This window comes from Grampus griseus (assembly GCF_964374135.1).
Source record: "Grampus griseus genome assembly, chromosome: 1".
NCBI classification, from domain to species: domain Eukaryota; kingdom Metazoa; phylum Chordata; class Mammalia; order Artiodactyla; family Delphinidae; genus Grampus; species Grampus griseus.
Window position 1 is genome coordinate 178,791,775 of NC_139017.1, and position 219,793 is coordinate 179,011,567.

The window sequence follows — 219,793 nt, forward strand, 5'->3', positions numbered from 1 at the left end:
GGGGGACCACCCCAGGATTTTGCGGGGGAGACCATCAATAGAGGCAGCGATGTGGAGGACAGGGGTAGGAAGGGATCTTGGGCCCCTGGCATCCCCCTTCCCCCCGTAGTCTTGCAGGGATCCCCCAGGAACCCTGGGGCCCCAAGGTCACTGAGCCACCCCCCTCCCCAGACTAGTGGTACAGAGAGAGGGAGCTGCTCATTTCCAAAGACGTTTTCTCCCCCTGGAATCTGGATACTTTCCCTGGGGAGCTGCTACAAGAAAAGGGCTCTGCTAACAGATTCCCGTGCAGATAAGTTGGCATTTAAAAGAGAAAGGGACACTGCCCTCCTTTGAAGGGTGCATTGAGGAGACGGCCCCACCCATCCTCTGGTCGGGAGGCTCCTGGGGCCCCGGGGAGCCTGGGTGCCCCAGCCTGGGCGCACCCTCCCTGGGCCCCGCCCGACTAGTAACCCTCTTCTCTCCTTTGCAGAAGACCGGAGCCTGGCTGAAGAGAAGGGGCTGTGCTGTCAGAACCCCGACTGCATGGACAAGGGGCGGGCGGCTAAGGTAGGGTGGCTGGAGGGCCGGGGAGCAGCTGGGGGCAGAGGGGACAGGGCTCTAACCGCACTCGCTGTCCAGGCCCGGAAATCCACAGGGCCCTGGCAGGGGTGCAGCTGGCCTGGCTACAGGGTCGTGTGGGTTCAGGGGTGGGCAGGGCCGCAGGGTGGCTGGCTTAGGAGGCAGAGGGGCTGACCCCAGTTCAGAAACAGTGGAGCGGGGGGGACTTCTGCAAGGGCAGCTGGAGCAGGGGTGCCCCAGAGCCCTTTCCTGCACTGCAGTCCTTACAGCCCTGAGGTGACGGGAGCTGCCGCTCTATGTCACAGATGAGGAAACTGAGAATCAGCAAGAAGGGACACCCCCCCTCCCACCCCCCACCAAGGTTCCATTCCAGTGCCCAACGGGCACTCTTCCTGGGGCACCAGGCCACTCTTCAGGCCTGGGCATGGGTCAGGGACACTTTGGGACTTTGTGATAATGACTATGGGCCTGGGGATGACAAAGGGAAGAAGGGACCAACTGGTCGTGGAGTGTCAGGACTTGGGAGCTACGAGTGGACAAAACAAGAGGGATAAGGATAGCAGTGACGGTGGGGCACTTCTGCCTGGTTCGTGCTGGGCTCTGTGCCTTCTGTGCTGTGGCAGCTCTGCTGGGAAGGTGTCGGTCATTGCCCTGTTTTCCAGATGAAGATACCAAGGTTCAGAGAGGTCCTGTGACTTGGAGGAGGCCCCACAGCTCAGGAGAGACCGAGCAAGGGTTTGAACCCAGGTTTGGCCCTTCCCAGCACGCATTTGAGTGACAATAGTTGTAACTGCCACAACTCACTGTGGGCACTGAGGACTCTGTCTCCTCCCTCTAGCCTTCTGACATCTGTCCTGTCATTATTCTCATTTATAGTTGAGAGGTAGCAGCCCATCTAAGAACACATCGCTAGGATGTGGTAGAGCTGAGATTGGAACCCAGAACCCAGATCTGTATGGTGCCAGAGCCCTGTTCCTAACCACTGTGTAGCTCAGCTCTGCCAGCTGCAGGAAATTAAAAATGCCACCCTGTTACCCCCCTCCATCCAGACACACGCGCTTACATTCTGCACAGGAAGACCACGGTTAGAAGGAACGTGGAGGACTGTTCCGCGGGCGGGGAGAGGAGGGGGAGGCTTCCAGTTGCCGTGGTCACCAGGCAAGGGGGTGGCTGTGATGTCAGATGCAATCTGCTGGCACGGTTGGTGCCTGGCATCGGGGCTCTGGTGTTGGCTGGTTGCCTCTCCCCCATATGGGGGCTCCTGTCAACAAACTGGCCTCAGTTATCCTCAGTTACATCCTGCCAGGGGCCTGCAAAGCCTTGGGCCCTCTGCCTGACCCGCAGGGATGACAAAGGCGGCCAGGCCACACTGTCCCAGCCTCTCCTGTGGGCAGCTGCTCCTCCTGGGGCGGGCCCACAAGCTGCCGCAGGAAGGGCCAGGGGTGAGGCCTGTGAGATGAGAGCTGGTGTCAGAGCATGTGTGGGCCCTCTGCAGCTTCCAGGTCCCAGCCCTGGGCTGCCTGCAACTCAGCATGGCTGACATTGGCACCAGCAGCCAGAGGGTCACCCAGCCTGCAGGGGGAGAGCCCAAGTCCTATCACTGGTGGGACCCACTCTGGGACAAATGACACAGACTTGGGGGACAAGGATGCCTGAGCCATCAGAGGGAGAAGGGCTAGTCAGGGAGGACATCCCGGAGGAGGTGACCTCTGGTGGAAGTGAAAACATAGATAGGCAGAGCAGAAGGCAAGGGCCCTCCAGGAAGGGGGGACTGCCACAGGCAGAAGTACAGAGGCAGGAAAGAAGGGGTGGGAGGCAGGCCTTGCCAAGGGTATGAGCAGGCTGGAGCAGAGGGTGAGAGGAGGTGAATGACACCCAGGTTTGGTGAGAAGGAGGAGAGAAGAATATCCTATTGTTGTTTTCTATTTTCTGGCCGTACCGTGTGGCACGTAGGATCTTAGTTCCCCGACCAGAGATCGAACCGGTGCCCCCTGCAGTGGAAGCGTGGGTCCCAGCCACTGGACCACCAGGGAAGTTCCAGAATATCCTATTGTTGGTGATAATAATAACCAGCAGGCAGGTTGTTGGGCCCTCATGCTTGTCTCACTGAACCCTCGAGGGAACCTCAGAAGAAATGCATTATTATTATTCCCATGTGAAACATAAGGAAACTGAGGCTCAGAGAGACGAAAGAACTTGCGCACATCCCACAGCATGACTGGCACAGCTTGGCCTGGAGTGAGACGGAGAGCATCGTTCTCCCTCTCCTCCCCAGCCATTCGAGGAACGGCTAGCAGGATGTGACTAGCTTTCTGAAGGAGATGACGTCATTTATTCAGTCACCAAATCAGCTTTAAGCACCTGCTGTGCCACACCTGGTTCTAGGCCCTGGAGATCTCCAGGGAGCAAAGGTTCTGCCCTCCTGGAGCTGCATCCCAGCCCCACTGGGAGGAGGAGGGAAGTGAGGACTTGGGTTTGTCAAACTGGCCCCCCAGGCTACCCTGAAGGGCCATCTTCCAACAGGGCTGGACCCTTCCACTTCCTGGCCCACCCTTGAGGGTTTTTTTTGTTTGTTTGTTTGTTTATTTATTTGTTTATATTTTTGGCTGCGTTGGTCTTTGTTGCTCGAGCACCAGCCTTCTCTAGTTGAGGTGAGCGGGGGCTACTCCTCATTGCGGTGCGCAGGCTTCTTATTGCAGTAGCTTCTCTTGTTGCGGAACCTGGGCTCTAGGTGCGTGGGCTTCAGTAGTTGTGGCACATGGGCTCAGTAGTTGTGGCTCATGGGCTCTAGAACTCAGGCTCAGTAGTTGTGGCGCACGGGCTTAGTTGCTCCATGGCATGTAGGATCTTCCCGGACCAGGGCTCAAACCCGTGTCCCCCGCGTTGGCAGGCGGATTCTTAACCACTGCACCACCAGGGAAGCCCCACCCTTGAGGTTTTATTTGAGCCTCTCCTGGGTGCTGGGGCTTTTGAGATAAATCAGCCACCTCACCCCTACCTCCTGTCCCTGGAGTTCACTCTAGAAGGATGGGGATAACCAGGATGGGCTTCCTGGAGGAGGCTGCTGGTGTCCAGAGAAATGAGGGGGTATTGAGCTGGAAGAAAGCTGAGTGAGCCAGGAGGCTTTCTGAGGATGTAAGGAGCGAGCAGGGCTGAGGAGGGGCTGGGGAAAGGGAGGCAAAGCTGAAGAGGGAACACCCTGATGTCCAGGTGAGGTGTCTGGATTACCTGCCTTGGGGATGACCGGAGGGAAGGTGTGTCCCTATCCTTCCCCAGGATGAAGATGTATAGAGTAGCCCACACCTGGGAGCTCCAGGGTCACAGCCCACCCCTTTCCCACTGCATGACCCTGGGCAAGTCACTACACCTCTTTGAGCCTCAGTTTCCTCATCTGGAAACTGAGTTTTCTCAAGTTGCAACAAGGGTGAAAAAGAGGGTTTACGTGTGAACTGCTTAGCACAGTGTGGCTTGCTGCAGGTGCTCAAGAGGATGCTATCTGCAACCACGTGTCCATCTTCCTTGCAGGGGGAGAGAAACCCCTAGACTTCGTGCGTGTCCTCCTTCCCCTCCCTGAGATCTGAGACCTCCTTGGGTTCCATCCCAGACCCCAGCCAACCCCACCCAGCCAGACAAATGTTTATTGCACATCTGTCCAGTTCCCAGGGCAGGTGTCCTGGCGGGGAGACGGAGGAAGTGTTTGCTCCCTCTCTCCCAGGGTGCCGGGTGGTGACACAGTGGGTGACCCCGCCCTGCTGCAAGTTAACCACGGGGCAGAGTCTGGGCTCCCTTGAGCTGGGCACTCTGATGAAAGTCTGTACAGGGCACCTCGGGTCACAAGGGGACATGGAAGAGGGCTGACACTGGCCTAGGGGACCACATTTGAGGGGGCAGAAGACTTGGGGGTGTTTATCCTGGAGATGGGACGCTAGGACATCATCCTTAAAGGTATTAGTTCTAGCAGCCGCCATTTACTCAGCACCTACTGTGTGCCAGGCCCTGCTTTAGTGCCTCACCACAGGGACCTCATCTAGTCCTCACCCGCACCCTGTGCAGTAGGGACCACCCCATCTCCATTTTAGAGACAAGACACTGAGAAACAGGGAGGTGCGATGACTTGCCCAGGCAAGGCCAGAACTCAACCAGGTCTGTCTGTCCTCAGAGCCTATCATTTCTAAGGAACTGTCAGGAGGAAAGGGAGGTGAGTTTTTCTGCATGGGTCCCAAGGGGCCTGGCAGGGAGGTGAGCTTTTGTTCAGTATAGGCAAGAGTTTCCAACAGCTGAAGCTGTTCCCTGATGTATAGATAGTGAGTACCCCACCCCTAGAAGTATTTAAGCGGAGAGAGTGGAGATTCAATTTGATGACTTCAGAGCTCTCTTCCAGCTTAACAGTGGGCTGTGAGGTGGCAGGGATGAGTCGGGAGGGTGGTGTGTGTGTCTAGGGGAGGGGTTGTCAGATGAAGACCAGTGGCCACAGGGCAGAGGAAGGGGTGGATCTGAGGTCCCTGTGGAGAAAGAATGGGCAGGATGTAGTGAATAATGGGAGAGGGAGTGACCTATTCTCCTGGGCAATGCTTTGGGGGTAAGAGGTAGGAGGCCAGCCAGGGTGCCCTAGAGAATGGCCAGATTCTGGGGATCTCTGGAGGTGGCTCGTCTGTGGAGATGCTAGTCAGCTGTAGACAGGGGGCAGTCCAGTGTGCAGCTGGAGAATGGGGCAGGACCAGAGGAGCAATGCAAGGGGAATTTGGGGGCTTTGGCTAAGTAATTTGGATGGGAGAAGGTGAAGGCCTGGGGTGCCCAAGAGGCAGAGACAGAGGACCCACCTCATGCTACCTGGTGGAGATGAGCTGCTCTGGTGTGGACCAGCCCCAGGAAGGTCAGTGCTGACAAGGAGGGTAGCTCCCATTAGGAGGGGGCTCCAGCAGCCTGGAGGCCCAGGCCTGGTGAGGGGCCTGACGGAGGTGGTCTAGAATTGGCAAAATGCAGGTAGGCCTGAACCCGGAGGCTCCCGCGGGGGTCCCAGTCCAACCACGCCCATCTGCTAGCTTCGGTAATTAGGGAAGCGGGGAGGTGTGCCTGGGGCTGGGTGGCCTGCCTTCTCAGTGGGATCCCTGTGTCCCCAGACACTATCTCCACCTCCAGTCCTGAGGGCAGAGTTATTCTAAACTCAAGATGCTGGGAACCACCAAAGGGCGGAATGGCCCCCTTTTTCAGGACCTGCTAGGCGTGGGCCAGGAAAAAAGAGGGAGGCACGGAGCAAGGCGGGCCCGTTTCTCAGGCGCCGTGGAGGGCGCCGTTCAGAATCCAGCGGAAGCGAGCCTGGCTTGGGGCGATTCCCGGGACGGGCTGGGCCTGCGGGTTCCCCCCCACCCCGCCTGGACCCCGGGGGCAGCGTCCCGCCGCGGGCCCTAGGCGGGGGCGGGCGAGCTCGGGTCTTCAAGCCCAGGTTAAAGACTACAGACTTTGAACTTTTCGCAGGTCTGTAAAGGGCAGCCCCCTCGGAAACAGTGACAAGCGCCTCCTCCCCTCTGTCCACAGCGCGGACCCTAGATTAGCTCCAAGCGCCGGCCGGCCCTCCTGCCACCCCCCTGGGCCGCCGGGTGGGGCGCCGGGCCCTTCCCGGGACCGCAGACCCTCCCCCGTCCCAGCCGGGCGCGCCGATGGTACGTCCCGGCCCGCCCAGGTGGTAGCGCCCGCGCCGGCCTACCGTAATTCCCCTACGCCCAGCGCCCCTAGCCGGCGCAGAGCGGACCGAGCCCGCCGGGCGGCCCCGGTCCCCCTCTCCCCGCGGCCCCGTCGGACTCTGGCAGCCTTGGCCCGAGCCCCAGCCACTGGGGAGGAGAACCTTGTCCCTAGGTGAGTCTCACGGGGAAGCTGGGGTCCGGACGGGGGTGGGTCCGGGCGCCAAGACTCTCCCTGAATGAATGGACAGAACCCTGGGTGGAGGGTCCCGCACAGTCCTAGGCCAGCAGGTGGGTGTCGATGGGCGCCACTGGCCTTGCCTCCGCTTACTTGAGGGTGGAATGGGCTCCAGCGCCCGCCTCCACAGTGACTCTAGGGTGCGGTCGGCTGGGAGACATGGTCGTGAGGAGTCTGCAGGGCCCCAGCCCTGGTGTGAGGGCTGCTGGTGGGGCGAGGGCATCTGAAGGGGCTTTGGCGCGGCTTGGTTGGGTGGTTTCGGCGACCTTGCCCCATCTGGGCGTCCGAGTCGGTCCCAGGCGGAAAGCCCTCTCGAGGCCGGTAGGGGGCGCGAGAGTCTGCACCTCAGGCAGCCTGGGCCAAGCCTGGCCCCCGCTAGGGGGAAGGGCAGAGGGACAGGACCCACGAAGCCAGGAGAGACCCTGGCCCACCTTGATGAAAGACTGAGGACTTGGAGGCCCAGGGGGCCCAGGGCCCCACAGATTCCTCCATTGCCTTCCCCAGGTTTGGGGGGCTCTAGGAGGATCTCACTATTTCTCTGCCCCTTTGCCAGAGTCCAGGCACACAATGGGACCCAGCAGCCATCCCTAGATAGAAAATTCTAGAGAACTGGCCAGTGCCCTCTTCACACAGGTGGGGAAGGGCAGAGGGGTAGATGGGCCCCAGAAGCAGGTCTCCCGCAGCCCAGGCCTGTGCTCTCTGCCCCACTCCCTCCCAAGGAGCCTTTTGTGTGGCTCTGAAGAAAGAGGCGCCAGGAGAAGGGCACAGGCTGCCACGCCGGGGTCCTGTGCAGGGACTGGGCAGGAGGTGAAGTTCATGAACCACAGCCTTTCCTTCTCCCCCTAGCACCCACCAGTCCCAGCTGTTCGGCTCCCTGGGGAGGAAGGGGCCTTGCTGGCTTCTGCAGCTGGTGCAGTAGGGCTGGCCTGCAGAGAGGCGCTCTACAGCCCTGCCATCTGCCCTGCACAGGGCAGGGCCTTAGGGCAGGCTCTGCGTCCGGGTGGACCCCAGGATGAGGGGTGAGGCCGAGGCCTAGGGGAAGGGAGGAGCCAGGTGGGCCGCTGGGAGCAGGAGAGCAGCCTGGCAGAGCTGGCTCCCCACCGGCCGACGTGCCCACGCGTGCGGCCTCCACCCCTGGATTTCCAAGGTACCAGATGGGGCCCTGGGGCTGGTAGTCTCCCAGGGGAGCTTAGCTCGGATAGGGAGCCCCTGGGCAGGGGTATCCCCCTGGCCAGGGAGCCCCAACTCCTGGTTCTAGGCCAGTCTTCTGTGGACAGAGCACAGAACTGGCTCCAGACGTTGGCCCAGACCTGTGACCTCTCCTAGACAAGGAGCTCCCTCTCCCACTGCAGACCAGGCTGGGGCCCCAGCCCACTGTGGGGGAGGGGATGCCCACAGGCCTCTGCTTTTCTGGGGCTGGGGAGGTGGTGCTGGGCGGGAGTGGGAGGGGGGCTCCTGCCTTGGTGACTCCATTATTCATCAGCCCCAGCATCTGGTTTCTCGGTATCAGTTTCAACAAGCCAGTCCTGACTCATGAGCCTGGAGCTGCGGCTGGGCTGGGGAGGGGCCCCCTCCCCAGGGAGTCAGGGGCCGGGACCTTTTGGGCCTGCGCATGGGCCATTTCAGCGCTCTTGTGTAGAGAGGAGGTGGGAACCTCAGAGCCTGATGAGGCCTCCTCCCTCCCCTGGTGCAGGGGCCTGGGGTGCCTTTCCTCCCCTGCTCTGCAGGTTCCTTGACCCTGCACTCTTGGCTCTGGGGCAACAGGGCCCTGGCTTTCTAAGGAGCAGCCCCAGCCCTGGATGGAGGACCCAGGCAGGAGCATGATTCAGGGTGGCCAGAACCTGGTCACTCAGGTGACCTCTGGTGACCTGCCCTGGCCCAGCCCTGATGGTCTCCACTTGATGCAACCTGGTTACCCTAGGCCAGTGGGCTTGGGGATCTGCCCTGTCCCCAAGGGGGTGGACCTCAAGGCCCTGCTGCCCAAACCACCACTTGGCTGGCCTTCATGTCCCCATGCCTTCCCTGTGCCTGAGGCACATGGGTAGTGGTCCAGTGGGCATCTGCTGTTAGTACAAGTCACTTTACCTTTCCGAACCTCAGTTTCTTTGTCTGTTGAATGGGGGTAGTACCAGTGTTTCCTCCTTACGGTCTTTTAGAAGAGTGAACAGGACTTGGCACAGGCCTGGGCACTTGGGACTGCTCAGCGGCTGGCCACGGGGGGCAGCAGTAGGGGCAGGGGGCATGCGCAACACCTCCAAGCTTTGAGGTGGAAACGGACCTGCCTGGGGCCAGCAAGCCAAGGTCGTGGATGCTAGGAGGAAGGAGAGAACCTGTGGACAGGCAGTGGGGAACGCTTTGTTGACTGTTGGCCACAGAAAGGGACATCCTGGCCAAGACCTTTCAGGCCCCAGTGGCCTTCTCTGGCACGAAGCCCCTTCCTCTGCTTTCATTCATCCATTTATCATCTAGTCTGCACAGAGCATCTACGGTGGCCAGGACTATTCTAAGTGCCGAGGATGAAGCGTGGGCCAGACAGCCAAGACTCCTGGCCACTGGAGAGGATAGTCTAGCAGGGAAAAGTGATAATCAAGAAATGAACAAAGAAATAAAATAATTTCAGGTAGTAATAGCTGCTTCGGAGGAAATAATTCAATGTAAGGGGTTTGAGAGTTCCAGGATAAGGGGCTATTTATTTTGAGAGATGGGTGAAGGCCTCCTTGGGAGGTAGCAGTTAAGGTGGGGCCCAGTGCCAGCTGTTGGAAGATCAGGGGCACATTGTGTCCCAGACAGAGAATGCAGAGGTGCAGGCTCTGAGCTTGGTGAGTTGTAGGGATGAAGGAATCCAGCACGGTGGACCACCCTGTGGAACTGGCCAGACGGCACGGTAGGAGCCAGGCCACAGTTGGGATTTTATTTTAAGCAAGATGGGAAGCCACAGGAGGGTTTGTGGAGGAGTGACATGATCAGGCTTTAGTTTACAAGAGATCTGCCAGTGGTGTGGACAGGGGGATGGCCCAGGATTTGGGAGCAGAGGGAGTCCTGGAAAGCTCCTGGCCCGAATAAATTGCTGCTCTCCCACCCTCTTTCCACCCAGAACCAGATTGAGGGGGAGCTGACTAGGGGATGGGGGGGCGCTGATGACAGCATGTCCCCCTCCCCCATGGGTCCTGAGGAGTTCCCCAGGGAGGCCATTCCAGAACCTCAGAGTCAAAAGTCTGGGTGTCAGTCCTGCCTGTGGACTTTTCCCTCACTTTATCCGCCACGCGATGAATGAAGATAACAGTGCCCGCCTCCGCCTCCCGGGAATGAGTATAAAAGCGCTTTGACAACCTACAGTGGGGACCCCGGCACCCCAATCCTGGTCGGCGTCCTCGCCAGTCTCTGATGAGCGCCCCCTGGCGGTAGGGCACCCGGAAGCTCCCGCGTGGCCCCTGGGCCGGAGGGACCAGCCCGCAGCAGCAGGGGCCTCACAGAAAGCTGAGTTGGGCTGCGGGGTTTTCCGCGACACCCCCGTCTCACTGTGCTCCTGGAGGCTCCCCAAGGACTACCCTCTCCGCCCCGCGCGCCTGCCTTCTGCCCGCCGCCTCCACCTGTGGTCACCGGCGCCCCTCTGCTCCTCTGCCAGCACCACTGGCCTGGGCAGTGGGAGCGGGGGTCCCCCGGGCTCAGGCTCTGAGCCGGGGGTCGCTTGGATTGTGGGCGGGCACTAAGAGGACCCCCAGGAGGGCCTCTGAGCGCCGGCTGTGGCTGAGGCGGGGAAGTCGGTGGTCAGAGCAGAGACAGATGTCCTCGGGGCTGGACAGGGAGCGGGGGTCTGAGGACCCAGAGAGGGATGTGTCCCTGGTCTGGTCCCCCCTTTTCTGCCGCCAGCATTAAGGGAGCTCCCTCAGGGGAGGGGGAAGAGGTCCCCCGGGCTGAGGCTCTGGGGCGGGGGTCCCCAGGGCTGGGGGGAAGGGACTGAGATGCCCTTTCGGCCGGGAGGGATCTCCTGTGCCCCAGCCGTTTGCGTTGGGGTCGGGATGGAGGTCTGAGCAGAGTGGGGCGCCCGCGGGACTGGGCGGGGGCCGGGATTCCGCAGTCAAGGCGAGGGCGTTTGTCACCGGCGGGCCCCCTGCCCCCAGCATCCAAGGAGTTCCCCTGGAGGAAGGAGGAGGTCCGGGAGGGACCCTCTGAGCCCAGGACCTTTGGGCCGGGGGTCAGAGCCGGGCTGCGGGCGGGAGGGTGGGTGTTCCCCGCCCCCGGGGTCCCGGCGCGCTCAGCGGGCGGGCGCGGCCGCACAATGGCAGGAAGCGGGGCTCCGCGCTTTGTCCGGCGGGCGGCGCAGACCGCCGCTTCCTCCGGCCGCCATGGGGACGGGACCCGGCGTCTCCGGGCGCCGCGCGGCCTCCAGGCCGAGCCCCGGGCTGCCCTCCCGGGACTCCGAGCCCGGCTGGGTGGGGGGTCGTGGCCGCCACGGGGAAGACCAGGTAGGGGAGCGGGGGGCCGGGCGGGGAGGCCGGGGCGGGTGCGCGCGCCCTCGTCCGCGCGCGTCTCTAAGCGGATGGACAGGCGGCGGCCGAGACCCCTGCCCCGGGTGCACACCGCGGGGGTGTGGGGGGCGATGAGGGCCTGGGCGCCTGGGATGTGTCCCCCACCCCGGCACCAAGGGTGCCAGGCAGCGGAGGAGACCGCCAGCGCCTGGCCTTTTGTGTCTGGGGCTGACTCCGGACACACCTGTGGGTCCCAGGCCCTGGACTGGGCCACCCCTCCCCCTTTCCTTCCTCTGCAGGCCCTGCCCACACCCCTCCTACTCCTGCCTCTGGCCAACACCCTGGTGTGACAGGGAAGACTGACTTCTTGTGCCCCCATCCCTGTGGGGATCAGCCTAGACCATGATCCCCAAAGGGCCCGGCCCCCCGTTATTTGTAAAATTGTGGTCCATTCTTTGGCTGTGGAGATGCAGCGTGACCTGGCTGTTCTATCTGGTGGGCTCGCCCCTCTCTGGCTGAGTCCTGGGGACCTTTGGTCCTGGACCCTGCTGTCTGTCTCTGGCTGGCTGGGGTGCTGTTACCCTCAGAGGGTGGGCGTGGTGGGCAGCAAGGAGGTGGGGAGTAGACCCTGGGTCTGAGAGAAGAGGCCCAAGAATCTGGCTTTGGGAAGGGGCTGCCCTGCTATAGTGCTGGGGAGACCCCCAACCCCGGAGGGGATGGAGGTGAGAGAAGGGGTGGGGAGCAAACAGTGTGGGCTCTGCCCGCCCGAGGGGGGTTCTCGGAACTTCATCCTCAACCAAACCTGCTGAATACTCACCTGCTTCAGATCCTGGGCCTGACTCACATCGCCCCTGGTGTCCCTGAGCCTGGGGGCTGCTGGGAGGATGGGAGCAGAGGGGGTCAGCCACCAGCTGGGTTCCCGTCATTATTATTAGCATTAGTGTCTGGTAGTAATAGTAGTAGCAAGAGGAGAAGGAGAAGCTGTGGCGGAGTTAAACAAGGCCCAGCACGGTGCTGGGAAATGAATATTCCCGAGTCTCTCCAGCCCAGTGTCTTTGCAGGGCAGGGTACATAAAAGGTGCTTGATAAATATTTGTTGAATGCTAAATCTGCCTTAAAGAGTGAATCTCTGTGAAATCTGCCATCTATATACTGGATTGGTTTAAAAACGAAATTGTGGCACAGAACCAGGGACTTGGGCTGGAAGGGTCCCAGAGACCGCCCCCACCCAAACCTTTACAACCTAGCATGGCTCCTGCCATGTCCAGGCAGGAGACCAGGGCCTGGGCAGCTGGTAGGTCCGCAGTCCCACTGCCCAATGCCAAGCCTAGAACCAGAAAAATGAAGCTGTCAGGGAAATGGCGAGAGGCCTGGAAGGGGTCAGGGGGGCACCTGTGCCAGCCTGGCTGCCAGGCTGGACACAGAGGGTAAGAGGGCTGCCGAGCTGGCAGGCTGTGGGACTCCTGGGAGGAAAAGACAAGTGCTTTCCCCAGATTTGTTGTCAAGAGGTGATGCTCACGGCCGTGGGTCCCAGCATCTGCAAAGCTAGGCCCTCTGTCAGAAGTGCCCCGGGGATGCCACAGGGTGGGGGGCAGAGCCATGGAGGAGAATAGGGGTTTTCCCACTTTTTAAAAAATGTTTTGGGGGCTTCCCTGGTGGCGCAGTGGTTGAGAGTCCGCCTGCCGATGCAGGGGACACGGGTTCGTGCCCCGGTCCGGGAGGATCCCACATGCCGCGGAGCGGCTGGGCCCGTGAGCCATGGCCGCTGGACCTGCGCGTCCGGAGCCTGTGCTCCGCAACGGGAGAGGCCACAACAGTGAGAGGCCCGTGTACCGCAAAAAAAAAAAAAAAAAAAAAAAAAGTTTAGGTTGGTTTGTTTGTTTAGTCTTTTGGCCACACCACGCGGCGTGCAGGATCTTAGTTCCCCGACCAGGGATTGAACCCGTGCCTCCGGCAGTGGAAGCGCGGAGTCTTAATCGCTGGATCGCCAGGCGAGTCCTCACACTTTAGCAGTAGATCAAGTGAAGATAGAAACAGCTGCTCTGCTTGGAGTGCCCCTCACCCTTGCCTCCAGCGCCGAGAACACACTTGAAGACCCCTCAAGAAGGGTGTGGAAGTGTGGGGCGCCTGGTGCTCTGGCTGCCATCGGGAATATGGGCCATAATGCCCAGGGCCCAGCCCCCCAGAAGCCAGACCCCCCTGGAGCAAGTGGCTTCTGTAGTCTGCCTCCTGCCAGCTGTCATTTCTGTGTCCGTGTCCCCTTTCTGTGTGATGGAGGAGTGGAAGGGACACAAGAGCCAAAACATCAACCATAAAACTATTCAATGTAACTGATTTCCTCTTGTCTCCTTAGCCCCCCAGGCTGGCCCGAAGCCAGCCTCCCCCACTCCTCGCTCCCTTCTCCACTACCCAAGAGATGGTGTGAATGTGGTGAAAATGTGGGCTCTGAAGTTACATACCCTGGGTTCAAGTCCTGACTCCACTGGCTGTGTGACCTTAGACAAGTTACTTAACCACTCTGAGCCTCACTTTCCTCATCTGTAAAGTACAGACAATCGTAGCCCCCACCTTCTGGGATGAGGATTCCCCCAGTGCAGCCCCAGGCACATGAGGACCATGTTCTCAATGATCAGACTTTTTCAGCTCCCTCTTTCCTCCTCTCTCGGGCCACTTTCTCTGCTGTCTAACCCATCCTCACCCTGTCTGTCATCTTGAAAATCTCTGATCGGACTCTCTCCAGCCAAGATCTCCAGTGATCCTCCATCACGCTACTTAATAATTGAACCAGTATTTATTGAGCGGCTAGGACTGGCTACCAGGCAGCCAGCCCGACGGGCCAAAATTGCTGTCCTTGTAGTGCTGGCGGTGTGGAGGCAACAAAGTGAAGCGCACGGACTGTCCACCAGTGGGAAGCCTGCAGGAGAGAAGGGCGGCGGGGTGGAGGAGGTGACCAGGAGCGCAGAGGAATGAAACCTTAGAAGGGTGAGACGAGGACTTGTGAGTGAAGGTCTGCAGGAAGGGAGGCGGCTGGTTGGTTATCTCAGCGTCTGAGGAAAAGCATTTCAGGCTGGGGGATTAGCAGAAGCCCAGGCTCAGCGGTGGAGCACGTCCGAAGAAGCACATCGGAAGGCGGGAGGCTGGTGGGCGCGGTGGACAGAGCCAGGATGGGAGAGCAGGAGCGGAGGCCCCTGAGGTCACCAGCCTCGGCAGGAGATGGGCAGCCGCTGCGGGGCTTTGAGGAGGTACGTGTGACTCCTCTTTGACCTGGGTCCACTGTGGCCGCTCACGGAGAGCAGACTGGGGTCAAGGGCGGAAGCAGGGAGACCGGCTCTGAGGCCTTGTCACCCCGCTGAGAGGCCCTGGGGGCTGGGGCCGGGCCCGAGGTAGCCTGGAGAGGGTGGCCGGGTTGAAGCTAAGGATTTAATGTCTGCGGGTGGAGCCCGCAGAAGTGTTTACCTGAGTGGGGGAGTAACAGAAAGATCATGGGTGTCCCCAAGGTGTTTGGCCTAATGTATTCTTGTCCTGGGGCTGCCGTCACAGATCAGGGTGGCTTTAGAGCAACAGAAGCTTGTTCTCTCAGTTCTGAGGCCAGAAGTCTGCAATTAAGGTGTGGGCCGGCCGTGCTCCCGCTGAAGCCTCCAGGGTAGGATCCTCCCTTGCTTCTCACAGCTTCTGGCACCACTAGGAGCTCCTCAGTGTTCCTTGGCTTGTAGGTGCATCAGTCTCGTTGCTGCCTCCATTGTCACATGGGCTCCTCCCTGGGTGTCCCATCTCTGTGTCTCTTCTCCTCTTCTTTTAAGGACAGTAGTCATACGGTTACTCCATACTCTATGCTGTATGATTGCAGACCCCAGTATGACCTCAGCTTAACGAATGACATCTGCAATGCCCATCTTTCCAATAAGGTCACGTTCTGTGGCGCTGGGGGTTAGGACTGAACCTGTCTTTCTGAGGGACACAATTCAACCCATAACATCACCACCCCCGGAAGGCGTTGCTAGTAATTGAGATGGACGGTGCTGCGTGGAAAAGTTCAGGAGCTCATGCAGACGTTTTATTTTTTTTATAAATGTATTTATTTTTGTCTGGGTTGGGTTTTCGTCCCTGTGTGCGGGCTTTCTCTAGTTCTACGCGAGCGGGGGCTACTCCACGTTGCAGCGTGCGAGCTTCTCATCGCGGTGGTTTCTCTTGTTGCGGAGCACAGGCTCTAGGCGCGTGGGCTTTAGTAGTTGTGGCTCGCGGGCTCAGTAGTTGTGGCTCGTGGGCTCTAGAGCGCAGGCTCGGTAGTTGTGGCGCATGGGCTCCTCCTGGACCGGGTCTCCATTGGCACGTGGATTCTTAACCACTGCGCCACTAGGGAAGTCCCTGTGCAGACGTTTTAAGTTTGAGATGCTTGGTCCCGACTGGAGAGTTCACTGTGGGAGCCCTCCCCATGAGAGTGACTGAGTCACTGGAGGGTGGATGTGGATAAAATGAGAAGGGGTCCACGGATGGTGCGAGAGCAGGAAGGAGGCAAGGGGACTGAGAGGGGAGGGAACCAGCAGAGCACGGGTCCTGGGGGCCGAGGAAGAAATGGTTCCCAAGAGACCACCTGTGTCAAATGCTGGGTCCTGTGAGAACAGACGAGAGGACTCAGAAACGTGGACATCACTGGGGACCTGAGAAGAGTGAGCTGGGGAGGGGGCCAAAGCTTGACGGGAGAGGGTCTGAGGGAAAATGGAAGAATTAGAAAATCTCCAATTGCAGCCATCGTAGTAATAACTGATTTAGGCAAAAGCCATCAACAAGGGCTAAAGCCCTGGAGTGTGCGATTGCTGGGGAGCAGGGTATCTCAAAGTGTCACCCCAAGATGACTTCCTCATTACAAAGAGAGAATGCGACTTTACAAAGTACAGCGAGATCCCCGGGTGACCTGACACCAGGGCACGCTGAGGAGGACACAGTCCACCCTCTGGCGTCCTGGCCCAAATGCTCAGCCTGAAACTACCCCAGACCTCCAGACAAGTCCACGTGGAGGACCTTTCTGCCAGCTGGCCTGGCTGCTTCAAATATATCAGTGTCATGAAAGATGGGGGGGAAAAACTAGGGCGTTCATTCTTTTTTTTTAATATTTATTTATTTATTTATTTTTGGCTCATCGGGTCTCAGTTGTGGCATGCCGGCTTAGTTGCCCCGCAGCATGTGGGATCTTAGTTCCCTGACCAGGGATCGAACCCGTGTCCCCTGCATTGGAAGGGGGATTCTCAACCACTAGACTACCAGGGAAGTCCTGGGCATTCATTCTTTTTTTTTTTTTTTTTTTAATGTTTATTTATTTTGCACCGGGGCTTAGTTGTGGCAGGTGGACTCTTTAGTTGTGGCTTGCCAGCTCCTTAGTTGCAGCACGTGGGCTCCTTAGTTGTGGCGGGCAGGCTCCTTAGTTGCGGCATACAGGCTCTTTAGTTGTGGCATGCGAAGTCCTAGGTGAGGCATGCATGTGGGATCTAGTTCCCTGACCAGGGATCAAGCCCGGGCCCCCTGCATTGGGAGTGTGGAGTCTTATCCACTGCGCCACCGGGGAAGTCCCCGGGCATTCATTCTTAAAGGGATAAACAGACAAAACCAAATGTACATGTGAACCTTGATTGGATCCCATGTGGGAAAAAAAATCTATAAAGGACATTATTTAGACAGTTGGGAAAATGCCAAGGTAGACTCTAGGTGGACTAAGTATCATTGCTCAGTTTCCCAAGTGTGACAGTTGTGTTGTGGTTCTGCATGAGCAGGTCTGTGTTCTCAGGTGGTGTCATGATTTCCTCTCCAGGGGAAGGGGGTCATGAGCCAGTGTGGCAAATGTGAACAACTGGGGAAGCCAGAAGGGTGTATGGATGTCATTGTACTATTCTTATAACTTTCTGTAGGTTTGAAATATTTTGAAACAAAAATTCAGGGAGAAAGAAAATAGAGGGTAATGGGAGGAAAGAACAGGAAGGAGTAAGTTTAGCTGTAAAGGGAAGGAGAGAAACAGGTTGGTTTGCCCGTGGGAATGATCCAGTGAGAGGGATGAATGCTGAGCGGAGTCCTGGTTCTTAGGCTGGAGAGGGGGGTTTCGGTGGAAAACTGGCCTGGGATTGGAGCAGGGCAAAGCCCCTGCAGCCCGGGGCAGGGGGGTGGACGTGGTGGTAGGAGCTCATGGACCGCCTTCTGATGGCTTCTGTTTCCCTAGAAAAGTAGGCAGTCGGGTTGGTGGGGAGTGAGTTAGGGAGGGCTGGGGGATGGAGAAGATAGGACAGTCATCCATGGTGGTGGGGATGAGAGTAGCCTGGGGCGATTGGGTAAGTCTGGGATCCTGTCACTAAGCAACGGGCCTTGGGTACCACATAGGCACCCAGAGGCCAACACCATTCCCTGAATCCTCCATAGTCCCCTTCACACCCTAACTTAGAAATCCAGTCGGGGTCAGCTGTTCGGGGGCCGCACAGGTCATAGAATCGAGGGCAGAGGCCCTGGGCAGGGAGGAGGGGGAGGTATTCTGTTTCAGACACGGAGTTGGGCAAACCAGCTGCCAGCCCCAGCTCCACTTTTTGGTGCCCTTTCTGCGTGCGCTCCGGCAGAGGCCCTGGGAGCACCCGCCTCGTGGTTACCTACTTGAAGTCTCCCCTTCGGCATCGCGTTCCTTGCGGGCAGGGCTTTGCTTTCTCTGCATCTCCCAGAATGGACACCTAGCAGGCGCTCGGGAAGCGTTTGACGGGCACTCTGTGGGGCGTGGGCGGTCGGACCTGAAGAGTCGCCCCCATAGGGGCCAGGAGCCCCGCGTACTGCAGTGGTCTGGGTCCACCCCACCCCCCCATCCTTCCCCTCACAGATATGCCACCACGCCGACTGCCAGCAGCTGCACCGCCGGGGCCCCCTCAGCCTCTGCGAGGCCTGTGACAGCAAGTTCCACGGTGCCATGCATTATGATGGGCACGTCCGCTTCGACCTGCCCCCCCAAGGTGAGCACGGGGAGGGCGCCCAGCCCCTAGAGCTCCCTGCCTGGGGGCACAGTGGCCTGCTAACTGTCGGCCGTCACGACAGGGCCATCAGAAGGACACGAGTTGACTGTAAACGATGAAACCCAAGTCCACTGCCGTCCCTTTTGTTCCACAAGTTTTTTAACAAGAGAAAAAGTTGGGGACCGGCCCAGCTCGAAGGCGGGTCTGTCTCCACCAGGTGCCGGGTCCTTCTTGATGGGTCTGCACCTCCCACAGCTGCCCCCGCCTCTGTCCCTGCCCTCTTGTCCTCAGGGCAGGGGATCTCTGGGCAGATTCTCCTGCCAGGCAGCCAGTGAGCAGAGGGTGGGGTGGGGATGGGCAGGTCGGAAGGAACTTGCAGCAGGAAACAAGAAACCCCTCCTGCTGAAAAGGGACCTGGCCCCGGCCTACTGCCAACTGGCTGTGCTGGGGTGGCTCTGGTCTACTTTCCCAGCTGGGCAGAGGGACCAAAGGACTCATCCCCTCTGCCAGGGCCTCCTGGGACTTTGGGTGTGGTCACCGTGGTGGGGGAGGGGACGCCTGCAAGAAAGAGCCATGGTCTTTGGTTCCTTCCTGCAACAATCCCAGAGGCAGGGCTTCTTTATCCCTATTTAATAGATGGGTAAACTGAGGCAGACTTGTACTGGGGGCGGGGCATCACCTGGGGTGTCATCCCAGGGCCCTTGTGTCTTTTTGAGTCTGGGGGTGGATGATGATAGGCAGTGACTGAGTCCCTCCCCTCACAGAACTGAGGGGCCCTGGCTAGTTTGGGGTGGGGTCCGAAGGTCGGTAGCAGGCCCTGGTCCCTCTGGAGTCGGCCGTGTTGGGAGGCTAAGGAGGGGGCCAGGGAGGGAGCGGGCACAACCCCACTCCCACTTTACACCGAAGGCTCTGTCCTGGCTCGGAATGTGTCCACCCGGTCATGCCCCCCGCGCACCAGCCCTGCAGTGGACATAGAGGAGGAGGAAGAGAGCTCTGTGGATGGCAAGGGGTAGGTGAGGGGTTGGTGGGCACGGCAGACACCCGGGGGGTCCCAAGGCTGGGTCTCAGATCACAGAGCCAGGGACCAGAGGCTTCAGCAGAGCTGACTGGAGACCCCGCCTGGCCCCTGCTGCTGCCCGGATTCCTGGAGGGTGAGCCTCCAGGGCTTCTGGGATCAGACTCTACCTGACGAGGTACCGCTGGGTGTGACTCCCAGGTCGGCCACCAGAGGGCGAACAGCCCCTCGTGAGTCCTGGCTTGCCTGAGCGAACCTGAGTTACCTGGTCTCCTAGGGCCAGCAAGGGGTGGGCAGCCAGCTGGGGCCCGCCCATATCCCACCCTGGTGAGCGCCCACCCACGCCTCCAACCTCTGCCCTCACCGGCTTCCTTGCAGGGACCGGAAGAGCACAGGCCTGAAGCTCTCCAAGAAGAAAGCCTGGAGGAGACACACAGATGTAAGGAGCCCCCAGGCGCCCACAGCCTCTGCCCGTCCCGGGCCCTTTCCTCCGTTCCCGAGGCTGGGCCCGTCTGCTCTAAGTTCCAGGACCAGGGAGGGGGCCTGGAGTGAACGTGTCCCTCCCTTGCCACCCAGCCCTGTAGCCCAGCCCTGCTTACCTTAGCCCGGGTGGGGGATGCTCCAGCAGCCCCTGCCTCCACGGAGGGATGCCGGGTGCCTCCCTGGGATGGAAGAGGGCTGGGAGATCCCTGCGTTCACTTCCCTGCTGGGGCTCCCATCCGGAACCCTGGGGTGGGGAGGCTAGGGGGCGAGGGGTGCAGAACTGAGACCCCCTGTCCTGTCAGGACCCAAGCAAGGAGTGCTTCACGCTGAAATTTGACCTGAACGTGGATATCGAGACAGAGATCGTACCAGCCATGAAGAAGAAGTCGCTGGGGTAGGGCTTGGTGGGGAGAACGGGGCTGGGGGGCAGGTGTGGCCTCCTGCATGTGTGACTGTGTGTGGCGGCCTGTGAACAAGCATGTCCCCCACCTGTGGGCACCCCACCCATGTGCATTGAGGGCCTGGGTGCCGTGTTTGTGTCCCAGCCCCTGCGCGTGGCCTAGTCCTGCGGGGGTGAACGGGTGTCGACGGACACGCAATGGTGTCTGTCTGCCCTGGTGTGCAGACGTGAACGTGTGAGGGCAGGGGCGTGTTGTCTCGTGTGTAGACACACGCAGGAGCGTGAACCTCTGTGGACAGGTGTGTGTGTGCGCACGGACCTGTGTGTGATCCTCTGGGTGTCTCCTTTTCCCTTTGGGCGGGCAGAGTGGCGCTGGGGCTGTGGACAGGGTGGAGGTTCGCGTGACTGCCCCCAGCACACGCGCACCTCCTGTCCCGGGCAGGGAGGTGCTGCTGCCAGTATTTGAAAGGAAGGGCATTGCGCTGGGCAAAGTGGATATCTACCTGGACCAGTCCAACACGCCCCTGTCCCTCACCTTTGAGGCCTACAGGTTCGGGGGACACTACCTGCGGGTCAAAGGTGAGCAGATGACTAGATGGGCCGGGTAGCTGGGGCATGGCTGGGTCCCTTGGGGAGGGTGCTTCTTCCCAGGTTCAGGTTCCCATTGGCCATGGCCTTGAGCAAGCTCATTACCATACAGGTGTCTCTGCTGGGCGGCAGTGCCAGGCGTTGGCAGGGCGGGGCTTCAGGGGAGGGCAGCCAGGCCTTGGTTTGGATCCTTGGGGAAGAGGGTACTGGGGCCCCCTTCTCCACTGGGCCTGGGTGTTGAGGACCTCTACTTGTCCCTGATGCCACCCCAGCCAAGCCAGGGGACGAGGGGAAGGTGGAGCAGGGGGTGAAGGACTCCAAGTCCCTGAGTCTGCCAATCCTGCGGCCAGCCGGGGCTGGGCCCCCCACCCAGGAGCGTGTGGACCCGCAGAGCCGCCGGGAGAGCCTGGACATCCTGGTGAGGAGGGGCTGTGTCAGGCCTGGGGACGGCGAGGGGCCAGGGGGAGGTCACCTGGGCGCCTCGCTGCTCCCTCTGGGGGCTTTACTTTCCGCTTCTGGGAAATGGGGCTGGCTTTGAGGATACGGGGCCCTCCCTGGATCTAACCATACCCCACGGTGATGGGCCTCGTCTCTGAGAGTCTGCTTGTGCCCGAGGAGTGTGTGTGTGTGTGTGTGTGTCTAAGCAGGCATCGCGTGGGGAGCGCGACTTTGTGTGTCACTGGTTGTGTTCATGAGTGTGTGTCGGGGATCCACTTGGACCTGGGCTGCTGAGTGCGTCTGAGTGTGTGTGTGTGCCTCTGTGGGTTCTCCCCACCTGCTTCATGCTGCTGGCTGGGGCGGCAGGCGGGAGGGGGATCCAGCTGCGTCTGTCTGGACCTTCCGGCCCCCAGAGCACGTGTAGGTCTCAGGAGAGGCGGCGCCCCAGGGTGCGGGGGTGTGCAGAGACCCTCCTGCCTCCCAGGCTGGCCGAGGTCCTGGAAACCCACTATGGGGTGGGGCTGTGGGGGTCTGGCCCTGACGCCCGCTCCCTGACCAGGCCCCTGGCCGCCGACGCAAGAACATGTCGGAGTTCCTGGGGGAGGCGAGCATCCCTGGGCAGGAGCCCCCAGCGCCCTCCAGCTGCTCTCTGCCCAGCGGCAGCAGTAGCGGCAGCAGCAGCAGTGGCGGCAGTGACAGCTGGAAGAACCGGGCGGCCAGTCGCTTCAGCGGCTTCTTCAGCTCAGGACCCAGCACCAGCGCCTTCGGCCGGGTATGTGGGCCCGTGGGCCCTGGGGCAGGGCAGCTGGCTGGCCTTGACCCCCGACCCTGACCACAGGCCTCCTTTCAGGAGGTGGCCAAGCTGGAGCAGCTGGAGGGCAAGCTGCACGCCTACAGCCTCTTTGGGCTGCCCAGGCTGCCCCGGAGGCTGTGCTTTGACCATGACTCATGGGAGGAGGAAGGTGACGAAGAGGAGTACGAGGACGACGCCTGCCTGCGGCTGGAGGACAGCTGGCGGGAGCTCATCGATGGCCACGAGGTGGGTGCCGCCCGAGGCCTTCCCCTCCCTCCTCAGGGAAAGGGGCACGTTATCCCCCTGCTCCACGGGGCCCTTCCTAGGGCGACGGGATGTTCCATGGGACAGCCCTGCCAGGCTGCTCTCACCGTTAACCCGCTTTGGAGGAACTCAGGCAAGGTGAAACTGTGCCTGGCCCAGAACTTGGGGGACCTCTGTGTCTCAGCTGGGAAAAAGGTTGCGTGCAGGGCCGTTCACCCTTCTCCCCCTGCTCCGGCCATCCCGGCACACGTGGGGGCTCCTGGAGATACCCTGCCCTTCCCACAGAAGCTGACCCGGCGGCAGTGCCACCAGCAGGAGGCGGTGTGGGAGCTCCTGCACACAGAGGCCTCCTACATTAAGAAACTGAGGGTGATCACCAACGTGAGTATGGGGTGGGCCCAGAGCCACCCCGCCTACCCGCCCCCCGTGGCCTCCTCTGGGTGCCCCTGAGCAGAGTTTGGGCCTTTGCAGAAGAAGGAGGTGCCAAGCAACAGAGGGGAAGGGAAGTGGGAGAAGGGCCACACCCTGGGGTGGAGGTGATTCCCAGGGGCCCCGGGGAACCTGCGAGGGGGCTTGGGGCGAGTTTGCCAGGTTGAGCTGATTAATGCAGACCTCATCCTTTGACTCATCCTTTCATCGGCTGTTTCTAAACACCTGCTATGTGCCAGGTGCCCAGCAGCCCACACCCTAGACGAGGAGGCAGAATGGGTAGGCACGGGGGGCTGTGTGTAGGGACTTCGACCTTGGGGGAGCACCTGTCCTGGGCTTGTGGGTTCAAGGAAGGCACCCTCCGGGCAGAAACTCCGGACTGAGCCAGGGCACAGGTGGAGGAGAGAGTTCCAGGTGTGGCTGCAAGGGCAGTGTCCCAGAGCTTCCCTCCAGGAGGGGCCTGGGCAGGGGCACCCCCAGGTGGGCCGTGGGGAACGTCTTTTCTCAAAGCGTGAACCCTCTCTGTCCCAGGCTGCCTCAGGCACTCCCAGGATGGGGAAGGGGTAGAGGGGAGCCTAAGAGTCTGGGTGGGGCGTCGGGACTGGGACCCCCCCCCCACCAGCTGCAGTGCTCCCTGCCCCCCACAGCTGTTCCTGTGCTGCCTCCTGAATCTGCAAGAGTCAGGGCTGCTGTGTGAGGTGCGACAGGGCCTGGGGGTGGGGGGGACAGTACCAGAAAGTAGCGGGGAGGGGGGAGGGGCTGGAGCAAGGGAGGGGACAGACAGGGGCGGGGGCTGACTGGTGGAGTAGGTGAGGGGTGGGGCCTGGCCTCAGGGTGTGGGGCTGGGGCTGCAGAAAGGGTGGGGCGGCCGGGGGGCGGAGCCAACGACGGCGTATGTGAGGGGCGGGGCCTGGAACCAGGGGGTGGGGATGGGGGCGTGCTGAAGAAAGGTGGGAGCGGGGCCTACGGATGGTGGGAGGGGAGGGGAGGGGGATGGCTAGGGGCGGGGCCCGGTAGAGGGGCGGGGCCGAACGCACCTCCCGCCCACCCACAGGTGGAGGCGGAGCGCCTGTTCAGCAACGTCCCGGAGATCGCGCGGCTGCACCGCGGGCTGTGGGGCAGCGTGATGGCGCCAGTGCTGGAGAAGGCGCGGCGCACGCGGGCGCTGCTGCAGCCCGGGGATTTCCTCAAAGGCTTTAAGATGGTACGGGCCGGGTCGGACGCAGGCAGGGACACTGAGGCGGGGCTGGGGCGTCGATGCTATCTGCCCACCACCCCAGCCTCCCCCTGACCGATGGCCCGAATGACCCTTAGTGGTCAGAGGCGTGGAGTTCAGAATCGGTTGCCCTGGTGTGAACCCCACCTGGCCGTGTACCGTTGCTACCTGGCCGAGGGTGATCGCTTTCGCTGAGGCTCAGTTTCCTCACGTGGAAAACAAGGATAAGCTTGCCCCCTGCGGTGGTCGCGAAAGGCAGTAAGGAAGAGCGAGTGCCTGCCGGGCCCAGCCCTCGGGGAGTGCGCGGTAACGGGTGCTGTGCTTGTTCGCCCTGCGCCAGTTCGGCTCCCTCTTCAAGCCCTACATCCGATACTGCATGGAGGAGGAGGGCTGCATGGAGTACATGCGGGGCCTACTACGCGACAACGACCTCTTCCGGGCCTACGTCACGGTGAGGGCGGGTGGGGCTCGCTGCTGGGCCCGGGCACAGGACGGTGGGCCCACCTGGGCGGCAGGTGCAGGGGGGAGCTAGCGCTGGGCGTGGCCTGCCATGAGCCCCGCCCCCGCCTCCCCCTCCCCGCCGCAGTGGGCCGAGAAGCACCAGCAGTGCCAGCGGCTGAAGCTGAGCGACATGCTGGCCAAGCCCCACCAGCGGCTCACCAAGTACCCGCTGCTGCTCAAGTCGGTGCTAAGGAAGACCGACGAGCCGCGCGCCAAGGAGGCCGTCGTCACCATGGTAACTGGAGCGGCGGGCAGGGGCCTTCCCTGGCTTGCGGCCCCTCCCGGCCCTGTACCTGAACTGCCCTGGCCCACCCGTAGATCGGCTCGGTGGAGCGCTTCATCCACCACGTGAACGCGTGCATGCGGCAGCGACAGGAGAGGCAGCGGCTGGCGGCCGTGGTGAGCCGCATCGACGCCTACGAGGTGGTGGAGGGCAGCAACGACGAGGTGGACAAGGTGGGCGCCTCCGTCTGTGCGGGGGTCGCTGGCCCTGCTGGGAGCGAGGAAGGGCCAAACTGGCAGACAGACGGGAGGCTACGCTGGGAATCTCTCTGGAGGACTCCCCGCTGAGATGAGGAGGCAGACTCTGACCTCTCCTGCACCTGCCCCCCCAAACCCCCAGCTCCTGAAGGAATTTCTACATCTGGACCTGACAGCACCCATCCCTGGTGCCTCCCCTGAGGAGACACGCCAGCTGCTGCTGGAAGGGAGCCTGAGGATGAAGGAGGGGAAGGACAGCAAGGTGACTCCACCCCACACCCAGGGCCCTCGCCCCACCCCCTCTCACCCTGTGGGTTTCGAACACCCCTTCCTTGGGACCGCTTGTGATTCTTAGGGGCCCAGTCACCTGGGTGGCAAGTTAAGAACTGGTGACTTTTGTGATCGTCTGAGGGATGATAATCTGGCTGCAGTTTACTCTTTACAAATACAGCAGCCGGGTCCCAGCCCCTCAGGTGCCATTCTAGCCCACTTGCCAGTGCCACATGTGTTCCTGGTGGGAAGGAGGGGGCACCGTTCGTGAGCAGGACAGGAACAGCCCAGCGTCTTGCTACTGAGCTATGAATGTTTCAGGCACTGTGTAACCCAGAGCCTACAAAGCGTGATTTTAAAACCACCTTCCTTTTCCTCTTTCATGTAAACTTTTAACGGGCATAAATCACAAGTATATAGCTTGATGAAAGAAAATCGTCTCGCCCTTCATTTGAAGTTTACTCTCAGATTCGTGGGGAGTGGGGGAAGGGAGGTGTTTGACACCAGTACCCCCAGGAGAGGGTGTGGCCGCAGACAGGCTGAGGGTCCCTGCCCTGGCCCTGACCTCTGGCTTCTGATCCCACGGCCTCCCATCCCCCAGATGGACGTGTACTGCTTCCTCTTCACCGACCTGCTCTTGGTGACCAAGGCAGTGAAGAAGGCAGAGAGGACCAAGGTGATCAGGCCACCACTGCTGGTGGAAAAGATCGTGTGCCGGGAGCTTCGGGACCCTGGTGAGGAGCCCGGCCCCGCCAGCCCTGGGCAGGGCCTGGGACGGGCGGGGGCCGTGGTCTCAGCCAGCACTGAGGCGAGCCCTTCCTAACCAGGGTCCTTCCTTCTCATCTACCTGAACGAGTTCCACAGTGCTGTGGGGGCCTACACGTTCCAGGCCAGCGGCCAGGCTTTGTGCCGTGGCTGGGTGGACGCCATCTACGATGCCCAGGTGAGAGCAGAGCGGTGGGCAGGCTGGCAGGGCAGCGTGGTGGGGACCGCTGCTCACAGCCCGCTGGGGCCCTGCGCACCCACCCCCGCAGAGCCAGCTTCAGCAGCTGCGTGTGCAGGAGCACCCAGGCAGCCAGCAGCACCTGCAGAGCCTGGAAGAGGAGGAGGACGGGCCAGAGGACGAGGACGAGGAAGGAGGGGAGAGCAGCGCATCGGCTGCCAGTTCCCCTACCGCCCTGCGCAAAAGCAGCAGCAGCCTCGACTCGCAGCGCTGGTACGTTCGCCCAGGACCCCCTAGCAAGCCAGAGCAGGGCAGGTATTCCAGCCAGGACTCTGGACCCCGAGGCCATTAGCACTGGACAGGGCTGGTCACACCCCTTTCCTCTGAATGGCTTTATGATGTGAACCCAGTGGGGGTGGGGACAGGGGCTCTGTCTCCCACCAGAGTCCGGGGGAGGATGGCAAACGGTTTTCAACTTGAGTGCCAAATCTGATACATTAGTGGTAGCTGCCTGGAGCTGAGCTCAAGATTCTTAGCCTGTATCCAACAGGAGATGCTGTGGTCGCGACAGACACCATTACTGATACCTGTGTTGCGGGCTCAGGTGCCACCTGCTTGCCATCTCTTGAGCCTTGAGCTCCAGGAGGGCAGAGGCTGTAGACTTCTGCAGTGCCCAGCATGGGCTGCACCAGGCCATCGCGGTTTCCTTGGGCTGGGCTGACTCTCATCTCGGCTCCACAGTGTCTCGGATGGCTCCACGGAGACCCTGGCCATGGTGGTGGTGGAGCCTGGGGGGATGCTGTCCTCTCCCGAGTTCGAGGGCGGCCCCTTCAGCTCCCAATCAGACGAGACCTCTCTCGGCACCACCGCCTCGTCTGTCACGCCCACCAGCGAGCTGCTGCCCCTGGGCCCAGTGGATGGCCGCTCCTGCTCTATAGACTCCGCCTACGGCACCCTCTCCCCGACCTCCCTGCAAGACTTTATGGCCTCGGCCCCTACGGTGGAGCCAGCACTCCGGCCCCCAGAGTCATCGCGAGCCCCTTCACCCCCACCCTCGCCCCGCCTCCGCCGACGCACTCCTGTCCAGCTGCTGCCCTGTCTGCCCCACCTGCTCAAGTCCAAATCTGAGGCCAGTCTCCTCCAGCTGCTGTCGGGGGCCACCACCCGTGGAGCACCCCCAGCCCCTAGCCGCAGCCTGTCGGAACTCTGCTTGGCTGCTACCGTCCCTGGCACCAGGACTCAGGGCTCCCCTCAGGAAGCTGGGCCCAGCTGGGATTGCCAGGGGGCACCAGGCCCTGGCAGTGGCCCCGAGCTGTCAGAGCTGGAGGGTGGAGCCGGCTGCCCAGCTGGGGAGCCCAAAGGACCCACCAGGAGGAGCAGAGAGCTGTCCTCGGGGGCCTCGCCCAGGGTCCAGCCTGAGCCCCCCCCAGGGACCTCTGCCCAGCACAGGAAGCTGACGTTGGCCCAGCTCTACCGAATCAGGACCACCCTGCTGCTTAACTCCACCCTCACTGCCTCGTGAGTGGCCTGGCCTGGGACAGGTGGCCCAGTGTGCTGGGGGCACTATCATGGCGGGGAGCAGATGGCATTTGGGGACGGGTGTGGGAGAGGGAGCCTGAGACCAGCCTCAGCACCTGGTGAGGAGGAAACAGTGGGCAGTGGTGAAGAAGAGGCCTGAGGATCCCGGTCGGGAGGAGAGGGTGGCTGGAGCCCCTCCGGATGCCTTCAGCCAAGGAAGGCCCATCTCTCCCCTCCTCTCCACTGCAGGGAGGTCTGAGCAGAGGGAGGCTCCCAGGGGTGCCACTGACCAAGGGACAGCAGACAGCACGCCTCCTGGGGTGTGCCGGCCCCTGCTCCAGCTGCTGCCTTATGTGTGCCCCAGCCAGAGTGCTGGGCAGGACCCCTGCCACCGCCCCCAGGGCCCAATTTGCACTTTGCCAGACTGGCTGGAAGTGGAGGAGGGCTCAGCAGAGGCCCAGGCCCAGGCTGCAGGGCCCTGTTACAGCCACCACTGTCACTAACCTGCCTGTGCCTCCGCCCCCCAGCCTAGGCAGGGTCCCTTGCCCAATACCCCCGGAGTCACCAGCTCCAAGCCTCTGGGCTGGGCTCCAGGGCTGGGATCCCAGGCAGCCCTTCCCACCTCCACCCTCATCTGGCCCCAATGGGACGGTTCCCCTGCCCTCGCCTCCCTCCCTCCCTCCCTCCCTCCCACCCACCCAGACCTGGGCTGGGCTCTGTGTAAAGTTGCATATTTATTGAGCTTTTGATTCTTTTATAAAGACTTGTATATACTCCACCGGAAAGAGTCCTTTGCTTTTGGAACGCCCCCCTTTCTGGACTCAGGTGCACTTGGGTGCCTCCCTGGGCTCCCGCCCCCTCCCTCTGGTGGGGCCCCGCTGGAAGAGACTGTGGGAGCAGAAGTGAATTAGTCGGGCGGAGATCGCCTGACTAGTACTCCCAAGATCAACCCCTGTCCCCTGCCGCAGACATGAGGCCCACCACTAGAGCCCCCCACGAGGTGCCCTCCCCCACGTGGTACCTTAGAGAGCCCCGCCCTGAGCCACCCCTCTGAGCTTATGCCAGGGTGGGCCGTGGTCTCAGGCTCTGCTGAAAGTGCCCCCTAGGACTCCCCTCCAGGGCGGGGGGACGCCACGCAGTACGTGGGGAGGGTGGGTCTCCCACCTGGGTACTTCTGGCCCAACCCCTCATGGCTGAGGGCGGGCTCTGAGGCCCAGAGAGGGGAGGTCGCCTCCCTAGGAAGCGGTGGTCTCAGGGTTGAAGCTAGCACCCAGGCGTGGAACCTGGCTGCAGCCCTGTGCTGTGTGCACCTTGCCCACCAACCGCCTCAGGTGAGCTCAGGTGCGGGCTTCGGCCTGGGGGCTCGCTTCCTGGTACCGGCGGCCCCGCCCTGCGCCCTCCCCCTCCCCCTCCCCTCCCCCTAGGCGGGCTCTTCGGGCGGCGCGGGGTGGGCGGGGCGGGCCTGCGGGCGCCGGCCTGGGCCCTACCCGTGGCGGGCGGAGAAGACCGGGTCGGGTCGAGGACCCAGCGTGGCGCCCAGGGCCATGAAGCCGCGGCCCGGGGCGTGTGCGGCGGCGCTGGCTGCGGTGAGTGGGGTCGCGGGGGCACGACCTCGAGCCTGGCCGGGGCCTGAGTCCCCGAGGCGGCGGAGGAAGGGGACGCGGGGATGGGGTGGGGGTGGGGATAGGAGCCTCCGATCCTGCCTCGCTGGGGGCTGGGCCGGCCCCTCTTCCGACCTAAGTTAGAGGTTCAGCCGGGGTGGGGCCCTTCCGCCGAGAGGAAACACCCTCTCGGGGCGGGAGGGATCTGGGGTCCCCAGGCAGAGAAAGATCAGGGCCCCCCACCTTAGCAAGGGCGTGGGTGGGGGTGGGGACCGCCTGCTGCCCAGTCTTGAGGGAGGGGCTGGCGGGAACCCTCTTCTCTGCCCCTCCCAAGCCTGGTCTGTGCACAGGGGAAGGAAGTTAGTCCAGAGCCCCACCGATGGGCACCCCTTTGGGGCAAGAACCTGAGAAGTGGGCTGCTCTGTGAGCAAGTGCTGGGGCCCCTGAAGGCTGGGGAGACCGGGTAGAGAGAGCCCCCGGCCTGGGCAGCCAGGCTGGGAGCCAGCAGCCCCTGTCCCCCAGGCCCTCCTCCTGCTGCTGGGTGCCCAGGGCCAGGGCAGCGCTCCCAGCCCCAGGTGTGACTGTGTGCACAGCTTCCAGATGAGGAGTGGTCTGGTCTGCTGCGGGGGCTGCCCAGCAGGTGAGCGGCTGAAGGAGTGGGAGGGACGTGGCAGGAAGTGAGGGCCGATGGGGCAGGCGGGGGTCAGGAGGGCTGGGGAGTGGTGGTAGGCAGGCCAGGGATGGGACGAGGGGAGGCTGGGAGGGAAGTAGGGAGCCCGGGATAGGGAGGTGGCAGCCCTCTTTGACCCCAGGCTGGGTTCCACAGGGCACTACTTGAAGGCCCCCTGCACAAAGCCCTGTGGCATCTCCACCTGTCTCCCGTGCCCCCAGGGCACCTTCCTGGCCTGGGAGAACCACCACAAGACCCGCTGTGCCCGCTGCCAGGCCTGTGATGAGGAAGGTGCGGGGCTGCCTGGTGCTTGGGGGCAGGGCGGCTCTGGAGGACAGGCCCTGGCTGGGGTCCTTCTGAAGAAAGTGGCTGGCTCGAGCCCAGCCTTTGGCTGGGAGAGCCCTGTGCGCACCCCACCCTGGGGCCCTCTACCCTGGTCCTGCCTCAGGATGCCTTTGTGCCCTCTCATCCTGGTGACCTTCCAGCCTCTGCTCTGTGGTGATCTCCACATTTCTCTCACTTTGGGGGTGGCCCTGTCTCTGGTCTCCTCATCTCCATTCTCCGGGGGACCTGTCCTGCCTCTCTGTGGGGCTCTTTGGCTCTGACAGCCTCTGCTCTCCCCCGTCTCCCCTGCCAGCCTCCCAGGTGGCCCTGAAGAACTGCTCTGCGGTGGCGGACACCCACTGTGGCTGCAAGCCAGGCTGGTTCATGGACTGCGTCGTCAGCCAGTGTCCCCACAGTTCTCCCTTTCGCTGCCACCCGTGCCCAGACTGTGAGGCCGTGCACCGCCGCACGCGGGCCCCCTGTGGGTACCCCCGATCCGGGCCGTCTGCTCCCACACCCCCTTCCCCTGCCTCCTTCTCTCCCGTCCTGACCCGCACCATCTCCCGGACCACAGGTTCCAGCGGAGACACTCACTGTGGGACCTGCCTGCCCGGCTTCTATGAATACGGCAACAGCTGCGTGTCCTGTCCCACGTAACTTCCTGGCTGCCCTGGGTTGGGGGAAGGGAGGCTGGGAGCAGAGTGGGGATCGAGGGTCAGGGAGCAGGGGGCTTGACCCTATGGTAAGTGGGTCCCACCTCAGGCAAACACTGGATGGTAAAGAGAAATTTGAATTCACCTTATGTCAGATAAATAAGGGGGCATATCTTCCCTTTATGTCATACTTTCCTTTAGTAATCCTTCCAGCCCTACGTTAAGGATAGGATGTGTCACTTACAGAGAGAGTCGCGTTAATATAGTTTCAAAACTTGGGCTGAGACTCAAGATCTGTCCCTTGTTCTCGGAGGGATCTTGGGCGAGTTACTTCACCTCTCCAATCTGTGGGCTCCCCATCTGAACGTGGGAGTGTTAGTGGCTCTCCCCAGGGCTCTGATTAAGGGGTGACTAACTTTATTCACGCATCTGCTCCACAAGTGTTTCTTGAGCTTCTATCATTTCCAGACACCGTTCTAGGTGCTGGGGAAACAACAGGGAACAAAACAGGCAAATCCCAGAGTTGACATTCTGGTGACCCTCAGTCTAGTCTAGAAGAAGCTCAGTAAGTAGTGTTTGTTGTTACTGTTATGGACACCAGTGACGTTTCAGCAGTACTTGGGGAACATTCTTGGGTAGAGTGAGGCTTTCAGCAGGGAAGGGCCTCCAGGATGGAGAAGATGTCAGGTGGTCCTGAGCAGTCCCACCCCCTCCCCCCGGTGTGTACTCCCTCACCCTCCACCGCATCCCCTCCCCTTGCAGGAGCACCCTTGGGGGCTGTCCTGGGCCCTGTGTGGCTGTCTGTGGCTGGAGGCAGGGTAGGTGGTGAAATGGAGATGCCAGTGGGAGAGCTGGGATGGGCCGAGGGGAGGGTGGGGGACGGCTACCACCCGCCACCCACCAGCTGCTCTTTCAGTGTTCTGGGTCCAGGTGCTCCTGGCAGCCCTGGTGGTCCCACTCCTGCTTGGTGCCACCCTGACCTACACATACCGCCGCTGCCAGCTTTGCAAGGCCATAGTTCCTGGTAAGCGCATGTGCGCGCGCGCGCCCACGTTCCTAGAGGCCTGGGGTCAGGGTGGGTAGCCCAGAGCCCATTCAGCCTGATCCAGTGGGGGAAAACTGAGGCAGGGAGTGCTGGGAGTGGGTGCTGAGGGACGCAGGTTCCGGAGCCTTGCCTGGTTGCTGATTAAACTCTCTTGGTGTCTCTCAGCAGGTGAAGCTGGGGTGGAGGCCCTGACCTCGCTGCAGGTAAGATTCTCAGTAGTGTTCTAGGATGAGAGTGAACAAGCCTTCCGGAGCTGAGCGGTTGGGCCTTATTATAACTCGTGATCCCAGCGCGGCGCCTGGTAGCTGGCACGGAGTAGACCTCACGAACACATGTGCTGAGTTATCAGCGAGTGAGAGCAGCTCAGGGCCCGTCCTCAGGTGGCTCTGAGTCTACGGGGGTCCAGACAGGTAAACAGGAGCGAACAGCTCAGTAGGAAGAGTGTCACCACGGTGAGGCCTCTACCAGAGCTGGCGGAACAAGGAGAGGGCAGCAGGGGCAGGGCGTTCCAGGCAGGATAGCTCTTCTACTGGGTCACAGTGAGAGAGCATGGCCACCGGGGGAGGTGGCACCACGGGATGTTTGCTGACTGAGCCAGGGATGCCCACCCCCGGCCAGAGACCCCAGAGTCAGGCAAGCGAGGCTGACCTGGGGCCTCTCTTGGCTTCCAGGCCACCCACCTCTCACCCCCGGACAGCAGCTCCACCCTTCTGGTAACACCCAGCAGCGGCGAGAAGGTCTGCACCGTCCAGCTGATAGGCAGCAGCTGGACCTCTGGCTCTCCCCAGGCCCAGGAGGCGCCCTGCCCGGAGGTGACGTGGTCCTGGGACCAGCTGCCCAGCAGAGCTCTTGGTAAGGGATTTCAGGGGCCTGAGGCCTTGACCCCATTCTCCTGAGTCCGAGGTGATAAGCTGTGCTTTCCTGAGGCCACTTGCCCACTTCCCGTACCCTAACTGACCAGGCGGACCTCCCTGCCCGGCGGGGCCCCTGCCCGCATTCCCCATTGGCTCTCTCTGGCCGCAGGCCCGCCGCCCCCGCCCCCGCCCTCGCCGGCGGCCCCTGCAGGCTCGGCGGCCGCCATGCTCCAGCCGGGCCCGCAGCTCTACGACGTGATGGACGCGGTGCCCGCGCGGCGCTGGAAGGAGTTCGTGCGCACGCTAGGGCTGCGCGAGGCGGAGATCGAGGCGGTGGAGGTGGAGGTCGGGCGCTTCCGCGACCAGCAGTACGAGATGCTCAAGCGCTGGCGCCAGCAGCAGCCCGCGGGCTTGGGCGCCGTCTACGCCGCCCTGGAGCGCATGGGGCTGGACGGCTGCGCCGAGGACCTGCGGAGCCGCCTGCAGCGTGGCCCGTGACGCCGGGGCCCACCCGCCACTGCGAGGCTCTGGTGGCCCTTGCAGAAGCCCTAAGTACGGTTACTTATGCGTGTAGACATTTAATGTCACTTATTAAGCCCCTGGCACGGCCCTGCGTAGCAGCGCCAGCCAGCCTCACCCCTGTGCGCCCCCAAGGTTCCAGTTAAGGCGAGGAAGCGCCAACGACCATCAGCTGTTTTTCGGCCTGTGTTTGGCTGAGGCCTTGGTATTATTAAAAATCTATGAAGAAAAGCTGCTGCTTGGTGTTTCCGCGGGACTGGGGGTGTTAAGTGGCCCAGGCTTGGTTTTCCCAGGGGCGTCGAAAGGGCCAGAAGTCTTGCCACCCACGGCGGAGGCCAGTGTGGCCCTTAGCCCAAGCCTGCCCCTCCAGCTCCGCCCTGGCCCAGTTACCCCGAGGAGAGGAAGTCGCGGTGACGACGAGTTAGAGTGAGCATGAGCCCCGGGCGGCTGAGAGAGCTTTAATGCGGGTGCGAGATGGCAGGGACCGGGGAGGCAGCAGTTGGAGACACAGCTTCAGGATCCCTCGTCCTCCACTCACTCCACCAGGACCGTGAAAGCGTCCGGGGAGTGCGGGGCCTGGCTGGGGACGGCGCGCAGACTTGGAGGTGGGGCGCCGGGAGCAGTAACGCTGTCCCGACGGGCAGTTTGCAGTTTTCATCGTTTCTGGTAAACAAATGACTGAGAGGAAACCCTCGGCGGGGATGGGAAATGCGGCCGGGGCTAGGCCGGGCGCTGATCTGGGTCAGGGAGAGAGGAAAACCCCTTCCCCGAGCGCGGGGCCTGCCTCCGTCCAGGATGCGCCAGCGACGCGGGTTCCGGGGTGCAGGGGAGGGGGCGGCAGCAGGGCGCGCGACCCGCAGGAAACCAAGGTCACCACCCACGGGTCTGGGGAGAGCTCTGCACACTTTGACATTCAACGAACATGCAAATATACGTAAGTAGGCATGCAAATAAGCAGCGTCTTTTTGCGTCAACAGCTTGGGCACTTTTTCTGGGCGACTGCGGCGGCGGGCGCGCTCCAGCGTCGCCCGGGGCTGGGGATGCGGGTGCGGGGGAAGGGGGGGTGCCCGGGGTAGGGGTCAAGGAGGGGTTCCAGCGCGGGAGGGGAGGGCGGCGCGGCTCCCAGCCCTTCGGCCCGGGCCTGGCAGGCTGGGGCGGGGTCTGGGGGCGGCCCCAAGCTCGCGAGGCTGCGAGCAAGAGGGCGGCGTCTAGTACTTAGCGATGTCCCCCTTCTTCAGGATGATCTGTCGCTGCCAGGGCGCCAGCTTGCTCTCGTCGTAGCCGAGCGTCCGCAGCTTCTCCGACTGCTCTTTCTCCCGCTGCATCTCCTCCTGCTTCTGTCGTTCCTCCTCTTTCCTGGGCATGGGGTGGGGGGCACAGTCCCGGGCAAGGGTGAGAGGGTGGGCCAGGCCCCATTTGGGGGGGGTCACCAGTGGCAAGGAGTGGGTTACTGAGGGCAGGGGCTGGGTTGCTGGGGACAGAGGCACTCATGAATGGTGGGCAGGGCAATGGGTTGTAGGGGTAGAAGGTGACTGGGGACAGGGGGTGGGTTAGCAGGAATGTGGGCGGGATTGCTGGGGACAGAGGAGCTTGACTGGGGGCAGACTGGGGTCACTGGGGGACACACAGGAGCTGGGAAAGCAAGAGGCTGTAGCTGGGTTATTGCTGGCTGGGGGTGTTACTGGAAACAGAGGTGCTGGGTCACAGTGTGACAGAGAGTGAGGAGGGCGTGGTGCGGGGGCTAGGACCCAAGTTCCTGGGGACTGGGGTTGGGCTGCTGGGGAACAGAGGGGCCACATCATTGGGAGACAGGGGTGGGTGATTAGGGACAGGTTATTAGACCATGGCTAGATCTGCACTGCTGATGAGGTAGCCGCTCAGTACGTGTGGCTGTTTGAGCATATGGAATGTTGGGACTGAGATGCACTGTAGGTGCAAATGCTCATCGCGTCTCGCAGACTTAGTTTTAAAAAAGAGTGTAAGACATCTCAATGATTTTCATAATTATTATTATTGGGTTAAGATAGACTATTAAGTTCACTCATCTTTTTATTTTTTCAGTGGCGGCGGAATTTAATATCACATATGTGGCTCAACTGATACATCTATCAGACAGCACTCGGCTAGATTACTGAGGGCAGAAACTAAAGATCTGAGGGGCAGATGCTCTAGGTTATCGATACTGAGGCTGGGTTAACTGCAAGGCAGAAAGGCTAGGTTAACGGGAGATGGGGGCTGGGTAATTGGGGACAGGTCATTACAGCGTAAGAGCAAGACTTTGAGGTGCAGTGGGTAAGTTCCTGGGGGAGAGGGGTCTGGCGGCATTACTGGGAGCAAAGACACTGTGCTAACAGGGCTGAGTGACAAGGGGATGCGCTCAAGATTGGGGCTGGAGGAAGGGGCCAAAGGACTGTGACTGGGTGGGGGGAGGGGACACAGGTTGGGCCCAGCCCCACACTCACCGCTTCTGCTCCCTGGAAGAAAAGAGATGGCGTTAGTTGGCACCACCACCTCAGGGACACGCTCAAGACACCCTGCCAAGCCCCGCATCTTCCTCAGCTCACCTCTCCTCTTCCAGCTTCTTCCGCAGGATGTCCCGCCTCCAGGCGGGCATGCTGGCCAGCCAGGCCTCCTCCTCCTTCTCCTGAAACACAGCACAAGGCTTCAGGGCCAGCATGGGCTGGGACACGGGGGTCAGCGGGGGTGTTCCCCCACCCAGGGGAGCTGCCTGAGTCAGGGACAACGGGACACAGATGGGGTCGCAGGAAGAGACTCTTTTGATGCCCTTCTCTAGGGCAAATGGATGGGGACTCAGGCCCCCGTGTCCCAGAGGCGGCGCCAGAGAGGTCAGAGCTGAGTGTAGGAGGCGTAGGAGAGGAGCAGAGGGGGAGACTCCCCAGGGTGGGGGGCGGGGGGCAGGGTGGGGTGGATAGATGGCTCCAGGCCCCTGGCCCAGAATCTCTGGGCAGACTCATACGTGGGCCTCCACAGATCCTGCCTGCTCAGAGAGGCTCAGGCCGGTCCCTGGTTCCACTGTGAAGGACCTTCTCTTCCATGCCTGTCCTATTCTGAGAGCGGGTAGACGCTAGCTCTACAATCGTGTGGCTGCAATGACATGGGGGTGGGGGCATCCAACACAGGCAGCTTACAGCAAAGTGTTTTATTACTTGCATGTTACAGAGGAGAAAGGGTCTGGACACGTCACACGAACACTGCACATGTGGCTCCCTTGACCTCAGCCAAAGAGGTAGCTATGAACTCCAGTGAAAAACCAAAGAAAGAAAGAGAGCCACACTGCCCCAAGGGGGACCCACAGTCCCACACTCAGAGGGGCTGCTGCTTCCACCTGGCTCCACACGGAGCCAGGCATCGCTGGAGAGCCAGAGGGGGACACCTGGTTGGCTCTGTGCCATGCCCTGCCCATTCCGGCCAACACCCCACAACCGGCCACCGTGGGATCTCAAAGGCTGAGGCAGCCTGGTTCTGGGCACTCTGGCTTTTCCAAGGCCACTCGTCCTGTCCTGGTTTCTTCCTGCCGTATTCTGACCTCTGGAGGGCATCAGACAGGCATCCAGGCCCGGGTTAAGACGCTTGAAGGTAAATTCCGAATTCTGCGGCTCAGATGTCAAAAAGCTCTGCCTCCTTCTCCTTCCAGAAGGAGAAGCTGCGGTCGATGTACCGGCAGATGTCCTCATTGCTGAACTCGCCCATCTCAGATACCAGCTCCAGGGGTTCTTCGGCGGGGGCTTCGGAACTAGGAGGGGCCGACGTCGGGGGAGGCGCGGCTGGCGGGGGTGGGGACGGGGGCTGCGGCTCAGGGGCCGGCGCCTCTGGCTGCCCTTCTGGCCAGTCGCCCGTCTGAGCTGGAGCGGCCTCTTCGGTCGGTTCCCTCTCTTCCTTATCTGTCCCTTCCTTTTGCTCTTTCTCCACCTCTCCTTCCCGGGTCGGCTCAGCCTCCGGGGTGTCTCCGAAGAACTGGCGCCTGAGGTCCTCGAAGCCGTCGCTCCAGCCGCGCCGGCCGGCCTCCACCTCCTCGAGTACCACGCGGTGGAAGAGACGGATGAGCTCCCAAGGGTGGCTGCCCAGCCGGTCGAACATCTCGTAGCACAGCAGGTGGCGAAACTTGCGCTCCTCGCGGCTCAAGCCCATTTCGAGCAGCTGGAAGTAGCCGAGCATGAAGAGGTCGAGCGTGAGGCTGTCGTAGCGCCGGGGCGCGCCGCCGTCGAGGGGCGGCAAGAAGTGCTCGGGCCAGTATAAGCCGTGTGACAGGCCCGGGCCGCGAGGCGGGCGCGCCGGCACCTGCCGCAGCAGGCTCCGCCAGTGGCCCAGCAGCTTGCCCACCACCTGCCGCTGCTTCAGCAGGCGCAGCAGCCGCTCGTCCGGGCCATCGCCCGCCGGCGGTTGGGAGGCGTCGGCTGCCTCCGGGCCGGGGTCGGCGCCGGCGGCCACCACGCGGGGCAGCAGTCTGCGCAGGCGCACCTGGGCGTGGCGCCCGGGGCCGCGGAAGGTCCACTTGCGCCAGTGCTCCAGGAAAAGGTAGACGATGCGCTCCTTGCGCATGTCGATGTAGTCCTGGACGCCTCGCAGCTCGGTGGAGGGTGGCGGCCTGCGCGCCAACTGCTCGGGCTCGGGCAGCGCCGCCTGGCGTCCTGGCGCCTCGGGTGGGCCCAGGACGCCCAGGGGCTCCCCCGCGGCCAGCAGGCCGTTGGCGGCGGCGGCGCTTGGCTCGCCGGTACCGGCCACCACGTAGTCCTCCTCGAGGATGGGCTCGCGGCGCGGGGCGCCGGCGGGCAGAGAGAGCTTTCGGGGCGGCCCGCGCGCCGGCGCCGAGCCCTGGGCGCGCCGCTCGTAGGTGGCGCGGAGGTGCCGCACCGAGACGCCGCACTCGAGGATCTCGCGCGCCACGGCCTCGCGGCACCAGCTGAGCGAATGCGAGCGGCCCAAGCAGAGCGGGCCCGGCCGCCAGGGGGCGTCGGTCAGCGGCGGCAGCGGCTGGCCTGTGTCGGCGGCAAGTAGCTCGGCCAGGTGCGCGGGCCGTCCGCCCAGCGCGGCCAGCAGCGTGGCCATGCTCTTGAGCAGCTTGGAGATCTTGCTGCACCAGGCAGGCAGGCTGGCGGCGCGGCCGTGCATGCGGCGCGGGTCGACGGTGAAGCGCGGCGCCGACAGGGCGGCCGAGATGGGCAGCAGCTGCTCCAGCTCCAACTCCAGCTGCTCCAGGCGCGCCTCCAGCTTCTGCGCCTTGTGCAACACTTGCAGGTTCTCGATTTGCTGCTCGATGCGGAGGATGTCGGCCTCGGTCATGAGCTCGCCGAAGGGCCCGAGGATGCCGTTGTACTCGCGGGAGTACCTCCAGCCCTCGCGGGGGTAGCAGCACGAGCTGGCGGCCGTCAGCTAAGGCGGGGAAGACAAGAGAGGGGAGGGAGGCGCGTCTCCCTCTGGCCCGGCTCCCGCAGCGGCCGCCGGGGGCGCCTTTTGCATGTCCCGGGTGGTGTAATGGCTCCGCGGGGCTGCGTTTGCAGGGACGGGCCGCGCCTGGCCGGCGGGCAATTACACTGGGACGAGGCTTCGGCCCAGGCCGCCGCTCCAGGCGCTGGGCAGTGTCCACTCTGGTCGCTGGCAGGGACACAGCCGGTCGTTGGGCGCTGTTGCAGAGGCAGGGCCGGCGGATGGGGTCTCCACACCTGGCTTGCTCGCTCATTACACCACCAAAGGAACATGCAAAAGGCGTTGAAGCTGCGACAGACGGCAGCCCTCTCCCTCCCCATCCAAGGTCTGCGATTTCGAGGCCAGATCCCAGCAAGGCCGCGCCTCACCCCAGGCGGATGACCCCTGATCAAACTCCCCTGAGGCCCAAGACCTCCCTGTCCGTGCTGTCAGTTTTACTGCTGAATGAGAGGCCCTTAAAGTGGCTGAAGCTGTGGCTTTCACCCCTCTTCCCACCCTCTCTGACTCCTGGAATAATAACACAACTTACAGAGCTAGGCTTGCCAGGCACTCATAGTCTCATCTGTTCCTCATTTTAGTGCCGGGTTTTTCCAGCCCAGGTGGGGGGGAGGGGCTGCCATCACCTCCTCACTGGCCTCCCAGTTCATCCCGGCCCACCACCGCCCCCCACACAAAGATGTTTCCCAAATACAAATATGACGATGCCAACTTCTCCGCTTAACCCCACTCCCAGGCTCCCCACTACTCCAGGAGAAAGTCCATTGTCTTCAAGCCCAGGCCTTAGTTATCTGGCCGCTCCTGACGTCTCCACTCCACCCCCTTCAGTGGTAATGTCTTGGAGCTGCCACACCCACTCTGACCGTCAGGCCTCCCCGGTCCTTCCTGCTCGCTCTTTGACCCACTTCTTCCCCTGTCCACTTCCTTCCTCATCTTCCAAGTCTACCTGAGACATCACTTTCTCCTCCCCTACCACCACCCCAAACCCAAACAGGATGGTCGGTTCAGGGCTGCCCCAGTCCTCTGCCCTCCCCATCAGAGCACCTGCCCACTTGCTCACTCTCACATTGCCCTGTTTTGTCTCCTTGGGGCCACTTATCACTCGACTAAGGTGCTGTACTTGCTTGTTGGTTGACACCCCCCACCCCCACCGGCCCTGACATATTCACCGTGAATCCCCAGAGGCGACAACAGTGTGTAACACATAGACGGCGCCGGGGGGATGTCTGTTGAGCAGATCAATGGCAAACTATCCTGCCAGCCAGGGATGATCAACCCATCCGACAGATGAGAAACCCGAGGCTGGACGAGGCTCAGTATCAGTGAAAAGTGGTAGTTCAGGGAAAGAGCCCAGGCCAGTCTGACTACAACCAAAAGCCTCTCGGTTACTCATGTGGTCCCTTGGATGAGTCAACCTCACCCGGGAGCTTGTCAGAAGCGCAGAATCCCATCCCCACCCAGAGCACCTGAATCAGAAAAAGCATTTTAATAAGATCACGGGCGATTTGGGGGCATCTTAGACTTTGATTAACACTGCCATCGCATTAAAGGACAGGCTGTTGTGGGGTGGTGCTGGTGGTGGAGACTGGGAACCAGCCCAGGAGAGGGGTGGTGGTCCAGTCGTGCTTTTTCCCAAAGGTAATGGGAGCCGTCTGAGGCTGAAAGGTCCCGGGCAGATTGGGGGATGCGGTGGGACATGGGCTGTGGACCCAGGTGCGGACCCCAGGGCCCTCTGGAAGCCCAACCCCGCCCACCTTCCGCCTCTGTTGCTCCTCCTCCTGCATCTTCAGCTGCAGCTTGCGCACCATGACCTGGCGCTTCCACTCGGGGATGGGCCGGCCCTGCTCGTCGTGCGTGGGGATGAGCGCCTCCACGTCGAGCTGCACGCCCGGCGCAGGGGTGGCAGGCGGCGCCGGCGCCACGCTGCCGTTGAGCAGTGGCTGGGACCCCGCGGCCGGCGGGGTGGGGCTCCGGGCCCGTGACGGTGCCGGCGAGGCCGGCGGCAGCGGCGAGTCGGGCTGCGGGGGAGAAGCGGCGGGGCTGAGTGCCGGGTGGGCGGGGTCGAGGGGCTGGGGCGGCTGTCGCATCGCCTACCTGGGAGGCCGGCTGCCCACTGCCCGAGAACACCGTGGTCAGCCCCTTGCTCTGCGGCGTCGGCTTCAGACTCTTGCCCGCCTTGATCTCAGCCAGTAGCTCTGAGTTGTCGCCCGTCGGGGACATCATGTTGAAAGACTTGGTGCCTGCGCGGAGGCAGGAGAGGAGACGTTGGCCTGGTGTGAGGCCCGCGTCCCCGCCACCCCCTACCTGCCCTCCGCTGCCCCCTTCCCCAAGTCAGCGCAGGCCGGGGCCTTCCCTTGGGCTCAGAGGGCAGCTCTCCAGGTCCCGGGTCCCGCAGGCAGCTCTCTGGGACCCCAGAGACGGGTCCTCAGCTGGCAGCCCGCGCAGCCCCTCCATCCTCCCGGCCCTACTCACGGGGTGTGGAGCCCCCGCCTGGAGGCCCCTGGGAGTTCATGATGGCTCCTGGGCCGGCCCTGGGGCCTCTAGCGTATATCTTCGCCCAGCCCAGCGCACTGACTGCCGAGCTCCAGAACACTACCTGGGGCCAGCCACCCGACCTTTGTCCCGGCTTCCCCGGCCCTGCCCCGCCAGGGTGGAGTCTCCCCCTGGCCTTCTCTCTGCACCAGCAAACCCCAGCGACCCTTGGACTGAGTCACCTGGGGCTTCCATGGCTATAGACTCGGGACCCTGGATGCCAGAAGCCAGCCGGCCCCCTTCCCCCCACACACCCACAGACAGACACACGCGCAGACGCACTGGTTGCAAGCCCAGACGGAGCACACTTATGGCAAGCGCAGCGCAGCTCTGGTGGACCCGGGGAAGCCGAGACCTTACTAAGGATATAGGGTCGGGGCACTCAGGACGAGGGGCCAGGCGGACGCCATGCAAATGCACGGCGCGGAGTCTGCATTTTCCGACGAGGCCGGCGGAGGTGAATGGAGCTGGGGGAGGGTTGTCTTTAGAGACTGAGGAAGGGGTCAGGGCTGGGTGAGGGGGAAAAAGGGGGCCAACAGCTTCTGGGTTCCCCGGGCTGGGGATCCCAGAGCGCGGTAGTGGGAGGGGAGAAAGGGAAAAGTGCCGGTGGGCGCCGGCTGCGGGCTCATTTCTTTAGGCAAAACCGTCTGCCCGGCACAGAATGCGGGTAGAACCTGTAGTGTCCAGGACCCCTCGCCTGCCGGCCCCTGGTCCCGTCCTTTCCTCAAGACCCCAGCCCGTCAGCCTGGCTTTTCCTGAGCGTGCCCTGTGTCCCGCCCCCGCGCCTCAGCCAGGAGCCGCGCACGCAGCTACTCACTCTTCCTGTGTCTCAGCACTCTCACTTCTAGGGGCCGAGAGGAGAGAAGTGACAGCGAAGTTAGGAGAGGGAGGGGGCTGGGGTGAGGCTAGGACATCACAGAGAGCAAGAGAGGGCCAGGGAGGACAGGAGGAGGGGAGATGCGCGAGGGCGGGCGGGGCGGGGTGGTGGTGGTGAGAGGAGGAACTTTCCGGTCCGTCTGACCCTGGCTCAGGCTGCTCTGGGGCTCCACAAGGGTGGTCCGCTCAGTTCCCAGCTTTGTTGGTGCCCCTGAGGACTGGGCTGGGCTGCCATTGGCCCTGGACCCCCTAGCAAGGGCCTCAATCTTGGCATTGGGATGGGATAGGGCACCCAGCCCAGGCTCTGCTGCGAAGGGCTGTCTGGAGAAGCCCAGAGTCTATTTTTCTTCTGTTCCTAGTTTCAGCCTTGCTCCAGGCTGCCACGGGAAGGCACTGACCTCAAAGCTGGGGGCCTTTCTGGACGCTCAGCTGACGGTGGACATGCTACCATGGGCTGTGGTCTGCAGGGGCTGCGGCTCCACAGGTACCCCAAGGAGCCCAGGCTGGCCCTACCCTGGACGCTACTGCAGCCTTGCATCCCTAGCCAGGGAAATGAAGCTTTGGATGCTACCAGTAAGCATGGTCCCCGAACCGAGTGGCTGCGTGAGGAGAGCAGCTTGGCCACCCCCTGCCGGGCTGGAATGGAAGCATCAGCACCCAGATACCACCTCCTGGGCCTTCCAGGAGCCCCGGCGTGCAGGAGACTGTCCCGCATTTCAGAAGAGAAGCCCAGGAATCCTGGTCACCAGTCTAGCTCTTAAAAAAGGATGCTCGGGGATTCACCAGGAGGGGGAGGGCAGAGTATGACGGGTTACTGGCCTTGACCCTATAGCCAGGCCCGGGGCCGTAGCTAGCTTGGGAGAACAAGGGAAAGCAGCCAGGAGTGGAAGAGTGACTCAGGATAGATGTGGGGCAGGAAGAAGGTTGGCCAGCAACCCTGCCTCCTTGAAGCTAATTCTACTTCTCTGAGTTTCCCTCTAGCACCACCAGCTCATCAGAAACAGCAGCCACCAGAGCTGGGAGGCCTTCCCTACTGGGTGGAAGGCAGGGCCAGAGAGGGAAGGGGACTTGCCCCAGGTCACACAGCCCTGTCCTGCTCTGGCAGGACCTAAAGCAACCCCAAGCCTCCCCTTAGGGTCAAGTCCTCATTGGGGTGGGGCTGCAGAAAGATCAAAGAGCAAAAGAGGAAGCACCAGGGCAGTGGCAGCTGCCCGGGCCGGTGGCGGGAGGGGGGGGGGTCTTGGTTTCCCTCCCCCTTCAGGGCTAGCGCCGCCCCCCACCCCTCAACCCACCCCTACTCACTGCCAGTAGACGAGGAGGAGCGACGCTGCCCGCAGCCAGGGCCAGAGCCCTCGAAGGGCAGAGGAGGAGCGGGCGGCGGCGAGCTCAGGGCCTCGGGCAGGGGCGGCGGCGGCGGGGGCGGCGGGGGCAGCTCCCTGGACGTCTTGGGGTCCGTGCCGCAGCCGTTGTGCACGTGGTTCCCGGGGAGCAGCGCCGCCTGCGGGGGAGCGGAGGGGCCAGCGAGTGAGACGCGGGCGGCCCGGCCGGGTCCCGGGCGGCCTGCGGGTGCGGGCTGGCGGGCACGCACCTCCTCGCTGTGCGCCATGCCCGGGCGCGCGGCCAGCGGCTCCCCGGGGTAGCGGCCCAGCTGGCGGTAGTAGTCCCCCGTGCTGGGCTGCTTGCTGAAGGCGCGGGGCTTGCGGCTGGAGTCCTGCCTCCGCAGCCCGTTGCGGCCGTCGCGGGAGCTCAGCTGCGGGAAGACAGCGGGCGAAGTGAGCTTCAGGCACTTGTCTTTTCCGCCTCCCACATCCCTCTCCCCGCCTCCCCAACTCTTAACCTTCCGGGGGCTCGTGGCCAGCCGCGGTCCCAGACCCTCCTGTTCTCAGAGCGGGGATGGGGCGAGGGTCCTGCGGGCCTCGGTGAAAGGGCACTCTCGGTCGGCCCCACGGGGAGGGGCTCTGGGCGCGGGCCAAGGGGCGCAGGGGCCCCCACTGTGGCTAGAAGGGGCGGGCCGAGGGGCGGGGTGGCCCAGCCCAAACGCCAGGGGGAGCTGGAGAAGGGGTAGCTCCCAGCTTAGGCAGCGCTAAGGCCTCAGCCGTACCCCACTCCCGGCGACCAGACGGTCCCACGCGAAACCAAGGCTTCGCGCAACACTCCTTTGCGGGAGTTCCGCCCCGAGGAAGTCCACTGCTTGCCCAGGGCCCTCAGTCGCCCGGCCCCGGCCTGGGGCTGCTCCTACCTGCGACCGTGCTGGTGGCCCCCGCTGTGCACCTGGCAGCGGGGGCGGCATGGACTCGACACCTGCGCTACCTGATCCTTCCTCTCAGGTTACAGCCCAGCCCGCCCGCCCGCGCCTATGAGCGCCTGAGAGCTCTGTCGGCCTGACATCACCCAGGGCCTGCCAATCCCGGGCCGAAACCCCCAGCAGCCGGGAATGCCACGGGGGCGCCCCCTGCTCCGCCAACACCTGGCTGCTGCGCCGCGCCTACCCCACAGGCCAGATGTGGCCCCACCCCCCTGCGCCTCTCTCCCTCCGTTCTGGGCTGAGCACCCAAGGCTTCATCCCCCCACTCGCCCCCTCCATCCGCCAGAGACAGAATTTGCGCCTCACCATGGGCAGTGGAGCCCCCCACGTCTGGCCCCCCGGGTTCCGGGTCACGCCCCCGCCCTTTCCCTCCCGCATCTGGAAACCATCGCCGGCTGCGTAAGGGACACCGACACCCGCGCCCAAGCCTCAGGTTTCAGGGGCGGCAGGCCGGGCTCGGGTGACAGCGCGGGCCGCCCACTCCGTCGCATCTGCCCCCCACTAAGCCCAGCCCGGGAAGAAAGACAGGAGGCGCAAGGGCCAAAGGCCAAGTCACCTGGCAGGGGCTGTCCCCTGCCCCACCCCCAGTCCGAGCGTCCCCACGGTGGCCCCGGACCCTCCAAGCCCCACCCGGCCGGGCTCACGTTGCAAGGAAACGCGACACCGCGGGATTTGTTTTCTGGGCCAGCCTGCCCCCTCGGCGCCCCCTGCATCCCCGAGGCGCGGACGCCGCGACCCTGCTCCTGCCCGCGGTCCGGAAAAAGCCGGGGAGTGGGGGGGGGGCGCGGGGCACACAAAGGGCCCTTGTGGAGCGGCCCAGCGCCTGCCGCCGGGCACGCACACAACGGCAGAGGCACGGCACCTCGCAGTCCTGGTGTTCTGGCTCAGGGGAGGGGCCGCCTGTCCTGTGGCTTGGGGCAGGGCTCACACGCCTGGCCTGCAAAGTCTGCTGGCCCTAGGCCCCCTGCAGGCCTCTCCTGGGCCACCTTCACCTTCTGGAGATGAAAGAGGAACCCACTGAGAGCCTGGTCTGAGGTAGCAAGAAGACCTGCAGTGGAGCTGTGTCCTCCCCTTCCCCCAGCCGGTGGCCCTGCGATGTGGGTCACCTGTGGGAACTGTGTACTGAGCTCGGCCCTGGGGCAGCCTGTCTTGGGCTCGAGAGAGAACTACAAGGTCAGGGTTCCCACAGGACCCTAGGGGGGCTCAGGCTGCCCTCCCCTGCGGCCTCAGACCAGCCTCCCTCTGTCCTCTTGACTAGAACCCCAGGGCTTCCTCTGGGCCTCCTTGCCCAGGACTCTCAGAGCTGTGCAGACCAGCCCTCTGCCCCCTCCCCTGCTCCAAAGCCTCGGCCAGGAACCCACAGGCCCTGCATCGGGGCACCCCACACTCAAAGTGCCCGCACCGGATTCGGCCCCTTCTTACAAGCCTGCTTCTCCCACGGCGCCCATCTCAGGACTGGCTTGTCTACGCACCTGGGAGCTGAAGCCCCAAACTGGGGAGCCAGCCTCCATGTTACCCCCGCGTCCAGCCCCCAATGCTGAGAGGGTGCTGAGCCCTGCGGGTGCCCCCTCCCCTGGCCTCCACCCTCCTCCCAGCCCTCACCTTCACACTGCCTGCATCTCCCACCTGCAGACACTCCCTTGGGACCCTCTCTCCACCTGAGCCCGGAGCTGGGCGCGAGTACGCCTGTGGAGGAGCAGTTTGCACATGTGCTCTGCCGACTCCATGAGCTCCCTGCCACCTGTGCAAGAGGTGGTGAGGACCCAGCTCCCGGGGAGGCATGGCTATCTGGGTATGTGTTCCTTCCCCCCGCCCTGCCCCCCAAGTCCCCAGAGGGTGCTGGCTTTGTCTTCCTCATCTCTCTGTCCCCAGTGCTCAGCCCTGAGCCGCCATGGGGCTGACCGGAAGCTTTGACTCCTGAACAGGCCATTGGACCAGGGACCACCTCCCCCCGCCCCCGCCGCCCGCCCTGTACCCAGGAGCCGGGCCACCTGTTGGCCTCTGCTGCCCCCCCATCAGCCCACTCCCGGGGCCGGAGGGCAGGCAGGTTGGGGAGGGTTCACTACCTCCTTCTTGAAGGCCTCGGTCTCCACATGGCGGAGTTTGCTCTTCGTCTGCGTGTAGATGTCAGCTGCTTGTAGCCCCGCGGGGGGCTTGGGAGCTGGGTAGCCTGGCGGGGGTGGGGGCATCTGGGTGCCTGGGGGTGAGAATGGTGGAGGGAAGCTGGGTGGTGGCGGTGGTGCTTTGGGTCTCTCCATCCTGCTCCGGGGCAGGCCCGGCTCTGGGCTCAGCATGTCCATGTAGCTCTGTATGTCTGCAGCTCTCGTGCTGGGAAGCCCTGGGACAGAGGGAAGGCTGGGTTTGGGAGTTTACAAAGAGGCTGCCCCCAGGCCCAAGACCCCCTCCTGCCCGGAAACAACGTGCCACGGGAGTAGGCAGGCTCCAGGTGCAGCCTGACACGGCCCCACCGTGGGCCCCGCAGGGCCGGGCCCACCTTCGCCCTGGCCCTGCCCACCTGCAGCCCTGCACTCATTGGGGAAAGGCCTGTGCTCAGGTTTGAGCGGAACTGGCAGGAGACCGCGGGCTCCAAGACAGGGCTGCGGAGCACAGCCACCTGGAGGGTGGAGGGGTGGCTCCTCGGGGCAGTACCGAAGGCCACACCACATCTTTGCAGGGGGCCCCAGCAGCTCTGCAGGCCACCACCTGGCGGCGTAAAGCCGGCATCGCAGGTGGACAGACACCTAAGCTCAGGGCGTGGTCAGCATGTGTGAGCATGTGTGCCTGGCTTCTGCCTGAGTGTGCATTCGTGTATGTTCCTGAATGTGTGTACGTGCTTCTTTGTACTTATTTTTATTTTTATTTTTTTTGCGGTACGCGGGCCTCTCCCTGCCATGGCCTCTCCCGTTGCGGAGCACAGGCTCCGGATGCGCAGGCCCAGCAGCCATGGCTCACGGGCCTAGCCGCTCCGCGGCACGTGGGATCCTCCCGGACCGGGGCATGAACCCGTGTCCCCTGCATCGGCAGGCGGACTCTCAGCCACTGCGCCACCAGGGAAGCCCTTCTTTGTACTTGTGAATGTGTTTGCATTGGTCTGTGGACCTGGGGTGCATGAGTGCACACATGTAGCGTAGGTGTCTGTATGGTTCTGTACGTGTGGTTGTGCATTCACACCCGTATGCTGTGTGTACACGTGTAGGTGTGCACTCTTGAGTGTGGGTAGGTGTGTGTAGAGTCTGGGGAACATTGTGTGTGCGCGTGAGTGACGACACTGAACTGCGTGCGGGCTGCTTGCGGCTTTTGTTGGCGGGAGGGTACCTGTGGATGTATAGGCATGTCTGTGATGGACACCCACAAGCGTGAGTGTCACCTGTCCTCCCCAGAACCAGCCCTCCTGGTGACCTGGGCAGCCTCCAGTGTCAGCTGCGGGCAGAGTGGGCTCAGGGATGGTCCTCAGGGCGCAGTGGTCTGGCTCCAGTTGGCTCTCCCTCCCCCCTCTCCCCAGGCCCACTCACCACGTGGGGGGCGCCGGCCCTTGATGCTGGAGTGGCCGGAGGAGCAGGACCCGTAGTTGGACAGGGTGCTGGCCGGCGAGCTGAGGTCAAAGTTTGGTGGCTGGACCGACGTGGTGGTGTTGGGTGAGGACATGCCCGAGTCAGGCTGCTTGGTCTCCAGGTCAGCAGATGGATCCCGTGACAGCACACGGTGCTCCACGCTCTGAGCGGGAGAGGGGGCTGTGAGGGCAACCCCGCTCCAAAGACCAGCGCACCCTGGGCCAGGGTCCTGCTCGGGCACACCCTCGCTGTGTGACCTCGGTCAAGCCACTTCCCTCTCTGGGCTCCCTTCCCCATCATCTCTCAGGTTCTTCCCAGGCTAAGATTCAAACCCACCCCCGCAGTGGCAGGACCACGGATTCCTGGAAAACTCCCAGCCCTGGCTGGTCTCTGCTCAGGGGGGTTGAGAGGCTCTGCTCAGAAGAGAGGGAGGACGCTGGGCTGGACCCCAAGCGAGGGCGGCCACGGCACCAGCCTTACTCCTTTCTCATCAATGGGCAGAGGGCCAGGCTCCAGCGTGGCGAGGAGGCACCGGCGCTGCTGCAGCGGGTGGGAGCATTTGCAGTAGCTGGGGATAGGGGAGGGGTGCACGGCACCTCCAACGTGCAGGAAAGACTGAACTCCCGACCTGGCCAGCAACCACCCTGTCTCTCCTTGCCGGACTGGGACGAATCCCAACATGAGCCTAGCCCCTGTCTCCTGATGGGGTCTTTGGGGAAAGGACGGGGCCTGGGGTGGCCCAGCTGAGCTGGGGGGGCAACCTGAGCTCAGCCATCCCCCACCACTGCCTCTCCCCTGCCCACAGGCCTGACCCTCCCTCCAGGGAGCGGGCTGGGGTGGGGGCCCTGCTTACGTTGCCCATGCTGGCCCTGCTGCCGGCAAGGCTGCGGCTCGCTTGCTGGCTGCCTCCGGCCCAGGCCAGCTCCTCCCTGCCTGAGAACTGTCACAGGTCCCCCGGGAACGGGAGGCCGGCCTGGCACCAGGTAACGGCTGGTAAGCGGCCATGCTCATTGGCCCTGTAATTAGGGGCTCTGCGGGAGTGTTTGCCTTTTCTGGGCCAGTATCCTCCATGGCTTGAACCGTCACTGCCGCAGCTGGGCCCGCCTTGTGAGGGGGCCAGGTCCTCCACACTCCACCCAGTTCGGGGGGGCCAGGCCCTGCTGCCTTAACCCCTGAGACAAGGGGAGCCATAGGAGCTGGGCTTGGGGAGGGCAGCCTGAACATGCTCTTTGCTTGGCTGGCTGAGGTGGGTACTTGCCCAGCCCTGACAAAGGTTAGGGGCAAAGGCTTTGCAGCCTGGGGGGACGGCTTCAAGTTTCATCTCCTCCACTTACTAGCTACATGACCTTTCCATCACTTGTCCTCTCTGTCTGTACCTGAGTTTCTTCATCTGTAGGTGGGTATAACAGCACTGCCTGCCCCATTGTGTTATAACAAAGATTTTAAAAGTTAGTGAAGTACCAGGGCGTGGTAGCCAGTAAACGCCATATGTGTCAGCTGTTAGTACTAATTCGCTGTGAAGATGAACTGAGATTACATCGTAAAGCACTAGGCAGGGTAGGGTACCTTACCGGGGTCAGAATTCAAGGAGTGGTGCTTGTTTGCTCATTGCCTGAAGCTAAAGCCTCCATCAGGGGGCGCCAGAGGGCGCTGAGGCTCTGTGGACCACTACTTTCTCCGGATGGCCCTTTCTGGGGGGAGTTCTTCCTTGGGGCCGGATGCCATCTCTGACCCCTGGGCCTTGCTGTGCTCTGGAGTCCCCAGAACCAGGGTGCCCCCATATGCTCGACGACAGGGCAGACAATGCTCTGGGCAGGGGGTCATCGGCCTTCTCTCCTCCAGCCTCATTCCGCAGCCCCTCTCGTGGCCAGGCTGCCCCCCTTCTGAAGATGCCTGTGAAGCCAGCCCTCTTTCCTCCCTCCTGCGCCAAAGCAGACGTTGCACCAGAGGAGCCAGAGCCCAGGACTGGGAGCCACCCACATCTGCGCTCAAGTCCCAGTGGGTTCCTTCGTGGCTTTGTAACCATAATAAAATAATCTGAAAACACTAACACAGCTTTTCAATTATGAAGTAGCCACGCAGTGAGCAAACATATACAGTAGTGGTGAAGAGCGGTAGCGCCAGGCCCGGACACCAGGGCTCCGCCATTTAATGATTGGGTGATTGGGTCTCCCCAAGACTCAGTTTACTCACCTGTGAAATGGGAATACGAGCACTCCCTACCTCAGAGTGTGGTGGTGAGAGTTAAAGGAGCTAGTTAATACCTGTGGGCAGGTGAATGCACTTTACTGTTCCCACTGGTGTGTAAGTGTTGTTGTTTCTCCGAGCCTTGGTTCTCATCAGGACGAGGCTGGTCCTCCTTCCCTCGATATTTCTGCCCGCACACCCTCACTCCCCAATGGTCAGTGGTTCTGGCCTGAGAGGTCACGTGGGGTAGTGGTCTAGGGCACTTACTCCTGTGACCCCGGGCAAGGGGCCTCACTTCCCTGAACCTCAGCTTCCTCCGTGGTAAAAAGGGTAACAACACCTACCCCTGCGGGGAGGTGGGGGCAAGCTGTGGGGGGAAATGCAGTAACGCGGGGGAGCAGCGCCCGGGGCGTACCAGGTTCTCCACGGTGCGCAGGTAGCGGGTGCAGTGGCTGTGGCCGTTGTAGTCCGCGAGGTCGGCGGCCGTGTACCCGTCTCGGTCGCGGACGTCCAGCTCCGCGCCGTTCACTACCAGGATCTGGCAGCACTGCAGGGGCGCGCAGTGAGGACCCCCGGCCGACAGCCGGGACCCCGGCGCTTGGGCAGCGCTGTGCTGAGAGCGCGGCGCCAGCAGAGGGCGCCCGCCCCTCCCGCGCTCGCCCGGCCTCCCGGCCACGCCCCCGGCCCGCCCTCACCTCCAGCTCCCCGTTCTCGGCGGCGTCATGCAGCGGGGTCCCGCCCCACAGGTCGGCCGAGATCTCGCCGCCGTGCAGCAGGAGCCAGCTGAGCACTTTGGCGTGACCGCGGCTCGCCGCGAAATGCATGGCCGTGGCGCCGTCCTTGTCCTGCTCCGACAGGCTTACGTCGGTGCAGCTCACCTGGGGGGGAGGGGACGGAGCACAGAGGGGCGGGGGCTGGGCGCCAGGCCCCTCTTGGCCCCGCCCCCGTCCCGTACAGGCCCCGCCTCTCCCGGGCCCCAACCCCGACCTGTCCCCGAGCTCACCAGCCACACGATGACCGGGCTGTGGCCCATCTGCGCCGCGGCGTGCAGCGGGGTCATGCCGTCGTGGGCGCTCAGGTGCGGGTCCGCGCCGCACTCCTGCACCAGGTACTGCGTCACCTCCAGGTGGCCCTCTTGGCACGCCAGGTACAGGGGCGTGGCACCGTTCTTGGTTTGGGCATTCACTCCCCTGCGGAAGACGCAGCACCCACCGCGGGCTCTCAGTGCCCGTCCCCCTCCAAAGCTTTCTTCACCCCTCACCCGCTTCCGGGGAGCTCTGGAGGGCTGGGAGGGTGGGTTGGAGAAAAACCTAGTGGCTGGACCCGGCTGCCCAACTCCCTCTGGACTCAGTCTTGTGCCAGCCTCCCTGGGTGTGGGGGGGGCCCTCTGGCTTGCTCCCCACCTCCCCCCGGCAGCCTTCTTTCTGCAATGCACATTTGACTGAGCTAGTCTCTGCCCTCAGTAAATAGCCCACCTTTTTACCAAGGTCTACAGGGATGCGGTGACCTGGCCTCCCCCTACCTTTTCAGCCACACTGACCCACAGTCAGTGTGCGTCCTCACACCTGCTGTCGGACCTCTGTACCTTTGATCATGTCCCCTCTCTGTCTGGAATGCCCTTCCCGTCTCTCTTGAAGACTCGGTACAGATCCCTCCTTCATGAGGCCTGCCCTGATTTCTCCAGCAGAACAGGCCTTTCCCACCTCTGTGCCTCATACTCTGCCCTGGGCTCACTCCATGGGCCACCTGTCATGCTCGATCATAACTTATTTTGGCCTCTGCCGCCCCCAGAAGACTGAATTCCCAGAAGGCAGAGTGGTAGTGTCACCAGATAAAACACAGGATGCCCAGTTACGATCTGAATTTCAGATAAACAACAAATAATTTTCTAGTGTAAGTCTACCCCCAATGTGGCACGGGATGTGCATACACTAAACCATTATTCGTTGTTTATCTGAAATTAAAATTCAGTGGAATATTCTGGTTGTGGTTGTCATCAGCCTGGCAACACGACAGGTGCCGCCGTCCACTGAGCACCTCCCCTGCGCTACGACACTAGCACACAGGTCCTCACTGCATGTCCTAACTTAGGTCCTACTGTCATCCCCATTTTGCAGTGGGACAATTGAGGCCCAGGGCCTGTGACTTGCCAAAGGTCACACAGCTGGTAAGTGGCACCGGAGCACAATCCGTCTGTGTGATGCAGGCCCGGACGCACAGCAGGTACGAAGGGAGCGAGGAGAGGGATTGGGGGAAGGGCCATTCCATGTCTTCACTCCCTCAGCCGTCCCTCGGGCCTAGCTTGCAGCTGTCACTGCCCCCCATCCCTGCTCCCCAGCTCCCACAGAAGGGTCCTAACTGGGGAATCAGTCCCATGAAGTAGAGTGCTGCTGGGAAATAGGGAAGCTGTCCCTGCCACTGGCTCAGCCTCAGTTTTTCTGACTTCACAATGTGTGTGGATGCCAGGGTGCAGTTACCAGATCCAGACACTAGGTGGAGCCACAATCTAGGCCCAGGCAGAGGAGCTCGCAGCGGGTCTGGGACACAGAGGGTGCGGGGTAGGGAGTCGGAGCTGAGTCCCTCTGGGCTGGATCAGCCCTCTGGGCCCCAGGAAGCGCAGTTCTTCGTCCGACTTCATATCCTCCCACCCACCCACCTCTCCCATCTATTTGCTCACGACCTCGATCACACGCTCCACCCCCACCACCCACGCCCTCTCTCCCTCATCTAAGTGTCAGCCGCGTGTACGGTAACGTGGGCACCAGGCCACCCACTCCTCCTCCATCTGCCCCCTCACCCACCCTCTTGTTAGCCACCCACGACTCGGCCCCTCGCTCTCACACACCCCTCGGACCCTCCCGTCTGACCTCTCCCTGTCCCTAAAACCCCATCCCTTTCCACTTGCCCTGACCCCTGACCCCTGACCCCAGGCGGCTTGCAGCGCCCACCGGGCACGCAGCCCCAGCTCTCTTCGTCCTCCTGACGTGGGAACAGCCCCTCCTCAGGCACAGAGCTGCCACTTCGGGGCTGACACCGAGTCTGGGACGGTGCCCGGCTGCCTGCCAATACCCCACCCGTGTCGGGGGCGCAGTGGTGCGCCGAGCACAGCGCACAGGGGCAGACAGCGTCGCGCCCACACGCCGCACCTCAGGAACGCGCTGGCTCTCGGCCACCGGCCTCCACGCCCCGGTGCCAGCACTGCCCCCCTCCCACTTTCACAAGCTGGTGCGTCAGGAACGGCCCGTTTAATATTTCATGACCGACACTCGATGGCCTGAATTATTCACCCCGTAACCAAGGCGGAGCGAGTGCTGGGGTCCTGGGGCTTGGAGACTGGAGGGGCCACCGCCCAGGGCCCACCGGGCTGTCTCGGGGGAGGCCGTGTACGCAGCTCAGGGCGCCGGATCTGCCGGCAGCCCTGTTCTCCCAGTCCACCCCGCCTGGCTGGGATCCATGACCCACGGGTGCCCAGCCAGCCTGAGGAGGTCTCAGAAGGTCTGATAAGCTGGCACAGAGCAGGAGCCGGGCAGGAGGGGGAAGCTGTGCTCACAGCCTCCTGCCAGGCCCCTGGCTGACAACCCCAGCTGGCGTCCTTGGTACGGAGGGAGCGCTCAGTAACCCATACGGGAGTCACAGCCCCCAGCCTGGGAGACCCCAGAATACGGGGCAGATTTGTTGATGGGCCGGGGTGGGAAAGGGGGTCCTGGTCTTGTACCTTTCTTCTGTGTCGACCTGGAGGCAAGAAGAATGGGCACCCTCATACGCACTGGGGTAAACTCTAAAAATATGGAGGAGGGACTTCCTTGGCGGTCCAGGGGTTAAGACTCCATGCTTCCAATGCAGGGAGTGCAGGTTCAATCCCTGGTTGGGGAACTAAGATCCCATATGCTGTGCAGCGTGGCCACAAGATAAAAAACATATATATATACATACACACACAGGAACAAAGTAAATTAATGAATTTCGTCCTTTTCTTTCTTTTTTTTTGGCGGCGCTTGTGGGATCCTAGTTCCCTGACCAGGGATCGAACCCGGGCCCTGGCTGTGAAAGCGCCAAGTCCTAACCACTGGACCGCCAGGCAATTCCCAACACTAGTCTTTAAATTAATGAATTTAGATGGAGAGAGAGTGAATTTATATAGTAGTAGAGATGACGATAACGGATAACAATGACAGTGGGTACCATCTACTGAACAAACTGCTCTGTGCCAAGCACTGGGATGCGCGAAGTACACATGGTCTCTATCTACTCCTCCTAAAGACCTTACCCAGTAGGTGTCAGAATCGTTCCCCTTTTACAGATGAGGAAACTGAGGCACAGAGGGCTAGGATCCCTTGAGAGGCAGAGGGGGACCCAGTGTGAGAAGGACCTGGTGTGTGTGCCACCCACAAGTGGTGTCTCGCCTCCCATCTCTGTTCACAAAGCCGTCCACGCGTGGGGATAATGATCGTTGCTGAGACACGCTTGCAGAGCCCTCAGCAAGGCCTGGCGCCGTCGCTGTATTTTAGGATCCCTCCTCCCTGTGCCTCTGTGGGAGCACTGCTGACCTGGGGTGTCCAGGCCCCGACAAGCATGGGTCAGGCCGGGCAGCATTTCTGCTGCGGAGTCGCTGCCTAGAGCAGAGGGATGGGGTCTCGGGAGACCTCTGGCCTCAGGACCCGCCCGGCTCCAACCCATCGAGTTCTAGCCATAGTGACGCCATGGGTGACCGGTCCAGCCCCAGCCCCTACTCTTGGCCCTGGCCTCCACCCACCACCCCAACTCTGTGGCTCACTGTGCAGGGCCCCGGGGCGTTCTCTAGCACCCCCCCCAGCCTCAGTTTCCACATATGGCAAATGGGCATCACAGCTGTTGCCTCTCCAAGCCTCTTGTGAGAGACAGAAGAGGAATCTTTGAAAATTGCAAGGTTCCTCCCAGGGAAAGCAGGGCTTGGCTTCCTGGTACCACGGCCACAGCCTGACCCGCCAGCCCCCTCACACCGTCACCTCCAGGCTACCGGCCTCGAGACTGACGTGGCCACGCCCTAACAGGCGCCCCTCACCCCACCGAACACCTGCTTCTCTTGGCTACGGACAAGCACACACCAGGCCTTCTCAGCCTCCCTGGATGGGCCCTCGACCCTTGCCCAATCTCCAAATGTTGGGGTGCCCCAGGACCTCCTTTCTAAACTCACTCTGCCCCTGGTGAGGTCATCTACTTCCCAGGGGTATAGGTCACCTGTCCCCAGTGCCGCTCCCCCCCAGCTTGGACCTGGAGCACCTGCGGCCCCTGCACCAGCGCGCAGCTCACTCAGCCACCTGGGCATTGAGCAGCTTCTTGAATTTCACTTGCCTTTTTTTTTTTAAATTAAAAAAACTTTTTGAGGCTTCCCTGGTGGCGCAGTGGTTGAGAGTCCACCTACCAATGCAGGGGACACGGGTTCATGTCCCAGTTCGGGAAGATCCCACGTGCTGCGGAGCGGCTGGGCCCGCGAGCCATGGCCGCTGAGCCTGTGCGTCCAGAGCCTGTGCTCCGCAACGGGAGAGGCCACAACAGTGAGAGGCCCGCGTACCGCAAAAAACAAAAAAACTTTTTGACCATGCCACCCAGCTTTCGGGGTCTTAGTTCCCCGACCAGGGATCGACCTGCGCCCTTGGCAGTGAAAGCAAGGCGTCCTAACCACTGGACCGCCAGGGAATTTCCCCTTTACCTGCCTTTACATGGAGCAAATCTCTCCACACTCTCCCTCAAACTACCTTCCCCCCTTACTGTCCCCATTTCAGTGAAGGACACCAGGCCACCCTCCCCTGAGTCTTTGGCAACACTGGACCCTTGAGTTCTTTACAAGTCTGCGTCTCCCTAGCAACCATCACATAATGATACTTTTCTTCCTCTTGGAAACAAAGATGATATGGACAAACTGTAACTATTAAGCAAGTCACCCTGATGACACAAAAGAAACATGGAATGCTTGTAAAGGTTTGATAGAAATCTCCGTCCAAGATTGCTGCCACCTTACTGTGACCGTTGCCACTAGGAACAAGGAGTGACCTGCCCACAGAAGCAGACTCCGGTCAAAGAACAGCATTTCCAGTGGCCCTCCCCACTGGCAATCATTTCTGCCCCAAGGGAGGTCTGGTAGGGGATGATCTCCACAAGGATTAGATCTGGCTGTGAGGTGAGTCCGCCCTGAACGAAGACTCGGAGCCTTTGGCGTTTCTACCTCCCTTATCCTCTAATCACGCCTCCTGACTTATTTGAAATGAACCCAAATGAGGCCTGGCCCAGTGAAGCAATGCAGCCCTGATTTGAGGAAGATTCTAGAACAGCCAGCTTTACACCCAATCCATCAGCCAGCCTGGACTATCCCCAGAAGCCTTCACTCTGGTCTGCAATTCTCCCAGCCTTCCAGGCCCTCCTGGCTCGCGATGAGGCCAAGCGGGACCCCCCCTCAGGCCTCTGCCCCGGCCAGTTCCACCTGCAACGCTCCCAGGCCAGGTCTTGGCATGGCTGGTCCTCTCCCATTCAGCTCTCGCCTCCTCAGTGGGGCCTTCCTGGACCCCCTCAATTTAAAGAAACCCCCCAACCACTTCCTACGAATACCCCGTTTCACTTCCTAGCACTTGTCCCCTTTGAATTGCCTTGGCACTTTTTTCAGGCATTCCAGGGACGCACATCACGAGGCTGCCACACGCCAGGGCGGGGCAGAGCTTGAACACAGTGGAGACCTGCCCACTCAAGCTTGGTTCCACCAGGGCTGCCGGACACACCCCGACACACTGGAAAATAAGCAAGAACGTCTCTGCGTGCACACGTGCCCTTGACCTGGCTCCTTCTTTGCCCCTGGGAGCCCCCCAAGTTGTCTCCATGAAGTCGTGAGGACTCACTACATCCCTAACGCTAGCGGGGCTGGGCACTTAGGGTACATGTGGATGCTAATCGTTGACTGGATAAATGTGGGAGTGAGCGAGACGGGCAGCCAGGCCCGGAGCTCTGTGATGCCTCCTCGCACGTGGCCTCAGCTGGTCCGTTTGCCAGGCGGGCCCTTGGAGGCCCAGAAGGGAGTTCTGTCTGAGGTCACGGGCAGTGAGCTGCTTGCAGGGCCGGACAAGACCCAGGGATCCCAGACTCCTCAGTCCTTCAGTGAGTATTTACTGAGTATCAGGCGCTGGGCATACAGGATGTGGAAGAAGAAGAGATGTTCTCATGGCCCGGGGAGACAAACGGTAAGAGGATGTGCTGAGATGCACAGAAAGTAATGCCAGGTAACGAGGAGGGTGCGGTGTGGGGGAGAGGAGGCGGGAGAGGAAGCCTGGGAGGGAGGGCGTGTGTCTTCTCGGGGCAGGTGCTGATCTGAAGGAGGCCTGGGGCCAGCCTTACTGAGAAGCGGAGACGGAGCAAAGCCTTGAAGGGGAGGAGGGAGCGGCTGTGGGCTCTCTGGGGAAGAGAGTGAGGCAGTGGGACTGGCCTGTGCAAAGGCCAAAGTTCGGAGGGCAGGAGCAACAGGAAGCCCAGGAGGTAGCAATAGAGGAGGTGGAGGTCAGGTACGGGGGTGCCAGAGCGAGGAGGGCCTCTGGGCTGCTGTGAGGAAGCAGCTTTCCCTGTCCGTGAGAGAGAAGCCTGTGGCCGGTCTGGGGATCTGACTTGTGGTCTCCAAGGTGGGCACAGCCAGACAGGAAGCGGGCAGGGGGAGGGCAGAGAGGCCAGCTGGGGCCCCAGTGACATGACAGGCTTGGACCAGGAGTTACCGGTGGAGGTGAAGGCTGTCCCCACTGAGAGGGGCTTCTCATGACTCTACCAGGCCCCTCCTTTCTCAGAGCCTCCACCTGGGTTAGGGTCCCCAGTGTGCCAGTGTGGCTCCCCCCAGGCCCTGCTGCCCAGAACACCAACAAGTGCCCGGCAGGGAAGGGCAGCCCCAGGCCCAGGCCTTCTAAGGGGGAGCTGAGCCATAGGCCTGGGGCTCCCTAGTAGGTGAGCAGCTAAGGTTTCCTGTTCAAGGCAGGGGCTGCCTGAACCCTTCCAGCTGGACGGGGCCCCAGGAGGAGCCAGGCTCCATGAAGCTTGGCAGTAAGGAAGGAAAAGGGGGCCACCCAGGTGAACTTGAAAAGGCCCTCAGAGGTAAGCGCCTGGCCCAGGAATGGGAGACAGACCCAGAGAGGAGGTGCAGTTTGGCCAACGGCACACAGGGAGCTGGTGGGACCCCGGGTGGTCAGTTAGCCTCTCGGAGACACCATTTCTGTATTTGCAGCACCGTGAGGCAGGGACATTTGTCTGTTTGGTTCACCGATATATCCCTGACACTCGGAATATTGCCTGGCCCAGAGCAGGTGCTCAAGAAACATTAGTTAGATGAGTCAATCTGTAAAATGGGCTGATTACAGAGCTACTGCCTAGTAGCAGGTGAGGCTCAGACTACTGCTTGGTGTCAGACCCCTAGGAGGCATTCAGCAGGTGGGAGCGGGTCCGAAACCTTTGCGCAGACTGGTTTTCCAGCTCTCTATGACTGGTAGACCACGGTGGGCCCTGCCCCCAGCCCTCCCAGCCTCAGTGCTCAGGCCTAAGGGTCCCAGCTGAGCCCAGGGCTCCCCTCTGCTTACTGAGGCCCCCAGCAAGCACATGGTCGAGGCGTGAGATGGTTCCTGGGCCCCAGGACCCTGCTGGCAGGATGGTCAGGAGCTCTGAGGGCTACCTGCTCCTGTCCCTTCTGAGCCCCAAATGGGGACGTGGACTCGTGGCTCTGCTCTACCAGCCACTAGTGCCCCTGGCCAGGAGGGCTGACCCTCCTGACTCTACCTCCCTCAGACCCAGGGCCTGAAACAGCCCCAGCCCAGCTCCTGCCAGCCCCGTGTTTCTAGCTGAAGGACTCTTTTCCCCAGGGGGCTCAGAGGGAGGGTCCCATGGGGCAGCAGCCCCTGAGGTCACGGTGGCAATTCCTCTGCCTCTGGGAAGACTTGCCCAGTGGACTGGGAGAGACTGGAGGAGGGGTGAGGGGGCACAGGCCGTTCCTGCAGTCCTTTCTAATTCCCCAAGGTGCCGCCCAGCATTAGCTGGGCCCTCCCCCGAGGCCGCCCAGCCCTCCTGCGCCTCTGCAGCTTGTCATGGCCGTGGCTCATGGCTGCCCACAGCCTCCCGGGCAGGATCGGGTTTCCCACCGGTAGGAGCTCTCCCTCCATCACCTGCCGCCAGGGAGAGCTGAGCCCTTGTGAATAATTCACAGTGTTTCACAGCAGGCCAGGGAGGCTCAGGAGAGCAGGGCAACGGAGGCCTCTAACGCTAGCTGCCTGGGTCCCCTGACTGCACCCTGTGGCCTGGGGCAGCCTGCACCTGTGCCCCTCCCCAGCTCCCAGCCCTGGGGTCCCCCGCCTTGGAGGGCATGAGTCTCTACTTCCGAGTTAGGGTGTGGGCCCTGGCCCCCAAAGCCCCCCGCCAGCAGGCCCTACCTCAATGCCCAGCACCCCCTCCTGCCTGAGCCCAGCCTGGCAATCACACAAAAGTGCCTCCTTATCAGCCAGGTCACGCGTCGTCACTGTGGGAATGGAGCCCCAGGCCTCTGTCCGCTTCCCTGAGATTCATGGGGGGCTGGTGGCCACAGAGCTGGTGCCAGGGCCCAATCACGGCCAGCACCACAGCCTGGCCTGGGAGCACCAGGGTCCCCCGGGCCCTGAGCCTTCGAGGGTGTCCCCAGCACAGCCAGAGGCTTCCTAAGGCTGGAACCCCAGCCCATGGAGGCTCATCGTAGGCCCCAGACTTCTCAGGGAGGAGGGGCTCAGGGGCCAGGCTGGGGCTTCACCCCTGCCCCCCACCAGCACTTCCCGGGGCGGGGCAGAGCCCCCTCAGTTCACACCATTGGAGCTAAGTTGGCACGGCCACCAGCCTGACTTCCTGGGGCCCATGATGCGTGATGGGGGAGGCCGGCGGGTGCGAGAGGAGGCTGCCTCTCTCCTCTTAGGGCCCCAGTGTCCTCCGTGATAAGTGATAAGTGAGGGGGTGGTGTCAGAACCACCTGGGTGGGGGGTGGGGACATGCACAGGGGCAGCGCCCCAGCCCCTACCTGGGGAGCCTATGTCGAGTCTGCGACCAGACCCCCAGGGTGCTGATGGCTGCAGGTTGGGAGCCTGCACTCGAGGGTGTTTGGGGCCTCCTCCTTGAAATCCCACTGATTTGGGTGTGACCCAGACCTTAGCTCGTCCAGGAGCAGAGGGTTCACGCCAGAGTGGTGCCCAGTGGCCTCTGGCAGGGATGGCTGTGAGGAGACCCCCGGCTGGTCTCGCACGAATCAAACCAGGGAACCCCTTGCTTAGCAAGAATGAGCCAGGCTCAGCCGTCCTGGTCCCGGCCTGGGGGCTTTGAGCTGCTCTGTATCCACACCAGCATGCCTGCACCCAAGGGGATGCCAGACGCAGCCACCCTGCCAGCGGGCCACGGGGCCAGGCTGGCCTCCTGCTGCTCCCTGGTGCCCAGTGGCCGGGCAGGCACCCTTAGGAGTGGAGCCAGGGGTAAGGACAGACCCTCCCGCCCTGTGACTGCTCTCCTCCTGAGGCTGGGTCCTCTGTCACCACTTATTTCCCAGGTACCCCCTTGAACTGACGAAGGTCACCAGGCAGAGCCCCAGGGCCACTGATGTCCCACTCCCTCAGACAGGGTCTGGGTGGCTTTCCCCCAGGACCCCTGCCTCCCTCTGGGTGCACCTGGCTCCCTCCCTCCCCCAGGACCCCGTCCCCACGACTCCCGTGCTCTTCAGTGAACCCCATTCTTCTGCACACCCCATCCCACCCTGGGGCGTGCCCAGCCCACTGCTCAGCTGCGTTCTCAGACCAGCCGCTCTCCTCGCGAGGGCCGGGGAGGTTCGGGAGCCCCATCCCCCTGGCGAGTGGGAATGAGCTGACCGGCCACAGGAGAGGACAAGCTGCCCTCTGACAGGCGGGGGCTGAGGGCCCAGGAGGCAGGGTGGGGGTCTGGCAGGGGGCGTCTCCCATCACTGCTGGATAACTGACGTGGCTCCCCCTCCTTCTTGACTGGGGGTCGAGGAGACGCTCTTCACCCCTACGTCCCACTTAGGACAGTCTTGCAGATTAGCACAGGTCAGAGCCGGAGAGCCGCCTGCTGCAGGCTGGAAGCACCCTGGAGACGCACAAGGGCTCTGCATGCACAGCCGCTGCGGCTCGAGTGCAGCTCGTACCGGGGGAGTGTCTGCTTGCAGGGCTCTGGGGCCTGTGTCTGCCCACCAGGAGGGGAGAACTTTCAGCTTCGGTGGGAGCTGTCTCCGGCCAGGCCCCTGGCCACGGGGATGGCCCAGAAGCACTAATTCCCCCGGCGTGCTGGAGGGGCAGGGCCGACTACAGGCACCCCCCAGAGCCCTGGCCCGCCCCACCCAGAGGCCCCATGAAGCGGAGGGTCCTTACTCAGGGTGGTGGCCGACGAGGAGCCTCAGGGAGGGGAAGTCTCCTTTGGCGGCGGCGTAGTGAAGAGGCAGGGCGCCTGTGTCTGTGGCCACGGTGGGGTCCCCACCGCCGTGACGCAGCAGCCAGTTCACCACCTCGGGGTGGCCGAAGCGGGCAGCCAGGTGCAGGACTGTGGCACCAGAGTTGTCTCTGTCCTGTGGGAGGAGAGCCCGTTAGTCCTAAGGCCTGGCCCTGCCCCCACCCCCCGCTCGGACCGCGTCCTGCATCCCACCAGCCACTGGGGCAGTTCTGTCCTCAGGCACCTGACTGGCCCTCTTTGAAGCTCAGTCCATAGCGGCAGCACGATGCCATCCATGCTGGGCTTTCTGAGGCCCGCAGGGCACGCTGTCATCGCCCCAGCAGGAGCACCTGCCTGTCACCCAGGTGCTCAGGGGACACCTGAGGGAGCCGCTGGGCCAGGAAGAGGGGGCTCTTGGGCCCTGCTGTCAGGGGTCGGGGGAGCAGCCCCTGCGCCCAACCCCTGCCTCCTCCCTCTCTTCCTCCCCAGGTCTCACAAGGGGAGAGGCCTCCGGGTTGACGCATGTCCAACGACCCAACCTCAGTGCAGAGAACTGCCCCACCACCAGCGGACTCCCTGCTCGCAGCCCCCCGCCCCGAACAGGCTATGTCCTTGCCACTGGCTACTGGTGGGCAGGGCCGGGGCAGTCAGCCAGTGGTGGTACGTGTGGGACAGAGGCAGCCCCTGGGAAGGGCTTGGGCAAGACCCCCCCCAGGCACCCCAAAGGGGCTGACGGTTTAGGCCCAGGAGTGTTGAATGCGTCTTCCGTGAACACCCAGGTATGCGTGTCTCTTGCGGGAGGGGGTTGGCAAATGCTGCTTATGTGACCTGCAGGCCAAGACGGACAGACACCCAGAAGGCTGGACTCAGAGGCTGGGAGTTTGGGACAGTGGGCACCGGTTCTAGAACAGAATGAGCGCCCAGCACTAAGCACGTGGGGGGATGGAGAGGTGGGCAGGGAGCTGGGCAGGGGCTCGGGGAAGGGGGTGGGGCAGCCGTGGACCTCCGCCCCCGCCCCGAGAGAGGGCATTTGGGAACAGGTGTGGCCGAGGCAGGGGGTGCTGGAGAGACCCTGAGCTTAAGGAAGGTGAATCTCAGTAGCATGAGAACCTCTGAAGCTCCTCTAAGAAATGCAGGGAAAAGAGGGGACAGAGTGAACAGGGCCCAGGGGCACGACGGGGAGGTCACAGTTAGGGGCTACGGGGTGGGGGGCAAACAGACCGGCTGTTGGGCAAGAAGAGAGGCAGGGAGGAAGAGGGGGCAGAGAAAACAGTCCAGAGGAAGCGGAGGACGATGCTGAGACTCCTGTGTGTGTGGAATGCCTGGGGAAAACCAGAGACAGGTGCAGTCTGTCCTCCTGAGCCCAGGGGACAAGGCTGGCTAGGGGTGACCCAGACAGGCCCATAGTGAAGTATGCCCTGCGCCCCAGCTCTTGAGAAAGGCCCTCACTTCCCACTGGCCTTGGGGATTGTGGGTCTGAGGCTCCAGGGGGTCCTGATGGCTCTGGGCCTCTGGGTGAGGGTGGCAGTAAGGAGAGAATCACAGGCCTCTGACCTGTCTCCAAGCTCCAACAGCTACGTAGGCCCCAGGAGCCTCACGTGCTATGGCCCGTACCCTAAAGCTGCTTATCTCCCTGAGCTGAGCAGGGCCCCGGATCTAGGTCATCCTCCCCCTACACACACACTTCGCCCCCAGCACCCAAGCCGCTGGGGCAAGAGGGTGGGAGACTTGATAAGCCGGGCACAAGGCCGCCTGCTCCTTGTGCTGGGGAGGCTTCTGGCCAAGGTCGGACACCGGGATCGGGAAGGCATGCCACCTCCCAAAAGAGTGGGCAGGGACCATGTGCCAGGAACTCCTGATAACAGAGCTAGCCCAGAGATAAGGGGCCAGGCCATCTCCCAGGAAGGGTGGGATGGGAGGCCTGGCCATCCTGAGGCCAGGAGGTGGGGGGATGGGGTCTGGGCACCGCCAGGACACAGCCAGCCAGCTCAGAGTCGGCCCTGCTTCCTCTCCTTCTGTATCCAGTTAACACAGTGGTCCTTGTAAGTGGGAAATCAGTTCTGTTCCTCCCTCCACTGGCTTTGCCCTACAACCACAGTATCGGGCAAATTCCTAACGCCAGCCTATGAGACCCTCTGGGACCCGGCCCTGCGGTTTTCTCCCTCCCTTACCCCGCTGCAAACATGCTCACCTCCCTGCCGTCCCTGCTACAGGACAAGGTGCGTCCCCCTCAGGGCTTTGTACTCCCTGCTCCTTGGGCTTGGAGTTCTCTGGTCATCACCTGGCCACTTCCCTCCCATCAGCCGAGACTCCCTTCAGAGGTCACTCCACGGAGGGGCCTTCCCTGGCCACCTTGCCCACGCAGCTCCCGTCGCTCCCCACCACGTGGCCTAGCAGTACCTGGCGTTACCTGGTTTACTTTCTAGACTGTGTGCTTGCTGTTCACTGCCCCCGTGGACTGGCGGCTCCCGGAGATCAGGGGCGCACCTGAATCTCCGGGCCTGGAACCTGCTGGATGCTCTGCGTCCAGCAGGATTCAGCAGGAGAGCTACACGTGAGGGCCTGAGCTGCCTTCTCCAGATCAGGACAGGCCAGGTTGGCTAACACCAGCCTGGTGGCCATTGACTGAGACCCACTGGGGTCTCAGGGCAGGAAGACTCGGGCTGGGCTGAAGCAGCTGGGAGGCCAGAAGGTGCCGATGTCCTGGGATCAGCTCAGGTCCTTGGGAGGCCCCCCTCATTACCAGCCTCCACCCTCCCCTCGCCTTAGGGGCACACGCACCTCAGCCTGGGGTGGGCTGTAGGATTTTGTGCAAACCGCCCCCACCCCACCCCGGCCCCCTGCCACTTCCCAGACCTGATCCTGGAGGACATGGGCTTCTGACTCCAGGCCCTTTGTCCCCCTCCCCTGCCCACTCTCCAGGACTCCCTGGATCACTGTGTTTCCCCCACCCCCCAGTTGAGCCCCATTCCATTCTGGTTTCCTATCACCCAGATGCTCTTCTAGGCAGTGGCCAGGGCTTGCCAGGGCATCTGCCCGGGTACTCTCAACCTGGGGAGCCCACCCCGCCCCAAGTCCTCTGGAAGGAGCTCCCAAGCCCACCCCCCCTTAAGACCCGAGGGCTCCAGACCAGAACTCTCTCCTGGGGAGGAAGCCCCCCCGGGTGCCCCGTGCGCGGCGCGGACTCACCTGCACTCTGCAGCCGCCCTGAGAGAGCAGCCACATCAGGCAGCTGAGGTGGCCGGTGGCGGCGGCGTCGTGGGCCGGCGTGGCGCCGTTGCGCGCGCTGGCCGCTGCGGGCAGACCGGCCTCCTCCACCAGGAAGCGCAGACAATGCAGCTTGCCGGCGCGGGCCGCGTGGTGCACTGGCAGCGCGTCCAGCGGGTCGCGCAGCCAGGGCCCCAGCAGGCGGGCGGCGTGCAGGGACCTCAGCACGTCCAGGTCGCCCTGGCGCGCCGCCTGAAGCGTCCGCTCCAGGGCCATGGTGCCGCCCGCGGCGCCGCGACCCGGGGCTCAGCGCGGCTCCCGGGGCGCCATGCGTCTGTCCTCGGGCACCGGGAGAGCCCGCGGCGCGACCGTCGGGGCCTGCGAGTGAGGAGGCGGAGCGGCTGCCGGCCCGGCCTCGGCCCCGCGCTGCCTCGCCCGCTCCGCTCCGCCTCCGCCGAGCTCTGGGGCTGGGGGCCCCCGCGGCGCCCAGCCTAAGCCTCGGGCCCGCCCCCCGCGCCGCCTCCGCCCGGCCCCGCCCGCCGCGGTCCGAGTCCCCCGCCCGCCCGCCAGCCGCGGCAGCGCCGAGGGCCGGACTCCGGTGACAGAGGCGGTGCGCCCAGGGACTTCTCTCCATATTTACCTCCGGTCGAAAAGCAGACCCCGGGACTTCCCTTGCTCGTCCAGTGGTCAAGAATCGGCGCTCCCAATGCGTGGGGCGCGGGTTCGATCCCTACTCGGAGAACTAAGATCCCACAGGCCGCGCCGTGCAGCCAAAATATTAAAAAAAAAAAGCAGACCCCGGTGATCAGAGCCGTCCATGCGCTGGCGGGCAGAGCCCCCAGACGAACTGATTCATCCACCCAGTGCCAGTTCCTAGGCGCTGGGGGACACGAGCCAGCAAACGATGACCGCAGTTCCAGAGAGTGACAAGTGTGATCAGAGCAGGAAAACGGGGACTTAGTAAGTTATAGGGGCTACGTGGGCAGTCGGGGAAAGGGGAGGTGCGGTGGGCTGGGCTTTATTCAAAGGTGCGTACGTAGGCGCATTCCAGGCGTGCGAGACTTCAAGGGCAAAGGCCGTGCGCTAGGAACAGGCCTAACAAGTCCCTCAGGGGCTCTGGGGCTCTGGGTCTATGCCCTGGCAGGTGGCCATGGGTGCTGGGCGCTCAGCCCTCCTCGGTCCCTCCAGACCCCCAAGAACTGCCCACGTAGCCTCCCCGAGGCAGGGAGGGAGAGAAGGGGAAAAGGACAGTAATGCCTGGTGGGCTCCGGTTTCCGGATCTAGAGACCCTGGCCTCAGAGAGCACCCAGAGCTGCCGCTGGCTGGCTGTCTGAGGTGGGGGAGTCAATCGTGAGCTCGAGGGCCCGGGGCTGCCGAATGGAGAGAGACGGGAAAGCAAGGGCTGGGGGGCAATGGGGAGGTGCGCCAGAGCAGCTGCCCGGAGAGCAGGGCCAGGACCCCTCCCCAAGGGGACAGAATGGCCCTGGGAGGGCAGCGGGCCAGAAGAGCACACGTGCGCCAAACCACCCTGCCTGCTTGGCCGGAAGCCCTTCGTGGGAGCTGGAGGGAGGCACAGCAGGCTGGACAGGAGGAAGAACTGCTAGAAGATGGGAGCTGTGTAGCTGTGGGAGCACAGTCAGCACATCGGCAACTTTGAAACATCCTGTGCCCTTCCTCCCCGCCCTCCCCGTCACCCCCCACCTCCCCACTGAAGCCCCGTGAGGGCTGTGCACTGGGCTATTTCACCCAGCGGGTAGCGGGACAGGCACAGGATGGTGCTGGAAATGCCTTAGAGGGAAGCGGCTTCCGGGAACAGTGGGAATCCAAGTCCCTGGGAACAACACCAGGTGGCGCCACGTGCAATGGGCTCCAGTGCTCCATGGCACCCGCCTAAACTGGAGCCTCTGGGCCTGAGTGGCCAGGTGGGTTTCCAGCCACTTTCACCACGCCAGACCTGCCTCACTCTCCCATGGGACCTATGACGGCTGGGGTCTGGGACCCCTACCCAAGGCGACAAGGGGAGGGAGGCATCTTATCCTGTCAGCCTCAGGGCTTCGACTGGCTCTTGGTGCCTGCCACAGCCACCCTCCTCTAGCCCACCGAGCGCAGCTGTACCCTGAGGCCTGCGAGTGGCAGGGGTGCTTTGATGACAAAGAGCTAAATGGCTTATCTTGAGGGCCCCTCCCTTGTGCTTCCTCCATGAAAAAAAAAAAAAATCCCTGCACTCCCATGTTGGCTCCCCTGGTCCTGGACACCCTCAACTGTCACATGGTTTTGTCATTTTGGGGTCCAGATGAGGGTGACGTGCTGCTGCTATGGCACTGGGCAAGGCAGGAGAGACAACCTGAGCCGCTCCCGCTGCTGACAGAGACATCTCCATAAAAGTCACGCGTGAGCACTCATCCTTGCTGACCATCTTGTCAGACTCCTTTCTGAGGATGCCAAAGTCAGGCTGAGATCCAGGCCTTCTCTGTCCTTTCTGGGCTGCACTGGGTCCACGGGGTCCTGCTCAGCATCTCTAGCGAGCCCACGCCAGCAAGAACATACTTTTGGAAGCCCTACTGCTTACCAGGCACCATGCCAGGTTTCACCTGCATATTTAACCCCATAGGGATGCTATGAGAGAGGTACAACACTATACCCATTTTACAGCTGGGGAAACTGAGGCACAGGGAGTTTTTTTTAAAATTTGTTTGTTTGGTTTTGTTTATGGTTTCCTTTGCTGTGCAAAAGCTTTTAAGTTTAATCAGATCCCATTTGTTTATTTTTTGTTTTTATTTTCATTACTCTAGGAGGTGCATCAAAAAAATCTTGCTGTGCTTTATGTCAGAGGGTGTTCTGCTGATGCTTTCCTCTAAGAGTTTTATAGTATCCAGTCTCACATTTAGGGCTTTAATCCATTTTGAGCTTATCTTTGTGTATGGTGTTAGAGAATGTTCTAATTTCATTCTTTTACATTGTTTGTTTGGTTTGGTTTTTTAACGTATCTTGTCCACAGTGGCACAAATAGAAAGGGGCAAAGCTCAGGGGCTGACACTCACAGAGGCTGACCCTGCTGTGCCCTTCTTCCCTCTGCACCTGAAGTTCCCCTTTCCCAGAGCACCCACAATGTCTCCCACACTCCAGATGTCAGTTGAGGGGCTCCCTCCCCCACCAGGAGGCTTCCTCTCATTCTTCTGCTGGGATCAGGCCATCTGCCCACCTGTTGTGTGGAAAACACCTGTTCAGACCTCTCCCCCCACCCAAGAGCAGGCACCCAGGTGGAGTGTGTCCCCACTGTACCCTAAGTGGTTCCAGCTTCCCTAAAACCTGCACCCCCATACCCTGTCCACTTGGTTGTCTTACCTAAGTTCCCCTGGTTATAAATGACTTCTTCCTCCAGGTAACCAGCAAAACCCCCAGAATCCTTTGGTTGAAGGGAACAGCAATAGGAGAAGACAGGAGAGACTTAAAATCTGGGGTAACTGAAAATGGAGTCTGCTTCCCCACCCTCCAGGCTTCAAACCGTGGTCCACAGGCATGGAGGGGGATGTTCTAGAAAGAACTTTCCTCCCCAGGAGCTAGTTTCAGGGCATCTCAGCAAGGATGCAGATGTTGGTGCAGGGGGCCCTGTCGGCACAGAGCTGAGTGAGCCAGTGTATGTGGCCAGGGGTGGCATGTGGGGCATCAGTTAAGGATCCATGAAGTCCTTTTCTTGAGCCCCTAAAGAATAATTAATGAGGTAATTCTATGGTGGTCCAGTGGTTAGGACTCCGCGCTTTCACTGCCAAGTACACGGGCTCAGTCCCTAGTCGGGGAACTAAGATCGCAAGCCAGGCCGTGTGGCCAAAAGAGAGAGAGAGAGAGAGAGGACATTTAATAACCTTGGAGGAGGCCGGCCCATAGGTACCCTGAGCTCAACGATTCAATTTGAGGAGACAGTGGCTCAGGCATGCCCAGGCTCTGCTCCGCTAGATGTGTTGACTTATTCTCATAGTTAGGACTGTTAGGGGGATAATGGAAAGGAGGGCCGAAAGGCGCTTGACATACAGCATGTGCTCCATAAGTGGTGGCCAGTCAGGTACGGGTGGCGTGAGCTCCCACTCGCCCGGATGCTCCGGGCTCCTTCCTGATGGGCGCGCTGGTCTTCTCAAGCCCTGCTTGGGGAGCACGCGGCCGAGGGGACTTAGGCGGAGCGTCGAAGGTGGCGCGCGGAGATGGGGTTTGCGCGGCGGAGGGGAGGGGCCCCGTCCAGCACCCAGGACAGCGCCGGTAGGCTCCGCCCTGTGGTTCCTCCTCCCGGCCTGGCTAGGTGGGTCCAGCCCGCCATCCGCCCGCGGGTCGGCCCGGCAGTCCGACAGCCGGTTGACGGAGGGCAGTTCCGAGCAGATGGGCGGGGGACGCCCAGCCAGTTTGCGGCAGCACCAGCTACGCGGCGAGGAGGCGGGCCCGGACGGAGGAGATGGGCAGCAAAGAGCTGGCGCCCAGGACTGCCCCGCCCCGCCCGTCACGTGAGCTCCGCCGGTCCTGTAGGTGGGAGCCCGGAGCTGGAGCCTGTGAAATGAAAATGAGTTCCGGGCGCTCCTGGGTTGCCTCGTTTTCTCTGGGCCTCAGTTTCCCCGTTCAAAACCGAGGACAGGGGAACCAGGTGGTCCCTAACTCGGTGAGGGCCGGAGAATTCTATGGAGCCACCGGGGCCCTAGTTCTGCCTGGCCAGTTTCCAGTCGTTAGAGCCGGAGCAAGTTGAGGTCTCTTTCCGGGCCTCAGTCTCCCCTTACAGCCCCGCAGAACAACTGGTGGGCCGAGTCCCTCCCCATAGTAGAAACCCGAGTGGTAGCTCCCTGAGGCCCGGGACTTGGGGGTCCTGCCGCCGCTGGGTAACCTGCCCAAGCCCAGGTTCAGCCCAGGCGGGGCTCAGAGGAGGCGCTGATCCCGAATGAGGGAAGAAGGGCGGCGTTGGACAAGAAGGGACAAGGGCCTGGCACCACCCGCTCGCCTCCTGCCCGAGGGTCAGGGCAGCGAGGGCTTCGATGGCGCCCACACACACCCCTGCAGGTGCTCTGGGAGGAGGGCGCCCCGGGATCGCAGCAGATGGGACTCGAAGGCCTGGAGCAGGAACTCGGGGCCTCCGCCGTGCCCCCTTCCGCCCCAACCCCGCGCAGGAACAGAGGCGGAGGTGGGACCCACAGGCGGACTGGCTCCGCGGGGCGGGACGGGGCGGAGCGGGAGCGCTGCCTCCTTAAAGCCGGGCTGCGGGCGTGGCGCGCTCCACTGGCGTCCGCTCCGGCCGCGCACCACACCTCTCTGCGGGCCTCAGTCTGCGCTCGGTATCTGGGCGGGCACAAGTCTCCCACGCGCGGGCCCGGCAGCGGCGCCGCTTTCCCGCCGAGCATGGGGCTGCCTCGTAGGGCAGGGGACCCGGCGGAGCTGCGCAAGGTAGGAGCCGGGGCCTGGCGGCAGGGCGCAGAGCGGCGGGGGCGGGGGCCTGGACGGCGACCCTTGTAACCGCGGCCTTCGCGCCCGCCTGCAGAGCCTGAAGCCACTGCTGGAGAAGCGCCGCCGCGCGCGCATCAACGAGAGCCTGAGCCAGCTCAAGGGCCTCATCCTGTCGCTGCTGGGCAGGGAGGTGAGTGCCGGGGCGCTCGGTTACAGGCCGGGCGCACTGGGACTGGGGGTAGGGGGCTCCCGGGGCGCGGGGCGAGGAGGCCTGGCGGGCCGAGATGCCCTTGCCGGAGAAGCCGACGAGGGGACAACGCGCGGCGCCCAAGGCTGAGCCCGGGTAGGACAGGCTCGGCGGAGCCGACCCACCGCGGGCTACGGCAGGCCCGGCACCAGCTCCTGGGAGCGCGGTACTCACGGCAGCCTGCCGGAGCTCTGTCTTGTTTGTCCCTTTCTCTGTCCCTCTCCTTCGTGGCCGGGCGCAGAGCTCCCACTTCTCGAAGCTGGAGAAAGCGGACATCCTGGAAATGACCGTGCGCTTCCTGCAGGAGCTGCCTGCGTCCTCCTGCCCGACGGCAGCGCCCAGTGAGTGACCCTGCCCCGGCCCGGCCCGTCTCCGCGCCCCGCGCCCCTCACTCCACCCCGCGCCTCATGCCTTTCTCCGTCCGCAGCGGCCTCCGACAGCTACCGCGAGGGCTACCGAGCCTGCCTGGCGCGCCTGGCCCGCGTGCTACACACCCGCTGTGTCCTGGAGCCCGCCGTGAGCACTCGCCTGCTGGAGCACTTGCGTCGGAGGGCGGCCAGCGCCACCCCCAACGGCGGGCGCGCGGGGGACTCCTGCGGCCCGCCCGCGCCCTCCCCGCCGCCCGCGCCCTTGCCACCTGCGCCTCCTCGGGATCCAGGCCTCTGGCGGCCCTGGTAGTCCCCTGGCCGGCCCACGGGACCCTGCTGACAGCGTGGGACCAGGAATGCTGGACAGACTGAGGGAGCTCTTGGTGGCGGCTTTCCTTCCCACCACGGGGGACCAGCCTGGTACCTACAACCTGGTCAGACCCGGATGTTTGTGAGCTGTGTGGCAGACTGACCTCCATGGAGGCTCAGGAAATAAGAGGAGAGGCCCACTCTCAGCCCCAACTTGGGGTGTCTGGGCTAGAGGTGAAGGGGCAGGTGGCTGCAGGGAGAAGAAAAAGCCTCCCACTCCAGTTGGTGGAAGGGTTCTAGAGCTGGGCCAGCCACTGCTGCCTGGGCAGCCCACACACCTGCCCCAGCGCTGGCACCAGCCCAAGGGCTGGGCCAGGAGCTTACCTGAGCCAGGTGCAGCAGTCTGCTCTGACTGGTCACCACCCTCCCAGCCCTGCTTGAACCTGCCTTCTCGCCAGCTCAGCTTGGTAACCTCTGGGCACACAGCAGCAATGGCCTGAGGGGCTTTGAAGGCTGGGGAGCCATGACCTCCACTCCTGGGCTCCCTGCCTAAAGCTTCCAATTATAGGGACAGGATGCAGCCAGGGCTCTGTGTCCCTGGGGGTGGGGGCTTCCTTAGGTAGTCTTGGGGAGGATTTATTTCCCCAAGCATTAAGTTAACACCTGTGTACCACACACCAGGCCAGGTGGTCTTGGGGTGTGAAGAAGGGGTGGGACAAGAATGAGGGTACCCTGTGGCCTTAAGGAAGCTTGCCACCTTGAAGGGCCCAGGTCCAGCACAGAGCTGGTGCCAGTGTGAGGTGAGCAGGTCCCATGTCCTGGAGCAGCAGAAATTCAAGGGGTGACACGGCAGGTTAAGGAACAGGAATCCGCCTTTCTCATTTTCTCTTTTGAACTGCTCTCTGCTACTGTCAGGACAAATAACTGGAAGCAACTTGTTCTTAAGACTTTTCTTTTCTCCCCATGGAAGCCAGAGAGCCTTCAAAGGTCCAGTGGTGGTGGTGGGGTACAGTGGATCCCAGGAGAAGGCCGGAGCATCTGTGGCCCACTCTCAGTCGTGTTCCCAGCATCTCGTGGGGATTCGCTGAGCATTTGTGGGAGGTTGCGAGTCCTCCCCCCGGTCCCCGGTCCAACAGCCTGTGCACTAGGACCAGGGCACTAGGAGCAAGAAGATAGAGCTGATGGGGGGGGGGGGTCACTAAATTGAGCTATGCCACATAAACCCATGATGACCATGGCACTGATTCTGGTGGCAGGATGTGGGGAAGCGGTGGGCATTACTGAAGAAGTCAATGTGAAGACAGCAGGTGAGCCCCCAGCAAGGTGGGCTGTCCTACCGCCTGTCTGGGCCCAGCTGGCTGGACTGTAAGCTCCTGTGGGGCAGGGCTGGGGCTGAGCGTACCGCTCTGTCCCCAAGGAACTCGGCACGTGGTGGGGCTTCAATAAACATGGTGAGCCAACGAAAGGGTGATGTGACGGGCCCACACTCTACTGAACCCTGACAGACTGGCTGTTGCCTCAACTCCTATCCCCCGAGCCCTAATATCACTTTGAAAAGCTGCCACACCAGAGCATGAGCTCCCCGGGACAAATGTGGGGAAGGGTGTGGAGAGTAGGGAGGGCAGTTCCTGGGAACGCAAGCCTGCTTTCCTGAGCTGCCGGGAACGAGTGGAGGGGGCCACGTAACCCCCAAGCCCACGCTCACCGCGAGAGTTCAGGTTTCCCCCTCGGGTCAAGGACTCCCATCCATCGGCACAAACTGGGCAGACTCCTTGTCCCTTTAAATAAGAACTTTCAGTGTGGGTCGAAATTCGGTAAAAACTGACCAACCAGAGGCCCCTCTCCTCCTTTCCACCACTGCTTGCTTCTGAGCCCCATCTGGGTCCCCAACTCTGTGACTCTCGTTGATCTGACCCCAATCAAGCCACAGTCCAAGCAGTCAGGGACGGGGCGTGTAGGTAGGCCAGTGACACACAGGGTCAGGCATTCTGGGGATCTGAGCCGGAGGCCAGCCAGGCCTTGGCGAGGAGCTGAGACTTGCCTGGGTGGGTGAGGCTCTGGGCCTGAGGCGAGAAGCCAGTTTCCCAGCAGGGACGTGCAAGACCTGCCTAGAAGGTCTCAGCTGGTCCTCTGAGTTGGGCCTGTGAAATAGCGACGCCCACATCCCTCCCCTACAGGGCCCCTGCAGGCGCCTCCCCCTGGCAGCTCCCCAGGTATTCCCAGAGCCCCGTCTCATGGCCAAAGGTGAGCCGAGGGCAGAGCGGGCTGCTTCTGCGTGGGTGGGAAGCCGCCTCGCTCGGGGGCATTTAATGACCCTTATAAGGCTCACAGAGTGCCCAGTGAACAGCTCTTGCAATGTCCTCTCTGTTCTGGTCCCGTGACGACCGAGTCTAACTCTGTCTGGTTATCACGCTTGGTTAGAGGCAAGGCTCCCATGTCTCATAAACCAGTGGGTGAAATGGACCAATGACCTAAGGACAATCAGAGCACTGAGCTGTCGGGGAGGTTCAGGCTGGGGCCAGGCCCCACCTGTCCCCTAGCAGCAGTTGATGTGGAGAGGGCAGATCTCGTTTCCATGAGGATAAAGAGCAGGTTGCCAAGGAGGACTCCTCTAATAAACATTTACAAATTACTCTGCTCCACCTGTGAAGCCCAGACTCTCAGGATGAGTCTTCCACTGGTTTATCTGGAATAGGATCAGAATGAACATAGCCTGCGGGGAACGTCTGGAAAAATCTGTGGCTTTGAAGAATCCTCGCCACCGTGCTTTGGGGTGACCACTCTGGAGACAGCGGCAGCACGTCCCCATCATGTGTAGGCAGCCACCTCCTACTCGAAACATCAATAAGCAGCCATATTTACTTTTTTTTTTTTAATTTTTTTTTTTTGGCCTTGTCGCAAGGCATATGGGATCTTAGTTCCCTGACCAGGGATCGAACCCTTGCCCCCTGCATTGGCAATGCAGAGTCTTAACCACTGGACCGCCAGGGAAGACTCCATATTTAATTTAATTTTTTTTTTTTTTGCGGTACGTGGGCCTCTCACTGTTGTGGCCTGTCCCGTTGCGGAGCACAGGCTGCGGACGCGCAGGCTCAGCGGCCATGGCTCACGGGCCCAGCCGCTCCGCAGCATGTGGGATCTTCCCGGACCGGGGCACGAACCCGTGCCCCTGCATCGGCAGGCGGGCTCTCAACCACTGCGCCACCAGAGAAGCCCTAATTTTTTTTTAATTAATTAATTTTTGGTTGCATTGGGTCTTCGTTGCTGTGCACGGGCCTTCTCTAGTTGCAGCGAGTGTGGGCTACTCTTCGTTGCGGTGTGCGGGCTTCTCACTGCAGTGGCTTCTCTTGTTGTGGAGCACAGGCTCTAGGCGTGCTGGCTTCAGTAGTTGTTGCACACGGGCTCAGCAGCTGTGGCTTGTGGGCTCCAGAGCGCAGGCTCAGTAGTTGTGGCAAACGGGCTTAGCTGCTCCGTGGCACGTGGGATCTTCCCGGAACAGGGCTCGAACCCGTGTCCCCTGCATTGGCAGGCAGATTCTTAAACACTGAGCCACCAGGGAAGTCCCCCATATTTACTTTTTAAAAACACACCAGGGTGGGACTTCTCTGGTGGTCCAGTGGTTAAGACTCTGTGGTTCCAATTCAGGGGGCGCCGGTTCGATCCCTGGTTGGGGAACGAAGATCCCACATGCCGCGCGGCACAGCCAAAAAATTAAAAATAAAGTGACAAGAGATTGTTAAAGCAATAATTGGTTATTTAACACACACACACACACACACACACACACACACACACACACACCAGCTTGCTATAGCCGGTCCAGAGAACTAACCCACCCAATGGTGTTATTTCCCTTGGTTTTACTTTTTGCCTGGCCCCCTTCCCCGTGTGGGTGCATCTCTGGGGTGCTGGGTGCCTGCGTGCGCGTGTGCGTCCCTGTGCAGCCAGGTGGCCACGCTGCAGAGAGCTGCTCGAGCACTCGATGTTGGGGAGAAGGCAGCCACCCACTGAGGGTTCCCAGTGAGGAACTGGCTTCACTCTGGGTTTTGAGAGGCCCTGGCAAAAGCCCCAGCCACTTAAAGCAGCTGTAATAAAACTCTGAATGGTTTCAGGAGCGTGAGAAGGGCGCTAGAGGGCACACCCTAGGTGCACACGTGGTGTCTTGTCACCAAAGGGCCATTGGGGGGCAGTAGGGAGCAAGGGCTGGTGGCTGGTCCCACGACTGCGCTTTGTGAGCGAGGGGTTCCCTGGCCTGGGGGCTAAGGAAGGAGATTTCCAGCTGAACATGTGCCTGCCGCTGGTTCTGTTTGGAGGGAGGGCCCGAGAGCCGCCTGTCTTGGTGCTCGGTGAATTAAAAACCTCGGGGAACATAGGACAAAGTTCTTAAAGAACAAAGAACCATTCTGGACCTCAGAAATCAGAGACAGATTCAGGGTTTATGGGGACTACATTTTGAGGCCCTAAGTAAGAAAACATGTAAAATTATGAGTATAGATTTAGGATGGAAGTGAATATTTATTCAGAAGGAAAAAATGAGTCACTTCAAACTAGTGGTGCCTGCAGGTTGATGTCCCATCCCTTTTGGTTTCTCCTTAAGCAATTTACCAACATGCTTCCATAAATATGCTTCCTGGTGACAATCCTGGCCTCCCCCTGCTCCTAGAATTTTTTTAATTTAATCCTGGACCCTCGGCAGTAAAAGCACAGAGTCCTAACCACTGGACTGCGAGGGAACTCCCTCCTAGAACATTCTACTACCTGTCCTTGCTTGTGGGCGATCCAAGCTTAAGCCTCATCAGCCTCATGGTAAATCCACCTCTACCCAGAATGGGCTCTGGGTCTCCTTCAATGATGATAACAAGACAAATGCCTTCCATTTGCTTCCTCCACCCGTTTCAGGCCAAATATTACAAGGTATAGACTCACACAAACATTGACATCAGTCACAGCAATTTTTTGCACCACCTGGAAAGCTTGTTAAATGCAGATTTCTGAGTCCCACCTCCAGGGGTTCTGATTCCCTGTGTTTGAGTCAATAGCCTCATACCTTTCACCTGATGGGGGGGGTCAATCTGCTTGAGCGGAAACTCCCTGGCGGTCCAGTGGTTAGAACTCGCCACTTTCACTGCCGAGTGCATGGTGCTCAATCTCTGGTCGGGGAACTAAGATCCCATGGTGAGGCAAAAAAAAAATATATATATATATTTCAGCAAAGAGGCCACTCCTGAGTATGGGGGCAGCTGGGGGCTGGGCTGGGCGGGGGTGGGAATGGGAAGTTAGCATTCAGCTGGGTACAGAGTGTCCGTTTTGCAGGATAAGAAGAGTTCTGGAGATGGAATGGTGGTCATGGTTGCACAGCACTGTGAATGTACTTAATACCTCTGAACTGCATGTGTAAAAATTGTTGAGATGCTAAATTTTATGTGTATTTTACCACCAAACAGTAAACTAAAAGATACCTTATCTGGAATTGGGGCAGCTACTCAACTGGGTCCTCTGGGATCCATCTGGTTTCTCAGGAACCAGACTAGTCAATAAATGAAGCTGCGATGCATCCTTTAGGTCTTTTAAGTCTGGCATTAATTCTTGCCACTCTAGGAATCTACATTGTTTTGATTTACTATCTTGGTTGGGGGCAATTTGGAAGTTTGCACTTTTTTTAAAACAATGTGTTAGTAATTTATTTTTATTTATTTATTTATTTATTTTTGGCTGCGTTGGTCTTCATTGCTGCGTGCGGGCTTTCTCTAGTTGTGGCGAGTGGGGGCTACTCTTCATTGAGGCGCACGGGCTTCTCATTGTGGTGGCTTCTCTTGTTGTGGAGCATGGGCTCTAGGCGTGCGGGCTTCAGTAGTTGTGGCACGCAGGCTCAGTAGTTGTGGCTCGCGGGCTCTAGAGTGCAGGCTCAGTAGTTGTAGCGCATGGGCTTAGTTGCTCTGCGGCATGTGGGATCTTCCCGGACCAGGGATCAAACCCGTGTCTCCTGCATTGGCAGGTGGATTCTCAACCTCTGCGCCACCAGGGAAGTCCTGGGACCTGGCTATTTAATCCGGAACCACTCAGTCTAGGAATTTAGTCCAGCAGATGGTCAGAGCCAGGTTTTTTGTGTCCTGGATTTGTCCCCCAATCAGATTTTGAGCTTTCTGAAGAACAGAATTGGGACTTCCCTGGTGGTCCAGTGGTTAAGACTCCACGCTCCCAATGCAGGGAACTAGATCCCGCATGCCACAACTAAAAGATCCCACATGCCGCAACTAAAGTTCCCACAGGCTACAATGAAAATTCCAAGTGCCACAATTAAGACCCGGTGCAGCCAAATAAATAAATATTAGAAAAGGAAAAGAACAGAATATCTCCAACTCTCCTGGTGATGTGCCCACCTATACAAGTAGGGCAGGGCCTCAGGAAATCCTCATTCCATTGCACTGTCTGGGAAGGGTTGTTTAGAGAGAAAGAATGAGCAGGGAAGGTGACCACAGAGAGGAAGAGAGGCCCTAACTTATTCGTGTGCTGGGCCCCTTACTTTCGTTATCTCATTTAATCTTCCTAAAGGTCTGGAAGGTGAGTATTATTACACCCATTTAACAGATAAGGAATTCGCCTTGCCTAAGGCTCCAAAGCTGGCTGTTGCTCCCGGGTCCCATCATAAGAAATCCATCCATTTCAGGACCCATACTGCGAAGACGTGGTGGTTAAATAGGGTTGGTGACCCTAGATGCTTGCACACTAGAAAACGAAACTTTTAGTGTAATAATCTTGAAATGATAGACATGATCGGTCAGCTCCCTCTGTTCCTGGGACTTAGAGATGTGTGGTGGGCCGCCTCGCTGGTCTGGTAATGCAGGAGTAACCAGGATGAGTTATTTCAGTATAAATGGGCGAGCTTGAGTTCCATGGGTTATGATTTTTAAAAATCTAACTACAGAAGCAATTTATGTATATTGTAAAAAATTGGGAGAAAGTCAAGTCTCATACGGAGTAATGGCTCTCTGAAATTACAGCACATTGGGACTTCCCTGGTGGTGCACTGGTTAAGAATCCCCCTGCCAACGTAGGGGACATGGGCTCCAGCCCTGCTCCGGGAAGATCCCATATGCCACAGAGCAACTAAGCCCATGCGCCACAACTACTGAGCCCACGTGCCACAACTACTGAAGCCCCCATGCCTAGAGTCCGTGCTCCACAACAAAGAGAAGCCACCTTAATGAGAAGCCCGTGCACCGCATCGAAGAGTAGTTCCCGCTCGCCGCAACTGGAGAAAGCCCACGCGCCGCAAGGAAAACCCAACTCAGCCCCAAAATAAATAAGTAAATAATTAAAAAAAATTACAGCACATAGATGTGATCACGTTTCCCCTCTTTTCTGGGTGGATTTTGTGACACCGACTTGGCCTGGACTCCACTGCTGGGCACAGGGTGTGCAACGGAACAGAGCAGCATCGTTACAGCTCCTCACTGCAGGACACGCACCCCCAAGCAAACGCTCAGAGCACTCTCAGGAAGTCTTTTTGGAACAACCCAGAGGTGGTGTACAGCGGGCGGTGTAGACGGACCCCAGGTCCTGGCTTCTCTCCAGCAGCTGCGTGTTCCTGCAGCAAAAGACACTCGCTGAGGCCTGATGGTTCCTGGCTCCCCGTTTTGTGCACCCACGTGCCTCCCAGCTCGGCCATGAATGCTCCTTTACGGGAAACCGCCCCCAATTTCCTCTCAGGGCTGATCTGAGAAGGCGAGTACCGGTCGCGGCCTCCCGAACTGCCGGTCGCGGGCAGGGGGAAGGCCGCATACAAACACGCGCCACGCGGGGCCAGGCTGACCCTCGAGGTCGCCCAGTCCCGCGCCGGCTCCGCCCAACCGCCGCCGAACCTTCTGGAAGCGGCGCCCCACCGCGGCCCCGCCGCCGCCAGAACCGGACGCCTGGGGAGCCGGCGCCGGCCCGGGGGCGGGACGAGGGCGGGTGCGAGGGGCGGGGCTTCGCAGGAGGCTGCGTTCGACTCGCCGCCGGCGCACAGGCCCCGCCTCTCCGGCGCAATGGCTCCGCCTCTCCCCTCCCCCTCCGCGGCACCGCCCGGGCTAATTCATTCAGCGCTGGGCCTGCCAGACACCTGCGCGCTCCCTCAGGCTCCCGCCGCCGCTGCCGCCACCATGTCGGGCCCCGCCGCCGAGACCCCGTCCGCCATCCAGATCTGCCGGTAAGAGGGACGCGCGGAGGGCGGGCGGCCAGGACTCCGAGTCGCTGCCAGGGCCTGGCCGACCCCCACCGGCCCCGCGCCTTCCCTTCCCCAGTCGCCGCCCCCGCCGGGCCGGTCGCCTCCGGACCCCGCCCGCCCGCAGCGGCCGGGATGCGCCTCGGCTGCCGCAGATCCGGCTGCTTCCCCGCGCGCCGCCGCTCCGGCCTCCGGCGCATCTGCGGGGCGGCGCCGAGGTCACGCAGGCCGTTTGCGCGAGGAAGCGGCGCGGCGCCCTTCCCCGGGCGGGGGTCGGAGCACAGCCCCACCACGTCCCGCCCCGCCCGTTGCCCGAGCGCCCCGGAGCCCCAGCCCAGGACCCCCTAATTCGGGGTCGTTATCCGGGCGGTGGTTCAAAGCCAACCGGATCCCCCGAAATGTGCGGCGCAGGTAACCCGCTCGCTGGGCGGCGGCCGGAGCCGGTTGAGCCCATCGGTGGGCGCCCGAGTGGGCGGGGGCTGCACATATGCGGTCCCTTCAGTGCCCTGCCACGGTTTTGGGCGGGAGGCGGCTGAAAACAGGAAGAACGGTAAATACCTTTCCCCTCTAACAGTTCACGGCTAAGAACAGAGGATGGTCCATTGAGCCCGGAAGCATCTCACACAAAGGGGGCAAGGGGTTGTTCTTGTCAGGGGACCATCCCTGCCTTCCGCCACCGGCACCGGTATATAGAGGGCCCCGAGGACGCCGGAGATCACGAGCCGGCTCATTTCCGACAGATGCGGGAGGGCAGCCTCAAGGTTACTTTCCATTCCGTCGTTAAGAACGGAAGCAGGCATGGTGGCATTGGAGCCTGAGCTAAGGAAGAGCGAGGAGTCTGGCAAGGCCGAACGGGCGCTGGGGCCTGCAACAGGGCCTGTGCTGCTTGATGCACTGTTGACAGTGACCCCGCCTTCCTGTTTGGGGCCCGGTGCCTCAGATTTGGAGACCGGGCGTCACACTGACCTTGGGTCCAAGCCAGGTTAGTTTCCTGTGGATGGTGACATCTCCTCGGAATAGGCAAAGGCTCGGCAGACAGTGCTGGATCGTGGGGTGCCCTGAACCCACCCCCGCTTCTGACTGAGTCAAAGTCCTTTCCTGACCTCAAGGTCAGTTTTGACTTTTCTAGGGAGAAGAAATCTTTGGGGGAGCCTTGCGCCATTGATTTGTTATTGGCTGTGTGGCCATCTTGGCGCCACCCACTTCAGGTTCCGAGGGCAAAAATAATAGAAGTAACTGATATCGGGAGACAGACGGGCCTGGATCAGGTGCTTGGATCGGCCTCTGCCTCACATTGGCCGGGTGACCTTGCAGTTTGTGATTTGCTAAGGGCTCGTAACATCTCTCATCTTGCTTGGTTTGTCCAGCACCCCTGGGAGGGAGGATGGCAGGGAGCCCACCACTCTTGTCAGGGAAGAGGAAACTGAGGTCCCGGGAGACCCATTGCCTCTGTAAGGTCATCCGGCCACAAGAGCCCAGGGCTGGGGGCGGGGAAGCACAGCTCCTCATGGGTCTTCTGCCTCCAGACCCACTTTCTTTCCACTGCGTTCCCCACAAAAGAAAATACTGATTTCAATCTACTCGTGGAAGGCTGGGCTTTTATTTACTTCATCAGGATGATGAATAGCCCGTCTATACATACTACCTTTTTAAAAACCAGCCTCTAACATAGTTAATAGGCTTTTGGATAGCCTGGACACTTCCACATGTATGCGCACACTTCTTCTTACCCACGGTGCTTGCTTGCTGGACTGCCGCTCATATATTCACAATGGCATATTGTCTCTGACTGGGGACACGTGGGCAGGATACCTGGCTGAGGTGAGCCTCAGGTGGCCAACACAACTGCCCAGGGGAGTTGGAGGGGTTGTGATGAGGCCCGTGGTCACAGCGACTTGGCCCTGAGAAACCCCAGGACACTGGAGTGGATGTAGCAGGGTGGGGAGCCCTTTAAGGACATCTGAGCTGACACCCCATGTTGAAAGAGGAGCCTCCTGGCCTAGGGCAACCCAGCCCATGAATTTAACAAGCTTCACTGGACGCCTCCAAGGGGTGAAGTGCCCTGAGGGAGGGACACGGACATGGAAAATTCAGTCCCCAGCTTAGCAGGTTCACAGTCTAGCAGGGAGAGGACGCCACACCCACCGCCATCCTAGATGATTAAGAGGGTCCCATGCTCTCGGTCAGAAGGAGGTGTTGAAGGGCTAGGGGCCCTAAAGTCTGGGGAGGGCAGTGGTCAGAGCCAGCTCTCCAGTCCCAGGCCTGGGTGTGAATGTGGCCTCTGCCCCTTGGAAGCTGCCTAACTTTCTGTGACCCGTTTTATCATGGGCTGTTCTGAGTGCTAAAGAAAGTGTATCTAGAGCGTGGCAGAATGGCTGGCACCTTGTAAGTAAGCGGAAGCTCTTTTTGTCTGAAAAGTGGGACCCAGGCTCAGGAAGCCAAGGGCCTAGGTTCGAATCCCAGCTCTGCCTCCTGCAGGCGTGGGCTTTAGGCCTCAGTATTCTTGGCTGTGAATCGGAGGTAATAACAGTACCTGTTTCATGGTGGCTGTGAGGATTAAAACCTTTGGCACAGTGCTGGGCAGTTGAAAACAGAGGGGGGTGTTTACCCCTGAGAGCCCAAACTTTGGACAGCCAGACCACTGCGGTGTGCTGTACCCTCCTGTGCCCCCTGCAGTGGAAGCGTGGAGTCCTCACTGCTGGACTGCGGGGAATTCCCATGTCCCTCCTTCTTTTTATCGAGCCCTACAGATGCAGGCTCTGGGACAGCATTTAAAGTCTCAGAAGAGCATTTTTCTTTTGGTTTATTCTGAATGATGTTAGTTCACATTTTCTTAGCAAATTGCTTTTTTCCTTGTTGGAGTCAGAGTTCTAGAATGTCAGAATCAGAATGACCCCTAGGAGCCCCCAGCCCAACTCTGTTATTTTACCGATGGGGGAAAGTGAGGCTCTCAGAGGGTAAAGCCTTGGCCTAGGGCGGCCTCGGACCCTGACAGCCGAGGGAGCGAAGGCAGCTGGTGTGTTGTTCCCTGTCCGGTGTTCCATTGTCGTGCTTTTCCATTGCTCGGCCTCACATTCACATCCGGTTGTGAGGCTGGATCATGGCATCAGTGTGGGCCCCTAGTAGGAGCCCCTGGGTGTTGGTCGCAGTGAAATTGAAGGACATGTCCCATACCAGGTTGGTGGAGAGTACAACATCCACTAGAACTTTCTGCAGTGATAGAGATGCTCCGCGTCTGCGCTGTCCAGTACGCTAGGCACTAGCCGCAAGTGGCCAATGAGTGCCTGAAATGCAGTCAGACATGGAGGAACTGAATTTTTAATTGCATTCATTTAAATTTATTTAAATGCATACAGGCTGGCCTCCTGTGGCTGGTGGCTACCTTATGGGACAGTGCAATAAGTAGAGGAATTTAAAAACCAGAATTCCTGGTAGGCCTCTGAGGGGCAGGGTTTCCTAAGGGAAGCTTGGAAGCTTTCTGGGGACTGTAGGCAGCTCTCCCAACAACAGAGCTAACGGAGGGGGACCTTGGAAGGTACGTGGCCCAGGGCAGATGCCCTGGAGTCCTTTGTAGGGAGATGTGTGAGGTCTGCAGAGTTTCCTTTTGCTTGCCCTGCTTGTAGGTGTAAATCCGCTAGGAAGTGTCTTCAGCTCAGGGATTGCTTTGTTCACTGCTGTACCATGAATGCCCAGCAAAGTGCCTGACATCTGGTAGATGTGCCAATAAAGATTAGTGGAATGGACTTGAATTTTTGTACAAGCACACCCTCGTTTTCTTGCGTCTCACTTTATTGCACTTTGAATATATCGCTTTTGTTTTTTTTTAATAAATTGAAGGTTTATGGCAACTTTGTGTTGTCAGGTGATGGTTAGCATGTTTTGGCGATAAAGTTTTTTTAACTAAAAAAATTTTTTTATTGACTTATAGTTGCTATGCAGTATTACATAAGTGACAGGTGTACAATATAGTGATTCACAATTTTTAAAGGTTATACTCCATTTATAGTTATTAGAAAATATTGGCTATAGTCCTCGTGTCATAGGTATAAAATAAAGAGTTTTTAAAATTATTACACATTTGATCGTGTAAACATAACTTTTATATGCACTGGGAAGCCAGAATAGTCATGTGACTTGCTTTATCTTCGAGGTATGCCCGTTTGGAATTTTTTCTCTTTGGGGCTTTGTCTTTGGGTTTACAGGGAAGTCAGTGAAAACATAGAATCTGAGTTACAGAAACCGCACTCGGAGTTAGTATTCTGGGACATTCCATAACGCGATGCACAGTGCTGGCTCCCTTCCTGCGGGGATGCAGGAGCTGTGGGTGAAGATGCAGTCTTTGCAGCCCAGGGAGCCTGTGGTGGGCCAGGCTGTGCTCACCCACCATGCAGCCTCCCCGTCAGTGGGCCAGGCAGCCTGGCATTGCCCTCGCCTTGGCACCACTGCTTCCCAGCTCCCTGGTTTCAGTCAGGCCAGGAGTTGCTTCCTCCTGTAGGTGACGCTTCTCTGGATGGGGCCCAGCCTGGGGTGACTATTCCCTGTGCTTCCTGGTCTACTTTCTTTCACTCTCGGAGGTATCTTGAGGAGGAGGGTAAATTATATGGTCACCCTGCCTGCAGGCTACCTACATCTGAATAACTGAGGAAGCTTATTATAAATACTGATTTTCTGCATGCAAATTATGCTTCAGTAGAAAAGTCAACAACATGCAGATTTTAAAAAACAAGAAAATTATTTATTTATTTGATTGCACTGGGTCTTAGTTGTGGAAGGCGGGCTCCTTATTTGTGGCTCACGGGCTCCTTCGTTGTGGCAGGTGGGCTCCTCAGTTGTGGCACACGAACTCTCAGTTGCGGCATGCATGTGGGATCTAGTTTCCTGACCAGGGATTGAACCTGGGTCGCCCGCACTGGGAGTGCGGAGTCCCATCCACTGAGCCACCAGGGAAGTCCCCAAAATGAAGATTTTAAAACATTTATGAGATACTTGGGGAAACGTGAATAGTCCCTTGACAGTTAGGAATACTAAGGAATTTCTGGTGGTTTTTTTGGCCCTGCCACAAGGCCTGCGGGACCCTAGTGATCTTGGAGAGGCAGCAGCAGTGAGTGGTGGCTTGAAGCGAGATCTTAGTGCCTTCCCAGGAATTGAACCTGGGCAGCCTGGATGAAAACCAGGAATCCTAGCCACTAGTTCACCAGGGGCTAGAGTCTAGAAGCAAAGTTCCCCTGGCTCTTACCTCCACTGAAAAAATGCATTTCTGAAGGAGGCAAAAAGTGTAAAAACAGGTACAGAGTTTATCATTAGAGACATAACACAACACGTGGGAGAGCTCACAGAGAAACTGTTTAGTTAAGACAGAAGCAGGGCAGAGATGCACACCCGGAGAGGAAGGGTGTGGGCGTCCCCCCTAATGAGGAGGAACATTGAAGAGGGTTTAAGTCATTTATATGGGGCAGTTCTTCCGGGTCTTTGTTTACCTTTGGCCAATTATCTGGTTTCTTTTTCCACACCTGACCTGCCCTAGGACCCTCCCCAGCCTGTGTGCACAACTTTTTTCCAAGATGGATTCCGGCCCAGAGGCCTAAGGGGGGCCTTGGCATCACCTATTCTGGGTGATTTTTGACCCCCAAGGAGCCTTTCTGCACAGGTGCAGTGTCTCCCTTGCCCCAAGGATGGGAAACATAAGACCTCTTGATCTTTTCCTCAAGCAAGGTTCAGCCCCTCTCTGTTCCTGCCATGGCTGTTATCGTAAAGTGTCCACAGGAGACAAAGTCCAGCTCTTTACCCTGTTCCTCTTGTTATTTCTATCTCGAAGGGCAGACAGGAGGCTGGTCATAAATATCTAACCTGGAGCCCACCTATCTCCTGTCTCAGGAAATGCAAACAGGAGGCTAGTTGTACGTGTCCGGCCTGAAGCCCACCTTTTTCCTGCCCCAAGAAATGTAAGCAGGAGGCCAGTTGTAAAGGCCTAGCCCGGAGCCCATCTATCTCCTGCCTCAGTAGTTCCCCGACCAGGGTTCTAGGTATCGAACCCAGGCCCCCTGCAGTGGAAGCGAGAAGTCCTAACCACTGGACCGGCAGATAATTCCGGCCCCCCCCCCCCCCCCCCCGCCGCCCTTCTTTTGTTTATTTGTTTTTTGTTTTGCAGGATGCGGGCCTCTCACTGCTGTGACCTCTCCCGTTGCGGAGCACAGGCTCCGGATGCGCAGGCTCAGCGGCCATGGCTCACGGGCCCAGCCGCTCTGCGGCATGTGGGATCCTCCCGGACCGGGGCACAAACCCGTGTCCCCTGCATCGGCAGGCGGACTCTCAACCACTGCGCCACCAGGGAAGCCCCCCCTACCCCGCTTTTTTTTTTAAGGTGAGGTAATTATATTGTAGTTATGCTTTTTTTAAAAACAACCTTTACTGAGGTATAAATTACGTGCCATAAAATGTACCTATTTTTAATGTACGGTTCACTTTTGACAAATGTGTACACCTGTGTAATGATCACAGTTGTGACATAGAACTTTTCCACCACCTCAAAAAGTGCCTTCCTGGGGACTTCTCTGGGGGCACAGTGGTTAAGAATCCGCCTGCCAATGCAGGAGACACAGGTTTGATCCCTGTTCCGGGAAGATCCCACATATCGTGGAGCAACTAAGCCCGTGTGCCACAACTACTGAGCCTGCGCTCTAGAGCCCTAGAGCCACAACTACTGAGCCCGCATGCCACATTACTGCAGCCTGAGAGCCTAGAGCCCGTGCTCCACAACAAGAGAAGCCACTGCAATGAGAAGCCCACGCATCACACTGAAGAGTAGCCCCCGCTCACGGCAACTAGAGAAAGCCCACGCGCAGCAACCAAGACCCAACACAGCCAAAAATAAATAAATAAATAAGTGATAAATTAATTACATTTCTAAAAAAAAAAGTGCCTTCCTGCCCCTTTGCACTTGGTTTCCTCCCAGCTCTGGCCCCTGGCAAACAGGTATGCTTCCTATCACTAGTTTTGCCTTTTCTAGAATTTCTCATCAATGGAGTCATAGACTCAGCACAATGCTTGTGAGTTTCACACGTGTGTGTGTGTGTGTCGGTGATTCTTGCTGTTGTTGCCTAGTAATCTTCATTATCTCTTTATCAGACAGTGAACATTTGAGTTCTTTCCAGCTTTGGGCAGGTATGAAAACAGTTCACAATTGCAGATTTCAAAACATTTAGGACGTAGCTGAGGAAACTTGAATGCTTACTTGATATTTAATGATATTAAACTGGGCTTCCCTGGTGGCTCAGTGGTTAAGAATCTGCCTGCCAATGCAGGGGACACAGGTACGAGCCCTGGTCTGGGAAGATCCCACATGCCATGGAGCAACTAAACCCATGCACCACAACTACTGAGCCTGCGCTCTAGAGCCTGCGAGCCACAACTACTGAGCCCGCATGCCACAACTACTGAAGCCCGCGTGCCTAGAGCTCGTGCTCCACAACAAGAGAAGCCACCGCAATGAGAAGCCCATGCACCACTGCGAAGTATAGGCCCCGCTCACCACAACTAGAGAAAGCTGTGCACAGCAACGAAGACCCAAAGCAGCCAAAAATAAATAAATTTATTATTTTTTTAAAAATGTTAGTTTAAAAAAAAGAAAAAGAGGAGCTCCTTTCTGCTTGCTAGATGGGATGCTGCCCGATTCACGAATTATTGAATAAAGCCAATTAGAAAAAAGTTATATTAAGGAGTTCGTATTTTAGGTGGAATAATTGTTTTGTGATTCTGTTTTTATTTTTATTTTTTGGCCACACCATCTGGCTTGTGGGATCTTAGTTCCCTGACCAGGGATCGAACCCGGGGCCCCCGGCAGTGAGAGCACTGACTCCTAACCACTGGACTGCCAGGGAATTCCTGTGGTTCTGTTTTCAAACGGAGTCTTTATCTTTCCGAGGGAATGCTGAGATATTTACATGTCGTGATCTGAGCGCAGGTTGGAACAGAATTTCCAGACACAAGGCAGAATGTAAGGAAGGCAGAGTTTATTAAAGAGAAGCGTTGCTGCAAGAACAGCTGGCCGACTTCCTGGTAGCCAGGGAAAGTCGACAATGAGCATGGGTTGCTTGTCTGTTTTTATAGCCAGGGAACCTGCGAGTCATCTGCTAACTGGTCAGAGTATGTATACTTTCAGCGTGCTGAGCGGGAGGAAAACTGGGCAAATGTCTTTCCTTATATGGGATGGGAAAGGGACAGGGCATGCTGCTTGGGAGGGCCCTGGGACATGGCAGTGGTCCCATTGTGACAGAGTGACGGGAGTCCTGTAACTCTTTGTTCCGGCAATATTGGCCCTTTGAGTTTATCTTCTTTGTCCTTGGACACTACGTTCCCCCCTCTCTTTATTTACAGGGCCAATTCTTTGGCCCTATTGGATACCCTGCTCACGTCTACCTACCTGCCTATCTCCTTCTTAGGCGTTCAGGAACCCTTTTTGTAAGGAGAAGGGGCGACAATCTCTCTGGCTGCTTCCTGCTGGACAGGGGCATTGTGGGGCCCTGGGTCCCAATGCCCACTCTCTATCAGGGTATATTTACGGAGGGAGATGAGATCCTGCACAATGATTAGGCAGTTTGTTCCAGTGTATTCCGTGTGCCAACTGGCTGGTACTCTTGTTGTAGCACCATCTGGAACTGAATCTTTTGAACCTGTCGGGAGATGAATTGAGATAATGTGTTAATAATGCAGGGGCCAAACAACAAAACAAAGGCCATCAGGATTGATGGTCCCAACAGGGCAATAGCCATGTCCATCTCTGGATCCCCATAGAGGAGAGGAGGTTGGAAAGCCAGCTTGGGGCCCTGTCCTGCTCTCTCTTTTAAATCTTCTATTAATTTGATGTTTTTCTTTAGAATCTGAAGGTCTTCTTCAACCTGGCCAGAGGTATTAATATAGAAGCAGCATGTCTCATTTAGCAGGGCACAGATACCCCCGCCTCAGCTGTTATAACATTAAGGGCCTATTTTGTAAAACCCCCTCGGCCAGAGAGCCTGGGGCTGACTGCTGTTCCTCAGTGGCTGCTACCGCTGCCTTCCAAGGTTCCTGGGCCGTGATGGTGAGAGGGAGAGCGCTCCTCTCTGAGAGGGGTGTGCCTGCAGACCAGAAGAGCCCTCCAAGGACACTGCATATTATTTCAGGCTGATCAAGAACTGGGTTATCATAAGCATGTCCCCACCAAGCAGCAGTTCATGTTTGTCTCTCCTGGACAGGTCTTACGGCCTCTTCGAGGAAGGACCCAAGGCTGGGAATGCCTCCTGAGGAAGCTAAATCCTTGGTAGTCATAATGGTCGCCTCTGGGACCACAGCAGTAATTGTGCGGGAGCCCCCTCCAAAGTGTGGGAAGATCCAGATAGACCCCTTTACCACACAGAAATGAAAATCCGGTGCCCCTCAAGGATACCCCTGCTGTGGCTCCCCAGAGCCAGGCTCTGACCTTTTGGGAGTTTTCCTCTGGAAATAGACTGGGGTCCCATGGCCTAGGATTATATTGGGAAGGCCAAACTCCAAGGAAGTAATCATCTATACATAAAGGGGAGAATCCAGGCTCTGACTGATTATGAGTGTGACTGGGGGATTGGCATAACAAATTTCTGAATATTAGCTGAATTATGTTATATTTTGGAGGAGAATCTTGCCGGGAGGTTAAACTAAGTAAGTGTCTGGTGGTCACACCGATCCCCACATATTTAGTTCCCAGGGCCGAGCTGTTTATGGGGATATGGTCTTCATTAATACATTTCTCAGTCACAGTTTTCCTTGAATTTCCCCAACACAAAGTGGAATTACCTTCGTGTACCTCATATTTATTTTCCTCGGACCAGGGATCCCACTCCAGGCTAGTCTGATTAAAATTGAGGGTGTAGTTACAAAGAGAGTCATTTAGCCAGCCCAAATGGGTCCCCAGCCATCTGGGTTTTGGAAACAGAGCTGTGCCTCGTCTGCCCAAGCTTGGTCTGATGCCCATATCCTGTTTGTCTCTTCATGAGTGCAACAGGTGGTCAGGACTACATGAATGTCTTGCCGGGTCAGGTCAAAGGCTATGGTGAGGGCCTGAAATTCCTTAATAGAAGTGGTGGGATCCTGACCGAAGGAACCTAACTTGTTTTGAATTTGGAAAATGTCCGACATGGGAAAGGGAACATGGAATCTAATAGTGCCCATGTCTCCATTTGCTACTTCCCTTAAGGGAAGCATATTAGAATCTGTTTCCTGGCATTGGGCAGTCCTCGATCTTGTGTGGGGAGGGAAGAGGGGGCTTTTGCCCTGATAAGGGGGTGGCTGTTGGGAGCTGTGGGTTGAGGCGGGGGCAGGGGCTGAAGCAAAGGGGGTTGATGTGGTGGGGAACAGGAAAGGTCGAGTAGAGGGTCGCCTAGGAGATCTGATGGAGAGGGAGGCAGAGGGGGTCGGGGGGATAAGGTGGCAACAGAAAGACACATGGTGGCATGAGTCCCTCAGCTCCAGATTCTGACTACGGGCCATAAAGCTCTGGATGTAAGGAACCTCGGAGTCCTTTCCTTGTTTCCGGCAAGAGAGATGAAGTTGGAGGATCGTGTTATAATTTAGTGTGCCGTTAGGAGGCCACTGTTCTCGGTCCCCCAGTTTATACTGGGGCCAAGCCGTGTTACAAAAGAAAATGAGCCTCTTCTTTTTGAGGTTCTCAGGGTCAAAATTTTCCAGTTCCTGAGGATACAACCACGGGGTGAGTCTGAGGGAGGCTCCTGAGACGTACCAGAACCCTAAGGCTAAGAATGCCTATGTGCCATAGAATGGGGGTACTGAGAGTCACCACCGGCTGACAGAAAGGTGTCCCCTTTGTCCCAGTGATCTCTCCGTGCGACTGAGGCACAAAATGGGTCGACCGTCTCAACAATCGCATCTGACCGTGAGAGGTGACCCCTGAGCGTGCAACTAAGGCACCTTGTGACTCGGGCAGGGAAAGAAAGAAAAGAGAGAGAGATTCCCGGGACCCACTGGGTGACCCCCGGCTTGGCGATGCCCTGAAACGTGAAAGGCACTCTGGGGACGGCTCAGAGGCAACACCTAGGCTCCTGTAAATCAATCCGGACGGAGAAAGAGGTGAAAGTGTAACAGAGAAGACAGGCTGAGGAATCGGCCTCGTAGCCCTGCCGGGAAGGCGGCGGCCAAGGGGAGGAGGCTCAGTGTTCTGCTTGAACCAATACGCGCCTCAGTCTTGCTGGGGACAGACGCTCTAACAGCCTGGTCCGTTCAGTGACCCTCTTATGCTTTCACGGGAGTCTTCAAGCGGCAGGCACCCTAGCGGCTTTTAAATGCCTGACCTGTGCCCGCACGATGCCAATCGGCCTAGTCCGCAGTCGGGAGGAAGACAGAGGGATCCTCAGCCGTCTGGGCGGCAGTTACTGGGGCGAAGTGAGCGTGGAGCCTTCGGAACACGCCAGGGTGTGGCCCTGGCCAGAGTCCTCTGTTGCTTCCATGGCAACTTGCCTGTTCCCAGAGAGTCCCAAGGAATGAGGAGAGGAGGTGGGGAAAGAGATCCCCCAAGAGATATCCCCGTACGGGCCACCACAATGCTGTGATCCGAGCGTGGGTTGGAAAAGAATGTAAGGAAGACAGTTTATTAAAGAGAAGGTTGCTGCAAGAACAGCTGGCCGACTTCCTGGTAGCCAGGGAAAGTCGACAATGAGTATGGGTTGCTTGTCTGTTTTTATAGCCAGGGGACCTGCGAGTCATCTGCTAACTGGTCAGCGTATGTATACTTTCAGCGTGCTGAGCGGGAGGAAAACTGTCTTTCCTTAGAAAGAGGCAAATGTCTTTCCTTATATGGGATGGGAAAGGGACAGGGCATGCTGCTTGGGAGGGCCCTGGGACATGGCAGTGGTCCCATTGTGACAGAGTGATGGGAGTCCTGTAACTCTTTGTTCTTCTTCTTTGTTCTTAGAGCACACCACCCTGACTCCAGGCGCTAGTTCCCCTCTCAAGGGCAACGAAAGCTTTCAGTTTCCCTGGCCTCCCTCCAGGGATGGTCTACACGGGGCCTGCAGGTGTAGTCACCTGGTTCCCATCATTCTGCGCTTTGCCTTTTTTCATCTAATGGTGCTTCTCCTAGACCGTTCCTCCCTCTTGCTTGGGGCTGTGCACTCTTGTGTTGTGTGGATATAAGTTAATCTGAGTCCCTTATTGGTGGACATTTAGGACACGGCCAGTCTTTGCATGATAAACAGCTTTGCAGTGAGTAACCTTGAACACACTTGGTTTAATCATGTGTGCCAACATCTGTAGGGTGAATTCCTCTCAGTGGAATGGCTGGCTCAGAGCAGCCTATGCATCTGGAGTTTGGACGGATAACGATAACACCAGGTTGCCCTCCAGGAGGTTGTATCCACTCATGCTCCCCGTTCATCGATGAGCCCCTCGGGACAGGTGGGCACAGGCAGGGCGGTGGGAACGTCTGGGTGTGCCTGGCCAGCAGCGCTGGTCTGGGCAGGTGCAGCTTGGAGCCCTGCAGGACAGTGGGAGATCAGGCGAGAAAAGTTCCGGATCCCTGAGAGCTTCGAACGCCTCACTAGGAAGTTGAATCTTTTGTTTTTCTGGCCACCCCGCACGCACGGCATGCAGGATCTTAGTTCCCTGACCAGGGATCAAACCCACTCCCCCTGCGGTGGAAGCGCGGGAGTCACTGGATCACCGGGGGAAGTCCCGGGAGTTGGATGTTGAATCTTTATTCCATAGGAGGGGCCCTGGAGGGTCTGAGCAGGGGAGTGCACTCCTGCCTAAGAAGAGGGACTCTTGGGGCAGTGGGGTAGGCAGTGGGTTAGGGCTGGGAGGCAAGAGGCAGACGAAGAAGCCCCCCCCCCCTGGTCCCCAAGTGACTCCCCACATACCAGCCCTGCCTTGGTTTCCCCGAAGCCGCCCCATCCCCCAGGACAAGTCCAGACGCCGTCCCCAGCCAGCCCCAGGCCCTTGTGACAAGCTCCTGGCTCCATCGTCCCGCTCCCCTCTTCACCCCCGTCTCCCCACAGGCTGCTGGCCAGCGTTGGGGGGTTGTCATCTGTTTCTGGACCCACCGAGCTCTCCCAGCACTGGGGCCTTCCCCTGAGATGCGCCCTCTTCTTGGAACATCCCCTGCCCCCTGTCCCTGGCTCAGCCCTGCTCCCCCTCAGGGACTTGGCCCAGGTGTCACGTCCTCTGCGAAGTTTTCCCCGGCGTCCAGGTGAGTGGCTGCCCCGTCTGGGAGTGACTCCTTGACCCGGGTCTGTGCAGCTTCCTTCGTGCTCCTGTCGTCAGCTTTGTGTCTGCTCCGGAGGGGAGCAGAGTCCGGGTGGTGTCTACTTCGGTTAGCCACGGGCCCAGCCCTGGCCATCTCATCCTGTGCTCTGGGACAGGAGCAGCTGGAGTAGAAGGGGAGGGGCAGTGGGTGACATGGTGACATTCAGACGCCACTGCTGGGAGGGCGGGGGGAGTGGAGGATGGTGAAGAGGATGCTCACCAGAGGCAGTGTCTGTGCCACCGGCCGGCTGAGAGGACGTGAGGGGTGGGAAGCCGGCAGGGTTCCCTGGGCTGACCTTCCACTGTCCTCTGAAGTTTCTGGGGTCCAAGGAGCGAGGGAGTCGCAGGTTAGCATGGGCAGAGGGGCAGAGAGAGGTGGGAGGGAGAATGGGTCACACAGAGTCTCCCCCCAGGACTGGGTCAGGCCCGCCACCTGCTCTGTCCCCCGGCCCCCCGCCCCCCGAGCTGCCCTGCGTGGGGTTGAAACATTTCAGTCGGGCGTGGCCAGTCAGATACCAGGAGATGTCGCGTTAGACTCTGGATCTTGCCAGCTTCTCTCGAAAACCCAGAGCTTCGGCATCCTGGACTCAGACACCTGCACGGCCGCAGCCGGCCAGCGTGCAAGCCCAGTATCGCCCCGTTGCGTCCCTGCTCAGACACCCGTGGGCAGTGCCGCGTGGCATCGTGCTTCGTCTGCTGGGCTGTCTTTTCTTCTTTTTTAATAGTGAAGCACTTTTCATACCCATGTCTTTACTAAAAGTGGGAAAACAGAAGCTCCACAGAGGGGCCGCGTGTTCTCCTGGCGTCCCTCCTTCCTCCCAGTCCTGCCTGGAGGTGACACGCGTAGGGGGAGCTCTGTGGAAGGTGGGTTGAGGAGGACCCTGCCCAGCAGCTCCTGAGCCCTTTGGAGGGAGGGAGGGCAGGTGTGGGATCACAGCTCAGCATGCAGATGGAGGCCAGGAAGGAACCACAGTGAGGCCATGGGGAAGGAGTCTTGATTTGGGGCCACAGGAAAGGGGTGAGTGAGCTGGGCTCTTGCCCCCCTGTGTCTGTGGGAACTGCAGAGCCGAGTCAGGGTCAGGTCCTGGGGGAAGGTTTGTGTCTGCGCTGCCTGCCTGGGTGGCCAGCCGGCCTGGGGGGTTAGGACGGTCCTTGGGGCAGGACCCAGGGTGACCAGGTTGGGAGGGGGCTGGAGAGTATGCAGTCTGGAGCGCCTGGCATTTACTCCTAAGTGCCCAGGGACCCCGGGGGCAGTGGGATGTTGATGGCGTGGGGTCCCCAGGGACCCCCAGTGTGGCAGGGTGGCGCAGGCGCCATCCCCTGTTCTGCTATTTCAGAGGCCACCTCCTTATCAGTCCCTTCCTCCTCAGGGTCCTGCCGGATACAAGCACTTCCTCCTGCACCCTGGGGCCCTCTGTCTGCACTTCTCCCCCTGGCCCTGCATCCCTCTGCACCAGCCTGGCGTGGGCAGCCCCACTTTACAGACTCGGAAAGGCAAACCCACAGAAAGGAACCAGGCTCCGCCAGAGGCAGGCTCTGGTACTCCTGGTGTCAAAACGTTTTGGTCCTCACCTGTCTGGAACCCCCACCCAGCCCTTACCCCACCTCGGCATCCACCAGACACCGGTTCCCGCATGCAGAGATGCACCATCTGGTCTTTACTAAGTTGAAAACAAATACAAAGGAAAGAGTCTGATACAGCAGTTTTGTTATTTGAATTGGCTACCTCTTAAGCTTAAAAAAACCCCACAACTCTGGTATAAGCTTGAAATTTTTAAACTTAAAGTTTTTAAAATTTTTAATTATTTTATATTTTCAGTTGTATGGATATATGATTGACATATAAAACTGTACAACATGGTGACTTGGCATACGTGTGTGTGGTGAAATGATCACCACGGTAAGTTCAGTTAACACCCATCATCTCACATCGCTATAATTTCTTTTTCTTGTGATGAGAACTTTTGAGATCTACTCTCTCGGTAACTTTCAAATATATGACATGGTGGTGTTAACTTTAGTCACCGTGCTGGACATTACATCCCCATGGGTTATTTTGTAACTGGAAGTTTGTACCTTTTGACCCCCTTCACCTGTTTTAACCCATCCCCCCGGAACCCCTCCGGCCTCTGGCAACCACCAGTCTGTTCTCTGTATCTATGAGTTTGAGCTTTCTAGATTACACGTATAAGGAAAATGAAGTAGTTTTTGTCTTCTTCTGTCTGACTTATCTAATGGATCTTAACTGCCCTCAAGGTCCATCCGTGTTGTTGCAAATGGCAGGATTTCCTTCTTTTTTATGGCTGAATTATACACACACACACACACACACACACACACACACACCATGTCTGCTTCATCCATTCATCCATCAGTGGACACTTAGGTTGTTTCATGTCTTGGCTACTGTAAATAATGCTACAGTGAATGTGGGGCTGCAGATATCTCTTCAAGAGAGTGATTTCATTTCCTTCAGATTAATACCCAGAAGTGAGATTGCTGGATCATATGATAGTTCTAGTCTTAATTTTTTGAGGAAACTCCAGGCTGTTTTCCACAGTGGCTGCACCAGTTTACACTCCCATCAGCAGTGCACAAGGGCTCCCTTTTCTCCACATCCTTGCCGGCACTTGTTTCTTGTCTTTTTGATAATAGCCATTCTAACAGGTGTGAGGTGAGATCTCATTGTGTTGGTATTTTTTTTTTAAATGTTTTTATTTTTTTGCCGCACCACACGGCGTATGGAATCTTGAGTTGCCTGGCCCGGGATCGAACCCACGTGCCCTGCTTTGTAAGCGAGGAGTCTTAACCGCTGGGCCACCAGGGAAGTCCCCTCATTGTGGTTTTGATTTGCATTTCCCTGCTGGTTAATGATGTTGAGTAGCTTTTCATGTGCCTGTTTGGAAAAATGTCCATTCAGATCCTCTGCCCATTTTTTAATTGGATTGTTGGTTTGTTTGGCTATTCTGTGAGTTGTACGAGTTCGTTATGTATTCTGGATATTAATGTTTTCTCCCATCCCACAGGTTATCTTTTCATTTTGCTGATGGCTTCCTTTGCTGTGCAGAAGCTTTTTAGTTTGATGTAGTCTCACTTGTTTATTTTTGCTTCTATTGCCTTTGTTTTTGGTGTCAAATCTAAAAAACTCATCGCTAAGGCCTGTTTTCTCCTAGGAGTTTTATGGTTTCGGGTCTTGTGTTCAAGTTTTTAATCTATTTTGAGTTGATGTAAAAGTCTTTTAAAATGAACATTTGATAAGCCAAGTGACGCTTCTTTCCTGTGCTCCGGGGGTTCCCCTGGTCACTGCTTGGGGACCGTCGTGGCTGCCCCTGAGCCAGTGATGCAGGTGAGAAGCAGGGGGCCTGAATGCCCGCACCCCAGGATGAGGGGGTGACATTTGGGGATGGGCGACAGGTACAGACAGCTGTCAGTCACCCCAGGATGTCGGTGCTCATTTGCTCCAGAAAATGGCAGCTACGGCTCTTTCTTGGAGCCTCCAGCCTTCCTGCGGTCAGTTGGCTGACACTCAGAGAAGAGGGGAGAAGTGCTGGTGAACGTTTGAGTCTGACCGCGTGCCAGGCACAGCCACGGAGCTTGTCATCTGCACTGTCTCGAGTGATTCAGTCTTCCCCACCGTCAAACGCGGTGCTGTGCTTCCTCTTTTACAGACAAGGAAGCGGAGAAGTGAGGGTTTGGGCAGCTTTGCTCAGGTCACCCAGCTAGTAAGAGTGGGAGCCAGGAACCATCTCTGAGTCTGCCTGAAAGCAGCCAGACCCGGAGGGCAGTGGAGCTCCGTGGCCCAGAGTGGGGGGTCCGGCCTCGGAGGCCACGCTAGCCAGTGGGTCGGAACAGGCTGGGTGGGCCCAGGGATGCTGGGCACCTAGGAACCGCACGCTCGCTCATTGCCTGGTACCCGTCTCTGGGCCTGAGGCTGGTGCGGGCAGATTCCATCAGCCAGACTGGAGTCTGGGAAAGTGCCAACCTCTCTGGGGTTGCCCAAGGTAGGAGCACAACGCTGGCCTGTTGGGACTCCGCAGATTTCACGGCGCTTCCCCACTGCCCACGGCAAGGAAATGGGGTGGCATTTCAGTCCTTCCTGACCTTGGGGAGCTCCCAGCTCTCAACCCCAGGGAATCGGGCCCCTCTGGTGCTCTCTCAGAGCCCAGGGGCAGGTGGCGAGCGGGCGTTCACTGCTGATGGGTCTGGGTGCTGCGACTTGTTTCCAGTTCTCAGAACATCTGTGGCCGCACGAGGCCAGCTCCCCTGGGACTCCTGATGGAGGTGGTGGTCCTGGGAATTTGTCCATTTTCCAAGGGGTCGGAGCCCGTGTCCTTGTGCTCATTCAGCTCTGCTGGTCGTTGGCAGTCCTGGAAACCAGGAGGGGCAGGTGCGCTGGGCGCCCCACAGCCGGGTCGCCTTGCTGCCACGCTCACGGCCTTTGCGGAAAGTCCCCGCCACCCACCCTTCCTGGTACCTGCCAGGCCGGGTGCCTGTGGCCCTAGGGCAGGAAGGTGGAGACACATGGAAACACGAGCCTGCAGCCCCTTGTCTGGCTGTCAGATCAGCACCCACCCTGAGCAAACACGCGGGAAGTTCTTTTTCCTTCTCTGGGAGCCGTCGGGCCCTTTGGAGGACCTTCTGCCCCTCCCCGGGGTTGCTGCTGTTCACGAGCGGCGTCCTTCCCGAGACTCACCGTGCTGCTTCTCCCCCCCCCCCCCCGCCCAGGATCATGCGGCCGGATGACGCCAACGTGGCCGGCAACGTCCACGGAGGAACCATCCTGAAGATGATCGAGGAGGCAGGGGCCATCATCAGCACCCGGCACTGCAACAGCCAGAACGGGGTGAGCGTCATGTGGAAGACCCCGGGCCCTGGGGGCCTGGCGTCCCCTCTGGCGGTGCCGCAGCCCTGTCCACTGTCGGGTCAGGAAGGGAGTTTGGGTGGAGGCCAGGCCTGGAGCCTTCCCCGCCCCGGTCCCCGGGCCTTGGGGGGTTTTGGGAAGCTCCGGCCCTGGACTGGGGACCCCTTGCGTTGGCAGTTGGTTTGGGGCTCAGCGAGGAGGGGTGGGGACCTCCAAAAACTCAGCTGAGAGCTGCCAGCTGACAGAGCCACCTTTCCAGCCCTCCCGCTGTGTTCAGGGAGTCAGCTTCCTGAGCCCCCGGGGGCCCAGCCCCCCCAGAGCCTCCATGGGCGGCAGTTAATCCTGGGTGTCACACCGCCTGGACCCGGACCCCTCCCCTGCTCCACTGACCCTGGGTCCACAGGCAAGTCTGGGCTCTCCCCTTGGTGGCTTCCGGGCCGCAGAGGCCCGCACAGACTCCTGCGATGGTGCCGGCTCTCCTCCCGCCGCCCAGACAGGGCCAGGCTGGTGGCTTTAGGCTTCAGGGCAGCTGCGGGGCATTCAGCCCATCATCTTCTGCCCGGCCCCCAGCCCTGTGGGACCTGTCGTTCTCTCTGAAGCCCCCCTCGGGTGCTGGGGGAAGGAGTCAGTCTTGTACCCCAACTGCCAACTCGGCACCGGGCAGGCACGGAAGAGACTCCAAGGAAGCCTGAGGCCTTGGGCACTTGGGGGCCCCGGCGAGCCACTTGCTGTGCCATTGTCCTCCAGGCCCAGAGGCCGATTCCACGCCCGCGCAGACTGTGCGTGTGCGCATGCGTGTGCAGCACTGCACGTGTGTAGAATGAACCGAGCCGGGGTGAGTGTGTGTGGGTGGACGTGGGCCTGGGGGCCTTCGCCTGGGGAGGAGTGAGAGTGGGTTGGGCTGGGGGCCCTCCATGTGAGGAAGGGGCTCTCCCGCCTGCTAAGAGTTCACCCTTGAAGTTCTGGGGCAAACCCGGCCACGTTCAGAGAGCGCCCTCTGGTGACTGTGAGGACAGGCCTGAGCCCGAGGGGCAGGGGCTGAGGTGGGGGCCGGACCCCTGGTAGACCCTCCGAGAGGGAGACGGTGAGGGTCCCAGCCAGGCCTGGCAAGAGAGGCTGGACGCTGGGAAGGAAGAGCCCCAGGACTGGGGAGGGAGGGAGGCCAAGTGGGTGACAATGCCTTGGTTACCGCCAGAGTTCAGCGACCACCTAGGGTTTTGCAAAGCTCTGTAGCATTTAGCTTGTGTCGTCCTCACGACACCCCTTAGAGGTCGAGGTGGTTATTGTATTATCCCCACTGCACAGATGAGGAAGCTGAGGTCCAGAGAGCTTGGATACTTGCCCGAGACTTGTTCGTTCTCACTCCTTCCCCAGAGTGAGCCTGGGGTGCAGGTCTGGCCTGTTGGCCGGGAGATGCCTCTGGGCTGGTGGCCCCAAGATAGCGATCTGGAATCCCAGGCTCAGGAAGGGGGCGTGAGCCCCAGGCAGCTCCGGGGGGCTGAGGCTGGCCTCTGCATGGCTCTGCTGGGGCTCTGGGTGCGCCGGGAGCACTGCCACCCACACTCCCTTGGTGGCCTCATCCAGCCTGTGGCTCTAGTACCACGACACAGCCCCGAGGTCCTCTGTCCAGCTGGTGCCTCTTGGCTGGCTCCCCCTGGATGCTTAATCCGCCCTCGACCTGGGTGGGCCCCAAAACACACTCGGGGCCTGCTCCCAGGCTGCTTCTCCCACGGCCTCCCTCTGCTCAGTAAATGGCCTCTGGAGCCTCCGTTGACCCCGTCTTCCTCCCACCCGTGGACCCTGGCATCCAGTCCCATCGGCTTCACCTTGTGGATAGTTCCAGGTCCGAACACTGCACACCAGCCCCACCGCCATCTGGGCCGAGCCACTGCCGCTTCCTGCCCAGATTGCCTAACAGCTTCCTAACAGGCCTCCCTGCCCCTGGTCTGCTGTCCAGCAGCAGCCAGAGAAACCCGTCCTGTGTGAAGTCAGGGCACGGCTCCTACTCCCTCCCCTCGTCATGCCCCTGGGCCACGCCAGCATTCCTGCCCCAAGGCCTTTGCACTGGCCCTTTCCCCTGCCTGGACCGCTCTTCCCCCAGAGACCCACGTGGCTCCCTCTTCCTTCCAGTCTCTGCGTAAATACGATCTCCACGTCCCCGACAACCGGCTCCCTCACTGCTCCCAGCTCTTGTCCACAGCACTGTCCCTCCTGGCACGCTGCGTTTTGCTCCTTTAGCTCTGGGCTGCTTCCCCCACTAGAATGTAAGCCCCACCAGGGCAAGGACTTTTGCCCGTCACTTCCCTGCTGGATTCCCTTAGCATCTAGGCCAAGGTCTGGAACGCAGTGGGCTCCCATTAGCTGTGTGTCTGGAGTAGTTGTCTGCGGAGAGCTTCTGTTTAATGCACACTTACGATGCACCAGTGGCCACACTGCGTGCTTGACCTTCCTTACCTGGGCAATCTCCTTAACCCCACTTTGCAGGTGAGGAAACGGAGGCCCGGAAAAGTCATGTGGCTCCCAAAGGTCACAGAGCTGCATCCTCTGAGTGGGCATCAGCCGACAGGGCCTGGGTGGGTGAGGGGGCAGGTGCAGCTCACATAACAAGAGCAGTAGGAGTTAACCTTTCTGGACCTCGATCCCTACGTTTCTGTGAGAGCAGGGCAGACCACCCCGCCTCTCCACACAGCATCCGCTTGAATCCTGGCGGCAGTCACTGGTACCATTTATTATCTGTATTTTGCAGAGAGACCAGGTCAAGAGCTAGTGCCAGAGCTGGGATTTGAGTCCAGGGCGCAGACCTGTTTCTTCTGGCTCTGCTTCTGAAGCTGCTGTCCCGGCTCAAAGCCCCGTGGCCCTCAGGAGCCCAGGCCCGTGGTTTTCCAGGCATCTCTGCCCAATGGGCAGTGCAGCTCAGGCTGCCTTCGGGAGCATGGCAGGGGGTGCTTCTTGGGCTAGATGCTGATCAGACCCTCACGGCTGCTTTCCGGGTCGGGGCCGCTCCTCCTAGTTTACGCCCCGAAGCAGGGACTTACGGGTGTGTCTGAGCCGCTGGGAGCCACAGACACCTACAGCTTGGAGACGCTCACACTGAATAAACATTTGTCAGCCTGTGTTTTGAATTTCTGGGTCACACAAGTCTTTATGGAGTGCCTGGGGTGGCCCGCTAGGTCTCGGGAAACGGCAGCTCCCAGTCAAGTTGGAGCTGCCTGGGTCCCAGCCTGTGCCGTCCACACCCAGCTGGACATGGATTCAGCAGCAGCCTCCAGCTCCCCCGGGGTCGCCCTGCCCTCCCCTCTGCCTGGGGTGTCTGCACCCCACACCTTCTCCTGCCTGACACCTCAGCATCCAGGTCTCAGCCCCTCACCTGCAGCTGCCCCTCCCACATCGGCACCTGAACCCCACTTCCCACCCCCCACACCTCACGCTGCCCTCTTCGGAGCACCTGCCACGTGCCTATCTGTCATCCGTCCCCCAACCAGACCCCAGGCCAGGGGCAGGCACCGAGTGCAGGGCCTGGCTCCACAGATGCCACCACAAGTGAAGGAATGCCTCTGTAGCCTTAAAAAGGCTGGGGTCCATCTAAGGCTCAGATGTTTAAAGGCAGAAGAAACGAGCTGCATTTCCATTTAAAATATTAACGTATAGGAGTGTTACCTGTGTGCGGACATATCCATCCCATAGTTTAGCCACCCTCCAACAAAGACAGCTGCTTTATTTCGTTTTGGGTCTTGCAGGCGGAGCTTGGATAGTTCCAGAAGTGGCCTAGAGGCTGGCCCCGCATTCTTGCCCCCCCCACTTCGCACTTGCCTTTCCAGATTTCTGCCAGTGGGTGGCGCTGTAGCCACACAAATGTACTCGGGGTGACGCCCAGCAATTCCCTCGCATTGTTCTAGCGTCAGGGGTGACATGTCTGTGTGGGGCGGGGGTGGGGGGACAGGGCCCCGGCAAGTCAGAGGGGGGACGCCACAAGCTGCACTTGCCTGCTCAGCTCGTGCTCTGCTGCATTGAGAGCTGATTCCAGGACATTTATAGGAACAGAAACCATCAGAGGACCCCCGTGTGTCTGAGGATCTCGGGGGAAGGGGTGAAGATGGAGGTCCCCAGGCGTCCCTCCAAAGAGGCAGGTTCTGTGGGTTTGGGGCGGGTCAGGGAATTTGCATGTTTGCCAGGTGTCAGGTGAGTTCTCGCGCAGGTGGGAGAGCTGTGCTTTGGTGCCACAGGTAGTGGCAGGTGGCCGGTGGGAAGAGTGCAGACATGCCAGAGCTTGAACTGACTCACCTACAAGCTTAATATCTCCAACCCCTGCAGAAGGGGTGCTGTGGGGACCAGCTGGAAAAGTGAAGTCCAGCGCTGGCACGGCACCGACAGGCCCTCGAGAGTGGGCCCATCTGCTCCCTGCTCCCCACCCAGCCCAGGGGTACCCATGCTGTCCAGTGTCCTAAAAACCCTGATTGGTTTCTGGTGGAAAGTCCAAAAAGTGCCGGTGCCGTGTTTGGCAGTGAAGATCCACGGTCCTGTGGCTCACACGTAAGATGGTCTTTTGTGTCATTCGGTTAGCATGGATGAAAAGGAAGCTGATTCCATAACATATGAAGAATTCATACAACTCAACAACAAAAAATAAACAACCCGATTAAAAGATGGGCAGAGGAACTGAATAGACATTTTTCCAAAGAAGACATACAGATGGCCAACAGGCACATGAAAAGATGCTCAACATCACTAATCATCCGGGAAATGCAGATCGGAACCACAGTGAGATCTCCCCTCACACCTGCCAGAGTGGCTGTTATCAAAAAGACAACAGATAACCAGTGTTGGTGAAGATGTGGAGAAAAAGGGGACCTCATGCACTGTTGGTGGGAATGTAAACTGGTGCGGCCACTGTGGAAAACAGCCTGGAGGTTCCTCAAAAACTAAAAATAAAGTTGCCATATGATCCAGCTATTCCACTTCTGAGTATGTATCCAAAGAAAATGAAAACGCTAATACCAAGTGGTATCTGCACCCTGTGTTCATGGCAGCGTTATTTACAGCAGCCAAGACATGGAGCAACCTAAGGGCCCATTGATGGATGCGTGGATAAATAAATTATGGTATACACACACACACACACAATGGAATGTTACTCAGAGGTAAAAAAAAAAAGATGAAATCTTGCCATTTGTGACTACATGGGTGGTCCTTGAGGGAATGATGCTAAGTGAAATAAGTCAGATGGAGAAAAACAAATACCTGATGGTTTTGTTCATAGGTAGAATATAAAAGACAAAAAATAAACGAACAAACCAAAAATGCATAGATAGAACAAGGCAGTGGTTAGCAGAGGGGGGTGGGGGAGTGGCCCAGGGGCAAAATGGGTAAAGGAATCGACTGTCTAGTGATGGATGGAAACTATACTTTTGGTGGTGAGCACGCTGTAGGGTATACAGTAGAAATATAACGTTGTTACACAGGAAACTTACACGATGATATAAGCCAATGTTACCTCAATAAAAACTAAACGTAAAAAAAAGCTGATTTTCAGTGCTGGTGCGGGAGTGCTGGGGCCACGTCAAGCACTCTGCCCTTCTGAGAAGCACTTTGGGAACACCTACCGAAATGTTTGTCCCTTCCACCCTGGAAACAATCCCCAATACTGAAAATGACTTAACTAAAAGGACCCTCATCACAGGGTTATTTATAATAAGAGACAACTGAGGTTGATACAAATCTAACAATGAAAGAATATTTTATTTGGCCGTTAAGAAATATCTTTGCAATGGAGTATCGTGAAGTGGAAGTCGTAGAAAGTGTCAAGAAAAGAAATGAGGAAGTAAGTGCCTCACTTTCATAGAATGTGAGCTCCCAAGTGGATCCCACTGGACCCCACGTGCATGTGCTGACTGGCTGCATCCATCCAGTTACCCAGGGGTCCTGGGTGGCCGGGGACATAAACTCTTTTGTTCCTTTTGAATTTTGAGTCATGAGAATGGGTTGCCTATTTGAAGGATAAATAACATTTAAAGAGAAGAACTGTGATTTCTAAGAGCTTGTCACAACACGGGCAGGTTATTTTTCCTCCTGTTGAGTGAAAAGAGCAGATTGTGAAAGTGTGTATTTAGTGCTTGCACAACTACGTGAGGCTATGTATGACAACTATACATGACTGTAAGTGACAGCTACCTGTGACGAAAACTGCAAAACAAGGAGCCAGGCAGCCAGACAAGTGAACCAGTAAAACCCCTGTTCTTGGGGCAAAAAGCCTGGAAAGAAAGATCCCAAAATAGAAACCATGGTTATCTCTGGATGGGAGGAGGGATCTTCCCTCCTTTTCTGTACTTCCCAAATTTTCCATAATAAGTATGTATGCCTTTTTCCACGTTTCATTATACAAGTAATACGTATCTTTTGTAGAAAAGTCAGAAAAAAGAAACAGGCTGCTCGGAACCCCACCACTCAGAACCGCCTGTATCAACTGCTTTGCCGGGTTGCCCTCGGGCAGTGCCTCATCTCCTGGTTTTGCACGTAGGAGTGTGTGGTGGCAATAACTTGCGTTACTTTAACAGTGGGGAAAAAACCGAGGGCCGTTTTGGGGGAGCGTGTCCAGGGTGGGGCCTCGTGGGAGGCTGACCCGCCTCTGGTCTTTGCAGGAGTGCTGTGTGGCCGCCCTGGCCCAGGTGGAGCGCACGGACTTCCTGTCGCCCATGTGCATCGGCGAGGTGGCCCACGTCAGTGCGGAAATCACCTACACCTCCAAGCATTCAGTGGAGGTCCAGGTCCACGTGATGTCCGAAAACATCCTCACAGGTAACTTCCTCTTGCTGAGCCCGCCTGCGGGGTTGGGAGCAACGGTGACAGTAGAAATAAGGCAGCAGCCGCAGCCCACGTCCATTGAGGGCTGACTGCCCCTGGATGGTCCTAACACTGTCTTTGGGTGACCTCCCTGCATTTCCGCCTCCACCTGTGAGCAGGGACTTCTGCCGTCCTCGCTTCGTTTGCAGACGGGGAAACGGGGGCGCAGACGAGTTAGGCAACGAGCCCAGGGTACGGCCCCCCTGCCTTCCTGGGGAGGAAGGGGCCTGGCGGCCAGCTGGTCCGGGCAGAAGGGTGGGAACGGGCTGGGAGGGCGCGTGCCGCCCTCCGGCCCCCCTGCCATCTCCCCAGCCCCCACCTTGCCCTTCCCTGCACGGTGGAGCTGCTACCCCTTGGAAGCTGCTGCCCCTTGGAAGGCGCTGCCCTGGCTTCTGCTCTGCTCCCCTGGGCCCCGCAAGGCAGGCCTAGGCTGGAGCTCCCTGGGCGAACCTTTGACTCTGCTTTGATCTGAATATTCTCTTCCTCGGAGTGGTAACCATGGAAACCCCTTCTCACCCTCCCACTGGGCACTGCAGGGGAGTGTGGCTTCGGTTCACAGTCACTGCTTTTTATAACGGAGATGCTGAGGCAGGCAGGCCCCTTGGGCCCCTCACTGCCCACTGCTTCGTCCCAGGCCACCCGCTGTCGCACCCAGAGGAGAGTCCGTGCTCATTCTAGAGGAAGGAGCTGCCTGGGTCCTTATCCCTCCTCCCGATGCCCTCTCCTCAGCCGTGGCTGCCTGCAGAGCGCTGTGCTCAGAGATCTTTAACGGGCTCCAGGCTTCTCCCCAACACGGGCCAGGAGCTCAGTTATTCATCTGGAGCATTGCGGTGACCGCAGCAGGCCCAGCCACTGCACAGGGAACGACTAAGCCGAGCCACGGCCTGGGGCGGGGGTGGGGAGCGGTCAGTGGGCTTGTGCCCCATGTCCTGCGTCTGTGGCCTGAGCCCGGTCTTTGGCAGAAAGCTCTGGCATCTAAGGGACCTTGGATGCTGGTCTCGGGCTGTGGCACAGAAAGGGGTCCTCTGGCCCTGACTCCCCACGTTGGGGCTGGCAACCCACTGGGAGGAGGCCCAGGGCAGGGCGGGGGTGGGCCCCTCCGGGCCCCTCCCTCCATCCCCCATCCCCCCCTCCCCCCTCCACGTGACCCAGCCCTGCTCTCCTGGGCTGTGCTGGGGGTTGAGCCTCCCTGCTCCTGACACAAGAGGGGAAAGGGCCGTGCTTTCCCGTTGGCTCACGACAGCCGCGGACTCAGTCACTGATGAGTGAATGAATGAAGGAGTGGATGAGTCAGGAAGATTTGGGCCTCTGCGCTGAGGGGAAGCGGGCCTGTCTACAAGGACGTGCCCCAGCCCACTTTCTGCGGGATCCCCCCTCTGGGGGCAGGAGCGGGCAGGAGGCAGGCAGCGCTTGCCCAGAGCTGTGGTGGCAAGATGACAGCCCCCGCCCCGCAGTCAGGATGCTCCGCACCCGCCAGTGTCCCCAGCCGCCCTGACCCTGAAGGATGGACACGCAGAGCCTGAGCTGCCCCGAGAAGGAGAGAAGTGACTGAGGAGCACGGGCTCTCGGGACAGCGGGCCGGGCGTTGTGCTCGTGAGAGGGACCAAGCTCAGAGCACAGGGGCGCCGGCCAGCATTGCCCAGCCTTTCGAGATGGGGTGCAGGGGGCGAGGCCCCGGGAAGACCCCAGGGCCGGATCACAGGATGGGGACGGCGAGACCTGGAGCCCTGGGGCTGTGCCTTCTCTACACGTCTCAGTCACCTTGCCCGCCTTGCCCTGGAGCCCCTGCTGAAGGGCCGGGCGCCCCCTCCCTTACTCTCACATCCGGGTGCCCCTCTCTGGGTCTCAGCACCGTGTCTGTGCGTCTCTCAAACTCTCTCCGTCTTTCCATGTTTGGATCTGTGTGAGTCTCTTACTCTGGGACCCTGTGTCTCGAGGCCTTCCTGTCTTGATGCATCTCTGCCCGCGCGTCCACGAGGATGGGAGCCCTACGAGGGCAGGCCACGTGGCCGCCTGGTCCGGGGCAGGGCCGCCCAGCAGGTGCTCTGTGAACACGGGCCAGGTGGGCGGGTGGACTCGGACAGGTGGGGAGACCGGGCTGGGCGGACAGACAGGCAACCAGGCTGAACCCTGAAGCTGTTCGTGTGCCGTCTCCGTGTTTTGAGACCCCAGGGGGCAGAGCCCCCGTTCTGTGCGTCCCCCCCGCTCGGGGCCTTGCCGCCTGCCGTGAGGCAGCCGGGCGAGCATGCGCCCAGGCAGACAACCAGCAAACCTTTGCTCATTCATCTCCGGCAACTGTCACAATGTTAAGCTAACTGGGACGTGATTGCTGCGAATCCCTCCAGAAAAGAGCTGGGAGCTCTCAAGATTTCAGAGTAGATGTTTCTAGCACTGCACTTGTCTTTTGATGGTTTTATTAAATGATAAAGTACAATTAGCGTGTTTTGCCTTATTTGCTCCACGGTGTTCATTTGGGTCTGGAGGAGGGCCACTTGGGGTTTCCATGGAAACCAGCTTGTCAGGCTGGCTCTAGCTGAGTCAAACAGGAAATCTTTATTCCCCAAAGCAGGTTGTCAGATTCACTGTCAAAGTGTAGTGAAGATATTTTTCCGTGTTATTTGCCTGTGGTCCTGGTGGTGCCGTGGAGCCCGGGCAGAGCGGTGGACATCCTGGCATGAGGAGCAGGCCTGGGCGCCAGGGGCCTCACCCTCTTTCTAATTGACCCGCCAGGGCTTGGCTTGGTCCTCGGGGCTACGTTTAAGGGGAGGAAACTGAAGGCCCAGGTTCGCCTTGGGAAGGCAGGTCAGAAGGAACTGGTAGGAAGTGAGTTACTGAGGGGGACTTCAGGGCAAGCCCCCCGCCCCCGGGCTGCTCCTTGCTTCTCCACTTCCTCTCTCTGTCCTGCAGTTCTCCTGATCGCCACCACATTGGGAATCGTCCATGTTGAAGAAGCAACTCTAAAAGGCCTCCTTGAAAACACTTCTCTGAAATTACTGACCTGGGAGGTCCGGGTCTGTACTCAGAATGGCGTCGAGTTGCTGTGTGAGCCTAGGCAATCCCCTTGACCTCTCTGGGCTTCAAGCTCCTCCTGTACAAGTGAGGGGTGTGGACCAAGTGATCTGCAGGCTCCTTTGGCCCATGGTTTTCAGCCTAGACAGGCCTCCCGCCCTGACGGCACCACTCTGCCCTGAGGCTGGGCTCAGAGCCCCAAAGAAGGTTCTGTTTCCTGTCCTTCAGCCCAGAGCAGAAGCCAGCAGCCCACCGCCCTCTCTCAGCCCCCATTTGGAAGCTTCTGCATTGGAGTGCTGAGTCACCAGCAGCAAAAGTGTCTGGTGTGGCGCCTCCCACCTGGAAGGAGGTGGCCCTGGGGAAGGGAGGGGCCGCGGGGGCAGAGCTGTGATGAGCCGACCCCATGGCTGTGCTCTGGGCTGTGGCCCTGCTGCCTGGGTGGGCTCTGCCTCCACCGCCCCTCCGCCTCAGGTCCATGAGCTGCTTCCTGTCCAGCCGGAGCTCTTCTTGGTGGCCAGTCTGCCCCTCCCCACAGCCCTTCCCTCCCTCTCGCTCCGGAGGCTCCCGGGAGGCCTGTCTGGAGTCGGTGCCCTCCAGATGCGGGCCTTCCGAGTTAGAAAGTGCTAGAAAGCCGACAGGCCCAGGCCCCCCAGGCTTAGACCGGGTGACCTGCAGTCTTTCCAGCAGCCTCAGGGTGGGGGCAGGCTGGAGGCCATGCCTCTCCCCGGTCTGTGCCCACACGTGCACCTCACGGCTGAAGAAGGCCTTGGGGGTGGGGGCCAGAGGTGGCATCGGCCCTGCCTGCCCTGTGCCCGGCGCCCTGCCGGCTCCCAGCCATCACTCACGTGTTTGTCTTCTCTGAAGGTACCAAAAAGCTGACCAATAAGGCCACCCTGTGGTATGTGCCCCTGTCGCTGAAGAACGTGGACAAGGTCCTGGAGGTGCCTCCGGTGGTGGTAAGGAGGCCCCTCCCACTTCTCCCGGGTGGGTGGCAGGGGCCCGGGTCCTAGGAGAGCAGCATCGGGCAGGGCTGGGCTGCAGCAGGAGGCTCAATGGGAAGGGGCGTCCCTCCTGGGATCCTTCATGCTGGGAATGCCAGTGGGGGCTGGCCTGGGCCCCGCGGACACCCCTCCCAGAGGAGCCTGGCCGGAGGGAAGGCGGGTGACGGGGCTGTGCCGGGCATCCAGTCCTGGGGGCACAGGCTGGGACGTCTCTGCTTCAGCCCCGCTCTCTCCCCCTGCCGTGTCTGCTTCCTGCCTTGGTTCCTCTCATTTTGGTTTTGCTGTGGACAGTGGCATCTCTGGGTGAAGAGACTTGGCCATGTTCACTCCCGGGGGCCCCGCTGCAGGCAGGCTCGGGGGGCAGGCGTTTGGAGGGGGCACATTGGGCTGATAGAGGGATTTAGCTCCTTCCCTAACGGCACCCCAGTCCTCCTCGCGTGGCTCCCCTGGCCCAGGATGTCCCGAGGACACCCCTGAGCGGCTCTCCCCAGAGGCCTGGTGCTCTGCTCTAACCCCTGTGAGGGAGGGCCGTTCTCAGAGGGCCGGGGCCTGCCTTAGCAGTGTCTGCCCTCAGGGAGCATTTTTCTGTGGTCGAGACATCTGTAGAAGAAACTTTTAAGAAAAATAAAACTGGGAACCCGCCAGTTAGGAGCTGTATAGAGCAGTAAAAGGTCCCCAGCCTTTTTGGCGCCAGGGACTGTTTCGTGGTAGACAATTTTTCCGTGGAAGGGGGGATGGATGGATAGCTCAGGCGGTAACGCGAGCAATGGGGGGCGGCAGATGAAGCTTCACTCGCTCACCCGCCGCTCACCTGCTGCGCGGCCTGGCTCCTAACAGGGGGTTGGGGACCCCTGGTATAGAGCACACGGAGGAACGGTCCCTGTCCCCTCCCCCCCACTGCAAGCCCTTCCCACCCCGTCTCCCCCACTGCGCACCTTCCTGTGGGCCTGGGTCACTTGGGGTGATGGGGGGCTTGCTCGTTGTGCTGCTGCGGATGTCAGCCCGGGGGCGTTCCCTGCCCTCTCCCTGTGCCAGCTCACATCTGACCTGGGACCCTGCCTGGGCCTCTATGGACGCAGTCCAGGCTCCGGCGGGGCGTTTTCCTGGGGGGTGACCAGCTGCTGGGCTCCAGCTGCCGTTTAGTCTAGACTTTAAAAAAGAATCTTGGTAGCAGGAGCTCTCTCCATGCAGAACAGGAAGTGTGCTTAGACCTTGGTCTGCATCAGGTTGGTGGTCCAGGGTTTGGTACCCTGAGGGCAGGGCGGTAGTGCCAGGAGCACCAGGCCAGCATCGGTGGCACCTGTCCCTCCACGTGTGAGGAGAGAGGGGCGCTCAGGGCCAGGGTGTGAGCCGGATGGTTCCCACGCTTCCCACCTGTTTGAGTTTTCTGGGGCTGCTGTGACACAGTCTGGGGAGCTTCAACAACCGAGTTCATTCTCTCCCAGTTCTGAGGCCAGAAGTCCACAATCAAGGCATGGGCAGGGCTGGGCTCCCACTGGAGGCTCTGCAGGGGATCCTTCCTTCCTCTTCCAGCTCCTGGGGGCTGCAGGCATTCCTTGGCTTGTGGGGGCATCACTCTAACCTCTGCTTCTCTTGTCATCTGGCTGAGTTCCCGTGTGTGTGTGTGTGTGTGTGTGTGTCTGTCTGTGTGTGTGCGTGTGCACGTGTCTTAACTAATTACACCTGCACAGACCCTAGTTCTCAAAAAGGTCACATGCACAGGTCCCACGTGGACAGGAATTTTGACAGGACACCGTTCAACCCAGAACATTGGCCTTCAGTCCAGCCCACCTCTGTCTCTCTCTCTCTCTGTCTCTCTCTCCAGCTCTCTCTCCGTCTCTGTCTCTCTGTGTTCCCCCCACCCCGCCCCCATTCTTCCTGGAGCTGCTCTCCTCTCTGCTGCTGGCAAGATGGAAATTGCATCATTTTCAAGCAGCACTAACTGAGGGGTTTTCAAACCCAAGAAGCAGGCGTGAGTCTGAGGCGCAGTGACGGTTCCCTTTAGAGATTACAAGCATGCTAACCCCTGCTTTCATCTTTCCCACTAAGCACTTGGTGTTAAATTAGCCACATCACATGTAAACACTCAGGCACATTATTTAACTGATCTAATTTTCAGATGCTACACAGTTTAGAAATCTCTAGCAGGCCATATCTCTGGTTTCAGCACCACATGGTGGATCTTAAGGGGTTGCTGCTGAAGGGAGATTCCTGGGCCAAACACATTAGCTTTTGTTTCCTTCTGGCTTCTCAGGGGCCTGAGTGCTGAGAGCCAGTGGGTTTTTAGCCAGTGGCGGGGAGTGAGGAGGGGCGGGTGGGCAGTGTCAGTCTCCGCTGTCCCTGCAGGGACAGGGCAGCTCTCTGTATCACCCCTCTCATCCCCTGCCCTCCCTCCCACCTTCTGGCGGAGACCCCGGTAGCTTTCCCATTCCCTTTGTTTAGCCGAGTTTGATAAGACATAAATATCCACTCTGCCCGTGTTAGAGGCGAGTGTCGGAAGCCTCCCATCGGGTGCAGAGAGAGCTCCAGATGGGAGAAGCCACACGGCTCCCAGCTGCAGCCATTGCTAATGTTTATTTGCACTTTCTTCCCCCCACACATGCTAGGCCCACGTATAAGCCTTCAGATGATTCGAACTATTTTCGTTTCATCATTTCATTTGAAATGTTTCACTCTGCTCTTTTCATTGGCACGGCGCAGCTCGTCATGCGATACCGGGTCCTGGAAAGCTCGGGTCTGGCTCTCGTGGGCATTTATGCTCAGGTGCTGGTAGCTCGACCATCCGACTTCCTTATGTCCTGCCAGCATCCCCCTGCCGACCCTTCACAGGTAGCAGTCATTTATTAAGAACACTTACGTCTCTCTGTCTACGTGTGTATCTTACGTCTCACACATGCACATATATTACACACAGGTTGATCATACGTATATCTCACACGTACACATACATAGATATCTCACACACAGAACACGCATCTCACACACACACACACACACCCGCTGTCACACATACATGTGCGTGTGTAGACCGACCACATGTGTGCGTCTCCCTGGGGGAAGCCCACCTCCCCCCCTGCAGTGTCACTCAGTGAGGACTTTGTCACTTTGCTCCACCTCTTGCCCCAGGGAACAGTGACCTCAGTGGCCCTGTGATGGAAAAAGAGACCCCTGCGGTGGCCGGGGACAGCTGTGGCCCCCGAGAGGCTGGGGGCCATTGGAGAGTGGACACTGGTTTTTATCGGTGTCTAAACATGAGCTTGAGTTAAAAGGCTCGCACTGACTGTTGCCTTGGACATTTGAGCTTAGCTGTCTCCTGCTTCAAAACAGCTGAGTTTGATGAGTCCGTGGGGGTGAGAGTTGAGTGCCAGCCCATCATCAGGATGTTCCCATGATGTTGTCCCCAGATTTAAAGCCAGCAGGAGGCGTTTGTTTGTGAACAGCCTGCGTTTTCTTGGTCCTCGTCGCCCGTGTCAGGACCGGGGCCCTCATCGGTCCCCGTGTGACTGCAGAGGTCTGAGGAGTGTGCTGGACCCGAGGATTTATTAGACTGTGGAGGTTGGCTCGTTTTTCAAAAGTCTCTTAAAAAGGCATTTCTTGAGGACACGTAAGACATCCTTGAGTTTTACTAGAAAGGCACAGCACAAACTCTACACTTAGAGGCATTGCTCTGTGTGGTGGGACGTGGGGGAACCATCTGTTTATGGAGGAAGAGGCTTTGTCCACGGCGACTTGAATACTCACCATGCTTTGTTTCTTTTGAACAAACCACTCAGCTCCTTTCACAGCCTCCTTTAGAGACGGGGTCGCAAGCCCAAGATAATGGTAATTAAGCCACGGAATGTGTTCAGACCTGGGCAGTTTTGGAGCAGAGCCACGAGCAGGAAAAGCAAGATGTTTAAAAGCGGCTTTTGGAAGAAGGTCTGAAATTGCAGGGGGCAGAGAGGAGCACACGGGGCCCTGAGCCTGGCGGCTATTCCGCAGGCTCAGCAGGAGATGCAGGTAGAATGGATGGAAGGGCAGCAGTCAGAGCCCATCAGAAGGAGAGCGGCTAGGCAGGGGTCAGCAGGGAGGGTGAGGCCGGTCAGGGGGCCTGTGGACCCCGGGCCTGTCTGATGGATCCCAGGGTAGGGGGTGTTCCCTACACTGGGCCCCAGGACGGTGGGCACCAGAGGGCCCGACATTCTCCATTGTGCCAACCTTGATTGTCACCTTTATTTTTAACTTCTTGGGTCAGAACCCCTGTGATCCATTAGGAAAGCGTCAGGGGGGCTGTTTTAGCTTTGGTGGGTGTCAGCTGGCCAGGAGTCAGCAGAGTGAGGCTGCCCAGTGTTAGGGGCACACGGGGACCTGTTCCCTCCTCTCCCTGTTTGTGGGAGAGGGTGTGCAGCCTTCCTGGGGCTCCCTGACTCTGTAGTTCTATGTCCAGGAAAGAATCCCAGGAAGGAATGGGGTAGGTATAACATGGTAAGTGGCTGAGATTGTCAGTATGATTTTTTTTTATATACATTTATTTATGTATTTATTTTTGGCTGCATTGGGTCTTCGTTGCTGCGCACGGGCTTTCTCTAGTTGCGGCGAGCGGGGGCTACTCTTCATTGCGTTGCGCGGGCTTCTCATTGCGGTGGCTTGTCTTGTTGCGAAGCACGGGCTCTAGGTGCGTGGGCTTCAGTAGTTGCAACACGCAGGCTCAGTAGTTGTGGCTCGCGGGCTCTAGAGCGCAGACTCAGTAGTTGTGGCGCACGGGCTTAGTTGCTCCGCAGCGTGTGGGATCTTCCCGGACCAGGGCTCAAACCCGTGTCCCCTGCATTAGCAGGCGGATTCTTAACGACTGCGCCACCAGGGAGGTCCCTGATATTGTTTTAATGGTCAAAAATTGGGAGCAAACTAAAGGCCCAGATATGACGGATCCATCACATAAATTATGGTAGGAGGATACAGGGAGAGGAGGAAATACCATGACTTTGAACTTCACATACAGCATGGCAGTACCTTTTATTTATACCCGGGCATGAAACTAATTCTAGGGAGGACGTAACGCAAACATTTGACCCAGGCACTCTTGCAGGGGGAAGAATACATGATATTTTCCTTATTTATATTAAACATATACTATCAGAGAAAGAATAGACAGTTCCAGTCACAGAAAGGCAGCGCGCACAGCAGCCGAGCCTGGGGCCCGGACCTGACCCTCTCCCGTGCCCCCCGCAGTACTCCCGGCAGGGGCAGGAGGAGGAGGGCCGCAAGCGCTACGAGGCCCAGAAGCTGGAGCGCATGGAGACCACGTGGCGGAACGGGGACATCATCCAGCCCGTCCTGAACCCAGGTAGGAGCTGGGGTGTGGGCCGGGGCCGAGGCAGCGCAGCCACTTCACGAGCGTCCTCTTCCTGGGCCGGTGCGTCCCCTGGTGCTGTCTCCTGGGACAGGCCCTGGGGTCCCGGGAGTACTGTCCCCTTGGCCCTGCACCTTGCAAGCCCCTTCCCAGTCGCACAGCCGACCATGGGGATGGGGGGACAACCCCGCAGGCCTCGGTGCGTCTGCTCCCGTAGAGTGCTGACCTGGAGGCCCCCGTGGGGAGAGGCCCTGCTGCCCAGGCAGAGGGACGCACGCCTGGCCACGGAGAATTTGTCCCCCAAGTTCGCCTGAGAGTGTGTTCTGGACGGGATTTCCAGCTCATGAAAAAGACAGAAGGGCAGCAGCGTTTCCCACATTGTTGTTCCCCGGCCCGCCGCCCAGACGCGGCCTCAAGTTAGACAGACTCTGAGCGCCCGGGGCTGCTGCCTTCCAGTCTTCATCCTTGTGCCTGTAAGTCCGGGCTGTCGGCTTTAACAGGACACGCCTCCACAGTCCAAACAGGTGAGGGAGGGTTCCCGAGTCCCTGCCAGAACACCGTGCAGGGCTGGGCCTGGGGGCCTTGGGGCCTGGTGACGCACATCACCCTCCTCTGCACACACAGTGACCACGTCTTACCGTGTGGAGAGCGGGCTGCACGCCCTCAACCTCCCCATGTTGGCCGGGCTCCTGTGATGAGTGTCCACGTTCCATGTTGGGTCCCGGAGCGACTCCTCAGGGGCCCTGCGCGTGGGTGCTGTGGCTCCTGATCTGGTCCTGGACTGCCGTCTGAGCACTGGCCCCAGGGCGTCCCTCTGCTGCTCCATGTGCCCTGGGCTCTGCCCGCTTGCCGCTAAGGAGGAGCGCGGTGAGCTCTAGTGCAGGGGCTGGAGAAAGCTCCGCCTGCCCGCCCGCCTGCCTTCCTGGCTGCAGCCCACCTTTGGCATCAGGGTGGGTGTAGGGGGTCGGGACGGGTGAACACCTCGCAGGCGTGCAGACTAGGACAGGACTTTCTGGGTTTCGGATTCTGTCATTTATCGGGGGTGCGCTTGGCACCTCTGGCAGTGTCTGTGCGGCTTGTGTAGGGCTCCCCTCATGCTCATCCTTCCTGAGTGCCACCCTCACCTGCCCACAGTGAAGGCCAGGGCACTGGAGGTTGGTGTCCTTACTGTTCTGCTTTTTTATTTATTTTATTTATTTATTTTTGGCTGCATTGGGTCTTCGCTGATGCATGCGGGCTTTCTCTAGTTGCGGCCAGCGGGGGCTTACTCTTTGTCGTCGTGCGCGGGCTTCTCACTGCGGTGGCTTGTCTTGTTGCGGAGCACGGGTTCTAGGCGTGTGGGCTTCAGTAGTTGTGGCACGCGGGCTCAGTAGTTGTGGCTTGTGGGCTCTAGAGCGCAGGCTCAGTAGTTGTGGCGCACGGGCTTAGTGGCTCCGTGGCGTGTGGGACCTTCCCGGACCAGGGCTCAAACCCACGTCCCCTGCATTGGCAGGTAGATTCTTAACCACTGCGCCACCCGGGAAGTCCACTGTTCTGCATTTTCAACAAACACCAAAAAAAAAAAAGGAAGGAAAGAGAAACCTATTGGTATAATAAAATGTTGCTGTTTTGATGAAACCTGATAAAGTTGCATCTTTTCACAACAAAGTGGAAATAGACGGTGGCGCCCGGCCTGCGGGCTCTTGTGATGGCTCAAGTGCGCCAGGCGCTGGGACACATGCCACCATCAGGCCGCAACCTCAGGCCCAGCCTCTGCTTTCAGGAGGCAGGTCAGGCAAAGGCACGGAGGACTGCAGAGGGACGCAGAGGGGCCGAGGGGCCTCGGGAAAGGCACAGACTCGGTGCCGGGCGCGTTCCTGGGAGAGAGGCTGGAGCGGGCCAAAGGCAGCACTCCTCACCCTGGAAGACAGGTCCTCGCCCAGTCCCTGGGCCCTGTGACTGTGACCTTATTCGCAGAAGGGGCCTTTGCAGGTGGAATCAAGTTAAGGACCTCAAGATGAGGTCGTCCTGTGTTACCCACAAACGTGGGGAGGGCCCCAAATCCAACGAGGACCCCGAATTCTGTAAGAGACAGAAGGGTAGAGACAGTGTCAGCCCAAAAGCAGCAAAGAGGGGGGCTCAGAAGAGGTGCTGGCTGGCATCTGGGGGCTGGACCCACCTGTCCTTGGGCGGTTACTGGCCAGTGCTGCATGGAGGCTGGGGCCGAAGGCTCAGTCTTGAGCTGTGAGAGGCATGAGGTTCATCCTGGTTTACTCCTTTGACTGACTGACTGGGGAACTAAGATTACTCAGGGTTTTCAGTCAGTTTAAGTTCCTTCATGAGATAATTTCTGTTTGCCATCCTCTGATTGTAAACCTGATCCATGATGTTTTTCGGGATCTGTTGTTCTCTAATGAGATTAGTGGAAAGTGGCTTCTCAATCTCAAGGTTTCTTGATAGGTTTTTACAAGCTTTTATTTTTTCCTTTTCTGGCCCTAATAAAAGCGCAGCTTTGGGCTTCCCTGGTGGCGCAGTGGTTGAGAGTCCGCCTGCCGATGCGGGGGACATGGGTTCGTGCCCCGGTCCGGGAAGATCCCACATGCCGCGGAGCGGCTGGGCCCGTGAGCCATGGCCGCTGAGCCTGCGCGTCCGGAGCCTGTGCTCCGCAGCGGGAGAGGCCACAGCGGTGAGAGGCCCGCGTACCACAAAACAAACAAACAAACAAAAAAACTGCATCTTTCTCAGCAATAGGGACTGGCTTTTAACCACTTCTTAAGGAAGTCACATATCCATTCTCTGGACTTTTTGAATACTACAGTGTGCTCTTGTCACTGGGGTCTTCTAACACTCTCCCCCTTCCTGGGAGGACCCCCGCCCCGCCCTGATGAGGCAGGCTTGGCCCGAGAGTTGCCACCCGCCTCGCGCCGGCAAGGCCCTCTGGACCTGCCGCTCCCTGTTACTTTTGAAACCAGAATCACATTTCAGCCTCTGTGGCTGTTGCCTAGCAATCCCCACAAGGGGCCAACCTCCTCTTTCAGGTGTCTTTTCAGAGAGTCTGGGAGTTCTTTACAGGCCCAATTTTTCTTATTGTTTTCTCCATCTGATGAGACAAAATACAATTACCTTGAATTCTTCAACCCATGGCCATTAGTTGTCCAGCTTTAACCGTGTAGGGACTGTTTGGCCACGTGACCCACCATCTTTCTGAGAGCTGTTGGGTTTATGACAAAATCAGCCCTGGGACTTCCCTGGTGGTCCAGTGGTAAAGAATCCGCCTTCCAATGCAGGGGATGCAGGTTTGATCCCTCGTTAGGGAACTAAGATCCAACATGCCACGGGGCAACTAAGCCCGTGCGCCACAACTACTGAGCTCACGCGCCTCAACTAGGGCCCGCGTCCCGTAAACTACAGAGCCCACGCGCTCTTGGACCCGCGTGCCGTTAACTAGAGAAGAGAAAACCCGCACGCCACAACTAGAGAGAAGCCCGCGCACCACAACGAAGAGCCCGCATGCCTCAACAAAGGTCCTGTGTGCTGCAACTAAAACCCGACGCAGCCAAAAGTAAATAAAATAAATAAGTAAATAAAAAATAAATCTTAAAAAACCAGCCCTGCCTCTTCCCCGGCCTTTGTGTTTGAAGCAGTGTTCACCTCTAAGTCCGGTCCCCACTACCGGGACAGCCGGGGTCTTGGTGAGTCACACCCACCCCTCATCCCTGCTCAGGCCCTGGACCCTGCCTCCCTGAGGTCAGCCAGTGCCCGGCCACCCCCGCAGGCTGATCAGCCCGGAGCCGCCCCTAAGAGTGCTTGGTGCCCGTTAGGGGCTTGCGCTGGGTGGGAGAGCCTTCTCCCCAGGGTCTGGCCAGGCCCCGTCACCCCGCTCCCAGCAGCACTTGACCTGGGGGGCGTTGGGGAGGCAGGAGGAGGAATACAGGGTCTGGAGCCGGACCTCTGGGCTTGGATCCCGGCTCTGCGCCGTGGGGACTTAGCCCTTCTGTGCCTCAGGTTCGTCGGCTGCAAGCACGGAAGAGGGAGTTCTGTGCTCGTCTCTGGCTGCCCTGGGGACCTAACTAAGGTTCTGGACCTCATTTTGAAATCGCAGGTTCAAAGATTAGGCACTGCATTAGTCAAGGTCATTGTAGCTGCTTACACTCTAAACTCCTAGCTCCTAATAACTCAGTAGAGGTTTATTTCCTGTGAACTCCTAATCGGGGGATCTCCTCCAGGAGGTGGGGACTCGGGATTCAGGCCCTTTGGTCCTGTAGCTCCACACCTTTTATCAGGTAGCTCTCGGGGCACCTCGGGAGGGGAAAGAGCAGGGAGGCTCCCCTCTCGGGCGTTTTGCCGGCTTGGGCCTGGATGCAGCACTTCCACTCACTCTCCTGTGGCAGGAGAGCAGCCGTGCAGCGGAGAGGGTGGAAACGTGGTCCAGCCGTGCACGGGGGAGGGTGAGGAGAGGGGCTGCCCAGTCCTGTCTTCTGGTCACACGTGGTACACCTCACCCTCAAGGACAGCGACGTGGAATCCTGTCCAGCCCCACCATCCATTCGTTAAGGCAGTGCTGGCAGCGATCACGGATAAGCCCCAGGTGTCTGTGCCTTGACCTTGAACTTCGAAGATCCTCTTCACGTTTCCCTGTAGTTCCCCTAAGAAACAGGACGTGAAGAACGGGGGAAAGGCCACTGAGGACAGGAAGTGCCTGATCCAGGGGCTGTGAACCCACAGACACGGTCCCACCCTGCAGAGCCCCGTTGAGTTACAGGCCACAGCCCAGGATAGGAGGACCTGGGTGTTGGGTGCGTAGGTGTATTTTTTTTTCCCATCAGAATTGTGGTGTTTTCTCTCGTTGGAAGCTCATCAGTGCCAGTTCCAAGCACACTGAATCATTAGACACGGCTTGACTGATACTTTAAACATGACTGCAGAACGGTGGGGGGCATCTCTTTGACCAGGTTGTTATAGTCATTTCAAGTGGCTTGTCATTCGAATAAGTAGATAGTTGACATGACAAAGATTTTTGTATGCTATTTCCATTGTTGGAAATTTTCAAAAACTCTTTCGTCATCGTGCACACACAAACCTCTCAGCTGGTCAGAGCAGCTCCCGAGAGCAGGCCAGGCTTGAGGCTTTTCGTTTGCATTCATTCTGTAAAGTAGCTACTGGGACCCAAAGCAAAGAAAGCACAGGAGGGCACCCCGGGGCTCTGGGGGCCTGTTTATCCTTTGAAGAGAGAGGCCCAAGGGAGACAGTCCTTGGAGATCAGGGGTGTCGTGGGCTGGCAGCGCTGGCCTGGAGTGTTTCTCTGATGGCTCTGGTGGCAGAGGGACTTCGCTGGCATCCTCTGTGGCCCTTGGGCTGTGCCCCTCCACCCCGTCTCCCCAGGCCATCTGAAGCCCCGAGGCCAGAGTAGGCGTGGCCCTGGGTGCACCCTTGACTGGCCGGGGCTGTTACCCGCACTTCCTGAGCACAAGGAGGGTTTCGGGTGCGTCTTCTCCACTTGGAGTGAAATTAGGAACCGGGCAGGGCAGAGTTCTGGACGCCTTCTCAGGGCCTCCCTTCTCATCCCGCGCAGCGTGTCCGGCCACATTACCCGAGGCCCAGATGGTCTCGGATGGTCCAGGCCATTCTGGACGCCCCGGGGCCTGGGAGGCAGCTGAGAGAGGAAGCATCTCCTCCCTCCGGTCGTCTGCATCCCCGGGGACGCCAGGGGACCCTGGAGCTCCCCTCCCAGAGCCTTTGGAGTCATCCTGTCATCTGTTGGCTGGTTTTAGATAGCATCCTTGCACACCTGCTCTCACGGGGCCCACACGCGGGTGGGTGGGCTGGACGGCCGAGTCCTCAGACTGTGGCCTCTCGGGACGGAGTTCTCCACTCAGCTGCTGACCACCAGCTCCTGACGCCGCGACAGGCTGCTGCTTTCGACGTCCCCGGCTTGAGGGTTCACCCGGCGGGGGGGGGAGCTGGGACCTCCTGTGGTGGCTGGCGCCCGCCTCTGCCAGTCACACTGAGCCATGGAAGCAGGCCGGTCACCAGAACCCCCGGAGGTGGGACTTGACTGTGGATAATAACGAGAGACCCCTCCCCCCATCCCACCCCGCACCCCAGGCTGCAGCCGCTTCATTGCTTCTGACACAGCCGAGGGCCCTTCCGGCTGAGAGCGTCCGGAGATGCTTGAGTCCTTCCCGTAGGGGCTTCTCAGAGCAGACGGCACTTCACAGCTTGAGTCTAAACCTGTCTAAGCCGTGAGGCTTGAGAACAAATAGAAAATACCTTGAGTTTGGAAGTCAATCCTTAAGGCCCCAGCTCACCGGAACTCCAGTTTTTCCCACTTCGTGACCCCTTCAGGCAACCACACAGTCTGAGATCCCACGTGGAGAAGCATCAGAAAAAGTCTCGGAGGCAACTGTCGGCACTTAAGAGACCCAGGCCCCGACCTCAGGGTTGGCGCCCCTTCTGGCTCCTGAGCAGCGTTACTTCCTGCACAGACTTTTCTGTCCACCGCCGGAGACAGGAAGGACCTTTCTTCACCTGCAGGCTGTCCCAGCCGTTCTGGGGCCGGCAGGCTGGCTTCCTCGGCAGCTTGGGCTTGCTGGGGCAGGAAGGGGCTACCCTTTCTGAGTGCCAGCTGTCCGGGCAGGAAACAAACGGGCGTCATCCCTCCCGGAAGGCTTTGGGAAGGTGGAAGCAGGCACAGCAGTGGGGTCTGCTCAGAAGACCCACCCCGTTGGAAGAGTCTGTGTCGAGGGATAGTATCGGTTTCTGGAGATGGGGCTTTATTTCATCTTTTTTTTTTTTTTTTTTTTTGCGGTACGCGGGCCTCTCACTGCTGTGGCCTCTCCCGTTGCGGAGCACAGGCCCCGGATGCGCAGGCTCAGCGGCCATGGCTCACGGGCCCAGCCGCTTGGCAGCATGTGGGATCCTCCCGGACCGGGGCACAAACCCGTGTCCCCTGCATCGGCAGGCGGACTCTCAACCACTGCGCCACCAGAGAAGCCTTCATCTTTTTTTTGAAGTGCAGCCTCTTACAGATATTTCAGCAGCAGCAGTGCCGCGTGGGTGAGGGATGCCCCCAGAGACTTGGTGCTCTGGGAAGATGAACGGGGGACACTGGAGGAAAGGCCAGCACACCTTTCGGTGCAGTGTCTCCGGGGCCGGGTCGGGACTGAGGGCTGGCAGGAGTCCCAGGATGAGGTCTAGGGATGCACGTCTGTGGCGTCTCTGTCCAGTTCCGTGTCTCCACCTACCGTTGTGTTTAATGAAGTCGAAATTTAAACTTTTGAGAAGTTGCATAATAAATTGCTAAAATATTGTCAGTGCCTGTTCACAAACTTGAGAATGAAAGTCAGGTGGGTGACTGTCTCCTAAGCGAGGGTCATACCAACCCTGGGGGCTTATAGGCAGGAGGTGTTCAGTTGCTGCTCGGGAGTCAGGGCAGGGCCTCGCTGGGGACACTGGTGTCCCCAGGGAGTAGTGTCATGACCCACTAGCAGAGTGGCTAATTAATCCTCGAAAGCCTTCCCCCCTCACGGACTGGAGCGTTTTGAGACCACGGTTTTCCTTAGAGAAATCCCACCTAAGGTGATGACAGCGGGAAGCCTTCGGTGACCCTGCGAACATCAGGGCGCTGTCGCCACTGTTGGGCCCTTTGGCCGTGGGAATCGATTGGTCCCGTGGCCTAATCTCTCTCCTTTGTGATTCCAGAGCCGAACACGGTCAGCTACAGCCAGTCCAGCTTGATCCACCTGGTGGGGCCTTCCGACTGCACCCTGCACGGCTTTGTGCACGGAGGTAAGGACCAGTGACTCTTGCTGTCCCCTTCCTGCTCCTGGTTCCTTGTTAATTCCCCCCAGGAGGCCATGCTGCCATCTGACCCAGTTTAGGCTCTTGTGTTTAATGAAGTGTACATTTAAACTTTTAAGAGGTTGCATAATAAATTGCTGAAATCCTGTCGGCGCCTGTTTTCAAAATTGGGAATGAAAGTCAGATGGGTGACAGTTCTAAGGGAGGGTCACACGCAGCCCACGTGGAGCTCATGGCCACGAGATGTTTAGTGGCGGCCCGTGGGTCAGGGCAGGGCCCTTTGGGGGACAGTGAAGTCACCAGGGAGTGACAGTGTGACCCGCTAAGAAAGAGGGCTTAATTCAGCATGTTTTTGCCTCTGGCGTTTGCATGTGCTTCTTCCTTTAATCAGATTCCACCTAGAAAATACAGGCCTTGAAGTTCCCAGCTTGGGAACCACGGCTGGAACACAAGAGGACTTAGCTCCAGGCTCCAGAGGGACACTTTTTACTTTAACAGTGTGTAATTATTTTTTTGTGTGATTTAGGGAAAATATAAGTAGCACATCAAACCCGTAATTTAATGGAGATTATCATCTCAGATGAGGTCAAAGTAAACTTTAAAAAACAAGTCGTTTTAAAGAAAAACATAAGGGGAAATGTTCTTAAGTGGTTTAGACGTTAGCAGAAGTTGTGTGGGTGGTGGAGTCCGGGCACCGCTCCTCGGGGGCACCGAGCAATTCATCGTCCCCCAGGCATGACTGGGACTCGCACGTGCCGTTTGTCTGCACTCTTCATTTCCAGTGGCTGGAATGCCAAGTTCTCCTTGCTTCTCCACTCTTGAAAATTCCTGTTGATCCTTCAAAACCCAGTTCCAGTGGTACCACTCTGTGCAGGATTACACTGATACTTCTACCAGGGGATGCCTCAGGAGCAGGGCTCAGTCTTATTCTTTGTGTTGGCTCCAGGGTTTCACACAGAGCCAGAGAGGTGCTTTGCAGAAGCTTCTTCCGTGAACAAGAGGCACCGGTCAGGCTTGGGTTGAAAAGCTTGGGATGAGGGGCCCTGGACCTGTCAGAATCAGAGAATGGGCCCTGATCTGAGATTTTTTTTTTCTTTGCCGTACGCGGGCCTCCCACTGCTGTGGCTTCTCCCGCTGCAGAGCACAGGCTCCGGACGCGCAGGCTCAGCGGCCGTGGCTCACGTGCCCAGCCGCTCCGCGGCATGTGGGATCCTCCCGGACCGGGGCTCGAACCCGCGTCCCCTGCATCGGCAGGCGGACTCTCAACCACTGCGCCACCAGGGAAGCCCCTGAGATATATTTTTCAAGTTTGTTTCTTTTTTTAACTAATCCTCTTCTGTGTATTTCTTTTTCAATTTCATGATCATTTTCCTCTCTCAACTAAACTCTGCCCGCGACGCCCTTAGGTACGATTAACTTAGTCCTACCTAAGGGAAGCTCTACTTTACAACAAAGGGTGCTTTCCAGCCCCGTGAATGTTGTGACAATCAGGGTATCTTTCTTCTCTGAGAGCAGCCGTGGCCTTACCAGCCTTCTTGTTCTTTGCCAGCCCTTGTCAGCCAAAGGCCGGGCTTCTGTAACTGCTAAGAACTGTCTTTGAGCCTCATAGAGCTCCGCTCTACCTGAAATTTGTGAAACTCTATGCTAGAAATTTTGCTTATTTCATCCAGATGTTGGAAGTTCACTAAATGTGGCATTTCCATCATCACTGTCTCCTTGGCAAAAAGTTTATACTCTTCAGTCCGATCTTTCCTCACATGCTGAGAGGCGTCCGTGAAATGCAGGAAGCGAGGGAACTGTTGGAATCCCCTAGAAACCTACAGCACATCGTGCTCATTTACGGAGGCTGTGCGGCTGCATTTAAAACAAGCGCGTTTTTTAACGCGTGTTAAAGAAGCGTCTACAATGGCTTTACAATGTTTAGTGCCTATTTTAGTAGGGGTTTTGTGCTCATGATTTGAAAACCATGCCTAATAATCTTACCAAACCTAATCACTTCTTATAGTGCCTCATAACTCACCAGGCGTGAAGGAACAAAATAAATACCGGACTGGAAACACTGAGTCCTGTGATTTTATTGTATTTTCCTATAGAGAGAATACTGTCGGCAAGAATGGTGTCTAAGTCATTTGAATGAAAGTCTCCTGTAAACTGTAAATCAGTAGATGCCAATCGCAGGAGGAAACGGTGAACTGAGATGGGTGCTAATTTGGCTTTTATTCAGTAATTCTGCACTGCGTATGGGTCTTTGAAAACCTCCTCCCTGTCCTGTTTTCTGTGATTTTCACACATGGGATAGTCTTCGTCTTGAGGACTGGCTCCTACCCTGCGACTTAAAAAACACACACACAACACAGATCTTGGCAACGCTGAACTGGTGAGAGATGTAGTAGGAAGGGTTGGAAATCACAGATGGAATCCAGGACTCCTGTCAGATGCTGGGTCTTCCCTCCTTTCCTGGCTGCAGGGACAGAGCCTCCGATAATTCATCGAGGGGATAGAAAAGACGCAGGGAGTGAGCAGAGGGCCCTCGTTTTGCTGTGTGGGAAGGCGGGCTGGCTGCTTCTCCGTGGTTCTGAATTTCAGGGCCTCTGTGCAGAAGCGCTGGCCGGGCTTTGGGCTTCTGCCTTCTGAGTCCTGCATGAATCAATGTGCCGTCCCCTCTTTCTCCTCTTGGTAGTTCTGGGATCTCAGCCCAGAAAAGGCCGTTTCCCCTCCGCTCTCCCCTCCCCCGTGGTCAGCAGCTATCTGCGGGGCTGTTTAGGTTCTTGCCACAGTCACTCACCCGGACACCCATCCTTGATAAAAACACTCGGAGTAGGAATTGATTTTACTTCCCGAACATGATAAAAGCCCTAGAGTGAGCATCTTACTCAGAGGGGAGCCCAGAGGATCGTCCCCTGAGGTTAGGAGTAAGGCAAGGACCCTAGTTAACGTTGTTTTGGAGATTTTAGCCACTGCAGTGAAACAGGAGGAAAAAAATAAAGGCACAGGAAGTGGCAGAAAAGAAGTAAAGCTATCTGGCTTTGCAGATGACGCAGTAACATACCTGGCGAACCCAATAGATTCAGTGATAAAAGTAACTCAAAGAATTAAAAATTCAGTAAGGTAGCAGCATGTAAAATGAATAATAATAAAAAAGGCTTGCCTGAAATAGAAAAACTTCTTTTCATTGTTTTTGTTTGCAGGTCTGTTTGTTTTCTAAGGTGTGTTTTGTGTCAGTGAATTTTAACTCGGATCATGAAACATGACTTTTTCATAATTTGATGAAAAGGGGGCGTTGGTTTTGTGTCTGCGCCTTTGATTCATCTTCTTGAAGATGGCGTTCCCTTCTCCCGCGTTGGTTCCTGAGATGTCCTTTGCTCTGATTTCTTTCCTGGGGGACTCTCCTCGCCCGGCCCTCTGTCGGCTGTTTCCGCGTGGGTTTCCCAGCCCGAGAGGGGGTGTTGCTGCCACAACTGGCCGGATGTGAAAGGAAGCGTGCTCCCCAAACCCGGGACCACTGTGCTTTGCCAAGACCCATCTGGCCGTGAGGGCCAGATCAGAGGGGAGACCCCAGTGATGGGGGTGCCCCAGCTCTGCCCGTGGTGTGCGTGGCTCTTAGCCGTGGGCCCCTGCTGCCTCGTGGCTCATGGCTCCCTGCGCTCAGCCTGTGCCTTTCTTCCCCTCAACGCGCCTCTTGCTCTCCTGTCTCGGTGTCTTTGTTCACCCTGTTCTTCCCACCTGGCGCCGTCCGCCTGCCCATCCCAAATCCCACGCCCTCCTGGTGCCCCCTGAGCCCCTCCCTCCCAGGCAGCTGCACGCCCTTCACCCCGCTCCACGCCACGGCCTCTCTCGTCCTGCCCCCCGTGCTGGTTGTGGTTTTCTCAGGCGCTCGTCTCCTGGACGTCCCCCTGTCCCTTGCCTGTCTCCCGTGGTGCTCTGCAGAGAAGGAGCTCGGTGAACGGCCTTGAGTGAATGAAAGAAATCTTTTGGAAAGACGGTTTGAGGTGACGCTGCCCGGTGGCCATGTCCTGAGCCATTGGCAGCTTTTCTCTGTTAGAATCACGGGCCGTAAATCCAGCTGGGCATGTGGCTCCCATGTCCTCAGACTGAGCTGCCGGGTTGGGCCCACTCATAGGACAGGCTCTGCCCTGTGCTTCACGGTGCCCTGTGGTGCCCACGCTCCTGCAGGGGACGCGTGTCTGCCTGACCCACTCTCCCCACCCCCAGCACCGCGCTTTCTGCGCGGCACCCTGGGGTGTCTGCACTCCATCCCTCCCGCCCCCCGAGTCCAGTCCCTCTCAGGGTCCTCCCTGGAGCCTGCTGCAACCCGTGCCTCCTGTCAAAGTCATTTCTGACCCAAAGCCGGTGGGCGGGTCTGGCCCTCACAGTTCAGCCGGCTCCCCTCCACCCTGCCACCTCCTTCCCAAGGCCCAGGATCGCCCTTCCCTGCTCTCCTCCGCCCGCTGCCACCCCTTCAGTCCCTGTGCCGTTCCGCCTTCCTTCCTGTCCTGCCCGGCATCGGGTACCCGGGGCCCCATCCTCGCCCCTGCACTCCCCCCCGCCCACCCCGGGACTCCTGTGTCTCACACCAGCCTAGGCCGGCGGCTCCTGACTCTAGCTGCTTCTTCGGGACGGGCCTCTCCGACTTGATGTCCGGCACGGAGCTCCACTGCTCCCCCTGTGGTGGCGGCCAGGCCACCCTTCTGCTTGTCGAGCCAGAATGCCTGCGGTCCTCCGGGACTCAGTCTCACTCCAAGGCTCTGCCTCATCTGTCAGCCAGTCCTTCGGGCTCTACGTTCAAAACGTCAGAACCTGAGTTCTCGCCACCTCCACCATCGCCTCCGGGACATGCGCCTTACCGTGGAAATGACCTCACACCTGGTCCGAGTTCCGTGACCAGGAGCAGCCCAGCAGCCTCCCTGGTCCACTCAGAGCCAAAGGCAGGTCAAGCCGGGCCTGCTCGGCCCCCTCGCTGGCTCCCGTCTGACTCCAAGCAGAAGCCCAGCCTTCCGCTCGTGCCGCTTCTCCGCTCCCAAGGCCTCCAGGACCCGTCTCGCCACACGCCTCCCGCCCCACCATGTCAGCTGCTGGGCTCTGCTCCTCGAGTTCCTGGGATGTGGTGGCGGGAGGGCACCTCCACCTGCGGGCCCTCCGCCTGCTCGTCCCTCTGCCGGGGTTGTGGTCCCCAAACAGCTGCGCAGATCCCTCTCTCTGTCTTCTGGTCTCTGGAGAAAAGGAGAGGGCTTTCCTGACCACCCCCTGTAAAACGGCCCCCACCCCGGCCTGCTTGCTCCCCAGGCCTGGACGGATCCCTTCCCTGCGGTGTAGACGGGCCACGTGCTGAGTTAAGGGACCAAAGAGAGTGAAGATGAGAGAGAGAAGACGGTCCCTGAGTGAGCAGAGGGGCCCCAGAACTGACGGGGGCAACAGCAGGTCAGCCCCCCAGAGGACACGTGAGGACAGCCCCTGACTCAGTGAGCATCCGGCAGCCCCTCCCGTGTGCCAGCCCCGTGGGGGGCTCGGGGACGCAGTCACTGCGCCGCCTGAGACGTCCAGAGACAGAAGTGCTCCTGCAGCACGTCCTGCACACGAGCGTCCAGCCGCCAAGGGGACACACACGGCTGCCCCAGGATCCCGAGGCCGGGGGACCTCGCGGGACCTGAAGGAAGAGGGGGAGGCAGAAACGGCAGCCCCGGGGTGGCAGGGGGCACGCGGGCCGAGAGGAGCCCCCGCCAAGCGAAGGAGGTCTGGGAGGCGAGGCGAGGCGTGCGACCCCTGCACAGACGCTCGTGTCTGCTCGGGTTTCGTGGGGCAGTTATGAAAAAGCGGTCCTCTGCACCTGGAGGAGGAACCGATTTCACAGAAAAATGCAGAAGGAGGCACAGATGCTCCTCTCCAGCTCTGTGACCTCATTTCGTTGGAGCCCCTGCTGCGTGCTAGAGTGGGTGTCCAACCTGTGGCCAGGGACGAAGCAAGGAGGCCCGGAAGCTGTGTTTCCTCCTTTCGAGGAGATTCTGGTCTCATGGGGTCAAGAGGTGAGGGCGTGAAGGCCAGTGTGGACCCCCGTTTCTTCATCGCGAGGCTGAGTTGTGTTAGGCGATGGCCCCCGTTCCTTCCAGTTCTCACTTTCCAAGAATCCTTGTTTCTGAAAATACTGTTCTCTGCCGCGAAGGCTCCAGAGAGCAGCTTCCTGTCCATCTGGATGGAAGGGCGGGAGCTGGGGTCTGGTTACAGCCCTGAAGCCCCAGGCGCTATGAGCTGCCCGTGAGCTTGCTTGCTGCCTCCCCGCCCAAAGGGCCTGCTGACACCCATCCCGGAACTGGTTTCCTCCTGCCCGCACTGGTCCCCTGAGCAGCTGGGGACGTGTGAGGCTCCTGGCCCCTCTGCTTCCTGAGCTGCAAAGCATCTCACCTGAGAAACCCAGCCGGCTCTACAGCCTGCGCACGTCCTTCCCTACGAACGGACCGGTGCTTGGGGTTGTGGTGCCCCGTTAGTCAGCTTTTGCTTCCCCTTTGGTTGCGATCACTAGGGGCACACACGGCAGACGTCCCCTAACGGTGTCTTTCCTGCTCAGCGTCAGGAGCGTGAATTCTTCTGTGTTAGCCTCACCCCTGCCTGCGGCCTGGACTCCTGGGAGGAAACTGACGCCCTCCAGAGTGGTTGTGGGCCGTCAAAGGCGTGACCTTGCCTCGTGTGGACTCCGGCGAGGCCACCACGTCCCACTGGGAGGGGCTCGTGCGTAACCACTGCCACCTTTCCCTGCTCTCCATGGCATTTGGGGCAGGAACACGTGTGCCCTACTTCCCCTGTTGCCTGTTCAAAACAGGGAAGGCATTGATTCTCAAACAGCAGTAAGCAAACTTAATTGTGACCTTCTGCAGTTCCCTGATACAGAAGTAAGACGTGGCCTCGTGGCCGGGCAGCCCCCACCCCCACCCCACCCCGGCTCCCTGGGCCTGCGCTGCCCCGGGGCCAGGGGGGAGCTGCATCCAGCTGTGCCTGAGGCCTCCGCCAGATCCCACCTTTGACATTTGTCATTAGAAACCAATCATCCTCACTCACTGTGCATTAATTTCCAAAAACAACCTTTATTAGCTACCTTAATTAATATTCCTCTGCCCTTGGTCCCGGTTCCCAGAGACCTGCAAGTACATTTGGAACCTGAAGGGGGAGAAGCCAGACAAGTCTCGGGAGGCTGTCGCTCAACCGGCTCTTAGGATAACTCCCCCTGTAATTTCCAAACGGTGGGCTAGTTAAAATAAGATGAACTTACTATCGTTTTCTTAATATAGGAGGCCGGCACCCACACCCCTTCAGCTGGGACTAAATATAGAAATGGGGGCATCACGAATCGCCCCCCACAGCGCAGTCGGTGGCGCGGGGCTCTGAGCTGCCAACGGCTGCTTTGGGTTTGCAGCAGGCGCGCTACAGTCAGCCAGGCAGGCCCGGGAAAAGAAAATTCAGCCTCTATTTTTAAGCCGGTCAACGTGTTGTCGGTACTTTAAAAACAAAAACAAAAGCAAACCTGTAAGCAGTTAAGCGTTAGATTCCAAAATGTCTCCGGTACCCGATGTTTATCTGTATGTTAGTGGCCAAGCAAGTCTTACTTTTTTCCTTCCCATAATTCCTGAAATGAACGCAGTATCCAAGGGCAACAAATCCTACAGTTTTGTTGTCATCTTTTAAATGGCGAATCTCGGGTAATAAGAGCAGCTCACGACAGACTAATTTGCCAAAGTTCTTTTCCCATCGTCAGCGGCACCTATTGTATCTAAATAGGAATGAATTGATGAGGTTTTTCAGTGGGAACCTGGAAAGAGGCTTTTTTTTTTTTTTTTTTTTTTTGGCGGTACGCGGGCCTCTCGCTGTTGTGGCCTCTCCCGTTGCGGAGCACAGGCTCCAGACGCGCAGGCTCAGCGGCCATGGCTCATGGGCCCAGCCACTCCGCGGCATGTGGGATCTTCCCGGACCGGGGCACGAACCCGTGTCCCCTGCATCGGCAGGCGGACTCCCAACCACTGCGCCACCAGAGAAGCCCGAGGCATTTTTGAGAAAACTCGGATACTTGATATTTTTAATTAAAGCGTAAAAAAGTGAAGGGGAGAAGGTGACTTCCAGTGTCAAAGAGGGCTGGTGGCTCCCTCTGGCAGGACAGAGGGCCCGGCTGGGCAAAGTAAGAGGAAGGGCAGTTACAAACCAGGCAGCTGGGTTTCTGGTTGTTTCTGTTTTTAAACAAAATTTATTTTTCTCAGTGGACACATTGCTTGTAATGTCTTGTGTCTACCATCATAGATGAGGGTATTTTGTGATAACAGTCTTTCTTTACAAATGTCATAACGGGATGAGATTATGTGGATTTTATCGTGTTTTCTGCAAGGGCCATTTTCTCTTAGCAACAGAGAACAAGAATGTCTCAGCCCAGACCCATGCAGCGATGGGTCCGGGGTTGTTCCTCACCGGGAAGAGGGAAGAGGGCTCGCAATCAACATTTCATCATACAGGCAGACCTTGTTTTATTGAAAAAGCTTCACTTCATTGCACTTCACAGATTTTTTTTTTAACAAATTGAAGGCTTGTGGCAACTCTCCATTGAGCAACTCTGTCCAGCACCCGTTTTCCAACAGTATTTGCTCCCTTCACGTCTCCGTGTCACATTTTGGTAATTCTTGGAATATTTCAAATTTTTTCATTATTCTTGTATTTGTTATGGTGACCCAAGATCAGTGACTTTGGTTGCAACAGTTGCTGTTGCAAAAAGATTACAACTCACTGAAAGCCCAGATGATGGTGAGCATTTTTTAGCAATAAATTCTTTTTTATTTAAGATATGTACATTGCTTTTTTAGACATAATGCTATTGCACACTTAATAGACTACAGTGTAGTAGAAACATAACTTTTTTTTTTTTTCGGTACGCGGGCCTCGCACCGCCGCGGCCTCTCCCGTCGCGGAGCACAGGCTCCGGACGTGCAGGCCCAGCGGCCACGGCCCACGGGCCCAGCCGCTCCGCGGCACGCGGGATACTCCCGGACCGGGGCACGAACCCGCGTTCCCTGCATCGGCAGGCGGACTCCCAACCACTGCGCCACCAGGGAAGCCCAAAACATAACTTTTATATGCACTGGGAAACCAAAAAATTCGTTTGACCAACTCTATTTCTAAATTCCCTGTATTGCAGGGGTCTGGAACCGAGCTCGCATTGTCTCTGAGGTGCCTGTAATCTCGGTTTTAAGAGATCAGTTCCTTTCCCTCTAAGTAGCCGCCAGAGTCCACTTTGCACACAGGACCCCAGAGGGCCCGGTTATGCTTCACGCTTCTCCGTCGCGTTTGTGAGAACAGACTCAGGGCCGCCGGGAGCCGCGGGCACAGATTTCTGCTTCCAGCGCTGACCCCGTGCTACCCGCACACAAAGCGGGGGTCCGGGAGCCCCGCCTGTAGAAGGCCAAACACTTGAGTTCTGCACAAGTCTGTTTTTCCCCCAGAAAGTTTTTCTGTGTAGTGAGCCCTAAAATCTACCTTGCTGTCACTTCCCACTGACCCCACCGTGGTCCCCGGGAGGTAGAGATAACGGAGGTGGGCGCAGATGGTCCAGGTGGGACCCGTCTGGAGCTCCTCTCCTTGTGGAGCAGACTTCCTGTCCCTCAGTGCTGGGATTCCTCCTCAGCCTTGTCACCAGCTGCCCGTATATCACTGTCCCAGTACCTGGGATCAGCCCCGATTTGGGCTATCATCTGATAGTAGACTCGTGTGGTGGGGTCACGTCTGCCTCCTGACCCGGGCCCCGGGAGGCCAGGGCCTCAGTCCAGGAGCCATCTCTGTAACCACCTGTTTCCTGTGGGTCTCAGCCAATCGCAGTTCTCTCCCTGGTCTCCCAGCTCAGATTTGTTGCTGGCTCTTGGGGTCGGCAGGGGGCTGTCTCTTCACGTGTGAGATGAATAGTGATTTTGTCATCAGACACGTCCCCTAGCAGCTCACCTGGCTTTTCCTGGCCTCACCTGGACTAACTGTGATTGTTACCCAAGTTTGGGCCCTGTGACTCGCTATTGGAGCTGCTTCCTGGGGTCGATTCAGCGTTCCTTTGGTCCCCGATTCACTTACTCACTTGCAGCCCTTTCTGAGCGCTGTGTGTCAGGTTCTGAATTGGTCAGGACACGGGGACCGTAAGGCGTGTCCCAGCTTCTGTGTCACGTGATGTGATGGTCTGGGGGCACCACACCGGGGTGACGGGGCAGCAGGCAGCAGGAGCTCAGCCAGCTGCTAGCGTTCCCCCGCCCCGCCCCGTGTGCCCTGGGCTCAGAGCCCATCCTGGCTAGGGATGCTTTGGATCCTGCAGTACATTTAGTAACAGTGAAGTCCCTCGTGGAACCTCTACCTGCATTTTAAAATTGTTTTTTATTTTTTATTTTTGGCTGCGTTGGGTCTTGGTTGCGGTGCGCGGGCTTCTCATCGCGGTGGCTTCTCTTGTTGCGGAGCACAGGCTGTAGGCGCGCGGGCTCTAGAGCACAGGCTCAGCAGTTGTGGCGCGTGGGCTCAGTAGTTGTGGCACACGGGCTTAGTTGCTCCACGGCATGTGGGATCTTCCTGGACCAGCGATCGAACCTGGGTCCTCTGCGTTGCCAGGCGGATTCTTAACCACTGCGCCACCAGGGAAGTCCCTGCATTTTGGATAAATGGGGCAAAATGCTGGTTGAAGGAGCTGATTATTACTTGTTCCATTTAGTCTTCCATTCTTAGCTTCTGCTTTTCAGGACCTACAAATAAGGGATTAATTGTAGGTACCTTCTGTGTTCTAAACATTAATCCCAATATAAATTCTTTCTTTCCAAACTCCAAGCCACCCCTCCCCGATAACACCACCCGGTGACTTGGGAGCTCTGGATCCGGGACCCCCACCCTGCACACACGGATGTCGCTGCCACCGCCACCTCTCAGCAGGAACTTGAGCTGTCTTCTCCACAGTCCTGTCTTAGTCTCAGTACCTCGGGATCTGGGTCGAGAGTCGGCGTGGCCTCTGGTGCCCTGTGGTCAGGAGCTGGTCCCCACCTCTGCCCGAGGGCGTGAGCCAGCGTGAAGACAATAAGGGCCCCTCCCCCTCCGAGGCTGCTGTCCAGGGAGGGCCAGCACTCATTCGTTTGTTCGTTCATTCATTTGTTCTTACACTCGGTATGTGCTAAGAGCCTACCATGGGGCCGGCCCCAGGGGGCATCAGTGAACAAGGACAGTGTCCTTCCAGCCCGAGGGGCTCTGAGCCACGTGCTGGAGCATTGCCTGCGCCTGGACCTCCGTAAACGCCCGCTGTTTTTCGTCTAGTTCTCTGCTCCCACCACCATCCTGCGCCAGACTCCAGTGTCGCCTGTCTTTGTTTTTCTCTCGAAAAAAATCTCTGGCTATCTCTGTCTCATCTGTTCCCAGAAGGACCCTGATGTGGCTGAGTTCGCTGGTGTCTCCATCGAAAAACAGGACAGCCGCACGTAGTACACATTCCATAAATTTCTAACATCCTCTGGTTAAAACGCCCGCAAACCCCACTCCCCCGTGACACACGCATACAGTTTTACCAGAATCCCCTCTGTCTCTTCATCCTTCTTGCATTCAACTGTTTCAAGACTCTGGATCGGCCTTTGCTTAACGTCATAAACTATCGTCTTTGCAGCTGTGTTTCATGGCAAATGCAGCTGACCCCAGACCCCGAATGAGCTTTGCTGGTCACTTATCGCACTTGGAGTAAGTCTACGGGAAACACCTTCTGAATTCAAGCCTCCAGCTCACACCGAGTCCTTTCGAGAGTGGGACCACTTGTCCAGCTGCTCTAACGACGTGAATTTTATGAGGCAGGTCAGCCTAGGAGCACTCAGTCTGGGCTCTCTCACTCCCTCTAGGAAACAAACACACGCACGTGCACACACACACGCAGGCGCAAACACGCACACTGACCCACGGCCTCATCCGCAGGTGGTGTGTGTCGCCCTTGCCCAGCGTGTTTCCTGGTGTTCTGAGACATTTCCCTCATCTTTCTCTTTCTGTTGACATTTACCCTCTAGACCACAGCTCTCTACCCAAAGCCCCGAATTAAGCCAGGGTGGAGGTCAGCGGCGCTCACGAGCCCCTGAGTCTCTGAGCTGCGGCCGCTCAGCTCCTGTTCGCTCTGCACGGTCACCTGCGTGTCCCTGCTGCCATCTCTTTTAATTTGCAGATGCAGAGCCCAAAGCTCGGATGATGATCTGCCCGCTCAGGGTCCCCAGCCAGGCGGGGGCAGGGGGCGCTCAGGCCCAGGCCCTCCCAGCTCTGAACCACCATGCGAGAGGGACAGTGCCCTCGCCCGCCAGGTGACCTGTATGCTGGCCTGTGTTTTCACCTCTTTGGAGCCCCAGGCCGGTGAGGGACTTGGCTGCTAAGCCAGCACTTGCCCCGCCTTCATCAAGGCCCCTCCCTCACCGTGGGTAGAAAGGCCAGGAAGGACTCGTGCTGGGCTTAGGCAGGGCTTCCCGCGTCCATTTCCAATATGACTTAACCCCCCAGAGGCTCCTCGCAAAGCCAGGTGTTACCCCTCGTCTCAGACCTTGAGCGCCAAGCTGCTTGAAGCCCGGAGCCGCCCTGCCCTGCCAGCCGCCCAGGGTTAACACCTGGCACCGGTGGTTCTGTTTTCTGCCGAAGAGCCTTTCCCCAGCCTCTCATTTGCACTCTCTTTAGAATCGGACCTTGTGTGACTTTGAGCCTCCGCTGACGCAGTATCTTTGAAAACGCTTTGAGAGCGGCAGGTGCCCGCTAACTCTGCCCCGTTGTCTCCATGCTTCATCGTCATCATCAGGATCTTGCAGGAGAAAAGTCGTGGTAATAGAAGCATAATTTTAAAATCAACAACCCTAATGTTTTTTTTAAAAAACTTTTTTATTATGGACGTGCTCAAATATACACAAAGGTAGAGAGAAGAGTATACCAACCCCCCAGGTATGCCTCTCCCAGACAGAGGGCCCCTCCCTGTCTCCCACGTTCCTTATAACTAGTGTCTTCTGCTGTAGTATCTGTACGAGGCCTCTGGTCCATTACATATGGGGCTTCTGTCCTGTTTTTAGTTTATTGTATTTTGTTTCCCCTTCACAATAAAGAGAGTTTTAATTAATCACCAATGTTTAAAAATTGGTAGATTCCTCATAAACTTGTAGGTTCCAGGCTTCTCTTAAAATATCGTTAGTCTGGTCGTGCTGGGCCCTTGTTCCTGGGGCTGAGGGACAGTAGGAGGGGCCGAGCAGCAGCTGTCCTGTAGAAGGGTCCCCGCCAGCTCTCCTCGCCGTCAGCTGTCCGGTGTCACCTGCCTGGCCCTGCAGGCACTGAAGTTCACGAGCCCCACCTGAAACATGACTCCCCGGGAGCCAGGGTTTTATGAGTCTGCCTCTCTCTGCATTTTTAGAAATCATTCTGTATCCTTGGGTGAATGTACATAACTTTTTGTTGTTGTTGTTTGTTTTTGGCTGTGTTGGGTCTTCGTTGCTGCGCGCAGGCTTTCTCTAGTTGTGGCGAGTGGGGGCTACTCTTCGTTGCGGTGCGCGGGCTTCTCATTGCGGTGGCTTTTCTTGTTGCGGAGCACGGGCTCTAGGCGCGCTGGCTTCCATAGTTGTGGCTCACGGGCTCTAGAGCGCAGGCTCAGTAGTTGTGGCTCACGAGCTTAGTTGCTCCGCGGCACGTGGGATCTTCCCGGAACAGGGCTCGAACCCGTGTCCCCTGTATTGGCAGGTGGGCTCTTAACCACTGCGCCACCAGGGAAGTCCCCATAAATTTTAAGATTTCTGATAGTTGTCAGGTAGATCAATATCATTTTGCTGCTTTTATAGGTCAAAACGTTTGAATATTGGCCATTTCATGTAGTTTGACCTAATAAAAGATATGGTTTAAGGTTTTAAATATAAGATAAGAAGAATATTGTGTTGCCCTTGGTGGGGCAGGAACGGGGGGTGGGGGGTTAGCAGCAGGTATGCCGTCCTGATCCCGTCAATTAAGGGGGCGCAAGCAGAAGAAAACGTCTACGGCCTGAGGTTTTAGACACCTTGGCCCGACAGCGCTCTTTCAGTCAGCCCACTTGTCTAGTTTTGTTTGTTTTCTTATATAACAGCTTTATTGAGATGTAATTCACATGCCGTACAGCTCACCCATTACAAGTCATTGATTTTTAGTCTGTTCAGAGTTACACAACCGTCACCACAATCAATTTCAGAACATTTTCATCACCCCGAAGAGAAGCCTCATAACCACACTGGCAGCCGTTCCCTACTTCTCCCACATCCCCTGTCCCTAGGCAGCCACTCGTCTACTTTCTGTACCTATGGACTTGCCTATTCTGGAGATTTCATATAAGTGGAATCCTCCAAGATGTGGTCTTTTGTGTCTGGCTTCTTTTGTTTTTGTTTTGTTTGCGGTATGCGGGCCTCTCACTGCTGTGGCCTCTCCCGTTGCGGAGCACAGGCTCCGGACGCGCAGGCTCAGCGGCCATGGCTCATGGGCCCAGCCGCTCCGCGGCGTGTGGGATCTTCCCGGACCGGGGCACGAACCCGTGTCCCCCGCATCGGCAGGCGGACTCAACCACTGCGCCACCAGGGAAGCCCTGTGTCTGGCTTCTTTTACTCAGCGTAATGTTAGGGTTCATCCATTTTGCAGCCTCTATCAGTGCTTTGTTTCTTTTTACTGCTAAATAATATTCCATTGTGTGGCTATGCCACATTTTCCTTGTGCATTTATTGGCTGGTGCACATTTGGGTTGCTTCCATCCTGGGGCTATTATGAGTAATGCTCTCATGGGATCGAAAACTCGTGTATAAGTCTTTGCGTGAACGCCTGTTTATATTTCTCTCCGGTGCACACCTAGGAGTGGAGTTGCTGAGTCACACAGCAGCTCTGTGTTTAGCCTTTCAAGATCCTCCCAACTGTTTTCAAAGCGGCTGCACCATTTCCATCCCCAGCAGCCGTGTAGACGGTTCCGATTTCTCCACATTCTCACCGGCGCTTGGCATCTGGCTTTCTGATTGCGGCCATCCTGGTGGAGAGTGTGACAAAGCTTTCCTGGCAGGATAGGATGCCTGTAGAGGTTAGGAGAATGGTCGTCACTTTGTCAGTGGCCTAGAACCTCAGCCACAGTCATCTTCCAAAGCTCTCAAGGAAGCCAGGTTTGCGGCCCTGCGGGTGGGAATGGGGGCATTGTTTCCCATAACTTGTTTCCAGGACAGGCAATAGGCTCCCCTTCCCCACGTCTAACCTGCCGCCTGCCCTTCTCTGCAGGGGTCACCATGAAGCTCATGGACGAGGTGGCCGGGATCGTGGCCGCGCGTCACTGCAAGACCAACATCGTCACGGCTTCCGTGGACGCCATTAACTTTTACGACAAGATCCGAAAAGGTAAGAGAACTCCGCCAACAAAGAGGGGCGCTGCCTTGGCTGCTTGGGTCCCGTGTACAGTTTGCTTTGGTTCACCCTGCCTGTCCCGGGCCCTGGCCTCTGCCCATCTGCCAGGACACAGGAGCCAGAGCCTCGAGTCTGCCTTTGGTGATGCATCTGTGAAGTTACGGTTTGCAGGTTTGACTTTTCAGTCTGGTACATTCTGTAACTCAGTTGCGATTGGGGCCTTTATCCTGCTGAAGAGCCACATAAACTCGTCCTCTTAAACTGCCCCAGGCACGGAGCCCTGCGAAACCCGACGCACACAGTTGCTGCGACCACTGCCACCAGATCCCATGGCGGCACATAACCTCTCTGGGGGGGCACGGGTCACCCGTGCCGTACGCAGTGGCGGGGGCAGAGCAGAGAAGCCTCCGGCCCTCTCCTCGGCCAGCCTGCCTGCACCGTCCAGGGCAGCGCTGGTGTTGGTGGTTTTCCCGACACTGAGGTCTAGTCCCAGCCCCGCCCAGAAACAAGACGGTTCCCGTGCTTGTTTCACATTAATGCTCATCTGAAGAGGTACAGTGACTGTCCCCTCCTGGCACGTGGTGACTTCTGTCTGTCGTGTCTTCTGAGATGAGGCCATGTGGCCCCAGAAAGCAGCCCTTCACCGTGGGGTCGGGGGTGTCCAGGCTGCGAGAGCCTGACTGGTTCTGAAGGAGCCTCACCAGGAAGGCAGCCGTTGGAAAAGCTGAGTCAGACCCGTCCCCAGGCCGTGGGGGGGACAGAGGAGAAGGAAGGGAGGCTGACTCCTTGCCACCAGCCTCGAGGGGCACCGCTGAGTGGAGCAGTGCTGGGTCCAGAGCCACAGAGACCTCATCCGGGCTCTGAGGCCCCGGCCTGGTCCCAGCCCAGCTGCGCGCTCTCTCCTGCAGACACGCCTGTCAGTTGAATGCCTGAGTGCTGGGGACAGGCGTCCTGAGATTGGAAGGGTGAAGGGGTGCCTCCCCTTCCTGGCCTAACTAAGAGCACGCCAGTCTGACCCACACTGGATTTGGGGTGCTTTTAGGGGAAGGGTGGTCTGCAGTGCTGCTTTGTAGAATCCCTTCCCAGCTAATAGGCGATTGCCTCAGACACAGAGCACAGTGTCATTTTAGGATTTGCCCAGAACAAGTGGATCTTGTCTGTCTTGGCTGGTTCCCCCCGGGCCTTGGTGCCGTGTGTGGTGGTGGTGGTGTGGACGTTTGGAAAAGGAAGGCTCCTGTCGTGTCACGATTCCTGGCCTCTCGTTTTCTGGAACTGCTCCCTGGGTAAATTACTGTGATCACAGCTCCACTGTTAAACATGACTTCAAAACCCACTGTGCAAAATGCACTTACGTTCCACAGAGCTCACTTGTTCAGGGTCTCCCGGGTGCCCTTTGAGCACCGCCAGCTAAGAAGCAAAGTGGGCCTTCCTCGAGAGCCCGCCAGACTTCTCAAGGTCAGCCCTGTTGGCGAAGGTGCTTTACAGTTGAGGGAAGCTCCCAAACAGTGAAAGTTGACCTTGCTTCGTTAGAAAAAAGGAGCCGATGAAAGAGCCCTCACCCCCGACACTTCACCCTCAGTCCCTCGTGTGACCAGAATTACCTTTCAAAGAGGTCAAGGAGGGGCCGCGTTGGTTCGTTTTGAGCGGAGACAGTGAACCCTGGACGGAGGAGAGCACTTTTTCTAGGGGTATGTTGAGGGGGCTGGCGGAGGTCAGGACTACGTGGGTGCAGAGAGGACTTTGTTTCTAAAATGTTACTCGTATTCCAAAGCACAGAAAGGGACCTCCATTTTCACCAGCTGTACTTTCTGGCAGAACATTCCACCATGGATGGAGTGAGAGTGCAGGGCGGGCTGTGGGCTCACTGGCTACCGCCTATGGCGCTGAGCCCTCCTCAGGCCCCCATGCACCTCGTGCCGTCACAGCCTTGGCCTCGGGCCTGTGTGGCCCCGGGCCCCAGAGCTGGGCCTCCTGGCCTGGGGAGCCCCCCAGGGAGCAGAGAGATGGCTTCCAGTTTCTCAGGTCACGTCTTGTTTTGTGTGTAGAGGAATTTGGGCCCAACTGAAATCACAGTCACGGAGTCCCCTGGGGCCGGTGCAAGGAGTGTGTGACAAAGACCTGGGAGAGCTAAAGAACAAGCAACAGAGACGAACAGCACAATAACTGAAAGGAAAGCTACACCGGAAGGAATCAACAGCAGGATAACTGAGGCAGAAGAACGGATAAGTGACCTGGAAGACAGAATGGTGGAACTCACTGCTGCAGAACAGACTAAAGAAAAAGAATGAAAAGAAATGAAGACAGCCTGAGAGACCTCTGGGACAACATTAAACGCAACAACATTCGCATATATTGTAGGGGTCCCAGAAGGAGAAGAGAGAGGGAAAGGACCAGAGAAAATACTTGAAGGGATTATAGTCGAAAACTTCCCTAACATGGGCAAGGAAATAGCCACCCAAGTCCAGGAAGCACAGCGAGTCCCATACAGGATAAACCCAAGGAGAAACACGCCGAGACACATAGTAATCAAATTGGCAAAAATTAAAGACAAAGAAAAATTATTGAAAGCAGCAAGGGGAAAATGACAAATAACATACAAGGGAACTCCTATAAGGTTAACAGCTGACTTCTCAGCAGAAACTCTACAAGCCATAAGGGAGTGGCATGATATACTTAAAGTGATGAAAGGAAAGAACCTAAAACCAAGAATACTCTACCCAGCAAGGATCTCATTCAGATTCAATGGAGAAATCAAAAGCTTTACAGACAAGCAAAAGCTAAGAGAATTCAGCACCACCAAACCAGCTCTACAACAAATGCTAAAGAAACTTCTCTTAGTGGGAAACACAAGAGAAGAAAAGGACCTACAAAAACAAACCTAAAACAATTAAGAAAATGGTCATAGGAACATACATATCAATAATTACCTTAAACGTGAATGGATTAAATGCTCCAACCAAAAGACACAGGCTTGCTGAATGGATACAAAAACAAGACCCATATATATGCTGTCTACAAGAGACCTACTTCAGACATAGGGACACACACAGCCTGAAAGTGAGGGGATGGAAAAAGATATTCCATGAAAATGGAAATCAAAAGAAAGCTGGACTAGCTATACTCATATCAGGTAAAATAGACTTTAAAACAAAGAATGTTACAAGAGACAAGGAAGGACACTACATAATGATCAAGGGATCAATCCAAGAAGAAGATATAACAATTATAAATATATATGCACCCAACATAGGAGCACCTCAATACATAAGGCAACTGCTAACAGCTATAAAAGAGAAAATTGAAAGTAACACAATAATAGTGGGGGACTTTAACACCTCACTTACACCAATGGACAGATCATTCAAAATGAAAATAAATAAGAAACACAAGCTTTAAATGACACAATAGACGAGATAGATTTAATTGATATTTATAGGACATTCCATCCAAAAACAGCAGATTACACTTTCTTCTCAAGTGCGCATGGAACATTCTCCAGGATAGATCACATCGTGGGTCACAAATCAAGCCTCAGTAAATTTAAGACAATTGAAATCATATCAAGCATCTTTTCTGACCACAACGCTATGAGATTAGAAATGAATTACAGGGGAAAAAACGTAAAAAACACAAACAGAGCTTCCCTGGTGGCGCAGTGGTTGAGAGTCCGCCTGCCAATGCAGGGGACGCGGGTTCATGCCCCGGTCCGGGAAGATCCCACATGCCGCGGAGCGGCTGCGCCTGTGAGCCATGGCCGCTGAGCCTGCGCGTCCGGAGCCTGTGCTCCGCGACGGGAGAGGCCACAGCGGTGAGAGGCCCGCGTACCGCAAAAAAAAAAAAAAAAAAAAAAACACAAACACACGGAGGCTAAACAATACGTTACTAAATAACCAAGAGATCACTGGAGAAATCAAAGAGGAAATAAAAGAATACCTAGAGACAAATGACAATGAAAACACAATGATCCAAAAACTATGGGATGCAGCAAAAGCAGTTCTAAGAGGGAAGTTTATAGCTATACAAGCCTACCTCAGGAAACAAGAAAAATCTCAAGTAAACAATCTAACCTTACACCTAAGGGAACTAGAGAAAGAAGAACAAACAAAACCCAAAGTTAGCAGAAGGAAAGAAATCATAAAGATCAGAGCAGAAATAAATGAAATAGAAACAAAGAAAACAATAGCAAAGATCAGTGAAACTAAAAGCTGGTTCTTTGAGAAGATAAACAAAATTGATAAACCTTTAGCCAGACTCATCAAGAAAAAGAGGGAGAGGACTCAAATCAATAAAATTAGAAATGAAAAAGGAGAAGTTACAACAGACACCGCAGAATTACAAAGCATCCTAAGAGACTACTACGAGCAACTCTATGCAAATAAATTGGACAACCTGGAAGAAATGGACAAATTCTTAGAAAGGTATAACCTTCCAAGACTGAACCAGGAAGAAACAGAAAATATGAATAGACCAATCACAAGTAATGAAATAGAAACTGTGATTAAAAATCTTCCAACAAGAGGCTTCCCTGGTGGCACAGTGGTTGAGAGTCCGCCTGCCGATGCAGGGGACACGGGTTCGTGCCCCGGTCTGGGAAGATCCCACATGCCGCAGAGCGGCTGGGCCTGTGAGCCATGGCCACTGAGCCTGTGCAACCGGAGCCTGTGCTTTGCAATGGGAGAGGCCACAACAGTGAGAGGCCCGCATACCACACACACACACACACACACACACAAAACCTTCCAACAAACAAAAGTCCAGGACCAGATGGCTTCACAGGTGAATTCTATGAAACATTTAGAGAAGAGCTAACACCCATCCTTCTCAAACTCTTCCAAAAAATTGCAGAGGAAGGAACACTCCCAAACTCATTCTATGAGGCCACCATCACCCTGATACTAAAACCAGACAAAGATACTACAAAAAAAGAAAATTACAGACCAATATCACTGATGAATATAGATGCAAAAATCCTCAACAAAATACTAGCAAACAGAATCCAACAACACATTAAAAGGATCATACACCACGATCAAGTGGGATTTATCCCAGGGATGCAAAGATTCTTCAATATATACAAATCAATCAATGTGAGACACCATATTAACAAATTGGAGAATAAAAACCATATGATCATCTCAGTAGATGCAGAAAAAGCTTTTGACAGAATTCAGCACCGTTTATGATAAAATCTCTCCAGAAAGTGGGCATAGAGGGAACCTACCTCAATATAATAAAGGCCATATACAACAAACCCACAGCAAACATCATTCTCAATGGTGAAAAACTGAAAGCGTTTCCTCTAAGATCAGGAACGAGACAAGGATGTCCACCCTCACCACTATTATTTAGCATAGTTTTGGAAGTCCTAGCCATGACAATCAGAGAAGAAAAAGAAATAAAAGGAGTACAAATTGGAAAAGAAGTAAAACTGTCACTGTTTACGGATGACATGATACTATACACAGAGAATCCTAAAAATGCCGCCAGAAAACTACTAGAGCTAATCAATGAATTTGGTAAAGTTGCAGGATACAAAATTAATGCACAGAAATCTCTTGCATTCCTATACACTAATGATGAAAAATCTGAAAGTGAAATCAAGAAAACACTCCTATTTACCATTGCAACAAAAAGAATAAAATATCTAGGAATAAACCTACCTAAGGAGACAAAAGACCTGTATGCAGAAAATTATAAGACACTGATGAAAGAAATTAAAGATGATACAAATAGATGGAGAGATATACCATGTTCTTGGATTGGAAGAATCAACATTGTGAAAATGACTGTACTACCCAAAGCAATCTACAGATTCAATGCAATCCCTATCAAACTACCACTGGCATTTTTCACAGAACTAGAACAAAAAATTTCACAATTTGTATGGAAACACAAAAGACCCCGAATAGCCAAAGCAATCTTGAGAATGAAAAACGGAGCTGGAGGAATCAGGCTCCCTGACTTCAGACTATACTACAAAGCTACAGTAATCAAGACAGTATGGTACTGGCACAAAAACAGAAAGATAGATCAATGGAACAGGATAGAAAGCCCAGAGATAAACCCATGCACATATGGTCACCTTCTCTTTGATAAAGGAGGCAGGAATGTACAGTGGAGAAAGGACAGCCTCTTCAGTAAGTGGTGCTGGGAAAACTGGACAGGTACATGTAAAAGTATGAGATTAGATCACTCCCTAACACCATACACAAAAATAAGCTCAAAATGGATTAAAGACCTAAATGTAAGGCCAGAAACTATCAAACTCTTAGAGGAAAACATAGGCAGAACACTCTATGACATAAATCACAGCAAAGATCCTTTTTGACCCACCTCCTAGAGAAATGGAAATAAAACAAAAATAAACAAATGGGACCTAATGAAACTTCAAAGCTTTTGCACAGCAAAGGAAACCATAAACAAGACCAAAAGACAACCCTCAGAGTGGGAGAAAATATTTGCAAGTGAAGCAACTGACAAGGGATTAATCTCCAAAATTTACAAGCAGCTCATGCAGCTCAATAACAAAAAAACAAACAACCCAATCCAAAAATGGGCAGAAGACCTAAATAGACATTTCTCCAAAGAAGATATACAGACTGCCAACAAACACATGAACGAATGCTCAACATCATTAATCATTAGGGAAATGCAAATCAAAACTACAATGAGATATCATCTCACACCAGTCAGAATGGCCATCATCAAAAAATCTACAAACAATAAATGCTGGAGAGGGTGTGGAGAAAAGGGAACACTCCTGCACTGCTGGTGGGAATGTGAATTGGTACAGCCACTATGGAGAACAGTATGGAGGTTCCTTAAAAAACTACAAATAGAACTATCATATGACCCAGCAATCCCACTACTGGGCATATACCCTGAGAAAAGCATAATTCAAAAAGAGTCATGTACCAAAATGTTCATTGCAGCTCTATTTACAATAGCCCAGAGATGGAAACAACCTAAGTGCCCATCATCGGATGAATGGATAAAGAAGATGTGGCACATATATACAATGGAATATTACTCAGCCAGAAAAAGAAACGAAATTGAGCTATTTGTAATGAGGTGGATAGAAGTAGAGTCTGTCATACCGAGTGAAGTAAGTCAGAAAGAGAAAGACAAATACCATATATATATGGAATTTAAGGGGAAAAAAATGTCATGAAGAACCTAGGGGTAAGACAGGATTAAAGACACAGACCTACTGGAGAACGGACTTGAGGTATGGGGAGGGGGAAGGGTAAGCTGTGACAAAGTGAGAGAGAGGCATGGACATATATACACTACCAAACGTAAGGTAGATAGCTAGTGGGAAGCAGCCGCATAGCACAGGGATATCAGCTCGGTGCTTTGTGACCGCCTGGAGGGGTGGGATAGGGAGGGTGGGAGGGAGGGAGACGCAAGAGGGAAGAGATATGGGAACATATGTATATGTATAACTGATTCACTTTGTTATAAAGCAGAAACTAATACACCATTGTAAAGCAATTATTCCCCAATAAAGATGTTTAAAAAAGGAAAAGAAAGAAATTAAAGATGGTGCCAATAGATGGAGAGATATACCATGTTCTTGGATTGGAAGAATCAATATTGTGGAAATGACTCTACTACCCAAAGCAATCTACAGATTCAATGCAATCCCTATCAAATTACCAACGGCATTTTTTACGGAACTAGAACAAATCATCTTAAAATTTGTATAGAGACACAAAAGACCCCGAATAGCCAAAGCAGTCTTGAGGGGAAAAAAGCAGAGCTGGAGGAATCAGACTCCCTGACTTCAGACTATACTACAAAGCTGCAGTAATCGAGGCAATATGGTACTGGCACAGAAACAGAAACATAAATCAATGGAACAAGATAGAAAGTCCAGAGATAAACCCACACACCTACGGTCAACTACTTTATGACAGAGGAGGCAAAGATATACAATGGAGAAAAGATAGTCTCTTCAATAAGTGGTGCTGGGAAAACTGAACAGCTACATGTATAAGAATGAAATTAGAACACTCCCTAACACCATACACAGAAATAAACTCGAAATGGATTCGAGACCAGACACTATCAAACTCTTAGAGGAAAACATAGGAAGAACACTGACATAAATCACAGCAAGATCTTTTTTGATCCACCTCCTAGAGTAATGGGAGTAAAAACAAAAATAAACAAATGGGACCTAATGAAACTTCAAAGCTTTTGCACAGCAAAGGAAACAATAAACAAGATGAAAAGACAACCCTCAGAATGGGAGAAAATATTTGCAAACGAATCAACGGACAAACAATTAATCTCCAAAATATATAAACAGCTCATGCCGCTCAATATTAAAGAAACAACCAACTCAATCCAAAAATGGGCAGAAGACCTAAATAGACATTTCTCCAAAGAAGACATACAGATGGCCAGGAAGCACATGAAAAGCTGCTCAACATCACTAATTATTAGAGAAATGCAAATCAAAACTACAATGAGGTATCACCTTAAACCAGTCAGAATGGCCATCATCAAAAAATCTACAAACAATAAATGCTGGAGAGGGTGTGGAGAAAAGGGAACCCTCTTGCACTGTTGGTGGGAATGTAAATTGATGCAGCCACTATGGAGAACAGTATGGAGATTCCTTAAAAAACTAAAAATAGAATTACCATATGATCTAGCAGTCCCACTACTGGGCATGTACCCAGAGAAAACCATAATTCAAAAAGACACATGCACCCCAGTGTTCACTGCAGCACTATTTACAATAGCCAGGTCATGGAAGCAACCTAACTGCCCATCGACAGATGAATGGTTAAAGAAGATGTGGTACATATATACAATGGAATATTACTCAGCCATAAAAAGGAACGAAACTGAGTCATTTGTTGAGACGTGGATGGATCTAGAGACTGTCATACAGAGTGAAGTAAGTCAGAAAGAGAAAAACAAACATCGTATATTAATGCACATATGTGGAACCTAGTAAAATGGTACAGATAAACCAGTTTGCAGGGCAGAGGTTGAGACACAGATGTAGAGAACAAACGTATGGACACCAAGGGGGGAAAACCACGGTGGGGTGGGGATGGTGGTGTGCTGAATTGGACGATTGGGATTGACATGTATACACTGATATGTATAAAACTGATGACTAATAAGAACCTGCAGGGGCTTCCCTGGTGGCGCAGTTGTTAAGAATCCACTTGCCAATGCAGGGGAAAAGGGTTCAAGCCCTGGTCTGGGAAGTTCCCACATGCCGCGGAGCAACGAAGCCCTTGCGCCACAACTACTGAGCCTGCACTCTAGAGCCCGCGAGCCACAGCTACGGATGCCCACGTGCCTAGAGCCCGTGCTCCGCAACAAGAGAAGCTACCGCAATGAGAAGCCCACGCACCACAATGAAGAGTACCCCCTGCTCAGCACAACTAGAGAAAGCACGCACACAGCAAGGAAGACCCAACGCAGCCAAAAATAAATAAATAAAATAAATAAATAAAATTAATTAATTAAAAAAAATTTTTTTAAAAAGAACCTGCAATATAAAAAAACAAACAAACAAAAAACAACTAATACTAAGCTTTCTTTGGGTTATTTATATGGAAATATGTTAATATAAATGTTTCAAACATTACATGGAGTTTCTAAAAATCTTATATGTTCTGATATAATGTTATAAGTCATAATTCTAGTTATTACTTTAAAATGAATATCTCAGAAATAACTAGAAAAAAATTTAAAATAAATAAATAAATTAGTAAAAATAAAAAAAGAAATGCCAAAGTTACTTTGCTGATTCCATGTTTTTCTTAAGAACATTCACTGCCCCAGCTCTCTGGAGCTTAAACGCTGAGCTGTTCTTAAAGTTTGCAACACTTGACAACGTGGCCTTGGGAAGAACAGTGTTTCATTATTCTGTTTTCTTTTCCAAGTCCCTGTCCTCTTTCTGGAATCTGCCCTGGAAGAGGCCCCGGGTGCTGGGGGAGTCGGTGGGGCACCTGCCAGCCCTCCTGGGTTGTGCCACTCCAGGCAGCTCGACCATGATTTAGAAACAGAGATGAGCTCACAGCTCTGCTCACTGCAGGCGCTCCATCTATTTAAATTTAACTCTGGCAAACGCTGCTCACTTTCGAGTGCCAGACATTGTGCTAATAAAGTGCTTTTTACGATTACCCCTCACTTGGGGGTTTGAGACAAGAGCTCTTGTTATCCTCGTTTTTCCGATCTGGAAACTGCTGATGGAGGGGTTTATTAAACTGCCCACGGCCGCAGGGCTGGTCCATGGTGGAGCCTGGCAGGGAGGCTGGACTCCAGGGCCAGAGCTCTCAGCCCCAAGCCCTGGTGCCTTCCCACCACCGACCAGGCTTGAACCACATGGCGTCCGCTGCGAGGGCCCGGGGGCGTCAGCCTCGGTGGGTGATGCTGATGAGTGCAGTGCCACCCATCTTAGGCGCCCGCACTGGACCGCCAGAGCCGCCGCCGTTCCCCCTCCCCAACCCCCACCCCCCCGCAGTTGTGTGTGAAACTCCTGCCTTCATCAAGCAGCTTGAAACAGGGCTGAGGGTTCTCGCAGTCAGGGGTGTCCAGTCCAAGGAAGGCCCGGCTCTGCTCGCGTCACCCCCTCATCGGTCTCAGCCCAGGGGCCCCCTTTCCTGCTGAATTCGGACAGCCAGAGGCAGACAGTTCAGTCTCTGCTCCCAGCAGTTCTGTCCTCTGGTTACGTCAGATTTGCCTGCAAGAGCCCCTCAATGCCAATGCCGCCTACCACAGCGGCCAGTAGCCACACGTGGCTGTTTCCATTATAATTAAAAGTAAATAAAATGAAAACGCTGTTCCTTGGTCAGCAGGGCTGCGTTCCTTCTGGAGGCTGTAGGAGAGAATCGTGTTTTGCCTTTTCCAGCTTCTAGAGGCAACGTGCATTCGCTGGCTTGTGGCCCATCCTCCATCCTCAAAGCAGGCAGCCTCTCCCTGACCCTGCGTCTGTTGCCACGGCTCCTGGCTCTCCTGTCCTCTTGTGAGGACCACTGTGATGACCTGGGGCCCACCTGGTGATCCAGGCTAAGCTCCCACCTCAAAATCCTTAACTGCATCACACCTGTGAGGTCCCTCTGCGTGTGAGGTAACAGTTTCACAAGTTCTGGGATTAGGATATGGACATCTTTGGGGGCCCCCGTTCCACCTGCCACAGTAAATTCCAGCTGACACGGAGAGGCAGGTAGGGCTCCAGTCCACTTCTGCGCTCTGCCTTTTCCCTGCCTTGTCTCTTACCCTGTGAGCCCTGTGGACAGGACGCTGGCAGAAAACTCGGAAGAACGAGGGGCCCCTGAGCTCTTGGGGTTTCAAGGCAGCATGGAAAGAAGTGCTTCTCCCTCTGTCCCAAGCCTCCCAGCCGAGGACATGGCACCTGTGAGGTTCGGGGATTAGGGGTGAGCGTGGAGGCAGCAGGCTCGTCCCTGCCCCTCGTAGAGCGTTTGCGCTGGAGCTGGCGTCCCCCTGAGCGCAGCTGAGTACCCGCCTCTCAGGCAGGCTCACGTGCTGGGGATGCTGAGCTGTGACCCAGGCCTTCTTCCCCTGTGGGCCGCCACGGAGGTGGTCGCACCTCAGTGTCGGATCCGCACAACTGCTAATGTCCTGGGGACCCAGGGAAGAGGGGCAGGGGTTCGTTGCCATGTTCTTCACCAGCTGAAGAGCTGGAACTCCCTCGCGGAGACAGTTGCCCATGTTATTCGTTTAGGCAGCGTTAGAAGCAGCTTCTTGCCCAGTGTACATGTGCCTGCTGCAGAAACAGAGAAAGGAAGGGAGGGCTTTGTTTTAAATGTCGCTGCTTATTATTACCTTGTTGGAACGATTCTTTTTTTCTTTTTAATATTTCCACTTTTAATTTATTAGGCTTATATTGACAAAGAAACCATAAGCTCGTTATTTATTTATTTGTTTAATTTATTTACTTTTGGCTGCATTGGGTCTTCATTGCTGCGCGCAGGCCTTCTCTAGTTGCAGCCAGTGGGGGCTACTCTTCGTTGCGGTGCGTGGGCTTCTTCTCATTGCGGTGGCTTCTCCTGTTGCAGAGCACAGGCTCTAGGCGTGTTGGCTTCAGTAGTTGTGGCACACGGGCTCAGTAGTTGTGGCACACGGGCTCAGTAGTTGTGGCACGCGGGCTCTAGAGCGCAGGCTCAGTAGTTGTGGTGCATGGGCTTAGTTGCTCTGCGGCATGTGGGATCTTCCCGGACCAGGGCTCAGACCCGTGTCCTCTGCCTTGGCAGGTGGATTCTTAACTACTGGGCCACCATGGAAGCCCTGGAACGATTCTTTTCACCCCCTGAAGACACAACAGGGAGTTCTGCAGGCAAACTCTCCCTTTGGGTTTGAGACGCCTTTCCCTGGAGGGCTGTTGCAGAAGGGCACTCAGACCCCACCAGAAATGACTGTCCTGGGCTTCTGTCCAGACAACCTAATATGCGGGAGTGACCTCCCCCGAGAGACGGCCACTCTTGCACCCATTTGCAGATGAGGAAACCGAGGCACAGCAGCTTCCTGGCTTGCCCCCTGCCCATGTTCAAACCCAGGCCTGTTGGACCCCAGAGCTCGAGGACCCCAAGGCTCCTCCCCAGGGCACAGTAGCCTGAGGGAACTGGGGGCCCCGGGGGGCTGCTCCGGGCTCAGAGAGCCTGCCTGTCGTGGAGACACTCATGGGGACTGTCTGGTTGTGTCAGGGCTAATCTGTCCCTGCTTCAGAGGCTCAGAGGAGAACTGGGTGGTCCCTTCCTGGCCTTCTTCCCTGGATCCGGAGGCCCCAACACCCCACCCCTGTCCAAGGTGGCACATGGCACCCAGTGCCACCAGGAGATGCTGTTTCTCCCCTTGAGCAGGTCACCCCACTTTTTTACATATATATAAATTTATTTATTTATTTATTTTTGGCTGCGATGGGTCTTCGTTGCTGCATGCGGGCTTTCTCTAGTTGCAGTAAGCGGGGGCTACTCTTCATTGCAGCGCGCGGGGCTCCTCCTTGCGGTGGTTTCTTGTTGCAGAGCACGGGCTCTAGGCATGCGGGCTTCAGTAGTTGTGGCATGTGGGCTCAGTAGTTGTGGCTCGCGGGCTCTAGAGCGCAGGCTCAGTAGCTGTGGCTCACGGGCTTAGTGGCTCCGTGGCATGCGGGACCTTCCCAGACCAGGGCTTGAACCCGTGTCCCCTGCATTGGCAGGCGGATTCTTAACCACTGCACCACCAGGGAAGCCCCAGTCACCCCACTCTTAAATAAACTAGTCATCCTGTGGGCGGATGTGGCTGTGTGACCTAGTGGAAAGTCCCCAGGCAGCGTCGCTGCACTTCGGAGCACGCAGTCAGGGCGGAACGCATCTCACCACCGCCCCTCGGAGCGCCTCGAGCACGTGGCAGGACGTGCCCGCTCTGGCAGTTTCTGAGACAAAGGGAGCAGCAACCAAGCTAGACTCGGGCTGGGGTCGCCCCCTGCTCAGATGGGCCCCAGTGTCCCGGCTCTGACCTCTGTGCCTGGGGGAGGGTGGAAAGAGCCCGGCCTTGCTGGGCTGCTCGGGCTGAGGGCGGCCACGATGCTAGTTGAGGCGAAGTGTCTACAAAAGTGTCGCCGTCTGGCTGGAGTCTGCAGTGGCCCACTGTCCACACAGGGCTACGTGTTGGTTCAGGCGTGATGGGGCGCCCGCTCTCGTGGGGCTCCCTGGCTGGGAGGGAGGCAAACATCAGACAGGCCATCAGATGGGTTGGATACCCTGAAGGAGAGGAGCTCTGTTCTAGAAAGAGAGCGACGGGGGGCGCCCGAGCTGCCGTGAGAGGGTGGACCGGGCTGGGCAATGGGGCAGGGGCGGCGTGGGGTCTGTGGGGTGGAGGTGTCTGTTCCCACAAAGCTGGGACCCATTGCTGGGGACCCTCCACCACTGTGGGCTGGCCACTCTACACTCTTGGATGTTGGGGGAGCCTAGTGATGTTGCAGTGGGTGGTGGGAGCGGAGAGGCGCAGGAGGTGAGGGATTTGGTGGGAGCCTTCCCAGCATCTGGGAGCTGACGAACCGTGGACGTGGCTGGAGCTGCCCTGAGGTGCTTCTGACCACCCCATCCCCAGCGAATGACCACAGACCCCAGAGTGCACTTTCTGAGCCGAGGGTCAGGGAAGGGGAGGCCCTCAGCAGCACGGGGGTCTCTCCTTGTCAGTTTCAGATTAGGTCCCAGGCCCTCAATGACCTAGTCCGTCTTCCAACTTTCAAGCACCTTTCCGTGGTGGCCAGCCAGTGGTAAATAAAGCCCGTGGGCTGTGAGAATAAAGATGTCACCATCTCTGAGGGGTGAAGAGGCTGGTGTTTGGGCTATAATTGAAGTTTTCCCGACTTTTAAGAAGTGATCAGGGACTTCCCTGGTGGTCCAGTGGTTCAGAAACCACCTGCCAATGCAGGGGACAGAGGTTCGATCCCTGGTCTGGGAAGATCCCACCTGCTGTGGGGCAGCTAAGCCTGTGTGCCACAACTGCTAAGCCTGTGTGCCACAACTGCTGAGCCCGTGTGCCACAACTACTGAAGCCCGCGCGCCTAGAGCCCGCGCTCCACAACAAGAGAAGCCCCCGCTCGCCGCAACAAGAGAAAGCCCGCGCGCAGCAACGAAGACCCAACACAGCCAAAAAAATTTTTAAATTTAAAAAGGAAGCAATCACTGTGTCTCCTACCATGAGTGACACTCAAGATGGCGTCCTCTTGTGTCTAATGCTCATAATCAACTTCTTTGTTGTTTGAAACCACTTTTGATTAGAAGTTTCTTCGTATTTCTACCCGAAATGAGACGTGATTAGCCACGTGGTTGGTGGGGGGGCTTGCACAGGAGACAAAGCAAGGGTGTGTTTCCATCTGTTCTTTTTTCTTTTTCTTTTTTTTTTTTGGCGGTACGCCGGCCTCTCACTGTTGTGGCCTCTCCCGTTGCGGAGCACAGGCTCCGGACGCACAGGCTCAGAGGCCATGGCTCACGGGCCCAGCCACTCCGCGGCATGTGGGATCCTCCCGGACCGGGGCACGAACCCGTGTTCCCTGCATCAGCAGGCGGACTCTCAACCACTGCGCCACCAGGGAAGCCCTCCATTTGTTCTTTGAACAAACGGTCAGTGTTGCAATGCCCCGAATTCACTGCCCCCGCATCCCTGCCCCTTGGCCAGGGAGTTCTGGCGGGTTTCCTCTTGAGGGGGGGTCTTGTCCCTCCCTGCCTCTCGGCTCATGGGCCCCAAAGTCTTCTGTCTGGTCGTGGGTGAGAGGGTGCTGGCTGGCACTGGGGCTGGCATGATGGGGACAGGCAGGGACGCCTGGAGACCCTCGGGGATGCCCACCTCCCCTTCCTGCTCCCCTGGAAGCGGCCCGTGTGGGCCGTGTGGGGGCTGTTCCCAGGGTGGGCCCAGGCGCTTTGCATGCCACGGATAACCGCTCCCGCTTCTGCCTGCCCACGCGCTCACCACCCTAACAGCCACCCGCTGCCCCAACTTGTCTGTCTTCCTGGTCTCTAAGCATCTTTTGTGGGGGCCTGTCTCCATGGAGCTGGGACATTGGGGCTCCCAGGGTGTTAAAAGGTCCCTGCAGTCAGCGCCGGCCAGGCCTGGCCAGGGACGTCCTTGAGCCCAGCCCAGAGCCAGGCTGCATTTGGGATGGTGGTCCTGACCACGTCAGTGGAAAGGATTAGTGCTGCGTCAGGGTCCAAAACAGCACTGCTGGCGGTAATGACCGCACTGCATGCCTCCTGCCGCCAGGCGGGAGCCTCGGCACCTGGCTCGTTTCATGCCAGCCCCATGGTTACCCCGTGAGGCAACTTGTTTCTGTTTATACGAGAAAAGCTGGGCTCCATGAGATGAAGTCGAGGGACGGGAGGCCAAGGCCAGTGGTAGTTGGGAGCCCGTGACCAGGAGGGCGGGGGCAGAAGGGATGCTCTAGGGTAGATGTTCAGGACTCAGGGGCATGGGGAGTGCAGAGAGGTTGGGGCAGGGTGGAGGGAGAGCGGGACCCCCAGGACAGTGTTACAGGAACGTGTGACTGTCTACAAGGGAAACTACTGGTGTGGAAGGTGGGGAGCACCTGGGGACTCTGACCATGGGCAGGGCCGCGGGGGTGTTGTCGGAGGGCAGATCCGCAGCTCAGAGGAGAGTGCTGGTCCAGTGGGCGACACTGACCGGGAGGGGAGCCTGACGGGACAGACGCAGTCCCACCTGCACAGAGGGTAGGAGGACGTGGGCTGAAGTGCAGACAGTGGCTCCAGGGGGCTTAGGACCACGGTCAGCGTGGCAGCTTGGCCTGACGGTGCATGTGACGCTGCCCTCTGACCGGCATCGGGAACGCTGGAGCCAGGGAGCTGGGGGGTGGGGGGGTGGGGCCGGAGAGGGTGGAGGAAGGTTCCTTAGCGGGGCTCAGAGCAACTTGGTGGGGCAGCTGTGTGGCTCCAGTGGCAGAAGTAAGGCCAAAGCATGGGCAGTGCAGATGTGTCCTTAACCTGCGGAGGGATCTGAAAGCAGGTGGGGGCTGGCCCTGAGGGACGGGACTCACTGGAAGCATCCTTCCAGCAGCCGCTGCCTCTCCCGGGGAATAGAGACCCACGCTTGGGTGACCACCAAGATCCCTTCGGCTCTAAATGTTTCCGTAAGTGAAGGAAACGCCCCCTCACTAACTAGAAAGGTGAACACTCAGGGGGCCCCGATGTGCTGTCGTTGTGATGTCCTGGCAGTTAGCAGGATGGTCTGTGCTGTCTAACCAAGTGTCTTCCAGCATCCTCGGTACTGCTGATTTCTGCACCCTCCCTGCCCAGCCCGATCCGGCCGCCTGGCCGCCCTGGGTCGAGGCTTCCCTAACCCGCTGTCTGTGCTCCGCAGGCTGTGTCATCACCATCTCTGGGCGCGTGACCTTCACCAGCAATAAGTCCATGGAGATCGAGGTCTTGGTGGATTCCGACCCCGTGGTGGACAATTCCCAGAAGCGCTACCGGGCCGCCAGTGCCTTCTTCACCTATGTGTCCCTGAGCCAGGAGGGCAAGTCTCTGCCTGTGCCCCAGCTCGTGGTGAGTGGCCCCTCCGGCCCGTGTGTCCCTGGGGGCAGCTGCCCCCGCTGCTGGGCCAGCCCCCTCGGCGCTTGCTGGGCTCCCAGGAGAAACCGAGCTACATGAATCCATTCTGGGCAGCTGGGTCCGCTCAGCTCCTGAGGGGCCAGCGACCTTGGCTGTGGGGCGGGTCAAACGTGAGGCCCCGTCCCCGCGGACTGTGGGGGAGGGACTGGGCAGACAAGGTGAGAGGCGCCCCTTACGAGCTCCTTGCCGTGGGATAAGCACGCCACCTTGCTGGTCCTGGCACCTTGTACGAGCGCTAGAGTGGGGGTGAGGACCCTCCCAGGGTGGGCTCTCGAGGAGGCCCTGGCCTGCGTGTCCTGCATCATGGGGCCAAGCTAGAGCCCTGCACCTCGGGGCTGGGCGTCTGGGCCTCGTGGCCTTTCCCTGCCCTGGCTCCCCAGCCAGGCTCTGCCCTGGGTGTGCAGAGAGCAGTGGCAGGTTGGCGGCCGCCACCAGGAGCAGAGCTGGGGGCTCTGGCCCAGGCGTGGATCCTGGCAGGTCTCAGCCACCAGCAGGGTTTGCTTGGCTGCCGTCCTGGGCTCCACAACCCAAGAGGCTGCTACTGGAGCTGCGGGGGCGGGGGCAGTGGGGGGGCACAGGTGAGTCACTAGCATTTTTTAATTTGGAAAAGAGAAGGTTGGATTCACTGAACATGTAAGGGTTTCCCTCCCTCTCGCCCCCGGCCCCCTCCTCAGCTCTTGGCGCCCGCGGGCCCCCAGCGCTCAAGGCCACAATCCCCGGAGACTTCCGGGGCTCACACCCGCCGCACGCCAGACCCGCATCCACGGTCTGGCCTCGTCCCTGCCCTGCCTTTCTCCAAAGCACCAGCGCCCCGGCTCGTGGGAGCTGCTCATTTGCCGGTTGTCCCTCCCCCACTGGACTGAGCTTCACGAACTGGAACACATGTGCTCCTAGTGGCTCACTGAGGCTGGAACAGTCTTGGCACTTAGTGGGTGCGGTTGGGAAAATGCATGAATCCTGCTGTGTGCAAGGCCTGAGGCCAATCCCAGGAGGAGAGACAGGCGGCGTGGACGCTCGGGGGAGCCGGGGGAGCGCGCTGGGCCAGTGGCCTCCACCTGGGGTGGACGTGAAGTGGTGCCTGGGGAGTGGGCAGGAGCCCCCAGGAAGGCCAGTGGGGCAGGGGGCCGTGCTGGGCGGTCGTGGGAGCTGTAATCCCAACACCTTGGCGCGTGCTAGCTGTCGGGGAGCCTGGGAGTCGGGGAGCCTGAGGCGGCCAGCGTCAAGGCGGGGCGCGGGGAGGGCAGGGTGGCGAGGAGGCCCAGCTCAGAGGCACTGGGCGACTGTGTGTTGGATGCAGGAATGAACGAGTGAGTGAATGAACGATGCCTCCAGATTCCCCTTGAGGCTGATGACAGCTATATGAGCCTCACACATTCCTTAGCTATGCCGGTCGGGGTAAGTGCCCCCGCCTGGGGGGCGGCCCTGTGCCCGCCGGTTCTGAGTCCTCTGCCTGCTTCTCTCGGCCACCCTCAGCCCAGCAAGGCTGAGGCACTTGGGGAAGGTCACACAGCCGGTCCGCGGGAGCCTGGGTGCAGAGGAAAGCCTCCGTTCAGGCTGCTCCTGGTTTGTCTTGAGCCAGTCTGTCACTAGGGGGCCAGGAGGAAGCCAGAACCCTGGGCGGTGGTTGAGATGCGGGTGCAGGTGCGGAGCCGAGAAGCCTGGGGAGGGGCCGGGGGTTAGGGTCTCGAGCACCTGACGCTTATGTGGAAGCGACTGGCAGGCGACTCAGGCCCCCCGCCAGCCTCCCAGGGCCCCTGCAGCATCTGCTCCCATGCAGCTCCTGTGCCTCCTGGCAAAGAGCACGTACTGGAAGCCTCCGTAAGGGTAAACATACTGCGCTTCGGAGCACTTCCTCATCCAGGCGGGCGCGAGGCCCCTGCTCGCTCGCCTGGCCTGCCGCCACGGAGGTGCTAACCCCCCACCCGGAGATGCTAACCCCCCAGCCTCGCTCCTCTCTGGGGCCTCGCAGGCCCACAGGGGCAGCGCCTGGGTTTGGTGGGGGAGCCGTCTGGCCTCGTCAAGGCCCCTGCCGTGGCCAGAGGAGCCTCAGCTGCCCGCTGGGCCCTCTCCTGTCCCTCCCCCGTCCTCTGCGGGCCACCCCCCACTCGCTCTTCGCTGGCATTGGGTCCCCACGCTGGGGCTCCAGTGAGTCGGGTGGGGGGCATGGGGGGAGGCTGCACAGGGCAGGGTTGGTGAACCTGGCCTTAAAGGATGGGGGGCTCCACCGTGTGGAAGGAAGGAAAGGGGAGCCAGGGTGGGCACCGTCCTCAGGCAGGCTGTGCACCGTCACCTCCCCACGTACCACCCCAGGCTGCTGGGGAGGGGTGGAGGGTCCGGCAGCCTCGGCCTCTCCCTCCCGAGTCCCCAGCGCTGTAGCCCCCGGCCTCGCGTCCCTCCTCCTCCCCACCTTCCACCACTACCCCCCCAGGAGGGGCCCTGGGCCACGAGGACCGGGGTGCCATCCCGCCCTCCATCCTGATGGCTCAGCAGGGTGGCTTCCAGCCGCCTCAGCCCCTCGGCTGACGCACGCGCGTCCCCCCGACCTCTGTCCACGGCCTGACCTCCTCCTGCCTTGACCTTCGCAACCATGTGTCCCTGGGTCTCAGACCCCTTCCTCTGGGAACCTTGCCTGCTCCTCTTGGCCCCCAGATGCAGGCTCACCCCCCTTCTCCCCCAGACCCTTGTTCCATCTCTCTCCATATTGCCACAGGGCCCCTGGGGGACATCTCCCTCCTGGATGCTGAAGTCCCGCCCCACACAGGCGAGCCCTTGACCTCTGTCCGCCCCCCCCCCCCCCCGCCTGCCCAGCCTCCAGGCTCCAGCAGGGTGGCCAGATCCAAGAACACTCCTCTCCCTGGCGCCTCCTTGAGGGGGCCTCTGCTGAGTGTGCAGATGGCCACCCCATGGCCCCGAAACGCGGGGCTCTGACAGATCCCAACCTGCACCCTGCCCTCCTTGGGCGGTTGGGACCGGGCCCCGGGCCTCCTTGCTTTACTCTCCCATATGGGCTGCCTCTCTCCACAGGGTCTCAGCAGGCATTTCAAACGTAACATTCCGAACTGAACCGTTGTCTCCCAGCCGCCTCCCCCCAAAACTCCCACTCCTCCTGGTGGATTCCCTCCCGGTGAGCCTGGGAACCGGGCTGGCCCCTCTCTCCCGCTCAGCCCCAAGCTGTATGCCCTCCCCCATTCCTGCTGCCCTCACCCTGACTCTGTGCTGCATCCCGGCAAGTTTTTCAGAACAGAATTGCGTTGGCTGCCTCTCCCGCCTGAACTGCTCAGCAGCTCAGCGGCTCCTCGCTGCCCTAGGCACGGGGTCCAGCCAGGCCGGCCACCTCTGTTCCTCAAATCCCAAACCCAGTCCCGCCTCAGGGCCTTTGCACTTGCTGTTCCTCTGCCTGGACACCTTCCCTCAGATGGTCATGACAGCAGCTCCTTCCACCGTTTCTCAGATATTTCCTCCTTTGATGACCTTCCCTCCCCTCTCTGGATAAAGCCTTACTCCCCACGCCCACCCCATCACCCAGAGACTCTTTGCCGTTGCCTGGAAACCGGCCTGGAGTTGGTGGGAGAGAGAGCAAAAGGAACTTAGAGGGCTGGGGGCCGAGCTGGCCTCTTGTAGCGGGAGAGGAGGAGTAGGGACACACCCGAGGCCCCCCAGCTGCTAGAGGGCAGGCCCGGCCCAGGACAGCCTTCTGGCTGTCCGAGCCCTTTCCTCTACCGTCAGCTGAGGGAGAGTGGGGCCTGCGGGACACCCCAAATGGCCCTGAGACCAAGGATAGCCAAGGAGTCAGGACCGTCTTCATTTTGAAAAGGCTCCCACAGAGTACATGCAGGTGGACAGGGACAAGGTCTGCATTCCGGCCGTAGCCGGCTGTAGTGTGCGCCCGCCCAGGAGCCCAGGAGCTGCCTCGGGCCTGATTGGAGCTCTCTATGGCTACCCCCACTGCCCTGCCCGCACCCCAGAGCTCAGGCCGCTGGGGAGACCAGTGCCGCAGCCAGGGTGGAGGGGCAGCAGTCCGGGCTCAGGGAGGCGAGCCTCTGGCCCCGGGCTCCAGTCTGCATGGAGAGCCCTTTGTGGAGGAGCCCATGACCTTCCCAGAGCTGGGACGCTCTCATGGTGCCGGGCTGGTCTGTGAACCCTGGGGGCTGTCTGTGCCCTTTCCAGAAACATAGGGACCTGGGGGTCGGGGGATTGGTGCAGGAGGGGCTGTAGGGGGTTAGGGGAAAGTCACCTGCTTGAATGAAGGGGAAGGGAGGGTAACCGAATTCCCAGGTCTGAGGGGCCGGTGGTTGGCAGTGGCCACATCTTCCCACTGACCGACTGCATGTCGATCCAGGCTATTGTTGCTAATTAAAGATGGGCTTTGATTCTTCACTGGGGTGTCCTGGGGCCCACCGATGTGGATAAAAATAGCCCCCCCACCCCGTGCTCAAAGGGGGTGGGGCAGACTCCCTAGCCTCCAGCCCAGCCTCTGGGGCGCTCACTTGGGAACCACCAACACCACAGTTGTCTGCCTCTCAGCCCACGTGTGCCCGCGTCGGGGCTCAGCCCTCCCCACCCCTGCTGTCAGCACTTATCCTCCTGTCTATTTTTAGCTCCCATCCCCAGGGCCCGGCTGACACGGAAGGCAGCGTGGCTGTCGGAGTTCTTCTTGATGAATATTTTATGCTGGGGAGGGCCTACTGCACCGCGCCCGCCCGGCAGCTGCCGGCACTGCCAGGCTGCTTATTAGAGGAGGCAAGCGCGGGACGTGGAACCAGCCAGGCCCAGGCCCTGCCTCCTTCTAAACGCCTCCCTGTGGCTGTGCCCTCTGACCTCGGGGGTGGCAGACAGACCCACACCACCTTCCAGCTCTGGAGAGGTGGTACGGAGGGACGTGGGGGAACGCCCCGAGGTGGCTCCCTGGGACCCGGCCCCAGATTGGCCCCAGCACCTCCCAGCACCTCCCATGGGCGACTTTCCAGCCCGGGTGTGGGAAGCCTTTTCAGTCTCCAGAAGCGTGAGAACCCGATGGACAGACTGTGTTGAAGCCAGAGCAAGCCCGTCCTGGGCGCAAGGCCGGCCTCCGTTCTCTCTGGTTCACATGTGGGCGCTGCAGCCCCCGAGGCCCCAGGAGACTCGCGTGCGGGTGAGGTCGCGCCCTCGACAAGGGAGAAGCCTGGGCTCCATCGCAAGCACGCAGGCGATGTGGGTTTTGAGAGAGCACGTTCACAGCTGCTTCTGTGGGTCATTTGGAATAGGAATGCTTTCCCCAGCGAGCCGGGCGGCATGGCCACGGCACGTGGAGGCAGCGGAGCAGGGTCTTTCCGAAGCCGGTTTGGTTGGCTCCCAGAAAACCCAAACCACAGAGCGGCCTGTGGCGCAGGGGTCTTGGCCGCTGCTTGTAGACCCTCGCCTCCCGGTCCACACGGACAGCTGGCGTGCAGAGGACAGGGGCCTGGACCCTGGGGCCTCCGTTGTCAGCCACTGAAGTGACAAGTCGGGATGAAAGCGGTGGCAGTGAGGAGATCGGGGAGGCAGCCGGCCTTCCCTCTCGCAGCCGGTGGAGCTCCGCCAAGAACACGGCAAAACGTGTGCTTCTGCCCTTTCTCAGCTGTGAGTGCTTCCCCTGTGCATCACACCCGGACCTCAGGGCACCCTCGAGGGTCAGTCGCCACCAGGTTTCCTGAGCGCCCACTCCCGAGGGCCAGGTGCCCGCCGAGGCCATTCTCTGTCTACTGGGAGGGAGCCGGCAGGGTGGATGCCCCCGGTGCCCACAGCAGCGATGGTCCCAGGGGAGGCAGCTGAGCGTTCACGAGATGCCGACCCGCTTCCCTGGTGGGTGTCAAGGTGGGTTGTCCGAGCCCACAGACAGGCCACAGTGACAGTGATGGGCAGGGACTCGCCCAGAGTCCAGTGGCCGGCCCTGACGTGGAGTCGACCTGGAGCAGGCCCTGAGCCCCTTGGCCACGGCAGCCCCTTCTGGTCTCTGAGCCTCCGTTTCCCCACTGGAGCCACCCCAGGCCGGCAGGTCCTCTGTGGTCTCGGCACCATCTCCGTGATCTAACCAGAGAGCTCCTCGCTACTTTGCACCGAAGAGGAAGCACGGGGCCGAGGCTTCCGGCAGTGGGCAGCTCCTCGATCCTAGGACCCGAGCCTGGAGTGAAGGGGCAGCCACCACCTCCCTGCAACCATGGCCAGGCCTGCTCTCTACAGCCTGATATGGTGAAAGGAACATACATCCCACCCCCAGGGAAGGGAAGAGGGCCCTCACGTGGGGCTTGTTCTGGGCTGGGGGCCCCAGGTGGCCCTACGGCTTGGGGAGACACCTCTGTCCCAGACATTCGGTGTGCTGGAATGATTTCTACTTGCGCCCTGATTTAGGAAGCTCAGACTGGAGCACAGCAGGACTGACTCGTCTGTTCCAGGAAGGGTCCGGGGAGCCGCGTCAGTGCGGGAGGCTGTGCCCTTGCTGCCCGTCCACGGGAGCGAGTCGGGGACTAGAATATGCGTGAAGCTTCTTGACCCCATGTCCTCTCTCTCCCTCTTGGCTTTGGATGCTTAGCAGGGAGTCTGCCTTGTCACGGGGAAATGCCAGAATCTTGAAGCTGCTCCTGTCCCCTGAATGGGTGGCATTTGGGAACTTGTAGTGGCCTGTGAGTCCCACCTGCCCCTGGAACCAGGGGTGTGGGTACCACAGGGGGTGTGGATGAGAGGGTGCGGCCCCCGCCGCCTGGCTCTCACCTCTGCTCTGCCATGAGCCCAGACTCTTCCTCTGGCCTTCTTAACCCGTCCAGTCTTCACGTCTCCTGAAGATGCCGTGGCCCTGACGGCTCTGGGCCGGCCTCTTTGTGGACAGTAGGGCTCTGGAGAACGCTCATCTCAAGTTCAACAGTCAGCTCTCCAGAAGAGGGCCCAGTGCACCGATGACACGCTTTTTCTCGTTAAAACCTTGGTAGGTTCTACCTCTGGAACATCAGCTTCTTGTTGCTTCAGTAATGTGTCTCCAAATCCAGGTGACCCCAGCTGTTGTGATTTCTATAGAAGGTGAAGGCCCGAGGCCGGCTCTCAGGGGCACTGTTAGGCCTGACCCCAGATGGTGCCGGAAACACGGCTGCAGGAAGAGAGGCCTGTGGGCAGAGGGTGCAGCGGAAAGAGGAGAATCCCAGCTAGAGTCGGGACAGCCTTGATTCACTGTGGCCCCCCGGAAGGTGACTTCGAAGCTGGGGAGAGGACTGTGAAGGTCATTGGGCCCAGGCAAGGGCCACGGCCGCAGGACCTGAGAGGGTCTTTCAGGAGGGTGAGCTCATGCCTGGTGTATCCTGGGGTGGACCACAGGGCCGCCCCACCACGTGAGAACCGTGGCTTCTTGGCAGCCTCGTGCTTTCTCTGTGAGGTGGCGTGGAGTCCCCTGGCAAAGGCCTGCCAGGGACAGGGACACTTCTGAACCCCATGCTCAAAGATGCAAGGAAGAAACAGACCCCGGAACCCCGCAGTGGGAGGAAGCACGCAGAAGGATCTCCCCGCTCACGTGCACACACAGAATCAGAGAACGGCATGCCGGCCCTGCCAGCAGGAGAGAAGATGCTTCATCGGGGGCGAGAGGGGGTTGTCCACCCCTAGGTGTGCCGGACGCCCCACCTTGTGCCTCTGTCACCAGCGCAGGCCCCTGCCGAGCCCCTGGGTGCTCTGAGCCTTCTGGAGCTGCTTGGGGACGGAGGTTGCCTGAATGTGTCCATCGAGCAGACTCTCTAACGCACGACACACTGATGTGGCCTTCTCGCCGCAGTCTCCGTTGGTTTGCTCGTTCACTCAGCAAACGCCTTCTGGGCCCCGCCGTGTCTCAGGCCCTGTGCTGGCCTCAGACAGACGGCAGGGAAGACGCCGACATGAGTGAGCACATGCAGGGCCAGAGGCTTGCAGTGAGGACACTGCCCCTGGCCGGGGCCCAGCCCGTGGGAAGGGCTCAGAAAAAGGCGGTGAGGACCTTATAGCTGTCGTCTGGTGGGGACAGCCGTGTCCACAGAGCTGGTACAGGGGCCAGTGCTGTGAGCAGGGCCTGTGTCCCCTCTCCCAGCGGAGACTGGTACCCGTCGCTGCCCTTTCCCAGGCAGCGCCCAAGCTCCCTGCCTCTTCCGTAGCCTCCTCTTGGCCCTTCCGCAGGGGAGTTTCGTGACCGCACACGAGGGCAGTGATTTCAGGGGCTGAGCTGGTGCTGTGGGGTGAGGGGAGCCCCTGGCAAGGGTGTCTACAACTCCCCATGGCGGTCCCATCATTGGAGGCTTGGGGCTGCGTGTGCTGGCGGCGGTGGCGGTGAGACCCAGCCTGCGGCCGCTGGGAGCTAAACCCCCGGACGGCGGCTTCCCGGGTGCCCAGCCCAGCACCCCTGGGGTCGGGGTCTGCAGGTGGAGCTGCACTTGGGGGACACAGCTGCCTGCGGGGCTGGGGACTCCTGGACACCACCATGCATAGAGCCCCTCGCCATGCCACACCGAAGGGCCCCAGTAGTTGGAGGATGTCTTAATTGCCTTCATGATTGTCCCACAATCCCTCTCGTCTCCTGTTATGAAGACCGGAGAGGCTGTGCCGCATGGCTTCCTAATTAAGAAGGTCTGCCGTCCCTCAGGCTCACAGGAAGTTGTTATATCACCACTGGGAACCCTCTTCGCACCAGACGTTCGTTAATTACAAAAAGGACAAGCTCTTGAGGGTGGAACTTAGTCACTCACCCTCCCTGCCAAGTTCCAAATGTGTGTTCTGGAAGCACAGAAAATGCAAAATGGAAAACATTTGGTTTGCACTGACGGGAGCCCGGAAGACAGCGTTGGCAGGAAGCGCGGTGGGCGGAGAGGGGGAGAGGGGGAGAAGATGCACATCGGAGGCCCGGGGGCCCGGAGCCAGCGGGCGGGTGGGAGCCAGCGGGGTGCCCGGAGCACAGAGGGGCCGGCCCTGGGACCCTCCCCTCACCCCCACGTCCCTGGGGCTGTGTGACGTTCCAAAGGCCCAGCTGCCTTAAGGTGACCCCCAGGGCCATTCGCCCTCCTCCCAGCGCAGTGGCTATGGGTCGGCAGACAGGAGCGCAGTTGGTCTCTAAGGCCATTCGTGATGACAGTAGTTCACGAGCGTGCACGTGCGCGCGCGCACACACGCGGTGTGACTGCCATGCGCGGAGAGCAGCCCGCACTGGCACTGCAGGAAACCCTTTGCCACGTCACCTCCTTGAGAACCCCATTTTACAGGTGGGAGGACCTGGCCCTGGGGAGGCGGGCAGCGTCTCTTGAGGCCACACAGCAGGTCCCTGTGACCCCCACAGGGGGACCACATCCTCACCACCCCTCCACTGTCCCTTCCACCAGGCAGGTAAACAGGGGTCACCACGCCTTGAGCGGCCTGTGGGCCCCTTTGCTGTCACCTCTCCTTTTTCATACCCACAGGGGGCCACTTGGGGGGGGGGGTCGTGAGCCCTCCTCCCTGCCAACAGCTTCAGGCACTTGAGGGAAAATGTGATTTCCCATGGAGGAGCTTTGTCCTCCCCTTCTCCCCGTCACCTCCAGCCCCCATTAAAAACAGCAACAGCCAACAACTTATGTATTTATTTACTTTGCCGGATGGAGGGAGACGGGCTGCGAGGAGGTGAGGAGGCGGCGCTGGGCCGTGGGCGGGGCCGTGGGCGGGGCCGCGTGCCGGGAGCCATCTGTCTCGTTCTCAGCTCCGTGCCCAGCAGGGAAGTGGTGGACCCTCTTAGTCACTTGGCCAGGAGAGCTGTTTATCAGAGCTCGTGGCCCTGGGGAGGCTGAGTGTCCACCAGCCAGCAGGGCAGGGCGCCCACCTCCACAGAGAGCAGAGAGGCTGCTCTGCTCACCTCTGGCTGTTTCCCCCTAGGGTGGCGGTCAGGGCCTGTCTTCTTAAACGTGTGCCCTCGCTGGGCACCTTCCAGGGCAGGCCAGTGAGGAGGGCCGTCAGCATTTGGGGTAGCAGCACCGAATCCTCAGAGCCTGGAACGTGCAGCCCAGGCCGCCGTCCCCAGAGGCGAGAAGAGGGATGAGCCCTCGTCTGGCTCCTTCCCCCCCGGGCCTGGCAAATGGCTTGGCCACGCTCTCCAGCTGGCCAGCTGCCTGTACAGCCATCATCAGGCGGCGTGAGGTCTGTCCGAGGGCAGCTCCTGGCTGATGAGTTAGCTGCAGAATACTGAACGTCAGAGACTCAGGGCAGCAGCTCTGAGGCCCAGGGCTGGGCGCGGGCCCCTCCCTCCACTGAGCAGAGACTAGAATGTACCCTGTCTTGTACCTGCACCTTGGCCTCGGCCCCTCCTCAGGTCATGCTTTGAGAGGAGAATTCATAGCCTTTGGTGCACCCGTTCTGGACACGTGGTGGCCCGTTGGCTGCTGAGGGGGCGAGTAGCTGCAGTCATCTAGGGGGACCCCGTAGAGGGCTGGGCTCGTCACAGCTGCACATCGGGGCCTGGTGGGACAAGGGGAAGCAGACGAGGCGCCCACCCTGTGTGGGCATGACCCGGAAGTGGACACCCTGCCCGCTGCCCCAGAACCAGCCCTGATGAGGACCCAACGTGGTCCTCCCCTGGCTTCTAGATGCTCTGCTACCCCCAGACATTCACCCCTCACTCCCAGAGCTTATGACCTAGAGAGGGCATTCCTCGTGAGTGTGCGGAGAGCATGGGGGTCGTGGCCCCAAATGTGATGGAAGGGCCGGCATTTTTGTTCGTGTGTGTGGAGATCCGGAGGACGCTCGGGCAGCTGCATGTGGCCCGCTGGCACTCACAGGACCTGGCAGAAGGGGAAGGCGCAGCGCCCGTCTGCTCTTCGCCTCTAGTGCCCAGGCAGCTCCTCGGGGAGGCGCCTGGCTCCAAGGCTGGGACAGGAACGCACCCCTGCCCCGGCTTGTCCCCTCCCAGATGGAGAAGAGCCAGGGGGGCTGGGCCGCTGCAGGCCCAGGGGGCTCCAGGCTCATTCTGGAGGGTCGCCAGGGTGACACGGGAGGGCCACTGCGTGCCCTGCTGCCCACCGACAGGCCCGCCCCGAGAGCCCGTCAGCACAGGCTGGTCTGGAGGGCAGCAGCAGCTCCAACCGAGGCTCTGCCACTTAGCGGCTGTCGCTAGCTCAGCCTCAGCCTCTGCCCCGCGTCCTCATTGGTGGGAGGGGAGCATGACAGCTCTGGACCCCTCCTGGGTTGTTACACAGACTCTCGTGGGCTAGGTGGTGCCCGCACGCCTTCCCAGGAACCCTCCCCAGGACCTGGCCCTCGAGACCACCTCGCTCTGCTCTCCTTTGTCATTGGTCCCTGCCATTGTCACATTCCTAGTGCTGCGTCGGCTGCCTCTTTTCCCGTGTGTGGTCAGCTAGCGGGTCAGCTCCCCAGGGCAGGGTCCCGCAGGGGGTGGTCTGTGTGCTCGCGGGGAGTGCACGCATCCAGGCCCGGGCGCCGCGGCAGGACAAGTGCATGGTTTAATTCAGTGCGCATCACCCCGGCCCTGGTGCCCCTCCCTCATGTGCCCGGATTTGGGTGGGGCACCGCCCCGCTGAACCTTCCCTTTGACTTTCTGTAAACTAGGATGGCACTTGTACCTCTGGGGTGCTTTTCAGATATAATTACATGCCGTACAGTTCCCCTGCTTAAAATGTACAATCTGGGCTTCCCTGGTGGCGCAGTGGTTAAGAATCCGCCTGCCAATGCAGGGGACACAGGTTCGAGCCCTGGTCCGGGAAGATCCCACATGCCGCAGAGCAACTAAGCCCCATGAGCTGTAACTACTGAGGCCCACGTGCCTAGAGCCTGTGCTCCGCAACAAGAGAAGCCACGGCAATGAGAAGTCTGCGCACCTCAACAAAGAGTAGCCCCTGCTCGCCACAGCTAGAGAAAGCCCGCGCACAGCAGCAAGACCCAATGCAGCCACTAATTAATTGATTATTTTTTTTAAAAAAGGAGGGACTTCCCTGGTGGCGCAGTGGTTAAGGATCCGCCTGCCAATGCAGGGGACACGGGTCCGAGCCCTGGTCTGGGAAGATCCCACATGACGCGGAGCAACTAGGCCCGTGCGCCACAAATACTGAGCCTGCGCTCTAGAGCCTGTGAGCCACAACTGCTGAACCCCACAAGCCGCAACTACTGAAGCCCGCACTCCTAGAGCCTGTACTCCACAACAAGAGAAGCTGCTGCAATGAGAAGCCCACGCACCGCAACGAGGAGTGGCCCCCGCCTCGCCACAACTAGAGAAAGCCCGCACGCAGCAATGAAGACCCAACGTGGCCAAAAATGAATACACAAATAAATTATTTAAAAAGAAAAAGCAAGAAAGAAATGCTTGCATTTCTTGAAAAAAAAACCAAAAGACACAGCACACCGCCAGTCTTTATCCCTCCCCCAACCCCTGGCCACCACTAATCTGTGTCCTCTGTCGAGTTGCCTGTTCTGGACGTTTGTGTAACTGGGGTCACACGTGCGGTGGGCCTTTGTGCCCGGCTTCTTTCTCCCGGGGCTGTCGGCCAGCTCTGAGGGCGTGCCACAAGCTGACCTCAGGAGAGGGTGGGCGTGCTTCCCATTCAGCCACCCCCAAGATGGGAGTAAGGTTCCTTAGGAAAAGGGGTCCCTGGCTAAGTCATTGCGGGACAGCCCTGATTAAACACCATTAAACAGGTTTATTTGATTTCAAGATTTTGACCTGTGTGCGTCATTAGCTGGGAGAGGCTAATCAGCGTTCAGGTTTCCAGACCCGTTTGGCCACAAATCATCAAGAAGGCTTCATCTCCCTTTTGGAGCTGGGAGACAGAGACCCGGGATGCAGGAGGCCACAGAGCCCGCACTCCTGCTGCAAGTTTGCAGGCAGTGGTGTCAACGCAAACTGAACGGTGGTGTGCGTCCTTGAGGGAAAGAACCCAAGTGTGCAGTGTGGGCGGCCCCAAGGGGTCAATGGCTAGGTGCCCACAGAGGGTGGGCTGCTCCCCGGGCGTCTCCCGGGCCCAGCAGCCCTTCCTCAGTCCCAGTGCCAGCACCCCCCACCCAGGCCCTGGCCTCACGTGGGCCATCCTTGCCTGACAGATGGGACGCCAGCTCCTGAGCTCACGCCAGCAGCTCCACGGGGCCGTTTGCCACCCTCCCTGGGTCCCCTCCCTGCTCCCTGGAGCCCCAGGAGCACTTGGCTGATGACTTTGGCACTTAGGGACCCAGTTCTCACCCGAATCCCACATCTGCTGGTTTCCAAGACCACTGATGGGCTGGAGAAACAGGAAGCCCGTCTCGCGAGGCAGGCCGTGGCTCCAGGGGGCTCTGCAGAGGGCCTGGTAGCCGCCCCCTCTTGGTCCTGCTGCCTTACCCAGGCCAAGCTCACACTCTCTTGCTTCTGAGAAATCGTTTTCTTTCTAATAAGCCCTTGCCTTCTTTCCCCTGCCCCCGAGATGGCAACTCCACCAGCTAGAAGGAGGGCCTGCTCCAGAGCCCCAGCAGAGAGGGGCGGGTTTCTAGAGCTGGCAGGAACCTTGGAACGTGGTCCAGACCCCCCACTGCCCTCCTCCAGCTCTCCTCTCAGCCAGCCCCAACAGGCCCCGACTCCCCGGTTCCCAGCTCTGGGACCCCATAGGCACTGATGGGGTCGTCTGCGAGGCAGGCAGGAAGCCCGGCTACACCCCTCCTCCCACTAAGGAAGGGCTGTGCCTTCGGGCTGCAGGTGGATGGGAGCCACGGGTCTCCTCAGCCATGCCAAGCAAATTCCATATAGGGGAGGGGGAGGAAAAAGCCCCCACTGTTCTAGCCTGTGGCCTTGCCCTTGCATTCTTGGCCGCTTTGGCTGTCCCCCGTTTGGAACAGGGATGGAGATGGGGAGGAGCCAGGGTCCTGCTACCCAAAGTGCTCTGCGGGCAGCAGCATCGCATCACCTGGACCCGTGTTAGAAACGGGTCTCAGGACTTCCCTGGTGGCGCAGTGATTAAGAATCCGCCTGCCAGTGCAGGGGACACAGGTTCGAGCCCTGGTCCGGGAAGATCCCACATGCCGCAGAGCAACTAAGCCCGTGCGCCACAACTACGGAGCCTGCGCTCTAGAGCCTGCAAGCCACAACTACTGAGCCCATGTGCCACAACTGCTGAAGCCCGCGTGCCTAGAGCCCATGCTCCGCAACGAGAAGCCACCGCGATGAGAAGCCTGCGCACCGCAACAAAGAGAAGCCCCCGCTCACCGCAACTAGAGAAAGCCTGCGCGCAACGAAGACCCAATGCAGCCAAAAATAAATAAATTTATGAAAAAGAAAAAAAAAAAAAGAAACAGGTCTCAGCCTCTGACCCCCAGACCCACCAGGTCAGAATCCACATTTACAAGATCCTCAAGTGATTCGTGCGTACGTGAACATTTGAGAGGCCCCGAGCTAGCACATTCTGCCTGGATGTGTGCAGAAACCTTGGGCTGGGCCCAGCAGGATGTGGGCTTGTGTTCGTGGGGTGCCTTGGGCAGCAGGGGCTGGAGGACTCGGGGGTCTTGCCCGCTTAGAACTGCCTGCTGAAACTGAGATAGAACAGTTTATCTCCCTGTGCTGTTTCAAGTCAAATTGAGTAGCCTCAAATTTTATTTTTAAAAAGTCAGCCAGAGGTGAAACCAGAGCAGGCCTCCAATAAAGTGTCTTGGAAAAGCCACCATTTTCCACGTTTGCCCCGAGACTCTTCAGACAGGAACCGGAACCACTATAAGGACCACGATCCTAGTGCTTCAGATACCCGAACTTTCTACTGGCTCTGAGCCGCAAGGTTTGACAGTTTACACCTGGTGACATTTAGAGAACAATTGCTGAGAAGGCTGAAGGGGAGGAAGTATTCGGTATGACCTGACATTCCATCCTCAGGCTGATCGTTCTCTCTTTTGCCAATATACCATTTGTCTGTAAAACCCTTGGGCCAAAAATAGCTGCTAGGGCTTGGTGTCATTGTGGATGAAGGGCAACTGCCCCATTTCTTTGGCTTTCAGACGCCTTCAAAGTGTCGCAAGGCAGTGTCGTCCCAGAGGAATTCGCACAGCTCTTTAAGCCCGAATCGCTGGCCCTGGGGGGCGGGAGATGGGGCCTTGGGAAGTGACCCCCTGATGCTGCCGCAGTGGACCTCTCTGGCCAGGGCCACACCACTTAGCGGCCAGGCCAGGCCACTCTCAAGAGTGAGAGGGGGCACCGTTCGCCATCCTGCTGGGTCGGCAGGCACAAGCCGGGACTGCCCTGGGCAAGACCCAGCCCTTGGCCAAGTCCCCTGGTCACTCGGGGACCTGGCTTCTTAGGTTGCTCAGAGGAAGGAAGCAGCAGAGAAGAGGTGAAGAGGACACCAGGTGCCACTTCCTAGGCGTCTGTGCTGGCCAGGACTCGCTGCCCACAGTGTGGTCGCTCGCTCCTGGTAAGGTGGCCTTCTCAAGGTCACCCAGCCAGCACGGTGCTTGTCCCCACTTCCCTTCGGGGCAGAGGCGGACAGCAGCTGGCGCTCCCTGGGAGTGGCGCAAACGTGGGGGATCCCCCTCTTCCTTGCCCTGGCTCGGCTCTGCTTTAGGCCTCCCCTCCCGCGCTTCATCATCAACTGCATTTTCAGCTGAAGTTCATTACCAAAATGGCGCTGGGCTCAGGATTCGGCCTGCTGTGGAAGGTGACACGGGGAGGGATGCTCGCTGTGGGCTGTCAGGAAGATGGGGCCTGGGCGGGCTTCTCTGTGCCCTCGGGGAGGGCCGGGGCGGGGCAGGGCCCAGGCTCCGCTGCAGTCACAGGTTCTCTAACCTGCCTGCTTCTCTGTGTGTGGTCCACAGCCCGAGACTGAGGACGAGAAGAAGCGCTTTGAGGAAGGCAAAGGGCGGTACCTGCAGATGAAGGCAAAACGACAGGGTCAAGCGGAGCCTCAGCCCTAGACGCCCCCTCCTACCGCTGGGGCCTGGAGCAGCCCCCAGCGTCTCATCATTTAGAAGTTACCCCTTGGCCAAAACCCCAGTTCACGTTGACAGCTGGTGTTGTGTGAAGTATTCGTCTCGCAGTGTTAACCTGTGTTCACCTCTCCTGGAAACCTATACACCAAAGCTTTATTTATATCATCCCCGTGTAAGTGCTCCACAGTATTGTCCCGACGCCCCAGGGCGTTCCCTGGAAGCCCTGGGGGATGCTGGGGCGCGCGCTGTACGGTATGGAAAGCCCAGCATCGCTAATAAAGCTGCTGTTTGGCTGGACCTTGGTCTGGGTGGTTGCTTGTCCTGGGCGGCTGCTCTCCCCGGGGTGTTGGGGGCTGTGGGCTCCCACGGGTCCCCCCCTTCCTCAGGGCCACCCCCCCGGTGCCTGTACCTGCACGTACCCCAGAACCTTGGGCACAGCGGCGCCCACTTGTGTTTGCCCGACAGCTTGCTGGAGCACCCCTTCCTCCCTTCCCACCCTTCAACCCCCTCCTGGGCCCTGGTTCCATGTCCTGGCTCTGAGGCCCCAACCAGTGTCCCACTGGCCTTCCTGTCCATGGGGGCTGGGGTGCTTTTGTGAGGACTCAGGCAAGGAGCTGGGCAGAAAGAGCCGGGCTCAGCCAGACCAGACCACAGCTCAGCATGGGGCAGGCCTGCCCTGGGCCTGGCCTCTGCTCCCTGGAGGCAGCTGAGACACCTCGGAGCAAGAGGCAGGGATCCTGCCGGAGGGAGCCTCCCCAGCTGGTGCCAGGGCCCCTGTGCCCGATGTGGGAACCCCCAGCCACTCGGGCAGGGGCATTACTGGGAAGGCTCGTGGGGTGGGGGTCCGAGGGGCAGTGTGTGTGTGTGTGTGTGTGTGTGCGCGCGCGCGCGTGCACGCGTGTGCACGTGTGTCGGCATCCCTGTCTCTGCACACGTGTGTGCGCACATGTGAAGTATGAGGCTGTGTGTGTGCACCTGGTCCAGCAGCCTCAGGGCAGATACACGGCCAAGGCCACTCCAGCCCCCCAGCCCCCCAGCCCCAGCCCCAGCTGAGAAGGGCCCCTGCACCAAGCACTGGCAGTCACCATCGCCTAGGGGAACGCTCCTGACCCAGGCTGGTCCCCGAAGCCTGGGGATGAAACTGGCCACCAACAACTACGGCCTCACGCAGGGCTCCCTCGGGCCCCGACAGAGAGAACGTGGCTCCAGATGTGCAGAAACGCCTGCCAGGACCTCCGGAATCCGTCTCGGGCCCCAGTCCTGGCTGACGGGGTTATTTCCTGCCTGGGAGCAGTGGGGGGGAACAGACCACAGGAGGCCACGGCAGCCCCACCCTGCCCCCCGGCCCCCTGGAGGCTGCCTCAGCCTCCCCAGCTCCACCCACACCCTGTGCCAACTTCCTGAAGGCTATAGGCGGTGCCCTGGGCAGGGAGTGGTGCGGAGGCGAGCCGGCCCCAAAGTGCCTGGGCCCTGGGGCTCCCCACGGTGGCCGTCGGAAGCTAATCTCCCACCTGCCTTCAGAGCCAGCTAAGCCAGGGGCAGGGGCACTAGTACAGGCGGCCGTGGTGAGCTGGGCTCGCTCGTGGAGGTGCACTTGGGGCCACAGGCGTGGGGCAGGCTGCCTTCTGCCAGCTGGGCAGCGGCCTGGCCCATGCTCTGGATGGCTGGATTGCCTGTTTGCCTTAGAAATGCCACACTTGACTACCAGCTACCCTGTGTCAGCCTCCTACTGCTGATGCCCTATTTACAACCAGGGTCACATGGGCAGGGAGCTGGCCTGTCCACGGAGAGCTCATCAGGGGCCCTGACCACCCAGAAGCCACACACAGGGAGCGCATGGCCCAGGACTCGCCATTCACCAGCTCTGCTTCACTGTGGAACCTTTGCTACACGAACACTTTGACTTTTGTCTGAGACTGATCCTGGGGACTTCCCTGGCAGTCTAGTGGTTAAGACTCCACGCTTCCAATGCAGTGGGTGCGGGTTTGATCCCTGGTCGGGGAACTAAGATCCCACGTGCCGTGCAGCACGGTCAAAAAAAAACAAAAAACAAACCTGATCCCAAGACTCACTCTGGGCCCCCTAAAAGCTGCTTCTAACTCCCCAGCTGTTTCTGGGGTGTGGAGGAGATGGTGTAGGTGGGCACAGAAGCCAGGCTATGGAGTGGTACAGGCAGCACTGGCTGCATTTTGTTGAGTCCAGTCCCGAGCAGATGCCCGCCTTCCTCCAGACACAGGGCTGGGCACTCGTGGGTGCTCCCGGTTGTGGGGCAGGACAGTGTGACTCCAGAGGCCTTTCGTCCGGGGTGTGTGTGGTCCCTGGCTTTCTAGAAGAGGCAGGCAGGATCCTCTGACTGGATGGGAGGCCAGGATGCCAGAGGCCACTCTCTCTTGTGACTTGGGTCTCCAGAGAACCCCATCAAGGGGACTAATGGGTTTCCCCACCTAGCCTAGAGGTGACGACAGCCTGTGCCCTGCTAGGAGTGCTAAGTGGAGGGCAAGCTCCTGAGGGAGGGAAGAGAGAGGGCCAGGGGTGTCAGGTCGCAGGTCCTGGCCTCTCCCAGCTGCCTGGTCGTGGTCTCAGCTTCACAGAGAACACTTCGGAGCCCATGGGGGGAGGGACAACCACCCAGCAGGCAGCCCAGTGGTCCATTCACTTGGTTCCCGCGGTGGAACCCCCGCCCCCCCAAAGGCCCGAGGGTAAGTCTGAATCCTTAGCTGACCCAACCTCACCTCTTCCTGCCCTGGCTCCCCCCCATAAACGACTCCCCAATTTCTAGAGGCCACCAGTCCTCAGGGCCCCCAAGTCCTCCTTACGCCCCGCCCCTATAGTTCACCTTAGATGTGACATCCTTCAGGAAGGCCTCACTGAGCCCCCCACCGCCGGCCCTAAGTCCCCACTGTCCATTCCTGCCCCAGGCCCCCCTGGCCTAGGTCTTCCGCAGGAGGCTCGCAGCCAGCGTCGGGAGTATGGACAGACCCGAGTCGGCAGCGAGAGGCCCAAGCTTGATCCAGGCGTCGCGAGAGGCGCCGCCCTCCCTAGGGGTCTTCGGCCGGGAGGCGCGGATGCGGAGGGCGCGCCCCCGCGGGTACGAGACAAACGCGCGGCAGACACACAGACACACGCGGCGGGCCGCGTCTCCGAGGGGAGGGGCTGGGCGGTCCGAGAGGCGGTGTGGAGACGCCCTCGGAGGCCGGCGCCCTGCTCCGCCCCCCGCCCCCGGCCGCCCGGGCGCAGCCAGCCGAGCGGCGGGATCGGAGCGCGGCGGCGGCGGCGGCGCGAAGGGAGGAGAGAGGGAGGGAGGGAGAGAGAGAGGGACGGAGGGAGGGAGGGGCGGAGGGGCCGAGCCGAGCGGAACGCGCAGGCCACGGGCGGCCGCCGCCAGGATGCCCCGGCCCGCTGGCCGCTCCGCCGCCGGCCACCCACGCGGTCCCCGGCGGCCCGCGCTCGGCTCGGGGGCGCGGGAGCCGCAGCCGGAGCCGGAGGCGGGAGCAGCGAGCTGGAGCCCCGGGCGCCCGAATGCAGGGTGAGCGCCGCCGCCCTAGCCCGGGGGCGGCAGGGCAGGGGACCCCCGGCGGGAGGACTTTGGGCAGGGAGGGGCTGTCCGTGGTTGGTCGGTCACGGGGTCTGTCCGATGGCCGCGGGCTCCGCTTAAGGCTGCGCACCCCTCCCCCCAACTTGGGGACCTTCGGGGTAACTTCCCCGGGGTCCGCCCCTTCTTCTGAGCCTGGCAGCGCCGCCCCGGGGGGCTTGCTTTCAGGGGGCGAGGATGGCCGCTCTGGGGGTCCTGGGCCCACCCCTGCCCAGCGTAACTCGGGAGGCGTCCGGGACCGCAGTCCCGTCAGCGTTCGGCTCGCGGCCGACGCTCGGACGCGCCCTCGGGGCTGGGCAGAGCTGGGGGCCCCGCTGGGGCAGGACCGCGCGCCTGGCCGGGCGGGGGATCGGAGGACAGAGGAGCGGAGACCGCGAGGGTGGAGGGCGGGCGTGGCGGAGATGTGGAGGCTACTCGTCGAGAGCTCCGCCCTGGGCGGCGGCCGAGCGGGGCCCTGCGGGACTGATGGGTAGCGGCGCCGGCGGAGAGCAGCCTGGGGGCGGCAGCCTGAGCCCGGGAATCCTTTCAAGTTCTGGGTTCTCTTTGTTGCGCAATAGAGCCCGGGGGCCGTGGGGCCTCATTGGCCCGGGGCCGCGACGTCACGCCGGAGCCCCGCCCGCAGACCCTGCGGAGAGAGTCCGGTGGGTCCCAGGTCCGCCACACCTGCAGCCTGCACTGCGGTGTCCTGGGGGGGCGCGGGGGGTGGCAGGGAGCGTCTCCGGGATCCAGGTGGAGCGGGAAGCCCAGTCCTGAAATGCTGCGGAGCCTGAGTGGGCTGCGGGAGAAACTTCCCAATAGGGGGCGGTAACACCCCTGGAGTGTTGGGGCCTGGACCCTAGTGTCCCCTGCTCCCTGTGATTGAGAATGAACAGAAGGTGTCACCAGCCTGGAAGAAGGGGGTCTCCTTGTTTCCGCAGAGCCAGCCCCCTCTCACTCTGCATTTGGAGACCTTGCTCTCCACCCCACCCCGGTGACACTCCTCCCCCATCGCAGGACCACCACGCTCAGGAGTCCATAAAGCCGCCTCCATACTTCCTCCCTGTGCTGCACTGGGCTCTGAGCCTCAGTGTTCCCATCTGCATTGTGGGGACAGTAGGACCCATCTTGCAGGGGCAGGAGGCCCAGAAAGACAACCTCAGCTCAAGGAACAAAAAAATGCCAAGTTTCTGAGCATTTTAATGTTTCAGACATCAGGATTTTGATGTCAGGCGAGTGGAGTTTGGATCCTGGCTCGGGAACCTAAGAGCCTGGTTACCTCCCCTTAACCATCTGTAAAATGGGAGCGATGGCAGTCCTTCAGACAAGATCACTGGGGGTGCGAACTGAGGGGAGTGTGCCTGTTCGAAGGAGGATTGCCTCCTCCCTCTACTTGTAGGGCACATTCTCCTGCCCACACAGACCTAGGGCCTTTCCCTGCAGTGAGACACTGCTCAGCTAGACTCAGGGAAGAACCGGCACCAGGAAGGGTTGTACCAGTGGCAGCCTGTGGCACCTTCCCTACCACTCTGGACCAGCAATCAACAGGTGGGCAGTGTGGGCTGGGCCAGGCGCAGGGTCACAAGAGTCAGACAGCCTGCCTGCTTGGGCTTCTGAGGGAAGGCCTCCCAATCTGACGGCCAAGGCGGCGCGATGCAAGTAGAAGTAGATGGCAGCCCGCCACGTGCATGCCAAATCCGGTTTTCTATTCGATAATGTAAGCCTCTGCCCGCTCTGGACCCCTGGTGGGCTGCCAGACACCCCACCTGGCTGTGTGTAGCCTCATTACCCTCCAAGCTGGGCTGTCCCAGGTTCTGGCTGGGGTGACTGTGCGTCTGCCTGCAGGTCTAAGGCTCGTGCACACCTCTGAGCTCAGTGTCTTGAAGAGACAGCGTAGCTCAGTGAGCAGGGAGGTCTTTGGTACAGACATCTACGTGGCAAGCATTTATTGAGCACTTACTGCGTGCCTGGCTCCATTCTAAGCGCTTTCCCTGGCATAGCTTACCGGCTACCCACACACTTCTCGAGGCAGATAGGGACTATCATGTCTACGTACAGATGAGAAAACTGAGGCCCAGCTGAGTCACGTGACTGGCTGGGGAGCTAAAGCTGGAGTCTAACAGCTCTTCACCCCACACCGAGTGGCCTCTGTATGCTGAAGTCAAGGAGGCTTGCTGGACAGCAGAACGGCTGGTGGAGGGCTCAGCAGGGCCACCTCACCCCCCACGCTGGGTCTGGGGTGGGGAAGGGGCGGCAGCTTTGCGAGCAGAAGCCTAATGTTTGGGAAGGAAGTTCCCTGGCCCCAGAAGTCCCCCAGCCCCCGCTAAAAGGCCCTTAGTGGGCACTGGTGTGGTCCAGATTAGACTCCTCCTGTGGGTCAGGGGCCTGGACAGGCCCACTGCAGGGGCACAGAGATGAATGACACCCATCAGGACTCAAGAGATCCTTCGGTGTCCGTGGGGCTCAGGCCACACCCTGCACGAGACAAGCAGGGGAGCCTGGCAGCTGGCTGGGAGGTGTCACTTCCCCTGTCCTGAGCGCCAGGGGCCTGCAATGGCCTGTCCACCCCAAGCTGGAGACAGTCCCTGAAGGATCACGTGGCTGTGTCTGGTTCAGTGGTGCCCATAAGTGTTGGGGGCAACAAATTTGCAGCCAATGAGATTACACAGGCTAGAGGGTGAGAAGGCCCAAGTGTAGGCAGCGTACATAGTAGACCTGCACTGAGCACTGCACTTGTCCCCCACGCCACCTGCTCCAGGCTGTGGCCAGAGGGGCCTGCTGTGGGGTGCCTCACGTCAGAGGGACCGGCCAGTGCTCTGCGCAGGGACGCACCGAGCTGGGAAGCTGGGGGACTCACCGCCAGGCCCACTGGCAGGATGGGGCGGCTCCCCAACACGTGCCTCCTGCCCCGCGTCCTAGGTCCCTGGTTCCTACCTATCCACAGGCTGTCCTCGGGGGCAGGTTCTGGTCCCTGGACCAGCTACTGTCCCATGCTGCCTGCGGCATCCCAAGCAGCCGGGCCCGCCCCAGGCGCTAGAGATGCGGCGTCTGTCCACCCCAGCCTCCCCCTGGAGGAAGCCTCATCGTCCCCGTTTCAGAGTAGGACGTGGGTGCAGGGACTTTGCTGGGGCCACATGGCTAGTACACTAGAGCTTAGTGTACCCCCCAGCCCGGGGTAGTGCCAGGGCCTGCCAGGCGTGCACGGCCACGGAAGGCCTGCTGGGGGCTGACCTGGGTAAAGCAGGCCGCCCTTTCCCAAGGTGGGCACGAGAGTGGCCCCCAGAGCATCCCTTCCTTACAGGGGAGGTTCAGGGCACTCATCCTCCAGGCATGTCCTCATTGGCCAAAGGAAGTGGGACCAATGAAAGTGAGGGCCCCCAGCATGCACTGGGGGTGCCTCGCGTGGGCTGCGTGAGGATTTGGGGAGTTTGATGGTGAGAGGGCTGGTTCTGGGACAGGACCAGGTACACACGCGGCACAGCGCCCACCTGGGCCCGGCCTGGCGGCTTCCCTGAGGATGCAGGCGGCCTGGAAGGAAGCCTAGGTGCCGCACCTTGACCAGGAGTAGGTGGAGGTGAGGGGATGTGCACTTATTGAGCACCCCTGTATACACCCCCTGGGAGCCAGGAGGTTCCATAGAGGGCAGAGGAGGGCGAAGTGGCCCAGCCCAAGCCAGGACCAGACAGGCAATGGAGCATGAGGGGACCCCCTCTATCTCGCACTCCCAAGAGCCCCAGGAGCTTCACTGCCAGAGCCCAAGGGAGAGTCCCTGAGAGCTCTTTGGCTCCCCCCAAACCCACTGCAGATGCTCACGGTCCCTGGTGTCCCCAGGCCGCCACGTGTGAGGGCTGCTGCTCGGAGCTGAGGCCTGGCTTGAGGAGGATGTCCCAGCCGCCGGCCAGCTCCCATCTGCACCATGAGTGATGAGCGGCGGCTGCCTGGCAGCGCGGTGGGCTGGCTGGCCTGCGGAGGCCTCTCCCTGCTGGCCAACGCGTGGGGCATCCTCAGCGTGGGGGCCAAGCAGAAGAAGTGGAAGCCCCTGGAGTTCCTGCTGTGCATGCTCGCGGCCACCCACATGCTCAACGTGGCCGTGCCCATCGCCACCTACGCTGTGGTGCAGCTGCGGCGCCAGCGCCCCGACTACGAATGGAACGAGGGCCTCTGCAAGGTCTTCGTCTCCACCTTCTACACCCTCACCCTGGCCACCTGCTTCTCCGTCACCTCCCTCTCCTACCACCGCATGTGGATGGTCCGCTGGCCCGTCAACTACCGGTGAGTTCCTGGGCGTGTGCGCCTGAACATCTGGTGTCCTTGGAGAGGGGGACGTGGGTGCCTGAGCGCGCAGGTACCCTCGGTGTGGGGACAGGGTCCCTGTGCGGTGTGCCGCACCCATGCTGTGCTGGAGTTGCAGGGACGAGCGCGTGTAGGTGTACGTGGGTGCGTACAGTGTCCAGTGCAGAAGGGCTCAGTGAGAAGGACACGTGACGATGTGCTGACTGCGGGGCTGGGGCAGTTGAGGACCCTCTGCCGGTCCCCAGGGGCCTCTGGAGAGACCCTTTGAGTGACGCCAGGTCCCTCTGTCCTGCCCCCGCCCCATGCCAGGCTAAGCAACGCCAAGAAGCAGGCGGTGCACACGGTCATGGGCATCTGGATGGTGTCCTTCATCCTGTCGGCACTGCCTGCCGTCGGCTGGCACGACACGAGCGAGCGCTTCTACACCCACGGCTGCCACTTCATCGTGGCTGAGATTGGCCTGGGCTTCGGCGTCTGCTTCCTGCTGCTGGTGGGCGGCAGCGTGGCCATGGGCGTGGTCTGCACGGCCATCGCCCTCTTCCAGACGCTGGCGGTGCAGGTGGGGCGCCGGGCCGACCGCCACGCCTTCACCGTGCCCACCATCGTGGTGGAGGACGCACAGGGCAAGCGCCGCTCCTCCATCGACGGCTCCGAGCCCGCCAGGACCTCGCTGCAGATCACCGGCCTGGTGGCCACCATCGTCGTCATATACGACTGCCTCATGGGCTTCCCTGTGCTGGTGGGTGAGCCTGGCGGGGGGACGCGGGCTCTGGGACAGCCCTGGGGCTGGGCGTGCTCCAGGCGTTAGGTGGTTGAATCCTCACACCCGATCTTTTCAGGAGGCATCATCATCATCCCCATTTTACAGAGGTGGAAACTGAACTTCAGAGAGGTCAAATGACCCGCCTAAAGTCAGGGCATCCATGGTGGGATCTGAACCCACGTCAGGTGGCTGCAGAGACCAGGGTCTTTTGTCACACGGCAGGGGACTTTCCTGACCTGAGTGAGACCCATTTGATGCAGAGGGTATGGAAGGTGGGGTGACACGCCACAGGCTTTCTGGTGGGTCCAGGTCCCAGGCTGGACAGAGGAGGGATTTAGTGTGGCAGAACTGGCTTTGATCCTGAATCGGGAGGCAGGGAAGGCCTTGAATATGTGCTGGGGAGTCGGACTTGATCCCAGGAGCTGAGGAAGGTCAAGGTGAGGGCTGGTCTGAAGACCCTGCCAGCAAGGGTCCAAGGTCCCCCGAGGCTGCCTGGGGTCCTGTCTGTGAGGCTATGCCCCAGGCCTAGCCCAAGAATGACGTCTGGACTCAAAGACAAGCCCTCCCACTGATAGGGCTCCAGCCCTGCCCCTGAAGGCTATGGAGCTGGACAGGGAAGGGTCTCGGGGCAAGGACCAGATAGAGGCTTCATCCTAGCAGCTGGGCAGGGAGTCATCGCAGGACCCAAGCTCCAGAAGGTGACAGGTGGTGTGGCAGCCTCATAGTCAGGGGTGACCTTCTGCCCCACCCTCAGTGGGCCAGGTACCCCCCAGGTAGAGTCCTCCTGTGTGCAGTGGGGCCTGGTGTCCCCAGTCCTTTGATGATAGAGGGAAGATGTGTGTGTGAAATTGCAGAGCCAGACGGGAACAGCAGTGGGGGAAGGGCCCCCCAGCTTCTCTTCAGGGCCGTTTGTGGAACCCACTCCTTGCTGCCGGCCTGGTACAGTGTCTGGAATCTTTACCTCACCCTGTGGGGTGTTCTTGGCCCATTTCACAGATGAGGAAACTGAGCCCCAGAGAGGTTTAGCATCTTTCTGAGGGTCACACAGCTCGCATGGAAGAACCAACGTGATGTCTGCATCATGCCCACTTCTGCTCTGAAAGAGGAATAGTTATGTCACTCAGTGGGGGAATGAACTCTCCTGGGAGCAGAGGAATGAGGCGTCCCTAGGCGGTGACCCCAAGGCCACCTGGTTGGATCCTCTGACCCCCAGAAACTACTTTGATTCTAGACCTCTGGGGTCTGAGGTCTAGACCCTCAGAGTAGGGGCAGGGCCAAGGAGGCCACTAGCCATGGAGCAGCGGGGATGGTAGAAAGGTCCCTGAACTGGGAGACTCGAGACCTGGCTCTCAAAAAGGGGCTGGTAATCCACGCCTTCTCCTCCTTGGGCGGTCACGGGTGAAATGAGGGAGGCCGTGCCCAGTGCTACCTGCTGCACTGTGAAGGGCTCTGCACACATGGGGCTGTGACTGTTCATCTTGACACCAGCGGCTGTCGGCGGGCAGGGACTTCTCCCCTCACACTCTGTCTCTTTCCTGCCCAAAACCCCAGGGCTTTGTCCGTCTCCCCCTCCCCCTCTGTCTCCCCCTCCCCCGCCTCCGGCAGGCGGGCAGTCAGACCTGCCCCACAGGTGGGAGAACTGAGGCCGGGAAGGGAAGCTGGGTGATGGGGGTCCTGCCGGGTGCCAGGCCCAGCCCTGTGCCCACAGGTGGTGAGCTTCAGCAGCCTGTGGGCTGACGCCTCGGCGCCCTGGATGGCACTGTGTGTGCTCTGGTGCTCAGTGACCCAGGCCCTGCTGCTGCCCGTATTCCTCTGGGCCTGCGACCGCTACCGCGCTGACCTCAAGGCTGTCTGGGAGAAGTGCATGGCCCTCATGGCCAACGACGAGGACTCGGGTGATGGTGAGGACGGTCTGAGCATGCCCCCCAGGGAGAGTGGCGCCTGGGTGAGGTCACTGGGGGTCCGCGGGATAACAGCTGTCAGAGCCCCCTTGTTCTACCCCAAAGGTTCTTAAAGCCCGCAAGGACTCAAGCCTGGTGTCACACGGGGCCTTCCCCTGTATGGCTTGGCCGCCCCAGGGTTCCAGTTGATCAGACGTTCTGTTAACAGAGTGGCTGTGGACTGCAGCCTGATTGTGTTTCTTGGAGCTTCCAACCTTAGGGGTCCTGGCGAACTGCCCCGGGGCTCCTGTAGACCGGCCCTGTCTCCCTGCCAGCAGCAATAATGTGGCCTGGGCTGAGCCCTTGCCACCTGGCAGTGTCAGCTCCTTGTGTCTATCTAGTTCTCACCCCCATAGAGGAGGAAACTGGCTCAGGGTCTGTGACTTCCCCAGGCCCTCAACTAAAAGGTGGCAGAGTCAGGATCTGAATAGAGGACCCCGCCCTTCTCCTTTTCTGTTAACCAGCCCACCAGCACTGCGTGTCTCTGGGGGTCCCTGGGACCCATTCCTGGATGCCCCCAAGTTTCCACGGCCCTAAGCTTCTGCCCCGCCCTGCAGAAACCAGCCTGGAAGGTGGCATCCCCCCAGACCTAGTGTTGGACCGCTCCCTGGACTACAGCTATGGGGGTGACTTTGTGGCCCTGGACAGGACGGCCAAGTATGAGCTCTCTGCCCTGGAGGGGGACCTGCCCCAGTTCTACCCTCTGCGGCCCTTGCAGGAGGACAAGATGCAGTACCTGCAGGTAGGGACAGCCAGGGCTGGAGATGCAAATATGCCTCTCCAAGGCCTTTCCTCTCTGAGCTCATCTCACGCCTGCCACGGCTCCTGGGGCTGGCTTTCATCCTCCCAAGACGGGCTGGCCCCAGGTCACAGAGCCTGTGCAGGTGGACCCATGGGCGGCACCCCAGCCCCTGTGGCCAAGTTCGCTGGTGCTCTAGGAGGATGGTCCATTTGGTGCCTGTGTTGTTTCCTTGGGGCTCAGCACCCTACTCAAAGGGACTTCTCCCCAGCTGACCCAAGCTACAGATGACAACACTGAGGTTTGAAGAGATTGTCACTTGCCCCAAATCTCACAGCTCTAAACCAGGGTGCCCTGGACCAGGCCTGGTCCCTGACCTCAGGCGGCCCTGCCCGGTGAGGGGAGGCTAGGCCCCCCTTTTCCAGGAGGGCAGCCCGGGTTAACCCCTTGGTCCTGACAGGTCCCGCCCACGCGACGCTTCTCCCACGATGACGCGGACGTGTGGGCCGCCGTTCCGCTGCCCACGTTCCTACCGCGCTGGGGCTCTGGCGAGGACCTGGCCGCCCTGGTGCTGCCTGGCGGGCCCGACCGGCGCCGCGGCGGCCTGCTGGCGGAGGACGCGCCCCCCTTCCGCCCGCGCCGTCGCTCGGCCGAGAGCCTGCTGTCGCTGCGTCCCCCGGCCCTGGACGACGGCCCGCGCCTCGCCCCCGGCTCGCCCCCCGGCAGCCCGCGCCGCCGCGCCGGGCCCGGCGCCCGCTGCGCCTCGGCCTCGCTGCTGCCCGACGCCTTCGCGCTGACCGCCTTCGAGCGGGAGCCACAGGCCCTGCGCCGCCAGCCCGCCTCGCCGGGGCCCTTCCCCGTCCGCGCCCTGCCCCGCGAAGGCGCCCAGCCCGGCGGGGACGCGGCGCCCCCTGGCGGCGGCGCGCAACGGAGCCCCGGGCCGCGCCCGGCCGCACACGCGCATTCCAGGACCCTGCGGACCGGCCTGAGCGCGTCGTGGGGCGAACCCGGGGGCCTGCGCGCGGCGGGCGGCGGCGGCGGCAGCATCAGCAGCTTCTTGAGCTCGCCCTCGGAGTCGTCGGGCTACGTCACGCTGCACTCGGACTCGATGGGTTCGGCGTCTTAGGGCCCGCCGGCGCCTCCCCAAGTCTCCAGGCGGGCCGGGCCACCCACGGGGCCAAAGCACCAAAGATGCCATCCTAACTCGGGGCAGGCTACGCTGAGGCCGCCGGCGGCGCCTGGACTTGCGCTAGCCCTGACGGGGCGGCGGCTGTGTGCCGCCCGGGAAGCGGCCATTGCCTGGAGGGGCAACGCCCGCCCCGGACGACCACACTGGGCACGGACCAGCCTCTGGGCAGAGTGAGGCTGGGGCTTGGGAAAAGGCGGGCTCCGGACGGGGCAGCTGGCTACCGCCGGACGGAACAAAGCCCAGCCCTGCAGGAGCCAGCAGACTGCAGCCACTTCCCACTCTGCACTGCAACTGTCACACCTCAGGGGGTGGGGTACAGAGGGTCTGTAAGCACAGGGGTCTTCAGAGCCCAAACCAAGTTCTCTGAGCAGGTCCCCCTGCTGACTTGTTCTGCCTTGGTTTCCGCATCTGTGAGGAGCAGGTGACCATGTTAGCTCTCAGGACTGTCTGGTCAAGTCTCCTGGTCTGTGTGCCCCGGCCGCCACCGAGGGGACAGGGAGTGAGTAGTGGAGGACCCTCCATGGGTCCCTTGTGGGGCTCAGTTTTCAGGGGCCTGGCGTGGCCCCCAAGCCTGAGGCCTCCCACACTTAGTGCCCCTGGCCCCCTTGAGAACTCTCCCCAGCCAAGCTAAAGCACAACACTCTCGCACCATCACCATTGGCACACACCCGCCTTGGCCGCTGTTAGCATCCCACCCTCATCACTGTGCCTCCATTGCCTATGCACAACACGTCAGCCACCTCTGTGACTCCCACCACGAAGGTCGTGGGTACGTGGTGGAGAAAACTGAAGCAAAGGGGGAGCGGGCTTCCTTCTCCTGGTGCCAACCCCCAACCTGTGCAGGTCTGGCCAGGAAGGGATCTTGCCTCAGAGGCCTCGCAGCTTCTGGGTTCAAGGCCTGGTCCCTGGTAAGAGTCTTCCTCCACCCTGGGGCAGGGGTCTTCTTTTGCTCTCCATGCTGGGCAGACCTCTTGCGGGCCGGGGCTTGGCCATGGGCCCTTGGGAGGGCCTGCTGGGTCTTGCGTGGAGGAAGACCCTCAACTCAGGCTAAGGAGAAGCCCAGGAATAGCTGTGGACTTTGAGCTGGAGGGGCCGGGGTGAATGCAAAGACTGTCTCATTCCACCCCCTGCCTCCCTGCAGTGGCCCCTCCATGTGAAGATCTGGAGGGGGTTCCAGGGCCCGCAAGGAGCTGGTCTACCCCCTCTCCCCTCCTACTCTGCACCCTGGAATTGCAGCACTGCCTCTGCCCCTCAGGTGGCCAAGCCTGTCTCCTCACCCTCCAGACAGGGTCCCAGCTCCAGAGAGGCCTCTGGGAGCCGGGAGAACAGGGGGGACTACGCAGCTCTGTCTCACCCTCAGAGGCCCCTTCGGTCTCTGGCTGTGGGGTAACTTGGCGGGAGGAGCTGGCCACAGGTGAGTAAGGCAGGGGCCTCCGGTCCAGCCTCAGCCATGGGAGGCCTGCCTCGCCAACGCTGCTGTGCCTTCAAGGACCAACGTGATGTGGGGGCAGAGGCAGCCAGTTAGCCACCGTTCCCCACCCCCGCCGGCCGATTGGTCACCTTGGGTTTTCATATCCAATCTGTGTACTTCATATCCAACGGCAATACTTGCAGGGAGGCGTGGTCCCCTGAAGTCCCTCCAGTCCTGGTTTTTACAAAATTATTAAAGAGGAGGGAGGACCCCAAGCAGAGGCCCCCGGAGCGTGGGGCTCCCTCTCTCACTTTGTCTTGCCTCCAGGCCTGTTTGCTGCCCTGAAGAGCAGCTTGGCCCTGGGTTCACTGTGGAGGGAGCTCTGTCTTCATACCACCACCCAGCCCAGAGCCAGGGATCCGTTTGTAGTTTTTTTGGACAACTGAGCATTTATCTTCTGTACAGAATCGAATAAAAACTTCCTATGATTTGCACCAGGCAATCCGAGGCCGATTTCATGGAAACACTTAGAACCTAACAGCACCGCTGGCCAGCTGCCCCTAAACGTCTCTCCCTCTGGGTCCTGAATTCCTCCGCTAGTGCACCCTTCCTTTGGGTTGGACTTGCCCCTTTCTCTAGGCAAATCCAGCGGCCCCACCCAGCGAGTGAGTCAGACCTGGGGCAGCAGCAGGATGGAGCGGCCTGGTGGGTTCCAAAGCCCTAATAAAGGGCGGAGATGACCTATGAGTGCAGATGGCAGCCCCTGCCCAGGTTTGGCTTCAGGGACCACTAATCCCAGTGAGGCTGATTCTGGAGGGCGAGAAAGGCAGAGCAGTTGGAGCCGTGCCTAGGGGAGGAGGACCCATTGTGCCGGTTGACCCGCCCACCAGCCTGGGTTGGAATTCGGAGGACGTGCCCTGGGTCCGCGATGTAAGATCGCCACCTGGTGGCCGGCAGGAGCCTGGTGGCCTGCAGAAGGATTAGTGTCGGGAAGTTGAGACCCGAGAGGCCGCCCCGGGACCACCACTGCAGGAGCCCCGCCCCAGCACCGGAGAGCCCGCTGGGTGGTGCGGTAGGGGAGCTAGGTCGCCCTCTCCCCGCGGTCTGACCAGGACGGGTTTAGCACACGGCAAGGCAGGGGCAGCCCAAAATGAGAAACGTTTTATACAAAGTTGATGTTGGTAGTTCAAAAAGATTCACCTAAGTAGGCATCACGGGAGAAATTAGAACCTTCATGGCCTCTTTATACCCATTTCAGAAGTTCGCACTGTTCTTATTTTGAATTTCAAGCTGGTGGGAGGAGGTGCTAGGATCTCTTCCTGGGCTCAGGGCAGGGTCCCTGTCCTCCACCCCCAGGCTTCCCCGCCGGGAGCCCCGGGTTCGAGTCCGGGCACAGCAATGACCTCATTTTCAGACGAGTAAACCGTCGCACAGCACTCCCAGGGTTGTCAAGGGTGGTGGGCTCCCTGGAGGCCCCAGAGGTCCGGAGTCGGGGGCTCTGCGGGGCCGGGGTCTTTTCCAAGTGGGGAGAAGTGAACTCTCCCTTGAGAGGAGCCGGGGTGTGCCCTAGCAGCCCCCAAGTTGGTGCGACAGTGCGCGGGGTCCCTACCAGAAGCCGTGCGGAGCCAAGCGTCGGGTGGCCGGGGCGGTAGGTGGAGCATCTTACCGGGCGGGGCCACAGCGCTGAGCGGGCGCTGGGCAGGGTCGCTAAGGAGGGGGCTTCCGAGAGGGCAGACTTAGGAGCGTGCGCCAGCGGGTGGGCCGCGCCGCGTGCGGAGGGGGTGGGGATCCCTGGAAGCCGAGTGGGTCCAGGATGGGGATGGGATGGGGGCCCCTTGCTGGGGGGGCGGGGCCTGGCGCGCTTTGTGCCGGTGGGAACCGGGCGTCCCTGGCCGGCTGAATGGGCAGGGGCGGGGCAGCGATTCTCCTCGCTGCGAGGGGTCCGCTCTGTGCTGCTGCGGCCGGCGACCTTCCCACCGCGGCGCGGCCGCGGGGCGGGAACGAGCTGCCCGCCAGGGGCCCTGGGAAAGGGGCGCAGCCCGGGACACCCACTCCCAGCCCCACTGGAAGGTGGGAGGAGGAGAAAGCGGGTCCGGCCTAAGTGGGTAGGGCTGGGGTGGGGGGTGGGTTATGCCTAGACGCGCAGAACCCGGTCCAATCGTAGCTTCGTGTATTTCCCCGAGTTCGAAGAGACGCGGCACCCTCCCGGCCACCCCGTCCCGGGACCAGAACCGATGACCGGAGTTCCGGCCGTCCAAAACAGTCTCTGCGTCCCCAGGCCAGACGAGGGCCTCTGTGAGTCCGAGGCCGTACCTGATCCTCACCAGGGCCGCCACAAGCGCAGCCCCGGCCCCGGGCTCTCGGCGAAGCGGCGAGACGCCGACTGCGGCGCGGGGATGCCGGTGGACTGACCGGGGAGACCTCCAGAGAAGAGGAGCCGGGGTGGCGGGGACCGCGAGCCGGCGGCGGCCGGAGCAGGGACCCAAACTGGGGGGGCGCCGGGGCCGCGCCGCGCGGGCGCCTCGGGGCCGGAACTGGCGCTGTCCATGGTGCTGCCACCCGCGCGCTCGTGCGCCAGGGGGCAGCGCAGACCGTCGCCGCCCTCCTCTTCGCGCCGCAGAAGTTGGCTAACGCCCGGTAGACAGCCGCGGAAGCCCGACGGGTACTCGGCTCCGCTGGGGACCGGCCAGAGCCCTGGGGGGAGGGGAGCGGATGAGAGAAATGCGGAAGGGAGGGGAGAGGAGGAGGAAAGGAAAGAGAGAGAGAGGAGAGAGCAAGGGAGGGGAGAAGTGTGGAGGGGAGGGAAGAGAAGGGAGGGGAGTCAGCCCGAACCCGCTCCCCCCTTCCCGGGTCCAGACCTTCGCCCACCCGGATTACAACTCCACAGCCAGCCGGGCTTTTGCTGCCTGCCCACTCACAGCAATATGGGGCCCCCTTGTCACTCAGCTGCCCACTGCCCTGAGCAGTTCTTCTCCGTCCATCCCTCCTTTATCTGGCCTTGTAGACTCCGTGGCTCTGACCCCACAAGTTCCCCCGCCTCTTCGCCCGACTCCCCAAGCCATCCCGCTACCTTGCACCGAGTTCTGAAGGCTTTTCATGTACTTGACGCTCAGCTCCAGTATGTCTGCCTTCTCCAACTTGCGTTTCCGGATCTGGGGATCCGTGGAAAGGGCTCTTAGCACCGCAGCCTGGGCTGGAGCGGATGAGGCTGGGGATCGTATCATCCCTTACCTCCAACGAGTCCCCTTTCTCACCTGGTGCGAGTAGTGTTTCTCTAGCAACGATCTGAGCTGCTCCAGCGACACATTAATGCGCGCCCGTCGCTTCTTCTCCATCAGCGGCTTGGAGATCTGTGGGTGAGCAGCAGTTAGAGGGCAGGGCCTTGGCCCTCTCGCGCTCTGCCTCACCCCTCACCCCCGCAGCCCTCAGGACCCCAGACCTTGCGGAAGTTGCCGGCGGGGCCGCCAGAGCTGCCCTGGGTCTCAGACTCAGTGCCCATGTTGTCGTAGCGGAGACCACTGGAGGCGGCACCGCCTTTATAGGGGCACCTCGTTTACATGTCAATGAGGCGGTCCTGGACTTGTGGAACCCCCAGGGGGAGGGGATGAGAGAGGGACAAACTGGGAAGTTTGCCACCTCCCTCTGCCTCTTCTCTTCCCTTAGTCCAGGCCTCACCTCCAGGACCCCTCCTCCCTCCTGAGGGACCACCTTTACCCTTTCTCAGTCTTTCCTTTTTTTTTTTTTTTGTCTGCGTTGGGTCTTCGTTGCTGCGCACGGGCTCTCTCTAGTTGCGGTGAGCGGGGGCTACTCTTCATTGCGGTGCGCGGGCTTCTCATTGCGGTGGCTTCTTTTGTTGGGGAGCACGGGCTCTAGGCGCGCAGGCTTCAGTAGTTGCGGCACACAGGCTCAGTAGTTGTGGCTCACGGGCCTAGTTGCTCCTAGTTGCATGTGGGATCTTCCCGGACCAGGGACCAAACCCGTATCCCCTGCACTGGCAGGCGGATTCTTAACCACTGCGCCACCAGGGAGGTCCTCTCAGTCTTTCCTTTCTCCCTCTCACCCTCACCACTGCCTGAGTCTGGAATTCCTTCCCACGCCCATCCCCTCCCGTCCCAGTCTCCCTAAGTTCTGGGCCTCACCACCAAGCCCACTGGGAGAGGTCCATGGGCCCAGATGGCTGCAAGACCCACTAATGACTATGACTGAGCACCGGGCCTCCTCGGGCCTGATGAAGACGCGGAGGCAGGGAGCAGCCGCCAGCGAGGCCTTTCTGCCGGCTTCACGCTCGGGCCGCGCCGGCGATGCCACATTACTCGCCCTAATGTCGGGACAATGCAGCAATTTTCTGCCTGTGGCCACTCAAAGCCAGGTGCAGAGCAGGCCCGCGGGGGCCAAGCAGCAACATGCGTCCCATTAAAGCATGCAGCCCGCCCGCGGGGCCACAGCCAGCCTCCTCCTTGGGGCCTCGGGACTGGGAGCCGTCCTGCGTCGGGGTTCAGTCTGGGCTCAGGGGCCCTCCGGCCCTGTTAGGACCCAACCCACACTCTTCAAACTGGAGGGCAAGCTGCAGGCAGCCTCGGGCCAGGGCAGTCAGAAAGGCCTCCCCCACCCCCAGTCCTGAGTTTGCAGACTGGAAAACTCAGGCTCTGAGGACCTTTCCCTCACAGGGAAGGCCTAGGAGTTTATTCCCCCCACCCCTGCCCGTTGGCCTTCTCTGGGTCCCAACAAATGGGAGGTGGTGGTGAAGACCACTGAGCATCTGCGGAGAGCACCGTTCTGCACGTTTGGAGGTCCGGGATGTCAACCCCTGTTCACTATTCAGGCTGTGGCTGAAGACCCAAGGAGCTCAGAGGAGGAGACACCTGCCCCCCGACCCGCTAGGCCCTATAACAGGACTCCGGTGCAGTCCCTGCTTGGGCTTCAGGAGGCTGGGCTCCAGGAGCTGGGAGGGACGGGAAAACTGACGTCTGCGGGAGTCCCTGGGTTCAAACCTACACAGCTCCCTTTACTGAGTTCCCTTGGCCTCAGTGAACATGCGGCCCCTAGCGCCGCTTGTGAGGGCGCTGTGGAAGTCGCAAGGACCCAAAAGTTCGGCAGTGGAGCCCTGCTGCCGAAGACTGAACGAACTGGCCCTTGCGGGGGTCCCAGTGGGGGTGGAGGGGAAGTTGCTGGGTCCTTGGTGGGCCCCAGCTCCATCCTCTTACCCATCCACCCCCGCTCGGGGTATTGATGGGCCCCCTGCCCGGCAGTGGCGTTCCCAGGCGCCAAGCAGAGTGGAGAATCGCTCCCCGCCCTCCTTTCAGGCGGAAGCGTCGGAGACAGCGGCTCCAAAGTGTTCTTTCGCCCCGGCCGCAGGGCCCGCCGGTCAGATCCGCGCCGGGCCCGCCCCAGGGCGGGTGGCGGGGCCGCGGCGGGACTGCGGGCGCTGGCACGCGCCGGGCGGCTTTGAAGCGCCGGGGCCGGCCAGCCCCGAGTGGCTTCCGCGGGTTCGCTCCGGCTTGGGGCGGTGGCGGCGCGGTACAAAGGCACCGCGGGGCGGGCGGGCGGGCGGCGAGGCCGGGCACAAAGGGGGCAGCCGAGTGTTAAGGGCATTGTGCCGGCCCCACAAAGCCGCGCCCCCGCCCGACCCCTCGGGACCAAACTCCGGGCGCCCTGCCGCGCGCGGGCTTCCAGCTGCTGCACATCTGCAGGGAGGCTGGGCGCGCGCCTCGCTCGGGCGGTCCCCCTCATCCCCGTCCAGCTCTCGAGCCGCGCGGGCAGCCGGGCAATTTGTCCTCTAATTATGATCCCTCCCCATAAACCGCCGCCCGCGCCTTTCAACTCCGGCGTTATTAGCAAACCAATGGCCCTCGGCGCAGCTCTCGCGGCCCACAGCGGGGGCGCCGGGCCCGCCCCCTCTCCAGAGTTCGGGCCGCAATAAAGGGGCCCGCGAGACGCCCCCGCCTGCACCCTGGCCCCCGCAGCTCCTAGGGCCACCACCCCTCTCGAGCCCGTGTCCCGAGATCCCGGCCGCTCTGGGTGGGGCCGCTCACGTGGGTGGCTTAGTGTTTCTTAAGCAGTGGAAAATTGACCGCAAAATGCGCTAATTCGCAATGTTCTGCTTTGGCTGCGGCAGGCGAGGTCGGCCCGGGCGGCCCGGGAGGAATTCGCGCTGTCAAGCTCCGCCCCTGCCGGCTTAATGGGCCTCCGCCTCCGCTGCCCCCGACCCCCACCCCGGCACTGCCCGCTGCGCCCCTCCCCCTCTGGCAGGTCCTCAGCTGGTGTCTCCCCACCTAGGCCGATCCCCTCCCCCACCTTCCGGGCTGGCCAGGGTCCTCGCTCGGCTCCCTCACCACAAACAGCCACCTTGGCGCGTTCGTCGCCTCCAGCTGGCCGAGGGTCGCGCGGGACTCAAGGCTGAAAGGGATCTCTGTGCAAATTCCATCTTACCTTTTACCCACCTTCAGAGACAGTTTCCTCGCCACCCTCGCCACCCTTTACCCCCAATTCGGGTTAGTCTTCTGGGCAGCCGATACCCCCAGTAAGTTAAAGGCAGATTTTTGCATTTGGCAAGATCATTGGAAAAGACCGGAGTCTCCACCGAGATCCTGCTCGGAGACCTAGGCTAGGGACCCCCAGGTCTGTTTGCAAGTTTTGCGTCTGGGCATCCTACACACCCTAGGCAGGCTGGGCTCCGAGGGCGCGTGCAGAGGCTGGGGAGGCGTTTTACCGACGTAGGGGGAGCGGCTGCGGGTTCACCTCGTCCTCTCTGAGGGCAAGCAGGACCAAGCGCTCTCGGGCAGCCGGCAAGGGCATGGACCAACTTAGAAACCCGGCTTACGCAAGCCGGGATGTAGGCCACCGACTCCCTTTCCATCTTTAGCCTCTGGGGTTCCCAGGGGGCTTGGAAAGGAGCACAGGTCCAGGCAGAGCGCTGGGGGGACACAGGCTGCCCTCTGCTCATTCAGGAAAAATTCCTTCTATAACTCAGGAGAGCTCTGGGGGCTTCCAGGGCTACTCAAAGCGCGTGGCTTCCTCAGGCTGGGGAATTTAAGGCCCACAGTGACCTGTGCCTTTTGCCCTCTGTTCCTCCATTTGGTTTTCTTGACTTTGGTAAAAGAAAGAACATTACAGAACGATGCAGGCCCTGGATGGGAACCCCTGCCTTCCTGCAGCCCCCAGGCATTTAAAGCTACCCGAGCTGTTAGGTGCTGCGGAGGCCACTGCCTGTGCAGTGACTGGAGGGAGAAATGTGCCTCCGCCTCCAGGATGCACTTCTAAATGGAATGAAGCGATTGCTCCGTGTAATTAACTATTGGGACACGGCAAAAGCTCAGAAATGACTCAGCCGATTGTCTCCAGATGGGGTTGGAGAGGCTGCGATTGTTTAACTCTCTTTGGCTGGGTTAGGACTCCGAATAGCCCGGCAGCCAAGGGCCCTCCAGGGGACAAAGGCTGGGACTCCGGTGAGGGCATCAACACTGAACCGGGCTGGCCCAGCTCAGAGAGAGTGAATTCTGGGAGACCCTCACTGTCCCAGCCTTTTGTGCTTCTCCCCAGCTGGCTCTAATCTTTAAATATTTACCCGGCCCCTTTGTGCACATATGACTTATGCACGTTGGGCTGATCTGCTCATAAATTACGAGAGTCATTTACCAGACGGGGGTGGGGGGGTGGGGGGTGCTTTCATGCCTGGAGTGGGGAATGGCCAGAGGAGGGGAAGAAAAAACAGCTTTCGGAGGATCAGAGCAAGCTGCAGCCACACTGGACAGGCCCCTCCTGGCCTCCACGTGGGAAGTGGATGGGGCAGAGGCCTGTGAGTGACAAGGAGTCCCAGGAGGTCACCCACCATCAGGGAGGAGGGAGAGGCAGAGTTCCAGAGCTGTTTCCTACTTGGTGTCAGGCTTGGACAGGAGCCAGCCCTTCATCCTGGGAAGCTGGTGTGGGTGGAGCTGCTTGGCTAACACCCATCCTTGCCCCTTCTCCTGCTTGCTCTGCAGCATTCCCCCTTCCTGCATTTCCTCTTTCTCCGTAAAGCAACCCTGTTTGAGAAAAGGGAGCCTAATTTCACCTCAGCCTGCAGCTTAACTTGGAAAAGTCAACATGGTTCTGACGGCTTTTTAAAACAAGAGGGATCCCCACTTGGGCCCAGGATGGAAAGCCACCTCAGCTGGTGGGTGGATGGCTGGATTGGGGGGCGGGGAGGGGAGGCCCTAGAGAGGGAACTTCCTGCATGAGAAAGGGTTCCCTTTGTGCTTGCCTCACAGCTCCTAGAACAAAACACATTCAAATGCTTATTTAGAGGGGAAAAAATGGAAAGCAAGGCATCTCCAGGCTGACTGGTTTCTCTTTATTTTCTTATATTACTGTAGGTGTGCTGTTCCTCTAGCCTAGGGGAGGACAAAATGGAGTGACACAGGAGAGCTGGGTGCAGAGTGGACATGTTTGATCAGATTGCTTTCCTCTCTGGTGGGAAAGCAGGTCTCTGTGTTTCTGTCTATATCTCTGTGAATTACTGTTTTTCTGTGTGCCTGTGTATCTCTCCGTGTGACTTTGTTGCTCTGGGTCTATGCCAGTGTGTACATACATTCGTTTACTTGCCTTTCCCTTCCATCACTCCTCTGTGAACCCCCAGGCCCTGACAGATTCAGCAACTCTAGTGACTTCTAAAAATTCCCCTTCCCGCTGGTCTGGCCCTACCTGGAAGGGGACTGCCTCCCCCTTCTTTCTCCCTTCTCCAAGTTGGGACTGATGGAGATGTATGGTCTAAAAGGAACTGATGGGCAGAGAAGAGAGAGTTGCTCAAGCCTTCCAATCTGCATTACATGTTACTCTGTGCCCCCCAGAACAGGGACTGCCCCTGCCATAAGTCAGCGTGGAGAGCAGATACCAAGGGCCAGAAAAGGAGCTTCCTGGGAGCAGCCCTCTGCCCCAGGACCAGACTCACTCCCGGGAGTGAAGGTGCAGTGAGCACCCTCTAGTGGCCCTGAGGTGTCCTGGAGATGCAGGAGAGGTCCTGAGTGGGGGGAGACAGTAGAAACAGGGGACAGTGGCAGGACCCTGGCTCTCAGTCCCCAGTAACAGTCCAGGCTTCCTTCCCACATGGTGCTGCAACTGGGTGACGTTGAATTTTAAAACATTAAATCTCCTTTCAGTTCCCATCTACCGAGTTTAGCAAATGTCTTCTGAGCACTTTTTTTTTTTTTTTTTTTGCGGTACGTGAGCCTCTCACCGTTGTGGCCTCTCCCGTTGCAGAGCACAGGCTCCGGACGCGCAGGCTCAGCGGCCATGGCTCACGTGCCCAGCCGCTCCGCGGCATGTGGGATCCTCCCGGACCGGGGCACGAACCCGTGTCCCCTGCATCGGCAGGCGGACTCTCAACCACTGCGCCACCAGGGAAGCCCCCTGAGCACATTTTAAACATGATACTGGGTTTACAGAACACTGGTGTGAGACCCGTGAAATCAGGATCCCTATTTTATAGGAAGTTGAGGCTCACAGAGCTGCTTTGCCCGAGCTCACAACGCTGCTGAGGTAGGCTCTCCACCCTTCCCTGAACCCAGCTTTCCAGACACCAGGCCTCCTGCCTGGTCCTGCAAGGACACAGGAAGGTAGAGTGGCCAGGGACTCAGAGGCAGACTGGGCTGACGGCAGCTCACAGCCCACCTGCCCTTATGGCTCTCTGACCCACTACTCTGGGTTCCAGCCTCCCCCAGGGCCTGTCCCCTATCCCGCTTCAGGCTTGCTTCCTCCTGCCTCTGTGTCTGCAAAACTCAGTCCCCTCCCTTCTGTAGATGTCCTTGCTCTCATTTCCAGTCTCAGGCGGGCTGCCAGTACCGACTCTTCCGGGCACACTCCTAACGCTCCCACCCACGGGCCTCTCCCTGGGGTCCCTCCCATTCCCTCTCTATCCCTACTAGGCTCCTGACCCACCCCCATCCCACCATTGTTTATTCTAGTCATTTGCTTACTTGCCTTTTTCCTCCATCAGGCCTTTGTGAGCGCCCGGAAGTGGAGGCATTTACCTTTTAAAAAATTAAGGAACAGGACTTCCCCAGCGCTCCAGTGGTTAAGACTAAGCCCTTCCACTGCAGGGGGCATGGGCTGGATCCTCTGTCCAGGAAGTTCCAAAATGCCACGACGGTAAAGTAAGGAAAAATTCCTAAGTAATATAGATTGATTGTGGACCATATGGAAAATACAAAAACATATAAAAAAAGACAGTAAAAGTCTCCCAGAGTCCCTACCACCTGAAGATTATCGTTGTGAAGTAATTTTGGCTTCTATTCCAAACATTTTTCCCGGGCTCACACATATGCTTCTCTTTTTCCCAAGTGAAGTCAGGATCACACTGCAAAGTTTGGCATGCTGCATTATAAAAAACGTAATGTCTTGAGGATTTCCACCGTCGGCTAACATTCTCCCTCGACACGAACTGAAGTGGGCGGTCACCCCGCTGCGTGCATGCCCCAAGGGTAGTGTCCCCGCAGCCTGGGCGCCCAGCGGGCGCTCGGAGACCCTGCCGAAGGCGGGTGGTCTCTGCGCGCGGACCCCCCCGGGGCGCGGTGGGGTGGAGGCGGATCGCCGGCTCGCGCCCGCAGGCCCAGGACTGTCGGTTTCGCCGGGGATCGCGCGGGGCCCGTGAGCGGCGGGGGCGGGGGCTGGGTGCTTTAGATTTCACGTGATTTCTCTTGATGGGGACATTCTGGAGTTTGGGGCCGACTCCTGGCAGACGCCGCCGGCAACTTCTTGGCCCAGGACCCAGACTGCCCGCGGCCCCGCCCGCCAGCCGCAGCTGTGCCTGGGTCAGGGGGTCCCGGGGGGACGGCGGGGCGGGGCGGGGCGCTCCTGTCAAATTCGGGCCCCCGCCGCGCGGCGCGGCGGTATCGCGAGAGCTCGACGGCGGTGCGCAGGTCTGGGCGGCTGCCCTTCCCGGCCGGCGTCGGCAGCGCAGTGCGCAGGCGCAGCGGGCGGGTTTCCCCAGGCTACAGTTGGGGCCGCCGCCCGCTGGTCCGCCGCCCTGCGCCATGGCGGGCTGCGCGGCGCGGGCTCCGCCGGGCTCCGAGGCGCGCCTCAGCCTCGCCACCTTCCTGCTGGGCGCCTCGGTGCTCGCGCTGCCACTGCTCACGCGCGCCGGCCTGCAGGGCCGCACCGGGCTGGCGCTCTACGTGGCTGGACTCAACGCGCTGCTGCTGCTGCTCTACCGGCCGCCGCGCTACCAGGTGCGGGCCGGGCCGGGCCGAGGGCCGGGGCGGGGACCGGGGGCCGGGCGGGCTGGGCGCGGCGCGTGGGCACCGTCCCCCCGGGGTCGAGGTCCGGGTCTGCCGAGAGCGCGGCCCGCGAGAGTGGTTGCCTCCCCCGGCCGCGTCTTTTAGCAGCTGCGAGTTCAGGTGGCAGGAGGGCCCCCTCCCTGCCAGTCCCGGGGGGCGTGGGTCGCGGTCCCCCTCCACCCGGCGGAGTGGGTGGGAAGTTGCGGTTGGTGCCGTTCAGCAGCTGCGGCAGATGCACGTGGGGTGGGGAGTGAGCGGGCCCACGAGTTCTTTTATGTAATTTAAGGTGTGGAGAACTACCTGCTGTCAAGTCTGAGGTCAGAGGCCCCCGCAGTTACGTGGAGGGGGCTGGGCGCAGAGTCCCGGCTGCCCCGACCAGATTCGCTGCATGGACTTGGGAGAATCCGGCCAATAAGCTAGGTTTAACGCAGTTTTCCCACAGCCCTGAGTGACAATAACAATCATAATAGGAATGGTAGCTAAACCTTACTTACGAAGCACTTCGTCTTAAGTGCTTTACATGGGTAATCTTCACAGCAGTCCTCAGAGGTAGGTACTCTTGTCATCCCCATTGTGCAGATGGGGAAACCGAGGTCCAGAGAGATTAAGTAACTTGCCTAAGGCCACAGAGCCATAGAGGGGTGGGCTTGGGATTTGAACCCAGGCAGCCGTGTTTCACCCTGTTAACCTCTGAGCAAATCGGCTCCATGGACTTGCGGGTGGCCTGCTTATCCCAGGAAGTACGATGTATGCTCTGTGAACAACCAGGTGACTGATGCTCTTTTGGGTCCGTTTCAGATAGCCATCCGAGCCTGTTTCCTTGGCTTTGTGTTTGGCTGTGGAGTGCTACTCAGTTTTAGCCAGTCTTCTTGGAATCACTTTGGCTGGTAAGAAGTGCTTTGGGAATGACAGTTTTGAGGTGGGGGTGGGTGGCTCAGAGGGTCAGTAGTGATATTCCCGCATCCTTGGCTGGCTGAAGGCTAGTGAGGGCTCTAAGGGAATGAGGCCTCTAGCTTCCTAGATTCCCGCATCTTGAACCTTGAGAACTTGTGCCCGTCGGCTGCTTCTGTCGCAGGTGGAAACAGGTCTCCCTGGCACCCTTCCCATAGGTGCTCTCATCTGCTGCACCTTCAGTAATGTGACCAGCCCCTCCCAGAAGAGGGTACTGGTCCTCAGTGACAGGAAGGGGCAAGGCTCTGGCTCGTCTTCACAGGCCTTTTCCGTCTCTAATTTCTATTAGGTCACATCTAGTGCCTCCCCCACGGCCAGTGTAGGATTTTTCCCTACACTATGATTTCAGTCCCTTGAGCCTTCTAGTCCCTGACCTGGATATGAACCAGTGGCTTCAAGGTAAAAAGCTTTATCTCCTACTATCAATACTCTGAGCCATCTAATCCTTCTTTGCTGGAATTATTTCAGTTTTTTGAATTTTTGTATTCGACATACATCACTACTTTATTTTGATACTTCTTTCATGTTTTACTGTGTGTAGTGTCATTTTAAAAAAGGCTGAAGGCCCATAGTGCCTTCCTAACCTATGTTTTTTGTTTTTTGGTTTTTTTTCTTTTTTTCCCTCCTGTGACATTCAAAAACATAGTCCCTTTACAACCCCACTTTCTGCAAACCTCAGGGAATAATGCTACATGTGGGTGCCTGATGTCCACTCTCAGACAGGTGACAGCAGGCCCTCATCATAGAATTCAGGGACAGTTCAGACCAAATCTGTACTTGGACTTAAAGGCTAACTTGATTCCCTTGCCCCAACTTACCTCTCGTTCTTTTTGTTTTGAAATAGGTATATGTGCTCCCTGTCATTGTTCCACTATTCTGAGTACTTAGTCACAGCAGTCAATAATCCCAAGAGTCTGTCCCTGGATTCCTTTCTCCTGAATCACAGTGTGGAGTATACAGTAGCAGCTCTTTCCTCTTGGATAGAGTTCACACTTGAAAATATCTTCTGGCCAGGTCAGTGTGCCCTGCTTTCCCCTCTGCAGGGGAGATGGGTGGCTTCCACGTGGGCCTCAGGACAGTGATGTGGGTTCACCTCTCAGGTCTAATCTCCCCGAGTGATCTTCCCCAGACCTCTATCCTCACTAAGCTCTTTATAAAGGACAAGCTCCACTTGTGAATTCCGCTTCTGGAGTTTGAATGGATGATATGTTGACCTTACGCTTTAAGCCTTGCAGGACGTAGTGTGTACCATTTAATGTGAAGTCCCAACCTCTGATAGCTGTAATACCAGGTTTACAGTCAGAAGATTCGGATCTGTTCATTTTCTGTGACTTGAGAAATTTCATGTAAAAATTTTATTAGCAAAAACTACTGCATCTGGAACCTACTCTGACACTGAACTTTCCACAGCAAGTTAAATGAAATGTATGTAGTTCCTAAGGTTCAGTAAAGGGCCAAGGCGGGAGACGCTGGACCCTTCTCGGCTTCACTTAGCTGTCTTTGTCCCCAGAGGAAGGATGGGAGCGTGTGGCGGGGGTGTGTGTGGATGAGAGCCTGTCACCTCTTTGCCGTGACACTCTAACTGGGCTGTTGGCGGTTTAACGTGAATGGGTGAACAGCACAACTTAGGGGAATGTGTTTTGTGTATAATTAAATTTTAATGTGATGACAGATGCCGATTGCCCACTAGCATGTGTTCTAGTGTTCCTGTCTTTCGAAACATAGGTTAATTTTAAGCATGCAGAGGGGAACTCAGCAGTCCAGGGTCTTCACTCCCCGGTTGTCACCATCCCTCTCCTGCAGAACTGAAGCAGATCACCTGGCTCAGCGCCACGGGGCTGCTGATGGTGGTCTTTGGAGAGTGTCTGCGGAAAGCGGCGATGTTTACAGCTGGTTCCAATTTCAACCACGTGGTGCAGAATGAAAAGTCAGACACCCACACTCTGGTGACAAGCGGAGTATACGCTTGGTTCCGGCATCCTTCTTACGTTGGGTGGTTTTACTGGAGTATCGGAACCCAGGTATGGTATCAGATACGATACTGGTCTCCTTTAAAGTGTTTAAAAATATGTTTTAAATCGACATATAATTTAAATATCATAAAATTCACCATTTCAAAGTGTATAATTCAGTAGATTTCACTGTATTCACGAAGTTGGTCTTTTTAATTTGTTTGCCATTGTGGCTTTTTTTTTTTTTTTAAGTGTTGTGTTTACTTATTTATTTATTTATTGGCCACGCCGTGCAGCTGGTGGGATCTTAGTTCCCTTAGCAGGGACTGAACCTGGATCCCCTGCAGTGGAAGCATGGAGTCTTAACCACTGGACCACCCGGGAATTCCCTGTTGGTCCTTTTTAAATAGGTACACGTGTTCCCTGCCATGTTTCAAGTGATAGTTAAATAAAAGTCAAAAGAACTGATTTAGTCTTTAGCGCTTTTTGCTATGTACTTAAAATCTGGGTGTCCTAAGCTTGTAAACTTCCGGCGATCCTAGGTGCCGTTACCCCCTCTGTCGTACCCCTTTTCTGCCTCTTTAACTTAGACCTGGAGCATCCCGGTGGGATGAGGACAGACATGGGGCTTTGGGGAGAGCCCTCTGCCACGCAAGGGGCAGCTCAGCTGATTTTCATTAGAGGCTGCTGTGGATGAGCCCAGGGTCATATGTCAGGTTTAACATGAGCGATGGAGGTTTGCTCTGTCTCAGGCTGCAGACCGAGCCTTGTTTCTTGAGCATTGTCTCTTGAATCTGTTTTCTTAGTCCTAGAAGAACTTGGACAGAGATTGTGGATACAGCTTAGAAAACTCATCACCTCTTTGGGAACATCCAGTCCGGTCCCCCAGGCATCCCATTGCAGTGCATGGTATGGGGGGGCACTCTGGTGACCCCCAGTGGTGTAGTAGGTTACTGCACAGCATTTGTGTGAAAACTTGCAACCCTGAAACTTAAGACTGCCGCATTAACAATCACATTCCCCGGGAACAGGCTGACTGTAGTGGAATCATGTAATTTGCCGTAAGTGCTATAACTAATAAACCTAAGTGCTCTAGGGCTGGACAGCTTTTCATACTTCTTTGCCTATAGATCTTTCTACACCGTGACCCAGCACACAAGTGTGTGTAACAACTGCACAGATCTTTCCTGAGCAACGCTCACCCTGACTGTGTACAGGACACTCTGTTTCCTGTCTTGTCAGTGTTTGTAACGCCGTTTCGGACGCACGGGATTGATCTCCTGGCTCCATGACGGGTTGTGGCTTGGGACTGGGAAACCCCGCTCTAGGGTCTGCTGGCGGTGGCGGCACAGGCTCTGGGGTCCCTGGCGGGCGGGTGGGGCCGGTCCGGCTCTAACATCAACTGATGGGCCTCCGTTTCCTTGCGGGTTAAGCAGGGGCGGCAGCGCTGCTCAAGAGGCTTGCTCTGGGCGTCGAATGGCTTACTGGCTGGTGGTAAAGGGCTTGGCATGTGCTGGGAACACAGTAGGTGCTCAGTAAACCGTGGTGAGAAGAAGTGAGGTCACCCATGTGGGGAAGACGTACGTCCCGGGCGGGGGCCGGGGGGTCCGTCGGAGTGGGCAGGGGTGGATCAGTGGGCTCCCTGAGCTACACAGAAGAAGCGGGCCGAGGAACTGCTTTCCTGGGCTGCGAAAGCCAGGCTAAGGAGGCGTGGTTGAGGCCTTCGTGCTTTCTGAACAGGGGAGTGATCTGATGGAAGAAGTGGTTTTGGGGGCTCAGCTGATAGCAGTGTATCGACGGCACGTACGCAGGAAGGTTGCGGGGGCCGGAGGCAGGGGGCCAGGCAGCTGTGGGGTGGGAGGGAGCGTGCTAGGAAGGGGGCAGGGTGGGAGCCACGCGGGAAGGCAGTGGTGCTTGGAATGGGAATTCACGTATGGGGGTGGAGGCAGGAGTTGCCAGCACCCCTGCCTGGGGGTCGAAATCCAGGAGGTTGCTCTTTCCTTTCAGTTTTTAGGTATCTCTCAGGTAAGAGGAACAACAGAAAAGCGTACGAACGAAAGCTACAGTGATGGGTGTTTAGCCCTGCTGTGAAAGTGATGGTGTGGTTTCCGTTAATGGCGCCCTGGCTCAGGGTCTCAAAGACCCTAGTGATGTTTCAGGAGTCTCTTGGGCCCTTGGCAGGAAGTCCTCTGCGGTCATTGGAGAGCAGCACATGCCGCTAAAGTTCAGGGTTTCGGGTCACACTGACCCCAGTGCACTAACCCTGTGTCCCTTCGCCAGGTGGTGCTGTGTAACCCCATCTGCGGCGTGAGCTACGCTCTGACAGTGTGGCGCTTCTTCCGCGACCGGACAGAGGAGGAGGAGATCTCGCTGATTCACTTTTTTGGAGACGAGTACCTGGAGTATAAGAAGCGGGTGCCCACGGGCCTGCCTTTCATAAAGGGGGTCAAGGTGGAGCTATGATAGGCCCGGGCGGCCCAGGCCAGGCTGGGGCCCCCCCACTCCAGGCAGCGTGGGACGGAACTGCTTCCTGTCGGCCACGCTGCAGAACGGACTTTCTTAAATCATTTTGTGTGTCACCAGTGACTCTTCTGGAATATCACTCAAGATCAAATGGTCAGAAGGCCTTAGGACCAAAGGACCCCACTCCCACCCCCACTCCCACCTCCCCGCTGCCCGGAGCAGCCTGTTCCCGGGCTGCATCAAGGTAGGACATAGATTAAAGGTGGACAAGAAGCAAATAACCGCAGTCCTTGGCAGTGACCCCCGACGCGCCTGGGCAGAGCCTAGGCCACACTCCATCCCCCACGAGGCCAGGGCTGTTAAGTTGTAACCCAGACCCTTGGGGAGAGGTGGGCTCACTCCTGATGCTGAGTGAGGCTCCTGCAGCAGGAAGGGGTACGTGGGCACCAGTACTTGCTAGTGTTAGAAACCCATTCAGAATCCTTACTTTGACCGAAACACACAAACAGCACAGCTTTAACCTCCCTGTTTCTGTCCTTAAGTGCATGAGCATCTCTACAATTTTAAAGACACTTCCTTATAAGGCACTTTGGCTCTTCATATATCTCATCCTGTTTACTTACCTGTTTTCAAAAACAGCAGTACGAACTCAGGGGACTCGCTTGGCGTGTGAGCCCCACCTTTCACTTGGCAGAAAGGCAGCACAGACACCTCCAGATGACTCAGCTGCTGCTCTGTGTTACCAGGGCTCCCCGGGCCAGGGACACTGTGGGCCCCTGTGGCTTTCCTGGGTCCTGGCTCCTCCCAGAAGGGGGCTGTTACCAGTGACAGGCATGTCAAAGGTGTGTCATTTCTCCTTTATCCAAAAAAAATGCTTCCTGGACACCTGCTCTGTGCAAGGCATTGTTAAACGTTGAGAAATACCGCTCTCCGTTTACTTGGGGTTTTTTCTTATTCTATCATAGCTTATATTTTTGTGTTTTGACTTAAATCTGTTAACCATTGATTTCTATGTTCTGTTCTCAAAATTCCATCGTCCCTAATGCCATTTCAAACTGTCTTTTCCAAAGGGGTTTGAGCATAAACAACTACGAAATTCAAGCAAGCCAACTCAAAAAAAATAGGGCAAATAATCGCAGCTGAGATTTAGTCAGTGCTTTTGTTGTTCAAGTTCGGGAAGATTGGCTTTACGAGTCAAACATATAAGCTTTGAGACCCTTGTTGAATTCTGGACCAGAGAGCAACTTGCTCTCAGTGTGAATTCCTTCCATGCAGTCCTGCAGTGGCACCAACAGAGCGTCAATCAGGTGGCATCGGCCCCTGGCTGGAGTGCTGCCACGCCACGCCACGCCACGCCACGCGACGCGACGCGGTTTTCAAGGAGCCACTAAACCTTTCCGTGCCTAGACCTCCCCATCTGTAGGATGGGGTCAATACCACCTACCTCGCAGGGGTCTTGTGAAGACTTAGAAGAACAATGTCAAACGTTTTTACTACTTTGGTGACAGAGATGACATAAACGAAACCAGTATTGCATGAATTACACAAAAATGGACATTTGACTCACTGTACCAGATACCGGGAATGTGTGTTCAAAAAAGCATTCTACCAACTCGAAATATTAACTTATTTCTAGATTTCATGGCCTAATTAGTGTTTTTCATCATTATACATACCAAAGAGGTTTACAGGTTCATCGCTGACAGGTGTGACATTTGCTGGTTTGAGGACCGGACAGATTCCAGCCTCGGCCTCCTGAGGTCTCGCAGGCAGACAGCCCAGGCAGCAGCCAGGGTCTCGCGGCAGATTCTTCTGGCGGGAACACTGCCCGGCGGGACGTCAACATGCACTTACTGTGTTTGAGGACTTGAATCAGTGCTAAACTTGTTCTGCAGACCACTCCTAGTGAAATACACTCCCCTTCATAGGATTGCAGAACTGAGGAGGGTGTAGCTGGGGTTTTGGCGGCCACCCCCAGCTCTTTGAGGGAAAGTCCTTTCTTGCTGCATCTAGCAGGTTAGGACCCAGCTTTCATTACCACTGGGGGTCGTGAAGTTGTCTCTTCAGCAGATGGAGAGGAGCTAGTGACGACCCTGGCTTTGTGGACAGTAAGGCCGGAGGTGTTGGCCTCTGACGGTCTGTCCCTCCGCCGGCCTGCCAGGCCTGGAGCTCAGGAGGCAGGCCCTGGTGTCGGCAGGGAGATGCTGCTGTCACACCACCTGGGCTGGACGTGACATTCTGCTCTGCTTGAAAGAGCAGTTCCACAAGCAAGTTCCCACCCCGATTTGTAACCCAGGGCGGAAGTCCGCAATTACTTGGGGATCAGAGATGAACTACTTAGGGGCAGGATTTGGCAAGTGATTGACTTTCATCTAGCACTGAGATCTTCAGGTTATTTTTACCTTTATAAGTTCAGCAGTGACAGCGCACAAGGAGGAGAATCAGGTTAATGGGGTACAGGCTTTTTGGGTATTCCCGAAAGCTTATTTTGGGTAAAGGCCACATCACCGGTCCCCTCAAATTAAGAAACCGTCAGGAGATTTCTTTTTCCATTGCAGGTTTCAAAGCGGAGACTCTGAAATGGAAAATAGGCACTGCACAGAACAAAGCTATTTTGAAGCAGTGCAAAATGAAACACTTCACGAGGGTTTGCAGGCTGGGGCCGAGACCGGCGGTTTACTGAAACGAGGTTGTAGGTGAGCCTGGCAGAGGGCAGGAGGCAGCGCACCCCGCCGGCCCTTCATTGTCATAAACTGCTGCATAAACCTACAAAGTGAACTTTATCAATCCCTTCCACTTATTTAGCACTCTGGGTGATTAACATGATGGGGGAACATCGCTAAACCCACCGGTTGTGTTGACAGGTGAGGTTCCGTAGGGTCTCGACGGCAGCTCCGTTTGGTCGCAGCCCCTCTGTGACGGGAACAGTGAACCACTGTCCCTTCTCTGCACTTTCTTACTGCCTTAGATAGTTGTGCTCTCCCTCTGTGTTTTGCTTCTGCAGTGACTTGGTGAGGCCAGGCGACCCCAGCCTGTCTGGCATGGTGCGAGAGGCTTGCTGTCTGTGCCCCGCTGTGGGGGCCTGACGCCCTGTCCTGGGCTCGGTCCCAAGCGCTTGCCCCTGCAGGACTGTCCCGTAGCTTAGGCTAGGAGAGTAACCTAATGGGGTAATTACTCTTCTTTTTACGTGCAGAAATGTTTATTTAAATATTGGATTTTCTTTCACAGAAATTATTTCCAATGCTTAAATAAAACTGTACTTGATTTCACTATGAACAATAGTATGATCGTGTGGGATTCAGAAACTTTTTTTTTTTTTTAAATATTTATTTATTTATTTATTTGGCTGTGCCGGGTCTTAGTTGCAGCATGCAGGATCTTTTAGTTGCGGCATTCGGGATCTAGTTCCTTGACCAGGGATCGAACCCGGGCCCCCTGCATTGGGAGTGCAGAGTCTTGACCACTGGACCACCAGGGAAGCCCCCAGAAACTCTTAAGGTCTTTTTGCTTCTGGCTAAGAAATGTCCAAGGCCTACAGCGTAAAACCAGATGTGTTTTGCCTCCTCGATTCTGTTCTGAAGTCCTACCTCTAACCAGTTTGTAATGACAAGTTCCTCCAGCCCCCCAGGCTACCGTGGACGTTTGTGATGCTCTGGGACGGGAACGTCTGACAGAGCAGGTGTGGAGGTGTTGGGTACGGACGTGGCGGATGCGTCAGCGTATCGACCTGCAGGCCCACCTGGCACGTAGAAGCCACTCGCCGTTTGAACCACTGAATCAAGCTGATGTTTGCTTAAAGCATGATTCTTTGGGCATCGTTTTGCCTCCAAAACTTTACACTTTAGGTCATGCAGGTTAATTTTCTTTCTTAAGCGTTTTGTTTAAGTTCCGCTTGATAAAATGGGTACTGGGTAGGAGTGGAAAACCACTAGAGCGAAGTTGCTGGTGAATCGTGCTTTAATATCTATAGAAGGTGAACACAGGAGAGTGACAGGCGGGGACAGCGGTGGGGAAGTCGTGACGGAGGCCATCTCCTGCCACGCAGGCCACCAGGTGCTATCGCGTTGCTTTATGCGCTCAGCCCTGGCCCTACAGTGAGAAAAGCTGGAGCAAAGGGTTTTCTCCCCTATGCTGAGTCAGCGCTCAGATTAGCGGGGGGAACTTTCCAGCGGCGCCCGGAGAACAGTGGGGCTGTGCGTCAGGCAGAGCCGGATTCCTCTGTGGTAGGGCAGGTGCTGCACAGTGGGCGGGTCTCATCACCCGAAATTCAGACGGGTGCACACCCCACCACAGCGGGCGCTCACGGGACGAGCACACAGACACCAGGGAGGTGCAGGGGCAGTGAGGGGCTTCCGGCTGGACGTTCACTCAGGTAACGTTTTCCACGCCGACTGGGATGCCGTCCCGAGTCACCTTGATGAGGACCAAGATTCGGGGCAACACCAAGTCTGGCTCAAGCCAAAGAACCTGAAATTGGGACCTGGCAGAGAGTGTCTGGGTTTTTCTGCTGATGCGTGATTATTACACATTAAACAGAAAAGCATGATGGGAACCGCCTTTTCTTAAATATCCCAGCGTTGATGTACACGTTGTAAGACGCCCGACCTCCGGGAGCAGTCCCACGCTAAGCTGGGCGCTCTCTCCATGTGGGGACGTCACACCCGTTTTTCGGTTTGGGTCTGTGAGCATCTTTATTTTTCAGTGGAGGCTCTTCTGCGAGGCTGCTCAGGGTCCGGCTGTTTCTCGGCTCTGAGGTCTTCTCTCTCCTCTCCGAGACACTCACTGGATCGTTCCTAAAGAAACACTAATGTGAGCTCCTCTCTGCTCCCGTCTCACTGTGTCCCAGCGCTAAAATCCACCCAGGCAGAGGCTTTCAGAGCGGCCAGCCTTCCGGGAAGGCACCAGCGGGTGATAGAACCTCAACTACATCATCTCCTAAAGGATTTTTTTTTGTTTTTTAATAAATTTATTTATTTATTTTTGGCTGCATTGGGTCCTCGTTGGCTTTCTCCAGTTGTGGTGAGCGGGGGCTGCTCTTCATTGTGGTGCGTGGGCTTCTCCTTGCGGTGGCTTCTCTTGTTGCAGAGCACGGGCTCTTGGCGTAGCGGGCTTCAGGAGTTGTGGCTCGCGGGCTCTAGAGCGCAGGCTCAGAAGTTGTGGCGCATGGGCTTAGTTGCTCGGTGGCATGGGGGATCTTCCCGGACCAGGGCTCGAACCCGTGTCCCCTGCATTGGCAGGCAGATTCTTAACCACTGCGCCACCAGGGAAGCCCCTCCTAAAGGATTCTTATTCACTTCTGATGACTTCTGGTTGCCAAAACATTGGCAGTGCAGACCATTTCAGTGGCTGTGGTGACCCTGCTCTTTGAATTGACCCTCCCCTGAAGCATGGTGCCTGGGAGGGCAGGGCTGCTTTCTGCTCTGTCACCAACCCCGTGGTGGCGCTAGATGCAGCAGACCTCTCCCTGCCCCCAGGCCCTTTTAACTCTGACTTCCTACAACTCCAGAGAACTACGAAAAGATCAGCCTGTGATAGTGACACATCTGTTATGCACATTCTCCTCTCCCTCTGGCAGGCATTTTGGCAAACACTGTGGCTCCAGTGAGCAGCCGTGCTCTCTCACAGGAAGAACTAACCCTCGATCTCTTTCTCGAGTCGCAGTGGCGTAGGAGCCTGCGCTCTCAGAGGTGTGGGTTGGGCAGGCGGCAACCACGGCTGTCCCTAGTTATAAACCTCACGTCACGTCTATCAGGGTCACATCTGTCATCTACGAGGTCATCTGTCTGAAGGCACCGCCCAGTTTAAGAACCCCCCTGACCCTGTATCTTACACACTGAGGCCCAGCTGAGGCCGCAGAGCTAGCTGGTCAGTGGCAAGTTGGGACCAAAAGAAAACCGGAGGTCAGTCTTTGTCGCCTGTATTTGTCTCTGAGATTACATCGTTTGCCCGCTCAGGTTGGAAAGACTCACTTTACCTGGCCTGGGCGTCGCCGTTCACGCCATCATCATGCGTGTTTTGGAGATGGTCTGACGGTTCATCCACAGGGGCCTGAAACCTGCGTGAGAGAAAGCAGTTCCCAGGAATGCGGATGCAGCAGAGCCAGCCCGCTGCATGTGCTTAGGCTCACTGCACAGACACCGGACTTGAGCAAACACTTTGGGCCTCAAATATTTACCGAGGGCCAGGGCCACGGCAGTGGACGAGAGAGGCTGGGCCCTGCTCTCGTGGGAGACCCGTTCTGCGGGGGGAGACACGCCAAGGTTGGGAAGGAGGCCCAGCGGGACGGATGGTGGGGAGTGACAGTGAGGGAGACCTGCTTTCACTAGGGTGGTTTGCGAAGGCCTCCCTGCTGACGAGACCTGGGTGATGAGGTCCATGGAACAAGAAGAAGCAAGAACATTCCAGGCAGAGGCAGGGAAGTGGCAGCCAGTCTAGCTTCTTTGCGGGACTGAAAGGCCACTGTGCCTGGGGTGTGGGGAGGGGCCGACGTGGGCAGAGGTGAGCAGAGAGGGTCCCAGAAGGACTTTCAGGCCCCAGCACGATAGGCTTTAGAAAGACCACTGACTGTGGCATGCTGGAGGGGCCAGGGTGCGGGGCTTGACAACGGCGGCTTGGATGGAGGGTCACAGTCGAGACAAAGCAGGCGGACCAAGAGGGTTGAGTCAACAGGACTTGAGGATGGGTTGGCAATAAGGGATGAGGGAAAGAAAGGAATCCAAGTCTCCTGGGCTTTTTACTTGAGCACCTGGAGGACTGTGATGCCTTCACTGAGATGAAACAGGAGTAGCATGTTCGGCGGGGAGGAAACCAAGTTCGGGGCCATTGTGGGGTTTGAGGTGCCCTGAGACCACCAAGAGGAGACTCTCCCAGGAAGGGGCACTTGGAGATGAGTCTAGAGCTTGGGCAGATCTGTGCTGGGGAGGGGGATTGGGGGTCATCTGCAATACCATGGGGTTTTAAAGCCAGGAGACTGGGTGAAGCCCCGTAAGGAGAGGGCGTAGGATAAGAAGAATGCCTGGGACTGAGCCCTGGGGAAAACTGACATTGGGGCCTTGAGCCAAGGGGGCAGAGCCCAAAGCCAAAGAGACTAAGAAGGAACCGCTGGGGGACTTCCCTGGTGGCCCAGTGGTTACGACTCTGCGCTCCCAAAGCAGGGGGCCCGGGTTCGATCCCTGGTCAGGGAACCAGATCCCACATGCATGCTGCAACTAAGAGTTCGTATGCCACAACTAAGCAGCTCGCGAGCCGCAACTAAGACCTGGTGCAACCAAATAAATAAAGATAAATTAAAATAAATAAAAATTTAAAAAAGGTTCTCTTTCCCTTTAAAAAAAATGACAGAAGGAGGAACAGCTGGAGGGGCAGGAGGAAAACCACACCGGGAGTGTGGGGCGTCTTAGAAGCAAAAGAAGAGTGTGATGAAGGTGACAGACAGTTCAGGCTCACGAGTGCTGCTTCGAGGCCAAGGGATGTAGCCCACAGGTTGCTGATGGAACAGGAGCAGATTTGGTGGGTGGGGTTGGTGTGAGCTGCCAGCAGTGGGAGGAGAGGAAGCAGAGGGCAGCTCCAGATACCTGGAAAGCGGTGCCGTGAAGAAGGGTAGAGGCAGCCTCCCTGCTTGCCCCAAACCTCCAGGAGCTGGGCTCCTGCCCGAGCTTTCCATGTGCTGACACCAAGCACGGATGCCACTTCCCCCCAGAGATGTGACTCTGCCGGGGTGTTGCCCCTTGCAGGCAGGCAGGAGCACCCTACTTGAAGCCAGCTGCTCACGGAAGCAGAGCACACAGAAGGGAAAGGACGCCAATGCTAAGAGCACGGCTTAGAACGGGCACACAGCGTGAACAGGCTGGGTAGGCGGCACCAGGATGTCACCTCCACCCAGAGGCCCCCCAGGATAATCCCAATCTCAACTGCTAACACCAGAGGTTAGTTCTGCCTGGTTTTGAGGTTTTATAAATGGAATCACACAGTATCTGGAGTAAACTGCTTAGTAAATGTCAGCTTAGGAGGACACTGTAACTAGTCCTGGCTGGACAGGGATTTGATCCAAATTGTGCAGAAGGCATGATGAGTGCAACCTCTCAGTGTGACGTTAAAATAGTCACTTTAAAGGTGGCTTGGCAATTCTGGATTAATACAGCAATTGCACACACACACACACACACACACACACACACACACACACACTCTCTCTCTCTCTCTCTCTCTCTCTCTCTCTAATTTTTCCTTCTTCCCCAAACTCATTAAAACTAGTAAAGGGACCAAAACAATGAGGGGGAAAAAAACCTCTCCAGGTTGACAGCAGGAAAGGATAACAGCAAAATTTTGGAACTGGAGAGCATGTAGACAATGGTCACTAATTCAGCAGACCTGAGCGGCGGAGGCCCAACCAGTTCCCACCACAGAATCCTCAGGGGGCCCAGGAACGGGTAGCCCCAATGCCTCTGCAAGGAGGGTGGGACTGAAATAGGACGATGAAGGTCAAGATCCCTACCTCCGATCCGCTGCCCCCACCCCCAATACTGAAGGGTTAGTCTCTGGGAGGGTGCGACACACCGTGAGAACTACTGAAAGACAGAAAGTCAGCTGTGTGTACAGATACTCCATATGGTGACATTCCAGGAAGGAAACTGGGCAAAGATCTAAAACTGACATTGGGGCACCAAGAGTAAGATAAAGCAAAACAAAAAACGCTGCCCACCCAGATCCCTTACACCGAAGCACCGCCCATGTGCTCAGAGCTTCCAGCCTGCTCTCCTCCACCCCAACTCCTAACATGAACCGGTAACTGAAGATTTCCTGACAGCTGAGAAAAGCCTTTAACAGGGAAGGTAGAAACCTAAATAAACAAAACGTAACTTGGAGGAAACAGACTTCAGAGAGAAGGAAACTTAAAAAAACAAAAGCAAAAAAACATGTATCGGCCCCCAAAGGGTTAAGATATTCTGTCCATGCAGCAACAGAATGCTGTGTAACAAGAGCAGTCAGGGTACCAAAAACACCTCTTTGGAAATGAAAAACAATTTAAAACATTTAAAGGAGCTCTTGGAAATTTTCTTCAAAAATGAAGAACTAGGGCTCCCCTGGTGGTGCAGTGGTTGAGAGTCCGCCTGCCGATGCAGGGGACACGGGTTCGTGCCCCGGTCCGGGAAGATCCCACATGCCACGGAGCGGCTGAGCCATGGCCGCTGAGCCTGCGCGTCTGGAGCCTGTGCTCCGCGACGGGAGAGGCCACAACAGTGAGAGGCCCGCGTACTGCAAAAAAAAAAAAAAAAGAACTAAATAGAAGAGTCAGAAGATAAGAGAGGAAATCTCCCAGAAAGTATAGCAAAAAGATGAAGAGGTGGAAAACAAGACTGAAAAGAGATGGTAAATCAGGGCCAGCCCCGGAAGGCCAATACCCAAGAAGAATTCCAGAAAGAGAAAAAGTGGAGAAAATCAACTAACCAGTTCAAGAAGAAATATGCCCAAACAAGGACATGAATTTCCAGATTGAAAGGACCCACCGCTACCCAATGGACGGGACTAGACCCTCACCAACGTGAAATTTCAGAACGCTGGGAGCAGAGACGATGCCACAAGCTTCTGAAGAGAGAATAAGTGGGGACTTACCCAGTGGTCCGGTGGGTAAGACGCTGTGCTCCCAGTGCAGGGGGCCCAGGTTCGATCCCTGGTTGGGGAACTAGATCCCGCATGCGTGCTGCAACTAAGAGTTCACACACTGCAACTAAGAAGTCAGCATGCTGCAACTAAAGATCCCGCATGCCGCAGCTAAAGATCCCACGTGCCGCAACTAAGACCCGGCACAGCCGAAATAAATAAATGAATAAATATTAAAATAAATAAATAAATAAGGAGAATAAGTGGGTCACATTACAAGGATTGGGAATCAGAATGCCTTCAAACCTCTCAAAGATAGCCTTGGAAGTTAGAAGACAATAGAGTGATGCCTTCGAAGGAGAATCCTTTCCAATTTAGAATTTCCATCTAGAATTCAATACCCAGCAAAACTATCAGTCAAGTGCAAAGGCAGAATAAAGATATCGCAGCCTTACGCTGTTCAAAACACGTCCCTTCTCTGCACCCTTTCTCAAGGAGCTGCTTGGAGGATGGCCTTCACCAAACCATGAAAGAGGACACGTGTCATATGGGAATCAGGAGATCTCACTCTAGAGTGAGACAAATGGAGTCCCCTGGAGGGTGGTGGAGGGAGAGGCTAGGTTGACCACTGTGTACCAGCCCTACAGGGCAACCACCCTGGGGCTCAGACTTGAGAGGCAGGCACATTGAGGACCTGCCACCCAAAATCCTCTGCCACTGTTAACACCTCCAGTGCTCAAGTATGGTGCTGAGAGCCTGGTCCAGGTTCCTATCTAGACTTGTCCTAACCGTGTACTGGGGAAGTTCTCTTTGCTCTGTGTCCTGCTGTCTGGATCAGCTGAGGACCCTCATTATACCCCCAAGGTGTAAAGAGATGGGTAGTTGTGTGCCTAGAAGCAGAAACTCAGAGCAGCCTGCTCATTCTGTGTTTTGGCAGATGTCCAGAACCTGGTCCTCCCAGATGCCCTGATTAAACCTTCATGACCTGGCCCACTGGCTTCCCTGAAAGGGGCTCTCCCAGAGGTGTGGCACCTTTCCTGCGCACATTCTGAAGTGTCTTGGTTCCCCCGGAACACTCCCTGCTCTCACCTGGGCTCTAGCCGCTCCTTCACCTTGGCAATGGAGCGGACGTAGGGCGTGATCTGCTTGGTGATGGTGGTCAGGTAGGCATTCTCCTGCTTCAGCTGGAGAAGGTCATGGAGCTGGGCTGTGGGGGCCCAGGCCAGAGCGTTAGGTCTTGTTGGCTTCAAATTCTTACTCTCCAGCCTTGAACCATCTAAATAACCCAACTATTTCAGTGATTACCTCTAATTAAAGAGTGAGGTAAGACTTGTGAAGGCATCCTACTTACTGAATCCTGATCTCAGATAGATCATTTGGGGGCCAGTTAGCAGCTGTGAGGCAAAGTCAAGAGCTAGGGGGAAGAGCACGGGGGTTCGTATCTGGTTAGTGGGTAACTGGCTTCCTGCCCCTGAAAGCATGTGGATTAGCTCCAGGACCGGGGTGCGCCCAGCTGCCCGGGACCTTCATAGATCTCCTGCTCGTTAGCCACGCGCTGGTAGGATTCCTCCCAAATCTGAAAGAGAAAGTAAGTTGGATATTGCACGTGGCCGTGAGTTGGAATTTCCCTTGACAGCATTTCTGTCCTCTAGCTACTCAGAGCCATAGGGCACTCCCAGCCAGTTCATGTGGTTCCAGGCAGCAAAGGCCCAGGTTCCAGAGCCTGCCACACGAGGGCCTCCTGGGGCACCAGGCCAAGGTCCTCCTCCCCCTTCCTGTCCTGGGGTAGCTCATGTACATGCTGACAGGTGGAGCTGCAGGGGAGGGAGGTTCCTCGGGAAGGGCTACCTCCTGGAAGACTGCTCTCATGCCCTCCACGGAAGCATACTCCAAGGCGATCTGTGTGTCCACCTGCAGGGACTTGTGCAGGATGTCACCCATGATCTCGGCCTTGATGAGCGAGTGGTGCTTGGTGAGGTCCCGGTGCAGCTCCTGTACCTGGTCCTTCAGGTTCTGCATCTCTGCCTGCAGGCGCTGGGGGGAGAGACCGCGTGAGTGCCTGTGTTTCCTGCAGGCTGGGTGCACTGCGGGGGCCTCAGTGGAGGGACGGCTTGCAGGCCAGGTGGCCAGGACTAGATTTGGCCACTGCACCTTGGCGAGAAGGGGTGGGGCCTTTCCCAGCTGGCAGGTCCCTGGCCCCCTCACCCGGTAGGAGTTCTCAAAGTGGCGGCAGTGTTCCGTGAAGGGTGAATCGTCGCCCTCCGCCAGCAGCACCTTGGTGCTGATGGACCGGTGCAGCGTGGGCTTTTGGACCGGTGACCCCAACATCTTTCCCACGGGGGAGGGGCAGCTGGGTCCCATCAGCACCTTGGGGCCCGAGCCCCCTGCTAGCCTGGGGAGAGAACTAGTGTGGATGTAGACGTGGGGGTTCCGGAGGGTCTTCCCTTCCCCCAGCCTCCCAGCGCGTTCTCAGCCTTCTCAACCCTCTCACCCCAGGCTGCACACCACTACCACGCAGGAGCTCTGAAAAAAACTGAGGCAAGGCTGTGTACACCCAAGACCAATGACGTCAGCAGGGTATTTTTTTTAAATCCTGAGGGTGATGCCAATGTGCAGAGGAGTCCACCAGGATATCCTCAGACAGTACGTTCCCTCACACACACTCGACCTTGCAAATTTGGCTTGACGCCCAGTATCCTTTGCCTGGGGCCCTGGAGCTCTCAGCAGACACATCCAGCTCAGGCATTTCTCCTAACTCCCTCGGGGGTCTCCGGTTCTCTAGACTGGGCCCCGCCCCCCGCGGAAGTCAGACCCCCTGCGGCTTCTGGAGACCCAGGCCCCACCCTAAGCTACCCCTTCCTTCCAGGGCTTAGGCACCCCAGTCCGGGTGCAGCGGCGGTGGGTGGGGGAGCCCCTGAGTCCCTCTGTCCACCCCTGGCCTGGCTCCACTCCAGGTCAGCCACGCGCTTCCGATCCAGGGCGGCCCCGACGGCTGTTTCCAGGCTGGGCGGCCTCTCCCTCCCGCGTGGACATCTTTGGAGCCCAGACGCGGCGCGGGGAGCTCGGCGAGCTGGGAAGGGCGGCCCCCACCCCAACGGGGACCTTGTGCCCGCATCCCCTTCCCGGTCCCGGCGCCCCTGCGGCTCACGTGCTGGTACCGCCCCCGGCACCCGCCGCCCGGCGCGGTCCCAGCAGCAGCAGCGGCTCCAGGCAGCGCGCGAACTCGGCGCGGTGGTCGCTGGCGATCTGGGGGGACGGACGAACTCGTGAAGCAGCTCCAAACTCCGCGGGCCTCCGCCCCCGGCCCGGCCCACCCCGCGGCCCCGCCCACCTTGCTGCTCTGTGCGGGCCGTAGGCGATGTGGCCGCGTGACGATGCCCTGCAGCCTCTCCACCAGCTCCTGCGCTCATGTGGGTGGGGGCGTGGGGGTGACAGGGAGGCGGGAGGACCGGAGGACGCGTCCGTCTTTAGGATTTCACCTGCCATCCAATCCTTCCACACCACCCCTGCCCCCAAATCCACAGGAAAGACTGGGGGGTCTGGACTCCAGTAGACACAATGCACTTTGGGGGAGAGGCTTATGCTCCCTTCTAGGCTTTGCTGTCCTCTTATTTTTTTATTTAGTTTTTGGCCGCGCTTTGCGTGGCTTGCGGGATCTTAGCTCCCCGACCACCAGGGATTGAACGGGGTGGAGTCCTAATCGCTGGACCGCCAGGGAATTCCCTGCTGTCCTATTAAAAGGGGTTCAGCCAGCCCCTAAATGTTTTGTAGATGATGGTGTGGAAGAGGGGGCTACCCAAAGACCCCCTGGTCCAGCCTCCAGGTAACAGGCTGCCCAGCTCCGAGGTGGGGGGTTCTGGTGTGCAGGGTGGGTTCCTGGTGGGGAGGGGGGAGACACAGAAGCTGTGGGCACTCACATAGCCCAGGTCCAGGAACTCAGCCTTGTTGGCCAAGCTGAGAAAGGAAGAGCAGATGGCCAGGTGGACCTGTGAGAGGGACACTGCTCAGTGCCTGGGCTGGGTGCCCGGCCCTGCGCCCCCAGCTCCCCTTACCTGGAGGGTGGGCAGCAGAGTAGCCAAATGGGAGAGCTGCTCCTTGAAGGCCTTGTCCTTTTCTTCATACTGGCTGGGGGAGGAGCGGGCAGCCTCATCTCCAAGGGGAGGGCTGCCCACCCCCACTCTGGGGGCGGGCTCAGAGCTGGGTGGTTCCATCTCCCCACCAGCTTTGTGCATCCTTCCTCGACACCCCTTCCCTGAACCCTGAGCTTTCCTCCTCTCCGGTAGACACCTGGATGTCTTGCTCTCCAGGGTGGGCCGGCGCCTGCCCGGGCTATGAGATAGGTGTCCGGAGGTCAAGGGGCAGGGGATGGAGAGCCCGCCACCACTCACCTCTGCACAGCCTGCAGCAGCAGCGCTTTCCTCTCTGCCAGTTTGTCCTGGGAGGGAAGGTCTGCTACTGGCTGGGCAAACTCGGCCCTGCCACCTCCCAGCGCTCTCCCAGTACCCTGGGCCCCAGCCACACGGCTGCTTAGGCTGGCTCTCTCCAGCCCACCAGCGCTGCTGCCCGGGCCACCTCCTTCTTGCATCTCACTGCCTGAGAGCCCTGGTGCCCTCACCTTAAATGTCACCTCCTGGGGAAAGTCTTCCCTGACCCCCTCTCACCACCAGCGCCAGCCTGGGGCAGGCCCGTGCTCCACCTCTAGAACTCTCCTGGCAGCTAGATTGATTAAGTAACTTCTGAAAGCAGCTCAAGACTTGCTGCCCTGCTACACTGGAAACTCCACACGGGCCCCCGGGGGGAGGGGCCTGCCCTGTGTCCCGGGCACCGGCCATGGCTGGTAAGGATGCTCAGCCTGTGGCTGTCTAGTCCCCCCTACCCCTCACCTGCATGCTGCCGAACAGGGCGTGGATGGCGGCCTCCTCATCCGCCGCGCTGCGTCGCACCTCGTCCACCATCGCCTGCAGCAGTGCGATGGCCTCCCCTGTGGCGGTCTGCAGGGCCTTCACCGCCTGGGGACAGGGCGGCCTCAGCCTTGTGGGCGCGCGTTCTCAACCCCCGCCCCGGCGCGCTGGGCACCCCGCGCTCACCAGCATCGCCTGCTGCAGTCGCTCGCAGCCTTGCACGTACGCCGACTCGAGGTCCACGCAGTGAGCCCGGCTCTCCCTACGGGGAGCCCGCGGATGAGCCCTGCTCCGGGCCACCCTCCAGCCCCCTCACCTCCCGCGCCCTCTACCCACCCCTGCATGTCCCGGAAGCAGCGGATGCACAGCAGCGACTTCTTGTCGGTGGAGAACATGATGTAGGGCTCAGCGTGCAGTGCTGCGGCGGAGGGGGGGAGTGCGGCGGTGAGGGCTCCGGCTGGTGCCTGTCCCCATCCCCGCCCAGCGCTGGTCCCCATCCGGCACGCCGCACTCACTGCACTTCTGGAGCACGTCGCGGCTGCGCTGGCCCAAGGCCACGATGTCGTGGCGCGCGAACATGCGTGCCCGGTGCGTCTCATCGCGGCAGCGCGCGCACAGCGGCTGCCCGCACGTGTTGCAGAAGTACGTGGTCTCTGCGTCCTGCGGACAGAGCTCGGGCTCAACCCGCCCGTGAACTGGGAGCCTGATCCCATCACAGCCCGCGAGGGAACTGCAGCCTCCGCACGTCGTGGCTGTGCGTCTTGGCCCCGGCCTGGGGCAGGCGCGCGGTCACATGCAGCCCTTTCATGTAACCCCAACGCGCAGCACTCTCATGTACCCAGTTTACAGACGAGAATATTGAGGCTCAGAGAATAGGTAAGGAGGTCCAGTAAGGAGCAGTTACCCAGGACGGTCTTGCGGAGGGGGTTACATGGGGTTGTGGGGAGGGCAGGCATTGCCTTTGCAAAACATTTCACCTATAACAAAAACGTATGTGTACGCCTGTGTGTGTGTGAAGCCCCGCCTTGGCGCCCTCACTAGTAGCCACATGGATGCCTACGCCGGCCATCTGGAGTGGGAACTTGGCTGGGAGGCGAAAAGGAGTGAAGACCTGCAGGTGCCCTTCCCCAGGGCTGAGAGTCCAGGGCACTGACCCCAGTAATGGCTATGAAAGCACAGACCCCCAACTTCCTACGTTGGCACTCAAGGCCATTTCCTCCCCATGCTCTCCTGACCTCCAGCCCCTCACCTCCTGCTGGTTATGTCTGTACTTCTGCGTAGCACATATTCTAGAACTTGCCCGCCCTCCCAGACCTTTTGCTCCTGCAGGGACATCCTCCTGGGATTTGGAATACCTGGTCCAGCCTCCACAGGCCAGAGAGAGTCTCGCGTGCCCTTCACAGTCCAGCCTGAAGCCTGTCCTCTGCTCCCTGGTCTTTCAGGATCGCCCCTCCCCAACGGCACAATGTCCTCACTTCCCCTTGGGCTGTTGATAGCTGCCCACAGCTACCCAGGTAGCAGCGGACCCCAGAGGGCTGGCCTAGGCCTGTGCCCTGGCATGCCCTTCCTGTTCCAATTCACAACTGTGTTCTGAGTTGGGCACCAGTAAGCTCTCCCCAAATCGAAATAGCCTTAACCCCTGCAACTATCTTGGTGTTGGCCCAGGGCAGTTGTTTTGGACCTCAGTCTCCACACCAGTAAAATGGGGCCCACATTCTGGATACAGGGTGCCTTAGAGAGGCGTTGGAGAATGCCCTGATGGGTGATCCTCTGATGACATGGCACACACTGCAAGCGTCAGGACAGTGCAACCTGGCACCCTCCGCTCCCCACCCCACCCCCAGGCGCCCCTGCCTGCTTGCCGCACTCCTGGTCGCAGTTGGCACAGCGCACCACGTCCATACCATCCCCTGAGCTGTCCACCAGGAACTGCAACAGCCGATCCACCGGAGGCAGCCCGCTGGGGCCCTTCACCACCGTCTGGTGTCTGCGGAGAAGCTCCAGCCAAGATCCGGAGGCCCCTTCCCGAAGGCTCCCTACCCCCTTCCTACTCCAGACATTCCAGTCTGGAGCTAAAAATAGGGCGGCGGGAGGTGGGATGACTGCAGGTCTGATGTCTGTAAATACCTCAGCCAGTGCTCTCTGACCCCGTCCCTTTCCAGTCCTAGGGGAATCTTGGGATGGGGCTGGCGACTCAGGGTGTCAAAGGCAGAAGGCTCCCCTCAACCCCCTCTCATGGCATTGGGCAAATTTAGGGCCACCCCGGGTAACTTGAGCCAACATAACCTGCTTGTGTTGACTGAAGACTTCAGGACCCCCAAGTGAGTTACTGGGAGTGTCCAGACGCTGAGCTGAGATCCCCTACTCCAGCAGCATTGAATCCGACAGCACGCGCCCTCTAGCCCACCCTCGCCCCCTGACTTTCTGTGGGAGGCCTTGGGCCATAACCCCAGGTCTCAGTTACCCCATCTGTAAAATGGGCTGGAGCCTTCATGTTCTCTGGCAGAGAGGTGCAGGCTGCGGGCAGCCTCTCCCAGCCGTCTCCACAGGGAGTCAGAACCTTGCCCTCCCAGCACCTAGGTCCCAGCCCAGCGGGGCCTGTCTCCCGTCTTAAGGGGCTCGAGGCACTCACTGGCACAGCGGGCAGGCGAGGCGGCCGTCGGCGGTGCGGCCGCGCAGGCAGCCGGCGCAGAAGTCGTGGAAGCAGTCCAGCAGGCAGGGGTGCTCGTACTGCGCGCGGCACAGCGGGCACACGAGCGGGGGGCCGCTCGCCGCGTCCAGGGCGCCCGGGCCCTCCAGGGGCGCAAAGATAGCTCCCGACATCTTCGGGCACAGCGCAAGAGGGCGGGGAGGCGCCCGCGGCCCCTCTGCCCCGGCGCCTCCTCCCTCCTACCTGGCCCGCTGGACCACGCGCGGCGTCCAGCGGTCGTGGAGCGGGAAGCAGCGAGGGTCCGGGGCTGGGGGCTGGAGCGCCGGGCGCGGGGAGAACGGGCAGGAGGCGCGCGGAGGGGCCAGACCCTGTGCCGCCGCCCTCCCCGCCTCTCCACGGCAGCCCTGGAAGGTCAGTCGGTGCCTCCTACCCAACGCCCAGCCTCCCCGGGCCTCCCCCCCACCCCAGGAATTCCCCTCCCGGTGTCCTCTGGGTGACCCGCAGCCGACACCCCTTCCGCGCCAGGCGCCCCCAGCCTCGCGCGCGGTGCCCCCGTCCACCTTCCCGAGGCTGGCGCCGGCTGCCTCGAGCCGAAAACCTGGACGGATCTCGGCGCTCGCCGCCGCTGTGACCCAGGGCTCCGGTTACGGCCACGGCCGCGGCCACTGCTCCCCTCGCCCGGAGGAGGAGAGGCGGCAACGCGCGTCTGGAAAGGACCCCGCCGGGCAAGGGTTCGAGGTTCGGACTGGACCCCGCCCGCGGTGACAGAGCCCGGAGCCCGGAGACGTGGGAGCGCCGCGCAGAGCTCCTCAGGGGGATACGGCCCCGCTGGCTAGGCCGGCTCTGTGCGGTCGGATTTGGGCCGGGACAGGAGTGGGTCCGCGCGGCCCTATTTCCTCGACGGGCAGTCGAGGGCGCCCGAGAGCAGCAGCCGCCCCTCCCTCCCACAGACACTCCAGTTCTTGCGAGAGCTCGTGAGAGGGCTTGGAAGCCCAGGGCTGCCTTTGGCAGGTTGGGTCTCTCGGCCAAGTTTCTGACCTCTCAGAGCCTCAGAGCTGGGGTAGAACAGGGCAGCCGCCCGGTGATGAGGTGAGACTTCAGTGAAGTGAAACGCACACCCTAAGCTTCCAAAATAATTAAGGCCCCACGCCCATCATCAGCGAGTTCCCAAGGTAGGTTTGGGTGGGAGCGTGACAGAGGAAGCTCTGAGCCTTTCCAGCTGGGCCCCCTCTGCCCTTCTTAGCCTGGCAAGTGATTGTTTCACCCAGTGTCATTTTCTCCAGCATGCCCGCCTTCTCTGCACATGTCACCCTGAGCTCCGGGAAAGCGGCCCCTGTAGCAGTCCGTCTTGAAATCAGAGTCAGGCCCACTGCCTGGCCCATAGAAGGTGCTCAATAAAATCTTACTAATCAGGGACTTCCCTGCTGCCACAGTGGTTAAGAATCCGTCTGCCAATGCAGGGCACACGGGCTCGATCCCTGGTCCAGGAAGATCCCACATGCCGCAGAGCAACAAAGCCCGTGGGGCACAACTACTGAGCCTGCACTCTAGGGACCGCGAGCCACAACTACCGAGCCTGGAGCCACAACTACTGAGCCCGCGAACCACAGCTACTGAAGCCCACGAGCCCTAGGGCCCATGCTCTGCAACAAGAGAAGCCACCGCAGTGAGAAGCCCGCGCACCACAACGAAGAGTAGCCCCCGCTCGTCGCAACTAGAGAAAGCCCGCATGCAGCAACAAAGACCCAACGCAGCCAAAAGTAAAATAGATAAATTTTTTTAAAAAGTTATAAAAAAAAAGGTTATAAAAAACAATCTTACTAACTAGAAAAAACTAGGAGATAATATTCCAGCTGATTTTTTTAAAAAAATACATTTATTTATTTATTTTTGGCTGCGTTGGGTCTTCGTTGCTGCATGCGGGCTTTCTCTAGTTGCAGCGAGTGGGGGCTTCTCTTCGTTGCGGTTCGTGGGCTTCTCACTGCGGTGGCTTCTCTTGTTGCGGAGCACGGGCTGTAGGCGTGCGGGCTTCAGTAGTTGTGGCACGCCGGCTCTAGAGCGCAGGCTCGATAGCTGTGGCTCACGGGCTTAGTTGCTCCACAGCATGTGGGATCTTCCCGGACCAGGGACCGACCGAACCCGTATCCCCTGCACTGGCAGGTGGATTCTTAACCACTGCGCCGCCAGGGAAGCCCCCTCCAGCTGGGAAGCCCCCTCCAGCTGGGTTTTGAAGGATGAGTAGAAGTTTGCCGGGGGAAGAAAGGAAGTGAATTCTAGGCAGGAACTACCTATTTTTTAAGGGTCCTCCCTAGCCTTGGTTCCATTTGTGCTCCAAGTCATAAAAACAGTGGTCAATGTTTGTGGGTCAAGATACTATTCAAAGCTCTTTTACTTGTATTATGTCATCTAATCCTGACAATGTTACTTTTGAGTAGTATTTACTGAGCATCTGCCGTGCACCATACACAAGAAGGGCGCCTAACCCACCAGGCAAGGTTAACCAAGTGCACAAATAAACAAGTACAATAATGACAGACTGTGTTAAATGCTCTGAAGGAAAGAATCAGGATGATGTGATGGAGGGCAGCTGGGAGGGGGTGGAGCTGAGGACACACTAGATAACCCTGGGCAGAGCCCCTGGAGGATGAGAAAAAATCAGACACAAGAAAAGCCAGGAAGAGTTCAAAGCTGAG

General features: G+C 58.6%; 9 protein-coding genes across 12 annotated transcripts; 6 read left to right on the forward strand and 3 right to left on the reverse strand.

Moving 5' to 3' along the window:
• Positions 1 to 10,797: 10,797 nt before the first annotated feature.
• Positions 10,798 to 27,915, forward strand: PLEKHG5 (pleckstrin homology and RhoGEF domain containing G5). Of its 2 annotated transcripts, XM_082671469.1 has the most exons (20): positions 10,798 to 10,943; positions 17,791 to 17,920; positions 18,827 to 18,929; positions 19,314 to 19,374; positions 19,721 to 19,812; positions 20,261 to 20,397; positions 20,679 to 20,824; positions 21,404 to 21,616; positions 21,695 to 21,883; positions 22,187 to 22,282; positions 22,978 to 23,028; positions 23,385 to 23,534; positions 23,887 to 23,997; positions 24,133 to 24,282; positions 24,366 to 24,503; positions 24,670 to 24,789; positions 25,399 to 25,531; positions 25,625 to 25,740; positions 25,832 to 26,013; positions 26,482 to 27,915. In XM_082671469.1, exons 1-20 carry the CDS (start codon positions 10,824 to 10,826, stop codon positions 27,260 to 27,262), a joined length of 3,219 nt encoding a protein of 1,072 aa, XP_082527595.1. In that variant the 5' UTR covers positions 10,798 to 10,823; the 3' UTR covers positions 27,263 to 27,915. The 2 variants fall into 2 exon arrangements, with proteins under 2 accessions (XP_082527595.1, XP_082527596.1); XM_082671470.1 differs by lacking the exons at positions 10,798 to 10,943; positions 22,978 to 23,028 and having other exon boundaries at positions 17,829 to 17,920.
• An 887-nt stretch (positions 27,916 to 28,802) lies between these two features.
• TNFRSF25 (TNF receptor superfamily member 25) lies at positions 28,803 to 33,086 on the forward strand (the record flags this gene model as incomplete). Its single annotated transcript, XM_082661408.1, has 10 exons — positions 28,803 to 28,844; positions 29,382 to 29,499; positions 29,686 to 29,820; positions 30,167 to 30,334; positions 30,428 to 30,506; positions 31,269 to 31,324; positions 31,423 to 31,530; positions 31,717 to 31,754; positions 32,223 to 32,403; positions 32,575 to 33,086. 10 exons carry the CDS (start codon positions 28,803 to 28,805, stop codon positions 32,901 to 32,903), a joined length of 1,254 nt encoding a protein of 417 aa, XP_082517534.1. The 3' UTR covers positions 32,904 to 33,086.
• A 1,046-nt stretch (positions 33,087 to 34,132) lies between these two features.
• ESPN (espin) lies at positions 34,133 to 64,739 on the reverse strand (the record flags this gene model as incomplete). Of its 3 annotated transcripts, XM_082671162.1 has the most annotated exons (15): positions 34,133 to 34,280; positions 35,387 to 35,398; positions 35,489 to 35,568; positions 40,121 to 40,384; positions 40,461 to 40,606; positions 41,716 to 41,742; positions 43,077 to 43,272; positions 43,363 to 43,524; positions 46,146 to 46,417; positions 47,592 to 47,793; positions 50,233 to 50,364; positions 50,513 to 50,695; positions 50,821 to 51,007; positions 61,199 to 61,392; positions 64,446 to 64,739. In XM_082671162.1, the coding sequence occupies 15 exons, from the start codon at positions 64,737 to 64,739 to the stop codon at positions 34,133 to 34,135; spliced, it is 2,499 nt and encodes an 832-aa protein (XP_082527288.1). The 3 variants fall into 3 exon arrangements, with proteins under 3 accessions (XP_082527288.1, XP_082527289.1, XP_082527287.1); XM_082671163.1 differs by lacking the exon at positions 41,716 to 41,742; XM_082671161.1 differs by lacking the exon at positions 41,716 to 41,742 and having other exon boundaries at positions 43,077 to 43,524.
• A 5,004-nt stretch (positions 64,740 to 69,743) lies between these two features.
• Positions 69,744 to 70,803, forward strand: HES2 (hes family bHLH transcription factor 2; the record flags this gene model as incomplete). The annotated part of the gene is made up of 4 exons (XM_082679572.1): positions 69,744 to 69,878; positions 69,973 to 70,068; positions 70,367 to 70,466; positions 70,553 to 70,803. Exons 1-4 carry the CDS (start codon positions 69,834 to 69,836, stop codon positions 70,801 to 70,803), a joined length of 492 nt encoding a protein of 163 aa, XP_082535698.1. The 5' UTR covers positions 69,744 to 69,833.
• Positions 70,804 to 78,829: 8,026 nt separating this feature from the next.
• Positions 78,830 to 169,664, forward strand: ACOT7 (acyl-CoA thioesterase 7; the record flags this gene model as incomplete). Its single annotated transcript, XM_082662416.1, has 9 exons — positions 78,830 to 78,990; positions 96,997 to 97,114; positions 103,768 to 103,924; positions 107,843 to 107,934; positions 113,188 to 113,302; positions 120,989 to 121,075; positions 136,340 to 136,456; positions 153,308 to 153,492; positions 169,318 to 169,664. 9 exons carry the CDS (start codon positions 78,830 to 78,832, stop codon positions 169,414 to 169,416), a joined length of 1,131 nt encoding a protein of 376 aa, XP_082518542.1. The 3' UTR covers positions 169,417 to 169,664.
• Positions 169,665 to 176,915: 7,251 nt separating this feature from the next.
• On the forward strand, positions 176,916 to 181,860 carry GPR153 (G protein-coupled receptor 153; the record flags this gene model as incomplete). The annotated part of the gene is made up of 5 exons (XM_082666891.1): positions 176,916 to 177,271; positions 177,602 to 178,031; positions 179,764 to 179,956; positions 180,553 to 180,737; positions 181,195 to 181,860. The coding sequence occupies 5 exons, from the start codon at positions 176,916 to 176,918 to the stop codon at positions 181,858 to 181,860; spliced, it is 1,830 nt and encodes a 609-aa protein (XP_082523017.1).
• Positions 181,861 to 185,654: 3,794 nt separating this feature from the next.
• On the reverse strand, positions 185,655 to 186,833 carry HES3 (hes family bHLH transcription factor 3; the record flags this gene model as incomplete). Its single annotated transcript, XM_082659410.1, has 4 exons — positions 185,655 to 186,028; positions 186,405 to 186,486; positions 186,589 to 186,684; positions 186,774 to 186,833. 4 exons carry the CDS (start codon positions 186,831 to 186,833, stop codon positions 185,655 to 185,657), a joined length of 612 nt encoding a protein of 203 aa, XP_082515536.1.
• Positions 186,834 to 194,340: 7,507 nt separating this feature from the next.
• On the forward strand, positions 194,341 to 203,222 carry ICMT (isoprenylcysteine carboxyl methyltransferase; the record flags this gene model as incomplete). Its single annotated transcript, XM_082680659.1, has 5 exons — positions 194,341 to 194,535; positions 195,382 to 195,470; positions 196,379 to 196,548; positions 197,338 to 197,555; positions 199,767 to 203,222. The coding sequence occupies 5 exons, from the start codon at positions 194,341 to 194,343 to the stop codon at positions 199,947 to 199,949; spliced, it is 855 nt and encodes a 284-aa protein (XP_082536785.1). The 3' UTR covers positions 199,950 to 203,222.
• Positions 203,223 to 203,246: 24 nt separating this feature from the next.
• Positions 203,247 to 217,273, reverse strand: RNF207 (ring finger protein 207; the record flags this gene model as incomplete). The annotated part of the gene is made up of 17 exons (XM_082680666.1): positions 203,247 to 204,742; positions 205,924 to 206,004; positions 210,639 to 210,756; positions 211,074 to 211,125; positions 211,398 to 211,583; positions 211,755 to 211,941; positions 212,698 to 212,795; positions 212,881 to 212,949; positions 213,467 to 213,535; positions 213,602 to 213,674; positions 213,938 to 213,984; positions 214,433 to 214,558; positions 214,637 to 214,712; positions 214,787 to 214,868; positions 214,966 to 215,110; positions 216,305 to 216,437; positions 217,083 to 217,273. The coding sequence occupies 17 exons, from the start codon at positions 217,271 to 217,273 to the stop codon at positions 204,574 to 204,576; spliced, it is 1,902 nt and encodes a 633-aa protein (XP_082536792.1). The 3' UTR covers positions 203,247 to 204,573.
• Positions 217,274 to 219,793: the final 2,520 nt, after the last annotated feature.

Coding starts and splice junctions, on each gene's coding strand:
- PLEKHG5 (XM_082671469.1), top strand. CDS start 10,824: ATGGGGACGGGACCCGGCGTCTCCGGGCGCCGCGCGGCCTCCAGGCCG. Junction 23,029..23,384: donor AGTCAGGGCTGCTGTGTGAG/GTGCGACAGGGC, acceptor GCCCACCCACAG/GTGGAGGCGGAGCGCCTGTT. Junction 25,532..25,624: donor CCGGGAGCTTCGGGACCCTG/GTGAGGAGCCCG, acceptor CTTCCTAACCAG/GGTCCTTCCTTCTCATCTAC.